The sequence below is a fragment of the Alligator mississippiensis genome, chromosome 1, assembly GCF_030867095.1.
Source record: "Alligator mississippiensis isolate rAllMis1 chromosome 1, rAllMis1, whole genome shotgun sequence".
Lineage (NCBI taxonomy): Eukaryota > Metazoa > Chordata > Crocodylia > Alligatoridae > Alligator > Alligator mississippiensis.
The window spans coordinates 364629175-364854703 of NC_081824.1; the positions used below are offsets into that span (position 1 = coordinate 364629175).

The following is a 225529-nucleotide window of genomic DNA, read 5'->3' on the forward strand; positions in this document are numbered from 1 at the left end:
TCAGGTCTCTCAAAGATCTTGCAGGTCTGGGCTTTCCCCAGCCAGGACTGTGCATGCATGTGGTGGCTGGAGGTTATCAGGCACCCCCAACCCACCTTTCACCAGGGAGGTTTGCGGTCCTGGCATTTTCTTGGGCTGCTGCACCACCAGCAGTACTACCAGGCCTCCCTACCCTAGCAGGATGCAGTTTTAGGTCATGCCCAGGCCCTGGGGTCTCCTCCTTCCCCATAGCCCCAGCCCATACCTCCAAGTTCATTCTGGCATGGGAGCTCAGCAGAGAGATGTTCTTCCCCTGCTGGCTGGTGATAAACTAAATTACTGCCTCCAGCTTTGAGAGTGGGGCATTAAACAGTTCTGAATGCAAATAAAAAAAGCAAATAGGTGCAAAGTGAGGAGGGTGGTACACGCTCCATCTGCACATGGAGCCTGGCGAACCCCAGCAGTGGGAGGTTCACCTTCAGGAACACCAGCTTCTCCACCAAACCAGGATCCAAGGAGGTGCGATGGGGTGTCACAACATCACCAGCAATGCCGAACACCTTCTCGCTTGGAACACTGGTCAGTGGACAGGACAGATGTTCTCAGGCAACCGTGGCCAAATCCTGCCATACCTGATTGCAGGTTGCCCAATAAGCCAAGGGGTCGCAGTGCAGGGGCTCCACGTCCTCAGTGAGAAAGGTAGTCACCAAGGCTTCTGTGCTACCTGCCGGATGGTGGGGTCTGGTGCCTCTGGACCCCAATATTGAAGTCATGACCTTGGCCCAAATTGGCAGTAGCTGTGGTAGAGGAGACTGGCTGCTGCTGGGAGTGCTGGCACAGGAAAGTGGATCCCCCTCTTCCACGTCCCTCCGCCTCCCTGACTCTGTTGACCAGCACCTGTGTCCAATGATTGAGGGTTTTGATGCTGGTGGTGCTCCCCTTCACCCTCGGGTCACAGATGCATGTAGACCATACTGGACTGCAACAGATCCAGCTGTTTCCTGATGCCCTCCTTCAGCCACCTCACCAGTGCCTGCATGTCTGGTGACAATGGCTTCCCCCAGCCAGGAACATTGATACCCCGGGACTTCTCCATTTGGTTCTCAGGTTCCCTCACTATGGGGATCACCTGGCTAAGAAGGGCATCGCCAGCACTGAGACTGAAGAGGAACAAGGGCAAGGGGGTGTTGCCTCCTGAGATGCAGCAGCATTGCCCTGGTGGTGAAGTGTTTCACCTCCTTGCCCCATTTGATCTACTTTCAGCAGTGCTGGCAGGTAGCATACTTCAGATCATCTGCCACCTCAAAATGATCCCACACTACACTACCCACCCACTCCTGCCTTATCTCCCTCCTCACCAGGCAGAGGCACAACAACAGGAGGAGCTGAGCCACCTGCCCCCACAACCTCCTCCAAAGTGCCTTCCATAAGTGCCTTCCAATGCCTGTAGGGTAACTTTGAGGTGTGTGGAGAACAAACTCAGATTCCCCCTCCTTCCCCAGAATTTTCTTGGCTATGGCATTCAGCTCCTCTGCTTCCAGATCCAGCTCCTCCTCTGGCACTGGAAGGCTCACGCTGGGAACTCAAATTGGGGTGAAGACTCATGCTGGTGCTGGTGGTTATTACTGGTGTTAGTGGAGGTGGTGCAGGTGCAGACACTGCTCCCTCCTCCTTGCTCCCACTAGCAGAAGAAGACCCATTGCTACCAGGAAGGAGGGTGCATCTTTGTCTGGTGGTGGGAGCCTTGCAGCTCTCCATCTGCCCCCTCTCCCTCCCCTGCCAGAAGACCTGGCACCTGCCTTTCCAGCATGTTTCATAATGTTTGGTGTGCTGCACAATGTGTGTGTGTCTGTAATATATGTTGTGTTTTCCTGCACAGTGATGACACACTAACAGGGAAAACACGGAAGAAGAGAGACTAGCTACCAAGAAACTAGATAGCAAGCCAGAGCCTTTCAAATGCTGCTGGTCCAAAAGAAACACAGCTCACAAAAGGCACAGATCACTTCACAGACAGCCTTAGATGCTGTTTCTATGTATCTCCCCCAGAGCACTGTAATTGGAAGGGAACTCAGGCAAAGATCACAGACACTGGCCAGCTACAGATGTTAATATCAGAGAAGTCTTTCCCCCCCACCCTTCCCTCTCCCTCATTTCAGTTTCTGTTTCCTGCAAGCCTGCCTTCCAAATCTCAAAATCTTTCCAAATCAATTCAGACCTTTTAATTGGTCTCCTGATTTGATTCAGATTTGGAGATTCGGCTGCTGAATCAGGCTGAATCTCCCGTGAATCGAACTGGCTACCGAAGCTTCGCACAGTCCTATTGGCTAACTCAGGGGTAGAGGATTGATCAGAGTGGAACAGTGTTTCTGTGTAGGGAAGGAGGATGCAGGGAAATGGAAACAAAGAATCCTCAAGTCCAACATCAGTTCCTAAAGACACACTTCTGAGCTGCTGCACTTTGAATTTGGTTCAATGTACAGGTCAAAAAGGGTAACACTAATGAAAGGAGTGGGATACAGTTTCCAAGGAGGGACATTTGAGCTTACATTCATGTTGAACCATGCAGAACGTAAAATTGAGATGTTCATAGATGGACACAAGCAGCTAAAACAAGGTCTGAACTATCTGAAAAGTGTTAAAACAAGATCTGAAGCAGCAGCTGAAAACTTCACCAAAGGAAAAAAGGCAGCACCTGCAGTTTCCCCTGAAAGACCTGAGAGATGACTTACAGAGAAAAGTGACATTTCTGAGAATCCAGGTTGTGAAAGTTAAGGGAAATGGCTCAAGTAAATAATGATCCAGTGAAAAAGTGGCCATAAATAGAAAGACTGTTATAAACATAAGGCTGAACCACACAGAACAGTAAATGTGCCTAGTGAAATCCCCTCCTTAGTTTGGAATATGGGAGAGAACACCAAGGTGAAAGGTCAGAGCATGAAAGTACCAGGATCAGCATCATCATTTTTGGTTAGGTCATGGTCATTAATAGTGATGGACATGTGGCTATTGGATGCATGTTATACTCTTTGAAACAGACACAGTTGTTCAAACATGATGCTCATAAAATCAGAAGTGTTAAAAAGACTTGGAAATATGGGATTCCAAATCACACAACTGAACTGGTCTTAAATCGAAACTGTGATTGGGGAAACACTCCTTCATCCAGAAACTGGAAAAATTAAGCTAGAAATCAAGCAAGAATTCTTGACAGGCAAGACTGTGGATGAGTAGCTGTGTAATAAATGCCAAGAAAATATTTTATAAACTGATTTGGTCAGGGAAGATCCTGCCTTGAGCAGGGGTCTGGACTAGATAATTTTGTAACGTCCCTTCTAGCTCCACTTTCTTATGATCCTATGAATTTGCTTGTGGAAAGTCCCCTTATAGCAATGTGACTTAATCAAATGGTTTGCAGACAGTTGGTATGCAGGGGACATGTCCTACTACCAACAGTAGAAACTAATAGCACCTATATATTATAGCTTTCTGGCAGAGGAAAGGATTCTGCCTTGCCCAACCAGGGTAACAGCCTATTTTAGGGTAACTGTAAGGCAAGGACTGTAGGGCAAGGACTGTAACGGGCCTTGTGGGTCTACCACCCCCACTACCTCATGACCCCTGGTGTCCAACCAGCCTACCAGCTGTCTCCAGCCCCACATCACCTCCAGTCTCTTACCTGCCACCCCTTTGATTTTTTGTGTTTATTGAAGAAGCAGCCCCTGGGGCTGGGAGTAGCTTCTCTGGTCTCTTTGCCTGCCAGCTCTCCCTTGCTGCTAGGTTTACACTCATACTAGGGGATCTGTGCTTCCTTGGGGGTACTTATGTTGGCTTAGAAACAGTATATAAAGGCCTGTTTTTGGGGAATTGGCTTATAGGTATAGATATATGCATTATAAGGGGTCAAGATGGGCAGCAGGGGTTAAATGGATTTCTAAAGAGCTTGGGAGACACACAGACAGCTTCCCATGGCCCTGGAAGTAGATGGGTTGTCTAGCACAACAAGGCCAACAAAGACACATAGTCTAGGAAACAGCCTGGGAACCAAAGAAGTATGTACCATACTGTCCCATAACACAAGATAAGTGACACCAGCAACAAGGCCTCAGAGAGCAAGGGGGCCTAAGTCCCGGTTTGGGGGGAACAGACCAAATTAGGAGAAGGCCCGGAAGGCTACATAGACGTGTGACCACAGAGAGACAACCAACCGGAAATAGCCATGAATTAAGTCATCAGGAGTCATCAAGGGGGAAGGAGAATACAAAAGCAGAGACTTGAGATTAACAAAGGGTCCCTCCCTTTGTCCCATCCCTCCCTCTCTCTCCTCCTCTTCCTTGAGAGGGGTCCCCATCCCCATCCCTGTCCCCCAGGAAGAGTCCTTGAGGCCACCATGGACCAAATGCATACCAGTAGCCCATCTCATGCACCCCACTGGAGTGGGGCTGTGGGCCTCAGTATCCCACCTCCAGACTGCTGACACCCAAGAGAGAGAGACTCAGAGCAAAGTCTGCATCCTGACCAGAGTGGAGTCTGCATCCTGACCAGATATACTTTGACTGATGACAGATTGGTAGATATAGAATTGTTTGATTGTTTGTATTGTTACTTTGTTGTTCTTACTCTGTATCAATAAATTTGCCTATTATCGACTGGCAGGTATTGTGGTCAGTCTGAAGGTTGTGCTCCCCCAGAACAAAGTTATAGGTGCTGAGTCCAAATCCAGTATCAACACTTACTCTTTAAAACAGTACCCCCTCTGGCCTCCAAACACCTGTCAGGGCTTCAGCCATTCCAGCCTTGGCCCCCTTTTTCTCTAGCCAAGCCTTCAGCCCTGGTCCACTGTCTGAGACCTCACCTTCCAGGCCTCAGCCTGGACTTGGTTGCAGACACTCCTGGGCTCCAGTTTCACTATCCCAGCATCAGCCTTCTCAGCTTAGGTCTATTTCCAGTCCCTGATAATGAGGAGTGCTTCCCAGGCCCTCCACCCATGGTCTCTTCCACCCCTGTAGCCATCCCCTGGTCCTTTGGGGAAACTCAAACAAAACAGCAACCTAACCATCCCTAATTCAAATGCAAACCCCTCTGGGACTCTAGTCCTCAAGCCCAACAACTTAAGCTGGCTTGTTTCCATTCCTCCAAGTACCTCTCCTAACGTTACTTTGATTTACCATTTATCAAATCAAAAGCAAGACCCTATTAAGGAGGATAAGGCAAAATGCTATGTCTATTGATTACATGAATTAGACATAGAGGTTTGGACACACCACTCATACAGACACACACAAATCATCCTACACATCGTTATACTCAGACATACACAAACACAAAAAAAAATTCCATTCAGATATTATAGTTACCAGCAGCAGTTGCTCAATAGGAGTACTGGGTGGCCAGCCCAGGCCTATTGAGAGAAGATGCAGATAGCAGGCTGGAGCGGAGTGAACAGACACATCTGTGCTCTAGAGAAAGCAGCAGTTGAGAGACACTCACCCACTTGGTATATTCCAGAGGCCTCTTTTATGGGGATTGGCATCCTTTGTTTTACACTTTGGGGTTTTCCATACTCAATTTCTATTTTTGCAGTTGTTTCTCATCCATCTTCTGCTTGTCTCAGCCGAAGGTCAGTTTGGTCGTAAAAATTGGTATCTCCGCCTTGGAGTGTCTTTGCTACCTATCTGGTAGGATGTGTACATTCCTCCTCCTCCTCGTTATCTCCTTTGTCCCCTAGGCCTCAAAGGGAATCTTCAGCCATCTATTAATTAGTTTACTGACTGGTAACTTACACATTTGACGCCTTGTTGCTTACAAACACAGTTAAATCTTCATTTCCTGTCTCTATGCCATTCTGTCACCATTCACCCTTTTGCATACACTCATACATAAAGGGCATGCAAAGTTCATTCACTTATGTTAAGCAAAAGAATACAAAATGGAGTTTTCAAGTTACTTACAGGACAAGACTAACATGGTTAGGGTTCACTACTATTACATTCTATGTTAACATCAGCTACATTAGTTTAGTTCAAGCTACATGTCCTCCCTTTGACCCTTCAAATGATAGTGAAGAATAGGTCACATTTTATATTTGTTGAAAGGTCAGGTACTTAATTTCTGATTGAAGGGTCTGGAGTTTTGGATATAATGATTTCATTTGACACCACATATAACACCTTGCAAACAACATTATTCCAAGCAATATAAACAATACAATTACAGGGTGTAACAGAACATTCAAGATTGCTGTTCCAGATGGGGCCCAGCCTGTGAAAATATCATACCAATGGTGTATCATCATTTGTATTTTCATGTTGTACTAGTAAAATAGCTAATTTGTTAATTTTTTTGGTAACCAATAATTTAAGATAGTCTAATTGATTCCTAAAGAGAAATGGAAATTAATTAAAGTATTCCATCTCCAGGGATGATTTTCTTTTAAGATGCTTGCACAATTCAAAATGCTCAAAAGAAAAGTAATAAAAACATAACAATATGCTAATAAAGCTTAACAAAGAAAAAAAATAAGCAAAGCTAAGTCAAAATATTATGACACACAAATATATTAAAAATAGAAAAACACAACAACAAATACAAATTAACACTTGTTCTTCTTCATCGGTGTTTAACTGCCATTGGTCTTTTAGTCCATTGGTGTCACTGGCATCCTGTGGCTTTTAAATAAATGTAATACATTAAATTTCATATGCCACTGAATAACTTTAAGTGAAACACATGTACGCATTTTGATTTTTTCCCCAATTATATTTCATATACCACTGTGCTAAGACGGTTAATGATACGCACCAGTCCAATTCACTTGGATACCAAAGTATGTTGGGTTTGGGGATTTTTTGGGGGGGGACGTTACCCAGCTATAAATACAATATTTGATCATCAATTTCCCATAAAATGGGTTGCCAATCTTTTCTTATAAAACAATGGGTTAATGCAGTTTCCATACACATCCTGGTATGTTGGTGTTATAAGTAGCATCTAAATACAAATGAGATTTCCTTTATAGTTTTACAACATTTTATCGGGTTGTTTACTAAATACGCACATATTACTTTTATTTTTAAATGCCATTTTGCTAAGCAAGTAAACTTTACAACTTAAAAATTTCATATGAATTGCTATTCTTTGTTTCAAAGATTAGAACAACTTCAACCGGATGGAAGTGTTCTGGTCTGGGATCCACAGACAGATTAAATTTTTAAAGAGAGAGTATTACCAATTATTTTTATCACATCTTTATGATATTCATATACATTTAAACTTTTGCCAGCTTAAAATAAACCAATCAATCAAACAAACAGAAACAACACAACAGGACAAACAACACAAAACAGATAGACAAAACAATTTTGCTGTGATGATAAAACCATGGCTTAGGTGAAGAAAATGCTGTTGATAGGAATGAGGCCTCGTAGTTTTTCAGTCACCTTTGCTACTAGATTGAATTTTACAGTGTAGCTTCTGCAAAAGAGAGAGAGAAAAGAAACCAAACACACAAACCTGGCAAGGAAAATTCCTTGCGGTAAAATATTATTCATATTTACACATTTACAATGCTGATGTGCAATTGTGAAGAGACCCCAGGGTTGGTGACTCTTTTCTTGCCTGCCAGGGGTAGGGGGTAGGACTAGATGGCCCACTAAGGTCCGACTCTGTGAATCTATCTATGAATCTAACAATGGACATATTATTACAATTCTCTGGGTGTTTTTCTTGTGTACATACACATATATTAAAAGTCAAGGATTATTTACATTTATTTTACTATTTTCAATAGTTCATTGCACCTTTTGGAAACTGGAATTAGGACCTTTACAAAACACAATCCATTGTTCCCATGGATATCAATTTCAAATTATACCAGAACCTTTGTGCCAAGGAAATACTAAAATATTATATTAGCAAAATTCAGTATTAAAAATCATTTTACCCTTCCTGCTATAGCTGCTGGAACTTCAGAGTATTTTGCCATACCAGGAGCTATACAGCTGTTACTGCATTTAAAGCTCTGAAGTTTATTGTCAGTGTTCAGGTCTTCTTGTTTTCCCTCAAAACAGACCAAACATTGGGGAACTATACATATTAAACATCTAAACTATCATTTTCTATCTTAAATTATCTACTATAAGGTATAATTCTATTTTAGCCTTTAATAAATATTTACACTGCCTTTATGGGGAAAATTTGATTCCTTATTCAAAACACATGAGTATATTCTGCCACATTTAACTCTTTCTGCCTGCACCTTGGGAAATGCTTTCATTTACTTGTTTTGATTAACCCTATTAATTACAGCAAGACTCTTAATAGCTGTTATCAAGTTTTCAGAAACACCTTTTTTGCCTTAACAAGTTGTTAACACTTTTCTCTCTAAAAGATTCACACTATTTCTGAAGAGTGAGGGGAGGTTAAAAAAAAAAAACAACACATTTCTCACCCCCTTTACCAGTGAGATTGCAGATATTTATTTCCAGCAGTTTTTCTGCCTTGCAGTACACACACAGAGCAAACATACAACACTGCTCATTCTTTGTTTTGCACAGACACCTCAACAATCTCTGCAGTACAGCCCACTTCTTAGGCTTTACTTCTGTTACAAACATTCACAGTTTCTTGCACAGAACTTAGTCTTTTCTGATACTGACTTCTTATTGCAACTATATTTTTCCCTGCTCTAAAGCAGTCATTTTTTAAATTACATTCTTACTCTTTCCTCCTACCTCCTCTAGCATTCAAACTCTGTTAATCTTCTATTCTCTCCTCTCTTTCTAAACACTTTCCACATCTCTCTCTATAACAGCTGCCTCACAACCTGCTTTCCTACTTTCCCCCTATCCTTTTTCTTTGGCCTTTACCAAGGGTTTTTCTGTTGGGGTATGTTCCCCCTAGCCTTTTCCAAATTAAGTGTAACCTACAAGGCGGTGAAAGCATCCATTAATTCCATGCAGGCTTGCAGATAGGCCTCACATTCATTGCACAGGTGCCCTACCAGCCTCCATGCCCAGTTGGACTACCCCAAGCATTCCTATCACCATCCCTGCACACCTCTGAAGTCCTCTCCAGGCTCTGCTCCTCTACCTTGCTTCCTATTTTTATGCAGCTAACTTATCTGGCTGACAAGCTAACCAGTCTCTCTGGAACCCACTCTCATGCAGCCCTTTCTGTCTCAGTTTCACAGTCAATAAACCTAATGCTTGCCTTGCAATGACCTGGTGCCTCATGGGCCTTTTACGGTATAAGCCCCAGTACAAGCTGCCTGCAAGGGGTTGGGTGATGGGTGTTGTCAGGGTTGCTTCCTCTCTCTTCCTAAAGTGGAGCTTGGCATCTCTGAGAGCCATTTTGAACCACTCTGGAGCTTAGGTGGGAGTCCGTCACCAAAGTGTGGGGCCCAGGTTGCTATTGCGTAGGTGTACACATGTGAGTTTAGCTGCTTAGGGACCCACGTAGTTTCAAATGGAGATGCAAAGTAGATGTAGGCATATGTGGAATTTTCAAGGTGCTGGCCAATTTGAACTGTTCCTGTGGACTTCTATCTCTAATTCCCACCTACAGTATTTCACAGTGTATAAATTGGGTTTTGAAACCCAAATTTGGTATATTAAAAATCAAACCTGATTTATACACCATGCCACTTAAAAAACTGCTGCCGACAAACCCCTGTGAGCAGCACTGGAGATGGGGTTGGAGATGGGCCCAGGCTCAGCGCTCAGCTGGGGATGTGACGCTCGCAGGGGATGAGGATGGGGACAGGGATGGGGCCAGAGCCAGGCTCAGTATTTGGCTGGCGCGGCACCATCCCCTCCGAGTGGTACTGGGCTCGCAGGGAGTGGGGCTGTGCTAGCCTAGCACCAAGCCTGGCCAGCCCTGTCTGCCTCCAGTGGTAAATTCCACGTAAGTGCCTTCTGAGACCAACTGAATTTGGCCCTATGTAAAAAGTTAAGAATTTGTCATCTGTAATTCGTTGTTTGTTTTAAATGTTCTTTCTGTTTTTTCTTTTCTTTTTTTTTTTTTTTCATTTCAGACTCCATCAGGACAATGGGCAAAGCTAAGACAGGGTATTGGCTAAGGCTGGGCTAAACTTTCCTGTTACCGGTGGCTTTAACAAGCAGCTTTTCTTGATGATACACGTTAAAAACAATTGAGTTCCTTCATGGAACAGATAGCTGAAACAAGAGGGACCTCCGCTCAACACAAAGCCACATGAAAAGCCAGAGCAGTAGTTAACTATGTAGGCACAGCAAGGAGGCGGGGAATTCCATTTCATTATGTAACCAGTTTAGATCTCAGGGATTTATTGAATTGGACTTTTATGTCTATGTGTATGAATGAGACACAGTGAGAAATACCAGACAAACAGAAACATCAAGGGAGCAGAAAGCCAAAGACAAATAGAGCAATAATAAGTACTGGAAAAGCTTAGACAGAACACTTAGGTTAACTTCTGATTGGAAAGGAGCTTGAAACGTTTATCAAAGAAACTTCCTCTTGCTGGTTGACTCCTACTGTGTTCCAGGAAATAGGGGTTTGTACTTTCTTTGTCAATAAACACTATTGCATCAGAGAAACACCTGAGTACAATTTAATTTTATCTCCTTCCTGAAATAACTGATAAACCCTCAAATCTTTGCTAGCTGCTCAGGTGATAAAGGGGTAACAGTTCTTTTCAAGATAAACAGCTATTGGCTTAGTAGGAAAGTCGCATATAGTGGGTTCCATACTTTCTCGCAGTCTGATAAACCTATTTGCTTTTTATCTAAATCCGTACCACAAGCCAGCATTTCTGATGTGCTAACTGCAATCACACAAGTTAGAAAATGGAGTTGCATCCTCTGGTAACAGGTCTGAATTTTACCGTTTTTGAATATGTCAAATATAATTGGTGGTGGGAAAGGCTCCTTGCTCTCTGAATTCTGGCTGGGCTGAAGCAAATAGGTGGAGCTTGCTTTCGCTATTATTACATAGCACCTGTTGATTAGCACGCAGGGCCATGTTTTGCACAAAAGAAGAACCCACTTCCTTTGACTTGTATTGAAAAAATAAGGTAGAGAAGGCATATTGTCTTAATCCTCTTTAATCCCAGTGACTGGCGGCATGGTTTTTAATAGCTTATCTTTTTGTTTTTAATTCTACTTTTTAGGCAGCTTGACTCCAAATACTGAAGCCCAGAAACCTTAGTTGCCTACCCTACACCTTGACAAAGGGCCCCTCTTATGCGACTGATGAATAACTAGCTTTGCTCCTGCACCTGCTGAAAGGAAGGTACTTTGCAAATGCAGGCTAAAACCACAATTCCAGCTCTGCTACCTTATTTTTATCTGATATTTGATTGAGGCACACCCATCCATAGTAGAAGTGCTCCAGGCCATAGCATGTTCACTAATTTGCAGCAAGTGCCAAGGTCATTGTCTGTGGGATTCAACTATACTCTTAGCAGCATAGACAATTAGGTTTAAGTGAATAGGATTCCTATTCATAGGTTTGCAATACTTTAAAAAATACATATTTAATGTCATTACTTGTATACAGAATTATAATAGGAAGATTTAATCCATCAAGAAAGTTCCTATCATGAATTACCACTACACTGTATCACACAATGGATGTTATGTTATGTACACCCAGCTGTCATACATTATTCAAGGTTTAATCCTGCAAAGTACTTAACAATTTAAGGTATCCTCCATTGACCTATAGAACCAAACCTTCTGGGCAAAACTTCTATCACAGTTAGTTAACAATTTTACTAAGGTTTGTGTGGTGTGGGTTAAATCTTGATTCTGTTGAAGCCAGTGGCAAAACTAACACTGACTAAAATGTAGCCAGAATTGCACCATGTGTGTGTTTCATACAACACTCTAGGCAGAGAGAACACTAGAGATGCTCACGTAAGCACATGATAATCAGTAGGTGCCACAGGGTTGCATATACAAGCATAGTTCTTCTCTCTTTGCAGAATTTGTGCAGTATAATCCCAAGTATAGCAGTATAGCATCTCAGACTTTTTCTGAAATACAAAATGTTTCTAGGACATGCATGTCATTTGTATGATGGCAGCCTATTTATGGTCACGAGAGGTGCCTCAGACACATAAGAGCACTATATAAAACACAATAAGAGTAAGATAGCTATTGGCAGAATTGTTCAGGGTAAATTCCCTTCTTACTTAGGTATGTGTTTTCATAATTTAGTCAGCAGTTATTCACCCAGCAGCAGACCTTTCCTGAGATGTGATACAGTGATAAGTTATTTGACTGCCATAGTATCTTAATTATAAAGCTGGAGTAAGGGGTTGCAGTGAATTTTCATTATTACTCTGAGCAGTTATACCGAACTCATTGTATTAATTTGTGTCAAGTATCGTTTGCTGTGTAGCATTTATAAAAATGACTCACAGAGTTGGCATACATGGAGTCATGTCTGTGTGTGTTGAAGTGTGTAGATAAAACTGTATTTTTGCATTTTGGGAATAGTATGTAAAATACTGCATAATCAAAAACAATCAGAGGGGCAGAGTTACCTTTGCCTTTGCTGTTTTCCCAGTTTCAGACTTTACCATGCAATATTATCAGTCTTTCCTGTGAGTTTTTGCCTAGAATGTCCTAATTTACTGGGAGGTCTTAAAGAAAAAAAGGGGTAGAATGAATAAAACTATAAAAAGAAGAAGCTTCGCTCTTCAGGATTTCTAAGTTTTGCTGGCCTGTGAGAGAGTCTAGAACGGTGATTTTTTTCAATCAGGGTGCCAACATGCCCTGGGGTGCCTTAGGATCCTTTCAAGGGTGTTGCAGGGTGCTATGCAATGTTAGCACTGTTAGGGGTACAAATATGATTGATAAAATGTGCCCAAAGATCTCAAATAGGAAGCCACAGGGTTAAAAACATTCTGACCTGTTACGATCTTTCTAAGTTCTTCGCATCAGAACATTTGCTCTCTTCTTTTTCTGTAGTCAAAAGATGAGTGCAAATTAAGAATTGGCTTTTTCTGTGAGATGTCTTGAGTCTAATGAAGGGTTTCTTGAGTCTGTCAAGGAGGGCCTTGAGTCTAAAAAGGTTGAGAACCACTGTTCTAGAAGCACCACGTTTTGCCAGGCATTTCACTAACACCCTGCTAAAAGCACCTGAGTATGGCAAGGATTTCTTCCTCTACAATGAGGTGTGAAAAATGCTCTCCCCAGCAGAAGAGCTCCCCAGGTGCTTCCAGGGCACATCTTCCTTCAGCTCACCTTCTAGACTGTATACCCCTTTGCTCCTTAAAAGATATGCAACTTCTCAAGGCAACACCCTTAGATTCTGCAATTCTGCAACACCCTTAGAGCTCAATTCTGCAACACCCTTAGAGCTCATACCTGCACTTCTTCACACTTTAAAAATGGTCCAGGAGCCCCTCCCTCTTATGCTTCTTAGAATGCAGATAAGCTGGGACCAACCTGGGTGTAAGAGACAATTGAGCAAAACACTATTCCCAGGTTTTTGTATTACTTGCATCACGGTTGCACCTAAAGATCAGAGCCCCTGGGAAATGTAGGAAGTACTGTAGGAACATAAAGATCAGTCCAGCTCTCCAAAGGAGCAAAAAGATCCTTTTTATTGTCCAGGGTCATACTACGCAGCCTTAAAAGTATCTTTACAGAGTGGAGGGAGGTAGTTAGTGTGTTATTCTGAAATCAGGCAGAAGGCAGGGCAGGGTAGTACCTTATACACCTGCCGGACTTCTGCTCCTACTGCAGACTTGATGCATCACATGTATCAGCGTCCCCACGCTTCAAAATGGCAGTGGGAGTGCTTTAACTAAAGCTCATCCAACAAGCTTAAGTTAAAGCTCCCCTGCTGGTATTTTGAAGCACGGGACAATGAATACATGTAACTCTGCCAGCACTTTAATGAACAGTAAAGCAGCCCTCCACCCTGGACATGTATAAAGATGCCCTTAGAGACTAACTGGTTCAGAGATGCACAAACTTTTCTAGATCACAGCTTGCTTTGTCAGATGCTCTGAATGGACTTGCAGAAAGTCTTCTGCCTGATTTTCTTTCTATGCAGGCTGCTGTCAGATACCAGTAAGGATGTGACTTAAAAAAAAGCGATAGAATCCCAGTTATTTGGGAGATGGAAGCTTTCTGCAAATTTTAGAGCAACTGACAAAGCAAGCTGTTGCCTACAGAAGCTTATGCCTCTCTGACTCAGTCTCTATGGCAGTGAGTTTTAACCTCCTTAGATTCAGCGTACCCCCATTTAAATTCAGCGTACTGCTCACAGAATATCAGCTCTTAGTTTTCACTTATATTTGGACTGAGAAAAAAATTATAATAGAGTAATTTTTCTGTTCCAAAGAACTCAGAAAGAACACAATAGACCAGAATGTTTATGACACTGGATTTCTATTTTAAATTTCTTATCTTGTGAATCATGTGTAGGTGTTTGCAAAGCTAACATTGCATGGGACTCTGCAGCACCTTTATAGGGTCTTGTGGTTTAGTTTATGGTTTGGCAGCTGTTGAGCCTTCCAGATCACAGTATATGCATGTGAGGTCACCCAGACCCTTGATGCATATACCTAGGCAGGAGTTTTGGAGCAGCGGAGGCTGCCCAGACCTTCCATCCCTCCTTTAGGTCACTAAGACAGAGTCCAAAGGCCAGAATGAGACCAGACATTTGGTGCTTCCCTGGCTGTATTTGTATAAGCATCCACAAATTGACCCCAGGTCTCCCATGTGGCCGACAAGGAGTCTACCACTGAACCACAGGGGACTCCAGTCTTGTGGTACCCTGGTATGAATATACAAAGAATGAAATCTAGGCTCCATCCCTGTCCAGGGTACTTTTGCCAGGGACTTAAAAAACCCAGGATTTCACCTATAAATATACTACCCTGAGGTAGTACATTGCCACCTATGGCAGCATTCTTGTTTCAAATTTGTTTTAATGATGAAATGATGAAGGATTATATTAATGAGTAGTGGTTTCAACACATTCATATTGTTCAGTACCCATTCCTGGATGTAAGGAGCAGGTCTACATGGAGCCTGGCCAGCTAAGGATGTGCCCCAAGACAATTTTGGTTTTAAAGTGTGTGGCACAGTTGCTGAGGCTGGCATACTTTTGCTGTGTTTCAAATGAAACCCAAAGGTGGCAAAGATATCCAGATTTTAGAAGGGACTCAGGGCAAACACAGTCAAACAAACGTATTTTCCTCTCTGTATTGTATAAAAAAGTTACAAAGATATCCTTTATCCTATAAAAAAATTACTGTCCATAGTAATACCTCCATCACAGCTGTTGTGGGGCAGGGCAGCCCCTGGGGCTCTCACGCTTTGGAGCCAGCTGTAGGTCCCCGTACACCTGGGCAGTGGGTGGGTGTCTGGCAGCACAACACAGGGGAGGGTGCCAAGCACAGCCAGGAGGGGAGGAGGCAAAGCTGTGACGGAGGTATAATTATGAACGACTGTCACAACTGTACGTGAATACACAGTGTGCATGTTGTGTAGTAGTAGGAGGAGGCTGGGACAGCTGGTCTTACCCAGTCTGTGGGCATCCAGGAAAGTAGCTCAAGAATTTCAGTGTCCTTGAAGAAGCCTCCAAGGTGGTCATTTGTGGAGGAGGACGCGTTAACACTTCTTTGGTGGGTTTTATTATTATTATTTTTTCCAAGTTCTGTTCTTGTAGGGGAAGAGAAGGGGGGCATGCACCAGAGCCCCTGGCATAACTCTTCCTCCTCTCCTCTCACAATCTCCATCCTTGGAGGTTTTTAAGACCCAGGCAGATAGTCTTGGCTGGGCACTGGGATGACCTGGTTGGGGTGGTCCTGCTTTGAGCATGGGGGTGGACTAGATGACCTCCTGCAGCCCCTTCCAGCCCTAATTTTCTTTGATTCTGTGATCTTCCCCCTCTCCCCTCCTATTCACTGCTGCCCCTTCATCGCGGCAGAGGCGGGAGGGGCCCCTGGCTGCCAGAACATGGTGGGGCTCTGGACGCCTGAATCACATCCCTCTTGGGGCCTGGGAGCTCCCCGCCTAGACCCCCTTCTAGGGTGGCCATCGTAGAGGACAGTCCGGGTGCCCTCTGTCCTTGACTGATACGAAGCGGGACGTCTTTATGTCCTCTATTTTTCTCTTGAAGACCTAAAGGCGCCGGGTTTCGTACCAACAGAGGAGAGTAGCAGAAACCCGGAATCCCCCCTACGATGGCCACCCTACTCTCCCTCGTCCCCCCAGCCACCGAGCGCAGGGGCCGCAAGGGGGGGGGGGCGAGTGCCTTCCCTGCTCCCCCCCCCAGGGCCGTATTGTCCCGACTATAACTCGCGGGAGCAGTGCGGCAAACTGCCTAAGCGCCGAGCCCCAATCACGTGGCGGCGGTCGGGGCGGTCAGTCCGCGCCCGCAGGCGCTGAGCTGGAACGAAAGGCCGGGGGAGGCTGCCAGCTACTCCGGCCGGGGGATTCGCGGGGCTTTCTCGGCCTGCCCGGGGCCAGGCACGTGGGTGGTGGGCGCTGTGTGCCGGCCCGCCCCAAGCAGGAGGAGCGGCTCCGCACGCTGCCCGCCGCCAGCTCACCCGCACGGCCGAGCCGGTAAGCGCGCTGTGCCCGCACGTGGGCAGGCCGGGCAAGGAGCAGGCTCGGGGCGGGGGAGGCACCTGCGGCTGCCCCAGGGCTGGCGCCGGGCCGCTCGCGGGCGCTTTGCTGAGAGCAGGGGGGGAAGAGCCGGGCTGAGGGGCGCAGTGTCCGGGGCTGGTGCTGGAGCGGCTTCCCCGGATCAAATCAGGTTTGGGAGCAGCGGTGCAGGGACAGCCCGGGAGGCTGCTGGACCCCGCAGGCGGAGGCAGGTGAGAGCCCCCCCCGCCGGATGCGCAGCGCTTTGCCCGCTGCAGCTGCCGCTGCTGCCTCCTGGCCAGGTGGCCCCCACCACCCTGACCTGGTCCCCGGGTTCCCAAACCGGCCGGGCAGAGCTGGAAGCAGCAGATGGAGATCCGGGAGCGCACAAGGGCCAGAGCATCCTCAGTGCCACTCTGCGTACCCCACAGCGCCAGACCTGCCCTGTCCCAGAGGGAGCAGCCCAGGCAGCCCCAGGAAGAGCTCCAGGAGCTGGCCATGGGCAGTGTCTGCAGCCACACCGGTGACATCCTTTAGAGGGGTTATCCTTTTTTCCCCTTTTTATCAGTTGTTTAGGGTTTTTAAACAAGGATAAATAGATGTTGCAAGAGGGTTCATCCTTACCTATCCCAGTAAATATTTGGGAATGGCCATTTTTCTCTTTGTTCTCTTTTTTTTTCTGGTTTTCTTTCAAAACCAGAGAAAAACATAGGCCTGGTGAGTGATGTTGCTCTTGTAAACTCCCCCTCTTTAGCTGCAGGGGTGTAGGCTGGGTAGGTGCTGTAACCCTTGCTGCTTATGGAATTTTCAGTTTGAGATCCCACATTCCCCCCAATCAGCAGCCAGTGACATCGTCATGCCTCATCGACTGTCCAAACAGCCTTCAAAGGTGCTCTTTTACAGATTACACCCCCCTTTGGCTTTAGCTGAAAAATAAATGGTTTAAGAGACAGAGAGGGAGTCACAGTCTTATTGAGAATGTGACTGAAATCAGAGTTTTCTAAATGACAGCAGCCTCACCTTCAGCTCATGAGAAGCAAGCCTTCACTAGACTCTCCTAAGCTTGAGAGAGTGCTGTGGTTCACAGCCTGGTTGGTTTGCTTGTGGGTCTTGCTTGTTGTAAGTCAGCTGTCTCTTCTTCTTCCAAGGAGAAGCACGCACACGGAATGGCTGCTGCTGCCTTGCTGCTTGCCAACCTCACCAACAGCAGTGACAGCGGCTGCAACGTGCATCACCACCGCTACACAGCAAAGGTGATTTTTTCATGCTTTTACATAATCCTGCTGGTCTTTGGCTCCTGTGGGAACATCCTTGCCCTTTGTGTCACCTTTCAGCGAGGGAAGAAGAAAATCAACTCTACTGACCTCTACCTGATCAACCTGGCTCTGTCCGATGCCCTCTTCACACTTGCACTGCCAGGAAGGATTGCCTACTATCTCCTGGAATTCAATTGGCCCTTTGGGGACTTGTTTTGCCGGGTGACAGCTTTCATCTTCTACATGAACACCTACGTGGGCATCTACTTCATGACCTGCGTGAGTGTGGACCGCTACATTGCAGTGGTCCGTAGCCGGTGCCTGGGCAAGTTCAGAAGGGTCAGCCGTGTAAAATATATCTGTGGGGTGGTTTGGTTGCTAGTATTCCTCCAGACAATGCCACTGCTCATGCGGCCCATGACAAAGGTGATGGGAGACAAGCTGACCTGCATGGAGTACTTCAACTTTGAAGAGATTCCCAAACTCCCCATCATCCTCCTGGGAGCTTGCATGGTGGGGTTCCTCTTACCTGTCGGAATTATATTGGTTTGCTACGTGCGGATCAACCTCAAATTGTGCAGAGCAGCCAAAGAAAACCCTCTGACTGACAAGAATGGGCACCACCGAAAGGCTGTCACAGTTATCGTGGTGGTGCTCCTCGCTGTAGTGATGTGTTTTAGCCCTTATCATGTAAATATCATTCAGTTCATGATCAGGAAGATCTTGTACCAGCCATCCTGCTTGGAGCAGAAAGCTTTCAAGATGTCTTTACAAGTCACAGTGGCTATGATGAACATGAACTGTTGCATTGATCCGATCATTTATTTCTTTGCATTTAGAGGCTATAAGAGGAGGCTCCTCAGGATCTTTAAAAACAGTGGCTCCACTCTCTCCTCTTCCACTGCCAAGACACCTTCAGAAAGCAACAGCAACAGCCACAACCAAGGAGCTTGCTCTTTGTCAGTTTAGCTAGCTCTTTGTCAGTTTGCCTTCATCTGCTTAGAGCTTTAACTTAAAATTACCCCTAACTGCACTGGTGTGACTCCATGCATAGTAGCAGAAGTTGGAACGCAAGTGCAGGCAAGAAGTTTGCATTTTTACCATTCTTCCTGTGCAGCGCAGCATGACCCTGGAGTAATATCACTAGCAGCTTTTCTATTCTTTTACTGGCTGCAGTGGTGGTGACCCAGGGGCAGTGCCATGGTGGGAAGTTTTAAGAAAAAACAGGGAATAGATACAGCTTTAGGCCAAGATATATATTTCACTTATTACATATTGTGGCTGTGTATAACTAACTATATATAGTCACAAGGTTTAATGATTCCTGAAACCAGTTCTAACACACTGACAGATGTGTGTTGTATGCTGAAGATGCAGTGCTTCTGCTAGATACAGGGCATCACACAAAATTCAGCAAAAAACAAAGGCACAGGAGGTACTCAAAACCCCTTGGAAATGTCCTGTGCTTTGCATATAATGCAGCTTTATCTTCTGGACATACTCAATATTTTGTTTGCTTCCTAAATAAAGGGAGTTGCCATGAGCTTTTAACCATTCAGGATTTAATTTGGTGTACTTGAACCTAGCAAAGAGTTGGAAACTGTTTTTGACCACCTTAAACTCTCCATTGGTATTTGACATGAAGCCAGCTTTCTCTGTTTCTTTCCTGTGACTGGAATTATACCAACATATACCGAGTGTCCACTGGTGACTAGGACTGGGTTAAAAGAGCAGCAGGAACAAAAGTCGGACCTCAGCTACCTAAGCTCAGCTTATCTACAGTAAATTTAAAAAATGAAAGTGACTCAAAGTTTCTGAAATTCTCCAGCAACCTGACATTGTGTTGTGGGAAAAGTACAAAAGAGAACTGTGAAGTCCGTCACAACAGTTCCTGTAATTAGTGATTGTAGTCTAATAACTGGCAAAGGTCTGAGACAGTAAAGAAGTTGGGGTATGAGGAGAACTACATGTTTTCATTTTGCTAGTAAGCTTAAGAGTTTGCCCTTTATTTTAGGGGAAAGTGCACAGTAGATTTTCAAATTATGACTATTTTAACTAAATGTAAAGGCTTTTAGAAAGCAATCTCTGCCCTTCTTCAAATGGGTCAGGAGCAGTTGCATTGCCTTAACTATACCGGGTAGGACCATATGTAAGACTGAAAAACCTAGGTTTTATAAACTATTTAAGATTACTCATTTATTAGAAATAGGAGATTTACCTACTAATAGCTAACTTTCTGGAAAGCTATTGTAAGCTCTGAATGTTTTTGTAAGTCAATGTCATGACAGTTGTACAAACTACACAAAGTTTGAGATGTTTATAGGTCACATGTGATGGCACTAGTCAGGCATAATAATTAGAAGTACAATATTAATACACATAATGAAGAGAGAGAGAGAGTCCTTGCCCTGGACAGAGGTTGGGACTCTCTCAGCTTCTGAAGACTAGATACTACTGTATGTTGTTTGCATTGCCCGTTTCTAACCTAACTTTGGATGACTGAGGTCTGTGAAGCTTGTTGGTAGACTTTATGACCAGTCTATCAAGAAACTGGAAGGAGAACATTACAATCTTTACTAAACTTCAGTAATTAAAAGAATGCACAGAACCAGCTGCTTTTCCAGGCTGTACATTAGAAGTAACACATTCTGTAGAGGAAATAAGTGAAATAGCCAAGTGGTCTAAGGTGCCAGACTCAAGAGCATGTTTTTCAAAGACAGACAAGGTTCTTTGGGTAAATCCAATATCTTTTATTAGACAAATTCAGATAGTTAGAAATGTTTTTCAAAGGTGGTGAATGGCCACTCTAGATATACCTTGTTCGTATGCTCTTCCTCTAAAGCATCCACTCCTGCCATTGCTGGAGACAGGATACTAGTCAAAATGGACCATTGGTCTGACCCAGAATGGAATTGCATATGTTCTTAAATTAGTTTGGAAATCCACTCATGAATTTGGACAGAGGAAAGAATATAAAAACAATGTAGGCATATTTTTTCCTCACACTGGTAGGAGCTTGAGATGAATAAATGTACTTTTAAAAAGTCTGTGAAACCTTTTCCATGCTTTTCTTTGTGGACAAAAACATGTTTTCCTAACAGAAACCTTACTAGGCTTTATTCTGTATTAATTTTTTTTCTTCAAATAATAAAACATGTCTTGTGAATTGCAAATTTTTTTTGTACATAACAAAGCTTCCACTTGTTCCTAAACTGACTACGGATGTCACAAAAGCTCCATTTTCCCTGTACTGCTTGTGTTCCATGCCCTCCTTCAAATGCACTTCTTTCACCAAACTTACTTAAGTGTCTAAGGGTGAGTAACTTATTTAAAAAAATTGTAATCTGCACATGATAGGATCAGGATCTAAGTGACCAACTGAACTGGCAGAGGCGATGACTACTCTTTGAGGGGCAGAACGCACTCAGTTCTCACTGAAGTCAAAGGTAGGCAACGGTCACAGCACCCTGCAGGATTGGACCCTCAGCTTGTAAGATCACTGAAGTAAGGACATAATTTTCTTTGCCTTTCGTGCCCTTCTGACTGAGCCAGATAGAGCCCTGGTTTGCAGCAAACACTTCTGAGTTTACAACGCACCTTCTTTCTTATATTAAAGCACAACGATCTAAGAATTTTCCAAACAGAAAAGCAGCTCACCCACAGTAGCTCAGATTTTAACAGAAGGAGAAAGTGATACAGCATATGATAGGCCTCTTACCATTACCACAACTAAGATCATAAACAAAGATCATGCAGCCCAACTTTTAACTGTAGACCCTTGACTCTTCCCCCTCCTTCAGGTTTTCCTTTGCCAACCCACCCTTTCCAGCACTTAAATGCTAGATAATTTGTGTCCAGGGAAAGGCAGGCTGGTGAGTAATGAAAGCCTACCATTACAAAAGGCACAAAAGTAAGGTTCTGAATTCCTTCTCCAGGGCTTCTTAATACTGGGGAGGAGTACATAAAAGGAAACGCTTGGCTCCTGGAGAAAGTGTAGATATTCTATTATATTCTATTCTGGTTCCTTTATCATCAAAAGGGCGTGTGAGAGTGCCTTCAAGAAGTAGATTAATATGGCTATCTGTTACTTGTGGTTTTTTTCTCTCTTTCTCATATCTTCCCCAAGGGTAAAAATGTATGTGAGCTGGCAACAAAAAAAAAAACAAACACACACAAAAAAAAGATTTTATCCATCAGCAGTTGCATGTCTCTGACCACCAACACTTTCTCTGCCAATAGCTGCACATAAAACTATCCCTGGGGTAGAATAAGTTTTGACAGAGGAATACAGCTTTTTTGATTTTCTTCACCACAGGAAGTTTTATCCTCTGGTGACCTGTAGCACATAAGTTTTTAGTTGTCTAATAACAGGGGGAAAGGACTTACTAGTAGCAATTTATATTCAAAGACCACTCAGTACATAAGATTTATTCAAAGTCCTTTTGTAGGCAACTTACTGGGTATATAGGCTATATTTTTCAAAGGCAATCAGCCAACTCTCTCTTCAAAAGCCTACCTCATAATTTCTAGTTGAAGTATATCAAAAACAATCAAATAAATTATAGCTCAAAAGTGCAAAATGCATACCACATTTTCCCATACAACATGGCTCCCAGTAAAACATTCACTTGGTTTTTGGAAAGCAAAATGTAGTCATGGTCAACTGTATGGCATAGAGTAAGTCCTGGGAACACAGCATGTCCAGAATGTGTGGAACCAAGATGTTCCTGGTGCAAGTTGCCTTATCCACGTTGATCCTGGAATGCCATATTCTTCCTGGGTATTCTGACCATGTCCAGACGAGCATGGCCGTGCAGTATGTGGCACCGCAGACCCACCTGCAGCACCACACACTGCACATTCAGGTGTTCCCCACACTGCAAGGTAGCAGTGCAGGTGGATTTGTTGACCCTGGGAGATCCTGGGGCCAAAAAAACCCATGTGAAACAAAAGTGGGGCAGCTCATGTGGAGGCAGTGCGTGCCACCCAAAACCAGAGCCTGGCTGGCTAGATCCAAACTCTGGCTGACAGCCAGGCTCTGAGCAGCAGGAGCGCTGCAACTGCAGCTCCCCAAGGCCTCCAGAACCCCAGGGGAGGCTGCTGGGGCCAGCACAGTTGCCAGCCCCAGCCTTGCCTATCCCACCTGGGGAAACCAGCTGTGGGCCAGAGAGCACATGGCACAGGTATTCCCCAAGGACAAGTAGCAGCAGCACAAGGTAAAACAAATCCTGTCACAAAAGTTAAGTCCCAAACCCTTGCAAAGACAATAGCGAAACTGTTCATTCTTTACTGTAAGGTTCTTCATAGAAGTTCCTGTAAATAAAGTATTGTTTTCACATTATAAGCCTCATTGAGATACTACCAGCAGCTCACTTGCTGCTTCAGGGACAAGCTACCAGGCTCAACTTGTCTGTTTCAACCCACGTTTTCTGTCACTGGCTTTCAAGTTTTTCTCCCACACACTTCGTCTGGTGCACAGCACCTGAGGACTCAGAAGATTTGTATGATGCTGGGGAAAGGACCGGAGGTGTTTGGGAATGATGAGATAATGGCAATGGCCAGGATGCTGTCAAAACTCATCAGCTCCATAGTCCTTTAGGCCTTTTGGAAGGCTACTGTCTCTGAATATACTTTGGAATTTAATACGAATCTATGAATCTTTGGAATTGAGCCACAACTGCACGGTTTTTACATATCCTTCATGTCAGGAGAATCCTGCCCATTGCTTGAATGACAAAGGCTGAAATGGTGAAAACTAGTTCATACACCTAAAACATTGCTATAGAACCTCGTGATAACAAACCTCCATGAGACTAGGAGAAAAGCTCATTGAAAGAGAGTATACTACAGTTAGTCAATGTGCTGTATCATAATAGTGAAAATAAGCTTGCTGTTGGGATTGCTAAAAGCAGGTATTTGTTATAAACAGGGCTTGCTAGAATGAGGTTGTACAGCATATAAATTGGATATGTAAGTTAAATCAGTTATTTTAAATGACACCTAAAAAGAGGTTTAAGGAGAGAAAGGTCATGTATTTTGGGGAATCTTGTTTACATGGATGTTGAATCTTCCAAGGGAACTTCAGAGGAAAGTCTTAGTTTCAGAGTCAAGTGCAGGAATTCTAATAATTTTTGCATTTTCTGGCAAGTCTTTTTTACAGTTGGAATGGGATAAGCTAGAAAGGAAGCACATGCATAGAATTTAGGAGAAATTATAGCTTTAATTTGCATTATAATTTATTTTAAGGCAACTTCATTAAGCTACTTTTTGTTTCAATGATCAATCTAAAAGGCCACAGACAACTATTTTATTAAACTTCTGTTAAGTAGGTTTATTTTCTTATTGTTTAACTGCCTCAGTCAATAGCTTTTGAACCATCATTTTTGTAACTGTAGTAGATGTAATTTGGGTAACAACAAAACCTAGAGGACCAACTGAATTTGGAAATCCATTTCCTGAACGCTTTGCAAACATTTAGTGCAAGATAGCTGGTGACCTAAAGAGCATACTGTAATGGATGAAGAGCTGCTATACATTTCAATAATACTACAAGTGACCTGGTCAGTGAGTAAAAGTTACTGTAGAGGTATGGCAGAAGGCAGCGCAGGGTGGCACCTTAAAGATTAACTCATTCAGAAAGGCATAAGCTTTCACAGGTAACAGCCTACTTCATCAAATGCTATGCATGGACTAAGTATGTTGGCTTATTAGTTTCTGAAATGAATATATTACCTAATTTAATAATGGGCTGTTGAAAGAACAAGAAGAAAAACAAACTTCCTAATAAACAGTGAGATGCACTGAAGGGGTAGTTACAAGATGATGACTAACTTCCAGGATCCGTCCAAAGCGACACAGCTACATGGCAAACAGGGAAATGGATCAAAGGACTATGAGAAATTAAAGAGCACTTCTCAGATGAAGAAGAGGAATACAGATCTAGAAGGGATCTCATAAGCCCCCTCAAGTCCAGTCTCTTGTATTATCAGGCAAGATGATGTCAATAGTCAGATCACCTATAACCCACCTGACCCAGAAGATGATTTTGTGGAGTGTCAGCAGCAGTTGTGTCCTTCCAGACCTGGAGATGGGTAAGCCTTAAGGGAAGGCATGCATGTAGACTGATTTATTATTTTTAGACTTGTCTTTTACATGCTTTGGTTCTAAATAAATAATATTTGGCTTTAAGAAGGCTGCTTGCTCACAACGTTACTCACTTTTCATAGACTTTTCACTAAGGAGACTGCAGAGTGAATCCTGGTTAGCACATGAGGACTGTAGCCTAAGATACAGTGGCCTGATTGAGGCATGGGAGAACAGGTGGGGTTGGAGATGCAGTTTAGATGGGTTGTGGCACAACCCATACGGAGGATGGGAAGGAAAAAAGAGAGGTGAAATGAGTTGCTGATGGCCAGTGGAAGAACCAGAAGGAGAAGTTTCTGGAGTCCCAGCCCAGTATCATGGCTACTAGACCAGTGGTTTTCAACTGTTGGACTACAGGAGTAGCACCAAGGGGGGCTGGCCAAAACCCCATGCAAAAGATTCTGTTTGTGCTCACTACTGGCACAGGGAACAACAGGGTACTTAACTCTGCTAAGAGCTGCACAAATGACTCTGCTGCTTCTTGTGCTGGAATGAGTGTGTGTGGGACAGCCTGGCACTCCGCACTTTTGCAAGGAGGGAACAGATCCCAAGGGACAGTGATGGGGTGGGGAAGGCTGCCAGATCATAAAAGGTTAAGAACCAGTGAGAACCAATACATGCTGCCCATGTATTTGGGCTCTGCTCCCCAGCTTGCTATATTTAGAAGTCTGAAAATATAAAAGTAGAATTTGACTAAAAATTCTCCAGCTGTAATTTTTTTTTTAAATTTAATTTGTATCCACGGCCATATTAGCCAAAACTAACGCCAAATGCAAGTATCCAGAACAATAAGTGGCTCTACTACTGGCAAACATCCTCCACCCGCACCCAGAGCTTCAGATGTTTCCAAAAACTTTGGCGGGCATCCTACTTGCAGGCCCAAGCCTGGAGGCTTGGGGTTCAGACGCCCCTGAGTTTTACCTGCCCTTAGCCATAAGACCCTTGGAACAAGCAAGGGAGGAGACTCCCATTTCCATAAAGTGGGCTTAAAGCTGCTGCACCTCGGCGGGTACTGAACCACACCAGAAGAGCAGTTCTCCCAGGTAGCGCTTCAGGAAAACTGCTTTCTTGGACACAGATACATGATATTTCCCCAGCCAGGTTAAGAAGCCACTACGCTTGTCCTGAGCCTTCAAATTAACTTAAAACACAGTAAAGAGTAGTCGGCAAACAAATTCTGAGACATGGTAAGCTTTTCTATACTTCATTCATGTGTTCCACGTAAGCGACTCATAAAATGCTTGATTTAATCGGTTTACACACTTGCAAAGCAGTTATCCTGTGGAAATCAGCATATTTCCTGCTACTCAGTTTGTCTTCCGAGTGCATTTACTAGAATTTTTTTCATCCCTTTTCTTATCAGTCCTCATCAGTAACTGAATCTCTGTTGCTTTTGTTCCACCTCTGACACTCCTCGGTGCACACACTTTGAATTACAATCAAGATTATAAAATCAGATATGGGATACTTCACAGGAACACACATGCAGACACTTATACTAGAGCAGCACAGAGATAACACCTGAAGAACAATGTGCAGAGTTTGCAAACTACAATACTATTATAAACAGATATTCACACGTGGATTAACAATTAAACTACTTCAAAATTAGAAACATACCAGTACTTGCAAATAATCTGTGTAACCACCTTAAGCATGGTCATTATGTTCATTTATAAAAACAGAAGCCTAATTTTTCAAGACTATATCCCTATGCTGTTTTGACTGAAGTAATGACATGTCTGAACTTCAGTCATATCTATAAAATCCATACTAGCAGAAGCATTTTATGATTTTAGTATTTGTACAGGTTTGAAATAATCTGTAGAGATGAATGAAGAGAAAGTTAAAGGTGGTATTTAAAACTTTTAAATGAATATTATCAGAATTAAAGCCCTAAAACTGTTACAGTAGCACCACCCTGTGGTCATATTTGCCCTTGTTAGCTCCTAAAGGGATACGACATCATAATTCTATAAATGGAAAATGCAATGTAAATTTTCTTGCAGCTTTTTTTTTGGGAGTGGCTAAGTAGTAATTTAGACTCATTAATTTACATTTCAGCACAGCAGTCTGGTAGGAAAAAAATATTCTTTTCCAAAACAAGAATACATATTGAGTATCAACTCAGAATATTTTAACAAACATGATCTTTATGAAACAGACTGAAAATAAATTATTTTAAAAAGAATCCTTGCCACAGACCAAGAAAATATGCATTTAAACTCATACTTAACTGTGAAATATGAAATATAATTGCTACAAAAACTGAGAAAGTGGATTCAGATACTAGAACTTTTCCCTATCAAATTTATAATTTTGCAACAATTTTTTAATTTTAAATGTTCTCCCCATTATACATCTTCAAAGCAAATGCATTAAGAAATTTTAAAAATTATTATTATTCATACAATTGGCATTATTGATTACAACCATTAGATCAAAGGATTTTCACATTAAGGTTAATATATATTTTTAAAATTTACATAAAGTTATATTGCAATTACATATGGACATTCCAAAACTAAACTCTTTTGTATCTGGGATATATCCTATTGCCAGTAAATTTTGTTTTAATATGAAGCAGCTTCCCCCCCCCCGCCAAATTAGGTTCCTGAATAAACACAGTTGCCCATGTTCCTCCATGTGAAATCTCATCCTTCCTTGGCTCCCATGGTCCTTTGGCTCCCTTCCCAACACTTTTTATCATTTTTAACTTGTGTCCCTCAGAAGATCCTACTCCACGGGCGGGCAAAGACTGGCCCGCAGGCCAGGTCAGGCCCGCGGCAGACTCCATTTCCCAGCAGCCCCTGAGACACTGTGGCCAGTTTCCATGGAGACCCCAGCAGCAGCAGCACAGTGACAGTGCAGGACTGGGGTTTCCATGGATGCCAGCCCCAGGAGCGCTGGCAGGGTGCACAGCTGGGTGGATGGGGAGCTGCTCTGAGGCCAGGATCTTGCAGCAGTGACAGTGCAGTTGAGCCAGGGCAGAGCTGCAATATGCTGCCCGCACACCCTGGGCAGAGGCATACAGGCAGTGGATCGTGGTTCTGCCCCGGGTCCAGACCATGCCGTCACCACTGAAAGATCCCAGCCCCCAAGCTGCTCCCTGTCCAGCTGCACACTCTGCCAGCTCTGCTGGGACTGGTCTCCATGGAAACCCTGGCCTTGCACTGTCATGGTGCTGCTGCTGCAGAGGTCTCCACGAAAACCAGCCACAGCAATGGGGGCAGGGGCTGCTAGGAAGTAGAGTCCAGCCACCAGCCGGATTGCCATTTTGCCCGTCCTACCCAGTCCTCTCCACGGAACTCTGCCCTTGCTCTTTTCTCTTCTCCATCATCTTGGTGGAAGCTCATCCACAAACCAATCTCTCTACTCCAGACCTGCTTCGTTCTGTTCCAGCTGAAATCTCCATCTCTCCATCGCTCTCTCGCATAGCTTGTGAAAGGTGACTGGCCATCATCTCACGTGCAATTTGTCTAAAATACAGAGCTTTCAAGTTGTCTTCGTGACCTTTTTTATCAATCCCAGTGAAACACCCTGCCTAGGTCCTCGCATCCAGACTACGTGATACTCTTAAGATATGGTCACATTTCTAAAAGGTCATGGGAAGACAAGCTCTTAACAGATCATGTTTGAATTACTGCACCATCTCTTTTGCTGGCCTTGACAAACCTTGCTCTATTTTTATCCCTCCAGATTGCTGATAGAAAATTTATCTTTCTTAGCCCATTACTTTGACCCTTGTTGCCACTCTCTTTGCATCCTTCCATTGGTTCCGTTCTCTACCACATCAAACATTGACTACTGTCAAGGCCCTTCTTGGCTTATCCATCCCTATTTTCTCTCATTTAGTACTGAGAGCTTAACTCCTGCCTTAGATCCTCCCCCCTGACACCAGCATCCATTGTCTAGTTTTTAAATAAGTATCTTCACACCTTCCAATCTACCCTCAGCCTTGGAAAGCGCTGGCTGTAAATGTCCCCAAAACTACCCCACTGCTCTCCTTCAAATCCGTCCTAAAACTTCCCTTTCCCTTGATACCTGCAAAACTCTTGACAATTGTTAGGTTATTGATATGATGAGATGAATCTTGTCAATACTGTCTCATCGTTTTCTTGGACTCCCCTGCTTAGCTCTATCCAATTGCTGTCTCTTGGCTTATACCTAAAGTATGGGCTCTTTGGAAGAGACTCTATTTTTGTCCTGTGAGTGCCCAGTGAAATGGGGTCTATAACTAGAGCTCTGAGCTACCACAGACATACAAACAAACAACATAATCTTTCTGAATCTAGTTAGTTTTGCACAAGTGAGGTTCAACTTTGACCTTCTGTTATTCGTATGTGAAGAACTTAATAAAGTGCTGGACTCATTTTCAACATCTAAGATATGTCTTCAAAATACTTCCAGAAACAGAAAACTAAATCCTAATACAAAGTAAACATGAAATGTTAAAGTGAAAAATAGACTCCAATACATGGCACTGTGTATCCGAGGATGTATAAAATATAGTCCAAGAGAAACCTCTCCTTGTAACAAAAGTGAAAACAAACCTAATAAAGAGAAGGTTTTTATTGCAGGAAAACCAAAACAAGAAAAGATTTCTATTCATTTATGAAGTAAGGTACAATTTAACAGAAATATGCATGTGGACAGTCACACAAAGAGATACAATCCTCCTAGCAATGTGCCAATTTGCTTCTCAGGATTTCAAAGTCTGGACACCTCTCATATAGTTTTATAAATATAGTGAACATACACATACACTAAAAGAAAGAGGAGTCTGGGAATATATATTTTTAATTTCCTTCCAACACACGCATTATAGCTACAATCAGGCTCTCCTGAGTGATATATAACATCATAATCACACATACAAGATGACTAAATATCTTAGCACTCCCAAAACATATTTTTTGTGATTTTCTTTTAAAATATATCTGCACATATTTTTCCATTAAATAATAATCTCCTTAAGGCATATTATAAACAGGCACTAAATATCACAAATATGTACACAAGCTAAATTTGACTGTGAATTTAATCATCTGAGAGGTAGTAATCTCCATCTCCTATGGTGTGAGAGGAAGACATTTTGACAAGTACATGAACTCCTGTATGAAGCCTCATCTTACTGCAATTTAACAGACATTTAAGGACCTTGGAAACTAGTATTTCACAATGCAGAGCTGTGTAACGGTCCCATGTAAAAGCCCTGTCCATTTCCCAAATACACTATTTCAAAAAAGTACCCTGCGAAATCATTCTGATTTCATTCTCTATTGTAAGAAAATGTTCTCAAGGTACTAGTGGAATCTGCCAGAGGGGTAATGACTTTAAATTCTCAAAGGTAAAATCCTGGGATGCCATTACCAGAGCCAATGAGAATTTTCCCACTGACTCCATTAGTTAGGAATTCACCCTTTAAGCTCTTCCTCATAGAAAATTATGTTGCATCTTGTTTGGGGAAAGGACAGACTTTCCCTTGCTTCCTCAAATACATTTGTATAGTGCAGTTAATATAGAAACTATATTATTTGAGACATTTCAAATTACACTGGACAAAATGCTTAGATATACTTTAAGGAATTACCCTGCATATACAGCCAGTTGGTCTATCACAGATGACTCAAAAGACATTTTTTAAGATCTGTTTTCTACAAGTCTTCCTTTACTACATGAGTCAGATTGGAACTTTCCTTAGCAGCAACTAAGACCCAAAAAGCTTTTTTATGGAAAGTTTTTAATTTTTTTTTTTTTATGGAAGACAGAGTATTTTGAGACAAGGAAGTTGGGTGAACTTCTGGCCCTGTTATGGTCCAAAGGGAGTTTTGATACATTGGCTTCACTAAGGTGCCAGGATTTCACAGCTGGAGTTTAAATATGTTTTGCAGAAAGTTTAATACAATGGGATTGTGACTTCTAGATATTACTGACTTATAAAACAGGAATGATTTTGATCACAGAACATTGATCTATAAATACTCTATAATGTCTTGGACTAAACTCTCGGTACAGGTTTTAAAATTCTTAATGTAAAAGCTACTTGAGTCTGCAAGCAGCTCCAGTGCAAGCAGGACAGTACTTCAAAGGGTCTCTCTCATATTTAACTTTGTAACATACACTGGTCAAGAGGTAAATACATCCCTTTCCTATTGACAGAATTTTGCTCACCCAGAATTATTTACTACCTTTTATAGCAAACTATTATGAAGTTACTTTGACAGTAACAGGAAGAATTTAGCTATTACTACCAAAATAAAATGCATTACTATCTACAACTTGTACAATACTTAATATATTTTTTTTTAATTAAGCTGCATGCCCCAAATTATTCCATCATTTAAAAACAGGTACCTCTTAAAGCTTGGGCCTCTCTTTGTGAGCCAGTCACTTCTCCAGGTTAACAGAGTCCAGAAATCTCCTTGGCATATACGGAAGAAATGCCAGTCATTGCCACATCAAACAAATTTTGCACTGAAAAACAGCTGTTGTCTCCACAGACCTGTGATTCCCAACCAGGGTACTGCTGCACCCTGGGTAGCCTTGAGAACCTTTTAAGGGTGCCAGCAGATGCCACACAATGATAGTACTGTTAGCTGTGCAAATATGATTCACAATATAAACCCAGAGATTTGAATAGTGTTACAAGCATTCCAACCCATTGTGGTCTTTTTTAATTCTTAGCAACTGAAAAATTGCTCTATTATTTTTCTGTAGTCAAAAAAATGAGGGAAAACTAAGAGCTGGCATTTTGCAAAGGATGCCTCAAGTCTAACACAGGGTGCCTTGAGTATAAAAATTTGGGACTCATTAGCATAGGCTGCCTTGTGCCAGCATGTTCACAGCCTCAAGAATGTTTTCCTCTCCACATTCTAAGCAATGGAAATTACAAAGAGAAAATACAATAGTTGCTATTGCAATAGGTTCAAATATGAACAAACCTGTTGTCATTCCTCTGGTCATTTTGCAGACACAGTCAGATTGCTGTTTTTTTAATGAAAATCTGAACTATCCACTGTTTTTCCCATTTGGTTCCCAACATATTCTTTTATCCTTCTGTTTTGCCCCTTGCTACTTCATTTTTCCCCTGATGCCACCTCCTATGTCCTCAATTTTGTGCATTATATATGAATGTTACATTTGACATACATATATGTAAAATACATGCTATATATGAATATATTATTCTTTAAGTATAAAATTCAGCTCACTTTTGGAAGTGCATGGTATCTCACAATAATTGGCTTGATTTCACAGGTGTTGAGCAAGCAGGTATTTCCACACTGTGAAACTTTCATACCTTTGAAAATTGGATCAAATATGGGGTCTTTAATATTTTAAACTCTAAAAGCAGATCCTGGATATCCTGACATTAGCATCCTGTTGGCTCCTGTGCCAAGTTCAGCTGATGCTTTCAGAGTAAGTTTTCAGCCCGTGTTGCTTTCAGCCAAGTGAGCACAGCCAGGGTAGTCCAGATCTGCGACAGCTGAAAACTAAGACTACATAGAAAGCAGAAAAATGTCTTTGTTTTTTTAAAAATATTTTCCTTCTAAAGAGATGTATATACCCTGCTCAAAAATTGAAGTTGTACATACCAGACTAATTGAATTGCATCCAGCTGTTACAATGCAAATCTGTTCAAATCTGTTCATGCCATCAGCTTTATATCCTTTTTATCACTTATGTCCTTTTTATTACTCCATTAACATATTTTTGTGCCTTCTGACCTGAGTAGTCATCTGCTAAATTTATAGTTGCTTAAATTTATGCTGATCACCTACTGTACAAGATCCACATAAAATTTCTGGTATCTTCCATGGATTACATAGGGAATAACAACTTTTATTTAAAAAGGATTTCAAGGAATAAAATATTACAAGCATTAATACATTTTATGAAGAATGATGTGATAATCCCATAACCTTCTGCTGAAATAATATCACCACCTTGGAAGATTTTCTCATTACTGACCAAAAAACCAAAATAATATTAAATATCAGAGATAAGAAATCAGTAAAAGAGGAGAACTGTAGTTTTTTTCTTGGAAGGCAAATCTATCTGTATGCAGCAGTTGTAGTCTCATTAGTTGCTTTTGCATTTCTTTGCAAATAGGAAAGATAACATATTTGAGTTACAAGAGAAAGACCATTTTTAAAGCAAATTTTGAAGATATCTGGTAATAAGTGGAGATCAAAATAATCTTTAAAAGGATAAACAAAATGGGAACGATTACTTTATTTAAGGGTTTGGGAACAGTCAGTGTCATTTGTTAATATTACTTTGAAGCATCATTTATGGAGACGTAGTTTCTCTCTCTTGACTTTCCCCCTTTCTTAGGAATGAACTTTCTGAGTCTATCCAGCAGGTGGCTTCAATCCTCCTTCAAATGGTAAATGCATCAACTTGAGAAATTCTTCATCAGTGCTGCAGTAGAAAGTTGGTAGCTACGTTAAGGTCATTATTTGAAGCCCTCAGAGCTTCTAAAGCATCTCCCCTGGAAAATCCCATTTCCATAAGCCGTGCTACCTACAAAAAAAATAATACAAAAATATTGTTCACTGGAGTTTTAGCCATATTTTTCCAATTACAATCATCACACAACACCAAGAATTGGGTTTATTAATGAACGGTGAGTAGAATGGCATACCTTTATTTAAATAATTAAGCACAAGTATACACTGTAATACTGTAACTGCTGCTATGAGACCACATGCTTGAATAAGCCTGAAAACATTACAGCAGGTGAGAGATTTTAGTTGCAATACTAACTGGCCTTCAAAATGTAACTATTTATTGAGGATACTACAGCTTTATTTTTTGGCAGATCAAAATTAGAAATATTTGTAGAAAAAGAGTTAAATAAAAAGGAAAGTTTTGTTATAACTGTAAAAGTATGGGATTGGAGAAAACTACTGAAAATAAAACTTAGGGCTCATGTACTGTTGATAAGAAATGGCATAAAATAGTGAGCAGACCAAGGAATTTTGCAGCAGACATCAGAGGGCGTCTTTACATGCGCTCCGGGATAGGGTGGGAAGCACTTTAATTACAGCAGCTCTCAGAGCCGCTCTAATTAAAGCACCCCCAGCATCATGTATATTCAGTGTCCCATGCTTCAAAATGGTGTCAGATGTGCTTTAATTAATGGTCGTTTGACGAGCTTTAGTTAAAGCACCGCCGCCATCATTTTGAAGTGCGGCGATGCTGAATACACATGATGTGGAGGCTGCTGGAGCATACCAATTAGTAGACTCAATTAATCCAGAATACTTGATTAATCGAGTCAGCTCTGATGCGTGTTAATTAGCAGGCATTGGAGCAGATGTCTGGCACATTATAGGTGCCCAGACTGCTTAATTGCATATGTATAATTTTTTCTAAAGGGTGCTTCCTCAGACATATTGCATGAAAGGGTTCTCTTCAGTTCCTTTTTTTCAAACATTCACATAATACAAATAATAAAAATACAGCAAAGGAAGGTACCTGAAAGCTAGCTCTAAAATAAAAGGGTAGTAAAATACTTAAACTAGTTGATTAACATTCATATACAGGATTCCAAGCATTAGCAAATTGTTATGTTTGATAGTGCAAGACCTTGAAAATAGCTACAGTTTGCAGGACAACCATGATTCCAGTAGTCAGAATGCACTTAAGCAGCATCTTTCACATGTTTTAATACATTTGTAAAAGCTAATTTTTGTCTCTGTGTCAGCTGTTCTTTATATATGCTGACTTTGTAATGCATTTAATCCTGGCATTATTGTATGCTATTATAAAAGATGTGCAATTCAACACCTAAAAGGATAAATCATACCCATTTCAGGTTGCAGTAAATTTGAAACCTCCATTTCTCGAATAGGTAGAAATATGTGAGAATGTTACTCATTTCTTTTGCAAGTTTTATTATTGCATTCACACTCAACAGCAAATTAAATATTTTGGACAAAAGTCACTTAGGTGCTGTGGAAGAAGACCCTTGGTATCTCCCACTTACTGGGAGTTAAAATCCAAAACCAGACATCATGACTCAAAAAGCCACAGTATAGGAAGAGTGTCTGTGAGATGATGCGAGTCATCCTCTATTGGTGCATTCTGCTGAAGCCTAGTCTAAGCTGCCCTTCCCCAAAGGAAACCTGAAGAGAGGTCGTGTGCAACGGCCTTCCTTCTGTGGGGTAAGTCCCTCCACGGCGTAACAGCATTTCCTTGCACCAGCAAGAACAAGTTTACATCTTTACCTCTACATATACCCTTTACATCTAGAAATTCACACTGTGAATGTGTTGTCAAGAAAACTGTGATTAAAAAAAACCTGCATTACTTTCAGTATTTCTACTTCTCTATTCAGTAGTTTCTGAGCAACTTGCTACTTCTAACTGAACACTAGAGGGACTCTGTTCTCCAAAATATCTCCTCATGTAAAACAGACAGAGGCACTTCTTTGATTTTATTCTAAATAACTTTTATTGCTAAATTAACATTTATGGAAGAAAAAAAATCCAACAACACTTTTATTTTGATTTACTGAGATGTGAAGAAGGGTGCTTTGTGCCTGACGGCTTGTCAAGAATACGTCCCAACTATAAAATAGATCCAATAAAAGGTATCACAAAAAACCCTTGCCTCCCATATAGTTCCTGGGCTATCATAATTACACTCCACCCCTACTCAAAAATTGTCAATTTGTCAAGTACAACTGCCAAGTACAGAGATTTTGTCAAGAACAGAGATATGGGGGCATCTTTGCCATAATATTTTGACATCAAAATTCGTAAGTAGCAATACCTGAAGATCTTACTTTTTAGGATTTCATGAAACTTTTTATGGAAAAAGGTCAGGTGATGGGATGAAAATTGACCACAGAAATAATATTTCAGCAGAAGGGTTTTTACTGTAACCATTATGGATTCCAACATTAAAGAAGGGGGCTGTGAGGCAAATCATGTTTATAGAGGTTTCCACTGGGCTTGATAGAAAACATACTTTGACAACAAGTAATTCTTTTACTCAAATGTACCTCAAGTACAGGAATTCAATACAGCCTATGAAACAGAAAACTTGTACTCTGTGAATTCAAAGGATTTATAAACTCACGGGACAAGCAATTATTTTTGTAGTCCAAGCACCACCAATGTTTGAAAAGTTTCATTAAGAGAACAGGATGTCAGCCTAACTAAAACATATATTTCTAAGAAAACTCAAATTGCTAAAAACAAATCTAGGTCAGGGGTGGGCAAAATACGACCCATGGGCCGGATCCGGCCAGCAAGCCCATTCTATCCAGTCGGGGGGGCCCTAAAAATTTAGAAAAATTAATATTTCTCTGTCTTTGGTTCCTGTAAAAAATGACAGGAACCAGGGGCATTAGGCTCCAGGGGAAGCCCAGCAGGCTCCTGCAACAGCAGGGCCTGCCCGGCCCTGCTCCCGGGCCCGGCTCAGCTGGAAGCCTCAGCTGGGGCTCCTGGCCTGGTACCATGTGGCTGCCCCGCACCGGAACCTCAGGTAAAGTGAGGGGTGTGGGGAAGGGCAGGGAAGGAGCCCAGGAAAAAGCTGAGTGTGGGGAAAAGCAGCCCCTCGCCTGCTGCAGCCGCTTGCAGCCAGCGCGGGGCTGTCCTGAGCAGGCCCAGGCAGCCCCATGCGGGCTGCGAGTGGTTGCAGCACAGGGCGCCAGCCACGAGGCAGGCGCAGGGCTGCTTTTCCCCTGCACTCAGCACCAGCTTGTAACCCGCCCCTGCTGCCAGCCTGGGCCCCGTGCTGGCTCCAGGCTTGCCCATTGGGGCTGCAACAGCAGCAGCAGCTGCGACCCCCCCCATTTGCCATGCTGGGCAGTGTTGGCTGCTGCTGCCCACACAGAGCTCACGCACTGGGCAGCGCAGAGGCGGCAGTGGCAAACACTGCCTGGCACGGCAAGCGGGGGGGCCGCAGCTGCTGCCGCTGTGCGTAGCCCCGACGGGCAAGCTCAGAGCCAGCGCGGGGGCCAGGCTGGCAGCTGGTGCTGAGCGCGGGGGGGAAGCAGCCCCTCGCCTGCCCCATTGGCCGGTGCCCTGCGCTGCAGCCACTCACAGCCCATGTGGGGCTGCCTGTGCCTGCTCAAAACAAAATGAGGGCAGGGGGTACATGGCAGGATTCCCTGTTTATGCCCCTTGCCCCCCAGCCCTACTGTCCTGTGCCCCCAGCCCTACTACCCCTTGCCTCCCTGCCCTGTGCCCCCCACCCAAAGCCCCTGCCCCCAGTCCTGCTCATGACCCTTGCCTCTCACCCAAAGCCCTTGCCCCCCACCCCTGCTGCCCCTTGCCCTGCACCCAAAGCCCCTGCCCCCCAGCCCAGGCTCTGTAGCCGTCAGCAGCTACCCAAAACCTGGGTCAGCTGCAAACATCTGCTGCCTCTCTGCCCTGGCCCCCACCTATGCCTGCTCAGGACAACCCCGTGGGGGCTGTGAGCAGCTGCAGCAGGGAGTGCTGGCCACAGGGAGAGGGAGGGGCCACTTTTCACCGTGCTCAGCACCAGCTCGTTCCCTGCCACAGAACAGGGTTTTGGGGCTGCACGCTGCCCCTCGCCTATACCACAAGCTGGGGGGCACTGGGAGTGAGCGGGTGCCCAGGGTCCACACCAGTGTCCCAGGGCCAGTGTCAGTGGGGTCCAGAGCAGGGCAGCAGGGGTACAAAGTCCCAGCCAGCAGGGGCTCTATGGAGCTGGGCCAGCTCCCCTCTCTCCCTGCTGGTGTAGCCCAACCCAGCTCTACAGACCCCTGCCAGCCTGCGCCCCACTCTGGGCCCCACCCTGAGACATTGGTCCCAAGATGGTGATCAGGGGGCGGGGCTACCCATCTGGCCCTCAACAGCTTGCCAAAACTGGGTAAGCGGCCCTCTGCCCTAAATAATTGCCCACCCCTGATCTAGGCAGTGTCAGACCTTCTAATTCCATTTTTTACTTCCTATTAATGCTTGTTGGTCAAGATTTTTTATGTTTGGCATTTCATAGGTAACTAGAAAGCATTCTAAGCCAAGTGACCTCTAAGTCCCAATTCAAATCAGACCCTTCATTCTTTTGGCCAGACACAGCTAAAACCAGAGCAATTCCATGAATTTCCATGCAGGCGTGCAGATTTATATATATATAGAGAGAGTTTTTCAATTTATCATTTACTTGGAGAGGTGTTCAGAGCTGGTTTTGGATTCAAATAAATAATAGGTATTGGTTAAGGTCCCAGATAAGTTTTGTGTTTCAACTGGCTCACAAACCATTCTTAGAAGATTTTTTGCTATATCTCACCATAGTTGAATAGCCTTCATCAGTGAACAAAGCTGGTAAAAAAGGATACATACAAAATCAGAAATTCTAGAATAAAATTGCATCTCTAAATCCCATAAAAGAAACTATAACAGTTCAAGATGGCTTTCTGTTGTGACTGTCATTTAGGATTCTAATTTATGCTATCAATGTTTTACTTGTAAAAAGGTTTATCACAGACTTCATATTACAGACCATGAAGCATAGTGTAGACTTCTAACTTCTTAGCAAGCTTTTCATGACATTTAAAAATATCAAAATATTTACCTGTTCCTCAGAAACCTCAGTAGGTGGAGGTGCATCTTGCTCAGACTGGAGAATATCTTGATAATTTGCATTACGTCTATGACGTAGAGGACGAAAGAGTCTATTCCAGTTAATCATCCCACCCTGAAACCAGATATTTACTATTATTAATATCTTTAAACAGAGGAAGGAACACTACCATAAAGATCATCCATCTAAAAAGAGTGGCAGCTTTGTATAAACTGAAGTACACAAGTAACATTCACACATAAAACTGCTGAACTATCTTAATTGTTAACAGGCTGTGATATAGTATTCAAAAGGGCATCTTTCCTTACTTTATTTACCAGAAATATTTTTAATTATTACTTAAACAAACCTGATGATAAATATGAAATTATATTTATTTCTTATTAGAATTTCATGTTTCGTATGCATTTTAGGAGATATAGCGCACTGCAGTGAAGAAGACCCAAGAGACTACTGTTCTGCAGTGATAAACGGAAGACATGATTTTTGCAATTACTCTGTGTGTGACCACCACGGAAATTAACTGAAGCTTCATGCTCTATTTTCAGGATCAAGTCCATCACACCTCAGGAACTGAAGGAATTTTTAATTACTTAAAAAAAACCCAAACAACTATGTTGGTTAGTTAAAAAACAATACTGATAGCTTTGAATACTAGTTCTCTTCAGGCAAAAGGATGGTGGCTAAAATGTAGACCATCACAGATAGGAAGGGGGAAAAATTGCAGGAGTAAAGAATAAGACAAATAGTGTATTCTCAGGGCACCTGCAAAACAAAACATGTGGAAAGACAAAACAAAACCTAACAATTACATGAAAACATTTGAGAACATCTATGATATGCTTTCCATATATAAGTTTTCTATAGCCGCTATCATTATTCTATGTGGCCGAATGAAGTAACAGACAGTTAAGAATACTCTGAAACCTTCCTCATTTTGCTTAAAAATACCATCTTACATACCACATTTCAAGTTTTGGTATTCTTTTCAAGCAACAGCATCTTGCAACTGTGTTTGGTATGTCCCAAAAACTGAAATTTAATTTGACAACATAAGCATGATGAAGCTTTGGTGAAAAAAAGTGTGAAAAGTAATGAGAGGTGACAAAACTGTGCAACGGTAATGTTGATTTATTTAGCAGAACTACAGCTTGCTGGTGTTATGAGCAATATTTGCATCACTACTCATAAAAAAAAAAGTATAGCTTCTTTACAGTTTTGCTGTTTAACATTTTTTCCTGGTGCTTCTGTGTCTTGAAAGTGACTTGTTCCTTAGCTCCCCGTCACTGTTACTATAGAGATCTCCTCACCACTTCTATAGGACATGGACTTCCTTCCTCCAGTTGCTCTATTTTGGGCCTTGAGCTCTGTTTCTCAGAAGACTTTCCTCTTAACAGAGTTTAGTTTTCTTAGTTTGCTTTGTTTTTTTGTACTTCTCTGGGCTACAGCTCTCCTGCCGATAGCTATATCCTCTTTCGGCCTTAATAGTCTGTGGTCTTGCCTGTCATTTCACAAGTGGCAGCCCAGCTTGCTTGGACATCCCCCTTCCTTCCCCAGTGAACAGAGAGAGATGCTTAGCTGTGTTGGTCTGAAGTCAGGTAGAAGATAGCTCAGAGTGGCACCCTTGAGACTAACTGGTTCAGATATTACACATCTGATGAAGTAGACTGTTGCCTATGAAAGCTTACACCTCCTTGAACCAGTTAGTCTCTGGTACCATTCTGCCCTCCCTTCCCTAAAGAAGAGTTTAATTCATCCATTCCCTTCTTTCCCTTTCCTTTCTATTTTTTTTTTCAGGAAAGACCCAGGCAGTTTTAACACTAGATTGTGTCACTGGTGCCCAGCAGGATGAAGGAACACAGGATAGCATGAGTGGCAGTAACTGAAGACAGTACTTTATTATTAATAAAGCATCTGGGGTCTACTGAGCTGTAAGGCAATAGCTTTTAAAGTGCCTTCAAGGACACAAATGTGGATGTTTGCCACTTCATTACATTTCCTTGTACTACAGTATACTCCTATTTAAGAGAAACAGAAATGATGCATCACCATTTATAATTACATGACAGTTAATGATTTTGAAATCAGCAAATCTAACTATTGCATAAACCATACATTCATCCTTCACTAATATACTGTATGAAAATATTCTGGATCCTTCTCCTTAAACATATGATTATAAGTGAAGAAGTTTTAAAGGAGGGCTTCCACGTAAGACATAACGTAGCCTTATAGAAAGTATGTGGTACAAAGAAAGAACTGGACTATAGTTCAACCCAGGGACTTGAACTGGGATCTGGTTTCTATTCTTGTGTCTGCATCACTGTTCCTTCATGGTCTTGGGAAAGTCATATGCTCCGTGCTTCCATTTTCATGTACATGGCTCAAAAGGATGTTTTGAGTCTTAAGATACTAATATCTTGAGTTTCCTGGCATAAATTAAATTTAAAATCAGAACCAGAACAAAATATTGATACTTTGCATGGTGTTTTCTTTAAAAGAAGTAAGAAAAAGAACCCTGATGGATTCACCTGAATGCCCACCCTAAGGGGTATTATAAGAAAGCCTGGTGAACTGAAGACAGCAGACAATATCATGACACAGCACACTATTTTGTAAATGTGCTAGTCTATGTGAAAACTTAAATATAAGTAGGTACATTTCTAGCAGTACTTGAAGCATTGCTAGAGAATTATTTATTAAAAATTATTGTTTTGCCTTGTAAATCTCTGTGCAACTAACTGTCAAAGGTTTTATTTGTTACTTGGCCAGTGCCGTAGCAAGGAAATTTGGCACCCAGGACAAGCCTGCAGTGGAAGCGCGCCCTCGCCCTGCACACAGATCCAGGGGACACATGCCCCCCATGCTTGCCCAGGGGTGCACGCAGCAACAGGAGCTGTCCCCCTCCATCCCTGCGCTCCCCCCCCAACAGAGCCACTAACTGCTCTGTCCCACGCCCCACCCTGGCTGGGCAACACCTGTATCATAGTTTCATATATGTTAGGGGCTGGGACCTTACAGATCATCAGGTCCAGCCCCTCTGCACTTGGGCAGGAAAGACCGCTAGGGTCAGATGATCCCAGCAAGTTGGGCATCAAGGCGCTTTTTGAAGATTGCTAGGGTGGGTGATTGTACCACCTCTGGGGGGAGCCTGATCCAAACCCTCAGCACCCAACTTCTAAAGAAGTTTTTCCTTATGTCTAGTCTGAAACAATCTTCAATCAGCTTGTGGCCATTATTTCTAGCCCTTTCCTGGGAGCCTTGGTGAATAGTTGCTCCCCCAGGCTCTGATGTACTCCCCTGATATACTTACACACTGCCACCAAGTCCCCTCTGATTCTTTTCTTCTCCAGGCTGAACAGTCCCAAGTCTTTCAGCCTCTCTTCATATGACCTGGTCTCTAAGCCTAAAATCATGCGCATGGGCCTCCTTTGAAGTCTCTTAAGCCTTTCTACATCTTTCCTGAAGTGTGGCACCCAAAACTGGATGCAGTACTCCAGCTGCAGTCTCAACAAGGCTGAGTAGAGTGGGAGGATGACATCTTTAGCCCTGCTTGAGATGCCTCAGTAGATGCATGCCAGTGTTTGATTATTGCTGCCAGCTATGGAATCACATTGGTGGCTCATGTTCATTTTGTTGTCTATCACAACACCCAGGTCTCAGTCAGTTGTGGTGCTGGCAAGTGTAATACTGCCGAGTCTATAAGTGTGTTGTGGATTATTTCTCCCCAGATGGAGCACTTCGCATTTCTATGTATTAAACAACATCAGGTTGACGTCTGCCCACCTTGCAAGCCTGTCCAGGTCAGCCTATAATGCCAGCCTGTCCTAAAGCATGACCACGCTCCCCCATAGTTTGGTGTCGGTGCTCAGGGCGGTCACCCTGCTTGCCCCTCCCTTGCTATGGTACTGCACCTGGCACTGCAAAGGTACCATCTCTCAGAAATGAGGCTTGTACATTTTCACAACCTTGCACCCACAAATGCATCCTGAATTACAAGTACACAAAAATGCTGCTTTCAATTTTGAAAGCAAACAGTTTCTGTACTAAATAACTTTTCTGAGCTTCAATTTTACTGACTACAGAAGCGGATAATGTTCTTAGAGCAGTTTCATGAAGATTATACTGATATGTTTCTTAGAAACAACTAAATCAGATGAGACAGATTAGATAAAGAAAACTTGTCACAGCTACTTCAAACTGCTCTTAAAATACTTCAACTGTCTGCGAATCTAAGTGATGGTACCAGAGTATCCCTTAGCTACTTACTACATAAAATTTAGGAATATCAAACAGTGATATTATTGTCATTAGATACAAGTAAAAGTTTTTAAAGATTGAGCATTCTAAAAAAAAAAAAAAAATCTAACAATCTTACCCAAATCCAGCCCCAAAAGCAAGCAGTGTGGAAAAGATTCATCATAAAGAAATCTTATTTATTCAGTTTCTAAAAGTGGGCAAAAGAAGGGGGAGAAAGAACCCAGACCCCTGCCATCTCTTGCTTTTTCAGACTCCCCTCTTTCCACCTCTTTAACTTTACAATAAATATATGGAAATATTCTAATGGAGCTTCTAAACAAAGGAAGGTAGGACTGGGAAAGACTCCTGGGCCAGCAAGTCCAGTTACCTGCTTTTGTAGGCAATCATTAACCAAAGAAATCTCCAAAATCATCACTTCAAACCTTTGCACAGGACTACAAGGAACAATGCTTGAATTACCCTATCAGACTTGTTCCTAAATTGGGGGCACAGGCATCACCAGGAGTCAGCAGCTGAAGCAGAAAATGTGAAATGGGGCATGAGAGTTGCCCTGTGGTACAGAACAACCCCATGGTTCATGCCAAATCTGACCTCTGGGAAAATTCCTTCTTGGCCCCAACTGGCAACCAGCAAGTTCTTGTGCATGGGATTACTACACACCTTCCATGACAGATTTTCATCTACAGTATTTTAATTTAATTCTGCAGCAGAAGGCTCATGAGCCATTCCTCCTGCCTGGGGATGCCATGAGATACTGCAAAAAAGAGTTCCATCTCCTGGGCCCACCCTTTCTGCCACTCTCACTGGCAGCAAACTTTTCTAATCCAATAGGTGACAGCTAGGCAGCTATTGAGGTATATCTGTTTATTACTAAGTGAACTAATTGCAACCGTAACAATAAGTAATAGCAGGTCTCAGCAGCATCCATGTTCAAAACTGGGTAATTCTAAGTGCATTAATCCTTCCATACAGGGTCGATTCCAACAATATTTTGAGAGATCTCTGTTATCTCAAGACTCTCTCTCAAGATATGGGTGACATTTCTCCTTCTGTTACTCTAAAAACCTAATCTGTTCCACATTCCTGCTCTGGAATGTGGCTGCTGCTCATGTTTCCTACAGGGGGGATGAGACTGCTTGCTTGCATAACTGTTTTCTTACTTAGTCTTTAACTTTGTTCACAATGAAAGAATTATTACTGCAAAAGGAAACTTTCTTGTTGACCTCTCCACTGCTTCATCCACCGTTTTCCTTGGATTATGGGATGGGCCTTTTCCCTACTGGCTGCTAAAGCAGCAGCTAAGTTACTGACTGAGTAGGCAGCAAATATTTCGTTACCTTTTATACCCTATTCATTACAATGGGAGAATAAGAAAAGATGAGTTGTAGAATTTCTGGTCTCCCTGCAAACAGGGAATAGTCTGGATAGAATTACACAGAAATAATATTTAGCAAAGGCTTGGCTTTCTGGTGCAGAACTAAATTAAAATGTATCAGTATTGAAAAGCCAACATTAGGCTAGAAGTGCTAATTCATAGTAAGATTATTTTGCAGATTGCTAACTTTAGGGGTCTACTTAATTCAGTTTTGCAGTTTTTGTGAAAACTGCAGACAATAGTGTTGTCTGCAATCACCAGGAAATATCGCTTTGGCTGCAATTTCGTATGAAATCAACCTAAAAAAGTCATGTATTATTCATATAATATGCTGTTTTAGACTGTCCCAATGCTTACCACCATACAAAGACAATGCAACAATCACTGCAGCCATATATCATGTGACTGAGAGAGTTACTATCTGCTAGTGACGCAGACTAAGTGAAGGTGCCAGTCAGTGAAGTGAAAATGTTTCTATTTTCTATTAAAGTTAGCATTAATCAGTCTTTCTAAAATTTCTGTAGAACATTTCATATAATAATAAATTAAGATATGTTGCAATTCATATTGTACATAAATGTATATTTATAACATACTATTTACATTTAATATTTACATTTCTAATAATGTAATTATATGATAAAATTTACATTCCACAGAATTTGCTATTAAATTATACAGTATATGCCTCTCCAACAGGAAATGCCCATGAAACTGGCTCTTTGTGATGCAAGCAAGCCATAAAATTGCTTTGTTTCACCACAAGTTATGTAGGCACATGCTAATAATGCCTTAAGCCATCCAGTCACAGGAGGAGGGGGTGGGATGTATAGGAAGGAAAGAAGGCCTCCTCTGGACTTGCAGAAAAAAGAAAATCCTTAAGAAGTTTTCTTGTCTGTTTACTTGGACAGAAGAGTACTGGTAGGATAAGTCTATCAGCTCCCAAGCATGCAATGTGAAGGCTTATGAGGTATTTCTCCCTTTGGGGATGCCATTAGATTCTGCAAACAAGAGTTCCATCTCCTGGGCCTGGCTGAGGGCATCCGGTCAGACCCTTTTTAGGGGCTTACAAAGAACTTCTTCTTTGCTAGAGGATAGATATCTTGTGTGTGTGTTGTCTTCTCAGCACTGATCATCGATGATAAAATTTATTATATCACAAGTCAGCATCATCATTCCATAGGACAGGGGTTGTCAACCAACTGGGGGTATGCATACCCTTAAGGGTACTTAGAAAGGTCACCAGGGGTACGTGCAGGAAGATGGGGATGGAGCATACCCTGGGGCACAGCAGTGGTGTCTCCCTTGATGCATTCCCACACGTCGCTTCTCACCTGGGGGTGGGGGAAGGGCGCACCAAACGCTACCAGCCTCATGCAGCACACTGTGGTGCCTGCCCGCCTTCCACCCCAGCTCGCTCTCCTGATTGGCTGCCGGGCCACTGACCTTGGCTAACAACCGATGGCGAGGAGGTGTCGTAGCCACCCCTTGTCTGCAAAGCTGTGAGGGCAGCAAGGCACGAAGGGTCTGAATGGCAGGGGGGTTATGGTTAGGAAAGGGAGTGTGTTTCTGTGCCTGCTCCCAGGAGCAGGGTGGGGGCAGAGGGGTGAGGACAGCAGCACCTCTCTGCAGACGGATGTGGGATGGAGGGGCTCGCACGCGGTGACCACCACATGCTGCTTTCCCACGGCCAGTCGCACGTGCAGCTCTGTGAGCTGCTGACGGGCAGCGCATGATTGGCCAGGTGCAAGGTCCATCAGCAGCCCTCAGAGCCACAGGTGCGACCGGCCATGGGAAAGCAGGACACAGCGGCGGTGGCAGTGTGGGGTGATAGGTGGTGGCAGCAGCTGCTGTGTGTGAACCCCTCCCCCCGTGGCTGGCCACCACCACCAGAAGTGATACACTTGTTCAAAAAGGTTGAAAACCCCTGCCATAGGAGCTGGTGGCAACTTTGGCCAATTTCAAGGGACCTAAGCCAAGCTGTAAAAGTATGGTTAAGAAGAAGGCCCCAAAGCTTGTTGCTGAATGTTCACAGCATGAACCTTAGTAGATGTGGCAACTAGCTTCATCAGCAAAGTAAAGAAAGATATCCATATTGCTAACTAAACACAATTAAGCAAGGTACAAGACCTGAAAGGAGACACTATATGGGAAGACCATACATTAAATAATCCAAATACATTATATCATAGCTTTATCTTAAAACACTAGTAATAGTGATTGATGTAACCAAATATATTAGATGTTATTTTGCTATAATAGACATATTTTTGTTAAGATGCCTAGATAATTTGTAAAAAATGAACACAGCCTTTTCAAATAGGACCTTAAAGTAAGGTAAAGAATAAACAGGCCAGTGTTCAGCAGCATTCCACAATGGAGAAGGAAAGGAGATAAGAAAACCTCATTTCTACTTTCCCAAGCATATAAATCCCACCTAATTGGCATCCGCCAAGTCCACAAGAGATCTGATTCAGTCCATTTCCAAAAGTTTCAGTGAAACAAAGAAATTTAAATAAAACCAATCAGAGTTCATTTATTAGAATATTAGAACCAACCATCTATAAATATTGGGCGTAGGCTAGAGGAAAACTGGGGGAATTCAGCGAATTCAAGAAGACCTGCTGCCAATCTGCATGCCACTCCCCTCTCACCTCTCGAGTCTCCCCAGCCAGTATAGGTGAGAATCTATGTTGTGCTGTCATGGGTAGCCAGATAGACTTTGTGATATATGTTTGTTTTTATAGTTTAAAGCACAAGCAAATAAATGGTTGGGCTGCAGACCTGTTTCTGACACTTATCACTAGCCTACCTACAAGGTTACCTGCAATCTGGTTAATAGAGCTCCAGGTCCCTGATAAAACTACTATTGGAAATAGATTAAGAGAAGGCATCTATTAGGCTAGGGACAGAAATTACACATAAACTGATATAAGTGATCTGAAACCAGTTCAAATCTGTAACACAACAGAAGTTCAGTGCACATAAGCCATTTACAAAATAGCTGAAACCAGTTTAAGACAAACCTGGATGGATGTAGTATCAGACTTAACTGATTCAGGTTAAACTGGTTTATTAAACTTCTGTCCCAAATCCCCTCCAGATTCAAGTTAATTCACAGTCCCCCAGCATCCCTGGATATTTTGCACCTCGTCCACTAACCACCCCTTGCAGGGTGGGCAGGTTAGCCTTGGCCTAAACTGCCTGCTCCAACTGAGCAGGGAGGCATGCTCTAGCACTTCCTGGCATCTGGCCTGGGCCATTGCAGGCATGTGACTGCATTTCCAGAATCAGAAGCGAATACCTGTTTGCTTGCTTATCAGTTCAATCTACACAGCTTACACTAACCTGCAACAATTTAATCGATTCAGCCTTGGGCTTTTTGACCGTCTGTACTTAGCCATGAAGGTGAAAAACAGGGCTGGCACCCCTAATGTTTAGTATGGTCAAGAAACAATTTCTCCAGCACTAGTAGTAGAAAACCGTGATGAGAAATGGCAGTTAGTGGGAAGAGCATCAGCCCTTCACCAAGAGGAAAGACCTAGAAGGAAGAGTATACTGAACAAAGTACTGGCAGATAATTTCCAAATATATCACTTAGGCCATGGACAGATGTGCTGTTTGAAAGACTCTAAGTGCTTTGGAAGTGCTCCAGACAGCAATGGTGCAGATTTGTATAGCTGAAGCAGCACTTTAAAAAATGACCCTCAAAAAAAAAAAAAAAGAAAAAAAAAAAGAAAAACAAAACCAAAAAAAAAAGAGAGAGAGAAGAACATTTTTGGAGCGCTTAACTTTGAAAAATTTCCTGAAATGTCTCCAAGCTCCAGCAGTCCTCTGGCATCCCACAGTGCTCTGCTCCCTAGCCACACTCTCAATGGGGACCAAAGATGGGGGCAGGGTGCACAGAGCATTCAACCAATGAATGCTCTCCTGTGTGCTTGACTGCCCTTTGGAACCTTTGGAGAAAGAGACCAAGAGGCATGCAGGGATTCCTGGTCTCCAGCCCCCTTGATGGAGAACCATGCTCTTGCTTGCCTTTATGACCATTCTGAAGCACTTGGAAATGGGGGAGCAGCGTGGATTGAACCATGCTGAATCTGAAGTGCTCCAGAACTCAGAATACTTCAAATGCACATCTTCCCATGCTGCATACAAGAGACATGTATTTCCTTTTTTATAGATTCAGACAGAGATATGCATAATAGGAAACCTTTACATAAAACACACAAACAATTCTGATTTCATAACTTACTACCTACCCTCCCAAATTATCCAGTGTTGCTAGTCTCTTAAGGGGAAGTCAGCTTTATTAGTTCCCTATTTATGCATCTGTAACAATCTGTTCTTAAAAATGTTTTATACTCAAGAGTCTGGAAAATTAAGAATTATATTTTGGACAATTAATAATTGTCAGCTTAAAGTAACTAAGTATATGCTACTTGTTTCTATTCATTTCTTAGGTACAGCAAAGAAAAAAACTTTATAAAATTCAAGACAGATTGAAAGCTGGTGAGCTCTTAAATACTTGATGATGCTATCTTATGTGCATGGCTTAATGCCAGCTCACCATCTGCTTGCACAAACAGGAAACACCTCCTAATATCTGTCCTGTGCACCTTTTCTAAAGCAATAACCACACAGAAAAAAAGATAGAAAAAAGGAAACAGCTCTATGTTGCATTTTTTAAAAACATGAATATCACCCCATACTAACTGTCTACACCTAGTAAATACTGTGTTGCTTGGAGCAAGCTTACATCTTTGGATTGTCCCATTTGTTTTATGTGAAGATCCTCTTTCAAAAAGTAACTTATCTAACATTCTGACAGCAATGACATCTCATTTTATTTTCCATACTGATACAATTCCATAGACATTTTGAATGCTGATTTTACTATTCCCACTAAGAAAAGAAACAAAAACGTGTACATGTTCACATGCACGTACACATATTACGAAGGGGGCAACCAAGAGTTGGGGGAAAAGACCACATATGCTTTGCGGTTACAATTTTACTATACTGTGCCTCAAGGTGGATGACAAATTCGTGGCATTAGCTATATTTTAGGATTTTGTAATTCCATCCATAACTATCTTTGCACCTGCTATTTAAGACTAATAATAATAGTGAAGTTCCCTGTAATTAATGAAGTCTCTGGCATTTCTCCTTCTGCAGAGCCAAAATTCTGAAAACGCAGAGTTTCGTTTTTATTTTTATTTATTGTATTTTAACCATTTTGCTTTTGGTAGAGGTTTCGGATAGAAGAGTCATTCTTACGGTAGAAAAGTTTTTCTAACAAGGAATGTATTCCAGCATGTTCCAACAAGGGTCAGACTTTAGATATGCCCTATAAATTTGGTCAATAGACAGATCCTTCTGACAGACTATTTATACCCAGCTCTCATTTGTTTCATGATGAGCTCTGTGGCTTGCATTTGATTTTGCATAAATCAAAATCCAGTCTTGGATGTAGCTGGGGCTTAATCCATTAACTACTTTGAACTTAAGACCACAGCCTCAAACTAGCCTCAGAAAATATGTGGCAGCCAACTGAAGGGGACCAAACATCCTGTGCCAGTTGGAGCCCATCCATCATTTTAATATTTTACATTCAAATGCAGCGAGTTTCAATAATCCAGTGTGGAGGTGACAGATATGTGGATCACTGTGACTTAGAGGAAAGGACAATCGTTCTTACCAGTCTGGAGATGGAAGACAGCTGGAAACTGAGGCTGAACCTAGTTTGGTGAGGTGTCATAAGTGGAAGATTCTGAGGATACATGACTGTACATTATATAGTTTAGCAAAGCAGGCCCAGATGGAATGCACCCCAGAGTACTAAAAGAGTTGGCCGACGTCATAGCTTGAGCATTTGTACAGATATCTGAGAACTCGTAGCGCTTAGGAGAGGTTCCTGAAGACCGGAAGCAGGCCAAAAGGGCCTTCAAGAAAGGATGGAAGGAAGATCCATGGAATCACAGGCCAATCAATTTGACCTCAATCCCTGGGAAGATCTTGGAAAAAATTATCAAAGAATCCATCAACAACAGGCTGACAGAAGGCACCATTCTGAGAGACAGCCAACATGGATTTGTTATGGGTAAGTCATAGTTTCATAGTAGTTTCATAGTAACTAGGGTCAGGAGGGACCTAAACAGATCTTCTAGTCTGACCCCCTGCCACAGGCAGGAATGAATGCTGGGTTCACAAGAGACATGCATTTTTTTTTTTTATAGATTCAGACAGAGATATGCATAATAGGAAGCCTTTACATAAAACACACAAACAATTCTGATTTCATAACTTGCTACCTACCCTCCCAAATCATCCAGTGTTGCTAGTCTCTTAAGGGAAAGTCAGCTTTATTAGTTCCCTATTTATGCATCTGTAACAATCTGTTCTTAAAAATGTTTTATACTCAAGAGTCTGGAAAATTAAGAATTATATTTTGGACAATTAATAATTGTCAGCTTAAAGTAATTAAGTATATGCCACTTGTTTCTATTCATTTCTTAGGTACAGCAAAGAAAAACCTTTATAAAATTCAAGACAGATTGTTGTGCCTGACCAACCTCATCTCCTTCTATGACCAGGTGATGCATCACCTGGATGGGCAGGGAGAGGGTTGTCACTTACTTGGATTTCAAAAAAGCCTTTGACTTGGTCTCCCATGATGTCCTCATAGCAAAATTGGGGAACTACAGCCTTGACAACCTTATGGTCTGATGGCTGGGGAACTGGCTCTGTGGTAGGACCCAGAGAGTGATGGTCAATGGAACTGAGTCAGCACGGCATATGGTGACCAATGGCGTCTCTCACGGTTCAGTACTTGGACCATTACTCTTTAATATATTCATTAACAATCTGGATTTGGGTGTCAGAAGCTTGAGAGAATCCAGAGGAAAGCCACGTGCATGATCAGAGGTCAAGAGAGCAGGATTTATGAGGAGAAGCTCAAATGTACTCTGTCCAAGTTTGCAGATGACACAAAGCTATGGGGAGAAGTGGACACGCCGGAGGGCAGGGAACAGCTGCAAGCAGACCTGGATAGGTTGGACAAGTGGGCAGAAAACAACAGGATGCAGTTCAACAAGGAGAAATGCAAAGTGCTGCACCTAGGGAGGAAAAATGTCCAGCACACCTACAGCCTAGGGAATGACCTGCTGGGTGGCACAGAGGTGGAAAGGGATCTTGGAGTCCTAGTGGACTCCAAGATGAACATGAGCCGGCAGTGTGACGAAGCCATCAGAAAAGCCAATGGCACTTTATCGTGCATCAGCAGATGCATGACGAATAGGTCCAGGGAGGTGATACTTCCCCTCTATAGGGCGCTGGTCAGACCGCAGTTGGAGTACTGCGTGCAATTCTGGGCGCCACACTTCAAGAAGGATGCGGATAACCTGGAGAGGGTCCAGAGAAGGGCAACTCGTATGGTCAAGGGCCTGCAGACCAAGCCCTACGAGGAGAGACTAGAGAAACTGGACCTTTTCAGCCTCCGCAAGAGAAGGTTGAGAGGCGACCTTGTGGCTGCCTTTAAGTTCATCACGGGGGCACAGAAGGGAATTGGTGAGTATTTATTCACCAAGGCACCCCCGGGGGTTACAAGAAACAATGGCCACAAGCTAGCAGAGAGCAGATTTAGATTGGACATTAGGAAGAACTTCTTCACAGTTCGAGTGGCCAAGGTCTGGAACGGGCTCCCAAGGGAGGTGATACTCTCCCCTACCCTGCGGGTCTTCAAGAGGAGGTTAGATGAGTATCTAGCTGGGGTCATCTAGACCCAGCACTCTTTCCTGCTTATGCAGGGGGTCGGACTCGATGATCTATTGAGGTCCCTTCCGACCCTAACATCTATGAATCTAACATCTATGAATCTAAGCTGAGAAGCCTGGGACTGTTCAGCTTGGACTGTTCAGATTGGAAAAGTGAAGGTTCGGCTCAGGGGGGACATGGTGGCAGCCTATAAGTATATCAGGGGTGTGCATCAGGATCTGGGAGAACATCTGTTCACCAGGGAACCCCACAGAAAACAAGGTCCGATGGTCACAAATTACTGGAAAACTATTTTAGACTGGATATAAGGAAAAATGTCTTTACCATCCAAGTCTCTAGAGTCTGGAATAGACTCCCCCAGAAGTGGTGCAAGCACCTACTCTGGACATGTTCAAGTTGAGTGTGGATGATTATCTTCCTGGGGTCATCTGACTTCCCGCCCTTTGGGCAGGGGGCTGGACCAGGTGATCTCGCAAGGTCCCTTTCAGTGCTAATGTTTATGAAATCTATTAATCCAGGCTTGTGACCATCTGTACTCTATACTATGCTCTCCAACTGAGGTTTACCCTGCACTTAGAAGCCCACACAGAGGGCAGAGCTTGAACATGCTTGTGGTTGAGCTTGTGCCTGGTCTGACCTACCACCTGTAGCATGCACAAAATGGATCTGTGCCCTGTCAGTGCACCATTACACAAGTCTAACTACAGTGAGCCCAGTGCTCCTTGTTCTCTCAAACACTGAGAAATGTCAGTGGGACAGAGAGCTGGATGGGCATTGTGTCTAGACTGTGTCTAGGGACATCTCAGCAACCCATTCAGGGTTATGATAAGGAGCTGGTCATGCTCAAGCTTCTTTGAAGCTGTTGCAGGAACTTGCCCTAGAGGACACCAGCATCCATCATCAGGCCACATAACTAAGAACATGCAAGAAAAGGGTAAACAGCATTTGTGTATGTGGGTGGTGGCAAGGAATTTCAGAGAGTTTGACAGCAGCTATGTCACTGCAAGGCTGAGCTGTGCTGAAAATGGGATTTTCCCACTGCACCACTGCTTTGGATTACCCCACAATCCCTCACAGGAGACAGTGGAAAAGTGGGAGGAGGCAAGAGGCAGCACCTACCACCACACTGCAGTGAATTCAGGAATGCTAGAGTTCCAGCTATGAAACTGCTACCTTACATTGCGTAACCTTTTTATTTAACTCCCTAAACAAATCCTCCTTTCCCCTGAAGCAAGAAAAGCAAGAGGTGAAAACCTATTACCTTAGACCAGACACAACATTTTTTCCAGGACTACCACCATTTCCGCATGACAGACAGAAGCATGGCAGTAGATGATTTATTTTCCCCCTACTGCCTGTACTTTTGCAAATCCCTGAGGGCCAGTTTGCTACATCCCCTTGAAAGGGTAAACAGAAAGGGAAGGTAGTCTTTCCACAGGACATGCTACTCCTTGCCCCACAGACTTAACTGATTCAGATTACATCAGTTTATTAAACTTCTATCTGAGAACCCCTCCATATTCAAGTTCTCACAGTCCCCCAGCATCCTAAGATGCTTTACACCTCCTCCACAAACACCCCTCCCAGGGTGGGTGGGCTAGCCTTGGCCCAAGCTGCCTGCTCCAGTCAAGGAGGGAGGTGTGCTCTAGTACCCTCTGGCTTCTGGCCTGAGCCACTGCAGTCATGTGACTGCATTTCTAGAAGCAAAAGTGAATGTCCGTTTAGCTGCTTATCAGCCAATCTGTGCAGCTTTAACTAATCTGGAAAGATTTAATCAATTCAGCCTCGGGGGCTTTTGACTGTCTGTGCTTAGCCTAAGGAATCAGTTCTTGTTAAAACCTTGCCCCCTTCCCTGTCTCCAGACAGTCATTCCCAACCCTCTGGCCCCCACAACAAGGCAAAATAAAACCCTAATGAAGTTTGTATCATGCCCTAGAAAATGTCCAAGAAGTTTTTTGATCTGGGAATCCTCACTACATGTTGTGCAGTTGACCCTGATTTTTTTTTCCAATGCAGTCTTCTCTGATTATTACAAAAAACAAATCCCTTCCAAGACATTTTGTCAGCAGTGTTTCCCCCCACCATCCACAAACAGAAAGATTAAAAAAAAAACAACAAATAACCAAAAACCCCACCCACCCACAGAAAAGTAAAGAAGAGAAAGTCAGTTCTTTCAAACCTCAAATGTGCCACGTGTTTCCAGGCACCTCAAAATGCAGTGTCTGAGTGTCCCTCCTGCCTCCCACTAGTGTGATGCAGCTTTCAGTCACAGCAGGGAGAAACGAAACCACAGAAATGAAGTACAAATGACCCGCAAGCATTTTTGTAACCTTTTGGATCCCCTAAGCTATGAGAACCACTTAGCTGCACAAAACCAGGAACAACAGGGAGTGGTTTAAAAAAAAACACACTCCACCATCCCACGCACCACGTCAAGGATCCTTTTTTCCCCCCAGCACTCGACAAGCCAGTGTTCCCTATCGATCACCATGGGGCTGTAAGAGAAAAAAACATGAAAAGCACAGTACCAGTTTCTCAGTCTTTGAGCTGTCGTCAGTGGGGACCTGCATAGTGTGCAAACAGACATTGCCTTTGTGCTACTATAAAAATGTTTATGGTGGTACAAAAGCCAATTAAAAATACATCCATGCCCCTTGACTCACTAAAAATGCCAAAAACATGTAGGCATTTGTACAAATTTTCTGTGACATGGGTGGTATAATTTTGTGCTGTTATTTTGAGACTGACATGTTTGCTTTAAGGTGGGAGAGTTCTGGCAGTCTAGACCTGCCCTGGGCAGGGACTCCCAGGGCTTTAGGGGCCCAATCCTGCACAACCTGGAAATTCCCATTCAGCTGATCCAAGCCTCAGGACTGTGCTGGAGTGCAGACGTGCGTCTGGGAAATCCCAAATTGGGGAACCCAGGCAGCACTCCCAGGGCTTATGGGGTCCAATCCTATATGCCCTGGGAATTCCCATTTCCACACTGAAGCCTGCTTTCCTTGCTTACTGATATGCACCCCAGAGATTCCCCCAGGTTATGATTCTGTAAGTGGAGAATATGTCATCCACTGTCCTACAGCTTTAACATGTGGGACCTGTCTCTGAGGGGTCATTTCCCCCACCTTCCTCCCACACCTCCATAGACCAAGCAAAGAGGTGGCTCTTAGAATGAGGGTCTGATTGGACAGGCAGGAGGTGGGAGAAGAAAATCTTTAAAGTTCCTCCATAAACTGGCTAAAGCTCCCTGGAAATGGAGATCTACAAGGGAAAAGGCTTTGTGTTTGTGAGGATTGCCACTGTGATGGGCCTGAGCAAGATTCAAAATAACCTGTGGAGTTCAGACTGTTCTCACCTTGGGTGATTAAATAGATGTTACCAAATGAAGCAGATAAGATGAATCAAGATGTGTCCCAGCATAGTTTATCCACTTCATTTGGTGAAAAAGACATTGCCCTGGGGTACTCCACTGCTCACATCTCGCCAGGTCAAGTATGACCTGTCCACCACTACTTGGGTCCTCCTTCCTCCCTTTCTTAAAAATGGGGACCACATTAGATCGTTTCCAATCCCCCAGCATCTGGCCAGACGACCACGAATCCTCATACAGCCGGGCCACAGGCTCCGCGATGACCCCTGCCAGCTCCCTCAACACCCTTGGGTGGAGGGCATCTGGACCTGCAAATTGAAAAATGTCCAGCCCTTCCAGAAGATCCCTAACTACATCTGCACTGACCCAAGGCCTGACAGAGCTATCCCCGAAATTGTCCCTACCTTTGGCAGGAGGGATATCCTGATCCCTGTTCAAGAAAAGAGAGGCAAAGAAACTGTTAAAAATATCGGCTTTCTCATCTGGAATAGCCACAAGGTTACCATTTGAGTCTTGCAGGGGCTCTACATTGCCTGGTGCCCTCTTCTTGCTCCCAATGTACTTGAAAAAGGTCTTTTTGTTGTTCTTAATCCTGGATGCTAACCTGAGTTCCATCTCTACCTTGGCCTTCCTAATAGCCCTCCTATACTCACAGACCGAGGACGAGTACTCCTCCTTAGTGATAGCCCCTCCCTACCACACACTGTACACCACCCTTTTAGTCCTCAGGCGTTCCTGAATGCCCTTGCCGAGCCATGGGGGTTTCTGAGCACTCTTACCCCCCTTGCTTCTCTCAGGGACTGTTACTCTTTGGGCCTGGAGGATCGCCTCCTTAAGGTACGACCATCCCTCATGGACTCCCATCTCCTCTACCTTCTGGGCCCTCAGTGCCTCCTCCCCCACTAATTTCCGAAGCTCATTAAAGTTGGCCCTTCTGAAGTCAAGGGCTTTAGTCTTGCTATAAACCCTTGACACCCTGCGCTGGATAGTGAATTCCAGCAGGTGATGATCACTATTGTCCAGGCGGTCAAGGACCTGCAGTCCCCTCACCAGGTCATCCCCAGTGGCCAGAACCAGGTCCAGCAAGGCGTTACCCCTAGTGGGGCTGTCCACTTCCTGGATAAGGTGAAGGTCCTGTAATACAGCGGGAACCTATGCGAGCAATCAGACCTGGCTGTCTGCTCCTCCCAGCAAATGTCTGGGTAGTTTAGGTCACCCATGACAATGACATCCCTTGACCTAACCGCCTCCATAAGCTGACCGGAGAAGTCCTGGTCCAGCTCTTCCCCCTGGTTGGGTGGTCTGTAGTAGACACCCACTGTAAGGTCCCTTTCGCCATGCCCGCCTTGTAGTTTGACCCATAGTCTCTCTGCCTGACCCTCCTCTAACCCGAAGCTAATCCTTGATGATGTGAGTTGCTATTTGACATAGAGCATGACCCCACTGCCTTTCCTCTCTGCCCTGTCCCTTCTGTATAGGGTGTATCCCTGAATGCCCACCGCCCAGGCATGGGTAGGGTCCCACCAGGTTTCTGTGAGCCCTACTAAGTCTGGATTCTTACTCAGACCAAAGGGTGAGGTGGTGGGGGTAAAAAGCAGCTAGTTGTGATCTACTACACTGCTACAGCAACTAATTAATACTTTCTTTGACCTTTTGCCACTCTTCCTGAGTAATGAACGTTATTTCTTCTTTCAACAGAAACTCTAGATGGTCTACCACAAAAACGGCCAATCTGTGGCATGCATGCCACAACTGACACAGGCAGCCTCTGCATGTGGCACGTACCAGAGAAAGGAGGGGGCAGGTAGCACAATGGCAGATAGAGAAGAAGCAGACGGGGCAAGGTAAGGGGAACAGAGTGGCACTCAAGGAGGGCGTGGAGTTAATTTGCGGTGCACCTGTCAAAAAAGGTTGGCCTCCACCAGTCTATAAGATGTGCTAGCAATGAATGGCAACAACTTCTACCTTGATACCTGATAATGCCTTCCCACCAAGAGATATGGATGGAGTCATTACGTTTCTGAAAAACTGAGCTACATACTTGGAGGTTCTCTTCCAAATGCCTGGAATGCAACCTGATGTTTCTGTCAAAGACTATTGCAAAAAATTCTTCAGAGGCTGTGTAGCTGACGGGGCTGACACAGAGTCAGTTGGTGGGTGTGACCCAATGCACTGGCATGGACCGGTCCCACATGCTGGTCTGACTCTACGTGTTGTATAGTCCAGCCCTGTGTGCTGCCCTGACTGCATACTGGAACCAGGCGCAGCCAGACCCCATGTGTGATCCAGCCCACAGGGCTCCCAGCTGATCTAGAAATTTGGCAGCAAGGAAGCTGCAGCAATTAATGCTGCCACTGCTCACATGTTGCCAAATGTCCAGACCTGCAAGGAGCCCTATGGGCCAGATGACACAGCCTTGCGAACCAGATTGAGCCCACAGGCTGAGCATCAGTGTGCTACAGCATAAACCAGGGCCCCTCCTATCAGGAATGAAGCAGTCCTCCATACAGTGCTTAAGTGGCCAACAATCCAACGACCTAAGTTTGGAAGAGAGTTGCAGAAGAAAAAGCCTCTTTCCCTTCCAGAACATCACAATGAGAAATTTTATAGCATCTTAACATACACCACTCATCTATAGCAGGTTGCTGCAAGTCAGCTACTGTTTTGGCCTATTACCAGAAACACAAAAAACAAAGAGAAAGAACAGAGTCCACAAACCAGCAGGAGGTTCACAATCACAGCCGGAAAAGGGTTATTGAAACAAACACACAGACTCTATGACACCTGGGACCTTGGCAGGTAGCCAGAAATGACTACTGAGCAATATAGTAGCTAGGCTCTTAGTAAAGAAACAAGTGACTCAGGGAAGGGTGTGAGAACTTCAGTATGACATGTTTTCAACTGACAGCTGCAGTGGGAAACACTACTCATGACTTAACATAAGGTGTGGGTGAATTTGCAGCAGTACATGCAAATATCCAAAGAAGACTAGAATCAAAACCAACAAAACGAACACAAGCTTTGCCCCCGAAGTCCGTCACCAAACAAATAGTTCTACAGATACAGGCACCTGCATCTCTGATTTCTCTAACTTCTATTGAGTCAGGACCTGTAAAGTTTGCTGGGGTGATTGCTAGCTGCTGGAGCCCAGACCACTCACGTTGTCTTGGATACAGTGCCACTTCACTGTTAACTTCCCAAACAGACTCAACAATCATTCTGCAGTTGCTTAAAGTACAGTTAAAAGTTAAGTGTGCCCCAAAGTTATAAGAGTACAGTTTATAATCCATGATAGAGTTGGCAAGGCAGCATCCCACAGAATGCAGGTAAGCATGATATCTTATCAGCAATGTCATTTTGGGAAAATAAGGCTCCGACCTGGCCAAGAAGTAAATCCCTGATCATCTCAAAAACTTTTGCCTAGGCCACCAATCCCTTCAATTAGTAGAATCCATTGAAATTAAATATACTCACTGGCTCTGTGAGGGCAGATTATGAGCATGTGTGCTATTCATGTTCCCACCACAGTTTAAAGAACACATTCTCTGGTAGCCAGCTCTAATTTCAAGTATGTCCTTGAAGAGGGCAACACAAGATGAAATTCGTCACTATGGTATTACAGATCTCCACAACAATAGCCCCCACAGATGCCTTTTCAACACCAAACTAGTTAGTCATGGACCTACAGAAATCCAAGGTTGTGAGCTTCCAGACTGTGATGGCCACCTACTCTGAAGCATTATAGGCTCTTTCTTCACAGTTCACCTCTGCTGGAGGGCCAGGACTAGCTGCTTGTATAGGTTCATGAAGATTTGCTTCTTTATGCAGAAATTGTGAAGCCAAACTAATCTTCCCATGTCAGCAAGAGTGCTATCCCATTAGTTCCTGCTAGTTCTCCTGAAATTGAACTACCAATGAATGGCATCAAGTTGGTTAAGCTGGCAACATGTGCCCCCACTTCTACTCTCACCATATCCCATAGGGGGCATGAGTTGGATGCGTGTCAGGACCCTTGGTATTATGACCCTTTGCTTTGGCTTCTGGATTTGTGGTATTGTTGACACATCTCCTGACCCTTCACCCCTTCCATGCTTGGGTTGTATCCGTGACAGTATGCTTCAGTTTCTGGTCCCCATTCTACTGACCTAAGACATTTGGGCTGTGCCAAGGAAAAGTTCCCATAACTGATCCATGGTAACCATACTCCATATCTCAAAATAAGTAATCGTTGCTTAGAACTGCAAGGAGTTTAAATCCTGACTGTCCAACTCAGTGGAATCACAATTACTTCAGCCTATAAAATCATCTAACATAAGTTTCACTTTTATAGATACACCAGGGATTATTCAGAATAAACCACAGGTGATCATTGGTGACTTTAACAGTCACAGCATGCAATGAGGCTACAATGAGATCAATGAAGATGGTGAAGCAGTAGAAGCTGGCTCAGATGCCTACCAACTAAGTTTGATTCATGACTCACAGCTACCTAAATCATTTAACAGTGGCCACTGGAAAAGAGGATCTAACCCAGGCCTTATATTCATCAGCAACACCACCACTGGGTTAAATAATAAAATGGTATTAGAACCCATCCCACACTCCCATCGTCAATAAATTGGCATTCAGATCAAAGCCGCAGTAACACCTAAACAGTGCCATCCCACTGACATTTCAACCTTAAAAAGGCAAACTAGAAAGGTTTTTCAGAATACCTCAATAAAACAGTCAAAACCATCAAAGCATTGTCCAACCACTACAATCTATTCATAAAAGCTGTACAGAAACTTGCAAGGAAGAACATCCCGTGCGGCTGCAAGAATTACATCCAAGGTCTCACTCCACAAACCACTGGCTTATATGAAGACTACAGGTAACCTTTTTCTGCAAACACCATCACTACAGGAAAGAAGCTCATGTTAGCCATCACAGAAGAACATAGGAAATCTTGACAGACTCTGAGTCAACTGATATGATGCATAATAGTAAAAAGGCATGGGCGACAACACGTAAACTAAGCAATGACCCATGAAAAGTTGATCAGATCATAATGTCATCACTAACTAAATTGCTCATTGGATGCTTCTCAATGGAAAAATCCCCCAAACCAAGAACAAACAAACAAACAAACAGAAAAACAACCTCAGACTGGAAAAGTACAAGCATTTACAAGCCCCTTCTCAATGACAGAGTTGAATGCTGATATTAACACACTGAAAGCTGCTAGCCTTGACAACATACCAAACAAATGAAGCAATCTGGACCCCAGACTCAAGAGCGGCTCCTCTGCCTATAAAACTCATGCACAGCCAGTCAAAAACATCCAAAAGATATGGCAACATGCTCAGGCAGTGGCACTTCTAAAGCCAAGGAAAGAGGACTGAAGCTCTTTGAGTCAGATGGATCTCTTTCTGCTGTGCCACATGTACAAATTGTAAAAATGACTGACACTGAACTGGCCTGTCTCAGATGTGGATAAACACCTAATCCTTGAACAGGGCAGCTTTCGCTCTGGAAAAAATCAACAATGAGCCAGCTGTTCACCCTAATTCAACATAATGAGGATGGTTTTGAAAGTGGTCAAATCACTGGAGTTGTGTTTGTCAACCTAAGAGCCACCTATGCTACAGCTAACCACTGATGACTCCTCCACAAAACCCCAGAATGACAAAAATCACCTTACAGAGCTGACACGAGCCCTGCTAGAAAACAGACATTTTTCTGTGAAACTAGATGGCAAGCAAAGGAGATGGAGGCGACAGATTAATGGCCTCCTCCATGGAAGTGTATCTACCCTGCCATTATATAACATCTATATGAATGACCAACCATCAATTTGGAAACAAAACATTTAATTTATGCCGATAACCTGTATATAAACAACTCAAAACACTGACTTTGGCCATGTCGAAAAATCCCTAAGATGCACTAATTAGCCTAACCTTGTACTATGTTGAAAACCAATTATGTGCCAATCCAGAGAAAACACAAGTATGTGCCTTCTATCTGAAAAACCACGAAACTAACTACTAGCTAACATTATATGGTCTGGGACCCCACTATCCCACTGTCCTAATCCAGTTTACCTTGGAGTCACCCTCGATTGAACCCTCATGAAGACAAAAGATGAGCACTTGTAACACCGTTCTATATAAGCTCACAAACTCAAAATGGGGAAGTAGCCCCTCAGCTTCTCCTTGGTTTAGTATGCATGCCCTGTATAGGAAAGATCCACACATGCTAAGCACCTTGACCCCATTCTGAATAATAGCTGCCAATGCATCACAGGATGTCTGAAGCCTACCAGCCTAAACAGTGTATACCTGCTGGTTGGCATCGCTCTGCCTGACATGAGAAGAGCAGTGGCCAGCAAGGCAGAATGATTTGGACAAACTGAAGATGTGAGACACCCACTGTACAACCATCCCGTAGCACACAAATATATGAAGTCACGCAAGAGCTTCCTCATCAGCATCCAACCTGTTGATACCAGACCCAGGGAGACATGACCACAGATGTGGAACGAGAGGCTAACTACCTGATAGTGAAACATTGGACGTTCCAGCAGCCAAGCCATTACCAGTAGGGGCTGACGAACCATGGCAAAGGTGGCAATGTCTCAACCACCTACATAATGGAGTTGGACATTCCAAGGAACTACTGAAAAAGTGGGACTATACCACTGGTTCAAACCATCTGTGAGTGCAGCACAGAGCCTCAGACTATACAACACTTGCTGCAATGCCCACTGCTCAAAGGCACACGTACAATGAAAGATCTTGCAAAGTACAATAAATAAGCACAAGCATGTGTAACAAAATGGTCAAATGTGATGCAGACACACAAAAGGAAGAAGACTGCAAGGAGTACTCTGGATGACTAACACACATGCCTTTCTGACCATGGGGATGTACAAGTAGCATGAAGTCAACTTCCTAGAAGGGTTTCATTGTGTGAAATGCAAAGGAGACATGGGATACATGCAGTGACAAGGCTTGTGTTTCAGCACAAATGGTGCGAATATATTATGTGCATTTCAATGGATGAAGTATTTGCACCAGGACTTATAAAGTAGCTGCAGATGGAACTCTGAGTGCAAGTTACGCTAAATCATCAGCTCAAGTGTGAGCTTTTAATGCAGTTGTAATGCTTAATATTTGAGATTTTGCATCAAATTGACTACTGTAGGCTGCATGCCTTCAATGAAAGGGGAAAGTAACATTTCAATTAATTCTTCAAAACATTTCCCTTTCCTTCCAGCACCGCTACGGTTTTGCCTGGATTCAAATGTGTCAGCTGCTCTTCATCCAAGAATTTATTTCTATAGGCATTCTGATCTCTTAGCAATGGTAGTGGCAGATACAGTTAAAAGTCACTGGTAGGCTCATGGTAGCTGAATCCATGGCATCTCACTGTCTATCCCAGTGGTCTTGTGTAGATATTGAAGAGATACGCTTTTGAATCCCTTGCAGGACCCTCCAGGTAAGATCCTTTCAAGAGAAGGAGCTGTTGTTCATCACAACCCTCTGAGTTTCTCTGGAGAAGAATGATTCAGAGTTTATCTTGGGCTGCCATTTACTCCTGCTATGCTATATATAGCTATATATATGCTGCCATATAGCAGCTGTATTTTGGGGTTTCACAATATCAAATGCTGCAGAGGTCCTTGCCTGGGTCCTTGGACATAAGAATCTTTTAATGACACTTTAAGAACTGTCTTGTCATTGTCTAGTGATCTGAATACCGATTGTAAAACATCCAGGATGTTGGCTAATGTCACGTTGTTGTAAGTTGGTGGTTGGTAGCTCGTTTCTATTCTCTTGTAAATGAAACCTGTTCTTTCAACGAAAGTTAGCAGAGGTCAAGAAGAAATGAGAAATCCACGTTCTAAAATAATCATTATGATCTGAGGAAAATAAAATTCCTATAACACTACAAAGAAATTGGAAGGACATTAAATGTGTACGATGATTGTCTTGAGCATACATAGAGCCTGTAAATGATGCAGCAAAAGACTGTGTTAGATTTGCAGCTCAGGAATAAATTTTCCTTTCAAGCCACAAACAGTAGTAAGCTTTGTTATCTTACACTTAGTGCTCTTTTTTTTATATCACAGAGCCAATATATGATCTCACATGATTGGCAGTCTCTGCTCAAGAGAGATATACGAGTAGAATGACAAGGGCATTTTAGATTGGAATTGTGATGCCCTGTCAGAACTGCCTAGAGAAACTTTCACGGAGCTTGTGTACACGGCACTTTTAGCTTCTAAATATTAGTATACCAAATTCTGACATTTTTCAGAAAAGTCACAAAATACCTAAGTGGGAGCAAGTGGAAAAATACAGATAACATCAACACTGTGCACAAAAATCATATTAATCATCAGTCTGCCATATGCAAGAAGCACGGTTTTTTAGGAAATATCTTTTATGGTATCTATTTGCAAATGAGGAGGAAATGCTAAACAAGCTTTTGGGCAATGTTTTCAAGCTGCAGGCCAGAACAATCCAGCTCTGGACTGATGCAGGTAGGCTTTGGTGACACATCAGCAGCTGGGGTGGGTGGGGGAGAAGGAAGCGAGAGGTGGGGCTTTCCCTGCGTCTCCCACAAAGCCACACAGCTGGGAGCTGCCCCTGCTTCTCCCAGCCCCTGCCTCCAGTGCAAGCAGCAGCAGCTTCTAGGTCTCTGGTCCCAGCACAGCAATGTTCCAGTTAAGAGCTGCATTTGCACTGCCCTCCCAGCCTGCAGCTGTGCAGGTCATTTCCAATGTCTCCACAGACCTTATCTTGCACATTCCTGCATTATAATGGCTACAAAAACATTCCAATGCTAATATATAATATTATACTCTGGATCGAAATAGAAAATCACTTGGATATAAGAAGAATGTCTAGTTACTGTGTACCACTGATAGCAGTTCCTGAATGCAAGCAAACTGCAGTACGATAATCTCATGATCAGACACTGAAAAAAGTCATCTCAAGCCTCAATTGGAGGGTATCTGATAAGACTGACAAGGGTTAGTTTCAGGTAGGCAAGTGGAAATGCTGCAGAACAATGACAGTGGTGATCTTCCCTTAAGTGCCACTGGTAATAAAAGCAAATATCACAAAATGACAAGAAAGAACAAAATTGGTCTTATTTTCTTTTTCTGAGAATATGATAGGGAAAAAGAGGAAACATGAGTTATGAACAACTCAAGAAAAGTAATCAGAGAGGCAGGTGAACTCTCAAGAACTGATATGTACACAACTAGTTAGTCTGCTGGAAGCTAAGAACCAGAAAAGAAATCATATTTTAGGACCAGAAGAGACTCAAATGGAGGAGCTAAATCACTAATAGGGACAGTCAAAGTTCAGGGTGACAAACCGGGAGACCTTGGAGACAATTTCCTGGAGTGGAGTGTGGAAAGAGGATGACAAAAGCAACAACTGATCCTTGTCCAGACAAAGTTCAACATTTCAGTAGATGTACCGAAATTTGAGAAAGAAAAGCCATACCTAGAAGCCAAGCAACTCACAGACTGTCTGAAACAGTGATCACACCAAGAAAAGCAGAAACAGATTGAATTGAAAAAATGTGCCAGCAGCATGTTTATCAGGTGGTTGGAAACAGATTCCCTATATCTGGATCCTAAAGGGCATATATTTTAAACTCTTAACCTTATGAGAGTAACAGAGAAGATACAAATGATTTTAAATGGGTTTGCATTAATTGCAATTTGCATAGCTTCAGTCATAAGGATACGGTATGGGAGGACAGATATAGGTATAACACCTGTTACTTACTAATTGGGAATGCTTTCACCCACATTCATGAGGAGGAGTATGTGGAACAAGTCCTGCTGTAAACATTTAACTTGAAACCCAATGTATACAAATGCTGAAGGAAAGAATAATCAAAGATATGGTAGCGAACAGAAAATGGGAAACATACAATGTGGTTTGATTCAAGGAAGATTCTGTGTCAGTCAAATTTAATACAATAAAGTAACAGTCTACTTGGATAAAGGCAATGCAATGGACTTAATCTATCCAGTTTTAAACAAAGCTTTTGAGATTGTGCCTCATGGGAAATTGTTGTCCAGACTGACTTCTACCTATTTGAATAAACAGGTGAAAAATGCCTGTTAGCTAATCTCATGTTTTCATATTTTGATTAAAATGATGACTATTAGAATCAAGCACAGAACAGGCCAGGCATGCCAATCTCTGTGGTATATCCACAACTTTTATATTTAGCAACCTTGGAGTAGTAAAGCTTCTTTATAGAAAGAAAGTGGTATTAGAAGAGAAAAAAATCATATGGGAAGATGTTGTCCATAGTGAGCTATAACGGGGTAGAATTGTGAAGGAGAAAATGAGGAAGTTTAAAAATAAGCAAAGCAAGTGCACCTGGAAGAAGCTGGCAAGGGCATGAGACACATGAATGATGCCTGAAGTGGGCATAAGGGAAGCTAGCATGTGGACAAGATATTTGCTTCTGTGGGGCTTAGGTCTGCTTTCAGAAATTATGCAGAGAATAAAACAGCAGTACTTCATAATATCCTCATGGTGCTGGGAAGAAATGAAAGCATTAAATACCAAAAGGGTTGTAGGGCTTAAATGGATGAATGGTAGTCTTTTCCACAGTAGCTGAAGAAATAAGGAATAGGAAAACTAGTAGGCTAGTCACATTTGTATTATTTATTTTCAAAGAGGACTCTGTATAGTATAAAGTCTATTTTAATCTTTCTGAATTTGGGTTGGGAAAAAAAGTAAAAGCATTTTTCATGCATTATGCAAATTCACCAATGGCTGGTATTACCAAGGGACAGAAACACAAACAGAAGTTGCTGCACTGTACTTATAGAGAAAATAAGTGCCTAGCAATCAGCACAAATGTTAAATACTGTACCCATAGTAACTAGATGATTAGTTTTGTCTTGGTTTCATCTAATCACCCCACAGTATCCAAGAGAAATAACAACACAAGATAAAAACCCATTTCAAACAACCAAAGTATGGGTAGCCTTCATTATGCAGATAGCAGAATCAATCACTATTTATCTAATAATTAAAAATTATTACTTTGTAACCCTACTTATGATTTGAGCTCAAATCCTACTGTGGATCCAGTTTACTGCTCCAAATGCGTAAGTCCCCACCAATGTAAAGCCTCTTCTACTAATTTAATTTCACCCCATGGTAATCTGATTTGAGGCCTGACAAGCTAGAGAAAGGCAAGGGAAATGGATGTTTTCATGGAATGAATGGCCAGTGAAAATAATTGTTTCTATGGAAAAATGCTACAAGAAAATCCTCCTTTGGAAAACGTGATCAAAGAAGCCACTGAAGAGTACAGGAGAATAGTATAAGGATTTAAGAAAATCCTTTCCATTTACATACCAGTACATTGGCATACTACAAGTATTTTGCCAGACTTTTTTTCCAATCTCTTCTGCTATGCTGTTCTCCCTTTATAGTTTCTCCAGTCTAGTTTCCAATGTTTTGGTCTCTCTTTTCTCTTATATTTTTCTTCAGAAGTATTTAATTGTGGCCTTCAGGTGATTATTCTTTAGTCTTTATTCTCACTTTATTACCCTGTTTGCTATATTTGCTGTGGTAAATTTTCTCTTTGCCTTCAGGTTATTATCATTTGAGATGTGTCATACTGAAAGAAAAAAGACTTGAAAGTTGAGTTCCCTCTTAAATCTTCTCCTAAATGTTAAGAACAGAACTTGAAGCTCTTCTCCCATCTAAGTTGCAGTCATCTTGTGTTGGCTGTCTCCCAACTTGTCAGGTTCCTAATCTTTTGAATTTCTTACAGAGACTGAAGGGTAGATCTGCTAGGAAAGTGACTATCAAAACTGGTGACTGCTTAATGGCTAGATCACAGAGCTGCCTGCTCAAATGGTAAACGGAATACAGGGTGCATAAGAAAACTTCCTTAACCTATTACATTGATTCACTTTCCCTCTATTTCATGAACTCAGAGAGAAGCAGACAACACAGAATGCTGTATACCCACCCAGGTTTTCTGTCTGCCACGGAACAACATGGATTTTCCGCTTTCAAGGAGAAAAATGTGGGAACTATGCATTTCTCCTTGCAGGCTGGCAGAGTCCCAGCTTACAAAGCACTGCTTGGGCCTAGGGGGAGCTGGACACAGGGGGCAGGGGGTGCCATGTGCATGTGCACACGTGGCAGTCAGGCAGTACAGTGGAGAGCAACTCCTGCAGTTCCCTTCAGGTAAGTCTATGAGGGGGTGGCAAACACAGATGTGGGAGGGCACAGGCAATGTGGTGGGGGGGGCACATGTGATGCAGCAAGGAAGTGGGGAGGGCACAGGCCATGCATGTGGAGTGGGGGGTGGTGATCACATGCCCTCCCCCCCCCACCCCAGATTTCTGCAGCCCAGCCCAGTCGGGTGCTGGGCTGAATCCTGGCCAGACCGGCTCTGAACAGGAGCCACCTCCAGAGCCCAGGGGGCAGGACCTAGCATGCGAGGGAGCACAGGACTGGCATAGTTGCCAAGGTGAGGCACCCCCTACCCACCCTGCAGCAGCAGGGGGTACAACTCTGTGCTGCCACCACACCTTACCTTAACGGCCATGGCAGCAATGCCCTCCCATGCCAGATCCTGCCCACTGGGTTGTGGAGGTGGCTCTTGCTTGGAGCTGGTCCAGCCCAGTTGCAGCCCCATACCCTGTTATGGGTGCCGAAATTGGGGAGGGGCACATGCTCCCCGATGTGTTGTCTGTGCCCACACCCTCACACCCACCCCCTTCCTCACAGACTGGGGGTCTGTGGCCAGGGATGGTGAGGGCAGCAGGTTGGGAGTGAGGGAGCACTAGCAGGGCTGTGGGTTGGGAGTGAGGAGCAGTGGCAATGCCAGGGGGTGTAGGTCATGAAGGAGGGGCTCTGGAAGGGTCAGGGGACTGTGGCTTGGGAATGAGAGGCAATGGCAAGGGTAGGGGCATGGCACCGGCATATATGGGCTGCTAAGTGCCACAACACAGGGGGGGAGGTGGGGAGACAGCCGCAGTTGGACCCATGTCCTGGTGAGCGAAGGGGATAGGTGGAGCTCTGATTTTCCATGATTAAAAAAAAACACAAAAATCAAAAGCCAAAATATAGTGGTATTTAGAATTTATTTTATTATAATGATTGAGCACTGGTAGGCTTCCAAGTGCATTAAAATTGTAAGTATATCAATAAAACATTGTGTTCAACTGATACCTATATATAGTGGCGTTTCATGTTAATCGTGGAAAAAAGCAGATTTTGGGTTTTTAAATCAGAGAATTTTGGGTTTTATAAGAGAAGTTGGGACTTTTAAACAGAGAAAACCAGGATCCCTGTTAATAAGGCAGTGAGTGCAGTCTTTTGCTAGGCTATTGGTTTATGTTTCACTTGTATTATGAGGTGTTAAGCTCAATGCCTTAATGCCTTCAATTAAATAAAGTGCTTCAGTAACATGGTAATGTAAGTTGTACTGGAGCTTGATACTAGTAACGTATGGCTCTTTTATCAATTATTTTTAAACCTTTTCAGAATCTATTTTTGGCATGCACTGAATTATACAATGCTATAGATAGCTACAATACTATTTATCTAATCATTCAAAATAATTACTTTGTAACACTACTGATGATTTGAGCTCAAATCCTACTGTGGACTCAATTCACTGCTCCAAATACATAAGTCCCCACTAAAGTAAAACCTCTTCCAGTAATTTCATTTTACCTCATGGTAATCTGATTTGATCAATACATTCAATCTGATGTAATCGATACATCCTTTGATTAAAGAAAATAGTTCTTAGGAGGAGGATACTCAGGGAAGATAAAAATCTCAGTTTTTATCTGAGGGAAGAGGGAAAAGTTAACCTTCTTTTCTCCTATTATTTGGAATTTTTTAAGGCATTCTGGAGTATTTGAGTCTTTCATTCCTCCTTCACAAGCCTACCTGCCCACAGCAGTTTGCAGCCTAACTGCCACTTTCAATTCAACAGCTATATTTGGAGTACTGAAGTTTCCAGTTTAGTTTTTACAGTAAAAGTAGGTTACAATTGTCATAACCCAATGATTTTTAGTGCCTCGGCACAGTGGAATTTTCCCGCCACATTGGAGCTTCTTTGCACGGTGGAATTTTCTACTGCAGAGAGGAAACCCCGGTACAAAAAAGTTCCCGCCATTTGTATGTAAATTCGCACCCCATTATTGGCTGATTCTAAATTATTCCTACTTAACGACTAGTAATTGGCTCGCTAGCCGTATAAAAATCCGCGCGACTTCCACCCAAGTCGGAGAACTTTGAGCACGCTGCAGAGTGACTTTAAAGAAATCCTGACTCATGGCACAGCGAATCAGTAGCCTGATCAACTACCGATTTTCCTCCCCGTCGCCGAGCGCTTATCCCCGACGTACCCTTCCCCTGCATGCCCGGTTCGTCTGTGGACTCACTGGCTCGGTTTCTTGCCAGTTGGAGCAACTTGTTGCAACTACGCAAGCAGCCTTTACAGCCTGCGTCGCGGCCACCAGCGGCGTAAGTAAAAACTATTTTTGCAACTAATACGCTATCTCACCTCTCCATCCACCAGCCCGCCTGACGTACGCTTAATTAACCAGTGTTTCCCTTGGTTGGCTCTACCTGGCCGAGACATGGCGTCACGAACAGGATGTAAGGGCACGGTGGTGGAGATGAACCTAATTGAGTGCTGCCCCTGGCGCACAGGGATCCACCACGTGGAAAGCGCAAACGAGCTCTGGGCGCATATCGCCTACCACGAGGCGGAAGGAGGGGATAGAAGAAACATTGACGGCTACTTCTCAGTAAAAAGGGAAGGAGCAGTCATAAAGGAGTGGAGAACAAAGTTGTCTGTCAGGGAGTTCGGGTGTGTAATGGGCAGCGAGCAGGTTTACTATCGACCTCCAGAGGAAATACCGACCCTATCCCTAGCGAGGGTGAAGGTGAGGAAGGCGGAAAAGCTGACCCCCGCTCAGGAGTTTGCCCAGTGCACCCGGTACCTGACGGAAGGAGGGGAACCCACCCCAACGGATTGGTTTAATTGTCCGGCTTTAGTGCCTGGGTCGCGTGGTCACAAACTCCTCGTTCAACTCTGAGAAGACTTGGAGACCGAGGGTCGCCACGTGGCAAGATGGGGGATAACAAAGTGGAAAAAGGGAAAAATAATAAATGTGTTATTCCGTTCAGCAGTGGGTCTACTACGGGAGAATGCAAACTTAGAGGCTCAGTTATATACAGCAGGCAAGGAGTCAGTGGAGTGGACGGTAGAGGACTCCAAACCCACGCTTAAAAATAGTGCCGGTCGCATGGCTTCACCGCCAGAAAATGGCGCCGAGAGAAACCCAAGCCGTCTGGAAAATCCGGAAAAGAGGGGGGGGCTTCAGAAAAACAGGTGGAGATCCGCCCAGCAAGCCCGCCCCCAGAAGTGACGTCACTCCCAACGGCCCTGCCTCCTTGCCACGGGGAGGGAGCAATGGGAGGGAAGATGTATCCAGTGCTCCCGCCTGATGAATTTAACCCCTTCTCGGCTGCGGCTCACCCAGTAGCATTAATGAAGCATGTCGCAGATGAAAGAGGTACCACACGTACCATCATTACATCTCGCACGCGCACCAGACCAGAGATACAAGAACTTTGTAGGGATTCCAAAATGAAACCTGAGGAAACTCTGGCCATATGGCTGGGACAACTGATTGTGGAATTTGCATCCGACATACTAGACATAGAAGAGGCAAGTGCCTTGACCCGACAAGCGGCGTGGAGTGGAGGATGCGCCACTGATCTGAACGTGGTCTCGGAAAACACGTTGGCCCATTCCTCTCCCGGCACTCGTGGTGGGACAGGTAGCCTATAAATCCCACACCTGGCATGAGCGCCACCCACAAAAGACCAGCGTGGAACAACTTCTCTTGGCCATAATTGGAGTGTCATACCTTACGTGGAATCCAAGAATACATCCACTGGGACTAACAGCTGCCCAGCGTAGGGAAAAATGGGCTCATCGCCACTTACCAAACCCCGGAGCAATTCCAACGCCTCTGGAGGCTATAGACGCCTGTGTAGAGGTGTACGGAGGGATGGATGCTGTCACACTCCAACTCTTTCTTAATTCAGTGGCAGGTCAGCCAGTAGGAAACCTCTTGGGTCATCTCCCACGATTACAGGGGCTCATGAAACAAAGCGAGGGAACTCCTATTGATGCAAAAGACCGACCTTTGGTGCATCCGGTTGGAGCACCAAGACCGAGGCGTCAGGAATTTGACTTACGGCGAGAGCCATGGTGGTCTCCCCAAAGATCAACGGAGGAAAGAGTTATATTCGGATTCCTCCTCAGCCACTCTGGACTTACAAAGCAGCAGTTGTGTATCCTTGGGAATGAGGGCCAACGTCGTCTAGCCAACACACTGGGATTCGAATTTGGGGACAAGCCAAAAAACGAATAACGGCCGTTGGCTCTGCCGGCGGCCTTCTCCAACTCAAACCTGACCCCACTGATCTCCGTCCCTACGCCAAACTTACTGTCTACGATCCCACCGATCCAAGTAAGCAATAAGTGTTCTTCCTCCTTGACACCGGAGCTCAAGTTAATGTAATTACTTCAACGATATCCCACCAGAAAACCACAAAAACAATTAGGGTACAGGGACTTAACGCTGTTGCAGTTACAACAAAAGTCAAATTTACTGTCCAAGGCCATCAACACGCTCTAGGGGCAGTGTTAGTGGGCATCAATATTCTGGGAATTCCGGGAATCAAAGCACTTAACGTCAAGGAACAAGTGTTACAAGCGCTACCCATCACTATCCCGAAGACGGACTGGCATCAACCGACGCTTTACAACACCTCCACCTGGCGATACCAACCAATTCCAACCAAGGGCCCCCTCAAAAAATCCCTCATTGATCTCCTGCAACGACTGGAGCAACAAGGTTGCACCAAACCAGTAACTGCCAGTACCTACCTGTCACCGGGGTGGGGAGTTGCAAAGCCTGGGAAACCCAACGAAGCCCGGCTAGTCGTTGATTACAGGGAGGCCAACAAAAGGTTCAGCAACCCAACCCTTCTACCCTACCACAATGTATGTTTGAAATGGCTCAATTCCAGCGAAACAAATGGGTCGGGGTCACACTGGACCTAAAGAACATGTTCTTTTCAATTCCGAGAGTTGACCCTGAAGGAGTATTGAATATGTGCATCGAGGGCACCATGTACAGATGGACGGTCTGCCCGCAGGGATACTGCAATGCCCCATCACTAGCCACCGGTGCCATGAATGATACCCTGAAGAACTTTCGCACCTCACATACCCTTCCACCAGAAGAGGAATTGAGAATCTGGAGTTATATTGACGACATCGCTATTATGGGTCGTGACAGTTCCATCGTTACCAGCATAGTCAACCAACCGGTCGCCCACCTTCAGAGTGAGGGATGGACGATTAACGAGGAAAAGTCATGCCTACATCCTGTAGATGACCACATTCCTTGGCACCCGATTCATTGGCTCCATCCGCCACGGAATCTCACATGATGGTCCTGACATCGACCCACTAAAGAAATCCCTGCCCGTGACTAAAAGACATTTTCAGCAGCTCTTAGGTCACTTAAATTGGTATTGGCATTATGTTAACCCTAGTCATCTAGCACTCCTTACTAAATTACAGCGACAGATCCGTAACAAGTCCCGAAAATCCACACCTTGGATGGAAGGGGACCAGCAGAATCTACTTCGCCTGTTAGCCGCTGTCAAGAGTATGCAGCTCCACGCAATCAATCTTGGTGAACCATTGATCATAACCCTTGGATTCACCACAAACTACATGTGGGCTGTTGCGCACAACCCTAGTGAGGAACTAGTATACACTGCCCATAAGACTCTTCAAGCAGCACAACATCGGTATGGAGCTATAGGAAAAATCCTCCTAGCTGGACAGCTAGTGGAGCCATTAGCAAGGGGGCACGGGACACTTTGCACTCCTGTTGCCACGTTGCTGCCCTTGCTAGATGCAGAGAAAGTCGACCTGCATTTTCAGGGGGAACCTAAGACATGGAACACGTTGGTGCTTACCCACCACTACAACTGTGCTGCTGGAAATTTGAGGACACAAAACCTAGTCCTAGCCCGGAGAACGAGGAAAAGCTCCCAACGCTATATGGGACCTCCGCCCTGGCCTGGATGGCTTCAGATGGAACCTCCCAACACGGTGGAGGCTATGGGTATTATTGTAAGGCTTGCCACAATGTGAAAATATCCTGGGTCCACCCGAATGACACCTCTGTCCAAAAATGTGAATTGTTGGGATTCCTTGAAGTATTACAACACTGTCTAGCACACCACGATGATACACTCCTAGTTCCAATTATTGCAATTGACTCACAGTACATTTATAAGATTCTCACCGGTACAGCCCTATCCAGCGAAAATTTAGGTGAGTGGGAAGACATCTGGAAAACTAACTAAATTTACACGACTCCCATTGATTAAGCATACCAAGTCACACCGTCTGGATATTGACCCAGTGCATGAGGTCATTGATAAACTCTTAGAAGACCCACTCTGGACCGACGTAGTTTTGCCTATCACCTCTACCTTTGGTCCTGAAGTAAACCCATTCCTCGAGTGATCATGAAAATTGGGGTCACCCGGGACCGCGGACCAGCCATCAATGCTGGCACCAAGCCACTACCGAGACGACCTCGTATGGAGTTCAACGCGATTGAGAAAAGGTAGCACAAGCCTGTGAGGTATGTGCCAAGGAGAAATGCCATTGAACCAAACATCAACTTGGAGCTTTCGACTCTTCGCAGTTCCAAGCGGGAAAGGTCTGGCAAGTAGATCTGCTTGGGACCCTCCCGTGGTCTAAACTGCCAAATAAGGGGTTAGTCATTGTTGATCTGGGGACGCATCAGTTACAGGTCATCCCCTTAAGAAAGAGCAATGCCACTGCTGTTGTCTCTGCCTTAACCACTGCATTTGCCGCCTGGCAACCTCCTCATGAAATTCAGTCTGATGGAGGACCCCCTTTCAACTCTAATGCTCTGGACAAATTCGCTCATCTTCATATCATCACATGGCATCTTCATCTGCCATACCACCCGCAGTCTAATGGCGTCGTGGAGAAACACATCGGCTTATACAAGGAACAACTTCGTCTCAAGGGAGGAGGGACGTACAAAAACTGGACTAAGCATAATCATGATGTCCTCATTTCATTGAACATCTCAAAGCCACTATGGGACGAGACTAATACCAAAAAACCTCTACCTTGGGAACCTAAATTCTGACCAAATGAGTTAGCATGGGTTTCAGTACCACACCCTTGTCAATCTCATCCACAGGTCCACAAGGAAATAGTTCAACGGTGGGAACAGTACCCTAACACCTATTCTGTCTTACTAGAAGAAAAGCCCGATCGTCCCTCTATTATCGCTCACCACAACTGGATGACTCGCCGTTCTGACATTCACTCAGTTTCCTTATAGTGAACCCGATTACGGTTTTCTCTTGTTTTTTGTTGTTGTTTCCTTACAGGTCCAACCGTAACGAAGTGGCAATCTACAGTTGCTCGATCACTAGATCTACCAAGCACCAAATCACAGCACCTTCAAGTCGACGCAGCAATGGCCGCCGCGGGGACACCAAGATGGCAAATGTTCACTGGGTTAGAACTTGTCCTTACACAGCTTTTTTCCCGTTTCTGCTGTGGTGCTTTAGTTAAACCAGTTGTTGATCCACACGTAACAGCAGTTTGGGGAAAGAATGTCACATTAAAGTGCATAATTAATATAAATGACACCATAATACAAATTTCATGGGAAAAATTGCATGGTAAAAGTGCACAAACTATTGTTGTACATCATCCTGAATATGGGTTTTCTGTTCAAGGAAAATACCATGAAAGAGTGTCATTTAAAAACTCTTCGTTCAGTGATATAACAATCAACCTAAACAATGTGAGCTTCTCTGATGCAGGAAAGTATGTATGCAAAGCAGTTACATTCCCATTAGGAAATGCAGAGTTGATAACAATTATAACTGTAATTATTGAACCCACTGTGAGCTTTACAAAGGGACCAACTCCCTTAATAGATGGTAAAAATTGGGCAGTAGCAGCCATGTGTATAGCAGCCACAGGAAAACCTGCTGCAGATATTAATTGGGAGGGAGACCTTGGTAAAATAGAATTTAGTCCAACTTCCTTTCCAAATGAAACAGTAACAGTTGTAAGTCAATATAAAATCATTCCTACTAGATTTGCAAATGGAAGATGCATAATTTGTGTTGTAAGTCACCCAGCTTTGGACAAGGAGATAAGGTATTCTTACATACTAGACATTCAATACGCTCCTGAAGTGTCAATAACGGGCTATGACAAAAATTGGTTTATTAGATGAAAAAATGTTCAGCTTAAGTGCAATGCTAATTCTAATCCACCACCTATAAAATTTACCTGGGCCAGATAAGATGGACAGTGGCCTAAAGGCTTACTGTCTATAAAAAATACTTTGCATTTCAATAGCCCACTAACCCACAATTATGCTGGAATTTACATTTGTAGGGTGACAAATTCCCTTGGTCAAAGAAGCGATCAAAAGACTATTTACATATTAGATCTTTCTACCACCACTACCACACAATCGCCCATGGTTTCATGGTATCCTTCAACTAATAGCATTACAGGTTTAGCGTCAACATTAACCTTAACAGCAATGCAGGAAGGCAATTGGGGTACCATCATCGGTAGTGCAGTGGGTGGAACTCTCTTTCTAATATTTGTAAGTATTTTAGTTGGCATTGTCTGCTATGGAAAAAGATGGACGTTCCGTGGCAACTACTTCATTATGAACCACATTTCACTAACTAATAAAAAAGGGGAGTCCCAAATAGATGTTCTCCAGTCAGATGATGACCAATAATTGTTGTTATATTTTTACGTTATTGTATTTTATAGTTTGTTGAAGACCGGTCTAAAGAATTGTTTGTTTATATGTATTTGTTAATTATTTAAGCTTTGTAAAGCCAATGAGTCCTTAGACGAAAATTACTTATAACACGTACATGTGTTTATAATTCCAGCTGTGCTGTCGGCACGGGGGCATGTCATAACCCAATGATTTTTAGTGCCTCAGCACAGTGGAATTTTCCCGCCACATTGGAGATTCTTTGCACGGTGGAATTTTCTGCTGCAGAGAGGAAACCCCGGTGCAAAAAAGTTCCCGCCATTTGTATGTAAATTCGCACCCCATTATTGGCTGATTCTAAATTATTCCTACTTAACGACTAGTAATTGGCTCGCTAGCCGTATAAAAATCCGCGCGACTTCCACCCAAGTCGTAGAACTTTGAGCATGCTGACTTTAAAGAAATCCTGACTCGTGGCAGAGCGAATCAGTAGCCTGATCAACTACCGATTTTCCTCCCCGTCGCCGAGCGCTTATCCCTGACGTACCCTTCCCCTGCATGCCCAGTTTGTCTGTGGACTCACTGGCTCGGTTTCTTGCCAGTTGGAGCAACTCGTTGCAACTACGCAAGCAGCCTTTACAGCCTGCGTCGTGGCCACCAGTGGTGTAAGTAAAAACTATTTTTGCAACCAATACGCTCTCTCGCCTCTCCATCCACCAGCCTGCCTGACGTTCGCTTAATTAACCAGCGTTTCCCTCGGTCAGCTCTACCCGGCCGAGACAACAATGACTGGTAGAAAGGCAGAGGGAAGACATATTTTCACTCCTGAAGCTGCACAATGATGAACTATTTAAAAATGTTTAAGGGAAGTAAATTAAAGGTGAACAGGATTATGTTGTCACAAAGATAATACCAGTAGGGTCCACTGGTACATACTTAAATTGCTAGTCCACACTGAAGCCTGTGCTGTCATATCTTCACTTCTGCTAGCAGATTAATACTACCTTGGGTATGCCTACCTCTGTTACAGTCACACCATTATTTGCTTTACAGACATACTTTGACTAACAGAGTATGCCAAAGCATGGCTAAAAATTAAATAGAGTTAAAATGCAATACAGATCTGGTTCCAGATTTTCATTCAGTTTTATTGTTAAACTATAGAAAGCAGATAATTATATGGAACAGTTTCAGGTCCAAATTCTTTTTTAGACTGTTAATACATGCATCTAAGGCAGCGATTCTCAACTGGGGTGACACGAGATACTTTTATGGATGTCATGGAGTGCCACACACTGTTAGTACTGTTGGGTGTGCAAACACCTATGGCATTTATAGATGAGCTCTAGGAGGCTTGGGGGGCGGGGGGGGGGTACTTTAATTAATGCAGTTCCAAGAGCCGTGCTAATTAAAGTGCCTAGAACATCACATGTATAAAAAAATAGTACAAATAGCGGTAGAAATAGCTGAAAAACAACAATAGTACAAATAGCTGAAAAACAGCAGTGGGGCATGTTGAACTAAAAGCTTGTCGAACGAGCTTTAGTTTAAAGTTCCCAGCTGCCATTTTTCAGTGCAGGGATGCTGATACATATGACACTGGAGTCTGTTGGAGCACAGCGATAACCACGCTCCAGCAAACATGATTAATCAAGTCTGCGCCGACACACTGTAATTACAGTGTGTTGGAGCAACCTCCCTGCCCATGTACAGGAGCCCCTAGGCATAATTCACAAGATAAACCCTGAGATCTGGAATAAGAATCCATAGTATCAAAAACATTCTGGTGTGTTATGGTCTTTCTGAGTTCTTTGCTATAGAAGAATTGCTCTATTATTTTTCTTCAGTCAAAAAAGGAGTGAAAGCTAAGAGCTTGCATTTTTCAACAGATGCCTTGAGCCTAAAAAGACTGAGAACCACTGATCTACAGTTTAAAAAACAAACAAACAGAGATCAGTTGATTCATTTTACTGTCTTACAATGCCAAGTATGCTCACACCTGCACCTGTCCATTCCATCAAAACAGAAAAATAAAAGAGGCTCTAGTAGTCTAATCAAAAGGAAAATAAAATATACAAAAATGAAAACCAGTAACAAGAAAGCATTGTGGTCAGCTTCTATATGGAAGAGACAGAAAGAAAGGTTTTTGCACTTTCATAAAGAAACCTCTGTTAAAAAAAAAAAGAGTGAAAAATGCCTACTTTTTCCCCTCAAAAAGATTATAATAATCAAACAACACACTTAATTTTCATACTCTCTGAAGAGCCAGCATAATCTGGAGCATTAGGACATCCTAAATTTAAATAAAGTTGAGTTGAACTGTGGTTCTATTGCTGATCCCGCACCTTGGTAAATCATTTAACTTCTCAGCCTCAGTCTGATCGTAGTAAAAAAAAAAATGAAACACCTCCTCACCTCATCTACTTATAGGTGGTTATAAGGTTTAGTTCATATCTTGTAACATGTTTTAAACATAAAAAGCCTGATATCTATGATCACTACTGTTAAAGCAGTCTATGAGAATGTAATCATATAATTCCAACAGAGAAACATTAAATACCAGCAATAACTATACTTTAGTTAATATACAGGGACAAGAAATTATGATTAAGCAATAAAGGCATAATATCCATTACTCAACAGTCATACTCCTTATGACAGATCATTTATCTATACCTGCTGTTGTCTTTGCCGTCTCATCTGTGCAAACTGAGACAGCATTATCTGACGATCCAGTAATTCCATTCTCTGCTGTCTCTGGATGTCCACTGTTGCTCCCATTCCTACTCGAATCTCACTGGATGGTTCCACAGTTGAGAAAATTGGTTCAAGAGTCCAAGAAAATATCTTTGCTACCCAACTGGGTATACAAATTACTCGATGAACTTTTAACACACTACTGTTGTAGCAGATCCCAGAAATCTGGAAAAAAAAATATTAAGAGGGAAATAAAAACAAAGCATTTTTAACTGGCTATCAGAAGTTACTCCTTCATTTCTTAACACAAACTTCTTCTGGCATATATAAGCAGAGTCTTTGGGACAGAATCAAGGAAACAGCAAGGGATTTCTTTGCCAGCTATGATTTTTTAAAGTATTTCAATTACATTATTTGTAGTTCAGATACATTTCTAGTTTCTTTGCTTCAGTCAAGCCAAATTTATCATTAAATAGAGTGACTTAACTATAGGCAAAATCTGAATGAATAAAAAATAAAAGCTTTCTATTTCTGGTTGTAATAGTAAGGGCTTTGCTAAATGCTAATAGCAAGAGTTTTGTATGCTGACTCCATAGTAGGCCGGCAAAACAGCATGTAGCTTCTTGCTCTGTGAGCGTGACTGAACCATGAACCTAGATAGTAGAATGTTGTAATACAGTGGAATGTGGTAAACACCAGGTGTGTTGGATCACAACTCATCCCCAAATTCTTAGCTTGAGATAACCAAATCCCTAGTTCGAGATAACGTTATTTACTCCAGACTATATAAGCTGTACATTCTTAAGTTACGATGGTTTCCTCCACTCTGGTAAAGAGTTCTGACTTGTGCGGAGCCCTGGCGCAGGCTATCGTATCCCCGGGATCGGGACACTCCGAGGCCAGGGGAACTATGTGGGGTGGTGGCTGCCACCTAGAGCCGATGTGAAGTGACCATCCTCTCTGCTCTGTCCTATTACCTGCCTCTACAAGTATCCTTAAATAAGGGTGAAAACAACCGTGAGTACGTCCTTTGTTCAAGCACAGGGAATCTTCTGAACCCAGTAGTTCATTCTAAGACACTGGTGAAACAAATAATTTTCCATTCCACAAGCAATCAGCCATAAGAATGCCATAAGAAAAAAGCACAAGTAAAGAAGAAAACTGTAAATATGACAATAGCAGTGCTTATGTAAAAGAAATAAAACCATCACTAAAGAAAAAGAACCACTCCATATTCAGGTAACCTTTAAATATCTATTAGAATTTCACTAACAGCTGCAAGAAAATGTAGAGATGTACTGATGCAAATAAACCAGGAGAAAGTATACAAATCAACTCAAACCAAGTTACTTTTTATTCAAACCAATTACTCAAGTGAATCAATGAAAATGTAGTGTTGTTCTAGTTAGAGAAAGTTCCCATTAATTATAATAATCACTTGTAATGAAAGGTTCAGAGTGGCTATGTTATGTATATAATAACTATATATGCCATATGTACAAGAACCCTAAATTAAAAATGACATGTCTAATCCAGCCGTTTGGGACTTTTTTTTACAATATTTGCAGGAAACAGAAAAGAGAAACGAGGTGGGGAGTAAACTGGGAGGAGAATACAGGAGCTAGATAGGATAGTTTCCTTATCAGTACAGTGGAGCTGTCCTTATCTAAACTTTCCTTTAACCAAAAAAAGGTTTTGATTTGATTCCAAAGAAAAACAATAGCTGTGATTTGAGTGGGGAGCTTCTACATTCTATCTAAGATATTTCTCCCATCTCAAATAAAAATACTTTAACAGGAGACTGTAAACCTCCACCAGAAACTTGTCCATGTCAACTGGAGACTAGTCTATGGCTACAAACCAAGGACATAGGTTTGACATTTCCCATGACTCTCCAGAATATCTGGTAGGTACTATATTGAGTGCACATCCATGTTTTGTCAAAAAAAAAAAAGTTACTGTGTCTTAAAACTGAACATTCTTAAACGAGGTCAGTGGATAAAAGAACAACATTTTTATTAGCCACAAAACAAAAAAACAAACCAAGTGAGGACAGGAAAATCTACGTGAAAATGAACATGTGACAAATCCTAGAGTGTGATTAAAAGTACTGGTGTTAACCACAAACAGAATCATTCACATGTCAGGTTCAAAGAGCAGAGAAACAGGAGTACCTGCACCTCTGGTATCCTAATTCTTGTTTGTTCTAGAAGACGTAGAGTCAACAAACAAGACTGGCAAGAACTGTCCTGATGAAAGTTTTACCATATTTTCCTTTGCAGTGCAGAAGTCACCTCAGCCTTTTTAGACCAGAGCCTATCAAGAGGAATCTTTATAAAGATAGTAAAGTATATAGTAGGGGAAACGCCAGGCAAGTGGAGGGCTGGTGAAAGAGGTACATGATATCACTTTCAAGCCCGCAATACGTTGCTTAATAGTTATAACATGTAAGGGAAGAATTCTATTCAAAGCAATGAGACCACAGTTAAGCAACTTCGTAGTTATTCAAAAGCATAAATGCACAGAAGAATGTATGCAACTGAAAAAAGTTGTTTAAATGCACACGCTTTAAATTCCTCTAACCACTTCCGTATCTGTTGTTCTATTTGGTTTTTAGTGTCATCTTATGTCCCCTGTGATTTATTAGCATGGTAACAGACTAAAGTACACCGTCTATTAATACCACAGTCTGTCTTATGACATTTTCATGAAGTCTAATCGGAGGAAAAGTTTATCTATTTGCATATTTCCAAAAAAGCCTTTGAAGAGTGGAATTATATATAGTTAAATATCTTGTGATTCAGTTAGGTTTAGAGTCATACGCACACTTTAACGTCAAGTATTTCCAAAGAACTTCCTCTTCAGCTAGGTCACACAAACTACCAGTTTAAAAACAAGAGCTGAACAGACAGACATAGAAATGGTCAGTTACTTTATATTAATATTCAATGATCAAGATATAGGTATACGTTTAATGTCAAATGCATTTAATTGTTAAAAGGCTATTCCCCAAAAGCTATGAATAGTCAGGCCCTTACAACTTTAAAAAAAAGCAAAGTCTCTGTGCAATAACTTTTTAGATAAATTCACTTCACTAAGAGTAAGAATTATGACATGTTTTGGATTTTAAGCTGAATGTATATATTCAGATTTAGTTTCTGAAGTTTGAACATAAAAATTGACAGGGTTTTCCAGCAGGATTAAACCCATCCAGGAGCAAACAACCCTTTGCATGTTACAAGGTTTTGGCACACACAAGTTTCTTATATTTATATTTTAACAGGTAGTCTTTAACATAAATGCTTTCTGCTCTGCCAAAAAAGGTCAAAGCATTGTCCCCTTCAAAGCACTGCACCCTTAAGAAAAGGAAGCTGTGGTTTTTCTTCTTTGTTTGGTAAACCAAACAAAGAAGTTCTACAACAAACCATAGCAAGGTAGAAAAATACATATGGTTCTTTTATTAACTGAAACATTTAACATACAACAGTTTGCATGCAATTCATTAAGGTAAGGAAAACCAGGGAAAAAAAGTAGATAAATTGATGTGTTGACCTTTTAGTGGTTTGTGGACAAATAGATTCAAAGAGATTAAGACCAGACAATACCATTAGATGATCTAGTCTGATCACTGGTATAACACAAGCAGATGTACTTCACCTTACATTAAGTCTAATAATTTGTTTGATTAAAGTATATCTTCTAGAAGGCTGTCCAGACACCAAGAGAAGAAAATCCACCATTTCCTTTGGTAGTTCAACAGTTAAATGACCAGACTTGTAAAAAAGGTTAGAATGTAGGTACAATTTGAATTTTTCTGGCTTCAACGCTAAATACTAGTTCTTATTAAACCTTTTTCTCCATTAGACACTTTTCTCCACTAGTACTAAGTATTTTCTCTTTGTAAAGGTACTTACCACATTTACTTGAATATAAGACAACCCCCCAATAATTAGATTCTATATATGGAAAATGTATATATTTGTTATCATTTTCCAGGTACAGAATCTAATTATTGGAGGTTTATGTGGAATTTGTTCCCCTCCCAATGCTATAGCAGGGAAGGTAAATCTGGCGGGTCAGGTAGTCCACTTGCCCTTCCACCCCTTTCCACCACAACTTTTCCCTTGCAGGCCTTTCCTTACTATCAGGCCCTGCTCTCCCTGAGCACATGGAAGTAACAAGCAAATTTGAAACGATTGACCTAGAAAGAAACATACCAGCAGTATGCAGCTTTAGCTCAGGTACCCATAACACACTTTTAAGCAGTACTTCTGTACCTAATTGAATATATTAAAATCTACTTCTATATCTTTTCCAAGGCCAAATTAGTTCCAAATCCAATTGGGCAAAGCCTAAGAGTCAAGCTTTAAAATCTGACCAAACAGAGCTGAACTGTCAAGTCTGTATGGCTCTACCACCATCTTCCCTCCCAGAGCCATTCATGTTAGGCTTCAGATATACTCCCCAGATCTAAGCAGGCATCGTATGTGCAAGCCCGAAGCCTGGAGCTCTTAGGACTCAGGTGCCCCTTGTCTCCATTGATCTTAGCCAAAAGGCCATGAAGACTTTAGCTATATAAGCTGTGTGTATATACATATATATTACTTCTCCTATGAATGACACTAGTACAAAGCCAAAAGGCTCATAGTTTACTGTACAGTTCACTGTGCTAGGCCCCAGAAAAGACAATAGCATTTAACATAATCATGACCCCACAGCTCAACAATGATCATTATATTTGTATACTCCAGATACCCACAACAAAGTATCCACATGCTAATAAGCTCCTCACCCATGACTGGAACCAGGTGCTCTTGTCACAAGTCCTGAGATCCATGAAAAAATTATATGCAGATGAGTCTCAGGGCAAATTGGTCTGGCTCCACCTCATGGAGGGCAGGACCACACTAATCATATGTGATAGGTTGAGAGAGGGGTCAACAGAGGGATTCTGGGCAAGCTGTTTGGGGCCCCATTCAGTGATGCTGGCCAGACATTTAAGGCTGGTTAAAAACCAGGATGCAATGAAAATGGGAAAGAAAACTGCAGCTCAGCTGTGAAAGTGAAGAGGAAGTTGAAATGTATTCAATATAGTGGCTCACCATGACTTTTGAGAGTCAGTGCTGAGGGGGACTGAGCATAATGGGCTCTACTACATATCTTATTCAGATGGGCTGTACTAATGAGTGAAAGGACTGGGAAAACTGGTGGGGGAGCTGGGAGCTGGGTGAAGGGAGCAAGGAAGGTGAAGGGCATTGAGATGGTCCTTTGCATAACTGTGACAGTTAAAAATGATGGTGACTGACAAGCAGGCATATTGTGTAGTTTTGTAACAGGAATGAGTTTTGTAACTGTAAAGGTATGTTTTGGACTGTCCAAGCTATTACAAGACAAGTTGGTAAAGGTACAGAGGGGAGCGGGGGTGTAGATGTATATTTTTTTTTGGCAAAAAAAAAATAAAAAAAATCAGCATTTTTGGTACCAGGGAAGGATGTCAGAGCTTGCTCCAACCTCTTGCAGTGCTGGCCTTGTATTGCAGTACCTCTAGGCCCAGTGTTTGTTCCCTCCTGGGGAAGCATCTGCCCTTCTTAAGGGCCATAAAAAGTCTCCCATCAGCATTTTTGGCACCAGAGGAGCAGGTTGTAGCTTCTTCTGGCTTCTCTGAGTGCTAGCCTGGTATCGCAGTACCTCCACGCCAGTGCCTGTTCCCTGCTAGAGGAACAACTTCCTTTTTTCTAAGGGCTACACAAAAAAAGTTCCCATCAGTAACTGTGCCCCATATGGGCCATGCATTTTATAGCCATACTCAGTGTTGGCTTTACATGCTGATTTGGCAGCAGCTTAATGATAGGCAACATATTTAGCAAGGTTTGCTTGTATTTGAATGCAAGATAAATGGCTTTTCCCTATATGTTGACTGGGGGGAAACCTCTCTTATATTTGAGTAAACAATTCTTAAACATTTCCTTCCTTTCTTCCCAACCCTTATATTCACTGTTATTAAAAAACTTCCCAATCAACTGAACATGCTCTCTTTGGACTCTGGCCACATTCACATATGCAGGCACATGCAGTTTGTGGTGCCATAAACTGCATGCCTTGCACATTAAACTATGTGCCATACTGCTAATTTGTAGCACAGGGGCTAAATTTGCTACCAGGATTTCCCAGTAGTGAAAAAAAAGGGGGCCTGATTAAAAAAAAAAAAAAAAAGCCTGGCAAAGCATGAAAAAGTAGTGTGCATCCAGACAAACAGAGACAAGGGAGCAAGCCGCCCAGGGCTCCTGCCTGCCTGCTCCTCCACCTCCATGCACTTGCAGAGCCCCCACCCTGATGCATCCTATAACCCAGCCAGCTATGGAGCAGCTAGCTGTGGCACAGTGTACTTTGAGATGGGGAGCATGCAGCCCATGGCTGGCTGCTCTCCTGTCTTCACATGCCTCAACAGCAGACCCACTCCTCCTCTTCCCCTGTGCTGAGTTTCCCCTGTCTCCACATGCCACTCCCTAGTTGGCTGGGTCGCAGGGTGCCTCAGTGTGGGGGCTGCCTGCTGGCTAGCCCCACACTGAGGCACCCTGTACCGCAGCCATTGTCTCTCCCCCCGCCCAGCAACACATACATCCTGGCCAGAAGCGAGGAGTAGCTTGGCACAGCAGTTTGCCTGAAGCAGGACAACTTGTCTCTCACCAAAGCCCATGTGCAAGGGCTAGTGATGCGGCACAAAGTAGTACCACAAATTTATGTTGCTACTATTTGTGCCACTGCAAGCACACACCTCTGGTTGTCTGGACCCATCAGTGGTACTCCTGCATTAACAGGTAGAATCACTACTGGAAGATCTGACTCAATCTGTCTGTACTACGAGGAATGAATGCACTAATTCTCTATATACTCAGTGCATTCCTAATCTGCATTTAAGACCGTAAGTGGTAGATCTGGATTTCCTCTAAGGCAGTGGGGGTGAACCTTTGTAGCAGGTGTGATACAAATTAATTTTGTACCCTTCCCAAGTGACACACTTTTTCCCTCCCTCTGCCCAATCTGTTGCTCAGCTTTCTGCTTCTTTCCCTACATGCCACCTTGTTGCCTGTCCTCTCCCTAAATTGCTACATGCCACAGCCAAAGACTACCTGTGACACTTGCAGCACCTGTGCTGCAAGTTTGCTAATTACTTGTGTTCTAAGACAAAGCAGAACATGATCAACAAAACCACATGCTCATGACTCCCTTACATAAAAACCTGTGATCTGTTCAATACAAGCTTTCTCAGTTTCATATTTAGAAGGATAGATTTTTCCTTTCCTTTCAGTTTTTCAGTTTTTTTGATCTAACTACAGCAATGCCTTGGTTACTATATTGTTTCCTTATAAGCAAGAGTATATGTACTAGAGATTTTCTGGTAGTGTTAAAAGTGATGTTGTAGTCATGATGGTCCAGGAATTATGAAAGAGGCAAGGATTTTTTAGAGTGTTAACTTTTATTGGATCAACTATGCAGCTGGGATAGAATTAGACAAGCTTTTGAATGCAAGACATTTTATTTCTTAGGGTAGTTACTAGTTATCTTTTACTGGACCAACTTTGACCTGAGGAATAACGTCTTATATTCAAAAGCTTGTCTAACTCTATCCCAGCTACAGAGTTGGTCCAATAAAAAGATATCTCCCTAAGAAATCCCTGCCTCTCACATAAAGGACAGACACACACAAACGATAGTAGGAGCTCATTTTTCACAGAACTACTCCTTTTCTAACCTCATTATCTTTGTGCTCAAGGGAAATCTATCAAACACCTTTAAAGGGCAAACTTGAGAACAAAAATTTGTAAGTTGGCTGGACACTATTGGTGTTCAGTCTTTGGTTCCTAATGATTTTATGACACACTATAATCTACCTGATTCCTGAAATTCTTCCTACACACTTTAGGTGATAACATTTCTCCTTCCTTTTAATAGGTCTTGATCTCTCAGTAATCAAGCTTTTTCTCTTCTATTAATTGTTTGCCTCATACTCCTGGGAATTTCTTCCACCTCCAATTTTACAGCTCTACCTACTGTTCTTAACAATCACTGTGCTTACTTTCCTCCTTAGACCCAAAGAAGAATGCTTTGATTATCCCAAATATGCAGTTGGTCCAATAAAAAAATATCTACCCACACCTTCCATTTTTTCCAAAATCAACTGTTTTAATAGTTTTATACCTTTCTGTCACATGCCATTCCTGTTTCCAGGTGTTCTATTTCAACCAATATTCTATTTAATTGTTTCATTTATCTGATTTCTCTTATTCCATTGATGCTTCCTTTCATACTCCATTATTTCTTACAGTTTCTCTTCTACATCTTTGCTTGAGATCATGATGCTAAGCAACCAGTGTACTGATCTAACTCCCTGACAGACAATACATTCAGAAACAAGGGATCAAATGAATCATTCTTTATTGTTTAGAAAGAAGTACTTATTTAGGAAAATACTTACATAGATGTATAACTTTAAACAAGTGAACAATCCTACTGACTTCAGTAGGAACATTCAAATGTTTAAAAGTTACACACACATGAATCAGGTTAAAAAACTCACATGCTTGACTTTAATGAGATTTTAAAAAAATAATACATTTAATCTTTTCTGGTTTCTGAGACTTGGAGATGCATTTTCCTTAAACCTTACTTAAAGATGAAAGATGAGATTCTCATGTAATCTCTTAATTTGTGCAGCTGACTTGAAGAAATATTGTGAAGTTCATGATACTTTTAAGAGAGTTGGCAGCACTGCATATACGCGTTAAGTATTCTCCTGAATAAGGGCCACTAAGGAGACAAGCCAAAAAGGGTTAGTATGGTACACAGTTCCATGGTGGCCTATTTTAAACTCCTCTATCAGGTAGAATGAATATTAGCATCAGACCTTTAACTAAAATCAGAACATCTGCACTCTGCTCCATCCATATGGTATAAATGAAATATGCTTGCATCAGTTTTCATTGCATTATACATAGCAATGTGCAATACTATTTAACTTTGGAAAAAAGAGTTCTATTCTGCTTAGACAAAGCTAGGGCCCATGGGGACATGAGTGTGCCTGGTAAGTGCTGGCAGGGTTCAGTATGGGGATCTGACTAAGTTAAATTAGAGTTAACACCGATCAAGATCTCTCCAGGACTCTGGGGCAGTAACCCACCATAATAAAACATTTTCATCAAGATAGACTGTAGGTGAGACTCTGTGGGGGTAAACAGAAGGACTGGAGTACGAGGTGGAGTAAGACAGGATTAGTGCAACCACTAGGGGCACCACAGCCCCCCAGCCACAGCCACCCCATCACTCCTGCTACAAAAAGATGTAGAAAAAAAGGGAAAAGCCAGATGGCTGGAAAGCTTCAAAGGACAGGGTAACTGTGTTCATTTGTACAAATATGGATGGGAGTGACAAATGCCCACTGTTTACAACTGGGAAGCCAACACATCCTAGATGTTTTCTGAAGGACATTATTAAGCTGCTTGTCAGTTATAACAGTTCAGAAAATGCCTGAACGCCAAGTGACTTAATCATCAACTAGATGAACAAAAGAGATTATCAGTTTAGTATCTAGAAAACAGATTCTCAATCAGGGCACCCTGGGGGCAACAGGCAAATCTAATAGTTTGAAAAGGCGGGTGCAGACGATGTGGCAAATCTATAGATGAGCTACGCTGTATTCCTCTTGTTATTAAGAAATGGAATGACAAAGCCAAAAAATGATATGAAAGAGTCTAATGAATAAATGATGTTCCACTTCCTGCAACATGACCAAAAAAGGACTTTGTAACTTCCAGGGCCTAGGATGAGGACTTTTTCCTGTAAGAAAGCCAAACCAAGAGAAAATACTAAGTGCTTCAAATGCTGCAAGCCCTGAGAAATGAGCTTGAGTCAAAAACCAGTGTTGCACTATGGCAATAATATTACTACCAACAAGTACCTACTATGGTAAAAATGTGCTTGAACTCCATTCAGAAAGGAACATTCTTACCTTCATTTCTCTTTTCCTTCCTGGTTCTCTTTCCTTTCTGGCTCAAGTAAAAGATCAACACTTACCAAGTTTGGCAGGAATATGAGCACAGTCTAGGCATAAAGGCACTGGGTATAGGTGTCCAATGCCAGAATCTAGGATCATTTAGGATCAACAGTTATGAAAGTCTGCAGAATTTGGCAAAGGCATCATGAAAAAAAACAAGTTCAAAAGAATCCTCCCGGGCTGGTTAAGTATTAAATGACCAAAAGCCAGGTAGGGCACCAAAGGTCCAGTCTGTTGACACCTACTGGAGCACTTGAAAAAAGTATTATGTAAAGAGGTGAAGGGGATAAAGAGGGTGCCAACACCCTCTGAAGTCTGAGGACTTAGGAAACCAGAATTTTTCCAAGCCCAAACTAAAAAGCATGAAAAGAAAAGAGGGTAAAATAGAAATAAGATAAAGTAAGATACATAATAACTAGGGGGTCAAGAAGTCAAGGCTATAAGCACCTGGCCACAGCAGCAAGCTAATTAAAGTGCCCTGTACCAACAGCATATTTGAGAAAATAAGGACAAGGAAATGTATATCACTTTTACCTCATTAGTGAGTGGAGCGGGGGAGGGGGAGGGGATTGGGGATTGAGTGGAAAGAAAGGAAGGGGAAAAGATGAAGAGATGTGAGACCTTAACACATGCTATGGCCACTGCTAAGGCAAAAATGTCTTCAGTTTAAGCAAAAGGGTTGAGCTTACACACAGTGATGTCACTGGGCACAGCCTCAAACCTGGAATCTTAGTCCAAGAGCACAGCTGCTCATCTCAGGCTGCCACCCTGCAGTTAGCCACCCAGGCTGGTCAAAACTGGTGTGAAACCCCCAACAAAACCTAACCCTCCACCCACACACTCCGTCACCAGAGTAGCAGGCTGGGGTTCGTTGACCCTTTACTTTCCCCAGTATAAACCACTGAACTGGAATAGAAAATATAAGAGCAGATCTTAACTTGCTCCCAGACTACTTGCTCTTTCCTCTGGCTTCTGAGCTCTGACTCCACTCTCTATTTGATCTCCTGGCTTCTTGACTCAGCTTGCTCTCTGACTCCACTCTCTGCCTGGTCTCCTAGTTTCCTGATTCAGCTTGTTTCTAGACCCCACTCTTGGGTTAACCTCCTGGCTTCCTGATCCAGCTTGTCCCTGGATTCTGCTCTCATCTCCCACCCCCAGTAAACCTAGTCCTGGCTGCCCACAACCCAGTATCAAACAATGCATACATGCACAGTTATCTGAAGAAGGTAAATCCTTATAAAGTCAAAATCATAGGGTTCCAACAAACTTGAGTCTGTGTGTGAATCAAATTTGATTTCACCTTGTTTTCCAACTAACTCAGGGTACAAAAAGGCAGCATCACAGCTTAGATTCTGGGTACCTAGTCAGGAAAAGCCCCTCTTACCAGATAGTCCTCCAGATAGGGGTAGACCTGTTGCCACATGTGGCATGTAGCCATGACCGAGAGAACCTTGGTGAAGAAAAGACTCCAAGAGTCACGGAAAAGGTGAAAGGGAGAAGCTGGTACTGGAAACAGTCTTATCCTAGCACAAACCTGAAGTATTTCCTGTGTGAGGATTCTGTAAATCAGGACATGTGAATAAGTCCCTCCAGCAGAGATTGTATTACAGCTGCCAAGGTTACCATCTTGAATTTTATTAGGTATGAATGGGGAGTTATCTTTCACCTTCTTTTCTGCATCAGAAAGTAAGTATAGAATCTCTTTCCACAGAGATATGGGGTGAGATAGTGGAGACAGGAGGGAAGGGAGGAGGAAAAACTTTTTCTTATCATTCCCAAGACTAGCACAGAGAGTACCTCCTGCTGAAACAGAATCTTATGAAAAAAAGGAACAGGAAACAGGGATTTGGACATTATCTGTTTGCTGTCACTGATACCAAAGTACCCACTGACCCAAAGGTCTATGAAAACTGGAAGTGGATCAGGCAGTTGTCAAAGAGAGAAAATGGCCTGTGTGGCACTAAAGGGAGACTGCAGGCATGTTAACTGCACTATCAAAGACCAAAGGCCTCTAAACAGGAGACAATGCTTCATCATTACCCAAGTAGGTGAAAGGAACTAAGAGCAAAAGTGCATACTGTTTTTTATCCACTTGGTAGTAGGCTTTATGGTACTTCACAGATACTGCTACAACAATATTTCTTCCACCAAGAGCCTAGGGTGGATGAACATCCAGTGAGGTTGTATATATTGACACTCAGTCAAAGGATAAGATACTATTATGCAATATTACGGATGAGAATTAAGCACTCGGAAAACAGGAAATGTGGTTAAAACTGAGTTTTCAATATTATCTGAACTTTCAATCTTAACTGTCCCCTTGTGCTTATGCCTTAAGATGGGGTGGACAATTATTTGAGCTGCAGGACCACTTAGGGAGTTTTGATGAGCTGTCATGGGCTGGGTAAGCACCCCTCCCCACCTGTGCCCACCTGTAACAGCTCACAAAAACTCCCTAAGTGCCTCTATCCTGCATTCAGTTATGTGGATGGGATGGGGCCGCGGGCATCTAAGAAGTGGAATAGAGGAGTAGGTCAAGGAGGCAGAGCTGAAACTAGTACTGAGATCACTGAGTGGTGACAGCACATGGCAGGGGCCTGGGGCAGAGCAGTGCCCAGCATGACCCTATGATGGGCGCTGGTTTTACAGGCAGGGGTATGCAGGGAGTAGATCTCAGGTCTGCCATAGGCCCTGGCCCCGCACTGTCAATGCTCAGTGATCCCAGGGTCTCCATAAGACCACCCAGAACCCCCATGGGCAGAGTGAGCTTGGCCAGGTGAATGGGATGGGGCTGTGGGCAGATGGGGAGCAGCATCCAGGAGTGGGATATGCACACGAGGCCAGGGCTGGGATCAGTATCACAGGACGGTGACAGCATGTGGCTGGGGCCTGGGGCAGAGCAGCAATCTGCTCTTGACACGACCCTGTGACAGGCACTGGTTTTGCAGGCAGGGGTGTGCAGGGAGTAGATCACAGCTCTGCCCAAGACCCCGGCCCTACAATGTCATCACCCGATGATCCCAGGGTCTCCATGGAGACTGGCCAGGAATCCTGTAGGCAGGGTGAGCTCAGCCAGGTGGATGGAATGGGGCTGTGGGCAGGTGGTGAGTGGCATCCAGGAGCAGGATATACGCATAGGGCCAGGGCTGGGAACTTTATCACAGGGTGGTGACAGCATGGGGCTAGGGCCTGGAGCCGAGCCGCAATCTGCTCCCCGCATGCCCCTGCCTGCAGAACCAGTGCCTGTAACAGGGGTGTGTGGGCAGCAAACTGTGGCTCTGCCCCAGGCCCCAGCCCCATGCTGTCTCTGCCCTGTGGTCCCAAGCCTGATCCCAGCTCCTGCCCCATCCACCCATCCTGCTCCCAGTCACCGTTCTTCAGTCACCCGAAGAACCATCCCATCTGCCTGGCCACATACCCTGCCCTCACAGGTCCTGGGGCTGGGCTCTATGGAGACTCTCCCCACCTGTTCTGTCCAGTGCCCCCAGAGGCAGTGGGCAGAGACTGGCAGTGGCAACTCAAAGGAACCACGGGTGCAGGGGTTGCCAGGAAGTGAGTCTGGCCACCACACCACCCCAGCTCCATTGTGTGCCTGAGGCAGTGGGACCGGCCACCCATGCCTCCCCCTACCCTCCCACTACCTGAGCCAGGCAGGGCCAAGGGACCTGCTGTGGGCCAGACAAAATCCCTTGGCAGGCTGGATCTAGTCTGCAGGCTATACTTTGCCCCCCCCACTTCCTTCAGATAAGGGCTTTTTTAACATCTTTTTTTCTAATATACAACATACATGTTACAATACAAACTGTAATTTCTCAAATAATGTTATGCATAGTCATTTATAATGCAGTATACAGAGACTTCAGAGCAGGGTTGCTTTTCAGCTTCTAGTAGAGTACATCTAAGTAAGTCAAGTTTGAAGTTCAGTACTTGAGATGTCCTATTTTGTCAGTTTGAACAAGACCTGAGAGATAACCCAGAGAGACCAACTATCCTGAATTTTGAGATGAGTGAAATACAGACTGTTTAAAAAGCAAACTTTGAAAGAAACACCTGAACATGCTACACTGGGTATAAAAATAGATGTTTCAATACTATGACCACAAAAAAGGAAGAAAACCTGAAACATTCAGTTTTCTTCAAAATACTGTCCTTCCATCATAGATAAAAGAAATCCTGAAACATTAACTATGTGATGATAACTGTAGTAATGACTGAATGAGCTTGGACATGCCCCTCAAATTTTAATCCTGGAAGAGTATAACAATTAGAAATGTCAGGCAATCAGAATAATCAAATTTGGCTATGGTTTTACTTGTGTATGTGTGACAAGGGGCCATGTTGAGACTGGTCACAACATCGGCCCACCCATCTGTCTAGGGCAGTCCGCCCTGCCTCTTCTGCCATGTCTTTGATGTTTCAAAAAATAGGGGTTATATGCAGGAGGCTGCCCATTTGGTTGCCCTGATGCCAAAAGCGAAATACACGGCTCCGAACCTCCCCTTACACCATGTCCCATTCTTCGCAGATGGCATCAAAAATCGCTTCCAATTCCCTTGGCCCCTTAGGTGGGCTACACTCAGCTTTCAGCCAACATTTGGCCTCAGGTGTCCTCAGATGTACCTTGGCCTCTCTGCCCCCTTCACTGGGGCCACAACGCCACCACCTCAGCAGGCTCCTGGTTCTTACACCCCTTGGGCCACCTTATGGGCTTGGACGGACCTGGGCCCTGTTGGGGTGTGCTCCTTTAGCCTTTCCCCTCCATGGGGTACCCACAAGGCAGCAGGGGCTGAGGCTATATGGGGCCCTGTAACAGGAGGCCTGCTTGGGGCCGATCTAACCGTGTCCCGCCCACCTGTTCCTGGGCCAACCGCCCGCATTCTCGCCTGCCATGCCTTGGTGTTAATAATTAATTAATTGATGTTAAATTAGCGGGAGGCTGCCCATTTACTGCCCTGATGCCAGGGGCACTATATGCGGCTCCACTCCTCCCCTACACCACAGCCCAAGATCCGCAGATGGCATCTAGATGTTCTCATTAATCACTGGCCCCCACACTGGGCCCCAGAATCTGCCTATCAGGACCCCTCCAAGATCCCTCCATTCAGGCAGCCTACCCCGCCTTCATTCAGGCTACCTAGCTCCCTGAAACTATTTTCCCCTCTCGGGTGTGGTCCTCCCAGGACCTTTGGCTACCAGCCCTGGTCCACCTCCAGGCCAATCAGGACCCCAGGCCCCTGGCTCTTGGGCATCCCTTGCGGTGGGCCCCTGGTCCTTTTGACCGTCCTGGTCCTGGTCCCAGCATGGGCCAGTCGAGGGTACTCTCTTGATCAGGTCCAAGTCTCTAATCCCTCACTCTCTCCAGGGGTCTGCCCTCTGGGCCCTTCACACAAACGGGGTTACCCACCTGGTGGTGGGGGTTAGGGGTTAAGGCGCCCCAACCTGCCTTTCACCGGGGTGGTAACTGGCCTGGCATTTCCTGGGGGCTCCCGCACCACTGGGAGCTCCACCAGGCTGCCCACTCCCAGCAGGGTGCAGTTTTAGGTCAGGACCAGGAGCCTCCTTACCATCCCCTACAGCTCCTCCCTTATCTCTAGATGATATCAGCAGCCCTCTGGCCAGACGATGTTGTTGCCTGGCCTCCAGCAGCCAAACTGCCCTGTTTATATAGACAGCCCCCGATTCAAAATGGCTGCCCTCATCAGGCACCTGGTGGCTGCCAGCTCCAGGCCCTTAAAGTGGCAGGCACACTCAGTGCCCTGCCACAGGCCCCAACCTCACCTTTCATTGAAGAGGCACAGGTGTGGCATTTCCTGGAGACTGTTCCACCACAGGCAGCCCCACCACATCATCTAACCTCAGCAGGATGCAGTTTCAGGTCTTACTCAGGACCAGGAAAATCCTCCATCCCCATAATTCCTACCCTAACCTCCAGGATGTTCTGGGAGCTGCAGTCTGCAGCTACATGCAACTGTCAGCTCAGCTACTAGGGTCTGAGTTTATACCCTGGCTGCCCAGCCCTCATCCAATCCGGTGGCCCCCTTGTGGTCATGTATTCAGCTAATTGGGCCTAACTGTACCTGCTGGATGCTTCACAGCCTGCTTAAGCCCCTTAAAGTGGCAGGCACCAAAGGTGTCCTGTCATGGTATGATTAATGAAGTGAAAAATCAGACAGGCCATTCTAAGGAGCTTTGATAGTTTATGGGAAGCCCACTTAAACATAATAATTTTATTTCCAAGGTATTCAGTTGAGCAATGAAGTGCTTTCAAAAGTCTTGCAGGGCCTAGTTATACATTAATTCTGAGGTGCTACAGCAGGTCTTAACCCCTGGATTGTCCACACATTAAATGATTTAAAGCACTCGCTATGTGGCTCAAAGTTACACCACTCCAGGCATGATTATTTCTTAATCTGCATAACCCAGCTCCTGAACCATTAAGGTGTACCCACTTCCCACAGATGTGTAGCTCAAGTTGAATAAACTATATCATATTTACTTAATGAACCCTGTCTGACTGCAAGCTAGCACTAAGCCAATCAACACCTGTGCACCTCACAGTGTAACATGCAACAAGGCGCTCAGATTCACTGTCTGAAAGTAACTATAACAAAGTCCCAGTCTATTTTTGTACAGTTGAAAGTACGTGTACGATGCATCCGTTTCTGTAACTCGCAGTTCCCTAATTTTATAATGTAAAGAAACTATAACTAGGCTTGTCTATCCATAAAGTAGTTTGTTTTTATACAAAACTGGAGGATCAAAAAGGGATTTTTTCAATTATAACCCACAGCATGAGAATTTTCATATGTAATGTATGCCTGATAAATTCAAGTACAAGAAATTAAAGTTAGATCCATGAGAGAAATATTAAAAATAAATATTTAAATCAGCATTGTGAAGGGTTTTTTCCCAATATTTTTCTACATCCACTGCTTGCAGAGAATCTTCTATTAAGTATGATAATGTCATTATTTCCACAGCAATCTATCTTACTAGTTAAAATTAAGGCACCTATATTGGTATATGAGAAGGGTAAGCAAAAGTTATTTTAATAGTAAATTTTAAGCAATAGTATTAAGAAAAACGTTCTTTGTATCATAAGGCATAAAAGAGTTGCCCTTTATGCATGGTTCATACTGACACAAGTTAAGCAAAGACCTATTTAAAGGCCAAGATAAAACAAAAGTTTTATGATTCTTATGGTAGAACATATAACCTCTTCACAACGATGCGGTACAGAAACATTGATTCTGCTCCTAATGAAGCTGAGAACAATTTCACTCTGTACCAGGAATTTTCAAAAAATGTTCCAACACCTAGACAGGTTATATCAATACATATTTGTAGATGCATATATTTTTGTCATGGATGGGTCCCTCTTAAGTCACCAGGAGTGAACAAAGAAGAAGGTTTTACAACTTTCTGCCTAGGTGTTTCCACATAAATCTACAAGCAGGGAATAGTGACTTATGAAGCAATATCCTCCTCTGCTCCACTTCAAACCAAAGTAGTCTACTTCAACTGAGTCTAACTGCATCAGCTATACCTTAAAGGTCAAATATAAACCACAAGTGAACTGAGTCAGCTTAAACAGAAAGCATTACAAAAACAAATTGGAGAAATTATGTTCAGAAAACTATTCAGAAATGGTAGAATGCATTTTGATGTTCAACATGAGCAGAAGTTTGATGAAAGGAAGAATTCAGAACAGCACAGCATGAGTACCTAATTTGTGTTGTTATTTAATGCAACTGGACACTGAAATGTATTACCTTTATAAATGACCAATAACGCATTGCACTTGCAACCTGCTCACTTGTTCACTATAAACATCTAAATACACATGGAAATTCTGGATGGGCAATTCTGCCTAACAGTACTGGAAAATCTGACCCACGTTGATGATTATCACTTATATAAAAGCAAGAGCAACACCAGTGGTCAAATACACAAATAAATAGTTAAAAAAATGAAACATTAGATACCTTGAAGAAATATGCAAATATATATTATACAAAATCTATATTTTCCATTGCTAAAAGGTGCATTTTGAACCACTGTAGATGCAGAATTTAAAACATTTAACAAGCAATAACATTTTACTCCCTCAACTGTTCCCTCCATTCCAATTTATATAGAAAAAGGAAGTCACTGGTTACATTTATAGGCATGATGATTCTGTTACACAAGAGATGGTTGAAATTTATAACATGTACTTGTCTTCTGAATTGCAACACTGATTTTGTGATCAATGCTATGGTGTTCATCTCCTGAGTATGCCTTACTTTTTGCAAAAATATCTAGAATTAGAAAATATCAACTTGTACTACCGACCTGTTTCTTAGCCATAAATCAGGTAAAACCTGAATAATATTTTGAAACATTTACTGAAAAACAATGAATGTTCAACTCAGTTCTATGGAGTCATTATAAATGAGGGAGAGATGAACATGTAAAATATTCTAAAAATATTTTGTTTCTGAAAATGAATTTAAACCAAATAAGTAAACTAGGTTTCATGTTTTAACTGTGCAATTTAGGAGAAAAATAGCTATTTTTGGTAAATACTGACACAACGTATTTCAAAAAGCATTTGAGGAAGAAACTTTCCTACAAGTTATATCTGACATAATGTTAGGACATGCCTACAATCCTGTATACAAGAAGTTAAATCCAGCTTCTTTTGCCTCTCCTCTGAACACCTGTGCAACAGGAAGGACTGGTAACAGGAAGAGTAGAATATTTGGAGGAAGTCACAGAAAGTCACAGATCTTCACTCAATCTCTGAGGGTTGGGCTGACTTCCAGGACAGAGAAATGTAGTTACTTGTTTTTCTTAGTAACCTTTTTTTCATTTATATTATACAAATATTGAACTCCTGAACAGATTACATTGCCTGTTAGTGTATTTGTTTCTGGTAGTCATTCTATTGGCTCACAGCTTATTTTGAAATAATCCTTGGAAATGGTGAAATACTGCAGTGGACTACAATAGTAATATCTCCTTTAGATCTGTGCTTACAAGTCACTTTACAGTTCAGATAGGAACTCTATATGGGAATAATTCATGGTATATTATTGATCCTATTTGCAAAGGGCATAATTTAAAATGCTTACTGTAAATTAACACTGATTAGCTTTGGGAGAGCTGACTACTTCCAGACGGTCGAACAAAACTAACATTTTGGGCCCAGAGATCTGGAGCTGTAATCTCCTTAACCAAATTCCAAGGACACAGAAATTTAACAGAAACATTTCAGTGTCTCATTTCTTGGAGAAAAAAAAGGAAAGCTGATCCAAAAAAAAAAATCACACCTCAAACAGTGCAAACCGCATTTGTATTTCAAATGTTTCAACTAAACTGAACAAAAGAGAGAGGCAGAAATCACACCTTGTTCAACTGAGTAAAGTAAAAAAGATTTCACACCTTCTTGCTGTTGCTATAGAGCAGCATGGTTGTTCTACACCAGAGATGGGTGATTATTTGGGCTGGAGGGCCACTTAGGGAGTTTTGGTGAGCTGCTGCAAGTCAGGTCAGCACTCAGCCCTGCTCACAAAAGGTCACCAAAACTCCTTAAGTGGTAGGTTACTGGAGCAGGCGGAAGGGCAGGGTTTCCATTGAGAGTGATCTGGGACCCTGCATGGGCAGGACACGTTCAGCTGGGTGGATGGGATGGGGCCCACAAGTGGGCAGGGAGCGGCTGGGCCTGGGATTGCAGGGTGGCGACAGCTTGGGGCCAGGGCCTAGGGCAGAGCTGCAGAATCTGCAGGATCCCAGAACCTGACTTGCCTGCCTGTGCTGCTCCAGGACTCCACTCCCCGTCTACCTGCGGCCCAAATCCAGGCAAGCATGCCCTGCCTGTGAGGGTAGTGGGCTAGTGTCTAAGGAAACCTCACCCATTTGCTCTATCTGGTGCCCCTCGTCAGCAGTGAGTGGTCGGGTGAATGGGCAGAGATGCCCAGACAATGCAGCCAGGCTTAGCAGCAGCAGCAGAGACTAGCAATGGCAGCTGGAAGGAGCTGCTGCCACCAGGAAGTGAGTTTGGCTGGCATGCCACCCCAACCCAGCTGCATGCCCGGGGTGGCAGGATCAGCCGCACACACCATGGCATGGGCTGCCCCCTGCACCTGGGGCTGAAGAACCACTACAGGCTGGATAATATCTCTTGGCAGCCTGAATCCAGCCCATGGGCTATATTTTGCCCACCCCTATTCTACACACATCCTACAAGGACAGGAAGACATCAATTTGTGTCATTATAAGTCAAAGACTGCTTTTAAAATGAAAATGTAGCATCTGTTAAAATCAACAGGAATAAAACACTTGTGGGAATAAAGGATAAAGTATATAACAAACATTATATTAGAATTAATGTTCTACTGTATTCAGAATACTCATTGCAACGTGCATCCAAAGCTAGACCCACTGAGTTAAATGTTGGCAACCTACAAATTTTAGTCAGCATATAGTTGGTTATCTCTTCATAAAGGAAGACACTACTGTTGTTGGTCTGTCTTTATCTTCTGCTAGCCAGTGCCTTAGGAGTTTTGCATGCAAGGCTAGAATTTGAATTTCTCTTGTTACAATGGGCTGTTATTTTAAGCTGTTATTTAATGATCTGTTATTTTAAGAGCTTAAATATGCTGCAACATAAAAATGCCAAAGTGCTTCAAATATCACACATGATTTTTTAAATAGTAACACTTACCAGTCCACTTAAGGCTACAATCCAGATGTAGGAACCAGAGGTTAAGAGCTAGAAGATAAAAGTAATGATTTTAAAAACTGCTAATTGTTTTTATACAGGTGGCAACTCAACTCAAAGGGCTGATTTACTGTTCTCTACTAGCGTACAGGATTTCTATCTATTACGTTGAAGGAAATGATCAGGCCCACACATTTCTGCATAACCTCAGCTTCATACTAGCAGTGACCCCACTCCAGAACAACAAGAGATAGAAAAACATGATAAATCTGACAGCTATTCTTTTTCTACAATATATTCGTGCAATTTATTTTCATATTGCATTATTAAGTATAACAATATGATTTGCAGGAAGTCAGCTATATCCTATAGGGAAAAACATTTTTTTTTAAATAGATTAAAAGAAAGGAAGTGGCTCAGCAGGTCAGGGAAAGCAGGAAAAGACTTCCAAGAGGCAGCACAAGTTACATGAACAATTCTGAAGTGTGCAGTTGGGGAGGGCCCAGACAGTATGTCAAAACTTAAGACAAAAATGTATTTTCCTTCTCTTGGGAAGCTGTTGATGTGGAGAGCAAGAGAGAGAAGGGGTGGAGTGAGTCTACAAGAGCTGAACCAGACAAGAAAGAGATGCAGAATTTCAATTAAGGTACAGGTGATAAATCTCCTTGAGACCAGGGAATGACCTGAAAAAATCAGATAACCTGTTTAAGGAAGTTGGTCTGTGGGACAGCTGTCAAATGTATTATGTTTTTCCATCTTTGTGACCAGAATCATAAGACCACTTTCTACAGTATCTGTCTGTGGAAGGAATGACTTGAGGTGAGTCACAGTTCATAGGCAAGCAAGTAACCTACGACATGCATGTGACAGTAGGTCTGAGCAAAACAAGGAAAGATCCAGTAGAGAGAGAGTGACTAGTAATAGTAATAACCTGTTACTAAGGAGAGAGGGTAAGTAATCGAAAGATAATGATCCAGGTGGGAAAACACTCAATGGGAAAATCTGGGGTCTTTTTTTTTTTTTAAATAAAAAGAGATGAGTTCCATGATAGCTTTGAGGGAAACAGCTAAGTATTCGGAGAGAGTCAAAGAGAATGACGTGCTCAAACAGGTCACAGATAAACCAACCAGTGCTCAGTAACAAAAAGGATGAAGAGTAGGGGGTTAGAGAAGTAGGCATAAGTCAGTGTTCTGAAATTGGTAATTTGAAAATACATTTAAGCATATTTTATCCATTTTATTTTTTTTCATTAGTAATTTTGGCAATATTTAAAGTCTTACTTAATATATACAATTTAACAGATCTTCTCATTGGCTTTCATATTTCACAATGGAAAATGAGAGAAGTACCCACTCATTTGTAAATCTTTGGTGGACACTTTGTTCCATGTACTGAGTATATAATATATGGCCCTTAATTTTCTATGTGGTCCTATATGATGTTGTTTTTCACATCATGATTTTAAAAAGTGTTATTGTCAGATGGTAATGCTGTATATGAGAATAACATATCACTACCAAGATATAATCCAACCAAATCCTGACTGATGTCAAAGCATCAACAGAATGTTGCTATAAAATATTACTATATTCTTAATGGCTTCTTATTTTATTAGTTAATACATTATCACAAGAGTAGAAAAAAGGAAAAAAGAAATCAGAAAAATCAGGATAGATATTTGTTGATCCTGTGGCTCAGTTATCACTAATTTCATGAAAGTAAAATGTTTAACCAACATAACCTATCACAGAACTTGTACTTTATAGCTTTTCTGAAGCACAACAGAGCAAGAAGATAATTAAATAGAAGTGATCTTGTATACTAACTCAGTTTCTGCTTCTATTACAGAATGCCCCTGGAGTTTAGAAGTCTTTGTCTTAAATATACACCCCACATGTGTTAAGTAGCACTTTAGCTCATAGGGCTATATTTACAGGTAAAACATTACAAAGCTGAAGAGCATATAAAACTATTACTGGTAACTGCTAAATTATTAATGAAGTGAAAAGTGAACAAATTAAGCACATACTATACCTGTAAACCCAGTATATAGACCAAAGTTTTGTTTGTGATGGATAAGTGGCCTAATATTTGTGTCACTTGCACTCTTGGAATGGAGCAATAAAATGGCACAAACAGAGCAAACAGAGGACCCAAACTGTGAAAAGAAAAAGAAAATAATATAACCAGTTAATAGGAATGGTTTCCAAACATCTCACTCCACAACTAATTTCAAATATTAAATATTTTTCCTAGTTTCTTAAACAAAAATGTTAACTGTATTATTCTAGATCATTTCTACCAATTTTTAAAATTTCTTTCTTTGTTGATGTATTTGTCCTTTAAAATTAAGTACATTTTACTTGGCAAAATACAGATGAGCAAGATTGCCTTAAAGATATCTATATACTTTGAGGCCTAATCTTATCAAAATTGCCAGTATATAACTGAAATCCAAAGTGTAATATATGATTTTCAAAAGACAGAAGTACTGGTAGTTAGCCATGTTAGTCTGAAGTCAGGCAAAAAAAGCTAGGTAGATCAGAGATTCAGTTAGTCTACAAGGTGCATCTCTATGGGGTTTTTTTACAAGGGCAAGGGACCACCCAAAAAGATGGTGATTGATTTAGATAAACAATTAGGTATTGTGCAACAGACCCACAAACAAACACCTAAGCAGTGAATCTTCAGCACTAGCTAACTGTATGAAAGAAGTGAAGAGAAAAATAAACTAGATCTTCCTATTCTGTGAGGTTAAGAGTGAGGCTCAGGGATGGAACTGTGACAGAATTTTTAATCTACCTGTAACAGGAAAAGTTTTTATTTAAAAATAAACGAGTCAGCAAAAGGAAAAAAGTAGCACTGTCTTGTGATAGAATACGTATTTTCTGTTTGTATCAAGAAGTAGGAAGACTGGAGTGTTGTTGTAGTCAGGATGGTCCTGGAGATAGTCAAATAAAAGATAACACCAAAAACCCTAACTGTATAGTTGGGAGAGTTATTAAACAAGCTTCCAGGCACAAAGTGACCAGACCTGAGGAAGAGCACTTTGTGCCTGAAAGCTTGTCTGACTTCTCCCTCCAACTATACAATTGGTTCAATAAAACATATAATTCAAAAACCCCAACAAAACAGAAAACTTGCTTCTTGTATAAAAGAGTGGCAAGCAGAAAGTGCTAATCATCACAAAGAGAGGCGAATTACAAAAGCCACATCTTCTACAAATATAATTGCAAACTACATTCTTATTATTCTCCTATGACTACAATGCTAGAAGAATTTCAATATGCTACAGTACGACTACAAGTCATTAACAGATCCCAAGTAGTTCGACTTGTATTTCATTAGCCTTCTAAGATATCCTACTGTATTTCCTCAAAACAAAATGACACCCGCACCCCAATTAGCATCAGGAAAAAGGCCCCTAATCTTAAATTTGCATACAAGGAAACTTCATTAAACACATCATCCATCTTTGAACTGTTGCTAAAAGCAGCATGGCTAAGTACAATCAGTCAAAAAGCCCAAGGCTGAATTGATTCAGTCTTTGCAGGCTAGTTTAAACTGCAACGATTAAACTTAGAAGCAAGTGAACAGATATTCACTTTTGATTCAGGAAATGCAGCCACATGCCTGCAGTGGCTCAAGCCAAAAGCCAGAGGGTGCTACAGCATGCCTCCCAGCCTGCCAGCTACTGCCATAGGGAAGGGAAGAGAGAAGCCCTTCGAGGCTTTCCCCCACTCCCTCCTCAGATGGAGCATGGTCAGGCCCTAGCCCTGGGCTAGCTAGGGTCTGCCTGGATCAGGAAGGGGGGAGGGGGGCAGCACCTGCCAGGCTGAGGAGGGGGTGGTGGGGAAAAGGGTAGTGGCACTAATATCATAAAAGCTTGAACAAGAATAGTCCTTTCTTTGAAGTGAGCATGTATTGAATACAGGGTTGTTTGCAATCTCAAGCACACTGTGTGTTCACTTCCTCTTCCTGCTGCCTCCAAGATCTCTGGGATTTGCAGTCCAGACTTACAGCAGCAGGACTCTTCCTCTTTCTGCTTCCAGGTGCCTCTGTGATTTGTAGTCCATGGTCGCAGCCAGCAGGATGCTGGTCCAGAGAGCAGGGGATGTGGCCAGCACATTCAGCCAGGGGAAGGGGTCCCTGGCCCCAGACCTCAGCTGGGGCTTGCCTGGGGGGGCCGTCCCTCCCCTGCCCCCAGCCACAGACCTAGCTGCAGTCCCCGGGGGTTGATGTGGGGTCCCAGTGATGACTGGCTTACCTGAGGGGGTTTCCCAGCCCCCGCCCCCTCATCAGCCAGCCATCACTGCTCCGGCTAGAGACCAGAGGGGCAGGGCCAACTCTGCTCTCTGGGGCAGACAGCCCAGGGCTGCAAACCATGGGATGCTGGGAGACTCTGATTTAACTTGAATGAGGAAGGGGTTTGGGACAGAGGTTTCATAAACTGGTTTGACATAAATCAGTTAAGTCTAATACTATATTCAACGAGGTTTATCTCAAACTGGTTTCAGCCATTTTGAAACTGGTTTATGTGCACTGAACTTCTGTTCTGTTGCATGTTTAAATCAGCTTCTGAAAACTTAAATTGGCTTATGTGTAACTGTTGTCCCTAGCCCATTTGTTTAATAATGAAAATCAAATATGAAGCTGATTAAATGCACCCAACTTGAAACATGACTATAAACACATAGCCTATGCTGGGCAAACATGCTGAACCTACATTTTTTTTAAAGAAATTTTTCATGTTCCAAGCCAAATCAGCCAAATCAACTTCAAATCCACGAGTCAGTCCAGAATCATATGTGGCCCTACAACCGGCAAACATCCTCCACCCCCACCAGGGGCTTCAGATATTTCCAATGTCTTTTGGCAGGCATCCTATGTGTAGGATGCCCCCAAGTTTCGCCTGCCCTCAGCCATAGGGCCACAGAAGCAAGCTAGGGAGGAGCCACCCATTTCCATAAAGTGGGCTTTAAGCCCCAACACCTTGGTGGGTACTAAACCATGCCAGAAGAACAATTATCCCCAGGAGCGCTTAAGGAAAAGTGCCTTCATGAACCCGGATGCATGGTGTTTCCCTGAGCCTACTACAAGGATAGGTTAGTGCAACCATTCTGAATAAAATATATGATGGTGCATATTGAATACAGTCCCCCTCAGCAATGACTCTTTCAAGTCATGGTGAGCTACTACATTGATTACATTCCAAATTCCTCATCGTTCCAATAGGTGAGCTGTACCTTTCTTTCCCATTTTTAATAATTCCTGTTTCTTCACTAGCCTTAAATTCTGGCAAACACCACCAAACAGGGCCCCAAACAGTTCAACCTGAATCCCTCTGTTGGCCCCTCCCTCACTCTGGCACATATGATTAGTGAGGCCCTGTCCTCCATGAGGTGGAGCTAGACCAGGTCGCCTTATGCCTCATCTGCATATAAATTTTTGGAGAATTCCAGGACTTACAATAAGAACACCTGGTTCCAGTCATGAGAGGCAGGGCTAATTAGCACATGGTTCCTTTTTGGAGGGTATCGGGAGTACACACACATACTGATCAGTTCTGAGCTACGGGGTCCCTATGGCTTGAAATGCTGTTGACTCTGCCGGGGCCCACCCCAATGAATTATATGGTAAAACATGAGCCCTTTGGCTTTGGCCTAACATCATGCATCACCATGACCACTAAGGTGGCTTTTCTAGGTGCAGGGGAAAGCCACTTTTTTGGCAGTGAGTAGTACCTTGACCAAAGTAAGGGATAGTTAGCCTCCCACTTTCACTTCCAGTGGGAAGATCTTGGCTATACACTAACTCTATGGAAATGGGAGACTCCTCCCTAGCTGGCTCCTGTGGCCATATGGCTGAAGTCAAGTGAAACTCGAGGGCATCCGAACTCCAAGCCTCTGGGCTTGGGCCTGCATGTAGGATACCTGCTAAAGGAATTGGAAGCATCTGAAGCCCCAAGCGGGAGTGGAGGATGATTGCCAGTAGTAGGACCACATACGGTTTTTGAATAACTCATGGATTTGGAATTGATTTGTTTGATTTGACTTGGGACAAGAGAAATTTTCCTTAAAAAAAACCAAACAACTTGTTCTATATATATGTGACAAGTAAAAAGACTAAGGAATCCGGAGGAGTTGGGAGGGGAGTGGAGAGGAGGCAACAGAGGTGGTCCCTGGCATGACTGTAATGGTTAGAGAAGATGGTGACAGGCATGCAGGAGCATAGGCATGCAGGAGCATAGTGTGATAATTGTAATGGGAAAGAAGATGGTGCAACTGTAAAGGTGTGTTTTGGATTGTCATGTGAACCGTATCAGTCCTAAAACTGGTGTGTAAAGGTACAGGTGTTGTAACAGGGAGCCCAGGGCTCCTGTTACTTTAAGGAGAAAAAAAATGCAGTAGAGAGAGCAGGCATCTGAACAAGGGCTGGCTGTAATGGGGTAAACAGCAAGGAAATACTGCAGCATAGGTAGAGGGCTGCACATTGAGGAAAGGTGAACACCAGCAACCAGCTGAAGAAGCACTACTCTGAATAAGCTGGCTGCACGTAAACAGTCAGAAGTTAAAGAGTACGAAAGACTACGAGTATCTATTGCAGAGCTACCTGTGTAATAGGGCAGACACCTGCAATAGACAAAGGTGCTGCTACAGCCACAGATGTAAGCTGCTAGGGAGACCAGTCATCAGGCTAGGGTGACCACCCATCCCTAACTGGGCAGGACAGTACCAGAACGGGAACCTTAAGTCCCGGTCCTAGGTTGCATGACTTTGGGACAGCATTTGTCCTGGATTCGCAGTGTCATGCAGGGATCCACGGGAAATGGTGGGTTTCCCCTTGCAGGCGGGCAGCATTCCAGCCTGCAAGGGGCTGCTGGGAGCAGGACATAAGGGGCGCCACATGCATGTGCATGCCCACCAGGAATACAGAGATGGGCAGGGCTGGGGCAGCCTACAGACCCTGTGCCTGTGCCAGGGTGATCCATTTGAATCTGGAGAGTGCAGAGGAAGGAGCTCCAGAGCTGGAGGAAGGCAAGAAAACTCCTGATAAACACATGGGCTACCCTGGGATAGGCAGGTAGAAAGCTGCTGATTTAGAGGGAAATAAAAGTCAGAGTCAGCCAAAGAGCTGTTGTTTGGGTTAAAGCACTGTACAGAATTTGTGTTATAGCCAAGACAGCATATTCTTTTGTTAGTTATGACCAGCAGTTTGGGCCGGGACTATCAGGGAAGGCTGGAAGTCCCATTGGTATCTGAGAAGCACATGACTGTCTTGAGCACTGCCAGAGGGCAGGAGCTTTTTGCAGTTGACACAGAGAGAGAGAGAGAGAGAGAGAGAGAGGTGGAAGCTTAGGGCCAGGAGGCCCAGTGCCTGAGGAGGACAGTGACAGGGCTAGGTAGCCCATGCCCAAAGAGAGGCAGAGACTAGGCCAGGGGCCCACAGCCACTATGGAGGGCAAAGCAGCCCACAGCCCAAAGGGGCAGGAACTGTAGAGGGTGAATCAGACCACAGCCCAAGAGGGACAGCCCAAGAGGGGCAGAGACTGAAAAAGAGCAAAGAGGCTTGAGGAGGCCAGATATTGGACTGGGGCTAAGCACCCACCAAAATAATTAATTGGTATCATCTGCAAGACATGGGCACTACTGTGGGGAGGTCATAGGCCATGAATAGCTCATAAGGCAACAGGTGCTCTGGGGACATGTATGGGCTAAGTAGGCCCACCTTTTATAAAGACTAGTTAGAGAACTAGCAGGGTTTGAGAGGGATCCACTGACAGGAAGACAGAGCAAGGCTTGCTCTAGGTGCATTGGGCAGCCACCCTTTCCAGAATTAAAGAACATGAAGGTGTAGCAAGTGAGAGAAAAGGGAGGGCAACCTGGGGCCAGAGAAGCAGGAGCCACATGGCCACTGGGGAGTATCATACCAGCCCTGGAACACTGTGATATTTAAAAGTGTTTTTATGGAGTTCCTGTTTTAAAACTTATATCAGTTTCAAAAAAGGTAAAATGTATCAATTCTAGATTAATTCAGTCTATAGGTACTATGTGCCAATTACTACAAGCATGTTTATTTCAAGGTCAATTATTTCAAATTTGGTCCTTCCATGTGTTCAGGGAGAACAGGGTCTGACAGTAGGAAGGGTGGGGAGGGGCTATAGGGAAAAGAGGTTGGGAGGGCATAGGGCCACAGATTTATTTTTCCTGCTGTAGCAGTGGGAGTGGGGCAAATTCAAGACAAACCTCCAAAAATTAGATTCTACACCTGGAAAATTATATCAAATTTATAAATTTTGCATATACAGAATCTAATTATTGAGGCTGATTTTATTATCTGGGTCCTTCTTTATTCAAATAAATAAGGTCTGTTCTACAGCAGGCTGTCAAACATACAGTCCATGGAGCCATTCCATCTGGCCCATCAAGCTACCAAAAGTTGGGGGTGTGAGCAGGGAGTGCTGGGGCCTGCTGCAGTATTTGGAGCCTCTGGGCCCCACTGAACATGACCATCAGCAGCAGGAGTGCAAGCAAGTGCTGTGCATCCCATAAAGCCCCACTGCCAGATCTACTAAAGGAAGCCCTGGCCCCAATTCAGGAGGAGCCCCACTATCTGGATCCAATGCAGAGCAAGTTTGTTCTACAGGGTCCTTCTGCTAGGCACAACTCAAAGTGTTAAAGAAGTTGCTAACATCTTTCACAAAAAGTTTCACAGAGCTTAAGAGGGTGCTCTACCCCCAGCCTGAAGGCCAGATCTATCCCCTGGCACTATGGGAAGCCCCAGGGCTTTGTCTCTGTATGTTAGATAAGCAGGGTGTCTTGGGACCTAATCCTAGCACGGGCCAGGTGGGAGTGGTGCAGGGCCCCAGAGCCTGGGTCCCAGTGGGACAGAGTTGGCCTGGTTCCCTAGAGCTTGATCCCAACCAGGAAGGAGGACTGCAGTGCCTCAAGCTGCCTCCGTTTGGCTAGCCCTGGAACCCAGGGCCCCATGATACCTTTGCCTGGCCCCTGTGTGCCGGCATTGGGCCCTGGGGACTGTGATATCCTAGTCCAGCCAGGATCAGGTTCCAGTTAGGCAGAGGCAGTGTGGGGGTGGTGCAGGGCCTGATTCTGGCATGTGAGGGAGGCACAAGGCTCAATCCAGCCCACAGACCAACCCTGAACTATTCTTCTGGCCCACAGGGTCAAACTGTGAGCACTACTGGCTTAAGGCCAAAAGAATCTATTGAAGTATCTACACTTATCTACTGTATATTACAGACCATTAAATTTTACCCAGACTTACATTAAGACCAAAGACTTTACTTAGATGATAATATTTTGGTTCCCAGGAGACTAAGCTGTGTGACACAGGCAAACAGGAGAAACCAAAGTGCCTAAAGGCCATACAATGAGAAGGAACTGAATTAGTGAGATATATCCAAATGATCTCAGAAGGGCAACCCACACTATGCTGAGTAACTGGTTGACAAAAACCCAGGTTTTTGTAATTTCTCTTGGGGAAAAAAATCTTCTAAATCTGGCTCTCTCCATAACACTAAGTATAAAGCAAGAAGCAACAGCTAGGAACCTAAGAAATGGAACGCTGGCTATGCAACTTTCCTGCCAAGTACCTATGAAGTTTGGAAGTCCTTCAAAGATAACCTAATCCCTACTTCCCAAGATATAAATACTGCACATACAAAAATAAAATTGACAAAAATGACCTGGTGGAAACTTTATTCTACTGGAATTAAGGTGAGGTAACAATATCTGTAATTCACAGGTAAAAGGAAACATGGTTATTATGTGAAAAATGTAAAACAAACAATTAGAAACCCAGATGTAGCTTACAGAATGCTCCCAAACAGTTGGAAATGTAAATTCAAATACATAGATAAAACAGTTGTTAATAAATAACTCTGTTGTTTTTATGACTTTTTAATTTATGCATGAAATAATAAAGAAACTATGTTAGGCAATTAGATGGATATAAATCTGATCCTGCTGAATGATAATTAGTTACTGCTTCTGCAACCCCTTTAGAAACCCAAAAATAATTCTGTAATTAGAACAGAAGCATATTCAGAACATAAATTACTTGCTGAAATTTTGTTTCCATTTTCCTTTCTATGAAGAGATTAACAATTGTTGAAATTGCAGTTTACTGAAAAAAACTATCAATATAAATGTGAATTAAATTGTGTAACTTAAACCACATTTGAGCTTACAGATTATGAGAAGTAGGAACATCAAATTTTTTTTCAGTGCTCGCCAGAGGGTCCAAAAACTCCATTTTTCATTTAGCTTTTCTACAAGTATAATATAAATAAATATATAAAAGGTGAAGACTTATTAATTGCTGTATCTAACATGGTATGTGGAAAGTCAACTTTAACTGCCTTAGCTCTAATACCTTGCATGTATTTTCTAAAATACATGTGCTTTCTGTCTAGATACTACTATAAACTACAGATCACAAAGTATATCATCTAAACTAGAATATCTTATACAAATTTACATAAATGATTATAGTATAAGCAAAGATAAACAAAGTTCTTGGGCCAGAGGCGTTATCTTTTATTAGATCAACTAAATAGTAGCAAAAAAAATGTATTTCTTTGCAAGCTTTTGGGTTCAAACACCCTTCTTCAGGCTGAGGAGAATTTAAAGAATTCAAAGATTGTAAAAGTTCTCCTAGATAGAAAAGAAACTTCATTTTTTTATGGAGGAGGTAGAGGGTATAAGCAAGTATAGTATAAGCAAGGTATTAATGTTTCAATAGCTTCCACAAAGCAATCTAAACTTAAAGCATGATACCTTTAAATGCCTAAACTATGAATGCAGAAAGTACAGTGACGGGGGTGTAAGTTGTAGCCATGTTGGTCTAAGGACATAGGCAGACAAGGTTCTTTGGGTAAATCTGATATCTTTATTAGACCTGTCACAACCCACAGGTGTGATTTTTTGTTTGTGTGTGCTTCGGCACTGCTAAATTATTTTCCCGCCGTTTGTAGCTTTCTTTGCAGGGTGCATTTCTTTGTTGCAGCACAGAAATGCACGTTGCAAGGAGTTCCCGCCATTTGTATTCAGATTCGTGCCCCGCTATTGGCCAGTTCTAAATTATTCCTACGTGGCGGCTAGCGATTGGCTTTCTAGCCGTATAAGAGGCTTGAGTGGTTTCCGCCCAAGTTGGAGGACTCCACGAACATCAGGAGGAGGAGACTTCACGTCTTGTGAAGATCTCTAAGCGCTGCGGAGCCTATTGGACCCAGCGTGAATATCAAGAAGGCAACAGGGGTCTGATCAGCCTCTCGCCTCTCCCTGTCGCCGAACGATCCCTCGACATACCCTTCCCTGCGCGCAAAGTTCCACGGAGCCTAGCAAACTTCGTGCGAGTGAACTGTGAGTGAATCCAGAGCTCTGTCCGAGTCCTTAAACTGGGACTTAAGCGAAGTATTCCTGGAAGTTTTCCAGCCTGCACCGCGACCATCTACGGTGTAAGCAAACAATCTTAAACAACCATTAAGCGTTCGTGCCTAATTCTAGCGTGCCGCCTGCCTTCCCCGACCCGGCGTGTCCGGGCTGCTGGCCACAGCCCGCCGCGCGAAAAAAGGGCCTCGGATTGCTCCCGGCCCGCACAAGACCAACTCAAATAATTGGAAAAATTCTTAGCAAGCTTTTGGGTATAAATACCCTTCGTCAGGTTGAGGAAGCATCTGCAGTTGGTGTTTGCTCTTCCTGGATATACGTATCCCCAAGCACTGGAGTCCACTGTTGATGGCCAGTCGAGGCATCTTTCAGTGCGATGTTGCTTCAGAAGGGGGTCGCCGGCTGGTCCTTCTGGCTGGACAGGAAGGGTGCTGGTCAGGTCAAAGAGGGTGGCGTTGGAGGTCATTCTTCGCTGCCTTTTATCCCTCTCTGGCAGCCTTTGGTGACTACCCAGTTCTCAGGCTTACCCAGTCTAGAGCTTGTTGACCTCATGGGATGTCCCCCTTGGTGGCTGCTGGATGGCAGCTGTCAGCCCCAGGGGTCACATCCGCGAATACATGCAGTCTCGGGAGTCCATTGATGAATTTTGATTAATTCACTGCTGTGATGAATAGGGCTCTGGAAGCAGGTGATTGAGGGGTAATTCAGTCCCAAGAGTCAGTCTACAGCGTTGATTAGTTCAAACCGGGGCTTCTGTACCTCTAATAGTTAAGTTTCAAGGAGTTCCTTGCTCTGTATTGATTCTTTCCTCTCCTTAGTCTGTGGTTTCCTAGGTGTTAATCCTTGCTCATTAATTCATTATTGTAGCTAGCTACTGTGTTACATAATCAATCATGATTCACTCAGGGACCAGCTCAATACGGGGAGGCGACAGTTCCATTCCCGCCCTTGCTAACATTGTTATATGATACAACTTACTTTTAAACATAAATAACATTTGTTACAAAGTTAAAATGCATAAAATATAAAAGAGTGAAATGGCATGGCACATACAACAAACAGATCAAAGACAATGAGGGGGAGACATACCAATGCAGAATACTATTTTACACCCATAAAAGCACCTACAAAATATATTTTTATTATAAGTATACCTTATATTCTATACAACAATAAAATAAATAAAAAATAAAAGAAGAAAAGGGAGGAAGGAAGAAAACGTGGAAAACAGAAAGCATCCCCAAAAGTGGCAAACACTGCAAAAGGGGCTTTTGCCATATGGAGGGGCTTCACATTGGAAAGGGGTGGGCAGGCAAAAAAGGAGGTTTCTTGCTACAGAAGGAGGTTTGTAGGAATGTATATACACTTTCATCATAAAACTGCATCCAAAAGAAGTAGCAGCAGAATGAAGGCTGTATAATATTTCAAATGTTCTCTAATATGTGTAATTTAATTCTCTGTGCTTCATGCAAATAAATTCACAAACAACCCAATCCACAGTGTACTTCTCAGGTTTTGTTCCTACTACATCAGTGACTCAAAATCACATACACACACTTTGCATATGAAAGCACACCATGATCATAAGGGAAATTTCAGAATGGAATTTCCCATAACCACAACTTCATATTTAACAAGAGAGTAAAATGATGAAAGGGTCCTTAAATGCTAAATCTCCACAGCAAATGTCAACAAAGAAACACAGAGATTATATACAAGATCAAGCCAATCATGCATGTAATCTAATAATCACATCTGAGAGTGGCCAGTACGAGGTACTTCCAAGGGAGGTACAAGAAATCTGACATTAGGGCAATTGTTCCTGAAAGTAGTCAGTCAGTGGTTGGCATTTATCTTAAAATATGCATTTTAAGTTCCTTAAGAAAAATCTTAACTAAGTATAACTTTAGATTTTAACACTGTCCATACATATACCTTATTCTTTTTTTTTTTAATGTTACTAAACTGTAGCCCTCAAAAACGTCTTGTGATTGAGTTCCACAGCTAATTATACACTGTATAAAATTTTTTCTTTAAATTTTTTTTAATTTGCTGCCCCTTCCAATTTCATTGGCTGTTCCCTTATTTTAACATTGGAACATCTCATTTATTTTCTCCCTACCATTCAATGGTATGCTTTTGTTCTGCTCTTATTCATTTTCAACTCCATTGTCACGGTATTTTAATTTCATTTCAACTTAACTGAAATTCAATTATATTACTAAATCACATTCATGGAGCATCAACTTTCCCTCACTCATGTGTCAGAAATGGACTGGCCAAGTTCACTGATGGCACCAAATTTTGGGGAAAGCTATCCACACTTGAGGATAGATAGGCTGGTGATCCAGGCCAACCTCAATAGGCTTGCAAGGCAGGCGGATGAAAACCTGATGGCATTCAATACAGAAAAATGAAAGGTGCTCCACCTCGGGGGGGGGACCCCACATCACACTTTTACGCTCGGCAATGCTACACTCGCTAACACCACTACAGAAAGAGACTTGGGGGTCATGATTGACCACAAGATGAACATGAGCCACCAATGCGATACCACAGCAGGCAAAGCGAACAAAACTCTGGCTTGCATCTACCAATGCATCTCAAGCAAGATCCAGGATGTCATCCTCCCACTGTACTTGGCCTTGATGAGGCCACAGCTGGAGTACTGCATCCAATTCTGGGATCCACAATTCAGGAAGGATGTGGAGAAGCTTGAAAGAGTCCAGAAGAGAACCACATACATGATCAGAGGGCAAGAGAACAGGCCTTATGAAGAGAGGCTGAGAGCCAAGGCACATTTCAATGTGGAGAAGCGCAGGCTCAGGGGTGACTTGGTGGCAGCCAATAAGTACATAAGGGGTGTGCATCAGGACCTGGGAGAACTCCTGTTCCCCAGAGCACCCCAAAGGAAGGCAAGGTCCAATGGTCACAAACTCCTGCAAGATTTATGTCTTAGGTGGGACATAAGGAAAAACTTCTTTACTGTCTGAGCCCCCAAGGTCTGGAATAGACTCCCCCAGAAGTGGTACAAGCACCTACTCTGGACACTTTTAAGATACACTTGGATGCTTATCTTGCTGCGATCCTTTGACCCTTTGGGCAGGGGGCTGGATTCAATGATCTTATGACATCCTTTCCAGCCCCCCTCACCCCCTGCTGCTCAAGCAGGGATCTCTCCCTCCCATCTCCCACAGCATGGACCGATAGCATGTGATATGCTAGCTAATGCTGAGAGGCGTCTGTGTGTGCATCTCCAATTTCACTGGGACAAGCAAACAGAACAGTGTTTAGGGCTTTTTGGAGCTAATCAACAGGTCAGCTGGTAATGTTCCTCCATTCCTTCCTTGGAAAAAGCTGTTTAAGAAGAGCTTGAACTAATGAGAAAGGCTCTTTGCCTCAGAGTGCTAGCCCAGGGCTAGGGTCTGGCAACACTCCTGACTCCTGAGCAGCAAGCGGGGAAAAGCCTGGGACAGTGCAGCCCAGGGTGGAGGTTTAAACCCCTCCTTAATCAGACATCCTGCCTGACTTTTGCAATGGGTGCCACTCAATTCGCAAAAGTTATGGAAGTGTGGTTTGAGTTTAACAAGGGGAGCCTTAAGTCTAAAAAAGGTTGAGACCCACTGATATAAACAGAGATTACTGATTCTCATCTCATTACCAGAGATAGCTTTGATAACCCATACATCCCTAAGGTTTTACTGCTTTGTTTAGCACCTTTGCCTCTCTCAGCAGTACCCCCACTTCCCTATCCTTTATGTTTACATTACAGCTTCCTGTTTAGAGTCCCTGCTCCTTGAAGATCCACTCATACCATCTGTCAATCTGTTGCTTATAAAAACATCTGTTTCTTATAAAAGCTGATGACTCTCTAAATTAGTTCAGGGGTCAGCATCCCAGAGCCTGTTAGCTAGATGGGAAGGGCCCAGCTGGGTCAACACTGACCAGGAAAAGTGGCATGAGGCCGGTCAGCTTTCCCACATGCTGCTAGGGACAGGACGAGCCTGGCCAGGTTGGCACCAGCCAGGAAAAGCGGTGGCTGAGTCGTGTGCTGCTCAGGATGGGACAGGTCCAGTGCAGAGCCGGCTGGCCCCAAGAGGCAGGAGGTTCCACTGCTGCATTTCCTGGCTGGTGCCAACCCGGCTGGGCCCAGTGGGTCCCAAGTGGCATCCCCATATGCTGCTGGGGACAGGACGAGCCCGGCCCAGCTGCAGCTTCCCCATATGCTGCTGGGGACAGGACAAGCCCGGCCCAGTCAGCACCAGCCAGCAGAACCGGTGGCAGAGCCATGCGCTGCTCAGGGCCGGACGGCACAGGTAGGGGGAAGGTGCAGCTGAGCCTCTGCCACTCCGGCCGTGCTCATCCCATCCCAAGCGGCACACGGCTCAGTCGCCACTTCTGCTGGCCGGTGCCGACCCAGCCAGGCTCGTCTCGTCTCCAGCAGCATGTGGGAAAGCTGGCTTTGGTCACATGCCACTCCAGACAGGACGGGCCCAGCTGGAAAAGCAGCAGGCCCAACCAGGAAAAGCAGCAGTGGAGCCTCCTGCCACTCTGGATGGGCCGGGATGGTCAGCTTAGCACTGGCCAGGAAAAATGGCGGCAGAGCCTTCTGCTGCTTGGGACCAGCTGGCACAGGTAGGGGGAAGGTGCAGCTGAGCTGCATGCTGCTCTGGCTGGGCTCGTCCTGTCCCCAGAAACATGTGGGGAAGCCGTGGCTGGGCCAGCGTTGGCCCCTTGCTTCTTGGGAGGGGAGGGGAAGGGACGGGACAGGCCCAGCCGGGCCAAAACCAGGGAGGGAGAGCTGTGGCTGAGCCCCCTGCGGCTTGGGATGGGATGGGTCCTGCAGCACTGGAGGGGGCTGCACTGGTGAGGGACCTGGGCCTGAACTGGCTTCTGCTGTGCTGTGGGGGGGAAGCAGGGGACAGCCTGGGATGGGCCAGATCATGCTGGTGCCAGTGAGAGGTGGGGGGCGGGTTGGTCAGCTTTTGCTGACCAACCCGCAGGATCTCAAAGCGGTTTGAGATGCTGCAAGACACACGTGCATGCTCATCTGGATGCTCCCCATGAGTTTTAAAGCTCATTAAATTAAATAGGTTTATAAAACTTAAACTTGTTTATTTTGGAGCATCACATATGCGTTTATACGCACTAGACTTTCAAACTAATTAAGCCAGGTTCCTGGCTGGTGCAGCAGGAGAGCAGGACAGTCCAGCACTGCCCCCTGGCCCCGGGCTCCCCACCCACCCACCCTGTTTCCAGGCCCTGCTATGCAGCTGTGGAAGTAGGGAGCCAGCAAACAAAGAAAAAAAAAGAAAAAGCCACACAAGTGTAAAAAAAGTGGAAGCAATTCACAAGCAAAAGCAATTTGAAGGGGTGCAGTGCAAAAACGTTGCAGTGCCATCTACTGGATAAAGATGCTCATTACATGTCTTTGAGTGCCTTTGTGTTTGCACACAACGAATCCATGGCCACAACGCTTTAATTCCTGGCAAGCCAAACTAAACTACATCTGAGGAGTTTTAGTTTAATGCACAGGAAAGACTTTTAAAGTGTTGGGAAATCCCACTTGTGCAAACAGACACGCAGTTGCAAGGCATGAAAGGGCAAAAATCGTGGCGTGTACATGGGCCCCCTAACATTAGTTAGCAACAGAAGGAGTATCCCTGGGCCATTCCAAACAAAATCACCTAAGAATTATTTTTGCAAATTTTAATCCCACAGAACTTCCACTGATTATAACAGAGATTTTGCAGAAGTACTGTCTGGAGGATCAGCCCTCAGTCTTTAGTTTAAAAGTTGCAAAACCAATTTCCTTTCCCCTCAGATTTTCTACAGATGTTTACAAAGCGTTAAGGCATTTCATTTTAACCTATGTTAATATTCCCTCTTTTTAAAATATAAGTATCCTCTTTTTCTCTTGAAGAAAAGAATAAATAGGGTGCTAGTGCCCGAGTGGATTTTTTTCTGTGTAGATTATACAGCTCTGCATTACAAAATGTCCTTGTTTTTGTTTTGCACCCCCCCCCAAATTGTAGAATTTAAGACTTTGACGTTTTAGAAAATGTAGGTTCTAGCCAGTGTGGCTGCAAAATTAATCTTCCAAATGTGAACAGAGTATAAACACAGATTATAGATACTAAAACTTGGATTCTAAAAACTGCAAAGCATCCTTTCCTTAAGAAGAACTCCCTTTTTATGTACAGAGTTGAATTTTTACTCAAAAGTCACAGAAGACACTTGAAAGGTCAATATTAAATATTTTATTACTGATATATTGTGAATGAATGAGAAACTGGCAGGGAGTCACTACAGGGAGAATTAGGAATTACTACAACTAAGGAAATGTAGAAAAAAAGAGAGAGCCAAAAAAGGTAAGGAGGGAGAAAAAAAGAAGATTGTAAAGGCAGAGAGAGCACAGAAATAGTGATGGTGCTAAACAGGAGCATGCTTTTCCACTGTGTGATACTAAAGGTGATGCTACAATTCTGTATAAACAATTACTTCAACAAAAAGTTTCAGGACTCAGTCTTTCTATTTACAACAGGTGTCTGCTAAATTCCCTTTGAAAGCAATGCCCATATGCCTGAGCCGCAGAGTCAGGGTTCCTCTAGACTGGTCTCTGCCTGGCTCCACACGTTCCCCTCTTGGCTGCGAAGTGGGCCAGCTTCAGCAAGACAGAAGATGCATTTAGCTCTGACTAGCTTATGGCCAGGTGGTGACAGAACTTTGTTTTGAACTAGGAGATATGGGTTCAACTCTTCTGTGGGATGAGAGGGTCAAGAAGCTGCATCTCCCACTTCCTGGACAACTGCCCTAACCACACTCCCACTGGACTAACAGGTGGGAGAGATGCCCTCCTCTTTCTCCTCCTCAGCTGTTGCCAAACGGTCATTCTCAGATCACACTTCCTGGGACTTGTATACAGGTATGTGGCTACCTAGACAGAACAGGATCACCATAAAGTGTACATGGCCATGCTCAAAAGGACAAAACTACCCAGAGAGGTGAAAATAGGATCTAAAATTTGTGTAACTAGCAAAAATGTCTCTTAGGCTCCTTCTACAATTACAGGTACTGTGCAATTAACTGTTTAATTGTGCAATTACCTTGAGACCAGCTACATGTGCAAAGTACTATTACATTATAAAAGCTCCAACCAGCTATCAAGTTACACCTCAAAAATGTGTATTAACTTTATAGCTGGTTGCTATCAAGCTTTAAATTTGCATGTGTAGCAGGGTCTCCCCTGCAGCTGAGAACCCATCACCTGACAGGGCTCCCAGACACAGAGGTGCAACCCCCAAACCCTGTGAAACCTCCAGGCCCACACGGGGCTCTTGGTCCCAGCTGTGTCTCATGCACAGCCAGGACCCAGAGACCCTGCAGCTGACATGGCTCTGGATCCAGGCGGCATCTCTTGTACAGCCCCTGCAGCTAATGAGTTTTGGGTCCCAGGTGTGTGTGGCCCCCACAGCTGGGAGCCCCTTCAGCAAAAGGGGCTCCCAGCCATGGATGCCTGCTTCTTGCCAATGCAAAGGGAAGCCCAGGATCGAGCTCCCCCTATAGTAACAATAAGGCACAATCGGAACTCATGCACAGTCCCACAATAGTGCCTCCAGCCATGCACATGTGGATTACACAGTAGATCCAATAGCGCCTTTAACTGCAGGTGTAGTAGCAATGCAAGGCCCTTTCATTTAGATACATTAAGTAACACCTAGGTGCCTTTAAGCAAAACAGGATTTGGGACTTCATCTCCCCATAAAAAAGGATACAGGAGGATAATTTCACTAATGTCTGTCAAGTACTCAAAGAATAAAATGACAGGGCCTATGTAAATAAACAGTAGATGAGATATCGCAAGCAGCATATGCTAGTACAAGTATAAAGTGCATTTTTGTTCTTGCCTTCCCTAAGAATAACACCCTAGCAAATAAAAAGCACATGCAGCAATTCTGCATCCCAGAAACCAAAATCTATACATTCAGAAAGAGAAGAAATTTGATTTGACAGACATTAGTTGCCACCTTTCAAATTGCTGACTCTGGAACTAGCAGTAGATCTCAATGATAAGTCTGGAATACAAAAAGAAACTAACCAATGGAAAATTATAAACAGTACAAAGGAATAATCCTCTTTACAACCATTAACTCCAACAATTACCAAGCTGCCACACAATGCTAGTTTGGAGGCACTGACTAACTTTTCTATGTAGTCCACGAGTAGACCAACTTAATCATTACCAAAGATCAGAGAGGTAACTTTTTTAAAATGGTAAAAAGGCTAGACTGAAACAGGTGCTTCTTTTTTTTAAAGTTAATGTCAGTCACTGATAAATAACTATATTCAGATTTCCTATCTAGAAGTTTCTAAGGAGGTACCAAGTATGTTTTGCAGGGAACACAGAACAGAGTTCCTGTATTACTCAGTATACGCACAAAGCACACAGCTTGAGTAATTTCCCTTCCAGCATTAGTTTCTTTCTAAATTTCTTTGCAGAAAAAGATTCTGTTCTGCTCTGAAGATGAATAACAACTCAGTTTACAAATATGAATATGAACCTTGATAAATGTAGTGAATCCTCCCACAGTCCTCCTGAAATTGATGCTAGAAGAGAAACAGGTTGTCAGAGCCTGATCTAGGGAGATGCTGAAAGCCCTGAATTAACCACTTAACTCCATGGGGGCTCAAGCCATGCATAAGCTAGGAACACATTAGCACACAATATCAATGTACTGTAACAGCTAAGTGCTTCTAGTTTGGACAAATCTATAAAGCTTCACTTCATAACAGTACAACAGGACCACCCTCATTTGCAAAACAAACTCAGTAAAACTGCAGTTTTGCTTATATGACTGCATCTACAGTAGGGAGGGGCTCCTGATAACACAAGATAGACACATCTCCTTCACAGACTCCATTACGCACTTGACTGATAACAGCTAGCCAACAGAAGCCTGTATTGTAGGCATAACCCCAGCATCATTAAGAAGACATTCAGTATCTCAAAGGATTGGACACTTAGGTAATCAACATCCGAGCATCCCTTCTTAGGTTTTAAAAATTAGGTCACTAAACCAGGTCACTTTAAATACAGATCAGTTTGCAATGAAAATTCTGTAGAAGTTTCAGGGGAAAATCCCAAATAACTCTTGATCACAGTCATAATAGAAAAACAACAGGATTTTCCACCTATCACTGCTCCCCATAGCCTTGTTATAGTTAAATAATTTAACTAATGTAACTATTAGATGAACAGTCCTTATGTAGAAACAAAGTAACAACAGCTGGACTTAAAATTTTGCAATCTTGTTCTTCTTTTGCCCCTATAGTGTTATCATATTTCCAGTTTCAAAAAAAAGAAGACACCTGTTCAGGGAGGGCAGGGAATAATATGATTGTGGGGAGGGGGCAGTGATATGCCTGTGCCCTACCTGTGCCCTTGCTTCCAAGTCAGCAGCCCTGCTGCTGCCCCTCACTCCTGACTCACAGTACTCCACCCCCCCCAGATCATGCTGGTGCCCTCACTCCCAACCCACAGCACTCCCCCTCCCCCCCACGCTGATACCCCTCACTCCTGACCTGCAAATATAATGAGAAGGAATAGTCCCTAAAATAATTACAATACTTAGGGCCCCTCCACACCTGCAGGTACAATGGGATTCTAATGTGTGATCCATGCAATCACACATTAGATCCTATCATACCTTATTGCCAGCATGATCTGGGACTCCAGTAGAGCATGGAGCCCCCTGCAACTGGGAGACTGCAATTGTGCTTCATGACTGCTTGGATCCAGAGTCCTGCTGCTGCTGACAGCAGGTCCCAGCGCTGCAGGGTGCTACCGGGACCCAGCATTCATAGCTGTGGGACTTTGGGTCCCAGCAGCTGTGGGGTGCTGCCAGGACCCAGAGTTCACAACTGCTGGGTGCTGCCAGACCTGAGAGTCTCCTCAGTTGCAGGACTCCCAGCTCTGGCTGGCCATGGCCCTGCAGCTGGCTGGCTAGCCCTGCAGCTGGAAGCCCAGTCAGCTGATGGGGCTCCTAGCCATAGAAACAGACCCTGCTATACATACAAATTAAAGGTGGATAGCAACCAGCTATGAAGTTAGTATACATTTTTAAGGTCTAACTTTATAGCCAGTTGGGCCTTTTTTTGGCATGACAGGTACTTTGCGTGTGTAGCTGGTCTCAGTTAATTGTACAATTAACCAGTTAATTGACTAAATACTTCGAATGTGGAGAGGGGGCCTTACTTCTCCAGATACTTTCTCTAAGTCCTGTTCACTCTGCTAGCTTAGCTATGATAAGCATGAGCATGGACCACTGAGGCTGCTATTTTGTACCTAAATACTGAAAATCCACTGCACTATGTCACTGATTTGAGTAATCTGTAAACATTTTTTAATTATGCACTAAAACTTAAGCATATATACATTTTTGTTACACATAATATAAGGATCTATTCATTCATTGAAGAATTAAATGTTTAAAAGGTGTTTTTCTTTCTGCAAATTTTACCCGGTTAAAGATTAAACTAGACAAGTTTTGGTAAATTCCCTTTTGTGAAAGTCAGTGATACAGAACTTTTAGGTGGTTTTTGTTTCTAACTTGCTCCTTTGGAAAATATGATTTTTAAATAAATGTAATACATGGGTGCTTTCACTTCCCATAAGATGGTGGGTAACAAATGAACACTAGGGCACCTCAAAATGTCAAGCATATGGGAAATACCTCCCCCTCCCCCCCATAAAAGGACTTACTCAACGTAATCATTTTTCAAAACAATGTTCAAACGGGGAACTTTCACAGTTCAACTACACTGCCAAATACCATACTGCTCAGAGGATCTAAAAACCCACTGATATGTAAGTAAAGAAAAATAATTTGCTCTTTTCATTGAATAACAATACAAGTTTCCAGGAAGTTAATTTCTCCTAGTAATATACTGAATTTTTTGATGTAGGAAGGATACGTTCTTTTTGGGTGGAAAATACAAATGTGAATTGAAAGAATTCTCTTTTATAGCAAGACTTCACAAAAACAAGCTATAGTACCAGGGGATCTGTTTGTTTTGATTTCAAGAGCCAATTCATCTTTTGGCTCTAATAAACAGGTTGAAGTAAAAAAAGAAAAATTGTATAATGTTGCTTGCTGTAAAACAAAAAGTAATGTTCACTATTCTATTAGATGGAGCAGTTTTTGTAAAAGGATTTAGTCTGAACATTAGCAATACAGAAGTAAATGGTATATAAGCCTTTTTTTCAGCAATTATTTAAATATTCCAATATGCAAGTCATTGTCTAAAGCCAGTGGAGATATAACAGTATGACAAGTCTAGACAGCACAACTGTACAGTGGCAGCAAATGAGTAGCTTAGTATATCACATACATTTGTAAGCTATGAAATGATCTTCAGCTATTCTCATATTAAGTGTATTCATCCTTAAAAACAATGCAAAATGCCAAACTAGCAAAGTACATGAACATTTCTTTTTCTCCTTCTGACATGCATTTTCACTCTAAAGCTTTTCTTTTTGTAAAGTCATTTCTTCCTCTTGGCCCTCTAAATCTTTTTAGGTGGAATCTTCTAATGAAACATTAAAAGCTATTTGATCTTTCAAAAATTCTATTCAAATAGGCTGATAACTTTTAATACTTCAGTAGCAAAAAAGAAACACAGCTGTCCAGATTAAACGATTCATATTTTTCATTTAACTTAAAAAAAATAAAGATGACCTGAAAATCCTTGTGTACATGAATAGCAAAAGATTTAAGAAAGAAGGTGAGCTTTGGCCAACAGAAATACTAGTCTTTCACTTCTTATTCCTTGTCCCTGGGTCAGCTCCCTTTCAACTGAGAGATTAAGAACAATTATCTGAGAAACTTTAAACAGCCAAAATCTATTTCCTTTCTGATTGCAAACTGGCAGTTACATTTAGGGTTACAGTTAGTTAGTTTTTAACCACGCTGCACAAGGTCACATTACAGGAGTCAGGCAAATAGCCTGATTAAAAGGAGTATGCTTCCAGAGTTAGAGCATAAGTTGTCATATGAATTTTTGCTTATTTTTATGAGTGCTATTTTAGATGATTCAGATTTTTTCCCCACAGCTACAATTTTTGGTTCTGTATTTGTTTTACAAGCAGTAAATAAGTTACTGGGTTTTTGAGCACCAGCATGGCTCTATGCCTTAAATCATACCTAGTCACTGTGATTGGTGTACTAGACAAGTCTCACTTCTCAAGGCACAAAGCGCATCCTAAAAGAGATTCGCTGATGGATATCATCTCTCCTATTCACCCAGATCACTTTCTTTCCCTTCCACAATGTCACACCTACCCTAGGAAAACTTGAGCAATCGTTTCCATACACAAGTAATATTGCAAAGGTGTTTAACATATTTTAAAGTTGGTTGTCTTTCAAGCAGCTATGATTGAAAACTAAGCAACACATTACTATCCAACCAGACACTTCTCTATGGACAAAGACCCGCAAACCAGCAGACCTTATAATATACAAATGATACATTTCTAGTGTATTTGATACCCTATGTCCAGACATTTCCTGAAAGAAGCTATAGGATTTCTAAATGAGATAGCATTCATGGTGTGCTCTGTCCTTATGGCCCCTGCTCCCCACCAACTTTAGAACACTAATGAAGACTTTCTTGAGAGAGAATTCAAGGACTTTTTTGTGCTACCTTAGTGAATTTATGAACTAATGATTTGTGAGTTCCCACTGGAAACTAACATTTAAATTTGTTTTCTTGCTGGAGTGCTTTTTGCCTATTACATATTTACTCTCATTCATCACTGTGGGGTTGCAAGTGAATGCTTGCCAGACAAATCTTAGGTATCTTAGATACCCAAAAACCAGACAACATTGGCATTGTATTTCTTAATAAAAAAGTGGAAAGGCAGATTCTGTATTATACCTACATTATGCTTTGACAACATATTACACAACCAATTACAGCTTTGACAAATATTACACAACCAATAACTAGGCACACAGTGCTCTTATTATTTACTACATTACTTTAACTTACTAATCAAGCCATACTTAAGTTCCTCACCTCCTCCACATTTTTATGTGCATTTAATTACAATCTCTACTACTTTAGAGTGTAAAATACTGCTATCATACAACTGTTAAAAGGTACACATTTAAGGAGAAAATAATTAAAAAAAAAAAATCAAAAAAAAAATCAGGAGATTCATAATATAGAGTTCTATGGAAATATCAATTCATCTGTTTTGCACATCCCAATTATTATTATGCTTTTAATATCATACATGAAATATTTAAATCAGTAATTGAAGATTCTACATATTTCCAAGAAAGCCAAATTCCATGCCATGACTGCCCTAATTTTTGTGTTTTTAAAATTATTTTCATTCTGCAACATTCGTATTGTCTTAATATAGTGTTTTTCATTTATTTTCTAGGTTAATTTTAAGGAAAACTAGTAAAAAATAATCTACATAAATGTGCAGTCCTTAAATAAACAAGCACATGTCTTACAATTACAGTGCTTATGCTCTTTGTGTGTGCCCTTCTTCATCTGCACAATTAATAAATATATACTTCCAAAAAGAACATGTTTTAGCTGCCCTGATGCATTGTTTCTAACATCTGAATTGGTGCGTCTATTAAAATAACTGACTGAACAGAGGGTGGATGGGGACTATCCTTGAAAATCTCTACAAAACACAATATGGATCACTGTGAGCCCACTTCCCGTTCCCAGGCAAATCAGTCATCAGTCAAAGATTTTAAATTTCATGGGATCTACACATTCTATTTTAGGGCACAAAGGTCAATAACCTTTAATTAATATTTAATTTAATATAATGCATTAAAAATAGTCTATAGGTTTGCAGCAATAGGAAGAAGCATGTTCTAAGATAAGCCTGCCACACCCAATCTGTTTTGAAGCCACGTGCACTTTGAGCTGCTGACACACATCCATCTTGCTCCCAATGAATTCAACTTCTACGTTAACAAAATATTCAACTATATTCACTTTGAAGACAAACTTTTAGAAGGTTCATAACTTCATAATATATTGTTGTCAAAGGCAAAAAGCTCATATTCTTCAGTCAGGTCTAATTATATGGTTACCTAGACATTCAGACAGCAAAAATATCTGATGAAAGAAAAAGTGATTAGAAGTTAAAGTAAAAATTAAAACTAAACAGATGCCATTGCTATATAATTACTATGCTCCTATCATCCGCTGTCTCTTATGTTCAAATTGTGCAAGATCCACAACTTCCCAAAATAATATATGGGCTGCCTAGGCAGTTTCTTTAGGGTATAGATAGATTACTACAGGCTCATTGCATAATAGTTACACACTGCAACTGCTGGTGAGAACACCAGTTATCCTCCCCTTTCAACTCAGGTAAAATGTTACATCTGTCCATGACTTGTCTGGTTAGTGGAAAGAATAAAAAACATCCTTTATACTAGTAAAGGTTAAAATGAACCCAAATCTGAAGCTACAACTCAAAATGTTTCTCTTGCAGCTGAGACCATCATTGTAAGAAAGTGACATATTATAACAATACTGAAGTAACCTGGAGTGCCTAATCAAGCTCTTTAATGAAAAAGGTCCCTTAACAATTCTCAAATTGCTAATCAACTGAGGAATACCAGCAGAAAATTTTGTGCCCAACCCTTTTCCTTTTCCTCACACGTCATCTTTTCCTGATCCTCTTTTTCCTGTCACTCTTTTAAAACTGTTTATGTTCTTCAACTAAAAACGGAATCTATTGTTCATTGCTTTTCTGCTAAAGAAATGCCACATGTACAGTATTACAATGTATAAACAAAATTTCTATACAAAACAAGTAACATTGGTCTTCCTCCTTCCAGAGTACATACATTTAAAAATACATAGATGTATATTTTCATCTGATAATCTTTCTAGAATATGAGTTTATATGTAGCTGTAGCTCAGAATATATACCATTATCTGGAGTCATCCATTTTATGACAATAGTAAAGGAGGGAATAAAATGCAAACTCAGTTACCTAGATTAGTAGGGGAGATAAATCTTTGCATCTCTTATCTCTTCTACACAAGCCAGATATACTCAAACTAAGACTCAGCTATTACATACACTAATTAATCTTTTATATATTAATTGTTCCATTGCATTCAATGGGATACATCCTTTGCTCCTGGCCCACACTGCCCCCTGCTGCCCCCCCTCCCCTGGGGAGAGCGTCATTGGCTGGATTCTACTGTTTCAGCTAAGCACGGAGCAGAACACATCCTGTCCACAATTCCTACATCGTGCAGTGGGAGACATAGGCTGACCCTGAACAGTCTGGGTCAGCCAATCCAGGGCTGCCCTGTGCACTGTTGCCATCTGTCTCCAGGCAGAGTGGGGGACCCTGCAGAACATACTGAGATGCACAAATAGCAGCTCCCTGGTAGTGCAGTGTCAGCACTGCAAGCTCCCTGCTCTTTGAGGGCTCATCATTTGAATGTCTGTTCAGGTATCTCTGGGTAAGATTTTGTACCAGGAAAAAAATCCTGGGAGCATTCTCCCAAATCATTTGAACATGTGTTACATGACAAATTATGCTAATCCAGCTAGAATTCAGTGATTAAATTATTATTATTATTATTATTATGATAGTGTATGCACTAGAACTGGGGTAGGCAATTATTTTGGCTAGAGGACCACTCAGGAAGTTTTGGTGAGCTGTTGTGGGCTGGGTCAAGTCTGCGCTGTCATCATCCCATGGTCCTGGCCTGACCCCCACACACCTGTCCTGTTACAAGACACAGCTCCCCACCTTCACACAGCCCCATACCATTTGCCCTGCTGAGTATGCCCTGTCCACAAGCATCCCAGGCCAGTCTCCACTGAGACCCCACCTGCTGTGTCTGGTACCCCTGGCAGTGGGTGCAGGGCACATGGGCCAGGATGCCCAGGCAGAGGGACTAAGTCCAGCCACAGCAGTGACACTGGCAGCAGCAGCTGGAAGAAGTCACCACTGCCAGGAAGAGGAGTCCAGCCACCATGCCTCCCAGCCCCTCTGTGCACCCAGGGGTAGTGGGACCACCACATCTGAGGCTGCCCCCAAGCCTGGGCCATTCAGGGCCAAGGGACCCATCATGGGCCAGATAAAATCCCTTGGAAGGCTGGATCTGGCCTGTGAGCCATATTTGCCCACCTCTGTACTAGAGGTTAATTAAATTGTGTCTAACTTTGAATAAATCTAAAATTGAGGGAGAAGATAAGCATCTGAAATCTTTTGTGTGTTAATGGAAGGTGACTGATATAAATTTAAAAACAACTAATTCGAAATGTTTTAGTAGCTTGTTCCCTTTTTCTTCCTATATCATTTTAATCCATTTTCCAAAAGCTAAAAACGTGCTTCAATGTTGTATAGCAAACATGCCAAAAGGGGATTGATAATACCAAACAATTTATTTACCATTATATAAAATAATAGATGCCAGAAAAACCCTAGATGGTAATGTGGGCTTGATATCAAGTTAGCAGCCCGTGTTTAACCCCTTAACCTCTCCTATACCTTAACAAGAAAATAACTTTAATTAAAACCAAAGTTGTTTGAATTAATTCCTATTTCAACACAAGTTAAGATGACACATTTCTTCTGCCATGCAGACATGACCAAATAGCTTCTATAGTTCATCTCTGCTGGCAAAGAAGCCTTTGCTTGTGGAAAAAGGAACAAACTACAGCAAGTCAACAGGGAACAGAGCTTTATATTCCAGCTGCTCTGCAGTAGCTACCTGCTCTTAACCCATGGTGAGTGAAAGCTAAAATCAGGGCACTGGAGCCCTGAGCGGAATTAATCTACCAAGATTTAGATTCCACTTAGTGTAGGCTAACAGTAGGAACATGGACAGTTACCACAGAGTAGCTGATGATTTGTATAATCCTGCCCACTGCAGACTAGCTATTCTTTGTCTGAACTCAAAGATTCCAAACTAGCTGAAACATTCTCAGTTTCAAGCACAGGCAGATCCTCATTGTGATAGTCATGATTCTGAATAGCCTGAAGATTTTTGCAAGAGCTAGCAAGACAATTCTGGGGGGTATCAAACATATACATGAGACTACATGCATGCAGAAATCATAGAAATGTAGGGTTGGAAGGAACCTCAGGAGGTCACCTAGTCCAACCCCCTGCTCAAAGCAGGCCCAGCCCCAACTAAATCATCCCAGCTAAGGCTTTGTCTAGCCTGGTCTTAAAAACTTACAAGGATGGAGACTCCACAACTGCTCTGGGTAACCTGTTCCAGTGCTTTACTACCCTCCTAGTGAGAAAGTATTTCCTAGTATCTAACCTAAACTTCCCTTGCTGCAACTTGGAACCATTGCTCCATGTTCTGTCATCTGCCATCACTGAGAACAGCTCCATCCTTTCTGCAACCACTATTCAGGTAGCTGAAGGTGGCTATTACATCCCCTTTCAGTCTCTTCTTTTCCAGACTAAATAAACCCAGTTTCCTCAGCCTCTCCTAAATCAATGTACAATATGAAGTTTCACAGGCCACTTAAGCCAACATTTTTGTACTGGCAATAACCTCAAAAGTGCTAACTCACTTAGCTCAATTTTTACACTGTAAAAACAGTGTAAAAATTGCTTTAAAAAAAAGAAAAGTTGAGCTGAGCTAAGATATACTGCACTATGAAATCTCACTACATATTAACTAAGTAGAAACATAATGCAAGTAGACAAATTTTGAAGGGCAGCATTACCAAGAAAAGAGAGCAATTATTTTTTGTGGTTGACTAGGAAGACAGGAAGAAGTAAACAACATTAAGAATAATCTGACTATCAGGAATGTTCTCGTGGAACAGGTATGAGAGAGCAATGGTGGAGGACTCACCACTTGGAATATTAGCAGTTAGAATAAACAAGGCACTACCAAATGCACCACTGAGCATGCTCTATCTTTGCAAGGATAGAGAGTAGATGATGTCATAGATCTTTTCCATTTTGTAGGTCTTGTTAAATTACTTTGATATTTACAAGCCCCCAAACAACGGATTTTGCAGATTCTGTAGGTCTCAAGGGCTGCCATGTCAGTTGGCTCTTTTAACTAATTTTTAATACATATATTCAAATCTATGTAAATATACTGTGTTGACATTCAGTCAAAACAAATATTTTTTACATATATTACAGGTGCATTCCAAGAGCCACTGAAAAATGGATAACATGTAAGTATGCCTTGTAAATCAACTGTACTTGAACTGTTTTGAAAAGTGCTACTTCATACGAGTTTGAATTATTTCAGTTCAAATACAATTAAGTTGAGAAGATTTGTTTTCTAGAAATCAGGTTAAATTCCCACAAGGTCAATATAGGCCAGCTCAAATTCTATTTAAGTCACAAATTTCATATAACTGCTAAATCATCTTCGCTTAAAATACTTCCCTGACATTCATTGAAACAAATTCAAATACTGTATGTTTTATACTTGCTTAACTTGCAGGGACTTCACATAATCATGTGTCATATAGATTCCCCTTTCCCCAGGCTGCTTTAAAAGTACTGTAGCATCGACTTTTTCTAATCTTCTATAAACTGCATTCCTCCAACCAGTGAGTTCCTCAGTTTACTAAAATGCAGCTTGGTGAGAGACTATTTTCTTTTATCAAAATAGAAGAACTGAACTTACCAAAAGACTTTTAAAAGTGTTTCATCATAGGCAAGTTTCATTTCAGGTTTTAAAATATTTGCCTTTTGCGACAACAGTTGGTTGCTGCTATGGGGAAGATCCGTATCTGTGTTTATTACAAGATGTTCCCTTTTGTTTTGTTCTTATTGCTAGATCTACTGAATTTCCTGCAGAGACACCAGTTGTGATAATGGCCACTGCCATCTCAGCATCTACAAGTCTGCAGACAAACAACACCTGTGACCTGTATGAACACAAAGATACAGCAAAGATCATACTGCCTGTATTTTACAGTGTTATTTTAATTCTTGGAGTGGTTGGAAATGGACTTGCCCTCACTGTCATTTTTAAAAACAGAAAAAAGATCAACTCTACCACTTTATATTCAACAAATCTTGTCTTGTCGGACCTTCTTTTTACTACTTCTTTGCCTACAAGGATTGCATACTATGCACTAGGATTTGACTGGCCATTTGGAGAAACATTTTGTAGACTAACTGCTCTCATATTTTACATCAACACTTACGCAGGTGTTAATTTTATGACATGTTTAAGTATTGATAGGTTTTTTGCTGTAGTCCACCCATTCCGGTACCAAAAGCTCAGAAGAGTTAAGCATGCCAAGGGCATTTGTATATTTGTCTGGTTCCTTGTATTGAGTCAAACATTTCCATTACTCCTACAGTCCATGTCAAATAAGGAACAAGACAGGATTACATGCATGGAATATCCAAACTTTGAAAAAATCCCAAATCTACCACTGATACTTCTTGCTGCCTGTTTAATAGGGTACCTCATTCCCCTTGGAATCATACTATTTTGCTATTCTCAAATTAGCTACAAACTTGTTCAAACTGCAAAAGCAAATCCATTAAGTGAAAAATCAGGGATAAACAAAAAAGCCATCAATACAATCATTTTTGTAATTGTTGTGTTTATCATCTGTTTTACCCCTTATCATGTTGCAATTATACAACACATGATTAAGAAGCTTTACAATCAAGACAAAACACCATGCAGTGATCAACAAATTTTCCAGAAGTCTCTCCATTATACTGTGTTTCTTATGAATTTTAACTGCTGCTTGGATCCTTTCATTTATTTCTTTGCATGCAAAGGATATAAGAGGAGAATAATGAAAATACTGAGACGTCAAGTTAGTGTATCAGTTTCAAGTGCTGTGAGGTCACCTCATGAAGAAAGCTCACGTGATGTGGGAGAAACACAAATGATAGTACTGCCAAAATCTTCAAATGGAAAGTTATCGGAGAAATAAAGTTCTAATGCCTTGCAACAATGTAAGTTCAAAAACACTGGACCCACATAAAATATTATTTCCTTCTCATACAACAAATTAAGTGAGATTCTCTTTCCCACCATCTCTGAAATCCAGGATACTGTTTAAACACAAAATAACCACTGTCTGACAGCAACAAAATTCTAAATTAGTAGGTTCCTAATTTTATCAGTTTGACTACCTTTCATGTTTTTCTGGGAAGTTTCCATCAGAGCACCTATGCAGTTTCCATCCTGAACATATGCATTCTTGAATTTTAATCACCAGGCAAAGACCCAATTCACTTGTTTTTCTAAGAAAAGAAACTAAAAAAAAGCAAGTAGCTCACAAGTAGCTCATAATGACTAAAAGAGAACATCTGAAAATGAGCAGACATCTGACTGATCTCTAATATTAGCATTCTTGAGTAATAAAGTATGTTGTATCTTTTCCCCTTGAGCTTTCATGCAGACTGCATAAGCAAAGGAACTAAATGTGCAAGGATTTTATAAAATATGTAGTTTCATGAAAATTTTGAAATAGTCCATGGTACTATTTTAAAATCTTTTGGACCTGGAACTAGATTGTTCATATCTAAATTTAACACAGATAACTTTGCAAAAATACAAGTGGGAAAAAAGCTAAGATACTGTCTATATCTGAAAAATTGAGGTGTAAACATATTTAAGTAATAAGCACCATTTTCTTTGCCTAACCAGATATTTATATGGCCCTATTATTATAGCATCTGAGCATCTACCAGATACTAATCAATTTATCCTTCCTTTGAGGAAGGAAGTATTCTCTTTCTTTTACAAATAGGAAATATTTCTTTCTGGATTCTGTTGTGCAGAGACCTGTATTCTAAGGGTTCATCAGATACAAAAATGCATTTCAGCTAACATGTACATTTGTTTACAGATGTAAGCATAAGTTGAAACTAGTGACTGGTAAAAAATTAATTGTTTAAATTAAAAGAATTGTGGTAAAGGATCATTTTTTATGTTTCTGCAGTCACAGGCTCATGTAACAAACTGAAAGATTCTAGAAATGGAACTAAATGTTTTGTTTTTTGACATTTTCATGCGAAGATATGACCACACTTCCTTGAACACTGTTTACCTAGAAGATTGGTGAATGAGGACAGGAAGGCAGATGGATGTAAACTCTTGATATTGTGACAGCCCACAGCATCTCCCTGGGATCCACTTTGACATCACTTAGCCTTCATTATTGCAACCCTATAAGTTGCGCTCACAAGACCCTGCCAGGGAACCAGATGACATCACCCCCGCTGGAACTAGCTAACACCTGAACAACATCCGGGATGTGAGTCTTGGGTTCCTGCCATTGTCCCCTTCCTAATTTGTCATTTTCCTTCCCTAGCTTGTTTCTGTCTCTCAGCTAACTTTACAACACTGCTGTGAGCTTCTAACAAGAAAAGTAAGCAGAACAAAATGCCTTAAAAAGTCTAGTGCGAGTAAAAGGACAACATGCCTCAGTGACATTAAGATGGAGCATTATGCCTATATTTCTCTCACTTCTTTGTGTTACCCCTGTTTTCCCTTAAAGAAGCAAGGATCACATTTGAACAGCAACAGCAGTGGAAGCTTATGACCCACTAAACTAGCTTTTTCTCCCATTGATACCACCTTTATACTACTGGAAAGAATTTAAAGTTTCCCAGCTATAAGAGACACTATACAGTTAGAAGGATATCAAATAAGAAAAAAAAAATATTTAAAATATTAACCAAGGATTTCATTTTAAGTTGTAAATATTGTAAAGGCTTTGTCTTTTTCCATCTTTCTAATAAAAGTTAAAAATATATTTATACTAATTGTTACAGGAGTAATCAAGCTATAACTTGACACAAAACACTTCTGTCTGAGGTTATAATCATAAATACTGGTTGTATGAACATTTCATCAACACACAGTTGTTCTATTACATTTGTTTCTATGTTTTTGTTTACAGTATCACTTTGGTCTAATTTTAGATGATAAAGCCCTGAGAGCAAGAAAACTTTTAATATTTACCTATAAAATACAATGCAAGTGAACATTATAGCACCATGAGCAAATAACTTAAGTTTAAATATATATTTTTTGCAAACGAAACAAAGCTAAACATCAGTATTAAAATATTAACTCCTCCATTATGCTCTCACTTCTGTCACTCTTATTTTTAACCTAGAATTACTGCTGTAGTTTTCTTTTAAACTAACAATTAACTTTGTCAGAATGCCAGTTTTACTCAAGTAAACACTTACAGCAGGGGTGCCAAACTCAAATCAGCTGGAGGGCTGCATCCCTTCATTTTCAGGTGCCTATGGGCTATATCCAGGCTCTTGTACTGTCAGCCCTAGCAGCTCCACAGAAGCTTCGACACCAGTAGAGGGGCTTTCCATGAGGGCAACCAGCACATCAACCCTGAAAAGACCGAATCAGAGATCCTCCAGGGACACCATGTCTGTGCAATAGTGGCCCTGCAGGGACCCCATATGGTGCATATGACCTGCAGGGACACAGAGAATGACCCTGTGCCACCACGGTCAGAGCCAGCACCCTGGGGATCTGGCTTCAGTGGCTGGTCTTCCACAGCAGCAGCCCATCCCACAATGAGAGCTAGGGGTCTGGCTGCCCCAGCACCACTATGAGTTAAGTATGGCCACAGCAGCTAGAGCCCCAGCTCTGGCCACAGTGGCTGGGCTTCCTGGTGACAGCTGGGGTGCTGGCAACCCGAGAAACACTGAGAGCAGAAACTCTGCCACTACAGCCAGAGCTAGGGCTCTGGCTGAAGTGGTAGGGCTCCTGGCAGCTGCCACTACCTCAGCTTTTGCTGGGGCACAGGCAGCCCCAGAAGCACGATGGTCAGAGGCTCCACCACTGCAGCCAGAGATCACCGTGGCCATAACCAGACCCCAGGCCTTTGCAGGGGCATGGAAAGCTCTACTGACACCAGAGACAAAAGGCCCTCCACTGTGACCAGAGCTGGGGCTCTGTCCGTATCAGAAGCGTTGCTGACAGTGGCATTGTTCTCCCCAGGGTGCTGGCGGCCACCGTGCAAAATACCACCACTGCGACCAGAGGCTGGGCAAAAGTCCACTGGCTAGATGACCCAGGTCTGCAGACTGCATCCAGCCCATGGGCTGTATCTAATAGCTGATTGAATCAGTTTTAGATGAAAGCACCAAAAAGCCCTGCTCAAGTGCCTGATCTATTTAGACACTGGGGAGCTGGACTGAACTAATGCACTGCTTCTTCTGGGAAAGTATTTTTTTTTCAGGTGTCAGCAGCCTTAGTGATTTTGTTCATAAAACTGCAATAACTCATGTTAAAGTGATTATAATTAGTTCTAACATACCCTAAATTGAGGGAAATACAAATACCAAACGTGTAGCTATTGCAGGAAAATTAGACCATAATGGAGTATCAAAACAAGATAGAAAAATCATCACATGATTTCTGTTCATTCAGGTTCTTATCACTATAATACTGAGCACCTACCAAAATAAACTAAAAGCAAGAATGAAGTCAACAGCTGTACTAGATTTTTTCACGTTTCTGAGAGCTTGCTAGAATTATTCTTGATGTTTGCACGTGTGTGAAACTTAGAAACAGCCACTTTCTTTTCCCCTCAGTTGCTGCTGACGTAAAGCAAGCTAAAGGAGGCTCCTGTACTTAAGGCCGTGAGCTCTGTGGACATCCTTATCTCTTCTAGAAGGCAAAAGTCTTGGCACAGATACCAAGAAAAGTATATTCTCCACTCACAAGCCAGTCTCATTGGCAATTTCACCTTTCCTGTGGAACGCAACTCAAAGGAAATTACAGCATCTTAGCCAGACATGCTTTTAGATAACTAAGTTCAATATACAGAGTGCTTTAAGATTTCAAGATAATACCTGTCAACCATCAGCATGGAAGCAAAGTCCCAAGCAGAAAACCAGGCAGATTTGGACCACCAGATGCTGTTGCTGAGGAGCTGGGTTGCCATATTTTATACAGGAAGGAGTTTTAATTTTAGCACACTAATTTCTAAATAGGACAAGTTTTAGTAATCCAATCTGGAAGTTACAAAGACATAAAGCTACTGTCATTGCTACATACCATGTCAGTGATAGTAAGGGGTGCAGAGTTCCTGCCAGCTGCAGAGAGAAGATAGCATCTGTGGCAAACATAGCAAAGTGCGTGTTCAGAAAAAGTTAGGTAAATTCTCAGACCATGAAGAAATTTGGCAATCTGAGACACTACTTTCTAGCTTTTCAAAATATTCCCCATTTCCAATAAAGCAATCTTCACCATGATTTAAATTCAGCCAACCACCTCAGCCATCCACATGCTAATAGTAGCAAAGTACAAGGACAGTTATTGGAAGGGAGATATCAAGCAGAGCATCACATGCATATTGGTAACATCTGGGAACATTGTCTTATGATTGCCCTAATGGCTTCGTCATCAGCAAAGAACAAAATAAACATTGGTTACAGAGTGGTGAGAGATCTCTTAAAAGACAAGTTTCCCATTATTATTTGTAATACAGCTAGAAAGGAAGGATGTCAGCCAATTCAGTGTTTCTTCATTAAATTTTGCTGGGTGCGTCCAGACAAGCATGCACGTGCCTCTTGCCCTGCCTCAAACTTGCAAAGCAGGGAGAAAATTAGACCCCTGGATATCCAGGGGTCTAAAAACAAAAAGAAACAAAAAATAGCAGAGCAGGACACAGCCCTGGAGCATGCCCTGAGGCAACTGGACGCTGGGTCCTCCAGGGAGATGCTCTGGCTGCCAGAGCATCTCCATGGTTGGCCCCTCGCCCTTCGCCCCTCGCTTCTGGTTGGCCCCTCGCCTTGCCAGGGCTCCAATGCCAGTAAGTGTGTGGGGGGCTGGAGGAGGGGGGAGGGTACCATGGGGGGACCCCCACCAGCCCTGCCTGCTCCCCCAGCCCCCTGATCCCTGCCCTGCCAGCCCCCCAGGCCTCCCGATCCCTGCCCAACCCCTCCCCCTGATAGCCCCCCAGACCTTCCCGATCCCTGCCCAACCGGGTCCTGCCACCAAGGACCTGGCCTGGCTGGGAGACAGAGGGACCCTAGGGCTGGCAGGACCCAGCTGGGCCCCAGTCCCCGCATGCCACGCTGGGTCCCGTCACCAAGGGCCCAGTCCGACTGGGTGGCAGAGGGACCCCAGGGCCGGTAGGACCCAGCTGGGCCTGGCACACAGTCCCTGTGCGCTGCACCAGGTTCTGCCACCAAGGGCCTGGCCCAACAGAAGAGGCCCCAGGACCCGGCTAGGCCTGGTGCGTAGTTCCCATGTGCTGCCCCAGGTCTTGCCGCCATGGCTCAGAGTGCCCCACGCCTGCTGCTGCTAAAAATAAGTTATGGGCCCTGGGAGGGGAGGCTGTGACCCTCCAGCGGGGCCCTGTGAGGAGGGGCATTCCATGTGCTGTGGGGGGGAGGACTGCACCCTGTGGGGGCCAGGGGACCCACCCCTCCTGAGCAGTGCCCCCACAAGGTCCCCCACACCCAGTCCCCCCAGCAATCGCCCTATACCTACTCACACACCAACCCACATCACTCCACACACACCCACCCGCCTTCCCCAACAGCCCTTCCCACCCCCTTCCTGCAAACACCACCTTCCCCTATCACACACCCATCATGTGCAAAGAAAACCAAAAGTACATATCAACACATATAGGTATTTAGAATTTATTTTATCATGATGATAGCGTGTGCACGTGCACATGTGTAGAGTAGTCTTTTATGTTAAGTGTGGAAAAACATGGATTTGGGGATATTTTTAAAAATGGATTTGGGATGCTGCTGCAGCAGTCCAGCTGGCACAAGGGGTAGTATCCCCAGGTACCAAGTGGCTGAACCCCAGAAGCTCCAGAGAGCGAGTAGCCCTGAGCTGCTTGCCAGGGCAGGTTTTTGTACTGCTGGGGCCAGGACAGGGCAGCTTTTTATACTGCTGGGGACAGCACAGGTGTTGGCCCCAGGCTCTAGCTCCCCCTGGCTGCAGATCTGGGAGGAGCCAGGCAGGGTTATTTTGCCCCAAGTGGCACAATTTGCTCCATAACAAAGTGCATGTCTGAGCACCTGCGCTGAGGCAAAAAGCCCCAGCTCAAATTTGCACCACTTCTATTTGAGCTGCTGCAAATGCATGTGCTTGCATGTGTGGACGCACCCGCTATGTCTACAAGCAGAACAACGTACTGTGACCAGAGTATCAATGCTGAAAAACAAAACTAATGTTATGAGAACTAGGCACTATTCACTCTAACTTCCTCCGAACATTGTGGATTGAAAACTGACTCTGTCAATAAACTCAGTTCCTAATTCTCCTCTCACTTGGTTGAGAATCAGGACTAATCCCATGTTTTCATAAATAAAAGTGTGAGGAAAAAATCAAGCCATGAGAGTTTAATGGAAGAACACATATTTTGTTTAACTAACTTCATGCATTTAAGATATATCAACTTTAATCATTCTTTCCTATGATGTGGAGCATAAATCAAGTTGCTAATAATCAGAATTATAATTATAACAAATGTTAATGAATAATAATTTTTGTTACCAGTAAAAACAAGACAGTATTGCAATCTATTTTACCTATGATAACTATGTTCAAGCTTCATGTGGCCTTGAATCCAGATCTTTAGAAAAATTATGCTCATAAATGTTCAGTTATAAATTTATATTCTAAACCTAAGGAGCCTTTACAGGATAAATTATCATCTCTGTAAGAGTTACCATAATCCCACTGCACCAGCACTGAGAAGTGGTTTGTATTCTGAAATTATTCTCAGAAGGCCATGAATATCTGATTGTAAAAATTTCTTTCTTCACAAGGTGTTATTGCCTAGTAATAACCAAAAATGAGAAGTGAGTGTGCCTCCTAGATTGTATGTATTTCATGAAAAATACTTGCTATTGCTTTTTTTTCAGAACTTTACCTCAACTAGTTCTAATCTTGTGAGACCTTCTTCCTTAGAAGTTTGGGCTATACATTTTTCTCTGTTTCTTCCATCTATGCAGCCACAGGTGTTGGAAGTATTTGTAGGAAAAAAGCAGAGGTACAGAGGGAATTTCACAGGGTGATAACAAAAAGCAGCAGGAGGACATTACAAACTGAGGATATGAGGAGAAACGGCAAAGACTGCTGAAAGTAGTCTTTGATGGTACATATCTTTTGTTTCGAATGGTCCTATTGAGGAATTTGAGGAGAGAGCAGGATTGGAGCAAACTATTCATTTCTAAGTATCTGAAAAGAAGATCAGAAGGAAAACCAAGTAGCCATGTTGCAAGGTGTGGGGATTAGACCTGTGAGCCATTCCAAAGCCTCAGAAAAGAGAAAGGAGCCAGCAAACTGAACCCTGGAAGAGTTGTTGTTGCAAGAAATGATGAAAAGATAAACAAGTTTGAAGTCCTGTCAGAATGGGATGATCTGGGAGGTCATCTAGTCCAATCCCCTGCCTGATGCAGGATCATCCCTATCCAAACCATCCAGTACAATCTATCTAACTTTTTAGTTACATTACCATCAACCCCAACACAACACAAAACATAACATCGAACCTGCCACAGGTAAAACTGGGGGACCACAGAGGCCAACATCCTTCATCTGTAAAAAGTTGTTAACATGCACTTAAGAGATTCCAGGTAGAGGGCTATGCCCCCCCTCCCCCACTACAGAGGGGGGCAAAAACCCCCACAGCCAATACCAATCTGATCATAGGGTAAAATTTCTTCTTGACCCCAAATATGGCCAATGGTCTGACCCCAATTAAAAGGATTCTTTTAGACTCTCACTAATAAAAGGGATTCTTTTAGAGGTTTGGTTTTATCTGCTATAATGTACACTAGTACAAACAATACAATACTTTTATCTCTCCCCCCCCCCCAAAAAAATGTGGAAAAATGCAATAATTTCAGTTTGTTCCCCCCCATCAGAATTCCTTCTAAGAAAGTACACAGTTGTAAATTTATTCCCATATGTAGCAGTATGTGATTTTTCAATACTATTTCTATTCTTTCACATACTAGAGGTTATGCATCATAACCTCCCAGTGGAACAACACTGGGAATATGAATATTGGCAAATCAGAACAAATCTAGTTTGTAAGCCTGTGACTGACAAAGGCTAGGACTATGGTAGATGCATAAAATAATACACCCTGGGCACGTCTACATATGCAATTAATTTGAAGCAATAAACTACAGAGCACATCACACCAGCGTTTATTGTTCCTGGGTGCTGTATTTGAATGTGCATCCAGGACTGCGGAATGCTGAGCCGGGATGGCACTGCCCCGGCTGGCAGAGGGCCCAGGGAGTTAGTTGCCAGCCCAGGGCTGCTCCAACCTGGCTCAATGTGCTGCAGAAGGGCTAGCTACGGCAGGGCTAGCCAGCAAGCAGCACCCTTGTGCCCCAGCCAGCCCCATCAGCATCTACATGTGCGTTGTTATACATTAAATATTCTGCTGCAGGACAGTACTTGCATTTACAAGTACCAACCTGTGGTGGAATTTATTAGTTTACTGCACTCTAATAAAGGCACATATGTAGATGCTGAGACATTTACTGTGGAGCTAAATTAGGTAACTCTACAGTAAACATCTCATGTAGACACGCTTCTCAATAGTATTTTCTTCCTAACTGCAAATAATTAGTGATTAATTTATGCCTTAAAGCAGAGGAGAGCAATTATTTAGGCTGATGGGCCACTTAACAAGTTTTGGTGAGCTGTGAAGGGTTGCAGAGATAAAATTGTTCAGAAGATACAATTTTTAACAAATTATAGATAAAAACAAATCACATAGTAAAAATCAAACATCATATTTTAATTTTATTTCAAAAAATAATTTTTGTCCTGATTTATGTTTAAGTAGTGTATATAGATGCATTTGCATAATAGCTCAAAGTCTTACTCTTGTATACTGTGGGCGGAGGTGGGGGGATGTGTGGGGTGGTGGGGAGTGTGCGGGGAAGACTACCCACATGTTAGGTCCCAGGAGCTGGCCAGGGGTTGAGTGGGCAGGTGCAGCAGAACTCACCCCAGTGGTGCAGGTCTGCCTTCCCCACATCTGGCTTGTGGCTGCTCCCATAGCATTCCACGTGGGGTCAAGCTCCACCTGCTCCCACCCCAAGCAGCCCATACCATTCTCCCTCCCGCCTGGCCTGGGCTCAACAGACAGTACCACCCTGGGCCTGCCCCAGTTACCACATGCAGCTTCCCAGTGGGGCTGCTGCCACAGCTGCCTGGTACAGCTTGGTTCCTCTACCTGCTACCTCCCCCGTTTTCTGCTGTGCTGCTCTAGGCAGTGGGTAGCATGAGGAATCAACAGCAGCTGTGGGGACATGTGCCAGGCACCACATGCCCAGCCCCACGTCAGGTGGAAGCTGCAGTCGGACAGCTCCTGCCCCAACATATCGGACTCCGGCTCTGGCTCCAGCTCCCAGCTGCCCTCCACCCATTTAGCTGGCTGCACGTGGCTGCTCATTGCACTGGGTGGGCAGAGAAGGTGGAAACTGGCTGGGTGCTGGAGCCCTGTGCACTGGAGCAGGTACTACCCAGCTGCAGCTTCCCCTCTCCCCCACCTGAAGTGGCACAGAAGGGGCAGGAGAAGGAGGAGGAAGAGCCACTGGAGGAAGGGAAGCCAAACAGTACCTGGGCAACTGCAGCAGCAGCCCCACCAGGAAGCTACGCATGCTGCCTGAAGGCAGGGCCAGAGCAGTGCTGTCTGGCAGGCACAGGACAGCTATAGCCAGGAGTGCAACACAGGCTGCCATCAGTGGGGCTCAGCCCCATATGAACTGCCATGGGGGCAGCCATGGGCTGGATCCAATCAGTTGGCAGGCCAGATCCAGCCCATGGGTGATATTTTGCCCACCTCTTCCCTAAAGCATGAGTGTTTATACAGGCATGTCGCATCATACGCGCATTTAACTTGAGCGAATTCAACTATATGCGGGTGGGAAGGGGGGCGGGGCTTGAGTCTGCACGCGGCGCTGCCGCTTACTTGGAGGCCCAGCCACCACCACGCTGCCAGCGGTGACTGCCTCTGCCTCCAAAACCTCCCGCCGCCGCCATGGAGCCGTGCCTGGAGCTGTGTGGCCGACTGCCGGGCATGGTGGTGGCCAGGTGGCACGCAGCCATCCCCACCACCACTCCGTGTTGCACCACTGCCGCCAGCCACACAGCTCTAAGCGCGGCTCCACGGCGGCAACGGGAGGTTTTGGAGGCAGAGACAGTCACCGCTGGCACAGTAATATGTGATTTCACTACACACGATTTTCGCCTTTACATGCTGCCTTTAGAACGTAACCGCTGCATAAGATGCGACATGCCTGTATAACTTACGTGTTGTACTAGGGCTACAATGTTGTAGCCTTGATGGTCCACAAAACCTCTGAGATGCAAGGATGTTTTATCTTTTATTGGACCAACTGTAGAGTTGGGAGAGTTGCCGGACAAACTTTCAGGCCTCAAGTCCCTTCTTCAGGTCTGCATCCAAAAGCTTGTCAACAGCCCTCCCAAATACACAGTTAACTCAGTAAAAATTATCATAAAACTCCTTGCCTCTTGGCTATAACTTGAATCTTCCAGCTTATGTATACAGAACCTACCAGCTTCACTTATAACCCTACATAACTGCCCAAATACATAAACTTCCTATATGGCACATATATTTTAAAAAATGGTACCAAAACTGTTAAAAAATTAAACAAAACGTAGCTGAATTGGTACAGAGATACATAAAGTTTATAATCCAATTAAAGCATATTGGCTCCAATTAAACAATCCTGCTGCAGGATTTTCTACTTTCTTGTTCCTCCAACAAAATGCTTTCCTACTCTTCATAATTAGGTTTTATTTGAAACTTTCTAATAGAAACATGCTTAGAAGGAAGTAGGAAGGCTGAGCCAATGAGGGCTGTGATTAGGAATTTGAAAAGTGGCTGTTTCAGTTCCCAGTCAGTCATCTTGTTTCCCAATTCCCTCAACTCACAAATTGATAAGAAATGCTCTACTATCTCATCTCTCACTTACAGTTTCACTACTCTTTATTCAACTCTATATCAAGTGCTTCACACTCAGACTACAGGTGTAGCACCTCTAATTACTCTTTTATTTCCCCATTAATAAAAGAATGCTGGGAACACTGGAAATTCCCTGCCTGTCCCATCCCCCACCACACCTCCCAAAACAAACCCTCAATGAACCTATTGGAGGCCCAACATACAGACTGTGAAACACCTGCTATTCATTTCCCAATGCAGACTTGAATGGCTATTTCAGTACTCCCCTCTACAATGTCTAATAGTCACACAGGTGTCATTGTACCATATTTTCACACATATAACATGACCATATAATATGAATGAAGTTTTTAAAAGTCATTATAAAGAACTTTTTTCTAGAGATATGGCTACAGAGAGAAGGGATAGAGAGCCTAGTCTTCAGATGATTCACCTTCCCTTTCCAGCTTAACTAAAACCCTACTTGCTGCTGAAGACTGACCTCTATGGGTGGACCTATGATCTTGAAAAGAGTTAAAGAATTGTGAACTAGAAGAGACCAGGAGCCCTGGTAGACAGGAAAACTGCCCAAAGAAGGGTTAGCTTGATTAATGGGTCGATCATTAAAAAACAGAAAGGATTCACACCTGTGAAGTGAAGAACAATAGTTCATTTACTCAGTGAGCCATTAATGAGCTGTTGACTCCCTCAGATGCCCAAATAGTAATACTAGAGCTGGTGCACTGTGAAGCAAGAATCAAAGCAGGGTGATTTTATCTCAGGCAAAAAAATTATCAGTTTCCCTTTTAATACATACACCTCATTTTTAAGGGGGTTGAGTTAGGGGAGAAAGGTGTGCACTCTATGTGAGAAAATACAACAGTTACTTTAGGTCTCTAATATGAGTGGTTCACATAATTTTTCTATTACATGTCACTGTGGAGCCTGTGTCTAGCTCCGCCTGGCCTATCGGGGTGTTGCCCCTCCCCTCAACTCGCCTGCCATGACTTGGATGTAATCAATTACCTTTAGAGGGGTCTACAGTGGAGATCTTTATCCCGGGTGGGGCCTCCCGATAGACAGTGTTACTCACGGTTGAGTGACGCGGTGGTCCACGGGGCTCCGCCTCCCCTACACCCCATCCACACGCCAACCGCTGGGTGATGCGTTCCAGATGTTTCCAGGCCCTGTATGACAGCCTCAGACCAGGTCCCCGGTTCCCAGTCGTTCTCCCTCCTGCTGGGAGTGATTCCTCCTTCCTCCCTTCTTACAGAAAATACTCCTCCAAATCAGGAGGAGCTGGTGGGTGCTCCCCCTGGTTAAAGCTCCCTCCTGGAGCCTCCGCTGTCTCCCCTCTCCTACCGGCAGCAGAGCGCTCCCCTGCCTCCTGAGTGTCAGCCGCTTCAGGATACTGAGAGAGTGCCTCGGCTTGCACTCTCTGACCGCCTTTCACTCTGTTAGTGAAAGGCGTACAGCCCTTAGATAAGCTGCCTGCTTGAGACCCGCCGGCTGGGTCCTCTCTGTTCTGTGTGAGAGCCTGCAGCACGGGCTGCCCGCCCGTACTCTCTCTCCCTGGCTCGCTCTCTCTCCCTGTCCTGCCGGTGTTTTTAAACCTTCCCGCCGCAGCCGCTACGGCCGCGGGGATTGGCTCAGCTGTTCGCCGCGCTGGGAACAGCTGTTGCCAGAACCGGCGTAATGGCGGTTCGCGCGAATGCGGCTCCTCTTCCCGCTGCTCTTCAGCCGGTACGTATGCCCCTCTGGAGGCTTGCTCTCGGGGTCTGGGGTCTGTGGGTCCTCCCTTCTCTCCCTCACTAGCCTGTGGGGGCACTTTGCCGCCACAGTCACTTTGCCTTTATTCTCAGTATGTTTCATGTTGAATATGAAGAATTTAATTAACCTTGATTAAATTCTTCAGTCTACTCTAAATAAGTTTATCTTCAAATTCTGCTACTTCAACGTTTACTTCCTTTTCCAGATAACTAATATACTTAGTAGCAATTGTCAGCATATAGTTTATTTGTGTAAAATGGTTAATATGGTGAAAAATAGACTATTTAGTCCCACTGTTTTCTGTCTCCTTGCTAATTTCACAATTATCTCAGCTCTACTTTTCACCCATGGTTATTTACTGTTCTTTCTAAATAGCCATACCATTGACTTTATCAAGTTTTATTTTTTATTTTGTAAATTCAACTAAGTTTTTCTACAGGTTCTGAGAGAAAAAAAGTTGGAGACAGATGATTTTTAAGGAAAGCCACACTGCTTTGTTTTCACTATATCATAATTGTTATGTAGATATCTTCCATTCTGTTTAAGCTGTTTTAATCGGATTGTTTCTATCACACCTGACAAGGGATGTGCTTGGTCTCTGCCCTTGGAATCAGTCTCTATTTCTGGTGCCAAACCTTTAGAAAAGGGGTATTTTAGAGTTCTCAAGTTAGAATGGTAAATCAAATCTCGTTACAGTTACCTGTTGCTCTGTACCCCAACACCCAGGATTTCATCTTTCCTTCTCTGCTAGGGAGCCCAGTTCTTAAAATGGGGCCTTCTTGGTTGCCATGTGGGACCAGGAGGGAATTTTTCCCCTCCTGCTGCTATATGTGTCAGCATGTGTTTTAAGCCTTCCTCAGAAACACTGGGTGATGCAGCCAAATCTGGGGATTTTGACTGGGGTGTACCATTGCCCCTGCTGGGACTTAAGCCCAGAGGTTTCAGGCTAGAGGGTCTTGTACCTCCACTAAAGGTCAGACCAACTGTCATATTTGGAGTCAGGAAGCAATTTGACCCCATGGTTAGATGGGGTGTGGGTTTCTGCTTTCCTCTGTAGCAACAGTGAGGTTGGGGAGCTCTTCCTGGGATCTCTCAAGCCTTTTTTTTTTTTTTAAACTAACCTTGGCAGCAGCAGAATGTTGCTTTACCTGTGGCAGATTAGGATGTTACATCTTGTGGTTGTGTCAGGACTGACTGTATTATTTTTTCTAATAGATTATTAAACTATGGCTTTATATATCGTGGTTTGGATAGGGATCATCCTGCCACAGGCAAGGGGTTGGACTGGGTGACTTCTAGATGTCACTTCCAGCCCTACTTCTCTGACTCCATGAACAAAGAACTCCATCTTTTAGGATCACAGGAAAGGATGGATGGAAGGGACCTCATAAAATCATCTAATCCAGTCACCTGATCCAGGTAGGATCATCCCTGACTTAAACCATCCCAGCCAAGTGTCTTTATAACCTTCTCTTGAAAATTTTCAGGGATGTAGAGTCTACAACTTCTCTAGGTAGCCTATTCTAATGCTTGACCAACCTCAGAGTCAGAAAGTTCCTCTAAATCTCTAAACTAAATTTCCTTACCATTGCTCCAAGTCCAGTTCCCTACAGGCACAGAGAAAAGACTATCTCAGGCCTCTTTAAAATCACCCTTCAGATATTTAAAGATTGTTATCAATTCCCCCTTTAGTCTTCTCTTCTTCACATTACATAACCATAGTACTTTCAGCCTCTCCTCAAAACTCATGGATCCAAAGCCTCTATCCATTTTTGTCATTCTCCACTGGACTTTGCCTACATCTTCCTTGAAGTGTGGGGCACAAAACTGGACACAGCACTTCAGGTGCTGTGATATACCTTGACTTTAGTATGGCTTTTAACACGGTCTCCCATGACATTCTCATTAACAAGCTAAGAAAATACAGACTAGAAAGTATTGTAAGGTGGATACAAAACAGGTTGGATAACTGTGCTCAATGGGTGGTCATCAATGGTTCAATGGCTAATGAGGATAAAGTATAAAATGGGGTTCCCCAGGGATCTGTTCTGGGTCCAGCATTGTTTAATTTCTTCATTAATGATTTGGATGATGGGATTGTTTCCTGTCAGCTCTGTGTTCCTGAGGGAACCCTGGCACCCAGCGTGCTGGATGTACATAGGACTTTTTCTATTCCCGCCCCCCCCAAATCTAACCAGAACTAAGCACAAGAAAAGTTTAATAGGCATCTCAGGCCGTACATTCCCCAGTCCCAGTATGGGAGGCCTATTTAAACTTGATTGACTGAAACTCGGTTGTCAGGCTAGGGAATGCTGAGGCAAGAGACCGAGTCAGAAGAGGCATGGGCAACATTTAAACAATGGTTAAAGGATTATCACAACATCCAGCCCATTGGAGCCCTGGCCACAGATGCTGTCATGCTTTTTCCGGGAAGACTGGTGGAAGTCCTCCCCACAAAGTTTATGAACACTCCAAGTAATCCCCTTAAGTATGTTAAAAGACTACAGTAAGATCTGAAAGTCATGCTAAGCTGAGGCTTATTCACAACAGGTAAAATACAAAACACAGATGCTGACTTCATAGTGCAAGCATAGCTAGGCCATCTGAGAAGAAATAGTGTGGTATCCCTTCCAGTTTATCTTCTATATTCATAATAATTTCAAGCTGGCTCCTACGTGTCTGGTTACTCCTTAAAACTTTGTTTTTCCTGGTTGTTAATCAGTTTCTTGAGATGTTCCAAACCAGATAACCCCTTGTCACTGAAAAAGGTAATTCATTTAAATTGAAACTGTTTATATAACAGGATTTTCCATCAATTACAGCTTGAGACCCTCTTGATTTACACAATTAAAAGAATGCTTTGAGGAGGCTGGACTAAAGGTATAAGAAAGCTGTAAAGCAGCAAACAGTGTGCTTCAAGAGGGAGAAATCTCTCTGACACCATCAACTGTTGTTCTCAGGAAACTGAGATAAACAGATAGTCTCTTTTGGTTGCCTGTTTAACCTTCAACAACCATGCTAGGAACTCTGACTGTCAACAAACCACACAAGTGCCTTGGAATGGTGAGATCCCAGCTCTCACTCTCTCTTTTTCTCTCTAGGCATAGCTTTCTGAACCTGAATTTCATTAGTTACACTTGAGCTAGGTTTCCCTAAATACCATGAACCAGGGTAACATTGTAATTGTTTTTATTTGTTTTTCCTTGCATGGCTATTATTACTGGTACCATCATAAATTTCACATACTTAGCAATAAATAACTTTTATAGTCAAACTGGTGGTAACCAGGTGCATTTTTCCTTGTCTACTTCCCCTTCCCCACTTGCTCTGCAGCAACGCTTCTTTTATCTAAGCCAAAGATCCCTGTAAAGCCCAAAAACACTGTGGGGTCTGCTCATCAAGAGGCTATCACTACTAGGACAGTTAGGGCAAAAGATTGGGAGGTGCCGAGTTTGAGACACATAAGGGGATCAGCTTGTATAGGCTGACTGACCCAGTTTGGCTCAGATGTGCCCTAATGAATTGAATGCTGGCCCATGAGAGTGTCAGATGGACACCCAGCCCAATTCAGAGGTATTCTGTTCACCTGTGTGCTTGTGTCTGACTCCATTTTATTGTTACCTTAATGAACTGATTCTTGGCATATAAGGATGTCAGCCTGTACATGCTGATCAACCCGGCGGGTCAGGCGTGTCACGTTAATCAGTGTGCGTATGTATTTTACTGATTTGGTGGCTGGAGGAGCCCAGATCCATTGGAACCGAGTCCTGCAAGATAGCTCCACTGGGGGTGAGGACTTGCAGAAAGGAGAGTTACAGCTCAATATAGAAACACAAGTAACACAAGCGGCACATTGACAGAATTAGAGACCCAAGAAATGTACCCCTAATAAATGAGCACACCCCAAAGTGATAGGCAAATTTGGTAACAAGATAGGGTACACGCTTAGCAAATTTGCAGATGACAGCAAGTTAGTAAACATGCAAACACTCTGGAATGTATGGGTATGATCCAAAACATCCTAGGTAAACTGGAGAAATGGTCCACAAATCAATCAGATGAGATTCAACAAGGACAAAGTGCAAATTCCTGCACTTGGGATGACATAATCGCATGCCCACTGTTCACTCATATTCAGCTTTTGGTCTGCGTAACCTCCGGCCTAGCCAATCATTGCCATTTGTATTTGCGCATGAAGTGAATTTGCACCTGTGCAAGGTATGGCTTTGTGGTCCTTGGTTGAAGACCTTCTTCAAAGAAATCACTTGACTTCTCTGCAACGTCAAACAAAACAAGAAAAGGATGTTGCAAAGGAATTAAGTGGTTTCTTTGTAAAATACTTCCCCCCATAAAAGCCCACCCCAGAATCACTCTTCACAGTTAAGGATGAAAGTGTCTCAACATATTAGTGACTTAACAAAAGAAACGCGCTTATTTTTCATTACAATAGAAACAGTGAGCTTAAAATAATATCGGGCAAAAAATGAAGAAAAAAATCAATGCTAAACAGGCTTGTTTTCATACACACATCCCAGGTCCACAAATTCCTTTCATCAGCAGTAGTTCAAAGTTCCAAGAAACAGCTTGCAGATTTCCTGGTAGTCTAATAAACCACCTAATTATTTTGCTAGATTCTTACTTTTCACATTTTTAAATAGCTTGTTATTTGTCTCTTGTCTTTAAACCCCTGTTCCTATGGAGTCCTGCTGAACTAATTGTTATTAAGTAGTTCCATCAACAGCTTTTCCTTAAATAAAATTCAGTCCATTATACAGGTAAGTTAAAAATGCTCACTCCTCCTGCATGCTCCGTAATTAACTGTTTCAAAACCTTATTTGTGAAGTCATCGAACTTAACCATCCTATTTATTCTAGTAGACTTCAGTCACACAGATACTAGACACTCTGTAAAGCAACCATGTTTATTACAAGGATTTGGTTGACATGGGCCGTGTTGACATGAGGCGCTACAGTGAAATGGTCACTGCATGTTTATTTAGTACTTGTTTATACAAGTACTAAATAAATGCACAGTAATCCAAATTCATAGAATCATAGAAGTAGGGTCAGAAGGGACCTTGTAGATCTTCAAGTCCGATCCCCTGCCTGGGCAGGAAGAAAACTGGGCTCAAGTGACCCCAGCCAGGTAGGCATTGAGCTGCTTCTTAAAGACCCCCAGGGTAGGAGCCAGCACCACTTCCCTTAGAAGTTGGTTCCAGATCCTAGCTGCCCTAACTGTGAAGTACTTCTTACGGATGTCTAATCTAAACCTACTCTTCAACAACTTGTGGCCGTTACTCCTTGTTATCCCGGGGGGCGCTAAGGGAAACAAGGTCTCCCCCAAACCCTTCTGGTCCCCCCTAGTGAGTTTATAGACAGTCACTAGGTCCCCCCTCAGCCTTCTCTTGTGAAGGCTGAACAGGTTCAGGTCCTGTAGCCTCTCAAAAAAGTTACTGTGTAGTAGTGCCAACAAATGCTTTTTTGTAATGCTACTGAGCAGTAGCCTAATACTACTGTGCAGTAGCGTTGGGTCATGGTTTTTTTGGCATGCAACACTACTACGCAGTAGTATCAGGCTACTGCAGTCAGTATCTTGTGTAGACATGCCCACAGGAGCTGAAAGGGCAGATTATTATTTTGCTTTGAGAACCTTCCCTCAAAGTTAGGTACAGGTTAGGTACCTAGAGGTTAGATACCTAGCAGTGCTATGTAATTTGGAGGAGAGAGGGTGAAGCAGGAAGGCAGTCTGTCATCAGCAGGGATCTGGGTTTCTCATTCTTCACGGGAAAATGGAGAAAACCATGGATTTTACCCTTTACAGGAGGAAAACGTGGATTTCTCATTTCACCGAAACCCACAGACTTTGCACTTTTGCAAAGAGCTCTCTGCAGGCTGTCAGAGATCCAGCCTGCAAGGGGCTGGGAGGGAGCAGGAGGAGGGCAGTCAGGCAGGGGGTGCCATATGCATGTGGCCACCAAGCAGCCTGGAGAGCAGCTCCTACAGGTAAAGGGGAGGGGGGAAAACTGAGACCCCCACAGAAAGGAGGGAGGGAGGGAGTTAGTTGGGCAGGACTGGGGCACAATGCATGGCTGCAGGGCCCCAGCAGGGAGCAGGACAGGACCGTGGGTGGCTTGTCTGGGGGGCAGGGGAGTGGGGCAAGCTCCCCACCACTGCGTGTACTCCCGGGGTGGCAGGGGAACCCACGCTCCCCAGACCAGTGTTCGGGGTGGGGGGAGGCTGCCTCTCTGTTTCCTGCAGTGCTGGGTTGCACCCGCTGAGCTGCAGAAGACCCGGGGGAGCGCAGCAGGGTGGGAGCCCAAGCCTGCAGTGGGCAGCCCACCCCCATCCCATGCACAGATCTGGAGGGCACAGATCCCCTTTTGACCCCCGGGAATGCATGTAGCGGCATGAAGCTGCCCTGCCCGAGCATGCAGCAGGTAACAGGAGGGGGAGCCAGGCTCCATGCTCTGCTCCACTGCAGTAGCCACCACCTCCTGCCACAGGCAGGGGACTGCAGACATGGGTCCCTGGCCCTGTAACCCTGGCAGCTGGGGACCCACTCCAACAGGGCTGGGGGTGGCAAGAGGCTGTGTGTGGGGGGCAAGGGGCACCAGCAGGGCTGGGGTGACTGTGTGTGGGGGGGGGGGCGGGGGGGCTTTCATTTTAATCACAGATTTGGGGGGTTTTAATCAGAGATTTTGCAATTTGTTTATATCAGGAAAAACTAGGATCCCTGATCATCAGACACAAATACAGTTCATTCTATGAGGACCATGAAGAAAGAGATTATTTACCTCATTCATGCAGAGATATCAGATCCTAAAAAAAGACGGTAGACAGATTTTCAGCATTTACCAAGAATAAAACCTGTTAACATAGTGCAACTATTGACTTTGGCATGGCCTGCTGAAAATAACCTGCTATTTTCCTTCAGACAAAAAATGACATTGGTCACCATCATTAAGCCAAACTGCAAACAATAGCTGAAACTATCATTTGTTTGGTATTGTTTAGCACAATATTTTTAAAGCAAACCACAGGATTTCCTCTGCATTTCAAATGCATTTCCACCTCCCCACCTTCCTCTACTCCTGTGAGGCAGAAGAAAGAAACAAGTAGCTGCAACTTCCCCAGAGAGGAAGGGAAGAAAAAAATCCCTCATTCCTAGTCCAGTTGCCAGTAAAAATTGGAGGCAAGCTAGCTCCCACTTGGGCTGAAAACTGTCTCTCCAACTGCAAGGGTAATAGGGGGTTTTCTCGGGGCCAGTCTGCCATTGGCCCACCCACCTGTTTCTGGGCCAATTGCCCGCCTCCTTGCTTGCCGTGCCCTGTTGTTTCTTAACGGTTCTAATAAGGCAGGAGGCTGCCCATTCTTGCTCCACTGCCAGGGGGCGCTATGTGCAACTCTGTTCCTCCCCTACACCGCAACCCAAGCCTCGCAGATGGCATCCAGGTGACAATGTTCCTGGCCTACGGCTGGACCAAGCTTAGCCTCCACTGTCAGGCCTCAGACACGCACACATTCATACCTCGTTCCTCTCACGCTCCACCCCCTCTCACAGGGTCTCGTTCACACATTGACAACTTGTACCACCTTGCTCCCTCTTGAAGTGGGCCCCTTCAGCCATAGGCTTTACCTAGCACACACCTTGGGTGGTAGAAGTACCATCTTTTGGGCCTCTCCCGCGACCCTCACTGGGGTAGTGGCCAGCCACTTGCCCGACTGGAGCCAAGCTTGCTCTGGCCCCACATTCACACACACCTACTGGGCTCCCAGCCCTCTGGTTTCCCCTTCACTGGAGGTCCACATCTCCGCCCCCTCACTGGGGCCATGGGGCTTCCCTCCCCAGTGGGGGCTCAGGTGGCCATAGCCGTGCCTGGCCCCAGCCGTGCCTGGCCCCCTTGTACTCAGTGTTGTGGGGGCTAGGGGTTAAGGCACCCTGACCCACCTTTCACCGGGGTGGTAACTGGCCTGGTATTTCCTGGGGGCTCCCATGCCACTGGAAGCCTCACCAGGCTGCCCACTCTCAGCAGGGTGCAGTTTTAGGTCATGCCCAGAACCAGGAGCCTCCAAACCATCCCCTTAAGCTCCTGCCCTTACCTCCAAAATGTTTCATACAGCCTTTCAGCCAGGCGATATTTCTGCCTGGCCTGCCAGCAGCAAACTGCCCTGTTTATGTAGGTGGGCAAAGTTCTAAAATAGTCACCCTAATCAAGCACCTACTGACTGTTTGGCTCAGCCCTTAAAGTGGCAGGCACCAACAGTGCCCTGCCACAAAGGGGAAAAAATTATGCTCTTGATACCTTTTCCCAAAATGTATCTTGTCAGATCCATTTCCTTCTCTTTCAGAGACTCAATTTATCAAAAAGGTTTTACCAAACAAAGCCAAAACAAACAAAACCAATAAACATGTTGCATACTAGCATTGTGTCCACTTCAGTGTACCTCACCTTGACACAATGCTAGTATCAGACATCTAGACATCCAAAAAGTTTGACAGAAATAGTTCAAAAGTAAGTGAGATTTTCAAAATGTATCACCATGCATCTTGGAAGGCAGAAGAATTGGAAGCTTCCTGACTGGGATACTGTGAAAAATTATAATTCTCCTTTAAATCTTATCATTTAAACAACAGAACTAAGACAAATGATAAATAAATGTAAGAAAGAAACAAATGTTTTATATAAAGTGAAGGTTTATAGATTTCATAAACATTAGGGCTGGAAGGGACTTTGCTAGATCATCGGGTCTAGCCCCCTGCCCAAGGAGCAAGAAGTCAGCTGGGGTCAGATTACCCCAGAAAGATAAGCATGCAGGCATTTCTTAAAAGGTATACAGAGTAGGTGTTTGAACCACTTCTGGAGGGAGCGTATTCCAGACTCTGGTGGCTCGGACAGTAAAGAAGTTTTTCCTCATGTCCAGTCTAAAACAGTCTTCCAAAAAAGCATATAAAATTACTCACATAATATATTGCCCTGGAAAAAAAAAAATGGAGGGGGGAAAATACAGCTGAACTTTAAAGTCAATTATATTAGAAACTCCAACAGGGTTTGCAGTTCTACAATGTGATGGGTAATCAGCAGGGATCCTGGGTTTTCTCTGATAAGAAAAAAAAAAAAATCCCCAATGTTCAGATTAAAAAAAGTAAACCAAAATCTACACTTTCGTGTGATTAAAATGAAACCACTAATATATGTCTATTTATCTATATATAGAGTTATAAAATTAATATAGAAATAAAATTAAAATGAAACACCACTAATATATATCTACAGTAAAAACTCTGTTATCCAGCATCCACGAGGAATCAGGGGTGCCAGTTAATCAAATATGCCGGTTATCTGAGAGTTATACTTAACACTACACTTAGTTGCAGGATGGGCGAGATATTCAACGATAAAGTCACAATACAGCACAAGCACAATGCAATCACAATGGCGGATGTTTACGACTGAGACTGCCACTAGCGACACCTCTCAGCAGCATCCTGAAACTTCCTTAAACAGATCTATAAGAAGATTTGTATTGCCGTCTATGACAGATGCCGGTTAATAGAGCATTCCAGGTGGTAAAGTGCTGGATAACACAGTTTTTACTGTATATAGATATATATTAGTGGCGTTTCATTTTAATCATGGAAAAATGTAGATTTTGGATTACTTACTTTAATCCAAAAATTGGGGATTTTTTTTTTTTTTAATTAGAGAAAACCAGGATCCCTGGTAATCGGACTTAATGCTTCATAATATAATCTAATTCCATGTAAGAAGCAGAAATTCTCTTTACTGCGCAGCTGAATAAAGAACAGAGACTTTTATGGAAAAGAAAAAAAAAATTGGAAGTACCAGCATCTTGCTAATACAAAATAACCAGTCCTGTATTCCACTGATCTACTGTTCTATTGAACAGCTGTTTGTTGATGTCAGAATAGAAATTATAGTCTGCTATCGTTAGTCTTTCACCAAACCAGTAGCAAAAGACTTCTCCCATAAAAGCCCAACCCAGAACCATTCTTTATAGTGAGAGATCAAGGTGTCCCAACACATTAGTAGAACAGAGATCATTCATACCCATGTGATTTTCAACCCACTGTCTATTTAAGGATGAGCTGCTCAGCTATTTACTGTGGTTTTCATGTCAAATGGCATCACTTCTTTAAGATCAACCATCAGAAGTCCCAAACCTGTGACTTTAAACTGAGATGGCAATAACCAGAGGTGCACACCAGGTGGCAGTGCTTGCTCAAGAAACATGAAGCAAGCATCTGACAAGCCAATAGTACATAATACGTGCTTAATTTTTTTACTAATTTTTGCATTACAATATTTGTAAACAGTGCTGAATTATCTGTTTAACATTTTAAAAGCTTGTTATCATTGTTTAGTACAAATGCTACACAGGAACTTTTTTTGCCTAGTATACAATGCATCTTTGTATATACAGTATTTTTAAAACTTGAATTATTTATTTAACCTGAAATTAATTGTCATCTTCCTTTGTTTAGCAGAAATGGATCTATTTAGCAGGAAGTCTCATCCATGAGTCAAAGCAGAAACTTTTGCTTCAGGAATACCATCTACGAAGTCTTGAACAACTATAAAAAAAAAATACAATACCAACTCTCTAAGGAATATTAGCAGAAAGCTCATTATCTTGTTCCTTCTCAACCACTTTTCTGGATGCATCATTGTCAGATCTACTGACCCTTCTGTAGAGTCCTCAATGGTCAATGTTTCCAATGCCACAAGTTTGTTTTCATCTTGGACAAACTCCTTAAGCATAACATTCCTAACAGCAATTCTAGACCACTGCCCATCCATAACAGGTGCCAGGGGTATACTGCCTACATCAACTGCCTCTTGATTGGTTCATGTTACATTTGTTGGCTAGCTGAAACATGCTTTGCAGAAGCAATTAGCAACAGTGGCAGAAATGATATTATTTAGGTTGTGAAAGTTGATGCCTAATCTCCTGGAGTCCAGTCATTATCTCTTGTTAGGATCAGGTGCTCTCAGAGCTCTCCTGCCACGACTTTGATGTGAAAGGAGGATTAAAGATAGCAATGATTCTAGGAAACAAGATGGCTGTTATTGACTAAGGGTTATTGGCTCCTCTTCACAGGGCTCCACCATCTCCATACCCTGCCCAATCCACACCAGGTGTTCTACACTTACAAATTACTAGTATTCTTCTCTGGGGCTCCAGCTCCCCAGTTACCTAGTCTCAGTTCTCCACGTCCTCTCTTTGCCCTGGCCACTTGCCCCATTCTTCGCTGCATGGGTCTCAAGCCAGCCACCCCGGTTCGAATCCCACCTGGGGCTCTCAGGGCTGGGCCCGGGGATTCCTCTCTGTCTTACTTTAATATCTTCTTCGCTGGCCTTGTTTTCTAGGTTCCTGGAGCAGTTCACTGCACTCTCTAGGCTCCGACTCATTAATCAGGGATGTCGTCGATTCTTATTCCCCCGACTTCCGCAGGTAAGTGGGCTGCCAGGGCTCTTCCTCGAGCCCTGGGGTCAATCCCTCTGTCATTGTTTCTCCCCCTTCTCTCCATCTCCTCTTCAGGTTTTCTCTCTCAGGATCGCCACCGCCTACCTTGTCGGTGTCCTTTAAATTCCCTGCACCCCTCAGCTGAGTTCCTTCCAGCAGCTCGTGATTCACCACTTTTCCTATGCCTCCAGCTGATGGTGATGATTGCCGCTGGTGTGGTATTTCTCCCTCTCGGGGTCACTGCACACCCCTCCCCAGTCTGGGATCAGCCTGGTAAGTTTCTCTTTGTCTCTGTGCCTTTTCCATTCTTGTGGCAGGCCATGTGAGTTGTCCTGTCACACAGGCCATATGCATATACTGAATGATGAGTTTCACAGCACTATCTCTGGACATCTACTCTGTGGCATGGAGGATGTGATGGCCAATTCTCTTCTGATACTGCTGTTTGAACGTGTTGATTATATTTTGATCACAAGACTGATACATACAAATTTGGTTTGGCAGAAACAGAATTAGCTTTGTTGCATGTTGTAAACTGGAAAATTATTAACAAACAAAAGGATTTCCATTTTCTTGTTCAGTGTTACAGTTCTCTTTTCAAATATCTCTGCTATCATCCACTTATGGCTCTTAGCCTTGTAAGTCACAAGATGGCTTTTTATGTTCTTAAGACAATGTGGATTTTAAGACTGTTCTGTAAAAAGCAGTAGCCATTTTTCACTGCCAGTAATACTGGTAAAGAAGATAACTGGCAAACAGGAAAGAACAGAAGACTGTAAAGGGCTTTCTGAGCTACTGAGTTCAGTCACCTGCATTCACAAGTGAAACAATTTTTTATTTACTTGCCACTTCTCATTTTTGCAACAGAACATTGTCAGGAAGAAATCTGAAGGATAATCTGGTTTCACTCGCACTGAATATGTCATCAGGCACACAGCAGTCCATTTGGTAATTTTAAAATCCACGTATCTACTGCATTGTAAACAACAATAGCAGCTTCTCCTGCAGTGACTTTCTTGATGTTTCTCAAACCACTCAAGAGAGCCACTGAAACATTTCTAATCCAACAGTCCCAGTTTCTTAGCGAATGTTTCTGCCATTTCTGATAGCAGCAGCCTATTTATTAGAAAATGAGGTGAACAGATTTGCTTAAGCCACTTCAGCTGTTGCCTCCACCAAATCCACATAGGTGCTAATTCTCAAGCCTTTGCAAGTCATCACAGAGGTTGAGCAATAGTATTTTTATTATGTGTACTCTTTTGCTAATATTTTTTAAACTACTTATCTATCTACCCTGAGCTTCTCAGCAATATCTTTGCATTGGCAGCTATTGTTAACTATTTTCAGAAAATCCATTTTTGAATACATCACATATATTTGTTCATCACCAGCAGATCTCTGGGACTGAGCAATACAATTACTTCAGCAATTACTTCAACCTGATAACTGTTTTCATCACAATTAATTGGCTCTAAAAAGGCTCTAGAGAGGAACACAGGAAACTACAGGCCAGTGAATCTAACTTCTGTTCCTCAGAAGCTGTTAGAAACAACAATTAAAAAAGAATGAATTGTTCACCACACGGATGAACATACTCGCTGGGGAGGAATCAACACAGCTTTGTCAAAGGGAAATCATGCCTCCCCAAACTACTAGAGATCTGGCATGACTGAGCAAATAGGCAACTAAATGGCAAATGAAGTTCAAAGTAGTTAAGTATAAAGTGATGCACATAGGCAAAAATAACCCAAAGAATACCTACCTGTCTTCTCTACATTAGCTATTAGCAGAGAAGAAAGAAATAGAGATATAGAACTAGAGAAGGTACAGAGAAGGGCAACAAGGATGGTTAGTGGTATGGAGAAGCTTCCATATGAGGACAGACTAAAAAGGATAGGCTTATTCAGTTTAGGGAAGACATCTGAGGGAGAATTTACACAAATAATAATAAGGGTTTACACAAATATTAAATGGTGAAGAGAAAGAAAGTAAGTAATGAATACCTATTATTTCTCACAATACAAGAACTAGGGGTCACAAAATGAAACTAGTAGGTAGTAAGTTTAAATCTAATGTTCACATCACTAATTAAGCGTGGAAATTGTTGCCATCAAATGCTGAGGAAGCTGACAGTTTAGCCAGATTCAAAAAGGGACTGGACCAAGTCTTGGAGAGATAGGGCACTGATTATAGAAATAAGGGATACAGCCTCTGAATTAGAATTTTTGAGACCTTAAATGCTGGATCATGCAAGTGAGGGGAACGGTGGAAAAAACCCTGGTCGTACCCAATTCACTCTCTTTTCCAGCATCCAGTCCCTGCCATAGTGTGACACAGGATAGGGGGCAGTGGGACACAGGATACTGGGCTAGATGGACCTATGGTCCAACCAAGTAAATGGCAATTCTCATGTTTTAGTGAAATTTACCCAGGTGAGGTTACTGAATTAATTGATATAAGTGATCTGTGATAAAGTCCATAGTGACCATAAATAAAATATTTTTATAATGTATAGAAGTGTGTCACTGTGATAATAGAAGTGTGATATAAAAAAGGAGTGATATTAACTATATTTTTGTTACTGCAGCACCTAGAAGCCCTACTTATAGGCACTTTGTGCTATGCTATATTCTAACAGGAGCAGTATTAATACTACACATAATAGCTTTAAAATTGGTAGTAATAATTGCAATTAAATTCTCATTAACGTTTCAAATAGTTCAGCTATTTTGGGAGGAGACGAGGTGTGTGTATACACACAAACACACACACACACAGACACACACACAAAGAGAAAGAGACTTGTTTTGCTGAGCCAGGTACAGGTATACACTACCCCAAAATTTACTACAGAGTGCAGGAATATGGATAAACATATTTTTTAGGTGGTTTAAAGGGAGAAGGGAAGCTGCTGCTCAACAGCATACATCAGCTACCATGATCTAATTTACATCTAATGACTTATACTCTGTAAGGATGTAAATTAACTAAATCACCCTAACTTTGCCACTGAATGAAGCAGAGTTAAAGTTGCAGAGATTTTGCTACTTATCACTACAGAATCCCAGAGATGTAACATCTGCATCAGAGCAACTTGTAACAGCATCTTTGACTGGTGATATAATTATTACATCTGGCTATCTGCAGGGCAGAGCCTTGTACCTTTCTAACATAGGTGTGTTTCTAACATAAAACGCACCTATATTTAAACTTCTGAAAACCGGGAGATAGTCACATCTTTTACACCATACCTCCATGAACCTTTAACTTTGCATCATCTAGGCCCCCTCCACATATGCGGGTAAAGATGCAATTGGATTTAATGCATGATCCACACAATTGCAGCTCCTGCCATGTCGCATGTTGGCAAGAAAGAGGCATCCACAGCTCGGAACACCCTTTCCTGACAGGGCTCCCAGCAGCCAGAACCCTGAGCCCCAGCCGCTGTGGGACTCACCAAAAACCATATGTAGGTGCAGAGGTTTCATTCACCCCCAACCGTTGGGTATTACAGCAGCTGTTATCCCCATGGCTCAGGGGTTGCACCCTCTGTAGCTAGGAGCCCTGCTACATTTGCAAATTAAAGCTTGACAGCAACCAGCTATAAAGTCAGTACACATTTTTTAGGTCTAACTTCATGGCTGGTTGGAACTTTTAATTTTATGATGGCTATTTTGCAGGTGTAACTGGTCTCAAGTTAATTGTGTGATACCTGTAATGTGTAGAGGGAGTCCTAGAGTTGACAATAGGCAGAACGACCAAACCTGACTAATCCTTAATGATCTGGCAAATTCTGTTGTGTCCAACCCAGTGCCAAAACATTATTCAGCTCCATACACTCCTTTAAGTGTTCAATGTGCGAGGTGTACACGTAATGCTCCCAACCATGCAATTGATCTAATACAAAGTACCGCCTACAAAAATCCTTGCCTTAATGGTTATGTAGATTTCAAAGTTATTGTTTTTTGGGTTTTGTTTCTGTTTTTAAGAAGTGAGACAGTGAAAGGGAATAAAGCAGCACAGGGACTTAACCAGTTTATTGAGCGCCTGGGGCAGGAACATAGATGCATGGGGGTGAGGGGAAGCAAATGCTTACCTTCCCAGGCTACTACTGCTGCTGCTGTAACAGCATAAGCTCCACTTGACAGCAGCAGCCCTGTAGCTGGGCTCCCTGGGAACTGAACCTGGTGCCACTTTGTACCCTCCCCACCTCCTGCCTGAATATATACATAGTGTGTGCAGGGCTGTGCCTGCTCTGGCAAAGGCTCCCAGGTGGAGGTAGCACCATTCCTCTTGCCCTCTTCCCCCTCAGATCTGTTGCTTCTACAGCTGGGCAGGGGCAACACAGGATTGTCCCTTCTGGGTCAAAGACTCCCAGGATGGGTGATTCTGGTGCCCCCAGAGCCTGGGGCTGGTGCCCTGCCCTAGTTATGCTGAGGTAGAGTTAAGGCAAGGAGAAAATAGGGGTCTTTCTGGGAACCCCTAACTGTCATTCAAAGACCAGCTCTGTGATCCTTCTTTGGCACTTCACGAAGTCAGTAAGGCTTCCTCTTTCCCCCTTTTCATTACTTAGGGGCTTGTTCCACACTTTGAGCTTACCAGCCTTCCTCCCATCACAATGAAGTGTGCTGAGTGAATACAATCGAGCACATCTGCTCACATAGTGCTCTGCACTGAACCAGTCAAGTCATGCCTAGTACTGCCTGGCAAGACTCAAGCTTACTTTTCCTGGCAGAGAACAAAAGTTCTCCTGGGTAAAACTCTCATCTCAGCCTCTCTCGTGTCATCTTTTAATTTCAGTCTGCATAGTTTTAGAACATTTTGACATATTTTCAGGAGAAAGCTCTTTTTTCACAGAAAAAATTTTCAAAAGAAACCTCTCTCCAATACAGGTAGAGAAGAAACACACACAAGGATTCTTAAAAACCTGCCACAGGCAGCAACTATAGCTCAGGTTCCAGGAAATTATCCTGAACTATTCTTGAACTCTGTCCTGTTGTGTCATTTTCTCTGACCCATCACTCATAATCAAGGCATTTTGGAGATATAGCTGGCACTTCAAATAATTCTGAAATACTACTTCCTCTAAGGGGCAATGCAGACTGGACAACAGTTGAATAAAGCCCAGTGGGGCAATACACAATCATACAAAACCCCTGGCCTGGAAGAGACCTCAAGTAGTCATCTAATCAATTCCTTTGCCCCAATGCAGAACACTTAAACTATTCCTCACAGGTTTGTCCAATCTGCTTTGAAAAAAACAAACAAACCACTGATGGAGAATCCACAACATTCCTAGGTAATCTATTCTTATCCTTGACTACCTTTACTGTTAGGAAGATTTTTCTAATGCCTAACCTGGCTGCAAGTAAAGCCCATTACTTCATGTCTTATGCTTAGTGAACATGAAACATAATTTGTACCCTTTCGCTTTGCCCTAACCTTTTCCTAAGACTGTTATCGTCTCTTCTCCAAACTAAACACAACCAGTTCTTTCAGTCTGTTCTTTTAGGTTTTATCTTCTGAACTTCTCATCATTTTTGTTACTCTCCTCTGTAGTCTCTCTTGAAATGTGGTTTCCAAAAAATGGACGTAATAGTTCAGTTAAGATCTCACAAGTTAGAAGGACTGCTTCAAATCTAACATTTGATAGCCTTCTTTGCACATTCCAGTATGGCATGAGCCTTTTTTCACAAGAGTATGACACTGCTGACTTACATTCATATTGTTATTCACCAAACCCTGCAATCCTTTTTTTGAAGAACAGCTCTAGGAGTCTTTTTTTATTTTGCATTTGTTCAGTTAATGATTCCTACTTAAGTACAGTACTTTACAGTTTCCCTCACTGAATTTCATCACATTTATTTCAGATAATTTCACCAATTTGTCAAAAAAAAATTAAATTCTACCAGTGATTCTGCCCTCTAAAATGCTTACAAACACACATCCATGTGGTATGCTTTCCCAATTTAGTATGGATACCCTCTATTCCAGGGGTGTTCAACCTCTGGCCCATGGACTCTCCACGGGTTGGGAAATTTGGCAGCTGAAGAGCAGTGGCAATACCGTTGCCCTCCCCTGCTTCCAAATTCCCAAGCCCTACCCTCACTTGGATGATGCAGTAGAGCAGTGCTGTCCAACCCTTTTCCATGGCAAGCCAGATGAGCAGTGCCTGGTCCATCTGGTGACCCCGATCTGGTGCCCAGGGCAGCTGCACGGAGGAGGTGGGAGGCAGCTCAGTCCCAATATGACCACATGGGGGGGAGGGGGCATGGCTGAGTCCTGACCTGGGGGAGTGAGAGGCCATGACCAATCTGGCTGTGTGAGGTGGAGAGGCCATAGCGTCACTCTGACCCCCACGTGGGGATGCAACATGGGGTAGTATGAAAAGCCACAGTAAAATCCAGATTTATCACATTTACTGTTTATTCCCTGGCCACAAATCATGTTGCCTTGTCATAGAACAGGGTTATCATGACATGTTTTTGACAAATCCACTTTGGCTGTGAAATATTACTCTGTCCTTTTCTAGGTGCTTACAGATAGATTTTTTGTCCCATAATACTTTTCGGAAGATATGAGTCTGGTGTGCTTAACTGCAAGAGCTTGAGCTCTAGTCATATGCAATACGAAAGTTAAGAGAACTGAAAAATGTTGGTGTTGGGATTGTTTTCAGGGCTACTGCATGTCATGAAACCCAGGCTCAAACATCAAATTCCAATCACTAAACCTAACCCAAACCTCAATAAGGCAGACAAAATTTCAAGATGATACTAGTACAAATAAATGTGGATAGCACCTAGAAAAAAACTGATTATTATATAGTGATCTAGCTTCAACCATAACTATAATAATACTACCAGCTCATAAAGTTGGATACACAGAATTTTAAAAAAAATCGGCTAATTCAAAAATTAAAATCTTGAAAATCTTGACCAATGCAGGCATATGAACTTACCACAACAGCAGGTTGTTAACATATTGAGATACAGACGCAACTGCTCCTGCACAGTTGAAGTACTGGCCTGAGAAAGATACTGAGTTCCCCTTTCTGCAGTGGCAAAGAGAGCTCATGGAGTGTCTGAGGCAGAAGTGGGAGAGTGGTGGCAAGAGTATACCAACTACAGTAGATGCGGCCGCAGAACGGGATGCACATTGGCATGGGTGAGGGGAAGGGAATTCTTACCTTCCTGGGCTCTGCTGCTCCCACTGCTTAGTGTCAACAGTGCCAGCTCTCCCATGGCTGGGCTTTCTCAGAGCAGATCCCGGTGCCCCATTTACTCCCTGCCCCCCATACATATATACAGGAAGCAGGGTTGTGCCTGCTTTAGCAAAGGCTCCCTGAGGGTGGAGCACATTCTGCTTCCCCCAATCACCTCCCCCTGCCTTCTAGATACATTGATTGGTACATAGCTGTGCTGCCTGGCTCCTATGGCTGATAGAGACAGTGCAGGTCTTCCCCTGCCATGGCAAAAACCCCTAGCAGGGGAGATCCCGGCACCTCCTCACAGTTTACACCCAGGGTGGGCGTCCTCTTAGCCCTGCCCTAGTTAATGCTACTGCTTTTCTGTCTCATAGTCATCACACAGAGCGCTTGTAAGTTAAGAGGGAGAAGGAAAAATGTCAAAATGTGGCTTATTTCCTACCAAGCTGAAGCTGTGTTTAATTCCTCCCCATCTTCAGATGCAGGGCTCTTTATCCCCTCCCCTGGAAAGATCACATGGTGTAAAGTAAATGGGTTGGGTGAAACACTTCTCCTTTTCTATATTAGGAGTACACAGGTGATACAGAGAAAGAGAAACTAAGTATTACTTGCAACTGCCCAGGAGGAGTGACAATATGTCACACAATAATCCCATAACTCTACTGTCACAGTGACAGGAGAAACAGACAGCAGTAGGCATTTATTCTTATGAACACGGGAGTGATTAAAGGACCCACATTGTAAATACACCCAGAAAAAGACAGTGCAGCAAAGAGAATGCAGGATCCGGAGATTCCTAAAACAGAAGCAGGAGAACGAAGGCTAAACCTGACCACTCTTCTCCCCATTTAAGGTAGGTCTGCACTGCAGTTACTTGAGAACCCTGTTGTGACAAAGTGCAAAAATTACGCCCAGGTTATTTTGCCATCACTAGGGCTTCTGTAGACCCATTTTATGGTTTTTTATGCTGCAATAATCTGAGAGATTTTTTTTTTTTTTTAGCCAGTGAACTGTGCATAAACCTGTCTGTTCTGGGTACATAGGAAGGCCCAGAACACCATCAGGAATCAGGTGGTTTTGTTTCTGTACTGCAAAATGGGGTGGTTATAAACCACTCTCAAAATGGCCAAAACTGGTTTAAGATGAATATGGATGGATGTAGTATCAGACTTAACTGATTTAGGTCAAACTGATTTATGGAACTTCTGTCCCAGCTCTCTTCCAATGCACCAACAGTGTGCTCTTGTTGCCAAGAAGGCTAATAGCATACCTGGCTGCATTGGTAGGAGTGTCCCCAGCAGATCAAGTGAAGTAATTATTCCCCTCTGTTCACCACTGATGAGGCCATATGTGGAGTACTGTGTCCAATTTTGGGACCCCCACCACAGAAAGGATGTAGATAAAATTAGAGAGAGTCCAGCATAGGGCAACAAAAATGGTTAGGGGCCTGAGGCACATGACTGTGATGAGAGAGGCTAAGGGAACTGAACTTATTTAGTCTGGAGAAGAAAAGATTGAGAGGATATTTAATAGCAGCCTTCAACTACTTGAAAGGGGTTTGAAAGAAGATGGAGCTAGACTGTCCTCAGTGATGGCAGATGACAGAGACAAGGAACAATAGTTTCAAATTGCAGCAAGGGAAGTTTAGGTAAGATATTGGGAAGAATTTTCTCACTAGTTTGGTAAAACACTGGAACAGGTTACCCAGAGAGGTTGTAGAATCTCCATCCTTGGAGGTTTTCAAGGCCCAGCTAGACAAAGCCTTGGCTGGGATGATCTAGTTGGGGTCCCTCCTGAGGTCCCTTCTAACCTCCTGAGGTCCCTTCCAACCCTAATTTTCTGATTCCCATTTCAAGTTAACTCACAGTCCCCCAGCATCCCAGGATGCTTTGCAGCTGGGGCCATATTGCCTGCTCCAGTGGAGCAGGGCTGGCCCTGCCTCCAGCTAGCATACCAGCCTGCTTCCTGCCTGTCAGCCTGGTGGGACAGGGCTGAGGGAAAAGAGGAGAAATAGACCCCACAGGATTCCCTAGCCCCAGTCAGTAAAGGAGAGGAAAAGTCCTGGGGGGTGGCTTTCTGTTCCTCCTGTGCTGTAGCCCAGCAAGCCAGGGTGGGATCTACTCCGGCCTGCCTCTTCCCTAGCTGTCCTTCTCTGAGAGGGGTGGTAGGAGGTGAGAATGCACCCCCTGGCCCGGCACGGGAACCCCAGCTGGGGTCTGCAAGGCGTGGGGCAGGGGTGGAAGTCCCCACAAAGGGTCTTTTCACACCCCGCCCCGCGGCTGGGAGCTGAGCTGAAATTCCCCCTTTGGAGATGGAGGGCTAGGGTGATCTAAGACCAGCTCTGGGCAGGCGGGGTGGGGGATGGGGAGAAACCCCTCACCCAGTGGTGGTTTTTCCCATGGTGTGCAGACTCCGGCTGGTGGGGATTACATTTCCCATCCCCAAAGGACTGGGAAGAGATTGGGTGGTGGAGACCCTCCCCCCGCATATCTCTCATCAGCAGCAGGGAGTACAGCCAGCAGACAATCAGGCCTGGGCTATTGCTGAGCTGCGTTCAGCAGCCTTAGGAGTACCCCCAGGCCTGGCCTGGGCCAATGCAGGCTTCTGCCTGTCTTGGCCACCCAAACACTGACTGTCAGGTCATTTTGTTATCAGTTTAATCTACACAGTTTAAAAAAATCTGCAGAGACTGAATTGATTCTCAGGGCTTTTGAACCTCTGTACTTAGCCTAAGGGAGGAATCCTAACCCAAGTGTCAGACACTTCCCTTCAACAGAGGCAGCACCTATCAAATCATCACAGCCTTTGTTTGGCACATCAGCACAGATGATTAAGGAAACCTTTGGCAAAGTTTCCATTAATTTTGAAAGCAAATATATGGTAGTTCAGTCTTGATTGCCTGCTCATCTGAAGAAAATAACACCAGATATTTTTTTTGAATGTGAACAGCAATCCAAGACAATTCTTTGAATAGAATCCCTCCAATGCCAAAGTCAGTAACTGGTTGCTTTCAAACTAGTAATTAATTAAATGGGTACTGTATCACAGAGGTTTTCAATGTTTTTTGTTTGTTTGTTTTTTTATAAGTGTACCCCCAGCAGCCGGACGCAGAGCAAGGCGGGATGGTGCATGTCTGGATGTGGAGGGGGAGGGGTGCGCAGCTGGATGCAGAGCGGTGGTAGCACAGGGTGGTGGGTAGAGGCAGCCGCTTACCAGCTCCTCCCCCTGCCCCCGGTCTGGCCAGGAAGGCTGCGCCTGTGAGGCCCACAGAGGGGCGCCCCTGTCTTCCCCCGCCCCCTGCTCCTGGGAGGTGGCGGTGCAGAGTGATGGGTGGCAGTGCTCCATCCCCGCCCGCCCAAACATACCCCCTAGGGCCTTCCAAAGTACTCCTGGGGGTATACATACCCCTGGTTGACAACCTCTGCTGTAACAGGGTGCTTGGCATGCACCTGTCACTTTAAGAGGAGAGCCTGCATGAAAACCAGTCTGCAAGTGCAGCAGGGGCCAATTGGGGAGTTACCTAACCAGAAGGGGGCTGGGACTGAGGCATATAAATTCAGGGCTTGAGCCGGTCAGACAATCTAGTCCCAGGAGCCACAGGGATAGGAGCTCCTGGCAGCATACCTATAGCAGGGCTCCTGCCTGAACATCGAAGCTGGGGGTAAACTCTGGAGGTTGGGGAAGGGACTAAGGGTGGAGGAGGTCCCTAGGGGCCCAGTAAGGTGTCTGGGAGCCCAGATAGGGGATGAGAGTGGGACCAGAGGGTCCAGGAGCCCAGAGAGGGGCTGAGAGTGGGACCAGAGGCCCAGAAGGGGCAGAGTATGTGACTCCAGGCAGGAAGGCAGCACTCAGGAGTAGCTGAGAGAGGCAAAGTGCCTGGGAGAAGCAAGCCTACTAGAGATTGAATGAACATCAGTGAGTTATAACACCTGGGAGGCATGGGGCGTGATGTGGGGGTAGATGGAGCCATGCAATTTAGCCCTTAAGGCAAGATCAGGCTTGGGAAGCCTTGGGGCAGCCTCCCATTTCCTAGAGATTAATACCAACAAGGCATGGCAGGTGAGGGAAAGGGAGTTTTGCCTGAGAGGCAACAAGGCCAAGGACTAAAATGGTAATCCAAGGGCAGGACGGCCACCCCTCAAGCAAAGACCCTGTTACAGATACCTTTTAAGTTTTGTTAGGAAGTGTATTACTTAACCATTTACGTGTACATGTGTATGGCACTTCTCAAATAAAGTTTTCTTTTGGATGGGGAGGAGTGACAGCTGAACAGCCTAATCATATCTGTAAGTCTTGTGAATGAGTCAAAGGGGCATAACAAGCACTCTGTTCCCCACAAAACATGTAACACTGCATTTCAGTGAATTCTTACCTGCACTGAAAGCACTGTACAAGTGATTCACTGCACTATAGAGATTCCAGGGTTTTAATGCTAATGTACTACAGCACTGACAACCACCTTGTAATTCTTAAATTGTAGCAGTCTTTAGGATTAAGCATTGTTTGGAAAGATTATGTTTTACAAACAAATAATTACAGTGAAACTTTTACAACTAAACCCCCAGGAGCACTTATCCTGGGTAGCTAGAATGCTCTGGCTGTTGAGGGGGAGAGAGGGGGAAAGAGGTAGATTTAATGCTCATTGTATTTGCAAGGGCTTTGGAAATATCATATATATTGTTTGAGTTTAGGGACCCTACAACAGAAAAATCTAATACTAACGTAAAAATCTGAAGTAACCTATATATTAACATATAGTTTTAAAACCCATTTCTTCTCTGACTAGACAACTTCACACACTGAGGTAGGCAATGTAAATGTCTATCCACTTCAATTTAAGTCTGATTACACCAGAAAGTTTTGCCAGTATAGCTATGTTGGATACAGGTATCTGCCAGCAAAGCCCCTCCAATTTGGATCCAACTATGGTAACAGTAAGAGAGCTTCTGCTCATGTCAGTTGGGGAGATGGAAAAAAACCCCTTCTGATGCTGTAGATCATGTATCCACAAGGGGGCTGTGTCAATACAACTAATGGGGCAGCAGTTCTTAAAGTAGATAAACCTTTTGACTAATGCCATAAAGCTATTTTATAGAGACAAGTGATGCAGAGCTATTTTGCAGAGACAAGGGTCTCTATTAAACTACAATAAGGCAGTTTAGAGCTTTCATCCCATTTTACTAAAGACCAAATCCTGCAAATATTATTTGGCCCTTACTCTTCCAGAACTCCCATTGACCTTATTGGGAATTTTCAAAAGTAAAATTAAACAAAAAGTTTCCCCTACACATTGAATTACATTGCCCTACTCAAGATTTTCCCCTACACAGTAAAGTTCACTATAATACATGAAATATCTTTTCAATAAAATGGAAAAGATTTTCTTTACATATTTTTAATTATTTGGCCCTTAGAAAGTAATTTTTTGTGGCATAATAAAAAGCTTAAATATAGCATTTCAGAGGAGACCATTTCATATTTCAGGTAAAATTAAATATTTATTTTCCCATTCTGTGAAAAAATGTATTTATAATACTGCATGCAATTTATCTGGTGAACACTCAGAAAAGGCATAGTTAGCATCATTTTCTAAAATAAGTAAAGCATTACTGAATTACTATTTTTCCAATATGATCAAATAAATATAGCTGAAAAACAAGCTAAGCATGTGAGTGAATTAAACTTCCTATTTCAAATGCAATGCATTTCTCTCACTTTCAAACTGACTACCAGCTCAGTGCAATGCAAACACAATGGGGATTTCCACAAGAGTAAATACAGTCTGTGCAGAACACATCTAAATCACATTTAATAAAAACTTCCTTTTTTAACATAATTTGGTTGTTATGCAAGTACTTTGTTTCACATTTTTGATGTTCCCAAAACACACACATATACATATGTGCATGTGTGTGCACGCACACACACACAATTCTGAAACAAGGAACATCATAAAAGCACACCCACTGAAAGAGGCTAGAACTGTCAGCTGACAGTACAGAAAGGTCAAAAGAAGAGTTATCATGTGTGATATATCATTAACAATTTTTTTAATTAATATAACCAATAAATTAAGTCAGAACTAGCTACATTATTTCATCATTTCCTGCCGGTAAAGAAGGGCTTCTATTTTAAGACAGTGAAGCGAACAGAGAGAAGGAAGTCTAAACATTTTTGCAGATCTGGGGTTAAAAAATGAGCATCTCTGAAGTAATTTTATAGCGTGCAGAAGGTAAGTAATGTTTGATCAATTATTTTCAAACCGAGTATAATGGTAATTTAGATGTCTATATAAATTACTAAGACGGACTTCTGCCTTTAAAAATATGAATTTAACAACGCTATGCTTTCTAGAACTACTAAAAGGAAATGTACTTACCACCACAATTCAACTTTTTAAATACAGTTCTACTGTGCAACTCTACATTTAAGCAAAACAAATGTTTTTCAAGAATACATGCAGTCACATAAGCTTCTTGTTCTGTATGTTAAAAGTAAGTAGTTGCTAAAAGTAACATCCATCCCAAATAGTTTATAATTATATAGTAAAATTGTTTGCTCCCACTGAATTACATGTGGACAGATTTTACTGATAACCTTAAATAAGCCCAAACTATAACAAAGTTCTTTGAGGACATTTTAGGAAAGAAGAGGGGTGGTTAAGAAAGCAATTACTTAGTTGCAAGCACTAAAAAGGTAAGTGGTTTAGCTCTATACACAAACAAGAGAGCTAGCTCTAACTCTCAGTCAAAACCAGGAGGCAAAAAAACAATTCTGAGTTTGTCCTCTAAGTCTCATATGTAGCACCCAGTTGGAACTTCACCTTCTTTATTAAATATAGACACAACAAAAATAAAAATAAATTTAAAAAACGAGCAACAAATCTTAACGGTTCAGGGAAATCTTTTCATTAGTATCTTAAGAACTCCACTAATTATTAAAATATAATGAATTAAAATATTTGGAAAAATGACCCCTTTAAGATCTTATAAGTCACTTTATTCAACTTAACCAATTAAACATTTCTATCACTAAACAATGTCTGGGACAAAACAGTCAGCTCAGGTGCACGTGAAGATCTATGTGTGCTGATCTCCCATAAATATCAAATGCAAATACTGTGCAAACAGCAATGTCTACAATTCAATAATAAACACATTTATGCACGCACAAGAATAAATATACTGATTGTTTTAATCTATTTATTTCTTACCTACGTAGTGCTTAAATGTTAGATTTCTAACTTTTATATTTAGAATGGACTTGAGATTACAGGACTAACGTTCATTTTAACCATGGACAGTTGATTAAGTTAAAGAATGTCTTCAACAATAAAAAAACTCTGTTTGTAGATCTTAAAATACTACACTGTATAGATTGAAAAGACCTCCAAGTAAGCCACAGGTCACAGGTAACATCAAGTGCAAATGAGCAGACTAGTATATATTACTGTTGAACAACATAATCACTATAGTTACATAATTGACCCCGAATCTCAAGATAAAAAGTACATTAACAGTACACAATCTAAAACTATAACGAGAAAGAAAAAACAAAGTTTACGAGAATACTTACTACCCTAAATGTTTTCTTTTTATGTAGAAAAATGACTGTATTCTTAGTAATGTTATTTTTCTGACTGCTTTGACCATTTAAATTGACCAATAATACTTCATCATTATACTTACAGAATTGTCTTAATTATATTTGAATAAGAATTTCTTATGAAAAAATGATCTAAACTAGACAGTCTTATAGATAAAATATCACCATATTAACAGCATTCCTCTTCAGGGGCTTTTGTTATGCTTTGGTATCTTGACATTTTATTTTTAGTTTACCCACATATTGCATGACTACTTCAAAAGGCATTTCTTAAACCCACTCCAGACCTCTTTCCTCATCAATACACTATACATTTTTTCCATCTGAGGTGTGAATTCCATTTTACCTTATGGCCCTCACATTAACATTTTTCCTTTAGTGACCTAATCTTCTTCAGACCAATCAGCAACATTTTGATTACCACAAAAAGCATCACTGAGACTGAGTTCAGCCTTAGGCATTAATTTATAATTACGTATATAATTATAATACTAATTACAAGATATTTTACAGTTTTAATATGGAGAACCAAAAATTAAACTAATAAATAAAACTTCATATTTCCAAGGCAAAACATAACCTTTAACTTAAAGGACTTTGGAAGACATTTCCTATGTAGGTATGTTACATCATAACTGTTCAGGATGGGAGTACCCTCCTTGAAAACATCTGGTATTAGGTGTTGTCAGACTAGGACAACGGTCTACATAGACCACTGCTGTGATCTTCTAGGGAAACTTTTATGTTCTTAAATTATATGCATGATAAACAATGCATTGATGTATAATATACAAAAAGTATATCATAAGAGTGAGCTATGCTGCTATTAAAATGCATCTTTCATTTCCAAGACTAAAACGACCAGGCTACCGATAACCTTACAGAAATTGCATTCTCCTGCTGTTAGGAAAACTGTTAGCAGCATCAGGTATTAACTTTTGTCAAGGAGATTTCAACCCTCTCCAAAATGAAAAAATAGAAGGAAAAAGGAGAACTGAGAGAGGAATACAGAATAAGTGAAACTCTCTTTGAAGATGTGTTGGAAGGCTAAGTCAAGGGTCAAGCCAAGTGGACCATGCCATCTACAAAATCAGTAAAAGACTAAGGTCCTGGACAGACATAACATTTGAACCACTTCAAAATGCAAGCAGATAGACATATGTGCACAATGAAGTGCTTTGAAAATGGCCAAAGCACTCAATAAAAAACCCCAAACCAACCCTGGATGAACTATTTTGAAGTGCCTCATTTTGAACCTTTTCCAATTACATCTGCACACATTACAGAGTATGACAGGGGTTTTCTCAGGCTTCCAGCATCTCATGGTGCTCCACCCTTCCCTCCCCTCCGTGGTGGGAGCTAGAGCAGGATAGCCAGCCAATGAGCACTTTCCTGTGCCCTCAGCCACCTACAGGGCTGGAGAGCAAGGATGCCTGAACACCTTTCTGCCTCTAGTCTTCCAGTTACAGAAGTGGGGAGGCAGGGGACAGGGCCTCCCAGGTCCATTGAGGGGCTACATGTCTCTCCATCATTGAAGCACTCCATATTTTAGTGGTATGTCTGCCCAAGGCCTAAGAAAAGACTACAATAGATTTATTCTTCCCTGCTAGCAGTCTCCAAGTAGACTAAAGAAAGAAGGACACCTCCTTTTTCCTTTCAGTAGATGAGCTAGTGCACTGACACTTCCAATTCCATGCACTTATTGCCAAGAGACTGACATAAGAGAGACAGCCAGCACCTCATTTTGGGACAGCATGTTGCTAGCAGTCTCAGCATACCCACTTTTCCCAGCAGCTAAACTGCTCAGAAGGTCATCACCTTGAGGTTCTGCTCATGGTTCATTCCTCATCCCAATTTTTTTAAAACAACATGGCTCTAAGCTTAATCCTCTCTTTCATATATGTCTAGTACATTTTAAAGCCTGGGAAATGAATACTGTATTTAGAACCCAAGAGATCATTTTTAGATATGTATTTTTCTTCTTCCCTTTACACGCTATATATTAGTTACACTTCTTTAACTGAAATTATTCTTTTTTGAATTATTAAATATCACATCATTCCATCCACAAATCTGACGTATGTAATCTTCTTGGGACAGAGACTGTCATTAATAGATAAAAGTCAGTAGCACAGTGTAGGTGATTATTCCTTAACCATATGAGGTTCTTATTCCTTAACCACAATTACTTTAAAAAAAAAGAAAAAGAAAAAAAAAGAAAGTTTCTATGTGACACTTTAAGTCCCTTTGACGGTAATTTTACTTTTCATACTTCATTTTATTTGCTTTTAGGAAAAGTGTACGAGAAAAAAAAAAGACAATGAATGGATACAACCAAAACATTATGCCCGGAAGTCAACACCCTGAAGAATACCGGATTGCATCCCTGGTCTTCTATATCTTTGTATTCACCATTGGATTATTCGTAAATATCACAGCACTATGGGTTTTCAGCTGCACTACCAAAAAAAGAACAACTATAACTGTCTACATGATGAACGTTGCATTCCTCGACTTAATTTTTATATTATCTTTGCCCTTCCGGATAACCTACTATGGGAAAGGAATTTGGCCTTTTGGAGATCTGTTTTGTCGGACTGTCAGTGCTTTCACTGTGTTTTATCCAAGCATTGCTCTGTGGTTGCTTGCTTTTATAAGCGTAGATAGATTTATGGCTATTGTCCAGCCAAAACATGTGAAAGAACTGAAAAATACAAGCAAAGCTTTGATAGCCTGTATCGGCATCTGGATAATGACCCTTGCATCAACTTCCCCTCTGTTGTTTTTAAATTCAGATCCAGATAAAGCCTCAAATTTTACCACCTGCATAAAGATGCTCGACATTATTCACCTGAAGGAAGTCAATATGTTAAACTATTCTCGCTTGATTTTCTTTTTCTTGATTCCCCTGTTCATCATGATTGGATGCTACCTTGTTATTATTTACAATTTCATCCATGGCAGGACTTCTAAACTGAAACCCAAGGCCAAGGAGAGATCTATAAGAATTATAGTTACTTTGATTGTGCAAGTGCTTGTCTGCTTTGTACCCTTCCACATTTGTTTTGCATTCCTCATGTTGCAAGGCGAAAACAAGAGCTACAATCCATGGGCAGCATTTACCACCTTCCTCATGAACCTCAGTACCTGCCTAGACATTATTCTGTACTATATTGTTTCTAAACAATTTCAGGCTAGAGTCATCAGCGTTATGCTTTATCGCAATTATCTGCGAAGCGTACGTAGGAAGAGTTTTCGATGTGGGAGTTTACGATCACTGAGTAATATAAACAGTGAGATGATATAATACGCAAGACAGATTTGTAATGCAAGCCAGTGATGCTTACTAAAGGCCATTTTTCAAGCCACACTGGAAAACGTTCTATAGTCAGCAATACTGGGACCTTTTATATATGCTATAATGTAACTGTTAAACAAGCAGTGTACCATATAGTGAAAACATGAATATTGCATCTACCTGTTCTAAAGGAATATGTAAATCTGAGATGAACCTGGATATTGAAAAATCTATCTTCTGAGTGAAGAAGACACACAAATACGTTGTCAATTAAATACATATTTCAAGCTGTGAAAAAGGTGACAATATCTATGCTAAATAAAGCAGGCAGATCTGCAGTATTTTGATATAACCACTGGCTAGCCTACTTGAACAGGTGTGGGATTTTTTTGGATTTACATGTCTAATTGAACAAAAAGCAAGAATAAGTTCAGCTTTTTCTAAAACAAAATCATGCACGTAGAAAAAGAAACCTGACATTCATTTCTTTACCCAAAATCTCTTTGATTCAGCAGCACTTTAACACCCTAAAATTAATGACATTCTATAATCAAATAAAAGCAGTATAAAAGATAAGTAATTTAAAATGTCCGTTACTTTAGCATGGTATAGTACACCTCACCGCTAGCATCTGCTATACTCCCAACCTTACACTTACAATCTGTTTAATCAGAATAAGGTGTATAATCAGAATAATTAAAATGAATTAAATATGTTAATTTATATAAACAGCGTCTCACCAATACCTTTCAAAGCAGTGAACTTCATATATTAATCTCCAATCCCTGTGAAGACTGATATGCACCAACACACTTAACAGCTAATTTAGAATGTCTAATACATGCTTTTTTATTATGTTAACTTCCATATGCCCTAGTCACCGTGACTAGGGCAGGGTGAGCAGGGCACAATCCTCAGATGCCAACTCTTATGGGGCACAAGATTCTCCCCCTTCCCCCCACTCCATGAGCAGTTCATCTGAGGAACAGAGTGAATCCTGCAAAATGGACTACAGTAATGTTAGTTGTGGGATTTTAACACTAACTTTGCTACTGAAAAAAAGTGTGCAAAATTAATAAAAGCATGTGGAAATACTGTACTGGGTAGAAAAGATATCAATATTTTGCCATATATTGCAATGCAACTCCTTTCAAAAGTATGTGGCAGAATTGAAAGTAACCATGGAAAAATAATATCAAAAATACTACTATACATAAGTAGTACCATCATATTTGGAAAAGAATTATTATAAAAATAATGTCTGGGCCAAGAACTTTTACGCTGCACTTTAAAAAGGACTAACTGCACTTGAAAGGTTTAATTAGGAGGTCATTCCCTAAATCTGTAATAATTAATCTCTTGAAAACAAATTTAAAATGATTAGAAATAAACAAGCCCATTAAGAGCTACTTACAATCCAGAGGGCAAGCTGCTGATAGTGATGCCAAAGACATACTGCACAACTTCTACAAGAAGAAGATCAAACAAAGCTGAAAGCATCCAGGAGCCCAGTAAAAAGGACTGAAAAAGAAAAAAATAAAATAGGTCCCAAACACAGATCAGTTTACATAATTAGATTTAGTTAAATGGTATTCATGGAGTTATTTCCATTAAACATATGGATCTCATATCTAAATATGCCAAAAAGTCCATTTCAGGTCAGACAAATATACATTAGTATTAGACTAGACTTTTGATATTGAGCAATGAAAAAGAATTAGATTGGTAGATAAAATTCAATTCCATGGGCCCACTAAAATGTGTTGACAGAACCATTGTTTATTAAATAAAAAATTTAAATGGTCTCGAGTAAGTGAGTAGGGTTGGTAAGCCAGTTAATTAACTGGACAATTGACTGCATATTTTTAACCAATCAAAGTTTATAGCACTTTTACAAACAAACAAACAAACAAACAAAAACCCAACACTACATCTTTTTGTAGTTTTCTTGACAGAAATATTATTTTATCGTTTTTTAACACATTTCTTAATGGAAAATTTGTGGGTTGGGGGTGGGGGTTCTTGTTGGTCTGTTTTTTACAAATTTTTACTCACTGATAGTTGACCAGTCAATTGACCAAACTATTTGACCAGTCAAATCCTCAACCCTAGTCTTGGTCTTAGAATACTAAACAGGAATTTTAAATCTGATTCATGTAAATAAATCTCCAATTAAGAATATATCTTAACATTAACACTACTTTTAAAAACAAGCATGCAATTGTAAAAGGCATTCTTCAACAGAGAGTGCAGCAATAAAAACTGCAATACCATATTTACTCAAATATAAAGACAAAGTTCCCCACCCCCTCCCATCAACTCAAATATAAAAGAAACGGTCCCCCCTCATCAACATTGTAGGGAAACCCCTCATCTTACATTTGTATACAAGGAAACGGCATTAAATACATCATCTATCCTTGAACTGCTGCTAAATGCAGCATGTGCTCAGTAGTGGAAACCAACTATGAAGTTGATTAAATTCAGACGACACTGAGCATGACTGTAAAGTACATGGCCCATATAGGGCAAACATACTGATGGGAACCTACCAAAAAGATAGGTTAGTGTAACCCATCTGAATATGACATATGGTAAGACACTGAGTGCAGTCCTCCTCAGCACCAACTCTTTACATCTCAACTTCCTCTTTACTTGCACAGCTTAGCTGTGGGTTTTTCCCCCCCATTTCCAGTTATTGCTGTTTCTTCACCAGCCTTAAATGTCTGGCAAACATTACAAAACAGGGTCCCAAACAGTTCACCCAGAATCCCTTTTGCCCCGCACTCAGTCTGGCATATATAATCAGTGGGGCCTCGTCCTCCATGAGGTGAAGTCAGACCAGGCTGCCCTGCACCTCATCTGCAGATACATTTTTGGAGGGTCCCAGGACTCATGACAGGAACACCCAGTTCCAGTTATGAGTGGAGAGCTAATCAGCACATGGATCCTTTGTGGGAGGTATCTGGAGTACAGACACATATTGTGTAGTGCTGAGCTGTGGGATCACCATGGCTTGAAATGCTGTTGACTCTGATGGGGCCTAATCAATGAACTATATGGTAAATCATGAGCCTTTTGGCTTTGGACTAATATTATACATAGTTTGTTCTAGATATAAGTAGATGCTAAACTGCTACTTACAGTTTATGGAATACCTGTGCTAAAACTTGCAGCAGTTTCAAAAAAGATAAAGTGCATCATTTCTGGGTGAACTAAGTCTATGGGTACTATATGCAAATTGCTATGTTTATTCAAGGTTAGGTTTTTTTTCAAATTTGTTCCTCACCTCCATATGCTCAGGGAGATCAGGGCCTGTGATAGTAAGGAGGAGGGATGAGCCTGCAGAGAGAAATGTGGCAGAGCACAGGTTGTGCCTCCCACTTTAAGAGGTTTCAGGCAGGCTCTGAATAGCCAGCAGGAGCAGTCTGGCCCAACTGGATGGTCACATGACAGAAGGGGGCCAGTGGATTGGAGGAGGGCTGGGCCACCTTAGTATAAACCCAAGCCCTAGGAGCAGAGCTGGCAGTTACACCTAGGGAGCCAGAGGAGCAACATGATTCAGCCTGCAGTTCCCAAAACATCTGGAGCTGCAAGTAGGGTAGGAACTATGGGGAAGGAAGAGGTTCCTGGTCCTGGGTAAGACCTGAAATCTACACCTTGCTGGGGTCTGAAGGTGTGCTGGGGCAGTCCCCAGGAAATGCCACACCTGTGCCCTTCCAGTGAAAGGTAAGGATAGCGTACCAGAAAGCCTCAGCCCCCATGACCTGGTGGGTTACGCCTTTGAGGGAACAGGGTTGGGGTACAGGCATGTCAACAGACATCTGAGTGGGCCATAGGCTGAGTTTGGGCTGCCTGAGGCCAGAAAAGACCAGGGGACAGAGTCAGCCCAGAGTGTGGGACAATAGGCCTAATGCCCTGTTGTACAGTAGGTCCTGAATTGGATGGTCTGAAGGTCTATGAGGGGCCAGGACCAAGCGCAAGAGAGAGGACGCCTGAAGGGCTGTATGAAGTAGGTCTAAAGGGGCCTGAAGGGCCATACAGAGGTAGGGCAGAGTGCATGGCACATGGTGGAGCAAGAATGAGTAGGACACAGAAAAAGGGGCATTGGGAGTGGGACCCAGTTATGGGGTGTGAAAGGGGCCCGGCATAGGGGCAGTTTGGCCCTGGGAAGGGCCAAGTGAGAGTCAACTGTTTGGATGCCATTTGCAAGGCATGGGACACAGTATACGGGGAGGTTCATAGCCGTGTACTATGCTCTGTCAACAACTATTCAGTTCCATCAAAGGCATGGCAGGTGAGTCAGCTGGGCAGGCCAATGATTGGACCGACCTTGAGACATTCCCCTGTCACAGGAAGAAGTTGGGGGAGGGGGGTGCGCAGAGGGTGCTTCCTGAACCCCCAGATTGGTTTTCCCTGCTGTAGCAGTAGGAGGTCAACAAATCCAAGACAAACCTCCAGTGCAGAATTAGATTCTATGCTTGGAAAATTACAGCAAATGTATACATTTTTCATCTACAGAATCTAATGATTGGGGAAGTTGTCTTATAATCAGTATTGTCTTATATTCAAGTAAATATGGTAAATCTGAGACAGAAGATTTTAACGTGATTAGCAATTACTGTATTGAAAAAAATATAAATGTAACTTACTGAAAATTTTCTGCTGCCATATCTTCTTTCAAATATTCTAAAGTTGTAAATGAGCAAGCTGCTGCAGAATGCATCTTTTAGATCAAGACATACCGTTCTTCCACATACAAGTCTCCAAATCTAGATTTTAAAAAAGCACCAGGATCTTTAATTCTCATTCCCAATGGAAGTTCTTCCAGGGACGTGTATTCAGGTAAAGCATATTACAAAAGAGGAAATATTTAACAAGAACAGCCTTAGTAAATAAAGTGGTCCATTTTTTTTTTCTGTAATAGTTGGTCAAAATTGATTAGTATATTTTAGTAAATCTTGTTTAAAAATAAAAATATTTTCCAGTAAACTTTAAGTGCCATGCAGGTCAGACGAAATGTACTTCCATGCTTCATGTTTGCAAATACCAACTGTTAAACAACCCTAGTAAAGTTCTATCTGTTGGACATACAACTACACTGCTATATTCGGGTCCCAACACTTGGCCTGTGAACTTCAAGCTTCTCAGGGCCAAAAGTACTGACTGAAGTCTATTGACCCAAGCTTTTCAGGCACAATAACTGAATATCCTAACTTTTATGGAAGGGTACCTCACAGGGAAACTGTTTTAAGCCTCCAAAGCCAGTGCTGACTCCCCAAGATAACCCAATAATTTAAGTATACCTAAAACTCCAACCTGTGAGCGCACTGTGTTTACAGTTCACCACTTCAGAGAGATGTAATAATTGAAGCAAACAGGCACAAGGATTTTGTAGGGGTTCCAAGACACAATCTCTTTTCACTTTAGCTATCAGAAAAATCAGAAATATCTAGACAAAACGATAAATGCCTTCATATACTTATCCGACTCCATTTCTCCTGCATTCAAGCATTCTTAAAAGTTTACATCAGATGTCTCAAAGGAGTCCTCCTTCCCTAAATCACAAGAATACAGCAGTGACCTAGTGTGTCATCAAGTCCAGTCCCCTTCTATCACGGACAACCACATCATATAATTGCTTTTGTGAAGTATCTCTCTCCCCTTCACAGCTAGTTAGTTTCCTTCTTCATTTGACTCCACATTTAGAGTTGACCCCTCTGCTACAAATCCATGCTGCTCTGCTTCTTCAAAATGCCCATTTCCCAGATCTTCACAAATCCAAAGTTTCTCAGGCTCTCTGGTGTTTAAGGCCCAGTGTTAAACACCAAATATCTAGTTTTTCTTCTGGAGGAATTCCACTGCTCTAAGATCTGTTCCTTAGTTAGAATGGCATCACTAAGCTTCGACCGTCCTTTTGTCCCAACAGTACACTCACCTGCATGAGATTCATCAAGGCTGAACCATTGTCCCTGGTCTGAGAAGTATGCAGAATCGTCTTAACAACGTATATAGACACTAAATCAGTGATGCTCAACTATGGCCATCAGGCCAGATCCAGCCCACAGAGCTGTGTCATTAGACCAACGAGATCTGGAAATGTGGCAGTGGGAGAATGCTGGCAGTGTTGTCACACCCTTACTGCTAAATTTCTGGAACCCTGAGCCCCACTGGCTGGATGATGTTGCCCTGTGTATTACATTATGCCAACATGTGGGGTTGCTCCAGGTGTAGTGGAATCTGGGTGTGACGGTTGGACCAGCACAAAATGGGATCCAGAAGTGTGGGGCCAGACTGGCACATGGTGTAACAGCACCTAGGGACTAAGGGTGCACCAATAAAGATTTTTTTGGCTGATTATTAAACAGCCATATCAGCCAATATCAATCCAATAGCCAATATGCAGCCCGACAGCTTGGAGAGCAACATCCTGCCAGTAAGTCTGTGGGGGGAGAAGGGAAATGGGGTTGGGAACAGCATGGGTGGAGGGGCAGATTGAGAACCCCTTGGTGAAGGACAGAGTTGGACTGGGGCAGGGGCAGGTGCTGCCCAGCCAGGGTGGGGCATGAGACTGAGCTGCAGGTGGCTTGTCCGGGGAGCGTGGGGGAGGGGGACGCGGCTTTCATCACTGCATGCACCCTGTGGGAGGCATGAGGGGCATGTGACCCCTGGATTTGTGTGCGAGGCAAGGGTGGGCTGCCTGATGTGGTCTCGGGGCTGGGTGCTGCGCCAGCCTCTTCCTGGCGGGGGCGCTGGGCTGGGGCTGTGCTTGGGGTGGGTGGGGTGGGCAGCAGTGACACTGGGTGGGAGGAGCTACAGTGAGTTTTGGGGTGGCCACAGCCCACCCCGTAGCCCCCCCTCCCAGCACTGCTGCTGCCCACCCAGCCCAGCACCCTTGCCAAGAGGCTGACGCAGCCCCTGGCCCCAAGATCACAGCGGGCAGCCTGCCCTTGCCCCACGCACAAATCCAGGGAGCACATGCCCCCATGCCTCCCCCGGGAGTGTGTGCAGCAGCTGGGTGCTGCCCCCTCACCATCCCATCCCACAACCCCCAGATAAGCTGCCTGCAGCCCCGTCCCATGCCCCGCACCACCCTGGCTGGGCAGTGCCTGCCCCTGCCTCAGCTCCACTCCATCCCTCAACATGTGGTCCTCGATCTGCATCCCCCCCCCCACACCCCTTCCCTCCTCTATGCCCCTCCCCCACCACAGACTTACTGGCCACACTCTGCTCTCCAAACTACCAGGCTGCATTCCTAGCCACCTGCATGCTACAGCTGTGCGCATGAGACATTTATTGTGACATTAATCGGCTACACTGGCCAAAAAAAGTCAATTGGTGATAACATTAATTTTCCTTTTATCGGTGATGATCCAATATGGACCAATATATCAGTGCACCTCTACTAGGGACTGACCCCACACCACTCATGTGGCCTTCAGGGACAGATGGCTGAGCAACACTGCAACAATTTCCTAGGATTAAACAGAATTAAGAAAAAAAAATATAAACTCCCCAAATTATTCCCTAATAGGCTTTCCTGAGATACTTGTATATAGTGTTGCTAATGAAGAAAGGATTACTTCCAACAGGACTTGCTATTGCTAAGTATTTTTCAACATTATAAAGCAAATTAAGGGATTATAGGATCCTCTTAAGGATAACTTGAAAAAAAGAAAATTATTAATAATACTGAAAAATGTGCATTTCCTCAAATACTTTTTTCCTTATTTGCTTTTCCAGTCTGTTTCTACATTTTGATATACCAACAATATCAGGAATTCAACAAAAGGAAGAAATTAATGTTAGCAAGATATTTGGAAATGATAAATGCTAACAGTACATCAAAATGTAATCTGAACTATTAAAATGAAATCCTCATCCCCTCACAAATGAACGTATGGAGTCAGTAATAGTCCATGGAATATTGTCAGCTTCCCCTCATGTCCACAGTGAAAGCTGGGTTAATGGTAAGGGAGAAAGAAGTTGCAACTTCATGCTTTTTCACTATCCTGAGACTCTCAAAGACCTTTGCCAAACTTCCAGCAAGTAAAGGGAAAATTACAATTTATTTCTAACTTTAAAAATATAAACAAAGAAATCCAAGCAGAAAATATCTTGTAAGTACACAATACAAAACAAAACACACAAATATATTCTTTACATAGCAAAAATAATCAGTTAAAAGCCAAACTTTTCTGACTCTTCAATTTACCTTTTCGGACTTAAAGACAAAAAACTTGTTCTATACTGCCTCTGTGCTGAGAAGCATGAACTGCCCACTTAGTACATGCCACAAAACTGAAATTAGATATTCTAGGCACAACTTTGAACAGCCCTGAGTACTTTTCTCATCACACTATGCAGGGCCACTCTGATTCTACTGCATAATTTTCAGGCTTTTGTCTGTGCTGAGCAGGAGCAAGTAGGTTAGGCGTCGTCTCTGTGGCCGTCTCAGACTTGGCTTGGAAATGGTACAGACATAACCTAAGGCCCAGATCTTCAAGATATTAAAATGTTTAAGCCTAAAATATCTGAGCCTGAATATGTGAGCACAATGCAAATATTAATATGAATATCAAAATATCATCCTATTAAATTGGTATTAATAGTATGTCAATACATAGCAAAGCTCAGATTTCTCCTCTGGAAGACAGACGATACAATAAAATCAGTTTTCAAGCAAAAAGGATATAATAAGCATTATACGGATGGTTTGTTTTAGCAGAAGAGAGTAAACCTGGTCTGGCAATTTATATTCATGGGTTATATAAATATAGCAGAACGGTAAAGGCAAAGATTAAAGAGTTGGATCAAGACAACACGTAAAGAAAACTATGGGAGTATTAGAATGGAGAGTTGCAGATGCTAGATAATATTTAGCAAAGCCCTCCCACTGCTTCACAAATGAACTGACACTTACCTGAAAATCCTCTTTTACAGCTTGTAGATTATACATGAAGAACTTCCGATAATGTTGGAAGAGCAGAGTCAACAGAATCGACAGGGCACTTGGAACTAATAAGAGACTCTTTGACAGAGGTGCTTTATCTTAAAAAAAAAAAAAAGAAAAGAACAAAAACCTTTTCAGACTTAGCAACTGAATAAAACACGTGGATGAAAACTAAACCATCACTAGAATAGGCTTGTTTTTTGACTGGACTCCAGGACTTCCTTTAATAAATGAGAGATAGAGAGAAAACATAGGCGCTGCATGAAGGAAACTTTTTGTAAGCATAAATGGCAGCTGGATGCTTAATACTCTCCCTAGGCCAAATAAGCTGTTTGAAACACATTAAAACAAGGAGTTGTGGGTCTACAACAATCATCCCATTCTATGCATGCTTCCCACAGTCCTGGCACTCACCAGGAGTCACATTTGGGTCATCACAATTGGGCCTGCATTCTCTTAACTTTCTTGATCCGAGTACATTCCTTGGCCTCTGAGTCACCTCCTGGGCACTGGCTCTTTGTACTGTTGTCACAGAAATGGGACTTCAAAGTCCAGCTAGGCCCCCCCTAAGATAGCTACTCCAAACCCCCAATAACTTAAACAAGCCCAATCTCAAGGCTCCAATCTATTTAGAAATACGAAGCAGCAAAAACGAACAGATATGCAAGGTTTGTAAGGGGTCCAAGAAACCAAGCACTCCTTACTTTAGCAAGTACAAAAATATGCAGGTCTACTCAAAGCAATAAACGCCTATATAAAGGTCCCCATCTCCGATCCTGTACAGATCTTAAACATTCCTTAGGTTTAAGTTTTTAAGGTCCACTGTAAATCCCAGATACTTTAGGCTCTTGTGTGGGATATTTCTACTTTTCAAACCCCACCTCTATCTTATTGTCCAAAGTGACTTCTGTTTGAATGGGAACCTTCAGCATGTGACCCTACATTGTCCTAGGTCTGGGAGAGGTGTAACATATCCCCGACAGCATACGGAATCATAGGAAAATTGGGCTGGAGAGGGTCTTCAAGAGGTCATCAAACCCTTGTTTAAAGGTAGGATTATCCCTGTCTAAATCATCTTGGACAAACATTTATCAGACCTGCACTTTAATGTATCTAATGATAAGCTGGGATCCAGGTTCTCTCTTCATTATGGAAAAATGCAGTAAAACCCGGATTTTCTCATTTTGAGGAAAAAAAAAACTACAGGAACAGGTGGGTTTCCCCTTGCAGGCTGGCAGAGTCCCAGCCTGCAAGGGGCTAGGGGGAGTGGGAGAAGGGTGCTCAGTCAGGGGGCACCATGTGCATGTGCACACACACACATGCATATAACCGCCAGGCAGCCTAGAGAGCAGCTCCCGCAGGTAAGTATAGCAGAGGTTGGGGAGGAAGGGGATTGAGGCCCCCATAGTGAGGGAGGGAGGGAGTTGGGCAGGGACTGAGGCTGCAGCCCAGCTGGAGTGGTGCACAGGGCTTGGGGCCTGGGGCTGGAACGCATGATCGCAAGGTCTGGGTGGGAAACAGCACAGAGCTACAGGTGGCTCATTTGGGGGGTAGGGGGAAGGGAGGGCCTAGCTCCCTGCATGTACTCCCAGAGGGCACTGGGGGGGGGGCATGTGCCCCACAGATTTGTGCTTAGGGAGGAGGTGTGCTGCACGTTGTGGGCTCGGGGCTCCCCACCCTGCTGCCCTCCCCCGGGGGGCCTCTGCAATCTGGCAGGCGGGACCCGATGTGGCAGGGCACAGCAGGGCAGGGAAGCTCACTGCCGCAGCTAGGAGCCCCATGCTGCCATGGTGAGGTGCCCTCTGCCCACCCGGCAGTAGCAGGACTGAGGGCATGGAGTTGTGCCCCATGCTGTTGCTGGGTGGGCAGGGAGCACCTCACCATGGCAGTAGGAAGCTCCCAGTGGCAGCAACAAGCTTCCCCCCCCAGCCCCACTCTGCCCTGCCACTACAGGATCCGCCTGCTGGGCTATGGAGGCCCTGGTGGGAGGGTAGCAGGGTGGGGAACCTGAGCCCACAGTGGGCAGCCCGCAGTGGGCAGCCCACCCCTGCTCCCCCAACAGGCTCTGCTTTGGTTGTGCCATCCACAAGGGAGGGGGAGCCAGGCTCTGTGCTCTACTCTGCCACAGGAAATTCCACCTCCCGCAGCCAGCAGCCAGGGCTCAGGTGGTGTTGCAGGAGGCAGGGAGCTGCACACCTGGGTCACTGGCCCCATAGCTCTGGCAGCTGGGGGGCAGGGAGCTGTGGATAAGGAGTGAGGGGCAATGGCCTGGGCAGGGCACCGGCATATCAGGGCTGTTCAGTGCCACAAAGCAGTGGAGGAAGGACAGCCACAGCTGAACCCGCATCCTGATGAGACAAGGGGGCAGGGACAGTTCTGATTTTCCATGATAAAAACCCCAAAAGCAAACACCAAAATGTATATGTATTTAGAATTTATTTTATTATAATGACTGAGGCACTGGTAGGCTTCCGAATTTCTTTAAAATTGTAAATATCAATAAAACATTGTCTTCAACTGATACCTATATATATATATATATATATATATATATATATATATATATATATATATACCTATATATACCTATATGTAGTGGCATTTCATTTTAATCATGGAAAGCATGCGGATTATGGGGGTTTTAAATCAGAGAATTTTCTATTTTTAAACAGAGAAAACCAGAATCCCTGATGATAAGCAATCTCCTTAGGTTACCTGTTCCAGTTTATAATCACCTATACAGTTACATGTCCCTCTATTCCTAGTAAAAGCATGCAACTTCTCAACATATTTGATCAAATGCTCCCCTTCCAACACATGCAGCGCCTAGTCTGGATCGTGTCAATTCATGGACTATTGGCAGTCATCAAGGCACTAGAATAACTGAAGTGGGGCGAGAGAGGCACTAGTCCCAGGTGCCAAATAATATTGGGAACTGGTTTGGCCCCTTCACCCAGGAGTCTTTCCCAAAGCAGGTGCAGTTGAGCAGGTACAGCTGGGCAGGGGCAGCGCCATGCCTAGCAGGGCATCTGGAGTGGGAGAAGGGTGGCTTCCCACCCCAAGAAGCTTTTCCATGGGAAGTGCAGCCATGCCCCAGGGATGAGGGGTGAATGGGGTATCAGGAGACGCTCCTGCCCATCCTACCCACTTGCAAATTGCCACCCACTTGCAAATAGGTAGTAGCAGCCCAAGCTAATGATGCTAGGAGACAAGCAGCAGCACTCACCTGAGGAGAGCTCCAGGAGGTAACACTTTATTCCCTCTCCTCGCTCCCTCCAGTGATCAGTGCTATTCCTGCCCCCCGGCACCGGCACTACCACCTCCAGGGAAGGCATGGAGGGATATGACCCCAGGATCTGTGTGCATGGGCTGCACCGGCCTCTTCCAAGTGGGCGGACTGGGCCAGGGCAGGCAGAAGCAGTGCTGGAAGAGGGAGCTACAGCGTAGGCTATGGGGAATTCTGGGGTGGCTGTAGCCCACCCTGTAGCTCCCGCACCCAGTGCCTGCCCTCCCCAAGTGCAGACTATATGCAGACTATAAGGGTCTCCTGAAGAGTTGACTTGGACCCTGAAGAGCACACGATCACCTTGAGCCCTGCCAGAGCCAGACTTAAAGCTCAAGAGACTGTTGAGCCCAGATTGGGCAGAGTGCAAGACCACAGAGCCAAAAAGAGGGGCCCAGGGGCCCAGCAGCCGAGAGGGCCACGACCAGACAGGGGCCAGGGGCCCAGTGACCAGAAGGAACAAACCAGAGCTAGTGCCTCAAAGCCCAGGTCTGACACAGTGGGCCAGGGGTAAAAGGCCTAGCCAGAGTAAAGGGGTAGAGGCCAAGGAGGAGGGAACACAGACATTGTAACAACCGTGAGACTTGAGGTGTGGTGTAGAGAAGGATTGGAGCCACGCAACTAGCCCCTAAGGCTTTACATGCCCAGCAGGGCACAGTCAATTAGAGAGGCCCAGAAAGGGTCCTGGAAACCCCAGTGGGGATCCAGTTGCACCAGGGCCACATGAAAGCCCCCTCCCTATTATTATTGGTAGCTTTACATCAAGGCATGGTGGGCAAGAAGGGAAGGCACTCTAGAGGCACAGCAGAGCACAGTCGCGGAGCCACCAGCGGGCACCATAGCCACCCCTGAGACCCGGACCTGCTACACAGTAGTACTCCTTGACTCCTACACAGAAGGGCTCCCAGCTTAGTAATGGCCTGAGATCTCACTATAGCCAAAATAAATGTTACAAGGACACATTAAAGGTATACCTCAAAAAAACAGATGCTGGCAACAAGTGTTTGGAGGAGCTGGCTGCCAACCAACTCAAGTGGCACTGCCACCTCAACCAAGCAGCAGCCTGTTTCAAGGTAAAGCATCTTGCCCTTGAACCAGAGAAGGGAGAAAGTGGAAACAGGAAAAGGGGAGGAATCCCAGCCTGCAACTTATTCTCCCCTGCAGAAAGACCTGCAACTTCGGCGGATGGATCTGTGGATCAAGGATCGTGGACAAGTTTGAGAGTCCAAAGAGCCACCCTTATGATCCGAGTCTTCCAAGGTCCCTTCTAGCCTTACAATCTATGAATCTAAGATTGGACTCTTAAGTCACCTCAAGACCCATCAATAAACCATGGTAGAGATCATCCTCATATTGAGGGATTGCCAGTGACAACACAGAAGGTGAGAAGGTCCAAGGGCAACATGAAAATAATTTTCTAGAAGGGCAAGCGATCTGAACAAGTCCCTTATTCTAGTGATGTGATAACAGAGGCTAATGTCACCATCTTGAACTTTAACTCCTGTATCTTGGAGGTCAGATCCAGGAAGCACTTCAGATCTGAAGAGCCAGAGCCAGAGCCAGAGGACTGTGAAGGGTGGGGGGGTACAGCTTCTGAACACAGTCTAGTGGCCTTGTTACACGTTACACTGAGCTGCTCAAATGCCGATTGGTGTTAGTGCCAGCTTGAGTTTAAAGCAATCGCATGTTCAGGCCAGCCAGGACTCAGACAACTGAAAGGTAAGAATCCCTCCACTTCCATTCTAGACTTCTCCCATCCCCTGTCCCCCCCAACCCCTGAGCTCTCCCAGTTCCCCCAGCCTACTTGTGGTTGCCTGTGCTCACTACCCCCAGGCCCCACCTCTCCACTTACTTGTAGCTGCCTGTGCTGTCTATCCCAGGCATTCTTGTCAAGCAGTCAAGGTAACCCTTCCCTCCCTGCTTCCCTGGGATAGACAGTACAGGTAGCCACAAGTGGGAGGGGGAGGCAGGAAACAGGGAGGGGGTGGGGGCAGTGGACCTGATACAGGCCAGTTGGGGGTGGGGGAAGAGAGGGGTGTATACACTAGTGTGGCCTAGAGCAGCTACACCTTGGTCTGACAGAAGCAGGGCAACACAGATCAGAATTTTATTTTTCCAATACAGATCAGAAATAATCCTGCCTTGGAGTAGTGTAACTTTGAGCAGCCTAAGGAGTGCTTAAAACTAGTTTCAGGTGTTAATGTGTGGGCAATCCAGATATTAAAAGCTCTGGGAGCCACCCAAAATTACTGTGTAACAAGGCCAACTACAAAAACACCTTTCTGGGCCAAGACAGTTGAAAGGAACTGAGGAGTGGGAACAGTGCACTGTGCACTACCATGTATGCCCTCAGGATGGAACAAAACGAAATGCAGGGTATACACCTGTCCTGTACAGACACTGCTAGGGCCAGTGTCCTTGAGGCCGAGAGGAAACTAGAGTGGGAAGCATGTACTGTCCTTTATTGCCCACAGAGCACTGAATACCAAACGTACCAAATGTCACTGAGAGGTTCTTCATGTGCCTTTGGACAAGAATTTGAAAGAGAAGCCCAAAGCATATGGTCTGTTCCAATGCACTACATAGATATGACTAATATCAATAACATGGTTCTTCCTGTCATATATCTTCTTACACCCATTGTTGTTAGCCCCCTGTAGACCCAACTATGCATTTGACATTTGCTATCTTTCGAGCCGACTTAATTTAATTTTGTAATGCGTATAAACATAGAGACCCAGATCTGCCTTTCAACGAAACAAAACTTCAAAATGTGGGTGAAAATACTTGCAATGCCTCATTAGCAGGGCAATGGAGGACAACCTTTTTGGCAGGGATGCCACAACTTGGCCTCATGCCATTCCTGAGTGCCACTCAGACTCCTTACCCCATGTGCTGCTCTGCTTTCTGCTCCTGGTCCTGTGCTGACTAAGCTGCTGCTCTGTTTTCTGCTTCCTTCCATGTGCTCTCTGTCTGATCTGATGCTCTGCTGTCTGTTCCCTGCCCATTCTGCCACTGTGCTGTCTGTCCTTTCCCCAATCTGTCACATACCACCCACAGAGGCTACCCATACAACTGGTTGGCTACCCCTTTATTAGAGTATTCACATACACTTATATAGATGTACAAGAGGCTGAATGTTCTTTAGAAAATATTATTCAGGGAGGTAACAGTGATATGATATAAAAACTGCTGTTAGGACAATGATTTTCATTGCCTCCAAGTATCAGTCAATTGGTGCCATAAGTAAAGATGTTTATAGACATAGCCAGGCCTTCTGTCAACTTGCTAATAGTTTCTGACCACCACCATTTGAGGTTCTTTTAGATCAAATGTTGGTCTATGCCAAAGGTTGCAAACCTACAGTCCACAAGTTGAATCTAGGCCACGGAGATTCTATCCAGCTTCCTGGGCTATCAGGAGGCCACTGAAAGGGGCATGGTTGCCACAGAATTTGGGACCCTTTGGCCCTGTTGGCCATAGCTACTGGCAACAAATTTGGCTCACTGCCACTGTTCCTGGACCCCTTCCCAAGCACCCTTCACTTCTACTGCCAGACCCCTTACCATCCCCAGACCCACTACTGCTGGACACCCTCCACTGTCTCCAGACTTGTTGCTGCCGCCACCATTATGGTCACAGTGGCTACCCCATGCACCATGCTGGATCCAGCCTGTGAGAAGCCCTGTGGTTCAAATCAGTCCAGGGCACCAGGTGAGTTCAACACCTCTGAACTACGCTATTCATTATACTGTACTACTGGAAGCAATCTTTCTTGTCATGTGCATTCTGGTGTTTCGCTGGATTTAAAAGTACTCTTTCAGCTGTCAATCATCTCTGAATTAATAATCTGGGGACTCTTTCCTTATGTTCATATGGAAGGGGCATGTCATTATCTCTGGATAATGGTTCATTTATAGATGTTATACAAGAAGCTTCCATTAGACAGTGATGTGGGCTTGACTACCTTCTGCCCACAAACACTAAATGTCATCATTAGATGTTCCTTGCACTATATATCATGAAGCCTGGCTGAAACATAAAGATCTCTTCTCTTCTTCATCTACTTTTCGCCAGGAAATCTAAGCTTGGCAAGCTCTTGACTTTTCTTAAAAGATCTTTTGTTTTTAGTCCAGCTTTTCATGATGGTTTGCAATGCCAAACAATATAAAGCCCTATGGGCAAGTGTAATAACATAGCGCAGTGGGAAAAAAGAACATATCAGAAGTTACAATGTATATAATATCATATAAGAAATCCTGCCAAATCTTTCCTAGATTAGTCTAGTGTCTTCACCATAAAGATGCAAAAACTTGCATTTTTCAATATATTGTCTCTTTCTCCCTGACTCTTTGGCAAACCACATAAAGCAGATTAAGCTTTTGATCTACAGGTAAATGTTACCTCTCTGCACTCACGGTTTTCAAGTTATTTTGATGTGTCTATATTATTTTCATATCAAGCAAACCCCTAATAAAAGCGTGTTCCATAAGTTTCTTCACAGGATGACAATTTTAAATCACTTTTACAAATAAGCATCCTCTTCTTTAAGAGTTCTTTCTTGTAGTCTAGCGACTATACTCTTGTGGGCTATATACTGGCTTAAGGTAAAACCCTCCAGTAATTCAGCTCCCTGTTCACCTTTCATCAGAGATTCCAAGGACACAATATTCAAATGTAAATTATTCTACTAAAGTAATTTACTGAATAACAAATTTAACTTCCTATCACATTAATATCAATTTGTACTAGCTTTTTCCATTATGAACCCATCTGAAGCCCATCCTTCCCTACCATTCATTTTAATTTGGGAAGAGAGGAGTAAAATAGTGAAAAATAGTATGCAAAAGATCATCAGAAACTGGCCTTTAGGGAAACAGAGGGGTTTAGTTTAAAAGTCAACTTCATATCCTTTAAAAGTCAATTAAATTCCAAGACACAAGCTAAACCTATACAACCCCAGTGGTCCCAGTAGAATATATTCCTTAGCCATTTCCAATAACACCCACCTGTCACCAGGATGTTGGTGAATTAAATATCTGAATACATACTTTAATTTATAAGTTTTAAAAACTCATGCTATCAATTCCCAAAACTCTGTGGAATTTGCAGCTAACTATAACTACTAAAAATCTAGGTAAGAACTTCAGCTGGTTGATAATGAATAAAGAAGGTCTTCCATTATGATTAAAACATTTCTGTAAAGGTTTGGTATCTGCCTTTTGAATTTTGATCATTTTATCTGTTGAGAGAAAATCTTTCACATTCCTTTTATGGTACTACAACATGTAGTACAGAGAGGGAGCTGAAATTCTCAAGGAAAAGTCATTTTTTATTTTGGATCTATGTTTGTTAAGAGTATTTCGCCAATAACTGTCCCATAGAAAGATATTTTAAAAACCCACGGTTAGAACTACATTTATTCTCTGCATAAAACACAAACTTATTTTCATGAGTAACCTGTGCATTTAGACTTTAGTTTAAATATTTTAAACCTACCATAGAGGAAACAAGCATTTGGTTATTTTTGTATACTGTATGACACTAAGTAAAAAAAAAAACCACAGTTGCAGCTAGTCCATAAATGTGACAGGCACCCACAGGGAAAGTCACATGAATAATGGTAACCTTAGTTGTACGGTAACCTTAGTTGTCTGTAGTCTTAAAATATCATAACTGTTCACAAGATTCCTTCCTTGTCTTGCTTTGTGAACTTTGAAGAAAGAAATACTTCTTGACCACCCATTTATAAATTTACTGAAAATGCAAGATAGATCATTTGGAAAGAGAAGGTGTATTTCTCCTTGACTTTTGGTAGCATGTGGATTTCTAATCAAGTCTTCAATGACAACTCCTTAGAAAGCTATTGCTGCTGCTATGAAGTGTCATTCTTTCGCCCTATAAGCCCATCAATTAGGAGTAACATCCTTTACTTCGAAATCATGTATTTTGGCCTCCAAATCATCAGAAGAGAAAAAAAAAAATCAAGGGAGCTAAAGGCTGAAAATTAAAAACACAAACAAATCTAAGTCAGTGGCCTTATAACTCTATAAAGAATGCCATGGGACACTATGAAAAGCCCAGTAAAAGTGTGTGTTCATTATAATACAGTATTGTTAGTCAATTTGCTGCAGCATAATAAAAAATAAGTTCCTGCTTTTTGGACTGTTGAAAACATGGATTTGTTATAATGAGGAATTAAATAAACATGCATATCTAGGACCCAATGTCTTCCACTAGACGGTGAAGAGAGAGGGTAAGGTAGGGTAGCACCTTACATGGCTCATAGCATCTAACAATGTAGGCTGTTACCTTCAGAAGTTTATGCCTTTCTGAATGAGTTAGCCTCAAAGGTCTAACCTCCCTGCCTTCTGCCTGACTTCACATTAACACAGCTAACTACCTTTCTCTACTAGACAGTGAAGTCAGGAATAGCACTATAGTTAACGTACAAAGAAAAGAGAGTGCAATGTTTTTTAGGCACATGAAAATCCAGGATGTAAAGGAAAAGGTCAGTTTGGCCCTGAAGGAAATAGCCCCATTATTGATGATCCACAAAGATGCTAAAGCATGATAGGGCTCCCATAATTCCAGAGGACAATGTGACTGAGAAGATGCTCTAGAATGGACTTCCTCTTGGAGTGCTTCACTTCAGGTTATCACTGTTCTGGGCCCGAGAAAAAGCTGGTAGGAGAGGATTCTGCTATAGACCTTGGGGTATCAACAGCACCTACAGAAATTCAGACTGCCCAAGCACATGTTACCAGAGATCTGTGTTGAGATGGAGATGCAGCAAATCAGCATGAGAACCCCTTTGTCCATTCAAGAGCAAGTTTCCATTAATATCTGGCATCATACCACTCTGTTAGTTGTAAACTGAGACTGGATGGCGCAACCACTAGGGATGCAGTAACTGAGTATACTGCCATTAAAAAGGTTCTGTTGCCATCATTTGCCAATACTCAGGAAGTTACGAATGGCTTTGCATGCATAGCATTCTCTAATTGCATTGCTGCAATGAATAGAAATCAGATTCCCATTCTTTCTCTCCCACACTAAGCTGCAGAGTTCATAAATAGAAGTTATGCTCCAAGGCCTCATCAACTACCACAGCAGGTTCACTAACATCAGCAGGGTCTGGGCTGGAAACTTTCATAATGCTAACATTTTTCTGGAACCCTCACTTGCTTTTTCCACTAATAAAAAAAAGCAGTTTCCCAGTGCAGCAAGCAAATGGCACCAATCTTAACAATGCAAGTATCCTTCCTTTTATCCCTAAGAATCCCACTTATCCTCTAATGCAGGGGTGGGCAAAATACAGCCCAGATCTGTGGGGTTTCCTATGGGTGCTTCACATATTTTCCTGGATTTTAAGCATTTTGTACCTTCACTTCTTAGTATACAGGGTTGATGGAGACCCAGACCTACTCAGACTCATTGGCCATTTAGGACCCTCGGTGCAAGCTTTCTGAAACATGAATGTAAAGCACTTTGAATTTTTAGTGAATGACCATATACAGGTCAACCTTGCACATTTTCTATGTATTCATGAATTTTAGATAGCATACCTTTATGTTATAGGTTACAGTCTATGAATGCCTAGCATACTAACTAAGATGAACTTATTTAATGTGTGAGCGGGCTTATGAACATTACAATTAACAGTTGCTTGAATGACAAGAAAACACAATTTCCTTTTAAATAAGAAAAAACAGACTTTATTTGTAGTTTATAAAAAAACCAAGTGCAAACTCACAAGAAAAAAAAAAAATCAAACATTGCAAATGGGGGCAGGGGAGACGCCTGCAACTTATTAGGAACTAAGAGTCCTATGAGGGAGGGAGGACATTCTCCTCCCACCCTGCTGGGACCCTGGGGGGCTGCAGTGCCATAGCAACAAGCCAATATGCAGAAATAAATGAGCTAGTTTCCCCAAAGCAAAGTGTTTGCCTTGTCAGCCAGGAAAAAACTGAGGATGGAAGGCCTGAAGGCAAACACCTAGGCTAGGGACAGAAGTTACACATAAGTGACCAGAAACTCGTTTAAACCTGTAACACAACAGAAGTTCAGTGCATATAAACAGCTTTCAAAATAGCCAAAACTGGTTTAAGATAAACCTAGTTGGATGTAGTTTCAGACTTAACTGATTTAGGTCAAACCAGTTAATGGAACTTCTGTCCCAGATCCCTTCCTGGTTCAAGTTAACTCAGTCCCCCAGCACCCCAGGATGCTTTGTAGCCCTGGGCTATGTTGTTTGCTTCAATGGAACAGGGTCTGCCTCACCCTGCTGCTCATTAGCCCGCTTCCTGCCTGCATCTGCCAGCTCATAGGGGAAGAGGGTGGCAGGGGAACAGACCCCCCAGACTCCCCTAGCCAGGGTCTACACAGCATGTGGGGGGAGGGAAAGCCTCTGTAGCAGGGGCTTTTTGATCTTTGGCAGTTCTTCCTCCCTCCCCCTTCCCAGCTGCTGATTGTTTCAGTGGCTGCCACAGGAGGGAGGGAGAAGTCTTCCCAGGTGGGCACCTGCCCCTGCAGCCCAGCATGGGGAGTAAGCCCCTGCCCTGTGGGGCTTCCCCCCACACCAGCCCAGGGCCCCCCAGCCTGGGGCAGCCCCAGGAAGCTGAGGGGAATTCTTCCCCTCCTGAACCCCAGAGCAGCTTGCTTTGGGCAGGCACCTGGCCTGGAAGACTCCTTTTCTCCCTCCCTCCCTCCCTCCTGTGCAGCAGCTGAAGCAATCAGCAGGGGAAGGGGGAAAGAAGTGGGAGAATCCCCTCAGCTCCCCAGGGCTGGGCTAGGGAATGCAGGCTGGGGGAAAGCCCCTTAAGTGGAGGCTCCCCCAAGGTGAGGGGTGGGGCTCCTTACCCCCTGTGGGGGGAGAGCAGGGGGCTGGGGATATACTTGGCTGGGCTGGCAATGGCCAGCAGGCTGGGAGACATGCTCTAGAGCAACGTTTCCCAACCTTTTCCCCATCCTCATACCTATTGTAGTTCATTGCATCTCATTGCCATGGCAAAATTCCACGGCACACCTGTTCATTTCTGACAGCACACTTTTGTACCGCGGCACACTGGTTGGGAAACAATACTTTAGAGTCCCCCACCTACTGGCCCGGGTCAATGCAGGCCTCCCCCTGCCTTTCCCAATTGAAAACTGAACATCAGTGCAGTTGTTATCAGTTCAACCTAGGTAGCTTAGAGGAAGCTGCCTAGATTGAATCGATTCACCCTCAGGCTTTTTGCTGTCTGTACTTAGCCCTGGTCCTGGTTGGCAACACTCTCCAGCAGTTCCAGGACTATCGTTGACTGATCTTCTTGCTGCATTTGCTGTGGGATGCCAAAGGAAGATAAGACACGTCTGATACATTCCATCAGTGACCTGCCACTGAATTTCTAGTTCCACTGTTCTCTCCATTACAGTCAGGTTCCATTTGTTAAAATCAAACTTCTTTCCTCCAGTCCCAAGTTAGACTGAACCCCTTTTCCGCTAGCTCCGCACTAACAGATGTGCCTTTCTACTTGTCCTGCTTCAGGAAATTCCTCCATTCTACTGCAGCCCTCCCACACTTGGCTATGACCTATATGAAGTGTACATGTATCTGCTTTTTGCTGGGCCCTCAATTTCACATTTTCCATACTTCATGCCATTGGCTTTAGGAGTCCTGTAGAGAGGTACTTGGCTCAATCAGAACAAAAGGAGAGGGTCTCAGGCAATAGGGAAGCATTTTTGTCAATTACTGTCAACCTAGTCTGAACACATGGAAGGAGGCTCTATTTATGGGAAAGGGGAAGCAGAAAGCAAAAATGTATTCACTTACATCAGACTGTGGTGGTAGTATCCATGACTAGTAACAAAAATGTAGGGCCAGTTGATTTTAGGGGTTTATGCAAATGCAATCATGCTTCTTGTTCTCCCTGGCCATGTTGCTGGAAGCCTGGGTGGGGAGTGATGGGCTGGCTAGCAATATACTCAGGAGACTAGTGGCCAGGCTAGACTTATCCAGTCAATCAGGATCCTACAATACAAATAGCTTTTGGGTGTAAGGTGCATTCTCCTACAAGGATTCCTCTGCATCACTCAGATGAGACTGTGTCAGCCACAAGGAGTGGCTCATTACCGGTATCCCCTACCAAAACCCTGTCCAACATTTTGTAGGGTGGACAGAGGGCTCAGACCTGGGTCCTATCCTTAAAACTCTTCTAGGCCAACTTTGCATTAGGACAACACTATACGGTGTCATATTGCCTGTTCCTGTAGCAGGGCACTGGACTGGTTGCAGGTGGCAGTGGGGAGCTCATGAGCAGGGATCCTGGTTTTCTCTGATAAAAAAAAAAAAAATCCCCAATTTTCAGATTTAAAAAAGTAACCCAAAAACCATGTTTTCCATGATCAAAATGAAATGCTACTAATAAATAAATAAACAAACACATACATATATAATGGTGTTTCATGTTAATCACAGAAAAAAGTGGATTTTGAGTTACTTTTTTTCAAATCTGAAAATTGGGGATTTTTTGTTAATCAGAAAAAAACAGGATCCCAACTCATGAGGGACTCACCTGACCAGAAGAGGGCTTAAGCAGGAACTATAAAAGCCCAGAGCCTGCACTGGTCACTCAGTCTCTCCCCAGCAACTATGAAGTGAGGAGCTCCTGGCTGCAGGCCTCCTAAAAGGATCTGGATTTAGCTAAACAACTCTGTAGGCCTGGGAGCAGAGGCAGGTTCCCTGGGCAGAGAAAGATTGGGTTTACAGGCAAGTGGCCTTTGTTTCATGTTAAACCCCTAAAGCAGAGGCTTTCAAACTGTGGTTCACGCAACACCACTGGTCCGCAAGCTCCATTCAGGTGGTCCGCAAGAAAGGCTGCGGAACAATCGAGAATATCTGTACTTGTAAAGTAAGACTACTGATATTAAAATATGAGTTGTATGCTTTAATTTGTAGAACAAAAAAAAAGTTTAAGTGGTTCGCTGAGACCCTCAGCAATTTTCAAGTGGTCTATGAAAAAAAAAGTTTAAGAACCACTGCCCTAGATGGTTTGAGGCATCTGCCAGAGGGCTGCAATGCTTCTTGTTTATTTGAGTTGTACTGGTAGTTTAGCCTTAAGCCCTGCAGTGACAGGGTCATGGCTTATTTAGAGAACCAGTGACCCAGAAGCCCTCAGACTGAGGGGTCCAAGAGCCTAGGAAAATGCTTGAGCCCCAGACCAGAGGGTTCATGTGCCCAGGGAAAGTTTAAGCCAGGTAAGGGTCCACGAGCCCAGAGCGGGCTAAGCCAGACTAGATTGTGCAAGAGACTGGAGGAGGGGCTGCGTGCAGGACCCAAGGTCTGAGAGTTCAGAGGGAGACTATGTAAGGGACCAGAGGGTCCAAGGGGGCTGAGTTTATAAATATCAACATCAAAGACGGAGAACGTCCACAAGGCTTGGGATGTGGTGTAGGGGAGGAAAAGGAGCCACACAATTTGCTCTTAAGGCTACAGGTGCCCTACAGAGACCTATTCAGACTGAGAGGGACCTATCAGGCCTGAGGGCTGGATTGAGGCTAGCTGGGGCTCATGAGAGACCTAGTGGGGAATTATTAGGATTAAGGCTCACTAAATCCTTTTGGCAGCCTCCCTTAATCAACCGTTAATATTAAGAACAAGGCATGGTGGGCAAGCAATCCAAGGAGAATGACATTAGAGTCCAAACCGGGCAGGAACAGGGGGCATCACAGCCACCTCTGTGGCCACAAGCCTGCCACAATTCCACACAGCCATCTCCTTAGTGATGGCTTCAGGCACCTTCTAGCTGTAAAGACCTTGCTGCACTTTTGCCTCAGCCCCCAGTAAGAAGGCACAGGACTTCAGCACACATCTGAGCACAAGCTCCATGAGTAGGCACGTTGAAGGGTTCCCAGTAACAAAAGGTTAACTACCAAAGTGTTGAATCCTGGAATATCCTGACAGCAACCATGGGCTGCTACATGACAGTATGTAGGCAGAGGTGTGACATTCAGTCTCTACAACCCACAGTACTGACCACACAGATAAACAGTCAGCTAGGAGGGGAAGGTGCAAAGAAAAATGTGTCATTTAAATGCTAAAATACATCGGGTAGAAAGCCATGCACGCAACGACAGGCCTGAAGTTACTTGCCCCCAGACAAAATTTTCCACGAGCCAATCAGATTTACATTGCATTTTCCCTGAGGCAAGGGACTATGGGACAGTTTTGCTTGCTTGTTTTGAGACAACCAGCCTTACCTCAAGGTAAGACATTCATTTAGACAAGCCATGAAATAAAAAAAAGAGGAAAACGTCACTCAAAATATGTCCCCCATAAGCTTATAGGCTCTTCAGACAGCATTCTCGTCACTTATTTCAAGTTGAAAAATTCATATTTTCTCCCCCTTCAATTCAAATGCACCATAAAAATACATCCATTTTACTATTCCAGGAAATAACAGTACAACATATATAATTCGTGAATTATAACATAATTCAAGAAATTCTTATGTTGCATATCTTATATGAAAGCTACTTTAAAAACTCAGTTCTCGCTGCTATTCACTTTTATCTGGATTACAATTTAAACAAAGAAAAGTCTGTATAATTATGATGAATCTCACAGACACTCTCACACCTGGTTTGTTCGAAGTTCCATACGATTCTAACTATGGCCCAACAGCAAGTCTTAGAGTAACCACAGCCTACCCTTCTTGTTCTCTGCAGGACAGAAGGAAAGTTTCCCATAGAAATAATCTATTTGCCTTGTCTCCTTAGTACTAAACCTCTAAGAGAATTCCACTTTTGAATAGGATTAAAGAGGGTGGGAGAGTGAGGAGACAACAAGCTATACACTACCCTAACCAGAGATTTAAATCAAGTTCCTTCTACCAAAAATAAAAGAAAGCATAAAATAGGGTCTGAAGACTCCAGCGCAACATCAGTGGATTGAATTTCCATCAGTTAAAGAAACAGGAACTCAACATTCCAAAAAACCTGAGTTATGTTACCAGACATCAGATCAGAAAAAACACGTCACACAGAAATTTGACTCAATGATCCATTTCTGACATAAGTTACTCAGAGATGACTAATGACTTTCCAGAATTTGTTCAGTTCAGTAAAAGCAACCCTCTATTAAGGTGATGAAATGAGACATAAAAGATGCAACTTTCATTCACCCTGCAAAAACTGAAGCTACAGCTGCCACAAAGCATGTGGCCAATTGAAATATCCCGATCTGAAAAAGACTTCTCCTCCCAGTTCCATCTGGAGGCCTAGAGATCAGCCACCCTGTACAAACACAGGTGCTTGTTGGGGTTAGAAACCCAGGATCCCTGGTGATGTATTAAAATAAAAAAATCCCCAATTTTTGGTTAAAAAAAAGTAACCCAAAACCCATATGTTTCCAAGATCAAAATGAAACACAACTATATATATGTATCTATATATTAGTGGCATTTCATTTTAATCATGGAAGAATGTGGATTTTGAGTTACAGTACTTTTTTTTTTTTTTATGTGAAAATTAGGGATCTTTTTGTCAGAGAAAACCAGGATCCCTGGTTATCACCTTCCAGTATACTCTGATCACCGTTTTACAGTTGTGCTTGCATATTCATACAGAAAGAAATAACACAGCATTAAGTTGTTTAGCAAAAGTTTGAGAGTCACCTATAAAACCTGGGAGCCACAGAACCACCAATTAAAGTGTGCATTGTTGCATCAGACACCTGGAACACCCTTCTGGTTCATGCACGTCTTGTGTTTGCTACACATCGCCCAAGTCAGAAGAGCTTGGGAGTCTTCTAGACTGCTACAGTGTGCAAACAAGTCTGCAAACTGCTGCAGACTGCCACAAGTCTGCAGTCAGAAAAGCTTGAGAGTCTTACGGTGGAACATTTGGCTCATGAAGAAGAAGGTCACAAAACAAAGGGTAAACACTATGTTGATAACTATTAAAAAGATAGTAACAGGCCTATAATCAAGTCCCCTTCCCTCCCCTCCTATTTAGAAGGCTGTTAGACAATGCTGTGGAGTGCTGCAGTGAAGTACACCACACCCACTCCACATACACACCAAAATTATGTAACATAGCTGCCTTAGTGCACTGCTGGACATGCACTGATGAACTCATACTTTTTGGTGTGCTCTCCATTTTGCATTTAAGACAGCTACACTGCATTATTTTGAGGTGCTGTGCTCCTGAAGCAGGGGTTCCCTTGCTTCACTGTGATGGTGAATTGATGATACAGACATGCCCAAGGTTAGATAATAAAAACTGGTACGGGGCTGAGCAAGAGCAGTGAACAAAACCAGGTTTTGTTTTTAAAGGGAAACATTAAAAAAATAGAAAGTGAAAGACAGCTGCATTTGTCCAACACACAGAAACCTCATCTTTTGCAGCACTTTGTTTTCCCTCTCTGCCCAACCACAGACTACCATATTTTCTTGCATGCTGTTCACACCCAAAAGCGATACACACCTTATTGTGGAGAAAGCAGAACGATGAAAAATATTTTTTCAGAGTTATGGCCACAAAGTGGGGACAAAACCTAATCTTCAGCTCACTCCTCCTCCCTTTTCTGCTCCGGCAAAAGCTGTAGAAGGGGTCTACAACCCCCCCAGCACACATGCCAGAACATGGCACATGAGGCCATTTTCCTTGGCACGTCACAGTTAGTCTAGGCTCTGGACAGCTGCCACCAGCAGCAAAGCCCAGGCTGCTCGCAGCAGGCAGCCAGAAAGCTTCAAGCCCTGCTGCAAGCAGCCTGGGCTCTGTGGCTGGCAGCAGTGGCCCAGATTCCAGGCCAGCTACAGCAGGAAGGCTACAAACAGCTGCACCAGGTTCTGGAGCCCCAGCCAGGCTCTGTGGCGATGAACAGATGCATGCTTCTGGGTGGACAGCGGAAGAGGGGCCTCAGGCAGCGCAACCCTGGCCCTTCTGCTGTCTGCCCAGACGCATGTGTGCAACCACCACCACCACTGGAGGCTGGTGCAGCTGTTTGCAGCCTGCCAGCCACCTGCTGCAGCTGCCTACAGCCTGGGCCAGCTGTGTATGCAGCCACCACCAGCAATAAGGATCAAGCCCCTGGCAGCTCCCTCACAATCTACCTCTGACATGCCAAGTCGTGGCATGGGTCGGGGTTGGGGTGTTTTTGGCACTCCAGGCAAAAACGTGGCTGACCTCTGAGCTATAGCTTTAACCCTCTCACAGTTGAACTGTCAGAACCACTCGACTGCTCAGCCAAAAGCTAAAACTGTAGATGCTGCTCAAGATGGGACTCCATGGATTTAGGATTTTGAAAAGAGCTAAAAACCAATCTACAGGGCTGTGAAAGGGAAGAAGAGAGACCAGGAGTATCTAACAGACAGCAAAATTACTGAAAAAAGGATAGCTTGATTAGTGGAACATCATGGCCATTAAAAATGAAAGACAGTTATTAACACCTACCAAGTAAAGATCAATTAGCAGGAAATGATGAGCCATGAAGTTAACTGATTCCTTCAGAGTTGCCTGAATAGAACTGCTGCTGGGCAGTTGATTTTAAACCTGGGGTGGAGCAAGAACCAAAGTGAGATGCAACTGCACACCCCATGGATCTACCCCTACTGGACTCCATCCCTCCCTCCATGTAGATGCTGGAGGCAAGAGAAGAAAAAGAAACAGCAGCTTCTCCATGCTTCCAGAATGGGCAGAAAATCATCTTTCTCACTTACAACTCACATTCCAATTCTGAAAGACTAATTTTGGAGGGAAAGATGCATGTGGTATACAAGTAATTATAGTATATCCCTGTATTTCTGCTACCACAGGCTATAGGTATACCCCATGGAATTATGCACAGAAAAATTTAAATTTATGTGCAGAAAAACTCAAAATTATGCAAAATTTAATACTTTTATTTCTTTTTTTTATAAATTAAATATAATACTATTTGAACCTTTTTTTAGGAATATATGCAGGTACTCTGTATGGTTAGGGGGCATGGCAGCTGTGTGTGGGGTTTATGGATGGGTGTCGGGGGTGGGTATGGGAGTATGTGCAGTTTGTGGGCAGGTGTGGGGTTTGTAGGGGCAGGGGGTTGTGAAGGGGTGTGGATGTGTGTATGTGGGGTTGGTAGGTGGGTAGGCCCTCACCACACATCCCCCCCCAGCACACAGCTCCCAATACTGCCAGCACAGCTGCAGCAGGAAGAGGACCCTTGGGTCACTCATGGCCACAGCAGGCAGAACCCCTGGTGGCGCATGCCTCTGGACAAGTCCCAGGGCCTGCACATGTTGTGACGGAGCCAACCTGGCCCACTGGTGCATGCCTCTGACCAAGCTGGCTCCCTGCCTGCACATGGGACTTGCAGCACTGCAGGCCGGAGCCATGCACCACCAGGCCAGGTGGGCCCTGTATCTCCATGTGAGGTTTCTGCTGGAGTGCTGGAAGCCCCATGTGGAGGCATGGAACTGGCTGGCCCAGCCTGATGGCGTCTGGACTGGGAGCCATGCACCATTGGGCTAGGTGCATTCCATGCCTCCACGTGGGGCTTCCAGCACTCCAGCAGGAAGCCGTACGTGGAGGCAAGCAGGAGCTCACCTGGCCCTGCACATGACTCCATGCCTCCATGTGCGGCTTCCCACCCAGCCTGATGGCACGCAGCTCCTGGGTCCATGCACCACCGGGGCATGCTGGCCCTCCACGTGGGGCTTCCAGCACTTCAGCGGGAAGCCGCACATGGAGGTACGGAGTCACACACCATCAAGCTGGGCAGGCTCTGTGCCTCTACATGCGGCTTCCTGCTAGAGTGCTGGAAGCCCCACATGCAGGCACTGAGCCAGCTGGCTCGGCCCACTGACCCACCCACAAACCCCACACACCCACCCACAGCCAGCCACAAACTCCATACCCACCCCACCCCCTGCAGGCTCCCCTCCCCAGTTACCCAGATGTCCAGCCACATGGCTCTGTACCTCCATATCATGGAGGTAAAGGCACAGAGCCCACTGTAGTTAAATTATGCAGTTATGCACGGTAATACCTTTTATGCGCAAAGTGCATGGGCGCATAATAGCATAATTCCCTAGGTTGTATATACAGAACATATAACATGTTCAAATGTCCTGGCATCATGAAGACAGACAGCACATATCAGTAACATTATTCTCTATCTGCTCTTTATCTTTGCCAAGTTAGAGTTATGTTCTTATATTCTTTTCTTTTTTTTTTTTTTTTTTCCCTCATGGCTGTGGTGTTCAAGAGAGCTTGTGGAATGGGTATTTTTTGTGGATCCCTTAAATTTACAAATGCTGCTAGCAAAGGCAGGGAACCAGATCTGATGGCCCAAGAAGCACCTTTCAGCTCGAGATTCAGATACAAAGTAATAATTAAACTAGGCATCAATTCTAAGACTTTTTTAAATGTAATTCTATGTATAAGTATCTAGGTCTGTAAGCAAACAACATTACAATTTTGTATGTTATGAGAGGAAAGGAGTGAAATGCTCTGTTATTGCTATGGGAATCTTCATCAGCCTGTTAACATGCATAACCCTAAACTACAGAGTTGACTCTGGGGTAAAACCAGGGGACAATCCAGAGGAAGTTTTTAGGAAGACGCTCAAACACTGTTTCCATCTGGCAACTTTGAACTGATTTGTACACAGGAAAACAGGGCTAAAAATAGCCTCTCAGGACATCAAGTCCAGCCCTACAAGTTCAAAGTCAACCAATGCTTCAGAGACCTAAAAATCATTTGATTCAGCCTCTCAACCAGAACAATGACAAAGCACATTATGGCTAGATACAGTCAGAAAACCCAAAGCCGAATCAATTCAGTCTTTGCAGGTTAGCCTAAACTGCACAGATTAAACAGAAACAGAAGTAAGCAGACATTTTCACAGATTTCATAGACATTAGGGCTGGAAGGGACCTCGTAAGATCACTGGGTCCAGCCTCCTGCCCATGGGGCAGGAAGTCAGCTAGGGTCAAAAGATCCCAACAAGATAAGCGTCCAAATGTTTCTTAAAAGTGCCCAGAGTAGGTGCTTGCAGCACCTCTGTGGGGAGTCTGTTCCAGGCCTTGGGGGCTTGGACAGTAAAGAAGTTTTTTCTTATGTCCAGCCTAAAACGGTCTTGCAGGAGTTTGTGACTATTGGACCTTGTCATACCCTGGGATGCTCTGGTAAAAAGGTGTTCCCCAGATCCTGATGCACATCCCTTATGTACTTATAGACTGCCACCAAGTCACTCCTGAGCCTGTGCTTCTCCAGGCTGAAGAGTCCCATAGCTCACAGCCTCTCCTCGTAAGGCCTGTTCTCTTGCCCTCTGATCATGCGCGTGGCTCTCCTCTGGACTCTTTCAAGCCTCTCAGGCAAGGTTACAGGGGTGGGCAAATGAGAATAGGATGGGATTCAATACTGACAAGTGCAGGGTATTGCACTTGGGCAGGAAGAACCAGCAGCATACCTATAGGCTGGGGAACTCCCTTCTTGAAAGCACAGTGGCTGAAAGAGATTTGGAGTCATTACCAATTCCAAAATGAACGTGGGCCGCCAATGTGAGGACGCGGTCAGCAAGGCTAATCGCACCTTGTCATGTATCCACAGATGCATCATGAGCAGGTCCAGGATCCTCCCCCTCTATGCGACACTGGTCAGGCCACAGTTGGAGTAGTGTGTCCAGTTCTGGGTGCCGCACTTCAGGAGGGATGAGGCCAGCATTGAGAGGGCCCAAAGGAGGGCCAGCATGATCAGGGGGCAGCAGGGCAGGCCTTACAAGGAGAGGTTAAGGGACCTGAACCTGTTCATTCTTCACAAGACAAGGCTGAGAGGGGATCTAGTGGCCGCCTATAAACTTACCGGGGTCTGGGACCAGAGGGGAATGGGCGAGACCCTGTTCTCCCGAGCACCTCCCGGAGTAACAAAGAATAATGGCCACAAGTTGATTAAGAATAGGTTCAGGATACAAATCAGGAGGCAATACTTCATAGCCAGGGCAGCCAGGATCTAGAATCAGCTTCCAAGGGAAGTGGTGCTGGCTCCTACCTTAGGGGTCTTTAAAAGGAGGCTTGATAACTACCTAGCTGGGGTCATTTGAGCTTAAACTTAGTAGGGGTCATATGAGCCCAGTAATTCATTCCTGCCCAGGGAAGGGGGTCGGACTAGATGATCTGCTCAGGTCCCCTCCGACCCTACATCTATAAATATGCTTCTCCACATCCTTCCTGAATTGTGGAGCCCAGAATTGGATGCAGTACTCCAGCTGCGGCCTCACCAAGGCCAAGTACAGCAGGAGGATGACATCCTGGGTCTTGCTTGAGAAGCATCGGTAGATGCAAGCCAGAGTTTTGTTTGCTTTGCCAGCTGTGGTATCGCATTGGTGGCTCATGTTCATCTTGCGGTCAATCATGACCCCCAAGTGTCTTTTGGCTGTGGTGCTAGTGAGGATAGCATTGCTGAGCCTATAAGTATGATGCAGGTCCCCCCCCCCCCCCACCGAGGTGAAGCACCTTGCATTTCTCTATATTGAATGCCATCAGGTTTTCATCCACTCACCTTGCAAGCCTATCGATCCTATTTTCCTTTGATTCAGAAAATGCAACCACATGCCTACAGTGTCTCAGGCAGAAGACAGGGGGCACTAGAGCACAGCTCTCTAGCTGTGTGTTCACTTCCTCTTCCTGCTGCCGCCAAGGTCTCTGGGATTTGCAGCCCAGAATTACAACAGCAGGACTCTGCAGGGTTGCTCATCACGTCCTCTTCCTGCTTCCAGGTGCCTCTGTAATTTATAGTCCACAGTTGCAGCCAACAGTAAGTTTGAGTGGGGTAAGGGTTGTTTAACCCGCCCTCCCTGGCCCCAGGCCCCAGCCAGGGTGCTTCCCTCTGCAGCAGCTGTAGCTCCCCCAGGAAGCACCTGCCCGCAGGCACGCACCTGGCTCGGGTGGCCCTAGGGGTCAGTCACCACAGCCGCAGAGGTAAGCACCAGGCCTCCCGCAGCTCAGGCAGGCGGCTCCGGGGGGGAAAAAGATCAGGCTTGCCACTATTCTTGGGCAGAGCCTGCTTTCTCAAACTGAAGTACAGAGGTAACAGACTAGCATAGAAGTCCACAAGAGATCTGGGTTAATTCAGCTCTGAAAGTTTCAGTAATTTCAACAAACCCAATCAGGGATCATTAGTTAGAATATTAAGATTACTAGCCAATTACCCATCATGAATGACAGATTTAAAATAATGGCAGGGAGGCCACCCCCCGCCTCCCTGCTCACCCTTCGGGGCCAGCCATATAAACACTCCCTGCACCGCTGTCACCTCCTCCTCTAGCCACTAGTGTGGAGGCTCCCTCCCCACCCACCTCCACCTCCTCCCCTGAGCAGAAGGGCTTCCCCCGGCCTCCCCTCCCCTCCCTACTCCCCTCTGAACCTACCACCTCCCTCTCCCTGCCAGCTGTTGGGTGCATGTGAGCCTGCCTCTGCTTCTTCCACCGAGCAGCCACACTTCCCCCGCCATCCCGCTCTCCCTGCCAGCTGTCAGATGCATGTGTCCCCGCATCTGCCCTCTGCCTCCTCCCCACCTGGGTCCATGCAACCAATCGACGGCAGCGCATGCACAGCTGACCAACAGTGTTACGGACAGACAGACAGACAAACAGACAGGCAGAGGAAGCCCTTTATTATACTAGAATGTTTACCAGCTATCTATAAATAGTAAGCATAGGCTGGGAAGAAACTTGGGAACTTCTACATGACACCTGCTGGACTGTTCATCTGCGGGACTGTTCATCTGGAGGACCCCCTGCTGTGCAGAACATGAGCCTGGCCAGCTTCACTTTGCGGCAGTCAAGACCCATCCTGTAAGATTATGCTTTTTTTCAGCTAATCTTGCTTTGTCAATTAATCAATAAGCTTCTCACATTGGTTGGAATGACACAAGAGTCTATTTCAATTTTTCACCTCCCCACCCCTATTAAAAATCTGTTAACGGGGTGGTGCTGGCCACAAGTCAACATCCCTTTCCCCTCCAGGAGGTGCGACTCCAGCACACCCTGACTACTGTGAGCACCCAATGCAGCTCCCTAGTTTGCTACTAGCTCTAGGACTCCCATGCAAACAGCAACAGGAATCCTACTGCCTACCTCTGTGAAAAGAATGAGCCAAAGAATGGAAACCACCCAGCAAGCTGCAAACTGGACCCGTGCTGAGGTGCTGGACCTCATCATCATCTAGGGCAAGTTGAAAATACTCACCACCACTGCCAAGGGCTCAAAGGGCAACAAGCAGCACCAGGTGGTCTATGAGCGCATTGCCTTAGTGCAGCCTGCATGCAGCAAGCTTGCTGGGTCACGATTTCGCCCTGGTGAGGCACATGTAGCAAGCCCATTGAGTCTCTGGCCTGGGCTCTGCCCTGTTGTGAGTGCATACTAAGCCCAGCTCCTACCCCAGTGTGGCATGCAACAAGCCTGATGGGTCTCAGGTGTGTCCTGATATAATAACTAACCCAATTCCTTCAAAGCCAATACCAATTCAGTGAAACACATACAAGGTTCTGGTCCTTTTTTATATTCTTTTTTCCATTTCTTTCTCTTTACTTCTCCCCTGTACCAAATCACTTCAAACAGTTGGTTTTTTTTTAAAAGACTCCCCTCCCACCTGTGGTTCTAACTGGCTCCTGCTGGCTACAGAGTAAGGGAAACTACATGGTGGTTTCTCTGCCTCTGAGGCCCCCTCTACACAAAGCTAAAGGTGTGATGGGATCTAACATGCAATTCATACAATCGCACCTCCTGCGATGCCACATACGCGTGGCAGGAGGGGCAATAGTGGGATCATGCATTAGATACTGTTGCACCTTATTGCTGGTGCAGGGCGTGCTCAATCCTGAGCTGCCCCTGAACTGGCAAACTCCAGCAGCTAGAAGCCCCACATACTCCAGCTGAAGGGCTCCCAGCCACAGGGGCACCCCTGGGGCTGTAGGATAATTACAGTGGAGATTCCCCCACCCCAAGGGTCAAACGATCACCATGATCCCCAGGATCTGGGGGTTTCCCACACCCATAAGCCCTTAGGGATAGTGGCTGCCCACGCCCCTTCAGCTTTGAGGTTTTATGCAGAACATGGTGCACCCCTGCAGCTGGAAACCCTATCAGCTATTGGGTTCCCAGTCGCAGGGGAGACCTTGCTATATGTGCACATTAAAGCTCAATAGCAACCAGCTCTAAAGTTAGCATACTTTTTTAAGGTCTAACTTCATAGCTGGTTGGAGCTTTTTATTGTGTGTGAGAGCTACTCTGCATAAGTAGCGGTCTTCAAGTAATTGTGCAATGCCACCCTCCCCACTACTCTCCCACCCCAAAGAAGGGATAAAGGCCTGGCTCTTGTCCACATGCCTGCTCACCAGGCCCTCTAATGGCAGTTTAATAAAATCACAGAAAATTACGGTTGGAAGGGACCTCAGGGGGTCATCTAGTCCAACTCCCTGCTCAAAGCAGGACCATCCCCAACTAGATCATTCCAGCCAAGGCTTTGTCCAGCCAGGTCTTAAAAACTTCCAAGGATGGAGATTCCACCACCTCTCTGGGGACCTTGTTCCAGTGATTCACCACCCTCGTAGTGAGAAAGTTTTTCCTAATATCCAACTTAAACCTCCCTTGCTGCAACTTGAGACCATTGTTCCTTGTTCTGTGATCTGTCACCATAGAGAACAGTCCAGCTCCATCCTCTTTCAAGCCCCCCTACAGGTACTTAAAGGCTGCTGTCAAATCCTAGCTTAGTCTTCTCTTCTGCAGACTAAATAAACGCAGTTCCCTCAGCCTCTCCTCATAAATCATGTGCCCCAGCACCCAAACCATTTTCACTGCTCTCCACTGAGCTCTCTCCAACTTGACCATATTCTTTCTATAGTGAGGGGCCCAAAACTGGACACTGTACTCCAGATGTGGCCTTCCAGTGCAGAATAATTACTTCCCTTGATCTGCTGGCAACACTCCTACTAATGCAGCCCACTATGCAGTTAGCCTTCTTGGCAACAAAGGCACACTGCTGACTCACATCCATCTTATTGTCCACTGTAACTCCCATGTCCTTCTCTGCAGAGCTGCTACTTAGTCAGTCAGTCCCCAGGCTGTAGCGGTACATGGGATCGTTCCATCCTAAGTGCAGGACTTTGCATTTGTCCTTGTTGAACCTCCTAAGATTTCTTTTGACCCAATCCTTCAATCTGTCTAGGTCACTCTGAATCCTAGCCCAATCCTCCAGTGCATCTACTACACCCCCCAACTTGGCATCATCTACAAACTTGCTGAGGGTGCCTCCTAGGCCTCCCAGTTGTGCAGGTCTGAGACAGCATTAAGCCTTAACCTGTGACTGCTCTGAAACTGTTGTAATTTATGACAGCAACCTTCAACAGATTTAAAATGTTTTAAAGGTAACCTGTAACAGCACCCTAAGATACCACCCTGTCCTGCCCTTCTGCCTAACTTCAGACCAGCATAGCTAACTCTCTCTCTCTCTCTAGGATATGCATCCTGACTATTTCCCACTTCTCAGATTTTTTTAAATCTTATATTTATATCATTTTTCTAAAGCAGTGGTTCTCAACCAGGGTGTTGCAAGGCCCCTCAGAAGTGCTGCACTAACAGTGGCCAGGTAAAACTGCCTCACTACCCCTGCACTAGGGCTCCTTAATCAGCCTAAAACAGGCAGGAGAACCAGTCCTGGCTGTAACAGTTCTGTCTGCTTCTGCTTTCAGGAGCAGCATTGGGGGTGCTGGACCATAAAGAACTGCACAGCATGAGGCAGCTCCTGTCTGCTTTAGACTGATCAGAGCACTAGTGTGAGAGAACCACACACGTAGCACAGCCCTTCATGGGCTGGCTTTGCAGTGTGGAGCCCTTCCATTTCAGAGCCCTTCCCAGCAGCAGGACCTGGCTGGGAAGCACTGAGGTAAGCTGAGGCAGCACCACTAGTGGTTCTCAGCCAGGAGTGCCACCACATTCAAAAAAGTGGTGGTGGGGCATTTTAATCCTGAAGAGGTTGAGAACCTTTTAGCTGCAGATACACTACATTCTGGAGGCACATAAAACTCATTGCCAGTCAGCCATAACATTGCAGTGAATATTAGCAATGAATTTCCTTGTTCTTATTTTGAAAGAGTGACATGATGGGACATGACAGGGGGGACAGGCAGATTGTAGATCAAGGTGAGGGCATGTGGCCCCCCTTCAGTGAGATTTCTGAGCTCACAGGCAGGTCAGCACAGCTCCTGCCAGGATCTGTCCTGTGAGCTCACCAGCTGATCAGCAAAGGCTCTGGCTGGAGCCACTGCTTTTCCACAGCCCCTAGAGCTCAAGATGGGTATGTTTCCATCATTCACCTTTCCCCTCCCTCACTGAATTCAGCAGCAGGGGGAAACAGGGGATGAGCAGGTGGTGGTGCACACCCCCTGGGCTCCAGAACTGTGTGACTGCAGTTCTGTCAGCAAGCAGAAGGAGTTTTTTCTGTCTCCAGAGCAGTAACAGCTGTGCCAAAAGACACATTTTTTGCTGGGAGAAACTGCCTTCTGCTGGCCATTCCATCAGCGACTGAAAAGTGAAATCTTTTCATTCACCATATCCAGAACCCACACTGATGAGATGGTGAGCTCACAGAAGAGCTGTGGAAGGAACTGCACTGACATGGTTGTGATCTCAGAGAATTCACTGTGCCACCACACCCCATGATCCACCCCCAGAGGAGTCCTAGGGAGAGTGACACAGCATGGATTCTAGGACATACTTCCTTCTCACTCAGCAATCCTCCTCATCTCTTCATGCTCCCAACAGGGTTGAAGAAACAATCAGAAGAGAACACATGTAACTAACAGGGAGGAAGCATGTTATCTACCAGCTAAATGCAACAAGTGGGATGAAACAATCCTTCCTTCATTTTAAAAGGCTGGAGTAGGAAGAATGGGCTCTGAACAATCATCAACTGCACAGGATACTTGCGAAGCTGTGAAGTGACCCATTCATTTCAATGGGATGTTTTCAGATGACTGAAAACTCCCTGGCAGATAGCTGACAGGTATGCACTGCCCCAGTTTTCTCTAAGAGAAATCTTCTCTGTCTGCTCCTCAATTCACCCTTATCAGCCTGTCTTATGCACCAAACCTGATTACTTCCACCTTACCTATCCTGCCTCTACACTACAGAGCAAGAGCGGGGAATAATCTGGGCCCACCAGCCACATAGAGAGTTTTCTTGAGCCATCATGGGCTGGTACCCCTCTCCCCCCTGCACCACAGCTCATCAAAACTCCCTACGTGGGATAGGGCTACGGACAGGTGGGGAGTAGTGTCCGGGAGTAAGATGGGCAGGTGGGGCTGGAAAGACCCCGGGATCTTGGGCAGTGGCAATGCGGGGCCAGGGCCCAGGGCATAGCCACGATCCACGGCCCCCACACACCTGCAACAGGCACTAGTTCCATGGGCAGGGGCGAGCAGGGAGTGAATTACAGCTCAGCCCTGGCCTTGGCCCCGTACTGTCACTGACCCAAGACCCTGGCCCCAGCCCCAAACACAGCTCCCCATCCACCTGATGCCCTGCCCATCTGGCTCCCAGCTGGTTTCATAGTAGCCAGGGTCAGGAGGAACCTGAAAAGATCATCTAGCCTGACCCCCTGCCACAGGCAGGAATGAATGCTGGATTCACAAGACCCCAGACAGGAGATCGTCCAACCTCCTCCTGAATTTCCCCAAGGTAAGGGCGAGGACCACTTCCCTGGGAAGTTGGTTCCAGATTTTGGCCACCCTAACTGTAAAATATTGCCTTCTGATCTCTAACCTAAACCAATTCTCCATCAGCTTATTACCATTGTTCCTTGTCACCCCAGGTGCTGCTGGGGAGAAAAGGGCTCTACCTATTTGCTGTTGATCCCCCCTGATGAGTTTGTAGGCAGCCACCAGGTCCCCCCTCAGCCTCCTCTTGCTGAGGCTGAGCAGGTTCAGATCCCTCAGTCTCTCCTCACAGGGCCTGTCCTGCTACCCTCTCACCAAGCAGGTGGCCCTCCTCTGAACCCTCTCCAGGCTGGCCACATCCCTTTTGAAGTGCGGCGCCCAGTACTGGACGCAGTACTCCAACTGCGGCCTGACCAAAGTCACATAGAGGGGGAGTATCACCTCTCTGGACTGGCTTGAGATGCATCTTTGGATGCATGACAAGGTATGGCTGGCCTTGCTGGCTGCGGTCTGGCGTTGGCGGCTCATGTTCATCTTGGAGTCAATAACGACTCCAAGATCCCTTTCCGCCTCTACGGAGACCCCAGGATCTCAGGGTGGTGGTAGTGCAGGGTCGGGCAGAGCCTCAATCCACTGCCCGCATGTCCCTGCCCACAGAACTGGGGCTCTGCTCCAGCCCAGACCCCAAGCTGTGACTGTCCCATGTTCCAAGAGTATCCACGAGACTGGCTGGGAACCACATGGGCAGGGCTTGTGGCCACACAGATGGGGAGCTGTGTCTGGGGCCAGGGCTGGGGTGGTGAAAGTGCAGCAATTCTGGGGCCAGGGCAGTGCTACAATCTGGAACCTGCACCCATCACAGGGGCATGTGGGCAGTGGACTGTGACTCTGCCCTGGGCCCGGCACCATGCTGTCACTGCCCTAAGACCCCAGAGTATCCCCAGCCCTGTATGCCTGTCTCACTCTCGGACACTGCGCCACGCCTGCACACGGCCCCCATACAAGCCACCTGGCTGAGCACCATGCCCATGTGGGTCCAACCCCAGGTGGTGGGTACAGGGCAAACAGCCCAGGGCATCTGGGCACTGGGGCAGTCTGGCAGCTAGGAGCCACTGGTCTGCTGGGAAATGGAGTCCGGTCACCGCACTGCCCCAGCCCCGCTGCATACCTCGGGGTGGCAGGACCCGCCGCACATGTCGGGGCCTGGGCTGCCCCCGTGCCTGGGCCAGGCAAGGCCGAGGGACCTGCTGCAGGCCAGACAAAGTCTCTCGACAGGCCTTATTTTGCCCACCCCTGTATACAAGCTATTGCCTTTTTAACTACAATGACAGCACTAAGGCAGGTCAGGCCCCCAGTTTGCATGCAATTCTGCCAGCAAGCAGGAGTTTTTTTCTGTCTCCAGAGCTATAACAGCTGCTTCAAAAGACACATTTTCTGTTGGGAGAAGCTGCCTTCTGCTGGCCGTTCCATCAGCTACTGAAAAGTGAATCTTTTCACTCACTATATCCAGTGCCACTCAGTCAGCACAACTTAGTAATGTACTGTATTTTATGGTGTGCAAGTCAATGCATTGTATAAGTCAATCCCATATTTCCACTCAAAAAAGTTAGGATTTTGGTAGATCCTATGTATAAGTCGACCCTGCCTCACTGGGGGCGTGGCACAAGGGTGGCTAGGTGCGCTGGCAATGGGAGAAGGTGATGGGGACAGCATGTGTGGTGCTGGAAACCCAGGCAGGCTCATGTGAGAGTTGGATTGGGCATCTCCAAGTTTGGGCAGCACCCGGTTGGACCTGGGGGTGCGGCCATGAAGGGACGAGCTGCCCTTTCCCCACCCCACACTACAGCCCACTGCCCCAGACTGCTAGCAGCTCACCCCCCTGTCACTGGGAGGTAGGGGGAAAGCAGGCAGGCTAGCTCTGCCAAAAGCTGGATCAGGCCCCTCATTGCTTCTGCCTTCAGCAGGCTCCTGTAGTCCTCAGGATGCCTGACACCACACAGGAAGGGGCTGCCTCACCCCTTCCCTTACTTCCCTTATACTGGCATTTACACAGAAAGATTTGCTCTCAGGGAAATGTTTCTAAAATTAGCACTTTTCCAAAAGTACCTGGTCAACTGAAGAAGAATTCTGACAGAGAACAACAATGCGTACAGGAGACCATCCCACAAATCTGCTAAAGCTAAGCTTGAAGGTTTTTTTCCCCACCAAAGTTAATTCATATTAGCAGAAACTGCTCTAGAGGTGTCACCCAGATTTTTTTTAAATGTGTTCTTGTACACAAAACTAGGGCTGCAAGGCACTTGGATTAAACAGACATAGCATGATTTTGTCCCACCTATACTGGGAACTCCAAGTCATGTTCTACAGTGGTCTGAACTCACTGTACCTACCTGACAATTAGTTTCATGGATTCTGCTTTTGGTTCAAAATGTCTTTTCATTCCAAGCCTCTGACCTACTACTTTTCTAGAGATTTAGTTTTCAGGCTGACAAAGTAAAAACATAAAACTTTTTCTCAGTCTAAGATTAGACTAGCTTTTAAAAGTCCAAAAGAAATGTTATACATCCTGTTGATACTTACTCAACCATTGCAAACATTTTCACTACCTGATGCTCTTATGTATTTTAAATGTTTTATTTTGCTGTGTAATTCAAATAGTTAAACATTCAGCTTGACAGCAGTAATCAAAGATAACCACATTTCCTAGTTTCTATAGACTGAGAACAAAAATTTAGCATTATGACAAATGCAGGAACATCTTTAATAGTGACCACAAGCGCTAGGCAGTTTTCTCAAAGACCTCATCTCCAGTGAGCGTTTGCTTGACTTACACACACTTAAATTTCCACCTTGACTTAGTCTAGCAAAGGCCTCTAGCAGGGAATTCAGCTAATGATTTCTTTCGCAAGTACCATTTATACTACTTTTCTGAATAAAATATGTTGGCCAACTGCATTTATGCTAGAGTTTTTACCAATACAGCTACAATCAGCTAGGACTGTGAAGTGACCTAGGCATCTCAAAGGGATATTTCAGATGTCTGAGAAGTATGATTGTTCTGTTCTTCTCAAAGAACAGTGCTTCCTTCACGCTCCAAAACAACATAGTTATGCCAGAAAAGACCTTAAGTACAGACTATGACTAGCTGGATATACTTTTATACTAGTTAGGAAAAATTGGTGTGCCTAGCATTTCCTTTAACCCCTATTTGGAAGTTTCCATTGCTACGCACACATACAAGAAACAGCAAGAAAGCTGCCCTCGTCTGCCCTCTATCTACAACTGCAGTTTCTTTTTTTCTTTTTAACAAGTACCAGCAAAAAAACTTCTCCCTCACTCTAAGATGCTGGGTTATTGGGCTGACATCCCAAGAAGATGTGGGTGTGATTGAACATAGGGGTAAAGAGCCTAAGGAGTAGACATGCTACTGACTGCAGCATCAGGGTGATGCTGCAGCCAGGATGGAGCAGGAATGATACAAGAGGCAAGTATTGCTGTGGGCGACATCTGTGCAGCTGGTCCAGTGAAAGTCTACCATTACTTTCTGCATGTCCTTTCATATCATCTGGCGAAAGTGAGCTTCAGCTCACAAAAGCCTGTGCTATATCTATAGCTGTATCAGCAATTCTCAGCCAGGGTGCCAGGACCCCCTGGGGTGCCACCAGACCTTTTGAAGGGTGCCCTGAGGTATGAAGAGATAAGCCAAGTATGAGGAGATAAGCAGATAAATAAAGACTCAGGCTTGTCCCTGCCTGGATGATCTCTCAGCCCCCACTACCCAGCCCCTCTGCATGAAGATAAGCATCATCATATATTAATTAGCTTTTAAAACTGTGTGCCACTCAATTTTCAGAAGTTACAGAGAGTGCCACTAGTCCAGTGAAGGGGGCCTCCAATCCAAGGAAGGTTGAGAGTCACTTTTATAGACTAACCAAAGGGGGGGGGCGGAGGGTGACTGGGCTGCACTAGTGCTCTTACTGGGATGTCAACCCAGCAATCCTGAGAGAAAGGGTCTTCTTGCTGCTGGGCTCAGGGTCAAAAAACAGATCCATGTTTGGGGTCAAACTAGTAGGGGTATTGGAGGGGTATGGAGGTTGCCTTCCTCTGTAGCAGGGCATGGCACCTTCCCTGAGGTATTCACCCTTGCAGCAGCAGCAGGACGGAGTCCCCCTGGAGCAGGCGCGGATGCGATGCCCTGTGCGAGACCAGGACAGACATGCCCATGCACAGGGCGGCCCGGAGGGGCGGGGCTGGAGCAGGCCACCCGGGCGGGTCCTTCCTAGCCCCGCTCCTCAACGCTACCAGCCGCCCCGCCCCACAGCCAGGCGGCTGCCCCGTGCTGCGTGCGACGCGGCGGCCGCGCGAGCCCAGACCCCACGAACCGCCCCCGCGTCACAGCCCGGGGCGGGGGGAGGGGAGGGGAGGGGAGGGTTCTACCCCGCCGCAGGGGGTGACGGGATGGCGAAGTGCTGGGAGCCGCCTCTCGGCTTCCGTCCGCTACACCGGGCTTGCGGACGCCGCTCGCGTCATCGCCCCGAACACAGCCCACTCCTCCCCGGGGCGTGGGGGAGGGGCAGGGCGCGGTACTTACACAGCCCGCTGCAGCCAGCGCTGGTAAACATGGCCCCGCAGAAAGGAGGCGTCCGGCTCGGCTCAGCTCGGCTGGGCCCCGCCCACGCCTTTTGGCTCGCGCGGAGGCGGCGGCTGGCGTGACCCCCGAGGAGCCTCGGCCGGGCCGGGGTGCCGGCGCTAAGGTTGCTGGGAAGGGCCAAACCAGGGGCCCAGCTGCGGCAGGGCCCGCGCGCGCCCCCTGCTGGCCGCTCCGCCTCCCTGCACCCGCCGCGGCGGAGAGGCTCGGGGCGGACCCGTGCGGCTGGTGTAGAATAATGCGGTCGTTTCAACCCATCTGCCGAGTACGACCAACAGTGATAAAAGTGTTCAAGAGGGACTGTTGGAAACATTGTTCTGAGCAAGCTTTCGGGTTTAAAAACCCTTCGTCCGGCTGAGGAAGTCTCTGCAGTTGGTCTGTGCTCTTAGCGATGCTCGGTCAGCCGGACAAAGGGTTTTTAAACCCGAAAGCTTGCTCAGAACAGTTTTTCTTTGGGTTCTGAGTTGGTCTAATAAAAGAGATCAGATTCACCCAAAGAGCCTTGCCTGCCTATGTCCTTAGACCAGCACAGCTACAACCTATACCCCTTTAAGAGGTACCCTAATTTTTTAGGCAGCTTATTGATGCAGCATATGCAAAACCCAAATTGCTCTCAGGGAGTCTTAACTGGCTTTAGGGCTTCCTGTCTGATGACTTCCTGATGATTGCTTGCCTCAACATAAAGAAATGCTGCAAACTTTGATGGCCCAGTGCTCACTCAGTCACTGGAGGGTTACCGTGAGCAATAGACAGTAAATAAGATTTATTTGCATATTTTTTCACTGTACAGTAGTTTTTCAGCAAATATGATCATTTTGAGCTTCCAGTGTGTTAAGACCTGGCAACGCTGGGGCAGGCTCATGCCGCCCGTTAGCATCCACAGGCCTGTCAAAGCCTTGTCCCACCAGCCTTCCCACAGCCAGGCCTGGGAGGAGGGCCCTGCCACCCCTACACATTGAAGCTAGCTAGAAACCAGCTCTTGAGCACTCACTTTGGAGCTGGCCAGCTCTTTTTATAGCTTCATAGTTCTGATTTTGAATCCTGCGATCATGACTTCGCATGGCACCCTTTGCTAGTGGCTTGTGTGATCATGTGAGGCTGGTATCCACTTATGGTGCAATTTGCATCATATAGGTAACATGGGGGGGGGGCCCTGCTGTGTAAGCAAGTTAAATGTTTGGGTCCAGCTGGAAAAACAGCCCACCCACTCCACATTACCTGTATGATGTGATTCACTGGGGAATCGCACCCTATATTTAAACTGGCTGCATATGCAAAGTACCAATGGCACCATAAAAAGGGCTGTCAAGCTATACAAAGAGCCAACTGGAGATCATCTAGTCCAACCCCCTGCTCAAAGCAGGAACATCCCCAACTTGATTATCCCAGCCAAGGTTTTGTCTACCTGAGTCTTCTGGTTTCTCTTCATCTTTAATTTAAATATTTAGCAGGGCCCTATCTAGTCAAAAAAGGATAACACCTACTAGACAGGAGATTCCTTTATTATTATTACAGCTTGTTTGCAAAATAAATACATAAGTAAATAAATAACTCTGCTTCACTTATGGCCAGAGACATAGATTTAGAATTTTGCAAAGGGGGTGCAGATGGTGAGGTGTAGCATTGCATATAAAACAATATATTTTTCTCTAGTTAAAAATAAACTAAAAGTTTACTAATATGTTAGGGGTCTAGGACTGTATGATTCAGTTTAAGATTGAAGCAAAAACAAATATAACTTCATTGGAATGAATTATAAACAATCTGCAGGGCAGGAACAGCTAACCCTGCAGAATTACAGAACAAAGGATAGCGTGATTACTGGATCAAGACCATTAAAGAAAAGGAGAGGGTCATTAACACCTGTGTAATGAAGAGTTTAGAAGGAATCAGGTAGGTTACAATCAGCTGTAAAATCAATTGACTTACTCAGCATGGCCTGACTAGAAATGCTGCTTGCACTGCCAGGCAGTTAGTTTTAAACTTTGTGTGGAGCAGGAATCAGAGGGATATGAGTGCACCCCCCACCCCATCTGCTTTTGGCCACAGATAATCTAGGACCACAAATGAAAAAGTGTTTGTGAGGCACATTTGTAAAATACTGTAGCCTTCATTTCTTCTGTGCCTGAATGTCCAGGGAACTGAGATGAAGGAATTGTTTGCTTTTAGCCAGATTGGATTTACAGCTCTCTGCTAAAGCGAGTAGCTTATGATCCCATCACAGACTGAAAACATTCCTAAACTAAGTTAATTGCTGTCTGAAGTATTTTCCAGTCCTTGAATGGATTGGCTATATGGGAACTGTAGCAACCTGTATGAAACTTGGAGGGAGGAGACCAGGTGGCAGGAGGGAAGACTTTAAAGGAGGCTTTAGGAAGTTATTCTCTGTGGTTGTAACAGAAATGCTAGTTGGGGCTGCAGCGTCTGTTGAAATACTTCTTTAAATACACAGCCAGTCTACTTGGGCAAGAATGCAGCCACATATAAGACATTTTGGGTATTGCCACAAAATTAGATACTTTCCTTAAATTTTCATATCTGGGCCTGAACTGCAGTGCACAGCTGCAACTAAATTGTGACAAGACTGAATGCAGCTGTGGATGTTTCTAGTGCAAATGAGTATCAGGCCTGAAATCTTCTGCAATATCTTCTGTGTATGATGGCATTAAGAATATTCTTGTTGCAGCAAGAAAGCCATCTGATTTTATTTTTCTTTAAGGAGAAACAGCATTAGGAGGACAGGATAAATGTTTAATTTGGAGCTTAACATTCTAGTAGAGAGCCAGTGTATTTCTTCTGCTCTGCAGGCTCAGTTTTGAAGGTTCCCATTGCCTGGTACATCTTGTCAGGTGGGCACATGACTAGGAATTTTTTTCTTCCCCAGACCATGTCAAGGGTTAATATATGACAACTCCTGACTCAGGAGTCGCATGGAAATCAGCTCAACTTCTTGTTGAATAAGAATGGATGCATGCAAGTATTTTATTTAAGTGGTTTGCTGAATGAGGCTTTATAATACCCTCTACAAGGAAAGCCAAATCATTCCATACTTCTCTATTTGCCAGTATTACTTTCCCAAATGCTAGAACTTACCCAGTTGTTAAGATCTGTCTTTGGACTTACTTGCCATTAGCTAACATTATTATGTAATGCTAATATTTTATGCTACACTTTTGAGAAAAAATACTATATTTATCAGCCTTTTTGGGTTTTAGATAAGGAAGCATATGAATCACTGAGCTAAATGCAAGTATTTACAGATAACGTAGTCAGAAGTAATCAGACCTTGCAAAAATTGCAAGAGACTTGAGTTGTGTTGCCACAAAGTTGGCTTGTACCATGTTCAGAAACTGCACCAACATCAGAGCAGACCCAGAGGGGGTGCAGAGACATAGTTGCACCCCTTTAGTGGTGTGTGGCATGTACAATTTGCTCCTGCTGGGAGCTCTGCATGTGCTGAGAGCAGTATGAGTTCACCAGCTGGTCTGTACAGGGCCCGCCTGGAGTCCTGCTTTCAAGCAACTTCACAGCCTACTGCTGTTTTCTTTTCCCCTCCCCTCCTCAGGAGAAAGGAAGGGATGAGCAAGCAGCCTGGCAGCAGTGCTCAGTTCCTATTTTCATGAAGCTCGCCCCTCTCCTATACTCAGTTGCTGCTGAATTTAGGGGAGGGGAAGGGGAGAAGATAACAGCAGCAGTGCTCTGTAGCTCCTTAAAAGTAGGGACTCCAGGCAGACTCAGCGCCAAGCAGCTGGTGAACTGATATCAGCAAGAGCTCTGATACCAGCTTGAGCTGCCACTGAGCTCAAGACAGCTTACTGGTATATGAAGCCCATGGCACATGTTACACTTAAGATGTAATTAACCAGTTATATCTTAAGTTGTTACCCAGCCACACATTAATGCAATAAATGACATGATAAAACAAGGAATAAGCCACAAAGTTATTACCAGGGATCTAGGTTTTCCATTGGCCATGGAAAACATGGTAAAACCCAGATTTTCTCATTTTAAGGAGAAAAACCCAGATTTTCTCAATAGGAGAAAAATGTGAAAAACGGTGGGTTTTGCCTTGCAGGCTGGCAGAGTTCCAGGCTGCAAGGGGCTGTGGGGAGCAGGAGAAGGGCGATCAGGAGCGGGTGCCACATGTATCTGCGTATGTACACATGCACATGTCCGCCAGGCAGTCTGGAGAGCAGCTCCCACAGTTAAGTCTGGTAGCAGGGGAGAGGGAGTGGAATTGATGCCTGCATAGCAAGGGAGGGAGTTGGGCAGATCTGGGGCTGGGGGCACTGCCCAGCTATGGTGCTGCATGGGGCTTGGGGCCTGAGGCCAAAATGCGACTCACAGGGCCCAGGCAAGGACACCTGGAAGGGGGGTGAGGGAGGGCTGGCTCCCCACAGTTGCACACACTCTCAGGGTGACATGGGGGGCATGTGCCCCCCAGATTTGTGTACGGGATTAGCTGCCCATGCAGCCTCAGGCTCCCCGCCCTCCTGCCCTCCCCCTGGGACCTCTGCAACCCAGTGGGCAGGACCCAGCATGGCAGGGCAGAGCAGGGCTAGGTGTGGAAACTTGTTGACAAGGCGGCGCAGAAGTCCCAGTGGCAGCAACAAGATTCCACATCTGGCCCTGCTCTACCCAGCTGCTTCATGTCCTTCCTGCTGGGCCATGGAGGCCCTGAGGACGAAGGCAACAGGGCAGGAAGCCTTAAGCACACAGCAAGCAGCCTGCATCTGCCCCCACGGACCCTGCTCCAGCTGTGCCACCCGTGGGGAAATGGAAGCCAGGCTCTGTGCTCCACTCTGCCATAGCAGTTGCTGCCTCCCACGGGCAGCAGCCAGGGCTCAGGTGCTGCTGTGGGGCGCAGGGGGCTGCAGTCCCTGGCCCCATAGCCCTGGCAGCTGGGAGCCCTCTCTGGCAGGTTTGGGGGAGCAAGGGGCTGTGGTTGGAGAGTGAGGGGCACCAGCGGGGCCCGGGGTCTGTCAGTGGGGAGTGAGGAACACCAGCAAGACCCAGGGGGCTGTGAGTGGGGAATGAGTGGCACCAGCAGGGTTGAAGAAGCTGTGGGTTGGGAGTGAGGGGCAATGGCATGGGCAGGGTGTGGCAGAAGGCCACCTCTGTTTCTCCCCCAAAAACTCAGCTCTGTGACAATTTGGTTAGGATGGGCTCAGCAGAAGATACACACCTTACCCTATCTCTTTAGGTAACCTGAGCTGGATACATTCCCAAGGGAGGGGGGAAACCTGCTCCCTCTGCCTATGTGACTGGCATCACATACCTGGGTGAGGGGCTTAGGCTCCCTGGGGAGCTAGAGACTGCCAGTCTGTCCAGCAACTACTGATGCATTTCAAATTGGTTGGCTGACAGCCAACAGGTGTTTGCCTCCATTGGATCAGGTAAACGAGGTCATAATGGTTATATAAGTTAAGGACTGCCCGGGGGGGGGGCAGCAGCCATGAGGAAGACTCAGAGAGAGAGAGAAGAGCTGGACCATCTGAAACTTGCTCTCCCTCTCAAAACTCATGATCAAGGAACTGCCTACCTCCAGAGGGAATCTCCACCTGCCTCTGGATGATACTTGTGAGTAAGCTAGCTGAGGTCTAAGTAGATATATAGCTTGCAGTAACTCAGATGCGTGATCAAAGGCTACCCAGCCATGCCAGTTTGCTCAATGGGATTTCTCTGATATTGATCTACCCTGTACCCTATTCCAACCCTACCCCTTGTAACCAATAAAGTTCTCCTTTGTACTTAGCATGGGAGACTTATTGGGAGTGGGTCTAGATTATGCCTTGGGGTCCCCTTGGTCCAGTTGACTAAGGGAGACCACTACTTGTGTTTCCAGCTGAGGGAAACATCCCAAGTTCTTGAAGTGAGTCAAGTACCCTCGAGGGCTACTAGGCCTGTGTTTCCCAGGGGGCGCAGAGCCAGAATCAAGCCCATCCCTGGGTGGTGGCAGTTCTACCCCCTGGCTAGTGGGTGTGCTCCAGGAAAGGGGTTGGCCAGACATGAGGCACCCCCAGGGAGGCACTTGGAGCCTGGAAGGTGGTCAGGCACAGTGAGGTGGGTGGCTTAATGCAGGAGCACCCCCTATTGGCCCACCACACAGGGTACCAGCATATCAGGGCTACTCAGTGCCACAAAGTAGGGAGGGGCATGGAATTATAGTGATTGAGATACTGGTAGGCTTCCATGTGTCCCAGCTGCCTGCAGAGGCGAGATTGAGAGTATGGTCGGGGGTAGAAAGGTAAGAAAGATTTATTGACTTAACAAAAACACAACTATGCGTAGTAACAAGACAAAATGACAGACACAAGCAATTCGCGTCGGCAACTTATCGGCAGTCCCCTCTGATGCCTGATACACAGCAAGCTTCTCTTTCCACAAAGTTCAGCGAAGTCAGGCGTCCCTGAACAACGTTGTCCGAGGGGGTACTGGGAAGGACACTGGAATGCAGTCCTTGGGCTCCTCAAGGTCCACAGGGCCACTGATCCAGGCAACAGCTAACGAATCCTTTTCACAGAGCTGCATCTTCCTTCTGAATGGTTTCCAGATATTTCAGCCAATTTAAAGCTTCTGAATGGTTTTGATAACGTACAACCACTCAGATTCCTTTTACTTCAACTGTCCTTAGACTGACCAATAGCAGTACAAGCCTTGTATTCCTTTGATAAAGTAATTTTAACTACACCACAGGGCCTTACTACTTTAAGGCTTTGCTAAATTTACTAGGCCTTACTTTATACAAGGCCTCACTACATCTTAATCTTTCATTAGGCTTGTAGCAACAACATATAGCTTAATATCTAAACAAATACAGAAAAACACTTAGTTTAATCTTCATAGAGCCTTCAGCAAGCACCTTCATCACATAGGCATAATTTCAGCTGTCACACCATGTTGCTTTAAAATTGTAAATATATCAATAAAATATTGTGTTCAACTGATACCTAAATATATATAGTGGCATTTCATTTTAATCATGGAAAGATGCAGATCTGGGGATTTTTAATCAGAAATTTTCATTTTTATCAGAAAATTTGTGTTTTTTAAACATAGAAAACCAGCTCCCAGTTGCAGGAGTGCACCATGTACCCCTGAGGATGAGAGCTGTCAGCTGATGGTGCACCCTTGCAGCTGGAAGCCTGAATCAACTGATGGGGCTCCCAGCCACAGGAGTTTGCTACTTGCCGATGCAGGGGGAGCCTGGGATCAAGATCAGGATCTGCACTGGCACTAAGGTGTTATGGTATCTGATAGTCAGTCTCACAGACACACCTCCTACCATACACATGAGGCATGGTAGGAAGTGTGATTGTGGAGATCCTACATCAGAGCCCATTGCACCTTTACTTTCATGTCTGACAGGGGCCCAAGATCATAGTAAGGCTGCTCTGTGGCACAGGTGCAATGAGCTCTCTTTAGTGTATGTATGCCACATGGCTGAAGCGGGTGTCTCCATACCTCTGTCACCAAGATCCTTCATTCACCCATGCACTTGATAGAAATCCTTGATAGGCCTTTTATTTACCGACTAGCCAATTGCCCATCAAGAATGACAGGAGGGCAGGCAGCGACAGAAGCCCCAGTCCCTCTCCCTGCCTCCCCCCACCACTTTTGGCTGGAGGCCGTGACCGCAGCAGTGTTTGCGGTGGCAGCGGGGTGCAGCCACCAGTAATGCCCCTTTCCCTTCCTGCTCCCCTCGCTCCCCTGTTCCCCACTGCCTCCCCTCCCTGCTGGCTGTTGTTGGGGGGGGGGGGGGGTGCCAGCCCCTGGCTCCAAGGAGAAGACCCAGGAGCACTGGCCTCACCCCCCCCACTCCATCACCTCCGTTATGGTGGCACTCCAGTCCCCGTCATTCCCCTCTACCTCCCCCTCTGCCCTCCTCTCTGGCCCCTCAGTCCCCACTGTCATGGCAGGTGGTGTTCTGCTGTCTGTCCCTGTCTGTGTAGAGCACTCTGATTGGCTGCCAAGACAGCCTATCAGAGTGCGAATAAAGCGTTACGGACAGACAGACAGACTTTTAGGCTTTTATAATATTAGAATTGTCTGGAAGGGCTGACCCCTATCTAGGTCTACTGCTGTAATATCGACTACCTAAATTGGATTACAAAAGTAAAGGCCTGGTCAAGTCAAACACATGCAGTGCACAGGGATGGTCCATTGCATATAGCACAAAGGTCCAGTCTGAGACCCACAAACAGCACACCAGGCTTCGTGTTGGGGCACAGTGCCCACACCTGGCCCATGGGCTGGATCTTTGACACCCCTGCTATAAAATAATTCTGTGGCAGTTCCCCTATAAAACTACACTAGATACAAAGTTGTTTCAAATGAGACTGGAGGAAAGCTCTCTCTTGAGTATCTTGTAGCTTGTGACATAGAAACAACTCTTTATTATGAACAGAAACTTTATATACAACTATTTCCAGTACAGAGGTAACAGTTTTGCTTCTGTCTTTTTAAGAAATCATCTAGTCCAACATCTGCCCCACGGAGGCAGATTTTACTATCCTTAAACCATCCCTAATAGATGAGCAGGGATCCTGTTTTTTTCTGATTTTAAAAAAATCCCCAATTTTCAGATTAAAAAAAGTGCCCCTCAAATCCACATTTTTACATGATTAAAATTAAATGCCACTATAATATCTGTATCTATATATTAGTCAGACAAGGTTCCTTGGGTGAATTTGATATCTTTTATTAGACCAACCCAAATAGTTGGAGAATAGTTATTAAGCAAGCTTTCGAGTTCAAAAACCCTTCGTCAGGCTAAGGAAGTTTCAGCAGTTGGTGTGTGCTCTTCCTGCATGGAATGAAAAGTAAAGAAGCCAGGGGCTGGGCTGGGGAGTGCATCTTACATATCTACAGGAACAAGATTACAACTCAGAATACAGGCCCAAAGATATTACTGACTTTATACACTTCATCCTCACACACAACAATTTCACTTTTAATAATCAACACTTCCTCCAGATGATGGGAACAGCTATGGGCACTAAAATGGCCCCACAGTATGCCAACCTTTTTATGAGCCACCTGGGAGAAGACTTCCTCAAGAACTGCACCATCAAACCCTTGCTATACTTAAGATACATCAATGACATCTTCATCATTTGGACTGAAAACCTACAATTTCTGATTGAGTTCCATCAGAAATTCAACAATCACCATCCCTCCATCCGACTTTCTTTAGAATACTCCAACACCAACATCTCCTTTTTAGATACAATGATCAGTATCCAGAAGGGTAAAATACAGACCACAGTATACAAGAACCCCACAGACCAACATACATATCTGCACAGAACCAGCAATCACCCGAAACACACCAAAAAAGCTGTGATATACAGCCAAGTCCTCAGATACCATCGCATTTGTACTGAAGAGAACACCCCGATTGCCACCTCACCAATCTTAAAAAGGCTTTCACCCAGCAAGGACACTCCTCCAGAGAGGTAAATCACACGTTTGAAAGAGCCACCCGGATACCACATGAAGAACTGCTGCAGTACAGAAGAAAACCCCCCACAAATCCCA

General features: G+C 43.8%; 4 protein-coding genes across 10 annotated transcripts; 3 read left to right on the top strand and 1 right to left on the bottom strand.

Annotated features, from left to right (window-relative positions):
• Positions 1-16339: 16339 nt before the first annotated feature.
• LOC102560072 (G-protein coupled receptor 183) lies at positions 16340-20993 on the top strand. Its single transcript, XM_019486915.2, has 2 exons — positions 16340-16550; positions 17720-20993. Exon 2 carries the CDS (start codon positions 17738-17740, stop codon positions 18794-18796), a length of 1059 nt encoding a protein of 352 aa, XP_019342460.1. The 5' UTR covers positions 16340-16550; positions 17720-17737; the 3' UTR covers positions 18797-20993.
• An 8534-nt stretch (positions 20994-29527) lies between these two features.
• On the bottom strand, positions 29528-216108 carry UBAC2 (UBA domain containing 2). Of its 4 annotated transcripts, XM_059721107.1 has the most exons (10): positions 215933-216108; positions 205189-205411; positions 182352-182479; positions 178081-178200; positions 174843-174949; positions 101716-101839; positions 99685-99732; positions 78905-79150; positions 38528-38650; positions 38188-38274 (listed from the first exon to the last, which is right to left on the bottom strand). In XM_059721107.1, exons 2-10 carry the CDS (start codon positions 205238-205240, stop codon positions 38239-38241), a joined length of 984 nt encoding a protein of 327 aa, XP_059577090.1. In that variant the 5' UTR covers positions 205241-205411; positions 215933-216108; the 3' UTR covers positions 38188-38238. The 4 variants fall into 4 exon arrangements, with proteins under 4 accessions (XP_014455896.2, XP_059577089.1, XP_019342464.2 ...); XM_014600410.3 differs by lacking the exons at positions 38188-38274; positions 205189-205411 and adding an exon at positions 29528-33499 and having other exon boundaries at positions 215933-216105; XM_059721106.1 differs by lacking the exons at positions 38188-38274; positions 215933-216108 and adding an exon at positions 29528-33499 and having other exon boundaries at positions 205189-205385.
• LOC102558384 (G-protein coupled receptor 183-like) lies at positions 100265-133210 on the top strand. Of its 4 annotated transcripts, XM_014600407.3 has the most exons (4): positions 121855-121959; positions 129278-129312; positions 129927-131071; positions 132141-133210. In XM_014600407.3, exons 2-3 carry the CDS (start codon positions 129302-129304, stop codon positions 131047-131049), a joined length of 1134 nt encoding a protein of 377 aa, XP_014455893.1. In that variant the 5' UTR covers positions 121855-121959; positions 129278-129301; the 3' UTR covers positions 131050-131071; positions 132141-133210. The 4 variants fall into 4 exon arrangements, with proteins under 4 accessions (XP_019342463.1, XP_014455893.1, XP_006262652.1 ...); XM_019486918.2 differs by lacking the exon at positions 121855-121959 and adding an exon at positions 100265-100327 and having other exon boundaries at positions 129927-133210; XM_006262590.4 differs by having other exon boundaries at positions 129927-133210.
• On the top strand, positions 168532-173752 carry GPR18 (G protein-coupled receptor 18). Its single transcript, XM_006262589.4, has 2 exons — positions 168532-168757; positions 172423-173752. Exon 2 carries the CDS (start codon positions 172451-172453, stop codon positions 173435-173437), a length of 987 nt encoding a protein of 328 aa, XP_006262651.3. The 5' UTR covers positions 168532-168757; positions 172423-172450; the 3' UTR covers positions 173438-173752.
• Positions 216109-225529: the final 9421 nt, after the last annotated feature.

Excerpts from the sequence above, each read along its gene's own strand:
- GPR18 (XM_006262589.4), top strand. The coding sequence starts at position 172,451 with ATGAATGGATACAACCAAAACATTATGCCCGGAAGTCAACACCCTGAA.
- LOC102560072 (XM_019486915.2), top strand. The coding sequence starts at position 17,738 with ATGGCTGCTGCTGCCTTGCTGCTTGCCAACCTCACCAACAGCAGTGAC.
- UBAC2 (XM_059721106.1), bottom strand. The coding sequence starts at position 205,240 with ATGTGGTTGCATTTTCTGAATCAAAGGAAAATAGGATCGATAGGCTTG. Across the intron at positions 101,840-174,842 it reads AGCAGCTTGCCCTCTGGATT|TTTGGGTCCTCTGTTTGCTC; the intron begins GTAAGTAGCTCT and ends TTCTTTTCACAG. Across the intron at positions 79,151-99,684 it reads TTGTAGCCTTAAGTGGACTG|ATTTCTGGGATCTGCTACAA; the intron begins GTAAGTGTTACT and ends TTTTTTTTCCAG.